At 33.7% G+C, this 265,829-nt stretch overlaps 4 protein-coding genes across 7 annotated transcripts; 2 read left to right on the top strand and 2 right to left on the bottom strand.

The window, feature by feature from the left end:
• Nucleotides 1–2,363: 2,363 nt before the first annotated feature.
• On the bottom strand, nt 2,364–24,552 carry MS3_00006758 (uncharacterized protein). Of its 2 annotated transcripts, none has more exons than XM_051214988.1 (6): nt 24,497–24,552; nt 21,738–21,956; nt 21,366–21,689; nt 13,014–13,232; nt 8,436–8,873; nt 2,364–6,438 (listed from the first exon to the last, which is right to left on the bottom strand). In XM_051214988.1, exons 1-6 carry the CDS (start codon nt 24,503–24,505, stop codon nt 6,199–6,201), a joined length of 1,449 nt encoding a protein of 482 aa, XP_051068174.1. In that variant the 5' UTR covers nt 24,506–24,552; the 3' UTR covers nt 2,364–6,198. The 2 variants fall into 2 exon arrangements, with proteins under 2 accessions (XP_051068174.1, XP_051068175.1); XM_051214989.1 differs by having other exon boundaries at nt 5,861–6,438; nt 13,014–13,229.
• An 11,320-nt stretch (nt 24,553–35,872) lies between these two features.
• SH2B2_1 (SH2B adaptor protein) lies at nt 35,873–59,539 on the top strand. 2 transcript variants are annotated; one of them, XM_051214991.1, is made up of 8 exons: nt 35,873–36,330; nt 37,438–37,933; nt 39,454–39,691; nt 47,502–47,606; nt 51,219–51,679; nt 53,569–53,654; nt 54,816–55,378; nt 58,040–59,539. In XM_051214991.1, exons 1-8 carry the CDS (start codon nt 36,090–36,092, stop codon nt 58,400–58,402), a joined length of 2,553 nt encoding a protein of 850 aa, XP_051068177.1. In that variant the 5' UTR covers nt 35,873–36,089; the 3' UTR covers nt 58,403–59,539. The 2 variants fall into 2 exon arrangements, with proteins under 2 accessions (XP_051068177.1, XP_051068176.1); XM_051214990.1 differs by having other exon boundaries at nt 35,873–37,281; nt 37,438–39,691; nt 51,219–55,378.
• Nucleotides 59,540–76,305: 16,766 nt separating this feature from the next.
• On the top strand, nt 76,306–107,482 carry PRPF3_1 (U4/U6 small nuclear ribonucleoprotein Prp3). 2 transcript variants are annotated; one of them, XM_051214992.1, is made up of 19 exons: nt 76,306–76,404; nt 76,441–76,525; nt 76,566–76,726; nt 76,763–76,783; nt 76,819–76,903; nt 76,935–77,047; nt 77,079–77,333; nt 77,372–77,624; nt 82,158–82,372; nt 82,979–83,261; nt 84,102–86,649; nt 92,629–92,791; nt 92,834–92,965; nt 93,205–93,459; nt 94,427–94,617; nt 95,842–95,913; nt 97,013–97,066; nt 105,800–106,006; nt 106,793–107,482. In XM_051214992.1, the coding sequence occupies exons 1-11, from the start codon at nt 76,361–76,363 to the stop codon at nt 84,249–84,251; spliced, it is 1,665 nt and encodes a 554-aa protein (XP_051068178.1). In that variant the 5' UTR covers nt 76,306–76,360; the 3' UTR covers nt 84,252–86,649; nt 92,629–92,791; nt 92,834–92,965; nt 93,205–93,459; nt 94,427–94,617; nt 95,842–95,913; nt 97,013–97,066; nt 105,800–106,006; nt 106,793–107,482. The 2 variants fall into 2 exon arrangements, with proteins under 2 accessions (XP_051068178.1, XP_051068179.1); XM_051214993.1 differs by lacking the exons at nt 92,629–92,791; nt 92,834–92,965; nt 93,205–93,459; ... (3 more) ...; nt 105,800–106,006; nt 106,793–107,482 and having other exon boundaries at nt 76,315–76,404; nt 76,819–77,047; nt 84,102–85,262.
• A 2,958-nt stretch (nt 107,483–110,440) lies between these two features.
• GARNL3 (GTPase-activating Rap/Ran-GAP domain-like protein 3) lies at nt 110,441–242,676 on the bottom strand. The gene is made up of 25 exons (XM_051214994.1): nt 241,833–242,676; nt 180,150–180,219; nt 176,610–177,273; nt 164,221–164,339; nt 163,417–163,481; nt 161,516–161,606; nt 158,340–158,415; nt 154,423–154,521; nt 152,919–153,022; nt 147,963–148,077; nt 146,747–146,792; nt 146,596–146,702; nt 140,057–140,169; nt 138,556–138,666; nt 137,247–137,321; nt 130,644–130,707; nt 129,056–129,103; nt 127,550–127,645; nt 124,058–124,159; nt 122,556–122,725; nt 121,850–122,066; nt 117,529–117,861; nt 116,104–116,222; nt 114,805–114,982; nt 110,441–111,686 (listed from the first exon to the last, which is right to left on the bottom strand). Exons 1-25 carry the CDS (start codon nt 242,534–242,536, stop codon nt 111,376–111,378), a joined length of 4,197 nt encoding a protein of 1,398 aa, XP_051068180.1. The 5' UTR covers nt 242,537–242,676; the 3' UTR covers nt 110,441–111,375.
• Nucleotides 242,677–265,829: the final 23,153 nt, after the last annotated feature.

The following is a 265,829-nucleotide window of genomic DNA, read 5'->3' on the forward strand; positions in this document are numbered from 1 at the left end:
GTTGAAATTTATCAAAAATAGCTTATGATAGACACTAACTTGAATTTAATTCAGAGGAAAGTTTTAAATCAATTCAAACGACAGAATTATGAATATCATTTATTTAGGAGAATCAAAAACTATTATAATCCGATTAATGATAGCCATCATTTTTAACCATGTGTATCGTTAAGGTGAAAGATATTCATAGCCATGAAATGGGAAGCCTTCTAAGAAATTTCATTCCACTCTTTCTGTCTATCATCAATTAGCGTAACTTCACCCTAGAGAAAGCTCTTGTTATATCGAAAATTCACGTATGTGTTAATTAACACCATAATCGCATAGATTATCGTCACGTATCTCAGGCAACAACAACACTCTTTAAAAGTATGTAAGATGATAATTGAATATTATCAGTTGTTGTTAATCTGAGCAAACATTTTTCGCTCCTTTTAATTAGGCAGAACTTTTTGTTAATCGCCTGTAGTAGACTTATAAACGACGAAACATTTCATTTTTGCATGAATACTGCTTATTTCTTATAATTTTATAGAAAGAAACAGATCGACTTTTCAGTCGATGTTGGTTTGTATTGGAAAAATCTCGGAGAAATCGGACATCATCCCTAAAAACGTATCTACATAAATTGGTTGAATTTCTGAACAGCGTATGGTTTTAAAACGTTAGTTTAAAGGGAATTTACATATGTTTATCAATAATAAAGACTGAGAATTATATTGACCGACAAAAGAATGGAAAGTAGAACTATTTACATTAGATATGACAACTTTCAATCATTTATAGTTATACATATATATTTCTTTGATAAAAATTTTTAATCGATACCTGTTATGGAACAACAAAAAATAGGGTCAGTTTATAATTAATGTTACATGAAAAAGTTGACGTATGGTTTGAATTAAATAGAATTAACAGTGATTATCAGGTTGGTCTTCTGTTAGTGTGTATTATACAATACGTTTTTAGGTCATCACTTATATGCAAGGTTTACATATATAAATATTTATAAGACAGATGTACTCACTCAGTAGTTAGGGCATTTAAAGAAAATTATAAATGAATATTAAAATATGATATTAAAAGAATGCCAAGTAATTCTGAAGTACATTTTCCTATATCCTTCAAACTGCTGAAAGTAGATTAGCTATAACACATTTAATACGAATAACACACTAATTTGGCTTTAATATAATCGAAATTTGTACAGTAGACTAGTCATATGATTTGACAAGAATAATGGTAGTTAGCTACATTACAAAAGACAAGAACTAATGTGCATGAAATCCTTTGGTTCTAAACGTTTGTTTGCTATTATTAATTAATAGTATAAATTCTAATTTGATCTCGAACGGTTTATATTCGGATTGAATTCATCTTAATCAACCTGTACTTCCATTATTATGAAATAACTCATTGACTAACCGATATGATATATTCCATGTATTTATAGTCTGTGTACTTTCAAGGGGGAATTACATTTTATATGGTGTATTACCGCATATTGTAATGAAAAATTAATTCATACAGAGTAACTCTAATTTGCGTCACAATATCTGTCAACATCTTATCATGAACAAAAATTTTATCACGCAAAATTTTTATGTTATTACGTTTTAGATTCATTTATTTATTCTAGCACATAGATATTGGTACAAGGAGGCACCAAATACATATGCGCCACGCAAATCTCATCCTATATGTGTGCGGGCTGCGATATTGCCCGGGTGCCTAAACCGAAGCAGGTGGTTTTCTTAGGGGGGCCACTGCCCGAGCTTTCGACCTGAAGGTCTGATCCACACGGCAGTGGAGCATCGTAAGGAGATGCAGTCCCATGGTAGCCGGTGACCAACGATTGGTTCACACACCATTTGTTCCCGCAGGATACTGGACCCCATGTGCACCATTCGTTTGGGATCCGGTTAAAGCGCCCGACGTTCGCTTTTCGTCCTCTCAATTTAGTAAACAACCCTTTAGAAGATGCTCTTAATAAATTTTTTGACAAAATAATTGGGATTATTTTATTTTATACCATCTGAACACACAATTGTTCTAATTTTTAAAGATAGCATAACAAAGAAAGTAATTCATTATGTCAATTCAAATATATAAACTAATTGATTGAAGTTAGACATTAACACCGGTGGATGTTGGCTCAATAGTCAGGAGGTTAAGGATTTCCACACGAGACCGAATGTCCTGGGTCCGACTGCCGCGTGCGGAATCGTGGGTTTACACTTCTGAGGAGTCGCATTTTAGGAAGAAACGGCCGTCATGTGAATTTATTAGTGGTGTAACATTGATCTGTTCATGTCTTTAATTAAGAGAATGAATATTTGGCTAACTCAACTTATTGTTCGAACAACTAAATACATATTTGAATAGTAAAATATGAATATTTAATTAACTGTACATAATTAAAAAAGGTATCCTTCAATGTAAGACCCAATATCTTACTGTCATGTCAGCATACCATACTAAAACATCATAAAGCGGTATACTGATTAAAATTTTTATAAGTCAGACAACCGTAATAACAGAAAATCAACGTAGTAAGTAACAGAATATTTGTTGATACATAATAACTAGGCAGAAAGTAATTGGGCTAAAGATTTACGTATATGTGTACTATAGTTATTTTTATTTAGAATTTAGTCACCTGCATTATTCAGTCATTAATTCGTAATACCTTGAACGCTACTACCAAACGGTAGATAGATTCAGACCGATAGACACCAAATGAGTAAGTTCGCTCAACGTTAATTCTGGCTATCCCGAGACTACTAACGATATACTTTTAACTGAGCTAGTCTTTCAAATGAAGCGCAATGGATCCATCACGTAATTTAGATTAGGTTAACAAAACTCTTGAATAGATAACAACTAGTCTACATAAGTTACTCAGTGGCTATGTCAGTCGTCATTATGCCTTAAAGATTATTTTGATCCTCATAATTTGTGTTCTTATGATTTTATCAGCTAGTGGTTCATCATGGCCAAAGTAACTCGATAAATAACTTAAATGCTCAACTGATGTACCACCTATGTACTCACCCGTTCTAGATAATGTATTTCTGTAAAATAGTCCATGAACACCATCTTATATACAACATGATTCAGATTTATGTTAAACACTATTTGATTTTTCGCTCAAAAAGATAATTAATGTTTGCCTGATATCATTTTACTTACCATATTGAATTCGGACATCGAATCTTGAACCAATACAACCGTAATTTAAGTGAATAAAAAGAATGAGTGCAGTTTATCATCGTTTACCAATCATATGTTTTCGTAAAATTGTGATATCTTTTACAGTGAATGAATAAAAACGACAAATTCACATCTCTTCAACACAAGATGGATGCGACGAGAAGCACAAATATTAACCACGATTTTCTATATACCGAACGATTTTATTGTCTTGAAATCATTTTTATTGTAGCGATGTACACCATTATCTTCTCACATTTGAAAATTAATAACTGTGCTAAAGATGTGACCTTTGGATTCTAGATCAGAAAGTACGAAGATTTCCCAGTCAGCGTAAATCCTGGCACAAATGAGCATTGGTCCAAGTTGCCATATCACACTGGTATGATGAGGTGAATGCTAAAGGAGCGAAATACTCATAGCAGTAAAGACAGTGAGAAAATTAAAAGTTGAGAATATATTTCGTAAAGACGAAATGAAAAGGAATGAATGAAGGATTAGTGGAACTCAAAATCTAAGGATAAACAGTAAATACATTCGCGGGCAATATCATCGCGAAGACTATAACCAGGTAGTCTGTACCCATCAATATGACCCAGATCAACACCCAACGACTTCATATGCTGATGCTGTTTTAATTTAACCCCCTCTAGCTTACTTCCAACTTACTCCCTGTCGATGTATCATAATTTATTTCAAATCATGATTAGAACCGTATGATGAATTTATTTGAAATAAGTACTGTTTGAGGTTGGGTGGTAATAAAAAAACTAATTAAAGCTACGAACATTGATAAGACGGTAGGATGTTTAGCTGTACATTCTGCGCTCTGATAAACAATTTAGTCGCGGAAGAACTAAGAATGGGAACTATTTTGTTCTATCCGCATTCACACTGGTCGTTAAAAACCAGAAATTGCAGTCAGTGAGTAGAAGAAATCGTAGTAAATTTGACAAATAAATGCTTTCATTGTATTTTCCATTTACGTCATGAAAAACGTTGTTCTTCCCAGTTACTAGATATACTTAAGTAGAAGCGAATGTTATTAGTTTATCCTCCTTAAGATCAAATACCCAAATAATAGTCGTATATCTGTCAATGAATTTCGAGATAAAATTTCCCAATTTTCGAGGGTGACCAGTAACCGACAGTGTCCAACCGAATGGAGGGAGGAATAATTATTACGGACAGCATCAGGTGACAGGCATACTGTATCGTGGATTGACTGAAGTTGGAAATGTACATTATAAATTTCCAACTTAATGATCTGAGGGTATCATGATCCACAAAATACCGAGGTTTGATTTACGTAATTTAGTGAGTACTAGTGGGAAGTAGCAAGCTAGGAGTCAGTTGCTCAGTGCTCTTCGGTTATTGATACTTTTTTCGTCGAACGTATTAGAAATTAATTTGTTAAATTTGATAAGCTTCTTCAGCTGAAATACCAGTCACATTGTTGTATAGGATGTACAGACTGATGATGAATACAGTCTAGATGAAAGGAACTAGTTACAAAAATGATTCAATGGATATAAATACAAGACTGTACATGGTTTATATCAATGACTTCAGGTTATTGGAAGCCTTTTTCATCACTAGCTAACATGAGACATGAAAACTATTGGAAACTAGGATGTACTCCAATTCAAAATTTTTCAGAATTAGACACCTATAATTCATAAGTGAATGACACACTTTCAAATTTAACAGTGACTACAATACAATTTATCCAATGAGCAAAACTTCATTAGTTCGTTTAATACGCGATAGGCTGATAATACATTTCAAAGCAAATATTTTAGTTTAATTTTTGTATTTGGTTCAATGCTCTACGATTTATAAATGTCCTCTCCAGTTGATTACAAAGTGCGGTGAAAACCATACTTAGTTACGCTTGTTACCCCTTAATAGTAGAGCATAGGCCATCTACAAGCATTCTCCATCCAACTTTGTCCTGGGCAATCCTCTCCAATTGCTATTCATTCTTTTCATATCTGCTTCCAATTCTTGACGCAGTGTGTTCATCAGCCTTCCTCTTATCCGCTTCCCTTCAGGATTCCAAGTTAGGGTTTGCCTCACGATACATTTTGATGATTGCCGTAATTTATATCCTATCCACTTCCAGTCTTTTCTTAATTTCCTCTTCCTTTTATTCAAACAGTACAAAGTATTTAATTCAATTTGAAATCGATTAGACCATCTTGTTGTTGACATTTTTAAAACACGCGTTCTTCAAACCACTGCTAGCCACATTCCATCTATTCTATAGTACAAAGTATTGTTAATATAAAGGTGTATTGTGTAGTAGTGTTAGTGAATCTTTGTCAACAATTATGTAATTGAAATTCTATCACTACTTATAATAGTGACAATAGGTATATTATAGTAATTCATATTACTAGCATTATTACTATTACTATACAAATGATGATGATGACAGAGGAATGTCAGTCTTTTTGGTCAAAAAAGAATCTAATATTATTATCCATAATTGGGTTAAACTGTATCAGTTTACTATACTACCATAACATCGCTTAACAATGATAATACTACCATTAATGTTAATAATAAATGTCAATACGAACCCCATACTAAATAACAGCCACACAGTTGTGATAAAAGATAAGACATAGAAAAATAACAGTGATTTGTTCCGAAATGATTTATGAAAAGATATGCACAGTGCTTTTTACTTATTAAAAACGTGCTAAACATGTGTGTAATTTTTAGGACAGAGAAAAAAATTAAGGCACTTTGACCAAGCTCAATGAATAAAAAAACAGTGCAAAGAAAATTCCATCTGTGTATGACTCTATAGAAGTAGAAATAATAATTTGATTACCAGAAAAAAAAGTGAGTAAAACAATACACAAAAAAAAGTTATTGAATTTCATTAGGAAAAGATCAATATTAATGAAAGCATATGGTAAACAAATTAATAACAAATTAATCGGATGTTAGCTTATTTTTTCTCTTTTTATTGATTCATGTCTCCCAGTCTGAGCCATCTGAGCCAATATCACCTGGTACAGAATTGGCATCAGATTCTTCTCCACTATCATTACTACACATTCGGTTACGTCGCATTTCCATTGCTTGAGCAAGTGATTGTAATAAATCGAATCCTCCTCCACTGGCAGTTGGATTTGCGCCAGTACTACTACTTCCACTATTGCTATTACTAGGTTTCACAGGTGGCCTAGACACACCTTCACCAGGTGTAATCTATAGTATAAAAAAGAACAAATACAAATAAGGAAGAAATCATCTGGTTATACTAAACATCTATCATGGAACAAAAGCAAAACAATAAAGAAAGACCATAAGTCAATCTATTGATAAATATTCCCTAATACAGTTTTCATGAAGGATAATTTTAATGAATGGATTAGAAATTCAGCGAAACAAAATCAAAGTTCACCGCTTTTACTTCATTTTATTATGCAGAATTCAAGTTGTTTAATGACTGTAATCAATGAATATATTTATTTGAAGCACTGTAATAGAAATAAAATCCTACACTGTAATAATGTAATGAACGGATGATAACGCAACTATGTCCAAGAATAAATTAGTTCATAGTCAATAATTTTTACACACTATTTACTTAGTTTACACATCTTATAATCTAGGAAAAATGGAAATATGTCTTCTTTCAACTAATATAAAATGGGGATAGTAAAAGGTGTACATTAAATGTAGAAACAGCATCAAGCATGTACACTGTGAAAACTACGTCAATAGGTAGATGTGTGACCACGGTCACAATGTGGGACAAAACACACCCCTAAGCAGCAATATTTCTTTCAATCATGTCTGGAGCTGGGAATTCAATCACAAACAGCTTCCAGACATTAAAATACATATCCTTATCACTTGTACTTACTGTTTAATAAGCTAATATCTACAAATATCAATGAAATCTTATTTTTAAAGAAGTAAGAAACAAATATACTACTCTGTTACGGACGCTATTTAACTCAAGGGCCACATAAAGCTGCTATATGTGAAGTTATCGGGTTCTACGTTGCATATGACCGACTAACTCTATTGATTCGGCAAAGAATATTGACGCCAAAGAGTAATTACAGCTGTAATTTCCCAGAAAACTATCGTAAAGATAAAATAATAAATGTGACCTTGTGTACTTTTGAATTTACGACGATGGAATCTTAAAGAGTGAACAAACTGGGAAGTTGGTTTCGTGTTCACTAAAAGTGAAATATCGGAAATATGAGAATACTACTGTGCAGTAGTCCTTTCAGTATTCATTTCATGAATATAAAAGATGAATTCTGTAAATTCAGTATAGTTGAATACATTATTATTTTACTAATTTGACAGAGGCTATCTTTTCAGTCCTAACAGATGTCAACTAAACAACTAAAGTAACTAGGAAACCTATACTTCATAGTTACATTTACCCATCATTTATATAGTTATAAAGATTTAAGATAAAATAAAAACTGAATTACAAGTGGATTGAATTTGTAAATTCCAAGTTTGATAATATAAAAAGAATAGCTTCAAGATTCATATGATAATGTATTTAATTTTATTACAACATCTAGATGACAAGAAGAACAAACATTCATGAGAACTAATGCACTGAAATAGCTCACTTTAAAGTTTTAGCAACTAATCCAAAAACTGTTAATGAACAGATTTTGTGCTCAAGATTGAAGGTTATGACATTTTTAAAATGTATTTCTGGAATTGCCAAGATAGAAATTTGCATTCCATGAAGCGTATCTGATATAAAGTAGAATAGCAGCGGCAACAATAAACATGTCTCTAATGGAAAGTATTGAGTGCATAAGATTAGAATGGAATTTGTATATCATCCCAGGACATAACAGCCGGTGAGGAAGTGTTGGATACAACCTCGGCGAATGATGATACTCGTGTAGTCCTAGTGTACTTCTGTATGAGAACCGGACAGTTGCTAAGCCACGGTAGACCTCAGGATGTTAAAGGTAGTGGAGAACTCATTTCTGTAGCTTATCAAAGTACTTTTACAGACCACTTAGAATGTCATTAAATGCAAGTGAAAGCTGGTTGACAACTAACTCTTATTCGTTAAAGAAAAGAACTGGAACCCAAGATTCTTATAACTTTAAAAAATATTCATTAACATAATAAAATTGAAATGGTAAGTGAATAAGTAAAAAAAGAAAAGAGTGAATCGATAACAAGAGAAGTGACGATATACAGAAACTCACCTTACGTAGGTTGCTTTTTTGAAAGGACATAATCTGTGATTGAAGATCAACAGTAAGACCTGTCGTAGACTTTGCAGGAGCATTTGATGTGCATTCTTTCTCAGCCCCAGTGGTGGGACATGCTGGAGGAGGTGGTGGAGGAGCAGCTACGGGACTCGGGAATATGGGTGGGGGAGGTGGTGGCGGTGGAGCAGGGATTTCATAAAGAGGGGGTGCAGGCAGAATAGGTGGTGGTGGTGCGACTGGCTTAGGAGCTACTTGTGGAACGGGTGGTGGGGGTGGGTGTTGTATTGTAACCGACTGGGAAGGTGTAACAGAACCAAGATTTTGTCGACGGGGTGCGGAGGGTGGTGGAGGTGGTGGTGGTCTAGGGGGGGGAACATTAGTAGCTGGCATGTTACGTCTATCACTCTGAGAACCGGTCAGTTGTCGTTGTATCTAAAAATAAAAGAAATATGTATGATAAATTAGGCATAAGTTAAAACAAGTATATATTCCTAGTGACTGAAAAGGGTGCTATGAAATGCATACAAAAATTATTATGGAATGTTTTCAGACCATATTACTGATAGACAGGATATTAATGGATTTAGCAACAATCACAATAAATTGTGCACAACTATAGTCATCATTTATCACAGATACGAAAGTATACGACTAAGTAGCACCTAGCTAAGTTGTTGGACAAATAAAATAGAACAAAGATATATGAAATTTACTTAAGTTACATCCCAACGCAACTAACTAACACAGACAAAGATGAGCCAAACTGAATGCAATATAGGTAGAATGTTAGCTCCGTAAATAAGTTCAAAGCTTAAGTTAAGCTATATCTGCATCATCAGAAGACAATTTACTTGAACAATAATAATATTTAATTTGTTGCAATATATTGAGCTATAAATCATTTTTCTAGTTATTTTAAACCAACTGATATAAGAGTTGTATATCTCTTAAATTCGTAGGTGGTGTATTACCTTCAGACTATTTTGCTTGACTAAATGCTGTAAAACTGTCTAAGGATTTGAGGGCGATGACATCGTTATTCCAGTCCCAAATAAATGTCCGCAATCCATAGATATCCTCAGAAATCTGCTGCAATTAGTCATTAAGCGTAGTTTTCGGCAATTGGTTTACTTGAATTTAATTATCTTCTTGAATGTGAAGTCACCGTGAATGATAACTTCTTTACTGTAATCCAGAGTTAGGATAACCGTTATAACAGAACGGATATTATAAAAGTTGGAAGTGGGTTTTTCGAATTATTATTATGAATTTATGGGATATTTATTAAGCAACCGGATTAATGTATTAACTACTGTTAAACAACTACCCATTTTAATATGTAGTCAGTATGTTATTTACAGTCTCCACTTCCCACAGCCAGTTTTGGATTGTTCATGAATAATTGTTATTTTTCACTTCATAGTGCAATGTGGTTTTAAATTTAATGTTAGTGAAGGCTGATTACCGGCATCTGAACTGAAGGGCAGTGTAGAGAGGGAAGCTACAGGACTGTGGATCAACAAGGACACAGAAGTTGAATCAAGGTTACTAGTCCTAGTTGGACACAATAAATCCGAGATGCTAGGTCATAGAAATCGGGGTTCTGATTGGTGATTTGTTACGCGTTATTAAACAGCGAACATAGGTCATAACAATAACCTATAATGGATGAGACAATTTTTATTCCGTAGTTTAGACTATTCATTGATATAAGTTCAGATAAAACACTGACTTCTTCATAGTTTTCATTGTTGTGATACTGGATTTTGATAAACAATATTTATTCAGATAAACTTAAATTAACTTTCCAGTTATTAATGGTATTTACTTAATCACTTGAAAGTAGATCACGGTAAGAGACTAACACAAAAGCTGGAGATAATCAATGAAAAAACGTTTAAAAATTTATAACAAAGACGTATCTAGCATGATATCGGTACTATTTGGATTTCATGATAAGTAAATTTATAGTTGGAGTTACTGAGTTTAAACATGGCAATTTTTTGATGTTAACTCTAGTCTAGCGAAACCGATCACATAAACAATCATGTAATGTATGTTCATGTAACGGTTCCTCATAATATTTTAGAGGAATTTATAAATAACCATAACTTAAGTGCAAAAAAAAACACTTGTAGATTATATGATTAAATTCAATACACTGTGCGAAGCGAATACTTTATTTTGATCATCAGTTACCTTAAATCATGGAAACGACGCTCTTCAATAGAGTCAGTAATGTATTCGCTCAATGTTACAGACTATTAACATTATTAACACAATTAAATGATTCATATGCTCACTCACACTTAACGTTTTCTGTATACTGTATGTTTAGTCGTCTCGCAATGGCCAGTCAAACAAATAGAAAATTAGTGATAATTGTTATGGACAGTAAATTTTTTTTCAATTACACAGTTTGTTTGGTGTTTTGAATAAATGTTATCATAATATCAAAAAATATAGGTATATGGAATCATTAAGATGGAAGAGGTAAGAGAATAGCGGTTAATACAACCAGTTTAATCTCAGTAAAATGAAATATATACACTCAAAGTGTCCTGGTCAAATATGCAGTTTATGAAAATTTACATAAATGTACACGTTTTTTCGATAAATCAGTAACTAAGTTATGTTAATCATCTAGTAATAATATGTATAATAAATAGATAAACAAAGAACGACGTAGAAACTTGGACGAAACTGAATAGGTTCACAATATACATAGTGAATATGATAAAATGAATATAAAAGGCTGGCGGAATTTACTAGAATAAGGTATCTAAAATACATTAAAATAGTTTATTTATGTAGATGTATAACCCATAGGTTTCTTACTAAAATTTCTTGACTTTTTATTAATCAATCAGTTCGATGACGTAAAAACTGCCACAAATGCACATCAATCCATGTTACCACATGATCAATTATCTTCTGATTTATTGCATTGTCTTAACTCATTAACATGTTAGCGCTGTTGATACGAACCATTTTGTAGGGGAATTTATAAGTAGGTACACTGAATTTTACATATGGAGTTTTATCAAGTGAAGCAGATTCACATAATAACAATATACAACAATTCAAACAAATGCAATTTAGACCTGTGTATGAAGTAGGGATAAAAGCAATATTAAATCATGTCGAGTAAACTACGTTCTGAATGTTAGTATTATTATTAGACTAAGATGAAAAGAGTCGCACACGAGGTTATTAGTAATTATAATAGATCCTCAGTTTAGTTTGCCGATTATTCTAGTACCTACTTATCTAAAATTGAAAATATAACACGGTGAATTGTATATAGATGTTTCTATTTTTTATTCGACAATCGGTAGCTCACATACAAATGTATGTACGCAGCTTTTATCCGTACATTTTATGTGAGGGTTACTGATAATACTCAGCTGTCAAAACGGTAGGTACGATGCGATTAGAACCTCGAACTTAATAGTTGAAAATCAAGTTAAAAAGATCAACCAGTCTGATCAATAAATAATTTGATACGGTCTACACTACGTAAGTGTTTAAGTATTTAGTATTTTCATAGTTATCCCTGTAGAATTAAAGTGCATTGATTTTAAAAGAAATAAACTTAAATCTAGCTAGCACTGTAGATAGGGGTGCTACTAATCGTACATAAAAAAAATGAACACGTACATGATATGAGAACGATAATAACCAATAAAATGTTCATATTTTTAGAACTAATCATCACAGATAGACATGGATTCATACCATGATGTAAACACACATATATATGGCTCCAGCCGTTTCCTATTGATTAAATTTTGTAAAGCTAAATAGTTGCAGTTGAGGACTTAGTTAATGATTCGTTTAATTGTCAAAACATTTATTCGATTTTCTACCATTGAGTTATAAATTTGAAATCTGCTTCAGCTAATTTGGATTAAACAGCCATATAACACTACGAACGTTTACACTTACACAGAACGTGTAGCACAAAGCTGAGTGCATGAAAATGTAATTGATCGCCAGATTCTAATTATCTATTATTACATAAATTCAGTAAAGTACAGTCATTTTGCAAAATAAGAATAAGATTTTAGTTACAATAATGTGATTCATTTACACTTTTTTTCTGTGATTTAACACATCTCAGTGATTTTAATCTTGTCGACTATAAGACAAAATAAAAAATCAGTCATTTAACTATAAAATTTGATTTGAACAAGTTGGCAAAGTCACATGAACATAACACTTACATGAATTAGTGTTCACTGTAAATCAATATGTAAAGACGTTGATCACTACTGTAATATTCTATGCAGTAACAAATAGGTTTTATAAAGTTTTTTTTCAGGATGTAGAGATAACAAATTTTCGAAAATTCTCAGGTAACGAGAATAATAGAAAATTGAATCATCCTGCAGTGGAACAGATCTCATACATATATCTAATATTTTCGAAAGAATTCTTTCTTGATAAACTTCTAGACCATTAACCCGACATATATATGATCCTATAAAAACACGGTACTTTTAACCTGAATCGATAAATCTCAGAAATGATGTATACAAAACACTATCAATATATATCATCATCATTTACCTCTTCCAAACCACCATGTTCACGGGCGAAATTGTAAACAAACGTTCGTTCGCTTGGTATATTCATAGCATCTTCACGTCCAATAGCACGCAGTATGTTGCGCATGATTGCGCTTTCTTGTGAAGATATATCAAATGTCTTGGCTTCTCTGTCATAACCAACATGTTCAATATGACGAAAATTTGAAGGATTACTGATATCTTTTGATGTAAGCTTCTGCTATATAAAAATATATACATGTACATGAATGAGAACTATAATAATAATAATAATAACAATTACTAATCAAGCAAAAATAAACAATTGTACATTGAATATTCTTCAAATAGTTTTAAAGAAATTATAAGCAAACGAATAAATAACAAATAATGGTCAATCATTTCACATACCCTATTGACTAATAAGTCAGTAAGGTGGAGCGTTTAGTTTTGATTTACTGGGATGAATTGAAAACAGAGTAATGGTAAAATTTTTTGGTGTTTAAAACAATACATCCAGAGCTTGAGTTTTAACAGATAAATACAACATATAGTGACGCGTTGCATCCAATTTATTGTTCGACGATGATGCGTAGTGTCGCAATTTAGTCTGTACACGACCTATCCTTGCGGAATCCAGCTCGTTGGTCTCGAAATTGGGCGTCTACTGCGTCTTTCATCCGGTTCAGCAACACTCTGTTGAAAACTTTTCCTGGTACTGACAGGTGTTGACAGTAGTGTGATGCTTCTGTAGTTCTGACATTTGCTCGGACCTCCTTTCTTTGGTATCTTGATGAGGTGTCCTTCTTTCCAGTCCATCGGCACTTGTTCTTCCTCCAAATCTTCTTGAATAGAGTGTGAAGCGTGTTTGCAGTTACTTCAATGTCTGACTTCAATGCTTCAGCTGGTATATTGTTAAGTCCTGCTGCTTCCCCACTCTTGACTCGTCTGATGGACATCCCGATTTCTTCGATCTTTATTGGAGTGGCATCCATAGGAAGGTCTCTGTGTGTTGCTTTGATGTCCGGTGGATTCAATGGAGCTGGTCAATTCAAGATTTCCTCAAAATGTTCTACCCATCTGTTCTTCTGTTCTTGAATCTCCGTGATTGACTTTCCTTCTTTTTCCTTTACTGGTCTCTCTAGTTTACCATATCTGCCTGCTAGTTTCTTCGTTGTATCATATATATTTGATAAACTGTTAATAACTATGAAATCGCACCATAATTTAATTGGATCGTCATGCACCCCATTTCTAACCCAGTTCCATTTAAGACAGTATAACGATGTTATAAGCTGTTGAATGACTTTAAACAATTATCAAAATTTACTGTTTCAATCAATTACCTGATTTTGTCCTTTCATATACACTTTTTTATGCCAACAGAACTAATTGATGATTGATTAATGTCAAATTAAGCATTGAAATACTGATTTTAGCGAATAACTAATTTCTTGTAAAGAGTACCAAGCTGTTTTATACTACTTATGTCAGATGATTGAATTTTTGCTTATTATCGCTATTAATTTAATTGTTCTATGCTATAAGTGATTCACTAGAGAACAATAATTACTTATCAAAATTTCGAATGACATTCCTCTTAAGAATGTGACTTTTCTTACATACACAAACGTATATATGCAAAGAACTGCTTGTATTATATAAATAAAGTATATATTCTTTTTTACTCATAGAAATGTTCTTTTCACAAAAACCAAGTTATACCCCAAGCAATAAAATTATTCAAATAATAACTCTAGGAATGCGATGACTCAGTAAATTTAAGAAGCAAGCAAGTAGTCAATTATTAGTGTAATATCATGTTATAGGTTATTGTTTAACTGATTTACAACGAATGTCAGAATTTTAATTTTAAGCAAATCTACTCAAACCTATGCATAGATTGAAGACATTCAAGCTGAACGAAATCATAAATGAGAATATGTCTCTATATAGAACAAAATTTATAATGAAAAAAGACAAAAATACATCAATGTGAGTGAATTAGTCTGGTGAATTAGAACTTCAAAATCTCAATGTCCTATATTTACTTATATTTAAGCACATGAATATTAGTACAGAGGGGTACCAAAATGCGTATGAACCAAGCTTCATTCTATTTGTGTGAAGGATGAGATACTACCTAGTCGCCCAAACCGAAGCAGATGGTTTTCTTAGAGGGCCACACTTGTAGTCTTTGACCTAGAAGTCTAATCCACAAGGCAGAGGAACAACGTAATAAGATGCAGTCCCGTATTAACCGGTAACCAACAATAGATTTATACGCCATTTGTTTCCATAGGATCCTGGAGCCCATGTGCATCTTTGGTTGGGAAACAGGGTTTTCCAACTCCACTAGGTGGATCCCTCGTACCCATCAACCCGGTTAGGACGCCGGACATTCGCTTTTCATGCTCTCAATTTCGTAAACAACACCCCCGCAACGAGAACGCAGTGAGTAGAACTTCCCTGATAGTGGTTGTATACGCGCGACCATGTGAGAGTATTTCGAGATGGAGAGAGAACTCTCCCCACCCTCGACCGTACCAAGGCATTTGATACTATTCATACATAATTATCAATTTAAGCAAAATTCAATTCCACTTGTAACTAAATTAGAAAAATTTATATGCATTGGATTTTTCACTATTACATATGATCTATGATGTGATAGAAAAAAATAAGTTTTATAACTAATATACTAATTTTTACAAGTTTTCAGCTTTGCTTTGCCTAGCAAAAACTAAGAGTTAAAAGTTGTAAGGTCAGAATATTGTGAAAGTGAACTGCTACGGCATATTCGACTTGAAATGATTGTGTTTATTCTAGGAATTATGTGTTGCTAAATCAAATACACTTTTATACGCAGTACTATACAGATCCAACTAATAGTTGAACCTGATTAACTGTGGTTCACTGATTAAAATAGACTTTATATTACTGAATTGTGGCTCAACTGACCCTACTTTCATTTAAACAATTAGGTAATATTTCTAACTTACATCTAAAAAAGAAATACGGTCCTAATCAACTTGAATACAGACACCACTATTCAGTAGTTCGACAGTATCGGAAATAAAACAACCATCTAACGAAAGATAAATGAATACGGAAAACATTTGCACACAATTTCAGACTGACATTTTTCATGTATGAATAATTGTCAACACAGATTGACAGGTTGGAGCTATTTTAGAAATGAATGCTTCAATAAATCCTACACAGAAATTTGACTTAAAAACTGAAAGTAAATAAGAGAATTACCTATAGATTTCAAAATGGAAAAGAACTACAGCAACTAATGAAAACTCACGTTACCTTTTGAAAGTATATTAGGATATTTGATTATTTTAAAGCCATTAAGAAAGATAAAACTAACCATAGATTGATTGCTGAGATTTGGTGATCTATATGAACTATATTCAGTTAAGTGTGAGATTGATTCAACAAAGTACATCAGAATCTCAAAAGGAAGCCATAACTAACAAATGACTCAATGAATTTGTCGATGATAATCTAAATTTAACTAATATTCCAATAGAGCTCACTCTGAAACGTGAAGTTGAAAATTTGATACACGCGACTAAACTATGTAAGTTGCACAATTGAGGACAGATTTAATTTAATGATAACAGGAAGTATAGAGTTGATAAGCCTAATTAACTAATGATCAGTAATATATGGTATAAAGATTTGATGAACTACAGTATCTGAACACATACGAAGCAGACAACTGTTATCTGATTGTACACATTGATGGGACTGATTAGTAACTATCTTATATGTGACTATCTATCAAACATATCTGGGAAATACAAATGTTTCTTTTTAACACAAACTTGGCGACAATGTAGGCTTAAAAAATATTCGATTGCACTTACGTCCAAAAGATGGTCCAATAAACCAAGTTAACAACTTGGATGGTAATAAAATTAAAGATGTTAAAAATATTCTAAAAGTATTTTACATTGACGGCGATTATGGATTAGATCAGACTGTATAAGTTTAATAACTAGATGTAAAACAGTAGTGTAGTGCGAACAGACATAAGTAGTATGTAGCAGGAATTGGAAGTGAAACGCTTACCAGTAAAAGATTGAGATTAAGAAAAGAGGGAGGAAAACAGAGAGCAATCGGAATAACAACAGGATTTGAAGAAGGATGTAACATGTAAAGGATAACTTAAGGAAGATATGCGAATGATGCATTTGATTTATGGTTTTTCATATTTTGCAAAGGCAGTGTTTGATTTTGTATAAAACAATAAATTGGTTTATCGTACCTAAGTTTTTGTTCACTACAATAGGACTTGGATAATTTAGTATTTTTCTCTTTAAAAAAATAGTTGCAATATTATTAAACTTAATTAAGCTTAATACGTTAGTACATTTCACAAAACAAATAAGTGTGGTTGCATATAATTGCCAATAAATTAATAAAACTAAGAAATACATAGATTGCATAATTATTAAAGTTGATAAAATACACTAGTCATTCTTATATTATAGTGTTTCATTAAAAAAAAACTAATTATAGAAACAGTCCTTTTGTCATGAACAAAAACATAGGTGGGGACAACCAAGTGTATTTTAACACAAAATTACAGAGTTATTTGGTAAAATGTGAAAACCACACGTTCAATCCTTCATTTGCAAAATGTCCATTAATTATATCAGACTTTCTTGTTCCTTCATTTTCATACCAATTACTCTCCGTCCCCTTTCTCTTCTATTCGATCTTCCCAACCTTCTGCTCCCAAGCCTTTCACTTTTGACTGGTGTTACATACTACTTATGTCTATCAGCATAAGTAACATACACCACACTTTAAATATCTTTTTTAATTACCAATCATCACAAAAATAACTTCTATTCATAGAAATTCAATTAAAATTCCGATTTAATTTATAATAGTTTAAAATAATACAGATTCATGATAAAACGTTTTTGACAAATGTGAATCGATGCATTAAGATAACTGACTTGCAACCATTGAATAGTCGATTGAAGCTAAGTTATATTTAGTATTATTTTGTAAAATTCGATAATATATCTGGTACTTGGATGAATAAATATAATTCAAAAATCTGTACATCAACGTTAAGTCAAAATCTCCACACAAAATTCAATTTCAAGTTGGGTTTATTTTTACAAATGACTAAGTATCTCATGTACTAAGATAGTAACAAGTGTAAAAAAAAATTAGCAAAACGAGAATTACTCCGCTGGTAATGATAATCAACAATGAGATGGTAATAATTGTGATATTGTAAACAACCCATAAAATACTATTAAATATCTATCTTGGTACGAATTTCGATTCTCCCAATTCTGTTATTATCCCAGTTGTTCTTTGGTTCCCTTCATGTTCTTTTCAATCCAATATCCTGCTGGCAGGCATTCCACTCCCGACTGCTGCTACAAACTACTTATACCTGTTAGCATAAGCAGTATACACTACACTCTGTCGCTGCTAAGATTCGAACCTCGGTCAGTGCAGTATACACCAAAATACGACTAAGTGCTCATAATCTTTTCGAGGGATAATATATTAACTGAATCCATTTAGGGATGGTTTCAAGACTAAAGTTAAAAGCAAACAGCGGACACTTAACTGATAAAGCGAGTTCGCGTACTCGAAGTCAATCTAGCGGAGTTGATAAACCATTGGTAAATAAAGACTACAGAATACTACATAAACAGACTGGATGTGAACACAATTCGATCACCCGTTACAGTGAGAATTTATATACCGATGTTGACTGACTGCCAAGAGGATAAGACCTTTGAAGTAAAGATTGATAGAGTTCCTACGAGAAAACCATCTGTGTTGATTGCGTGCTCAGGGGACGTTAGATTTCTCTGATATATCGAAGAGAATATCGACAAATTAATGACTTTGGAACTGTTTTATGGATTGATAATACATTTTTTATTGTATAATTATTAAATATCTGGATTATTACATTACTAAATTCCCTTTATTTTACGCTTAAGTTGAATTTATCGACTATTAAGATAAGTTTGACCATTCCTCAATTTCGATAATGCAATGTGAAGACGAAGGTTATCAGAATTGTGATATATTTTCGCAATACATTTCGAACAATACACCCTTCATTGTATTGTCCGTTCATAAAAAGGATACACTTTCTCTTGGTTTTAATTTTTCTGTCCCTACAACACAAATCTCTGAATTGACAATCAATGCCCAATTCGAAAACCTCTGTGATCAATTGAGTACTTTAGTCCCTTCATTCTTGGAGAAGCAAACTTGGTTTGAAGCTAAACTAGTGGGTATAGCAAATCAGTTTCATTCTTCTGGACCAAAGCAGAGAAGTGTATTAACTTTTCAGCACTTAAAATCATTAAAAGAATTGCGAAATAATGCCGATATTATTATAGTTAAGCCCGATAAAGAAGCTGGTGTTGTTATTATAAGTCCGATTACAAAAATAAAATGGAATCCATTCTCAGTCATAAAAGCAATTTTATGGCCGATGTTGACTCCGATGGATCACGTAAATTAGGAAAGTAAACTCGAATCTAATGAAATTGTTAAACATGAATGCTATTAACAAGGATGAGTTTAATTTGTTGGAACCTATGAGTTCGGTGTATCCTAATTTATATGGATTACCAAAAATTCATAATCCTAATACCCCCTTACGACCAATTCTATCAGTGTCGGTCACCTACACACAACCTTGCAAAATGGCTTACAAAAGTATTAAACCCTATCCAAAATCAATTTTGTAAGTATTTCTTGATTGACTCATTTGGATTAATTAAGTACTTAAAGGACATGAATATAAAAACTATTGATATTTTATGTGACTATATCTCACTGAATAACCTTGCATTGTCATTTCCTGTTAAAAGTCTTAAAGATTTATTATTATTGTGTACTGACAATGTAAAATTCACTTTTGGGGATGAGTACTTTCGACAAATCGATGGCGTAGTTATGGGTAGCCCTTTAAGGCCCCGAGACATTTGGTTGAAACAGGTTATAAGGTTGATATCAAGTCGGCGTTTGTAGTGTTGTACAAAAGCCTTCAAGGACGTATACTGAAGTTTATTGAAGCCATGACTATACGGAAACTGAAACCCCCTTTATGTGTTCAAAAATAATTTGTTCTTAACCTACCCTGGTACTACTGCTAATGTTGAAAATAAAGAACCAAGTAAAAAAAGTTTCAAGTTGCCTCTGTTAATGCTCAATAGCAACTTTAATAAATGCGTATGAATACTATCTTTATGGTTAAATTAGCTACAGCAGGTGACTACTCAACTGAGTATACACTATAAGTAAGTGAATGAAGTAAAATTCACACAAAAAATTTCAACGACAATTACGAAATTTCCTAGCTATGAAGATAGGAGGCTGAAAATAAAACATGTTATAACGAAAGTCATTCATCAATTAAGTACTAACACAAATTAATTGCTGACAAAAGTATTGAATATTTGACATAATCGTTATCTTCACCTGAATGTATTTTAATATTCAAAAGCTATTTAAGAATAATATTAGGAGTTAGTCAGCAGCATGGAAACAAAAAACAAGCCATAGACATACAGGATAATAAACAGGGGCATACAATGAATGTTGAATCATACAAGATGTGAACTCACCGAGTTACTTTCAAGAGAAAATAGGTTGGTTAGTATCTAAAATTTATTGGCAGAGTACAACGCAAATATCAAAAGTGAAAACACATCTGAGTAAGATAATGTAAATACGAGTTACAATGATCAATAAAGCTTTTCCTGAAAATATAGATGATATTCAAGTTAATTAGACTGATTCATCACAAACAAACCGTTAAAATATTCAGGGAGACAAGAGAGTTAATTAATCAACTATAAAAACCCCTAATTAATATTGCTGTCATTACTACTAGTAACCAATTCAGTGTGGTTCGGCATCGAACAAGATTAAAAGAGAACATAAACATAAAAATAATACATATGAAATATCCCAGTCGGCGGAAAGACTAAATTTTTTGACGTTTTGTGACTCAGTGTAAGCCACTTCTTCAGAGAACAAATAAACAAATTAAATTAACCCAAGTTCAAATAGTAGTTAGATTATGTTAGGTTAATGATAAGTAGTTTACTGATAGAAATAATAATAATGATCATGATCGGATAGTAAAATGAAGTCAAAAATTCAATTTACATTTAAAAATGCACCAAAAGTGTATTGACCCTAAGTCAAATAAAAACTACTTCGTCATAAATTTGTAGAACCTACCCCTAAATTGAATACAGAACGAGTTAAATGACAAATGCTAGCAAACAACTAATCCGAAAAGTCTAAAATTTGGTAACAAACACATGTAGACCAACTATACACATAAACAGCATACCTTTTTTCCTTTAGATTTTGTTTTGCCCCTTATAGACGTAACTCCTTGATCAGACAATTTTGTCGGATTTAAACTATAGATGCCAGCTTGCACGATTGGTTGAGAACCAACAGTATGTAGATTCGATGAAGGCTTCTCAATAGCAGCTGCACGCATAGATCTTAAACGACCATTTACTGTATGTGCAAAATGTTTAGCCTCCTCAAGAGATGCGAAAGCAAGTCCAACTGGCCCATCATCTGACTGCAATACGTGAAAGCATTTTAGTTCCTCAGTATAATCCATTTCCAAAAATAATCTTTGCTCTAAGAGAGGAATTCTCCTCTATAAATATAGTTTGTATTGGAAACGAAGAAATGAGAGTTGACTTACAATCACATCGTATATTCTGATGAAATAATCCTTATAATTTTTGTCCTTGATACAACATACAACGCCACAACCTTTAAGCACCCAATTCGATTCATTTTCACCTTTGAAATAGCGTACCACAGCGGAAGCTAATGAATCGCAACCAGTTCCAAACAATGAATATAATACGGAATTCTCCTCGTTAGTTAGTAGAACCGAAGTTCCACCTACTGGAGCGGACTATCAAAGGTCAAAAGCAAATGTGTAGAATCAGAAAACGCGAAAACTGTATCTGAGTACGCCTTTTAAAGGGGAGTAAAACGAGAACGTCCCAGCCAAACAAAGAAATAGACAGGTTATGGTTCATAACAATACTTCCACAAGTAAAGCATCAGAAAAATGATTCTGCAGTACAGTTTTGTTTCGTCAAAATCCATGGTGACAGTATACTACTAACGATCAATATTACCGTTAACGTGATACGGATTAGACTAAAGAATATTCCGTGCAGGATTGTGTTTGGGTATGTTGATTGGCCATTTCTTAATCAGTCAGTCCAAACGGATACTTGGAGAAGACTCTAGAATCCTCTTGTGTAAAATTATAGTTATACTAACGTTCGTCTTATAATTCCTACTGACATTCAGCCTTGTTTGGTTCGGATATAATTACGTTCCTGTTCAGCTGGGTCGTAATGAGAGACCATAAAAATCACCCAAGGTAACTTCCGGATCGAGGACACTTCCTTAGCCCGTTTTATACATCTTAGAGATATGGGACTATGAGACCGATGCACAAATGGATACAGTGATTCTAAGTGTACGAAGTCCTTACTCCTCAATAACAAATATGATGAGTCGTTAAGTGCTTAAAATGAAATTAAAATGGATGCCGCTAAATATGAGCTGAAGCGATCAAAAGCACCAGTGTTATTCACTCACTTCCAGAAAATAAACCATGTGTGAGGTTCGTTTTTGCACAAAAGTTGCTTATACCAGTAATTTGGTAGATGAGTCAAAAACAATACAACATATTGATCTACAATTTTAAACCTTTCAAAACATCCAAGACTTTTTACAATCAAAATTTGGTCAAGTTTGCTAATATAACGCCTAACTTTTCTACAAAAAGATCCAAAATAAACATGGTATTTTAGAAGTCTACTCAATTTTATGACTGAGTGCACATGGTAAGCGCAGATCTTTATTGACATGACGGAGAGTAGTGAAATTCAGCCTGTAAATAGATGTCTTTTTCACAAAATTTACGCAAAAATAAGAGATAATAGACAAAAACAATAAACAAAGTTGTATAACTAGGAACACATGTTAGAAGTACATTAGGGTAAGCAATGAAAACTCCAGCAAATCAAGTTAGGGTTTGAGGCGAAATGAACAACCAGTAACTTTGGTTATAATAAGTCTGAGAAGCAGTAAATCCATAAACACAGGTTTTATAATAATGATAGTTCACAAACAGATGATAAGGTAAAACAAGCGTACAGTGTAGAAATTACGTAAATATTTACGCTTGGATGAGTAATCGCCAGACTGACACGGTTGAACTTGCAAGTAATACGGCGGAAATATTTACTGAAGGCACCCTATGTTATATTCGATAAATATTTAAGTTATGAGGGTCACCAACCGACTTCGCATCTTCTGTAGCAGATTTTATCGTCTACGAATTGCAATTCATCAGAGCTGTAACTACTAGTGGCTTCTGATTAGTGTGACTTGCTACTACACCCAGTGACATATATACTCAAGCCACTTTAAATCAGGAATATCAGAACAACAAGAAACCTGAGGCATATTAAATCGATTTTGTGCATTGATAAAGTAAGTGTGTAGAGTACGATGTAAACGTACTCGCTTAGGTTTAGTACATACTCAAAAAAAAAACTTGGAAACTGGCCTGTGATAACAATATTGGCCATTCGGATTCAACAAGTGGACACAAAGTACTTAGTCAACACAACAGTACAGTACGAAGAAAACCAACTCAGTGACCTGACTGAAATCGTAGTATACACAGAAAGAGGTCAGTGTTGAGTTCTGGTAGATTTTTTAATTTGAAACACATTATTTAGGTATTTTTTAAACAAAATAATATTAGAACAATTGATGACAGAGTAGAGACCGTCAGAAGGTTACGGTATGCTTGTTCGAATATAGAAAGACACGGGGCCAGTAAGATTACTGCCAACACGTCTTCAGGTCATCTAGGATTCCAGGTTTATCCTTTGTCCAAGAAACGAAGGTAGAGTGTATTGTCATGGTGGTAAGCTTAATAAAATGACTCAAACAAATATATATCCGGCGATCGCTGGAGCTACTATGGCCATTAAACCGTGACTGAAACATGTATGTACACATATATATCTCCGAATTATATACATGTGCACTAACGTTATACGATACTGAGGGACTGGGGAACAAGCATTTGCAATTTGGCTCAAACCTCTCCAGCCTGAGGGTACTAACAATCGATAAGCACCATGCTAAATATAAACCATAGTGACAAACTACAAACCCTGAGTGAAACCAGCTTTGTTCACATCAAGAATGATAATGGGAGCATCAGAGGATTAGAATAGTATAAGTGAACTCATTTATAATTTCACCTAAATCTTAAATTATCTGTGCTAAAACCCCACCAGATACAACCAGCGCAACGAGGATCCAGACTTTAGAGACCATTAAATCATTAGAACTAGAAATTAGTACAAACAGTATAAAGTAAAGTAAATCCTACAAAGGCATAAGAAAGGAGCATACCGTCCGCATTTCTTTGAAAGCGCGCTTTCCCGTGTCGTAGCACTCATACTTTTACTTCACCTGTTGAATAAATTCCACGCATTAACACAATGTACCCTGGTTCAGTTAATATAAATTTATTAAAAAGACTACAAAAGGTGAAGAATCCTTAAATACTTTGGTTTAAGGATATCTAAGACCACTTATAATCAATGTGTTCGAAACATGCTGAAGTTAACCGTTTGATTATTTTGCGACCATCTCTTAGTGTTAAGGCACTGTTCCAGAAAGAGTTTACTAGTGCATATCAGTCACGGTAGTAACCACCAACACACACATAATGGAAAAACACATCCATATTTGCAAAAACAAAAATGAGTTGGAGTAACTGTATTCCAAAACCTGAAAACAACCGACCACAGAAGCTTAGTAACAGTTAAAAAATTTCGTGTTTTATGGCACTTTTAAAGAGACTTCTAATGCTTTGACGATATTGTGCATCGTACTTTACTCACCAACTATGTGAGACCACCAAAACAAATCTGCAGCAAAGTATCCAGTCCATGCCTCAATAACGATGTTGAAAACTTGAGTATGTTGGACCAGTGATTACAAAATTAGTGACAAGGCTTTGAAACATCTAACAAACGTCATCAGCATCTAAACATTATTTGACTGAACAGACCTCGGTGCTGAAAGTTCTTATGATCTCTAGAATTCAGCCAGTAGATGCAGCCAGTTCGTCTACAGAGTTGTTTTGATGTTGAGGCAAGCACTACCTGCACCTGTTGTGGTATTTCAGACAAAGAGATCTGTCTAAACAGGCCTATGCCAAAGGTTCGTTGGCCAATGACCTCAAGCATCCGTAACGACGTGTCCGCTGCTGAGCCACGTTGAAGAGTTGATCTAACTGTTGTCGGTCGGTTAGATCCTCACGCTTAAAAATAGCTTTTCGAGTTACGTGGAGTTCTGAGACATCGCTAGTAAACATACCAGGTATGACATACCTGTTAAAATCGTGAGGCAGCGCCTTCACTACTGTCATGCCGTGTTCGTGGAAGTTAGCTTCTGAGTTGCAGAACCAAGCTTCGATGTTGTTGGTCAAAAATGGCATTAGCTGAAAGTGGCGAAAGGGTCTTGATATTAAATACCTTAGGATCTGTTCGGTCACTGTAAGATCCATTTTGAATGTCTTGTGTGTGTGTGTGTGTGTGAAAATCCCTCCATGTATATACTTGCACTTTGTTCCTATTGATTCCTTTAGTTGTACATTTTGTTAGTCGTTTTGATTCCATTTGAGTCGGCAATATTTGTATTCTATTATAGTTTTTATTTTTCTTATGCATTCACTAAGTTTACATGTTTCTTCCTGAACTGCATTTATGTTGTTTTACTTGACACCTAGTCTTGGCGGCAGCCATATTGGTTTGTTCCTCCTTTCGATTGTGTTGCTTGTATTGACTGGAATTGTGCATTTTTGATTGTGAATTGAGGCACTCTTCCAGAATTGGAAACACTCTGTGTTATAAAGCAACCAAATATTATCTTAAGAACGAATCTGTGCGTGATCTATCCAGACAGGATAGAACAACATTTATTTGTTACGATTGGTAATATTCTCGCACCCTTTATCAACTTCCTTATTTATTGTGATTTAGATTTGGTTAATTGAACAATTATTGGTTGAATAGCTGGGTGACCATATTTTTCTAGGTAACAATGTACATTTAAATTTATGATGAATTTCAGACCCGTCATTTTACCCAATCACTTTGTTTTGGTTTTAACCGGGCAAGGACGCGTATCTAACCCACCTAGGCAGCTATTCTTCAGTCCAAAACATATTTTGGATCTTACAGCCATGATGAATTTAAAATGTATCAGTGAACAAGAAAAAATATCCGAAAATTCTAAAAAGTATCATATTATGTAAAAAAATAAACTAAAAAATCGATATGAAGTTCCATGGAGGAACAGACTCACAGTTTACAAATTGGTGTACCAGAATACGTCGGGCTCACCACTAAAAGTGTCACAAGTAACCAGAGTTTGACAACGCCTTAATCCGTAACACCTATAATCGGAATATGCCAACTTAGTGAAATCAAAAGTCAGAAGCGAAGAGGTTAGAGGATATATTTAATAAATTTGATCAATCTAAGCTGGCCAACTGTTGTGAGGGATGTGTAGCACGGCGCACTCACTCGTGATCTAGTTTGGAGGCTTGACTGAATGCCTTCAGTTAGGTGTGTTCATTCAGACTAACGAGGTCAGCATCAAATGTCGAAGAATTACAGAGCTATTGATTTTGGGGACTTATTAACCGCCACCTCGTCATCGTGGGATCGCATTTTTCTCGTCGGATAGTCGTTGAATGTTTGAACATGATATACTAGCTATACCATTTCAAATGTATGTGGATAAAACTGGACCTCTATAGTACCATTTATCATGGGTTTTGAACAAGTCATGTTTATAACTGAGGACTGTACTTTGAGACTGCTTATTGTGTGAGGGATTTCGCAATTGTATAGCTATTCAAACAATTTGTGTCTTGCCTTAAATTCCTGTTTATATGATTAATTAACAAAACGCGCAAAATATTGTTTTAAATATCGTCGTAATTATATGATCAAATTGATTTCGATCCGACTGGCTGTGCTACTCTACACTTTGTACGTCGCTCCAAGATTCATGTGTCTTGGAGTTATTTTCGGGATGGAGACGTGTATTGTTGTCCTTAGGTAAATCTAATGTGAGACTGAAAGTGTGGACATGGTTTTCATGTTTGTCACGAATTTATAAGACGACAATTTGAACCGTTATGTGCCATCTCTAGGACGAATTTTTGCCATTCAACTTCGATCTCTATAAAATATATGTTTTCTATCATTCATTGCGTAATTAGGGTACTACCACAAACTGTATCATAACAAAATACTACTTTTTCTCTATATCCGGTTCTTCTGAGCTTATATTGGTATCCATACCTACAGATGAAAACGATCCAACTGCAACGTACATTTAACGTTTCTCTATTCAACTTACACTTTTTTTTAATAATCCGTGAACGTTAACTGAAAATATTGAAAAGGGATTACCAAAAGAACTTTCTAAAGAAGGCTGATCTATTTTTCTGTTTCATCATCCGATGCCAATTTGCGATTCTACAGAGTGTATCCAACTGCGATTACAACGTCAAACAACACGAATATTGACAGATTGGGTTGATATGTAGTTGTGGACTATCGAATCATAGAAGCAAAGAGAATAACAAATAGCTTTTCTTCTGTGCTGGTTCATGCCATTATGGATGTCAATGAAAACATTCAACAAGTGCACTAAAAAGCCTGCCTGTAACGTTAATACGACTTACCCAAGCAACCGACTTTTCAAAAGACTCACCAGTTTCAAAACAGTTACGTTAAAACATCCGCGAAAATGCGTTTAAGGCCCCCCAATTTATCCACACCTGAGATTTTTCGTAAAACAAACACAAGATCTAATTGAAATTCACTTTTTTCATCTGACGACAGCATTAAGTCTAATTTAGCATGTTACAAGTTATCTAAGTACAATAGCGGATTAAACATAAATTGGAAACATGAGTCTGAGTGGTGAGCGTAGGAGAACAACCTCAGTATCACTGTTGGATTTCCTCGTCCTTAATCATAAGGAGCCTGAAACAGCAAAATGTTCTGTCCCATGAACACTGGTTTGTTGAGGTCATGGCCCTTACCACCAACGCTTTCTGAGCAGTGATTACACTCTCCATCCTCTTGTTATTTTAGACTCATTACCTTTTCTTTTAGGTAAAATATTACATCTCATACGTTGCTCTATGTTTCACGTCCTGTTAGAAATCACTATTTTTATAAACACCATCCTACAAGCCTAACAGGTAGTCACAAATTCTGGACTGAAGTAGGGCATCGGTGCAATGCTCTAAACGACTATAATATATACTGAGTTTCCAAACAAAGCAAAGGGAAAGTATGATGCAGGACAAATGTTTACCGAAGTAGACGAAAGAGTGTAGGAATATAACAGTTATGAATAAGATAGTGCGTGATGGAGTAAAGTTAGTTATAAATTGACATAATGTTTATGAAAGTAGAAAGCTGATGAACTCACATTAATTTGGTGCTAATGATAACTTGTGATATCTTAATAGGTTGACAGGTTACGGGCACCGTAGATGCAAAAGCATAGGTTGTTTACTAAAAACCTGGTTTAAAGGCTTGCACAGCGTGTGACAAAGAAAGTTGATTTTAATTTGACTGACGTTCTTGATACCTTTAGTATGAAATCCTAATTTTGAAGGTTATAATTACCATTTTCGGTAAATTTCAGAGTGTCACAGTCCAATGTAGTTTCATCATTTAGAATTTCGAAAAGTAATGTAAGGTTAATTTTAATTCGTCGTAATCATAATGGATCCAGTTTTGATGCTTCAAATACATCTTTATATGATAGGTCAGGCTTGAGAAGTTTTGTTAAATGGCATCGTACTTTCTCAGTATTCTACCGGCCTATGTAACAAAGCGTTTTGAGTTACTCGTACTAAATTATACCAAAACACAAACTCTGTGCTCAATTTGAACTGTTATAATTTAAGAAAGAGAACAAATTATTATCAAAAATACAAAATACCTCAGATGGCACAACCTGTGCTATGCAGTTAAGGGGTTCTCTAACTCAAACTAGCGTGCTAAACAACAAAAGAAATGGTCATTACACAAGAATTCAATACCTTAGAATCAATGAAAACATACTCAATAAGATGGGATCACATGTCTACCTGCTGGGATCCCAGCAGTCTTTCCGGATAGACAGTCAAAAGTTGACAGTCACATACTGAACCACGCCATGGTCTTGAGGTTAGTGGAACACGACATTATTGTCAATAGCCCGGCAACATCCAACAGAAAAATTAAGTAACAAACGGTAAGTCTTTAATCAAAGTCACTTAATAAATGCCCAGTTAAGGAAGCCTGAAGAACAGCGTGTGGTAAATAAAATCTAAATACATATTAAAATACACAACAGGGAGAAAAAAACAAATAAATGACAGTATTGTCTAGCGAAAAGCTGTGACGAGGTTTTCAGCTTTTTCTTTCCGTCACAATATTGATACTAACAAAAGTAATAATAAATACGAGCATAAGCAGACTCCGGATGTCTAGATGAAAATAAAGAAAATATAATAAAATAAACACACACCGTTCCAACGGTTCTACTTTACTTTACGTTCAATCAGATGATTGTAGAACCTTGTTTATACAAACCGTTTGTAATCACATTAATATTTGCATAGGTGACTGTGATAATTAGGAGAGCTTGAATTATAGTGCAAACCAAGAATCTCAGAAATAAAGCAATTAAAGCATATAGTATTAGATGAGCATGAGCACACGTATTATATTTGGAATTCGAAATCAATCAATTAACAAGTACAAATGAATCATTAGTTCATACAAATACCACTACCGGAAACAAAGTCGTCAATGAGACTTTTAAACTGCGTTGTAGTTTCACTGCGACAGAGCTTTACTGAAAGTCTGTTTGACATGGATGAATAACGAGCAAAGAAGATATCTTGGCGTAAGTTTGTGTAGATTGTCAGAATCGGTAGACTATTCCCTTTTTTGCTCAGGTTGTGGGTTGATATGACAGTGTTCGAAGGGGTGGGTGATGGGAAGTATGAAATATCATTTAAAAACTGGTAGTTAAAGACAAATTTCGATTAATCGCATCTGACCCGGAGAGGTTCTAAGCTCAGTTGTTGACATCTTAAGTGGCGATCCTCGTTGTCAAAACACCCCCAACAAGGCTTTAGTGAATCTTATTTGAACACCATCGATTTCCATCAAGACATTATGCCTGAGATTACTTTAAACTTGAATTTCCATATTCAAGAATGGGTAAAATACGTTTTTGCATAATGATAATCTCGATCTGATATTACTGAAATTCATCATTATGAATCCAGTGAGTTTCCTGCTCTGAATACTTGAGATGTAATGTGATCCGAAAAGTTCAAACTGTTGCTTAAGCCCAGGTCACGAACAGTGTTGAGAGGTTTCAGTGTACGTTTTTGTATCGCCAGATTTAGGTTTTGGTAGCGGCCAATGTGAATAAATCCGCTTCTGCCATCATTCAGTGACAGATTCTACGGCACAGTCCATTCGTATAACTTGTTTACGTCTACATGGATTACCGCTGGAATATAGTTTTCTTCGGTAGGAGACGAGGAAAGGTTCACCTTGTTGGAAGAGTGAGCACAAGTCATTAATGAAAAGGAGAAAGAGTAATGGGCCAATCACACTTCCTTATATAACCCTACTAGTTACATTCATGGGCTTAGATGAGCCAGATCCCAAGCAAACTATTTGGCTTTGTTCTGCTAAAAAAAGATTTGAACCAGGATAGAAAAGGATTCCGTATGCCAAATGAAGAAAATTTTAGAAGGATAAGTTTGTGTGAAACACTGTCGAAGGCCTTACTAAAATCGAAATACATGATTATCACTGAATGACTAACATCTCTTCTCTGAATAATTTGATCAAAAAATCCAAGCACGACGTGGAGCATGAGCGTTCAGTTTCTAATTCGTTTGTCTGTTGAGATCTATTATTATTGCTGCATACTAAATGGAAGTTGAGAATAGCTGAAAAATCATTTTGAAAAAAGAATCTTTTTCTCGAATCTGAATCTGATAGGAATATAATTTCAATAAGAGATATTTGGTTCTTTTTATAATTAGAGCGATTAGGCACAGACAAGTTTAGAGATCAAAGTAAAGAAAATGTAGTGTAGTGTGAACATCACTAGAACAAACAAGCTCATCCAAACTCATAAGTCTTGCTAATTTTGGACACTTTATACGGTTCCAAAGCTATTCTGGTAACCCGCAAGCTCGAACTAGACAGCGACCTGAACACGAGAGAAAAGGCGTAAATTAAACGAAAAGCGCTTTACTCCAAAGGTTAATTTTTGTGCAGAAAAACATGTGTATTTATAGATTATTAACATTTGTCAAATCAACATTATATTTTGGCCAATCCGCTAAGAGATATATTATACTACTGACCAGTGGTAGCATACCACGCTAATATTCTAGAAAGCCCCCTCATGCTCTGATTACCTGAAGCTCTTCGGCTCCTTTAGGGCCTCTGGAGTCTCCGCTGTAGTTTTCGGAAGCCGACTCAATACAAACTAAGGCTAGATTGTGTAATTTCGGAGTACGACCAGTTGGCACTTGCAAACTTTCCTATATAATCAACAAGAACTTTTATTGCAGCAGACGTAAGGGGGTACTGAATATGCCACAAGCATTTGGAGTTTGACGACACCTTAACCAATGACACCCCCTATAATCGAGACGTGCCACCCAATGAAATCAAAAGTCAGAAGCGAAGAGGTTCAAAGATATATTTGGTAGGTTATCAATATATCAAGAAGTGGCTGATCTAAACTGACTTGTGGCTGTAGGAAAAGTTGCGCACAGTGTTCTAACTCGTGACCTGGTTCAGACCAGTGACCGAGAGCCTTCAGCCAGATGGGTGCATAAAAATTAAGGTGGTCAGCATCCAATGTCGAAGACTTACAGAGCTATTTGATTTAGGGATATATTTACCTCTACAGATAATTACCCCCTAATGGGATAGTGGTGACCCTAAGATGTTGCCAGCCTGAAGTTTAAGCCCAACGCGTTTGTCGATGGTAAACACTCTTCTGATAGCTTGCAGTGTTCAAAAGTGTCTGGTCGTCTTTCCTTACTACAAAGAGCAATTCGGTACACTGTAGTAATGGAGGAAAGGGTAAAATGAAAGTTTCGATCTATCGTGAACTTCGTTGTCTTCTTTGTCTTTTCCAGCTGTTCTGGAAAGGAAAGAAAAAGGATATATAAGTGTACGTCGAATTAAACTCGTACGTGCGTAAGGACAAAAAATGAAAGACCTCGAATATATGCGATATATATATATATATATATATATATATGCAACAGCGTAAAGACGATTTTTGCCGACTGACACAGTGTTTTTAAAAGATAAAAAATATATATAAGCGAGTTTATCCGCGAACGAAAGATTGCTTTTTTGAAATATATAAATATATATAGGCATATTAAAGATAAAATATTTTTTAAAGTAATACAAAGAAAAATGGAAACGAAAAAATGTTGATTAGAGTCTTACGTGCAGTAGACGTTTAGGTGCTCTGGAAATCTTACTACTCTTCCAGAACGCTCTGTTTTGAGTGTGATCGTGAATGTCGGTTATCGGATGAGGTGTCGTAAATGTAGGACTCGTGTCTTTTGATTGTACCGAAGGAAAAGCGATGTGAATAGGTTTCATTTCTAAATACACTACTTCGATGCGATTAATGCTGACGCTATCGTTAGTCCCGTTCTTATCGACTACATAGTACTTAGGATCACGCTGAAGAACTTTGAAGGGTCCATCGTATGCTGTTTTGAGGGGTCATCGAAGTGAGTCGTGATGTAAAAAGACGTGTGTACTGTATCATAAGGCAGGTTGAATGGAGACATCAGTTGACTGCGGTTGAGTGGGGATAGGATTATTTGAAGGTATTACGTTTGTAAGCCTGCTCTTGTAATAGTTTAGATCCATATTCATTGAAAAAGATGAATGATCCATGAATTTTCCTGGAAGTCGAAGTGTCGTTCCATAAACGAGTTGAGCTGCAGCGCATCCAATGTCGGCTTTCACTGCATTGCGAATACCAAGTAAGACGAGTGGAAGGGCGTTGGTCCACTATGAAACGTTTGCAGCTGATAGGAAGGCTTTCAGCTGTCGGCGAAAGAGCTCTACCAACCCGTTTGCTTGTGAGTCGTAGGTGGTTTTTCTGAATCATGTTATTCCTGATGGTGTAGTCAGGCAACGGAAAAGTTCATATTCGAACTGACGTCCACGGTCTGTATAGATGGTTGATAGGCAGCCGTAGTTTGATACCCACCGTTCGACGAAGGCGCGGACCATTGATTTAGCAGTAATGTTCTTGATGAGTACTGCTTCTGGCCGTCGAGTGAAACAGTCTACACACGTTAATAGATAAGAGTATACGTTTGAATCTGGTAAAGGTCCTACCCAAACTAGATGAACACGGTCGAAACCAGCATCCGAAGCTTTGAAAGAGCCTAAAGTACATTCGTCGTGTGTAATCACCTTAGATTTCTGGCAGCCTACACGGAAGCGTGCTCACTCCCTCACTTATTTTTTGATAACAGGTTTATGACCTTTCGGTGTTTGCAACGGTTCTGATATAATCAACAAGAACTTTTCCAGCAGAAGTACTGGGGTACTTTTGTACAACGAGATTACAGGCTACAACTTTGTGATCACTGCTTTGAAACTCAAGGCTAGTATGTTCAGTAAATTTTGAGGCATTTGGTATGGAAATTAAGTCTAGTAGGCCAGTTTATCTTCAATGAATTTTTCAAAATGAGAAAGACCACCTAATGGATCCCATCAAACAGATGTCATATTGTTGCAGTATAAACCCCAATCAGTATCATCTGATTCTCGTGGTCGAAAGGCAGATCGTTTTCTAGATGGGCATCTTTTGAGAGCTTTGTACTGTCTGAGATCATACTGAGTGGCAAGCGAACAAAAATAGTAACGAGGTTTGTCATTTTGTTTTGCGTCGACCGAGGCCTTCCTTTGACAGGACAATCCCTGGTGCCGGTGTTCCTGGTGTCCTCCTATATGTGACCGATACATGTAGCCAGTTCACCTGTGGCGTTTGTGCCAATTTTGGAAGCTTAGATAAGACGAACTGCTTAGAGATGCAATCGATAAAGTTCGCTGACCAGTGACTTCCACAAACACAGCAATACATATGTTGTTCAGCTGTGTAGCTATCCGATAAAGTGAAATAGCTGTTCTAATCTTCGCCGATCAGTTAGGTCCCCACGTTAAGGAATTAACTCCTTTAAATTTCCATAACGTTTAGAAACATTACCGGTAAACATGCTTAGGGTGACAAACCTATCAACTTCGCGTGGTCATGCTTTTACTGCTGAAAGGAACCACTTGTAGATTTATGGTCTACTATGATATTAGTACTGCTCCTAAAATCGTATATTTGTCATGATATAATTGCCTAATCTATAGGATCTTACGTGGAGGTCACATCATCGTATACACAAACTCATCGTATCGTAACAATTACCAACATATGGTGGAGAACACATTCAGGTTGGAGATAGAACAATATATCTAATACGAGTAAAAGATATAAGATAACATTCAACAGGGACCACACCTGCAAGGCCGAGCCACGCCATCCGATCAATTCGAACCCATTCAATTCATTGTTCTCGCCTTCTCCATCGTTTGGTTTTTCTCCGCACTAAATGTTGAATATCTATTTCCCCAATTGTCACATGTTCAGCTTTGATGATTGTGTGGTTAGGGCTTAATGATACTACACTCACGTGGATTTGTGCTCGTGAAAATTAGCTTCCTTACATCAGAACCAGGCTTAGATGTTGTTAGGCCAGAATGGCTTGAATAGAAGGGTAGGAGGTGTAAGAATTTTGCCCTTTGAAGGCCTGAGTATGTGTTAGGATATAAAAAATAGATAAACGTGGGTAAGAGTTTGAAAACAGAAATAATATCATAATATGCAATATATATAATTCTACAACGAGGAACAGGCTCACAGTTCATTGTTCGAAGTACCAGATCACTCAGGGTACAACATTAAAGATGCCACAGGCATTCGGAGTTTGACAATGCCTTTACATGTAACGCCTTTATAATCGAAGTATAGCAGCTTAGTCAAGTTGGAAGTCAGAAATATACATGGAAAACTATAGACATATCGAGAAGTGTTTGTTTTGAGCTGGCTAACAGCTGTAAGGGATGCATAACACGACGTTTTCACTGGTGATCTGGTGAGGTGACATGATCGAGCTCTTTCTGCTAGGTTGTGTTCAGTAAAACTAATGAGGTCAGTATCTAATTGGAAGACATACAGAACTACTTGTTTTTAGGATTTATTTGCCTCTGTACCATCACCGTTACAAACACTTGGTTAAGCACCTTAAAAAGGACTAAAGCCGAGTACTTTTATGAAGCTTTTTCGGTTGTTCAGTTGTCACTACTAAACTCACATCAAATAATTAAGTTTGGGTTAAACGTCCACACGAAATTGTCACACGCACTCGCGTTTTTCAAGCACTTTTTACAATCCAATTGCCTGTTTATTTTTCATTTCCTTTGAATTTCTGAAGGATCAACATAAGGGTATTATCATTCCATTTCTAAGATCCATTCCCTATAATCTAGACACAATTACTGAAGGACTATCAGTTAACTACTTTTGCTCGACAACGTTTAGGGTTTAAGTGAGAAAGCTTTGACAAGGATTAATATTACTGAACTTCCGTCTTGAATCGATTAACTCTGTTCGTTAAAAATGATCAAGTGAAAAGGTTTTTCAATAGCTAATCATGTAGTCATTGGATATTGGACCACGTGCTAGTGTTTTCGCAACTCTATCGTTTGCTTGCGATACTTCATACTCCGTTCCATATTCCGGACAGATTAGGTTGTCTGGTGAGGTGCGGACTTCATCCTCTGTTATGACTCGTGAGGAGACATGGAGTGAGTTTTGTTCGGTCGCTAGCGTCAGACTATCTATTGAAGCACTTCAGCTGTTCAAGGCCTATTTAAATGATAATCGTCATGATGACAAACCTGGTTGTGCTTTGGAGTTTTTGGAAATTATATTTAAGAAAATGCGTCGCAAATTTGAAACATCTCTATCTCCTTGCTATTTTGTGCAGGAAAATAAGCCTGCCGAAATACAGTCATCAAAAACAGGTACTTGGTCGCGTTTTATGTGATTAGTGCTTTTTGTCATAGGCGTAAACAGGGCCTACGTTTATTGAAGATTATCTATTTACTAATTTAATTTACCAAAATATATTTCTTCACCTATTTTACTTGTTAGTTAGATGTACAGTCTTTTAAGGGTTGCATAGTTCTTTTATTTAGACCACTGTGTTAGGCAATGTATAACGAACCAGTTGTTAACTCTTGTCGTCTAGATTTATTGTCGTGAGGTTGTCGGGTACGTTTACTCTTACCCTAACACTCATAATTGTCGAACTATGGTTGTGAGCGAGTAACCACATGTTAGTAAATGAAAGGATGTTTTCACTATAAATTAAATTTTAACGTCTTGATCAGGCCCGATTTCTCTGCATATAAACGGATTTCAGATGTGCATCATACTGTGGAAATTGTCTAAAAGTTACAGCTTAATTCATCTTATTTCTTGCTTTGTCCCCCCCCCATTAGATTGACCTGAATCACGGCTATGTGCAATATTAAGAAATTAGAGATTCATTTTCTTACTATAGGTAAACAGTATTGTAAGTATGGTGAAAACTGTCAAGTCAACAAATCCGTAACATGTCGGGATTATGTAAAGATGTGAGCAGATTTAATCGTATATTTTTGAGGTCTCTCATGGTTGGCTTTTCCATATACTTCGGTATGAATGGTTATAGAATATTATTGCACTCCTAATGGTAACTTTCTATCCGAAACCGGGGAAATTTAATAAAGCTATTAGTCGTGGCAGTCATGGTGGTACCATAGTTGACTTCCGGCTGAAAGCTGATCTCTTAACCAGACATGGTTCATTCTTCACATCTAAATGTTTACATACTTTTCACTAACCTTGCTGTTTTATCTTCGTTACATATTTTTAGCTTTAGAGGTGCCTGTTTCTATACATACACGATGCTTTCAATTGCATGTAATAAGGTAATTATAAAAGACAGTGTATTTTGTTGAAGTAACTTGCCCCAAGGTTGAAATTAGTAAATGATTTTAATGTAGTTATGTGGTGTCACTTGTTTTTGTTGCATTTCAAAGTTTGTTCCTGAAGTTAGTCATCAAATTTTCCATTCATTTCACTAGGTACTGATCTCAAAAATACGAGTGAACGTTTGTCTTTCAAAGAAGAAAACCTATCTATAAACTCTTCCTCCACAGAATTGAGTGAAAATTTTTCCCACATTGCATATGCTAATGCCAGTGCTGTGGTAGCGGCCGCACGGTCCAAGGCTGTGGCTGCCTCAGGGGTTCGCAACACTTCACCTCGTGGCAAGAGCTGTGATATACCTTCAGATAAAGCCTCAAAGAATATCTTTTCAAGAACTCGACATTCAAGAAGTGCTCCCAACAAAAATTCTAATCGGCAGCCTTCAGTTAACCAGCAAGATTTTCATCAAAAACACCACTGGCTAGGAGAGCAACAGACAAAATTCCACACAGATTCGCCAATAAACCAAGGTGTTTCGGAAATCAAACCTAGTTGGCGCCTGAGTTCCCTCTGGCTTCGACGTAGTTTTACAATCGCTTGGCGTCGTAGATCACCTCTTAGTGTAGACAGTTCTCGAGGGAAATATGGGGGGTGAGAATCTTTTTGCTTAAACATTAATTAAATGGATTACTCTTCCTGTAAAGAGTAGTATTGAGTCTGGGATGTCTTTAGTATAGATTTGTAGTTTTCAAATCAACCTTTTCCATCTATTCAGCCCATTAGGACTAGTTCAACTTGCCAATTCATTTAAAGAATCTGCACACTCCAAAAATGAAGGCAAATTTGGAGATCTAAGCTAGATTGTATTTATAATTATAGGGTGATCGGCTATTCAAGCAAGATCGGATCACTACATTAATGCTATCGTTATCGGTTTTGCTTCGTATTGGTGGAGTGTTTTTGTATGATTTTTATCCTACGAATAATCAACAAGTTCTAAACTTGCTACATAACCCAGTGGTCTTCAATTTATGAATCCTTCCACCTAATTGGTTTTAAAAACTTAAACATTACAGTTAACATTTAAAATTCATCTGATTGTGTAGCCCCAGCACAACGTTTTGCGTGTAGTAAATGTGTTGCACTGTATTGTGATTGTCACTATTAGTAAATTGGTCACTTTAGCGATCTATCAGTATTTTTGCTCTGGCTAACCACAAATGTTGGGGGTAGGAATTGATTGCACATTAGCACCTACTACTTCAATCATTGTGATCTATACATGTGAATATCCGGTGCTTTAACCGGATTCCAAACCAATCGTACATATGGGCTCCAGTATCCTGCGGGAAAAATGGCGTATTAACCAATTGTTGGTCACCGACTTCCATGGGACTGCATCTCCTTACGATGCTCCACTGCCTTGTGGATCAGACCTTCAGGTCAAAGGCTCGGGGAGTGGCCCCCTAAGAAAACCACCTGCTTCGGTTCGGGTACCCGGGCAGTATCACAGCCCTCACACATATCGAATGAGATTTGTGTGGCGCATATGTATTTGGTGCCTTCTTGTACCAATATCTATGTGTTAAAATAAATAAAAATAAAATACATGTTCACAACCAAGTTTTACTAGTTGGTTTCGTCTCACACTGATAGCTGTGGGGCGGTGTCATTATGTTGACAACCAAAACTAATTGATATTTATCTAAATCAGCTCCCAACTGGTTAATAATAAAGCGCATTTCTGTTATCTGTCCCGTCATTATGGTAAATAAACTGGTACTTTGTTGCTGCAACAAGAAACGAACTAACAAATATTAATCAAACCTTTTATTTTAACATGTCAGCGATCGATTCTCTAAGTTGCACAACACATAAATAACAAATAAAGGTCATGTATGAGCTGTGATACGTTCCAAATCACCTATTCTTTAATATCTTAGTGTTACGCTTCTGTTAAGCAATCTGAAGCTTTCCATTACACCATGTAAAAGACGGCACTTTATTGGCATCTTTACTCCATGTACTAATGTCACCGATAATATAGCTTGATTTTTTTCACAATTTACGAACATAGAGTAGGTGAATCACGAGATTTATTGTCGTATTGCCTAATTCTTATCGGCTACTTGGACGTTATTTTTTTCTGTTTTCAATCGAACATATATCAGTCCTTATCCTCGTTCTCCTGGGACTGCTGTAAGTATGAATGCTGAAGTAGTTCGTGAAGGTATTGTGATGCAATGGCTTGGTCCACACTTTGATTCACATCGTCCTCGTATTGATTGTGAAAAGATGAATAATCCTGAAGCTGGAGTTGAGAAGAAAACTACACAGTGGGCTCAGTCTCGTCTTTGTTTATGTAGTACAAGCGCAGGCCTTATTTTAGAAATATTTACTCCTCCTGATGTAAGTGATCATCTTACGATATTTTAATTGTTTATATGCTTGAAATAATATATCCAAGTAATTCTTATTTATTTATCATCCTTATAATTTTGTTCTTGATCATTTTCATAAATGAATGTCATTAAGAAGTAGTTTGATTGCTTCCATTAGGTCTGCGATTAGGCTTCTTTTCGTGTGATTTACGTTTATTAGCCGATGTTATCTATTTGTATGTCGAGCTACTCATGTTCTTATTGTGTGCGGATAGATAGGTTGTATGATCGTGTAGACTAAATGGACTTTTTACCTACACCGTCGAATTTTATTGCTGATATATTTCACATGATAATTGTCATCCAGCAACAGTTTTTGTTAGATAAATCAAAAATACTTGATAACATGATGGGTCTCATGAATCTTTAACGGGTTTATGTGATTTTTATTTAATTTCAAACCAGATTGATTAAAGCCTTTTATTCCAACTTCTTACTTTGGTAGATTGGAAGTTCTTTGAATCAAACCTGGTGATGTCATTGTTGGGGTTTAAAAACTTGTAAAACTAAAACGGCTGCTGTAATACCTAAAGTATTCACATTGAGGTTTAAAATTAAGCGGTATGGTTGCCGTTTTCTTTAAAGCACCACTGAGTTATGGGTTGGAGCCGTTGAGTTGGTGATATTGAAGTTAGGTCTAGGGTTATTGATATTCCACAGGTAATAAATCAAATCCATCTGATATCCTCGTTTGCAATTAGTTATCTTCATAGATTTTGTCGTCTTTTTCCCTTGTATTCATAGTAACCGTCCTGTCCAGTTGGCGGATTTATGAACCTGCACGAACTCAGACTTGAAAAACATACTGTACATATTGAGCTACTCCGATCATGAGTTGTTAACCAGTGTAGAAACATGTTCCAAATTTTCCAAAGCCAGTGTATGGTATTTATCCATGAAGCTAGCAGGATATTGTCTAGATTGTATAGGAAACTGAAAAATTCCGAGTGGTAGTCTTTAAGATCTTATAAATTAGCGGTTTTTATTTTATTTTATTTGAATACATAAATATTAGTACAAGGGGATATATGCGCCACACAATAACAATGAGAATGGGAAGACTTTCTAAGGACATAGTCAGCCCTATCTGTTGTCCTGTCTGCATTAATGTGTGGACGTTGAAGGAAGCCAGTTTGAATGGTGCACGTAGTTTCAGAAAAACTGTTTCAGTATTCGTATTCGGTGGTAGCATTCAATTTTCGACCAGTCAGTGACTCGATATCGTTTAGATCAAACAGAATTTCCACCATAAGCGAGCTGCTGTATAAGTTGAAAAGTAAGGATACGCAAAGTGAGAATGGAAGAGTGACGTAGTACAAAAAAATAAAAATAAAAAGCGAATATTAACAAATGAGTATGGGTTGTTTGAATTGTTATGGGAGTGAGAGGAGTATATCCAACAATCATTGTCATTTCATCTTAATTGTGCGAGGGCTGCCCGGTGAGTCCACCTTGGGAAGTTGATAAACCTTCTTTCTAAACCATTGGTGTACATGTACTCCAGTATCCTGAGGGAACAAATAGTGTATGAACCGATTATCGGTCACCGGCTACCATGGGACTACATCTCCTCACGTTGCTCTACTGCATTGTGGGTCAGACCTTTAAGTCAAAGGCTCGGGGTGTGGCCCTTTAAGAAAACCACCCGCTTCGGTCTGGGCACCCGGGCAGTATCATAGCCCTCGCACAATTAAAGTGAAATGACAATGATTGTTGGATATACTCCTCTCACTCCCATAACAATTCAAACAACCCATACTCATTTGTTAATATTCGCTTTTTATTTTTATTTTTTTGTACGACGTCACTCTTCCATTCTCACTTTGCGTATCCTTACTTTTCAACTTATACAGCAGCTCGCTTATGGTGGAAATTCTGTTTGATCTAAACGATATCGAGTCACTGACTGGTCGAAAATTGAATGCTACCACCGAATACGAATACTGAAACAGTTTTTCTGAAACTACGTGCACCATTCAAACTGGCTTCCTTCAACGTCCACACATTAATGCAGACAGGACAACAGATAGGGCTGACTATGTCCTTAGAAAGTCTTCCCATTCTCATTGTTATTGTGTGGCGCATATATATCTGGTGCCCCCTTGTACTAATATTTATGTATTCAAATAAAATAAAATAAAAACCGCTAATTTATAAGATCTTAAAGACTACCACTCGGAATTTTTCAGTTTCCTATACAATCTAGACAATATCCTGCTAGCTTCATGGATAAATACCATACACTGGCTTTGGAAAATTTGGAACATGTTTCTACACTGGTTAACAACTCATCATCGGAGTAGCTCAATATGTACAGTATGTTTTTCAAGTCTGAGTTCGTGCAGGTTCATAAATCCGCCAACTGGACAGGACGGTTACTATGAATACAAGGGAAAAAGACGACAAAATCTATGAAGATAACTAATTGCAAACGAGGATATCAGATGGATTTGATTTATTACCTGTGGAATATCAATAACCCTAGACCTAACTTCAATATCACCAACTCAACGGCTCCAACCCATAACTCAGTGGTGCTTTAAAGAAAACGGCAACCATACCGCTTAATTTTAAACCTCAATGTGAATACTTTAGGTATTACAGACTACCACTCGGAATTTTTCAGTTTCCTATACAATCTAGACAATATCCTGCTAGCTTCATGGATAAATACCATACACTGGCTTTGGAAAATTAGCGGTAAAGAATTTGAGTCTTATGATTTAAAACGAACCACAATTACATATACGAACTTTTTGCATAAATTCTGATCAACAAAGCAGAACATATTACCATTAGTCTGTGAAGTTACTGACCGTTAGTCTCCCGATCGAAGCTGCTACCTTGACGCGGTGGTCGGGCTTGCCTATCGTGATGACCCAACCGAGCTATATTGGCTGGAACATATGTTCCTGCAGGTTCTACCATGCCAGGCAGGTCGATTGGTGAACGGTAAGACTAAAAGCAGCAACTCAAGGTCTGAGGGCGAAGTCGTACTGCTGACTGTAGAGGGGTGTGACAGCAGTAAGGTGTTTCCCTGAGACAACCAGCATCTGTAGCGATGCTGCCTTCCCACAAGGAGGGGTGGGGTTAGAAAAGGTCGACCCTAAAAATGTCACACCTCACCTTACCTCACGGATTTCCGTCTCCGGCGGTAAGGCCCTTTGAAGAACGGAGCTAACACGTCAAAAACCTTCCACAAAAAGTCCGTGCGCGACCGGCCTCAAGCAGTTGTCCCTTGGGCTCTGCGGTCACGCTCCCAGGTCGTCAAGACCAACACTAATCCAATTTCCTTTTCAGGTTCCTCAAGAAATACCCTTCCACGGTGTGGGCAGCCGGGAAGTGATATCAGCCCTCATACCCGTGACAGCACAAGAGACCAAGGTGGTCACATTCAAATCTTTCCTACACCTTCTAATACCTCTCTTATCTCCCCGACTAACCCTCCCCACGTCTCTTTATCACCTCGCACCGCTAGGGCAAACGATTCGAGTACGTGGAACGCCATTCCTGGTCTCCTGAAACCACGCTCTAAACTACACGTAGGAGCTTTTAACGTGCGAACACTTTGCCAAATAGGACAGTAGGCTTCCTTAGCTAAAACTTTAGAATCTCGCGCCATCGATGTGTGCTGCGTCTCCGAAACGCGCATACAGGATCCAAGTAGCGTCATTCATTTGACCTCACCATACCAAAATAAAGAACCGACTCGATTTACGCTTCGTGTATCTGGAAGCCCTGATTCTGCTTCCCGTGGCCTCGCCGGCGTAGGTATAGCATTGAGTCCTAGGGCAGAACTAGCTCTCTTAGACTGGATCCCAGTAGACAGTCGTTTGTGCGCTGTCCGACTGAACGGGACAGTAAGAATCCGGAAAGATAGGGCCACTCGTCGTTGCCTCTTCGTCGTCTCTGCCTATTCTCTCACTCACTGCAGCTCAGATGATGTAAAAGATGAGTTTTACAGAAAGCTCTCCGACCTCCTAAAAGCTAGGCGCTCTGATGTAGTAATAGTGGCTGGTGACTTTAATGCTAAAGTAGGTAAACTAAGCGATAGGGAAAGACACCTAGGTGGATCTTATGGTGTCGTGGCTCAAAGAACAGATAATGGCGGCCGTCTGTTGCAGCTATGCTCAGATAACCGCCTGTTCCTTGCAAATACTAACTTTAAACATAAGGAAAAACATCTTTTAACATGGAGACCCCTAATTCGTCCCAACGTTGGACCCAAATAGATCACATCGCTATCAGCCACCGATGGAGGGGCTCGATAGAAGACTGTCGCTCATTCTGGAGCACATGCTTAGATTCAGATCATGCTCTAGTGCGAGCGCGTATTTGCTTGCGTCTTACTGGACGTAGGAAAGACGCTGCAAGGAAACCTCTTAGGGGCCTACTTAATGATAGTCAAGCTAAGAGTATATTTCAGGAACAACTAGGAAAACAGTTAGGCAGCCATGTATGTGATGCCCACCCCGAGGCAGCATGGAATGATATCCGAAAAGCTGTGGAAACAGCAGTGATATCTGCTAGTAAGGTAAACCAGAAGGTTAGGGAGCAACACTGGATCTCAGCAGCATCTATCGCACTGATAGATGCTCGGAAACTCATTCCACCTGGCTCTGAACATAATGAAGAGCGGAGTCAGCTTAAGCGCAAGCTGACAAGAAGCCTACGCAATGATCGCGAACAGTGGTGGGTGGCGAAAGCAAGAGAGATGGAAAAGGCAGCGGCAATAGGTAATAGCAGACAATTGTTCAGACTCGTTAAGGAAACCGGAATTAGGAACCCGACCGTTAGCGAAACAATCTCAGAGAATGATGGACATATTATTCATTCTCAATCCAGGAGATTGGATCGATGGGCAGAACACTTTAGGGATCAGTTCAACTGGCCTTCAGCCACACTTCGGTTTCCCACGATCTCCAGTCAACCTGAATGGCAAGTTAATTTAGGTCCTCCGTCCCTTTACGAAGTTGAAAAAGCCATAGGAAATCTGAAACGAGGGAGAGCAGCAGGCCCTGACAGGTTTACTCCTGAGATTTTTAAGGATGGTGGTCCAGTATTAGCAATGAGATTAACCGAGGTCTTAGGTAGAATTTGGGAACTGGACGTAATCCCATCTGACTGGTCTCAATCACTGATTGTGCCAGTCTATAAGAAAGGACAAAAGTCCTCTTGTGACAATCACAGAGGAATCAGTTTGACTAATATAGTGTCTAAAATATTAGCTTCAATAATACTTCGACGCCTAACTAAAGCTCGTGAAGAGCAGACTAGAGAAAACCAGGCTGGTTTTCGACCTGGACGTGGTTGTATAGACCAGATATTCACACTACGTCAGGTTCTAGAACACAGACACACATTCAGACGCCCCACAATGTAAGTATTTCTCGACCTTAAGGCGGCATTCGACTATGTTGATCGTGAGGTTCTATGGCAGTGTTTGTCACTGAAAGGAGTACCAAAGAAGTACATTAACCTTATAAAGGCTCTCTACTCGAACACAACTGGTAGAGTGAGAGCTTATGGCGAACTGTCATCAGAATTTATTACCTCAAGTGGTGTTCGTCAGGGCTGTCCACTCTCCCCATTCTTGTTCAACTTTGTGGTCGACGTACTTTTAGAGATAACACTCTCCTCATCTAAATTTCCAGGGGTTGAACTTCTACCAGGAGATTCACTTGTTGACTTGGAATATGCAGATGACATAGTTTTATTTGGTGAAGACGCTGGCAAAATGCAGAGTCTTCTGACCACTCTAAGCAACAGTGCAAGCATGTTCGGGATGCGATTCTCCCTCGAAATGCAAAATGTTGCTTCAGGATTGGGTTACATCGACACCCGAACTAGTGATAGGGAGTGAAGTAGTTGAGTGTGTCGACCGCTTCACTTATCTTGGAAGTCTCATCAGCCCTTGTGGTCTGGTGTGTGACGAAATCTCAGCACGGATACAGAAGGCTCGACTAGCTCTTGCCAACTTGCGTCATTTATGGCGTAGGCGAAATATCCGTCTATCAACCAAAGGACGTGTTTACTGCGCAGCAGTTCGTTCCGTCCTACTTTATGGCAGTGAAACATGGCCGGTAAGAGTAGAGGATATGCTTAGGTTACTAGTATTTGATCATAGGTGTCTTCGAAATATTGCTCGTATATCATGGGACCATCGAGTAAGTAACGCAGTTGTTAGGACACGGGTACTAGGTAAAGATGGCAAATCAATTGATGGAGTAGTGAAACTTCATCAGTTGAGATGGCTGGGACACGTGTTACGTATGCCCAACGACCGACTGCCTCGACGTGCGATGTTCAGTGGTATAGGAGTAGGTTGGAAGAAGGTTAGGGGCGGCCAAACCAAAACATGGCACAAGTCCATGAAGTCACTGACAAGTGGACTGAGTCATGTTGGTAGGTGTAGACTACCTGGTTGGGGACCGCGAGATGATAGCAACCGATGGTTAGAGACCCTGATTGACATGGCTCAAAATCGTTTGCAATGGCGCAGGTGCATCCACTCTTTGTGTTCCCCCAAATTCTAATCTTCTGAATTCTTCATGTCCCTTTTTTCCTCTTTCCAAATTTATTTCACTGGATTATACTCTTTAAATTACATCTCCAAACCCTAATCTTCCCGATTACTGCTTATACTCTTATTACGTCTACCACTATGGGATTTGAATCGACAACTGTATCTCTGTGCTAATGTGGCGTGGCAACTCGAACTGATGTACGTACGTACGAAGTTCTACGTTGTTACTGACTGACTGACTGACTGACCGTTAGTCTGGGTATTTCAGGAGGTTCTGCCTTCTTGGTTAGGATAATCTATGGTCAAAGAAGTCTTGGATTATATGGGTAAAGCTAATTTCAGTTACATCTATTCTCACTTTTCCTCGAAACATTGAGCTTAGTTTCACTCTATTTCTCTCCTTTCTAGTTCGCATTCGTTCACTTTTGTTATATATAGTTTTCTATTTCAATCGAGACTAACTATTCCACTCTTTTACCTTACATATTGTTAGTTCGCTGTGCTTATGTACAATATCAAAACCTGAATCGATACACACTCGTGCTAGGTCTGGTTGACTGATCAACTAGGCTTTAGAATGCTCATAGCAATTCATTTGTTCAATACTCGATGTTCAGGTATAATCAGAAACTGTTAACTCAAAATGCAGAATATTACTATAAATTCTGCCTTAACACATATCTCATTTGGAAGTGTTCAAATAATATATTAAAAGGTATTTCAACAGTGTTTATCAACCATCCATCTTCAACCGTAAAATTTCTTGATCATTTTCGCATTGCAAAATATACTTATTCTGTCATTCTTTCCCCGTATCTCCAAAGAAAAGATAAGGAGGGAAATATACTAATTACTGTGGTGCTTCCTGTTGCATTTCTTTGTATTTAACATCACGATATATTGTGGATTTCTTTTAAGTCAGTCGTGCGATTTACGTTCACATTTACCACGTTCGATCATATGAAATAGCTAGATTCAGCAGAATTGTTACATGATTGCATAATAAGTAACCCGAAAGTCTGGTTATACAATTTATTGAGTTAAATGGTTTAGTGGAGTTAATTACAAATTTAGCTTTGATTCTGATAATTGAGTGAACTATTTTCTGAATGAATGTTGTAGATTCTATGGTTGTGGACTTTATTGCTTAGTTATACTTAAGTAATATGCTCGTTCTGTTTCGGTTTCACTTTAAATCTATTCTCTTCATCTAAAATATATATAACCTGTAGTTTTTTAACGTCAAAATTAGGCTGAACAATCCCAGTATGGTCTGTGCTGTGGTCTTATTTTCGACGTTCGATTGGTCTGTCCTGATGAACTTACAGACCCTCGGAACAACGTTTTACTTGTTAAAGTGAGTTTTATTTGTAAAAAGTCTAATCCTTAGATTTGTCGTTTCTTCAGCATCCAATCCAATTAGATTAAGTAAATTCTAAAATCTGTCACTTTTATGCTGGTATCGTAACTATTATTTTCCAACCACACTATTATATCAAGAAAATCGATGTGATTAAAATGGGTGTAGAATAATGAGTGCCATGGTAGCGGCATATGCTTTCGTGTCACTAACCATATTTATCCTCAAACTGTTTTCTTGTTTAAGTATTCAGTCGATCAAGCACTTATTAATATTGGACTATGCAGTTTGCTATCGACAATTGCTGAGACAATTTCCATCGACTGAGGTGATGGAACATGTATTACGTATAACCAACCACCGGCTACCTCAGCGCACAGTGTTGACAAAAGCAGGATCAGACTGGAAGAAAACTAAGGGTGGACAAACCAAGACACAGGTTCAGTCTCGAAGTCGTTAAGTATCAGAATGACCAATGTTGGTTAGTGCATACTATCTGATTAGTGTTGACACATATTTTTGCCAGGCTCTTCAGTCCGTCGTTCTTTTGGGGGAATAGTTCAAATGGTTCTGAGTCTGAATCTGAGACCCTGTTTACTGTCTAGGGTAGGTTAAGTGTGTAGTGTACTGACTCATGTGGTTGTGTCATCTTTGTGCTGCCATTACTCATACTCACCCAATGCTTATCGGATCATGTCTACACTTAGTCTTTCTTACTAACATTGATACTGTTATTACTTCTACTTATCTGGGCTTGTCTTGGCAATTTCACCACACTGGGATGAAATCGTATAGGAACTTACACCGGTGCACATGTCCCAGGCTCTATGTTGCTCACAATTGATCGAGCCACTCAGTGTATTTAATTCCATCAAATTCGCCCTCCTAGTAGTAGTATCTTGCCAGTCGTAATAATTCCCTCAGCAAGAAATATTACTCAGAAATTCATTTATCCTGTGATTTAAAATAACACATTTCAAGTGCTCTGAACCTTACTGATATTTTAGTTGATTGCGAATAATTGAAATCGGATCGCCTTAATTTAAATCTAAAACACAAAAAAGCCTTGGCACAACCTTTGCTGACTATGGCTTTGGGCTGTATCCGATACCACCCCAGTACAGAAAACAACAGGAATTATTGGTATAACCTTAGTAAAGCTGATTTCATGAGTTAAGAAACACAAATACGTTATATAATATCATATTTCACTGTTGTTTCAAGCTTCTTTAAATCATCTGATTCTATGACAGTCATCATGATATCGTTTAACTGATACTAATATCCTTTGAATAAGTAACGCTAAAAGAGATTTTGATATCTCGTATAATTATTTGTGCAAGACACCAATATTGAGATTTCCACCTACAACAGTTTACGATCGAATAACAATGAGACTTCATACAGGTCCACAGGTGTTGTTTTACGTCTGGTAGTCATCATACCAGATTAATACTAAAGAATAACTGGATGACTTTTTTGGGAAATTTCTAAATGCTCATAAAATAGTTACTCATAGTTCTATTGACATTGAGTTATTAAGCCACCGAATTTGTAATATAAGAATTTGATATGGAAAGTTAAATTGAAGGCATCAACTTTAAGCTGTTTAATTATCAGTTTTGTTGTTAGTACTATTGAAGTAAAAGAAAACATTGTTAATAAAGTTTAAAAAATTAAGAGTGTACTTTAGTATTCAAGGTTCATCTTTTTTATCATAAAGCGTCTCATTTTTAAAGAAATATTTTCATTTTTCAGAAATAACACAATCTTGAAGGTATCTCAATTATTTTGATGATATAAAAAGATATTTTACTGGTGTAAACAATAGGTTTCATAATGAGAAAACGCATAATAGATGATTTCATCTCGAAGTCACGTAAATGTTTAAAAGTTTATAGATTACAGACGAATATACTTTGGCATCATTAATAAAGAATTGATTTGAAAATTCCCAAAAGTTTGCAGGTCAAGATAGATTTAAAATCTGTCGCTAACACATGATTCAAATAAATGCATTGTGCTAGATTATTTATTTATTTGAACACAAATACTGGCATAAGGGGGCACCAGATACATATGCGCCACACAAATCTCATTTGATTTGTGTGAGGGCTGTGATACTGCCCGGGTGCCTAAACCGATGCAGGTGGTTTTCGTGGAGGCCACAACCGGAGCCTTCGACCTAAAGGTCTGATACACAAGGCAGTGGAGCATCGTAAAGAGATGCAATCCCATGGTAGCCGGTGACCAACAGTTGGTTCACACGCCATTTGTTCCCGCAGGATACTGAAGCCCATGTGCACCATTGGTTTGGAATCAAGATTTTCTAACTCCCCTAGGTGGACTCTCGGTGTCCACCGACCCGGTTAAAGCACCGAACATTCGTTTTTCGTCCTCCCAATTCCGTAAACAACACCGCCACGAGAAGGCAGTGAGTAGGACTTCCTTGGCAGAGGCTATATGCGCGTGGCCATGTTAGAGCATTTCGAGGAGAGCGGACTCCCCACTCGGCCGTGCCATTTGGGGGCTTGTGCTCGATTATGTCTTTTAATTTAACGTGAACAGAAATTCAATATCTGTATTACCCTCTGGCTTAATAATTAAAGATAGTATTATTTTGCCGTATTTTTGAGAAACGTCAAAACTGAAAGAAAGAAATCAGTTCAACAACAAATTTAATATAGACTCACATTATCTGAATAAATCCCTGTAAATATCAGCTCATGTTTTTTTCAGAATGGTTCATTCAGTAGTGTTGATGTTTATCAAACCAGTAGAGTTCGAACTAATTTGTATATCGTTTAACAAAGATTAATTTGTCTTCTCCAGCAAACTTAACTATCATCTTATTCATTTTTGTGTTGGTTCGAATCTTCCCATTAATGTTTATGACTGCAATTTATCAGTCTTTTTTGGCATATTTTCATCCTGTGTGGATGACCTTGATGTTGCCTTAAGTCACAAACATTATAAGCATTTTTTCCTATTCGGAACTCGTCAGCTGGGTGTACCTGCATCCCAAAGTTGATGTCCACTCTAAGATGCAAGTATATTAGGTGATAAGTCTCGAATAAGATAAAACGCGTGTCCTCGATTTTACTGCTAGTCACCGTCCATCTCTACTTGAAAAATATTTAAATTTGCTTTTTAAGTAATCTTATCTACCCGTTGAATTATTAGTCCCCCAAAAGTCTCTCTATCTGTATTATCTAATTGTCCGGTATAGTGATGACTATTTGATCTACTCATTTTAATTAACTAAATGTAGTTCACTCCACGTATATGTTTATGTTCAGTTTTAAGGTACATTTATGTGAGGGCTAGTAATGCTAACTGGCTGCACAGAGTGAAGTAGGTGCGACAGGGTTCTCTCTTAAGACCTGCTGCCTAAGAGCCTAGATAAATTAATGAGTGATTGAAATCATCCGGTCAATACATTTAATATCATTAAGTCTTACACCAGATGTATAATACAAAGGCATTAATCTATACAACATATTTCGTCTATTTGCTAATCTTAAGATGTGTAAATTATTTTCCTTACTTTAATTATTTTTGAGATTATTGAAATTGTCATGTGTAATATTCTCAACGTTTCACTTGCAGACCGAATTCGGGGACCAAAAGATTTTTCAGTCATCGGATGAAATCGATGCCAACGAATGGATCGCTGCTATACGTAGTGGCTTGCCACCATTGCGCAGGAATCCTGTTTCTCCTAAGTATGACATTGACCCTAGTCGTATTGTAACTTTTGTTCGATCTGAACGATGCACTAACTGTGATGCGATTCTGGATTCTAGTTCAAAATCACCCTCTGATATACTGTCCTCAGTCCCTTTACCACCAAACAAAACTGATGCAAATGAATTATGCATTGGATTCGACCATAAAAAGGTTCATGACACATCAGTATTTCATTCTACTAATTCCAAACCACTTTGTACAGATAACTCAGCAAACTCCACTCCTATATCAACATTTGCATGTGTTTGTAGCCATGTCAGTAGTGTACCGGATGTTTGGTCTGCCTCCTCTAAATCTGATCGTCCCATTACAAATCATAGGTAAATCATTTTTACAAAATTTTCACAACAGACACTTTTTACTTTTATGCATTCAGTTTATTAACTATAAGTGAGCTAACAGTCTTAAGCAAGCAAAAGTAGTTCTTTATCAAACACTGTAAACTAGAAAACCATTTTTCTAAATATATTTAATTAATTAAACTCGCCTCCTAAATTAAAGTTTATTCTTAATCGGTCAGTATGCTAGTACAGTTAAACAATTTTGTTGATAGCGTTAGTTGAGATTACCAATTGCATTTTCGATTGGGATCAGGAATCGATGAATTTTAGACCACCATTGAAAACCTGGAAACACTGGACGGCCGTTTCGTCCTGGTATGGGACTCCCCAGCAGTGCACATCAACGGTCCCGCACGCGGGATTCAAACCCAGGATCTTCGGTTTCGCGCGGAAACGCCTAACCTCTAGACCACTGAGTCGGCATCCAGAGGTGTCAATGTCTAACTTCAACCAACCCACGAAATTGCGCGAACATCTATTGTCTGAGGCAGATACCTGTCTCTACCTGACACGGATTAGCAGTCCAGCGCTTCCAGGTTTTCGATGGTGATCTAACATTCATCAATTCATGATTTCAATAAAAAAACTTAACATTCTCAACAATTCCACACTGATAATTGCATTTTCGTTTGGAAGTGTTACTTCAAGATATTTCAAAAATGTGCATCATTTTAAGTTATTACAATTAGCTGCACAATAAAGGAATATTAAAACTATTGTTAGATAATTTTTCGAATCCTAATAAAGGTCTAAGAGGGGAAACACGTATTTATCTTATTTCCGAATTTAGACTATTCAATAGAACTGAAAAGATGTAATGATTAAGTAGTATTTCCTTAAATCCCACCAGCAGATTTCTGGAATTCTAGAATTCTTCAATAGAGGCGTTTTCAATACGTGATTAATCGATGGACTCTAACCTTCATGCTTATCATCAGGGAGTACATCCAACCACGGACCCACGATTGCAAAGCTTACAAGTGTCTATCGAGATTTGGTTACATTCATCACATTGTGGCGCATACGTGACACTGTGGACACCTTAATAAGTGTCTACACGAATAATGCTTGGGCGATATTGTGACGACTGAAGAAATATAATTTTATTACTCTATGAGTAATATGTTTTCAAGTTATGTGGTCGAATTATTGAATTACATCTGCTGTGATTTCAAAATACCTAGAGCTATTTCCAGTTCTTGGGTTGTATAAAAGGTTTTGGTCTTTTCTAGTTCTTTCGTTCTCTGTAAAATACTATCCCTTCACACCACTTACTTTCTGGTTTGCAAGGGTATTTTTGGAACCGCTCAAGGTCGTCTGTGCAGTATAGTCTCCCTGCTGTAATTACCAGTGGCCTTTCCCATTTTGACTTCAAAGTTAGTATTCAATAGATAAAATGTGAAACGGTTTTATATTCTCTGTTTTCTGTCACCATTTTTGTCACGATCGCTCTGATCTAGAATTGAGGTGGCACAATCTGGGTGGTATTCAGGGAAAACATGTCATTAAGTTAAACTCATCTGTACATATACTGTTCATTCACCATATTCTAACTATATTTGTGGGTTAAGATGCGTTCTTACAGCTGAGTGTGAAATTTATCCATCCCTCTATTTTATTTTTTTGCCAACCTTCGTCACTACGTGAAAAGCAAGAATGAAATTAGTCTTGGCTACGAAACGGAAGTTAACGATATTTGATCAAAATTTGTCCTTCTAGGATTGATTTTTTGTTTACAATGTCATTCTCTTTGGCAAATGTTTTGCGGTGGAAACAAATGATTTAAATGTCTAATGTTAATCAACAATATAAATGTTAGTTTTATAGATTTTGTAACTTGAATATTTTATTTTGTTGGCTATCACTAGTATGAATCTTAGCCAATCAGATGGATGCACTGCTACAGCGAATAATACTATATCTTCTCATGGATTTATAAAACCTTCTGCTAATGGTATGTTCGATTCTTCTTTCTCTCTCATTACTGTTTGTCTATTCACACTGTCTACTCTTGTCTCCTCTCTATTATATGATATCTGACTGACTATACCGTGTTATTTGTTTAATTATTAAAACCATGAAATACCATCAGGTTAAATCCGATGAAAATTTCATTACGATTCAAGTGAATGTTAGGTGTATTGATAGAAATAAATAGTAATAAAATGTTTGAGTGAAAAGTTTGCCTAAATACAAGCTAAACTTGAATAAAATAATCAGTGATTTTGCTTTTAAATTTTACCTGATAACATTTTAAACAAACTTCACATTGTTGCAGGATTTCATCAACAAATTTTTCTACATCCCCTCCAATAAGTTCCATCATTAGTTAATAATAACAACAATACTGTTCAGAATGGAAACCCCTCTCAAACTCATATTCTAACTATAATATCAAATATTCTAGATGTCGGTGCATTTTCCATCGAAAATTCAAGTTTTTATGAGATTTCAGTATAAGTTCTAATTAGTTTATTATCAAATGATAATCTTTAGTTGTCCTTCTTTCTACAAAATGGTGCAGGATATTTGTGAATTAAGATTTAAAGTGATCAGTTTATGAGCGATATATTAATGGTGTAGTTCGATTTTTCGTATATGATAATCGATATAATGTGTATATCTGTATGCGTAAAAAAGCAGTCGCCTACCTCATTAATTCAGTAGCAATCGCTTTAAATCGGTTTCTTTGTTTCCTGTGCTAATGACAAGGAATAACTAACGTATTGTGCACTTCATATCTGGTAAATCTTATATCTTCATAGTCCTCTCATGTATTATGTGGTTTATTATCCCTCAGTATCTCTTAGTACCGAATCCCACCTAGAATCCAAGTAAAACTGAAAAGATCAATGCAATGTCTAGTGCTCGGTTAAGTGTGATTCAAATCAAGTGTACAAAGCTCTACTTGGTTACTACATCATGTTAGTTATTTTTGCAGATATCAATAAATAAATTGTAAATACTGAGTTTTTACATATTCATATATGAATTAGCTGTTTTCCTCATTACTTCTTGAAATTGGGACTGTAACCTATTTGTGTAAAAGTGATTCATTTCCTTCTAACTTTTTTATCCCATTTAATCACTACTATTTGTATTATATTTTTTCCAGTTCTTTGTCCTACTCCATCGCGACCTTCTACCTTCGCCTCAGGATTTCGGCATACGTCGCCTTCCTCTCATCCCGTTTCATTACACTCGATTAGCAGACCAGATAAAAGCAATAGGTTATGCAGTTTGACAAACAATACTTTACTAGAACAAATTAATTCACCTAATACAAATCAATCAAGAGTCGATAGTTTTCGAAGTGGAGCGTTTTCTGTTTTTAATTCTTCAAACAACCTGCCACGTATTTCCTCACTGACTTCTGGTTTTGAAGATGTAATTGGTCACCAGCTTTCTATTTACCCATGGTATCATGGAACGCTTTCACGAGTTCGAGCCGCTAGTTATGTATTGGGTCAACTTTCGGAGTTTGAACATGGTACTACACAACAACATCTAACTTGTCCTGAAGCTGCTGGAATAAGTTTTAACTTTGAACAAAATACTACTGACTTATCGAACATGCCACCTGCTTTGCCAACTACAGATGGTGTATTTCTTGTGCGTCAAAGTGAAACAAAACAGGGTGAATTCGTCCTGACATTTAGTTGTCATGGTAAACCTAAGGTGAGTATACACTTTGTTATCACTACGGATTGTGTAATTACAGGTTATTTTAAATGTCTGTTTTTTAAACTTCATTTATATATTTATATTTATTTAAACACATAAACATTGATACATGGAGTCACCAAATATATTTGAGCCACAGATCATTTGACTTGTGTGAGAGCCGGAATACTTCCCGTGTGCCCAAACCGACAGAGGTGATTTCCTTAGGGGACCACTACCTCTTCGTTACTGATGTCGTCTAAATGTTTTTGTTTGTGGCATGGCGATCTCATAAATTATGTCGTTCTAGTGTAGTATTTATTCCTTAAATAAGTAAATTAGTTTATTAAATCCTAAGAAAGCAAAGCTTCTTTGCTTAAAACACTCAAATTTCAACCACTCGATCATGAGTTTTAACCATAATTCACAAACTTCGGATTAAGCTGTCGGGTAGTATTACTGCCGCGTACACTGATACTGTTGCTCAAAGTTGTTTCTATGCTTGGTTCCTGAGTCACATTAAGAATCGGTCTACAACATTAGCCATAGATCTATTTTCGTTCCGTTTTTCACCAAATAAGATTAAAGTTGAACTGACTTTAAATTGGTTAAACCACAAGATCATTGTTAGTGGTGGTTTCGTTTCCTGAGCTACAAGAAATCATTGTCGAAATACATTAATTCGTGATATTGGAAAGCGGTAGGGTTTAGTGTATGTGGTAATGTCATTGTTCAACACTAAAATAAAACAGTACAATCGAAGATCACTTTTAACTGTTTATCTGTCTGTGTTGCGTTTTAAGTATAATTTATTGATCAGAATCATATCACTTTGAAACTCATGTTTCACAATCTCAACACATACTATTCTTTGGTTTTAATAGTTGTACAGTATATGCTGACTCTTATAAAATCTGTTTATAAATTGTCGATTAACGAAAAAAGAGTAATCGTTGATTATATCACTGTATGCTAATAATTGTGTCTATGGACTGAATGATGAACGACTTGTCTGTTCACAACATTTGGGTTCACGTCGTTATTTAATTAAAACGCTTTGGAGTTTTGAATTAAGGCACTACTCTAATTAGGTTTTAGATTATTTTAACTGTTTGTGTTGTAGAAAAAGTTCTATCACGTAAAAATCATTAATCCCTTATTAAGGAAGACGATTGACATCGTGCTAATAGCCTAGTGCTTGATAATGATTTTGTAATGTAAATTACTTGATCAGTCATCATTTGTTGAACTCTTCAAGTAAATCACTGTGGATTTGTGTACACAATTAACTAACTATTAATGAATTATTATTTTATAACTCGGACGTAATCTATGAAGGTTATACTACCGATTACTTGCTTAAATGCTAACTAATTACATGGTTGGTGGGTATCACGTTTATAGATTAACCAATTTCACTGATACCACTTCTTTGACTACCTTAGTGTTGTGGATGCGGAGGAATAGACCAATAATTATGGTGTTAAGTTCAATGGTGTCCTTGGACTTTAAATGGACATTTTCTATTGGTCGATATCTGTTCACTTGTTGAATATTGTACAAAATGTTGTTTTCTATTTTATGGTACGATGTGGTGTGCTTGATTGGTATATAAACAAAGTATGTTTGAGATATAATGATTCATATCTCCGAGGCTGTGGCTTGTGTTCTGGACTCAACTGACTGGACTAGACAGGGAGGCGAGACCAATCGAGACTCTAGGCCGTCCGTTCGTGTTTACGTGTCACTGTAATCGATCGATATAAACGCTGCGTATCAAAACCTGCAGTCTCACCCGTTACAACAATTAGGGTGAAAATTGACCGCAAACTTAAAGTCATAACACTTGGTATTTTTCTTATTATGTGGTTTAATAGTATACATAATCTCCGTATACCTATGTGGTTTGACAACTTGACCGGTCCACACATATCTCAAGTTCCACGTCAACTATGACTGACTGTGATAGCTTCTGAAACATTTCCACTAACGTCAGAATGACCTGCTGTCCAATTTTGGGGATCATTTTGCTAATAGGTGTGGCGGTTTTTACAGAAGGTGGACAGAACATAGGTTTCATTATTCTTTTAGTATAGTAAAAGTGATTTTGTGAATTACGGTTCTTTTGTACAATGTTTATTTATAACTATTTTTGTGCTTTGATGAACTCATCACCTCTCTGTGCAATATTCAGATAAACCTTTGTGGTTTCTTGCAAACAAATGAAACTTGTAGTAGAATTTTGAACTGGCCCTTTTGGACCACATCATTCAGTTTCCCATATCTTTATTATACAAAGTAGAACGGTCCAAAAAATACTTTGACTATCTAAGCATAAGAATAATCAAAACATCGCCACTGACATGTTATAGATATAGGATTTTGGCTTATAATTTAGGTTTACGAATATCATTTCGTGTATTTTTATTTATTTCCCATTGACTTTTTCTCCCTCTCGAATTATAAGTGGAGTTTGCTGCCGTCCGTTACATACATTCGCGCTTAGTTCGCTACTGACATTTTCTAATTGTTACACTCTTGGATGCGTACATAGTTCTCCAAAAAATGAAACTTTATTGAGAAATATCTTTGATATTCTCAATACACTTTTTTATCCACAAATTTTTTTCATCACCTTTTTTCACGGAATTATTATTTCTTTCTTTTTGTATATAGCACTTAAGAATGACTTTGAGTCCAGATGGTCATTGTAGAGTTCAACACCTACCTTTTGATTCAATCGTAGAAATGTTGGAACATTTCCGACAAGAACCTATTCCTTTAGAACAAACATTAATATCAAATATGACTGATGGCTTATCTTCTGATGTTTTGCCTAATTCCACAACTTCTACTCCTACTCCTATCACATTGTCAGCTTATGTTGTTAATACTCATTTGACAGGTAGTCGTGAACGACTAGTTATTTGTCGCGGTTCAGTTCGTGCTAACTCAAATACAGTAGGTCGAGCAGCTGCTGTAGCTGCGGCGACCGCATCAGGTGGTAAAGCTGGACAAAATCAATACATTGTCATGTAAACAGCAAAAGCCTCTCTGATTTAAACTAACAATAAAGTCAAAGTAATAACCTTAACAAAATGTCTCCTTTAGATTGTTTTCTTACTCTGAACTGTTGAACTGCTTTAGCAGAGAAAATTTTATTAAGGTTATATATATATAAAGTCCCATGACTTCCCATCAGTCTTTTTCTTCAGAATCTGTTAAAAAAAATTGTGCCTTGTAAATTATATAAACAAATATCTGGCCAATTTAACTTACTGTTGTATACATACGTAGGTTAAAAGTTTGCTTCCATTTATTTCAAAAGTTAACTGAATAACCCATTTTTTTCTTTTCATTTTAAACTCGTCCATATTCATGTGAACATGCGTATAACTATTTTCTATTTAATAATTTATTTAAATAATTCAGAGTGCATTTATTATCAATGTATGAATTATATTTTCAAATTGTTGATCATTTTATTCTCTTCTCTACCTGATGAATTATTTATTTTTCAATGGCTATTATTTTAATCTAATTGTTTTTTTTTTCCATATGTCTGTATACATACATTATGGTTGTCATATACTGTGCAATATTTTTTTTCGGTGGATATTATTATTATTATTATTTGATTTTTAACTCCACTTGTCGATGAAATGCATTTGAGATATCGCTTTACGCAATAGTCTAATTCAATTGAAATAAAGGTATCAATTTTAATAGAATGAGTTTTTAATTGTTGAAATATCTCCCAATATCTTAAAACATATGTGTATATACGAAGAATATTCTTTTCAATAAATTCTCTACAAGTTCCATAACTATATATCCAAATTAATAATCCAAAAAGTGGTCAGGTTTACGGCAGAATACATCATTTAAAAACTATAGTATATGAATTTAAGATTGTAAAATAATGTGTAGGATGACTGAAATGAAATGTTGACTTGATTAAGTTGCAAAGAGATTAAAGTCTTTCCAATAGAATAAATCATTTAAGATTCAATAATGCAGTCGGAATATTTGATCTGATAATCTACTGCTACTCGCAAGTAATATCTTTGTTGCAACTATGACACCGGACGGCGCGTATCGCTAATTTAAAAGAAAATGGTTTCAGAATATTTTCTGATTAGAAATGCCCATTTGTCAGTAAACAATACATTCGCTTTTTCACATTCTGATATCCATCAGTGGAAACAGTATAAGACTAAGATATCTAGAGCATAATTGAAATATTATTAAATTACCAAACCTATTTTAATATTTTATGGTGTGTCAACTGATGACTCATCAGGTGAAAAATAACTTTCTTTAACTGCTGGGAATCATAGACACTGAAATGAATACTTATGAATTAGATGAGACGCGTTATTATTAGTGCGTAAGTAATTTCTTAGTTCCCAACGTTAAGTAGTGATAAACTACTTAGTTCGGTGTAAAGTTGGTTTAGAGATATAAATGATTAAGCAATGCTTCGAAATTATTCCCAAGAAAATCGAGTAAAAGCTAATGACTAATATGTTATTAAGATCATTTACATTTATTTTGTTTATATTTCCAGTTCTAAGTAAAATAGTAGTGATTATACGAAGTTGGTCAGATTCTTAATTAATTTATAGAAACGAGTGCACTAGTAAAATGCTATATTTTACATCTAGAACTTCGGTAGCTTAATGATAATTAATTTCAACTGTACATCAGCAAACGTTTATAAAACGGTATTTATTCTGAATTACCTTTAGATGAAAACATCATTGTATCACTGATTGAGAGAATTATTATTGGAAGTATCTTATAGTTATTTATGAATAATTCGTTAGAGCGTAGTCAGTTTGGAATAATTGTGATTTTCAGTTCTTTAATTTATGTTATCTACGGTGCACATTTACTATAATCTAGGAAACGGCTTTACAACTTGTGTGAAGATTTCGTATCAGTAAGTGCAGAAAATAATGTCCCTTTCTAAAAGAATGTATTGCTGGTCGAGTATTCGGTCTTTAAATCTGTCTACAGTTTATTGAACGCTATCCTGATCTCAAATGTACAGCAGGATCCTAAAGTCTAACATTATGTATCTACGAATTCTCAAGTTTATTGATCATATATTGAGCTGAATTAGGGAGTGATAATTAAATTAATGCAACAAGGACGTAGCAAACTGCATCGGTTTTTGTAGGCAGACTAGAAATTAGGAAACCTGCAGAGCTTCTGTTGATTAAGTGGATAAGCGGTGTAAACAAAGGAAAACTTTCGGAACGAAAGAAATCAAATCCGAAGAACACTACCTGTAGGTGGTAGGCCGAGTCAGGCCCAATATACGATAAAAGTAAGATCAAAATGAAGCGCATTCATAGTCCTAAAACACCAGTCTTTGTCTGTCATAACCGAGAAATTAGAATTTCTCAAGTAAAAACACATGCTGTATTTGTTTTATTTATGCATCCCAAACTTGAACACATTAATAAGCGAGAACATTTGAAACTCATGTGAATTAAATGCAAATCATATATATTTCGGGAAGATACATATGAGTATTATGAAATAACTAGTCTAGTGAGCATAGGTTTCCTGGAAATCGTTCTACGCTACTTCACTTTCTAGGGCGTAAGTTCTTAGTTGCTTTTCATGTGGCCACCACAACTAACGACACACTAAAGCACATTCTCTGTATAAATGGACTGCAACTTTTCAAGGATTTGCTCAGACAAGCAATGAATCTGTAGATGTCAGTTGTTAACGATTGTTTCGTTAGAAACGACTGTAAGATATGATACCAACAGCTTAAAATATTTTAGGAACTTTGTACTAGGGAATGAATTATAACTTCATCAGTTATCGCGACATTGAAGAATAGGGTTGTTGGGTATATTTACTTCCCCCCGACAATAACAAATTAACTAAATACTTTGGTATGAACCATAATATGTGAGGGCTGATGATGCTACTCAGCTGCCTAAACCATAGGGGCGGGGTTTGGGGCTTTGCCTCTAATCAGCAGACAATTTAGTGAGCACGGGTAAGCCATTGTTCAGCTGCCACTATGAGCACCTGCTTAAGGTCAGTATCTGTCTATGGGACTCTATGTAATATACCAAGAACACAAATCAGAGACTGAATCACTTACTTAACTGCTATTGTTCGAAATAAACGGGTCGTTCCCATCATACTAGTTTGGTAATCACTGGTGGTTTCACCATAGCGATGTAGAGTATGAAGCAGTTTACAATAATGAGACCTATTAAATTATGGTGCAGGCAAATCATCGCCCAGTTTACTCAGTTATTATTGATGGGGAACATCGATTATTTATATTAACGACCATATTATTGGTGAACCTTCGCAATTTTAAATTCATAAACTTATCATTATTAGTACTATTCTTTGAAGCACAATCTACAGAAAACCACTTGCGAATGGGGTAATCGTGGTAAACACAAAACTAGTGATATCAAGCTACGATTCTTCAAGTCCTACATCCAGTAACGATGTAATCAGGCAGACTATCAGATCACATTATTTCTTGGCCACTCTTCCTTTAATGATCGCATCATAAAAATACAAAACACAGTGATACATCAGCGTCCGCAACGATGATAAATAAGTTTCAACTGCAAAAGCCGTGAAAACTTGACGCTAAATGTACATGAGGACGTTATGTACAGTGATATATGTGCTATGAAATTGATTTTACAAGTGACAACACTACAACCCTTTCATGAATGAGATTTTAAACGTGACCACGGTTTACGAGGGATGGGATCTAATCTTCTGAAGCAACACACGTGTTAATGACCGTTAAGGTGAGGGGCTTTCGTGATTTTTTGAAAAGTTAAGAATAAACACCGACAATACAGGAGTCCTCAGGTCAAACGGTTATCAGAGGAGTTTTGACCAGTTAAACGTAAATCCGGATGATAAAGACAAGCCATTGTTACGAATCCCCTGACTTCCCTCGATTCCATCGTTTTACTCGCCTTCGGATGTGTTAAGCTCACTACGCTTCGCTTCCAAACACAAGAAATTGGATATGTTACAATTAAACTACACCTAGTGAGAACTCATGTGTTTATAATCGATTTCTACCATTATGACTAAAATATCTATTATCGAAGATGTCCTTGCTTGGTGATTAAGTATGACTATTTAAATGAAATTAACATGGTAGCATAACTGAGAAATAAGACAAGGAATGTTAGTATTATTTATTACAGGGGACGGATAGAAAAGTGCAATATTTTTACAATTACTCAACATCTGAGACTTAAGTCATCACAAAGTATCCAATCGATCGTCATCGCACTCTCTGATATATAAAACATTATTGCACCGGATCAGAACCTCTCCCAAACTTCCAGTATGACAATTGTCAATATACTCATCCGTGCTATGGAGTTGCAAATTCATATATCTGTCTACAGAAACAAGGTATCCTTTGTACTCCATTCCCCACTTTAGTTTAACAATGACCTGCTTCCCAGTTATTCCACTGAGAAAAGGTTTCGGATTATTCATTGTGACGTCCATTATGCACACTGTAGAGTTAACAATTTGTCATGCGCGCAATTAGGGCAGCATTGTTTACAATGGTCAATACCAAATATCCAATACCTTTATCACGAGCTTGTATACAGTGATTGATTTCATTGCGCCAGCTTGCTGTTTTAGTACGTTCCTGTGTCTTTGATAATATCCTATGGGTAGTTGCCTAGTCACTCGAATGAATTGGTTCAAGTTAGTGTAGTAGGTATTTGGAGATTTTCGTATATTGTAACCTGAGTAGGTGCATTTGTCATTGGAGTTAAAGGGCTAATGAATTCCAGAAGCCATCACATTACTCAACAGGATGTCGGTTGGTCACAGTATGAAAAATAACAAAGTGATATTTCAAGCTCTAAATGTAGATGGCTGTTTTAAGAAAAAATTAAATAGTTTAATTAATCATTTATTTATATAAACTGTGTTAGAATAAAAGGGAAAGCAGATATGATAATAAGCGGGACGTAAACCAGCTGTCGATATGCGGTGGTGACAATATTGGGTAAATTTTTAGACATGCATCAGGGACAGCTGGTTCCAGAGGGAGATGACCATTCGTGGGTGAGTTCGTGTTTATCAAGTCTTCAATTGGAGTTAACCACCGAGGCAACTGTGGTCACTTCAGCTAGGATGACATTCACAGTGCGAGCAAGTCTTGGTGTAGAAAAGTGAGAGTGTATCTGGGTTCTCACTTTTGACTCGCAGTTTTCAAACGGTTGCTTCGGGGAGCATGGTCGTATTTTTATCATCACACATGAAGCCTCTTATTCAAACTAACGTTTCACGTGTTTGTCCATTTTAACTGGGGTTATCAAAATCAAAATGAGGGTTTGTGGGGATTGGGGTAATTTTGATAGTTAGATTCATCAGCCGATCTAATCTAGACAACCATTGAAAACCTAGAAGTACTGAGTGCCTTTCCTGTACTAGTATAGGGCTGCTCAGCAGTGCGCATCCACGGTTTATGATCGCAATTAAAACTCAACAATCTTCACAACCCCATTCTGATAAACATCAGTAGTTTTTGAGTCCAGTGTACAGGGTCGTATATGCGCACTACTGAGGATTCTCACACTAGGACGAAACGGGCATCCAGTGCCCATGAATTTATTTAGTAAAATTATTAAGCTGGCCAGCTCTTCATTTCAAGTTTGCATGATTTAAGTGCATCTTAGTTATATTGAGCCTCCATCTATGGTTCTGGTATAATGATGTCTCGAACAACTTACCCAATAGTTCCTCAGCGGTGCAGCGTCAAGTAAAAGCCCTATCACTAAAAGTCCCATAAATCTTCGACATTGATGCTGACTTCAATAATTTTACTAGGCACGTCCTAGCTGAATGTGTTTGGTTTTGCGCCAGCATTCTACCACCCCTCGGTACGTCATACTGCGAGGGATGAGCAGCAGTTATTCAGCGTGGGTGGTGTACTACCCGACTGTCTTCCGAATGCACCTTCGAGCGCCTTTGTTCCTGACCTCTGGTTTGGCTGGGTTACAGATAACAGTGCTGTCAATCCTCGAATATGCGAGACATCTTTCTCAGTATTTCTAAGAAATGACAATAATTTATAGTGTAAGTTACTGAGAGGAATTTTTGAAGTCGTACGTTACTATATCGTCTGTGTCTTGCAACAAACGAGACATAGTCAACATGTAGCAGGGTTTCAGTGACGTTACTATATGGCATCTTCACAGGGAAAATCACTTAATTCGTCTGAAAAACTTTTTAGTTGGGCCCGGTTCTCAGAAAGTTTATCACTTACCATCCGAAATTAATAAAATTACCACTATTTCGTTTTATCTTTCGTTGAGATTCATTAAAATCTGTATCGCCGTATCTTTTTGGTGTTTTCTCAACAAAAAGTTTTGCGAGCTTTCATCTAACGTGTCATTATGATTGTGGCAACCTGATTCACTTCCTCTCTTTCGGTTTTGTTCAACTTTTAGGCAGAATTCTAATTACGATCCAACAAGTTTGGAAAATTGCGATTTCCATGTGTCTTTTAATAATGACCATGAAGATGATCAAAGAAAATGGGTGTGGAGAATATGTTGAATTTTAATTGGTAGTAGATTAACGTCAGACTACCTACATCACCAAAGACCTGAAATCGTGCCGAAATAACAATAAGGAAAAGTAAAGAAACCAGTCTGTTTACTCAAGACCATTACAACATATTAAAACACTGACTTTTTCTTATTTTAAGTTCCTTCGTGGGCGACTGCGGGCGTGCAAACCAAGTCGTAAGGCCATTTGGAAACATCCATTGATTGTACTTAAGTGTATAATGGTTTAACCCATAAAGTCTTTAAGCTTGCTTGTTATTATGAACATACATTTCGAACTTCTTCAGTAATGCAATCATACACATTTCCTAGTAAGGTTTACACAATGTTCGCGATACTTAAACAGGTCCAGCAGTATTCAGAAGAAGAGAGTTCACCCCAGAGAAAAAAGGAGAAAAAGAAAAGTGAAAGACGTAACTAGTTCAATAAGTACGTTTGTGAAAAAGAACGAGAATAGACAGCAATACGTATAATGCAAAATTAATTCAAAAGTAAATCAATAATAGCAAGGAAATTCTGACGAATCAGAACAAAAGGGAACCATGTGTGCCAAACTGGGAATGTTTTAGAAGAAATTTATGTTAGACATTATCAAAGGCCTTACTAGAATCAAACAATGGAATTAACACTGAATGACCAACATCTCTCCGGTTGGTTATTCAATCAAAAATTTTCAAATGAAATGTGGAGTATGGATATTTTGTTATAAACGTACGTTTAGAAGAGCCTATCAAGCTTCCTGAAGGTTAAAACGACAAAAGCTTTTTTGCATATGATTTTTAAATATTAAATCAAGCAAATTACTCCCTCCGCTCGATCTTTGGATCTGTTGGAAATCCCCCAAGTGACCAATATGTTATACTGTCGTGGAATGGATATCGAGTTCTATGTGATGTTTCTCAGATTAATATTTCTGGTGACTCTAAACCTGTGTGACTGATAGGAAACAATGAGAACTATGTTCATAATATCTTTTCAAAGCTAGTGTCCGGATGGGCTTGCCTGTTTATGAATCCCACTAGTAGATAATTTTGTGATCAACAATTTACGGCAACCCAAGTAAAATCATATATAGCGTCAATAGATTCATTCTCAAGTGTACATGCTTGAATGTTCAAACGGGCACAAGTAATCACATCGCCACCTATTCCTTGGCGTCTATCGGATAGAAAAAAATGTAGTTATCTGCGTTTAAGGAGTGCTCGGACACGGATAATATGCATTGTTTCCGTAATAAACATACTGCTTGGATTTACAAAGAGTAGAAGTGTTATGGGGTAATTCATTTCTTAGAGAGTGGGGACTGAATGGAAGAATTCAAGATTGAGAGCTATCATCAAAAAGCGAACTGGAGAATATGGCATAATAATAGTCATTCCTTGACTATTCGTGGGACTGGTTATCGTTAGTGTTGTTGTGTCACGAGGGGAGAGTAAGTCCAGTAACCTTTTCATCACTTGTAATATGCTGATCGTTACCGGACGAGAAGCCGGCAGAAACCCGCAAGAACGCTTTCTCTCTATTGTAGACGGTAACAACTGAAAAGAGCATGCTGGACATCTTGAAACCTGCACCGAGTTTATCAGAAATTCGAATGTTACTAAGCGTCCTCCTGCCGCTTGGATTATTTTTTATGCTCGATGTAAATGTGTTATGTTCTAAACGTCTATTTCCAAGGTTTGAGGTTCATCTAAGCTCCTTTGTGATTTCATAGAATCGGTTGTTAATAAGCACGCTTTCGATGGTTTGCAAGGTTCAAATACATCGATGTGTGGTACATGGTCGGTCACGTGATTTTTGCCACTATTTTGGTCGTTGGTCGTGTCACAGTTACTACAACTGGGTGTAGCACTGAGGGAAATGTTAGTTGTACTATACGAGTCATTATTGGGACAACTAATCCTGGTTACATTTAAATGAGTATTTTTAGAAGAAAAAACATTGTTTACGATAAGGTTACTTTCTTATGAGTTTTGTATTTTAGGAGTTTCGAGAGCATTTGTCAGTTGTGCCATATTTACCAAGTCATATTTTCTCTCAAAATCAGACCTAATTTATGGTCTTCGGGATTAGAGTGCGTTTGTAAATTTGATGTTAGAGGTCTGTATTGAGTTTCCCTGTCATTTGCTGTCACGCGTTCTACCTGAAAGAATTTTAATATCCCTGAAAATTTGTTTTTATCCGATCGTATTCAAGAAAGTCACAAACTTTCTTACTTCCATAGACTTTTTGAATTTGAACAAGAATGGTGAGTGACTTTTTCAGTCTCGTGAACACACATATTACATGGGTTATATTGTTGTATTCAAGCGGCTTAGATCTGTTAATTTTTAGAACATGTGTGCCCGGTATGTTGAACAGGATCGCATTTCTGGATCGCCTTATTCTTCCCAATGCCTCTGAAGAAACGTAACTCAAGAAATTTTATGTGTTATTGGTTTGATCTGGGATTTCAGTGAGATTGGGGTTGACAAGAGATTTAAGCAGATTAAGAATGCTCATGTCAAGTTGCAACTTTTTCATGTGATCCATGTGGTTGAGATGACCATTGTCATCAGTGTTTATTAAGAGAGTCGTGAATATGTCTGAAACGGTGTCAGTTGGCAAAAACTTGTATGTTTCTGGATGAAATGAGTATCACAAGTCATTAGAACAGTTGAAAATCGTGTCAAAAGTAATGCTAGACTGCATCCTTTTCGTACTTTAGGCTGGATGCCTGGAGACAGGAGCATCCAAAGTTTTCTAAGGCATGATTGGAACTTGATTACTAGTAGACCGATTGAAGAACAAGTGTTTAAATGTAAAAGTGTCACTGTAGTCAAGGTAGACGACTCGAGGTAGTTCAGAAATCGAGACCTATGTTTGATACTAATGTGAGGATATAGTGAGTATTAATAGAGATGGCAAACTGGAGGGAGGGAAGTGGTAGGAAAATCATAGTAGAGATATAGTATGTAGACATATGTTTAGATGTAAAGTAGAACAAAAATGTACGTTTGAAAAATTTTGATTAAGAGATTTTATGGAGGGACATGCTTTGTATGTTGAAGCAATCTTGAACTGTCTGCATTCTCTACTCATCAATACTGAAGCATTATCATCTGTTCTGCTCTGGAAAAATCCTAAAAGTTGGTAATACCTGTTGGATGAAATTGTAAATATTTGTTCAGCCAGTGAGTTATTAATTAATTGGCGCAAGATAGTATTCAGTTCAATCAATATAAATGTGAATGCTAATCTGACCGTAATTAGATCACACAGGGAATATTGTATCACTTTTATATATTTCGGGATTTGAATAAATAATTGTCTTTCGTCTTTGTATTTTCACCAGCATCGTCTGACTCGCTGTTTACCATTACCAAGCATTTTGAGACTTTAGACGTAAGTGAGTATTTTTATATTTATTACTTACAAACATATTGTACTTATTTCCATGCAACACAGAAAATACCGACCCAGTCACGCTTGATGGGGACATATGGGGAGATATAATCTTTCACGCATCTGGGTAGCATCATCGATGAATGTGCAGGATCTGATGCAGACGTAAAGGTGAGGATTGGTAAAGCAAACACAGTATTACTACAGTAGAAGAACATATGGAACTGAAAACAACTGTCAACCAATATCAACGTGAGAATCTTCAATGCGAGTGTCAGGACAGTTCTACTGCACGGAACTAAAACTTAGCCGGATACCATGAGCAACAGCCTGTTGTAGGAGAAAAAACCAGCTTCCAGCTGACGAGGAATTTAGGAAAAGACACTGGAGGTGGATAGGACATTCACTAAGAAAATCAACAAACTGCATCACGAGGCAAGCGTTAACATGAGCTCGTGAAGGGAAACGGAAAAGAAGGCCAAAGAGCATATTGTGTCAAAAATTGGAAGCAGACACGAAAAGAATGGATGGCAACTGGAAGGAACTGGAAAAGATTGCCCAGGGCAGAGTCGCATGGAGAATGCTGGTCGTCGGCCTATGATCCTCCACGAGTGGTAACAGGTGTAAGTAAGTAACTTATTTACGTGGGCATGATTATCCACCTCATTTATAATACTCTCCCTAGATTTGTGTATGACTATCAGTGTATGTGACTGTCTATTCTAACACCTGTTTATTGACCAGAAAAGATGAATCATTCGTAATTCATTGGTTATGGACAAAACGCTAATTTCAAAACACTGCCAAATTAAGTGAACGAAATAAAAACATCCTCAATGGTGATCGAATTCTCATTTCAATCTAATTTTCTTTAGAGGGATCAATCGGAGGAATATATATGAAGCTAAATAGGTTTCAAATTTCATCACTATCATTTTGTAAAATCAAAAACGTTTTTATAATATCTACTGGAATCCATTACAGTCTTGGAATTATCTACCGACCGAATTAATATAATAAACTCCAAAGAGGAGAGTTAATATATTCTTAGAAACTCAGGAAATACCTTCATAAAGGTCCCCAGATAGTTAATTTGTTTTTGCTTAGGTTCATACATGAAGTTATTGGGATCGATTACTATTGGACACTGAAGCTCTTCAAGTTTAAGCTTTTACTATTCCGTCCACAACTGTCTATCGACTTATATGACTTACGAGATAATTGTGTTCTCCCGCCGCAGCCCGAATACACATATTTCGTCAGATATATATGGCATCATTGTGATTCCAGTATGATGACAATCATGAACCAACTGTAAAATATTATTCAATTTCGTATCCTATTCTTGGTTTTACTCCATTGAGCGATGGTTGAATAAAAGCCAACTACTAAACATTCTGAGAAAATCTATTCCAGATATTTTTGTGCAAGCGAACAGATGGCGAAAAGGGATGAACAAACATAGTATGTCTTCAGTTCCAGTTTGCAAAGGACAGGAGCCTGTGTTGGTCTTGTCAGTGGCGATCTCTCAGTCAACAGATGGAGCTGTCATTACATATTGAGGTAGCGAATTCCTTCCGTCGATGATTCGATGGGAAAGTTGATATTCAGCAGATAATTAATTTGTTCTGGGCGTGCGAAAGTTTTTAGAGTTTTCTCTTAAATTGTCTGTTTTGGAAGATGAGAAAAATAAGAGCATATCAGATGCAAACTTATAACTAAGTTCTTTAAAAGCTGTTATAACGTCGTCTCTGGTTCTTCTGTATGATGACGTAAATAGTCTTAGTTTAGCCAGTTGATTATCTTACGGGAGCTTTGCTATTCCAGAAATCAGCTTAGTTACCGTTCTTTTAATATTTTCCAACAGATCATGGTCTCTTTTTGGGAGGGGGCTAGCCGCTTGAGTGCTGTGTTCGAGTTCGAAACAAACAAATACTACATATTAAGTCTGGGGGGCATTAGCATCGACACAGCTAAAGGCTATGAACGTTGACCATACGGCCATAAAACCTTTAACGACTATCGCACTGCAGTGCGTGGTAGTTTTTAAGCCTTGGTTAACGATGACACATAGGTCATTGTGCGTCTAGAAAACAGATAGCTCAATGTTATTCATCGTGTATATATCTGTACCTCGATGACCAATATGTATCGTGATACGCTCGAGAGCATTTGTCAGCTATTGTCAAATTCCATACTTCTCGGATAATTTCCCCAGATGATTTTGAAACTTCAAACTACCACCTTCTATCGCTCTCCATATCTTGACATCGTCAGCATATAACGAAGCAAATGAAGATAGGAGACTGGGAGGGTCATTTGCATACAGGAGAAATAACACATTTCTCAAAACTGTACCCTGACGGATTCCACGAAGCACAGTTTCTTAGCTAGACAACTTCGAGTTCATCAGTACTCTTTGTCGACGCCCGGATGGAAATCTCAATATTCATACTAATAAGTTGCCTTCATTTCCTATGTTGCTTTACTTATATAACAGCTGGTCGTGAGGAACTTCGTCAAAAGCCTTACTGAAGTCAATATAAACTAAATTTATGGGTGGCTCTTGATTTTTAAGAATTCATCAACTCTCACGGTCTACTAAAAGGTTAGTGAGACATGAATAACCTGTTCTAAAGCCATGTTGCTTTAAAAAAATTCATCTTTTGTCCGGATACTTAAAAAATTCCCAGTAATCTTTTTTAAAGTCTGGAAACCCGCGATGACTAGGCGCACTGGTCAATCGTTCCAATTTTGTGTGTAATACCTGTTTTGAAGACAGGACATTCTGTGGCGTACTTTCAGTTATTTGGTAATCTACCTTGGACTAGAAACAGACTAAAAACGTGCTTGAAAGATTGGCCATAAAATTTGTTAATTCATTTAGTAACTTGAGTGCACCTCAGCGGATTCCATGGATTCGTCTATATTAAGCTTGTTAGGCAAATTTAACTCATTGAGTTTTTTAATGGCCACGGTATACAGTGTTCGTAAGACAGGGTTTGTATGAGCTGAAGGAGAGAACATCTCTATGGTATATAATGTGCTTAAATAATTTGTGGATAACTGAGGAATACCATTATCCTTCTGCACTAGTGATGCAATATTACTATCTTCTCATAATACTGAGAAGCCACCTGTTCTCTTAGTCTATGTAAGAGTGTAAGCAGTTATATCATTCTATAGACTTTCTAACGAGCTTTTTCTTTAGAAAATCTTCCGAACCTGAGGAGGGTTGAGACACTAATATTCAGAGTATCCCGATAATAAGATTTAGTCTTTTATTCCCTGTGGAAGAAGGGATACAATGTAATGAGCTTAAGAAGCGTTTCCATACGATGTGTACCCGCTTGAGCCTCACTGCCTATAAAATCTGCTCGAAGCGCAATCCTCGTCGGCTCCGTACGTTTTGTCGTTCGAACAAAACATTACTCATCCAACAAACAGTTAGCCTTCTGGTATTGACTAATGAAAAGTTTGACAAGTGCTGTACCGGTAGCATGGGAACTGATAACAAAGATGGCGTCAGTGTCATAGGTGATGTCACAGTATGTGCCAGACACCCAATTATGCAATACGCAATAGTGCTTTCTTTCCCGAAACAACTAATGAGTGATGCGTTATTAGATATTGATGGCCAAGTTGCTACAATAGTAACTGATGATCCAGACAAAACCATTATCGTCCCGAGTAGTTCTGATGTGGATGTTTTGACTGATGAAAAATGGATGAAGAGTAGGAAAGACAGCCAAAAATGACACCCGTGCAGTTGAAAAGTCCTCGGTGGATTCACATTCTGAGTGTCAGATTACTCCGCCAAAGTCCCTAAGTAAGACCTCATCAAACATTGTTGTGAGTCATTCGCTGGACTCCCGCGACTCTGATACAAGGGTAATTAACGGGAAGATGCCGGTAGTTAACGGGCAGGATCTGACATCAGGACTGAAGGCCGTGAATATGACGTTGAAAGAAGTTAAACCCGTTCCTAGCCTAATTATTTGGAATGTAGAGGGGTCAAAAGACAATGATCCCACAAAAAGACACACACGACCTACAGTTAGTGGAATCTTAATCAGAAGTGTACTGCCTGAGGAGGTTCCAGGGTTACATAACACGGAAGTGATATGACTCGGCAAATAGGTTGGAGGCGACACCCAACCAAAAAGGATATTGATGTTTGTATTCGGGAATTTCGAAGAAAGAGATGTTATATTGAAAAACGAACACAAAGCTCTGATTCAAATATTCGTATACGACTAGATTGACCGCTTGAAGTTCGAATAAAGCGGAAGAATGCTCTTACAGAGTTACGAACTCGAAAGCTAAATGGCGAAACGAAACTTACGGCTAAGGGTTTTCGGGTAGTCACGTCTTGGAAGCCAATGCTTCAGAGACCTGTATAGGTAAAACGAATGATCCCCAAAACACCTTAAATGGGTGCTACACGAACACACGTAGTCTTCAAAACAAAACGTCCAAGCTAAGTTTGATTGTGGATGAATTAAGTCCCCATGTGATTGTTTTCAAAGAAACTTGACTCACCGTAGACACAGACTGTTCTCTCATCATTGCAGGCTACATCTGTTTTGGAAGTGATAGATTTTTAGATCACAAAGAGGGGTATAATGTTATACATCAAAGATGCTTTCGTATACAGTTGACCATATCGAAGGCGCATGTTAGTGGTACATGTGAGGTAGCATGTTGTACGATTACGTCTAGAAACGGGTTAGTGGCTATAGGAGGAATATACCGTAGCCCGTGTTGTCTTGCTGAAAACCTTATCTTAAGACACATCTTTTCTTAGAGTAAGTCAGAATGTTTTCTCATAATTGGAGAATTTAACTCACAACATATCAACTGGATAGAGCTTACAGCTCCAGATGGGGGTTTCAATAGTGACCTTCTATCAACTATTATTCAGTGTGCTCCTGTACAGTGTATCGCAAACCCGACACTTTGACTTGGAACATGACCCGTCATTGCTGGACCTTGTCCTCACACACCACTGGGAGGATGTCATCGATATTCAGCACCTTTCCACACCAGTGAATAGTGATCACGTTGTAATTTAGATTTCGGACATATGGTATACAATTTGTATTTGCTCCACCGCGTCCTTGGCGAGTCAATATTTTTGGCAAACAGAGGCTGTGCTGACTTGAATGACTATTCGGTCGATGCGGGTAGACCGATCGAAGACGAATGGAATAAGTTTAAGGCCATATTCGAGTTCGTAACATCACCGTTTATTCCATGGTCAACACGTAAACTATCACATTGCACTGAATGGATTAATAAGGAAACCAGGAAGCTGGTGAAGTGTAGGAAACACTTCTGGGACTTGCTCTTTTAGATAGAACACGCATCATCTAAGTGTGAATATAAAAATCCGAAATATATGTAAAAAGACCGTAGCCAAATCCCGTACTATTTATGAACGACAGTCGGCATATGATAGCCTTTTTGTCTGAAATGATTGTTTTCGAATGTTAAACGGCGAACGAAACATAGTGATGGCATTTCCCCGTTAGTGCTACACGAATATTCAGAATTACTAGTTAAATCAGATCGGGAAGAAGTTGAGACTTCCCCAAACTATTATAGCGAAGTCTACTCTACATGTATTCTTACAAATACTTGTCCCAATCACACCGAGATCCCAGCCATAGGATCTGTGTATGTGACTGAGGAAACTATTCTTCCACCTTGTAAGATACCGGGCCCTGACGGGTTTGTAGTAAGCCCATTCAACTACTGTATGATTTATCTGCCTATTGTAATTTAGACACTTGACCCACTATGTAAATTTCTGTGTGTGTCTGATTGAGCACATTTCTGCACGTCAATTTTTAATCTATTCTCCCATTGGTTGTAATATACAGACAATCAATAATTTATCCACACTTGATTAACACTCAAAAATATGTATGGATTTCTAACACTCACACACACACTTGTTTTCCCTATGTGATTGCTTCCTGTTCGCTTGCGGATCTTACTAACCTTTAACAATAAACTCTCTGTATAAATGGTGTTCAGGCTTTTAAAAAATCTCTAGTAAATCCATAATTTTACTAGGAGATTGAGCCTGCATTAAATACTCAGTTAATGGGATACTAGCAATAGGGATCAGATACAGGGAAAATTAGCCTCTACATGTTACATCCACGACTGCCGTCATCTCTTGCTGACATTATTTCAAGACCGCTCTTCAACATGTCCCTTTCACTCGCTCAACTCCCTTGAGATTGGAAAGACGCTATAGTCGGTCCTACATTTAAGGATGGTCGTATATAACTACCCGTATGTTATTCTAACCAGCATAGTTGTTAAGTTACTTGAAAAGATAATCCGGGCTAAGTTACTAAGTCACATAGATTCGTACAATCTGTTAACTCCCGAGCAACATGGGTTGCGTAAAAGGCGTTCATGCTTGACTAAATTATTGCGAGAAAGGATTTGACAGCAGCCCTAGATAACGGTCTGTCTGTGGATGTGATATCCATAGATTTTAGCAAAATATTCGACAAGGTTTCATACTTAGGTCTTATGCAGAAGCTCTCGAGCTTCGGAATGACAGTTACTGTACAGGAATGGATAGGAAACTCCTTATGTGATCACAGACAGAAAGTGAGGGTCAATGGAACGCTATCTGAATGGAACCCTACCAGAAGTGATGTACCCCAAGGCACCATCTTAGGCCCTCTACATTTCCTTTTCTACGTTAACTAATTACCGTTGTTGCTTAAGTCGTCGACATTATTGTTTGCAGATGATGTCAAAATCTGGAAAACAATAAGAAGTGGAGCTGATCATTTTGATCTTCAAGCTGACTTAGACGAATTAGCTAGATGGGCTTGAGTTTGAGGCTTAGATATTAATTGTAGGAAGAGTGTGCTCATGCACATCGGACACCGTAATTGTAACCATTACACTATTGATGACATATCTCTTCCACGCGTTAATGAACATAAAGACTTAGGAGTAATAATAAGTCATGACTTGAAAACAACTACGCATTGCTACCAAAGGTTATCGTGCGTTATGGTCACTTCGCCGAGCATTCAAACGTTTTGACGAGATGTTTCGAATTTTATATCCCACATATGTAAGACCACACTTAGAGTACTGTATTCAAGCATCTAGCCCATATCTGATAAAAGATACTAACTTATCTGAGTATGTTCAGCGTATGGAGACAAATTAGTGAAGGGTCTTTCTAGACTCCCTTATGATGAGCGCCTAAAACGCCTAAATCTTTTCCCCTTGTCGTATCGTAGGACGCGAGGTGAACTTATACTGGCATTTAGTATCCTTGATTATGATTTGGGTGTTAGTATGTCTTATCTTTTTGCTCCCTCCAGCATTGATAATCTCCGAGGTCATAGCAAGAAGGTTCACAAACCGGGATCTAATAAACTTAAAGTGGGGTCCCGTTTTACCCATCGAGTAATCAATGACTGGAACGCCTAACACGAACATGCGGTATCAGCCCCAATAATAAATATTTTCAGGGAGAAGTTGGGCCCTCACTGGACGACAATCTTTCAGGGTTAACACAGGTTCACCAACCTATCCTTATAACAAAAGACTGTCTTTTCAAATTAGACGCATGTAAATTCACATAAAGGTTATGAGTATATGCAGATCACTACACGTTTGTCTAATGAGAGCAAATTCATTGCTCCAAAAAGTTTACTGTTTGGTTGACTAACAGATAACGGCCCGATTTACTCATGATATTCATGAGAATGAGCTATGAATAGGAGAAACCAGACTTTAATAAGATTCGGGACCGAACGATTTTTCCATATAATACACGACGAGTTCTGATGATAGTGCATATTGAGACAGAGGTTCATCATTATTTTGTATGAAGAAAACCAGTGACGTTTTGTCTTATGTTTCTGTTTGTCAAGACGGTGTTTTAATTGCTATATAATGATAGGTACAAGCTTTGGATTTTCGTGCTCTCAAGGTTATAAGGAATTTCGTGATGTCGACGTTTAACGCTGGGCCAGCAAATACAGGAGCTGCACCGTATGTAGACATATTCTTATATAAATTTAAAATAAGTGTGGAGCTCACTGCAGGCAAAATCCGTGAAATGATGGCTAATGCTCAAAGAGCAATAGCTCAACGGAAGTTTGAGCTTGGCTTGGTTGGTTTCGTAATTTTTGAAGGACTTAATTTATTGTTAGACGGAGAATGGTGCTGCCAACGGGTTGAATTTCCCCCCAGGAGTCATTCCTGATACAGAGACAGTTGATAAAATGAGACGAGCTGCTCAACTACAAGCGCAGATAAACGCTCGCTTGAACTCAGGAATTCTGAGTAGCCACTCTGTGAACAGTGACTCCAGGTAAAATAGTGATACGTCTTTATCCTTGTTCATTAGGAAGTCTAAGGATATTCCCAAGTAAGTAAATCACTATCAACTTACTATCTGGCTAGTGTGATATTCGACGAGCAAGGTAAAACTATCGATGCTTCTACTGGAGAGGAAATACAGCTTACTCACTACACACCAACACTCAAAGTATGTTAATGTTTATCAAATATGTTTGCAGGCCAATCTCAGGGCAAAACGAGCCCAGCAGTTCAAAGAGGTTCTTCAGACCACAACTCAGAAGAAACCTCAAAAGTCTTCAGTATCAACCATATTTTTTGATCCTCGACTAAGGTATAATCAGTTAGTAACGTAATTTTCTCAGAGTTAAGGCTGCTTCACGTCCAAAGCGGCAATTGAGTTTCCATGAACCTGGAAAGTTCGTCAAAATGGCTCAGCGCATGCGAACCAAGTTCCAACTTCAAGTCTTACAGGAATCTGTCGCCCAAGCTGTCAGAAAAACGGGTATCGCTAGTGCAGCCAAACTGTCGACCATCCAACCCAAACGTTCCGTCGACGAAACAGATATACCATTACTGGAATGGTGGGATGCTTATATTCTGAAGGAGGGTGTAACTAGGTGGGTTGTTTCTGTATAGTCTTATTTTCCTACCCCAGTTACTCCACCTTAGACGAACTAGCAATCCATGGCCTCCCTGTCTCTGCCGCAGTTAATAAGGCCTGGATCACAAGTTTGGTGGAACATCCAGTTAAGTTGAAGCCTCCAACTGATCTGTCCAAACCACCGGAAATACCATTACTCCTAACGAAGAAAGAGCGTAAAAAGCTTAGACGTCAAAACCGTCAGGAAGCTCAAAGAGAAAAGCAAGAAAAGGTTAGACTTGGTCTAATGCCACCTCCTGAACCAAAGGTTAGTTTAATGTCGTTTGTATATTGAATAACCAGTCCTTCATTTATGGATGAAAACTGTGTGCTATACCAGAGGTATTATATTTTCCCCCAATTAACCGCATAGTGCGTTTAGTTAGGCCTAAAAAACTGAATTTTAATGACAGGAAGACAATATCATTTCGACTTGGTATAACATATTCTTTACTGTTTGCGCTTTTTTATGTGTTGTTCGACTCAAGCAGTAATCGGAACTCAAAGTAAAACCTAACAACTCACGTATATCGTCTACATTGTTTTTCAAAACAGACTTTTCGAGAATGCAAACCGTCCCTATAGTATTTCAAGTTGATAAATTCAAACCTTCAGGGTTCAAATATTATTTTCAAGATGTACGCAGAATAACGCAAATCCTTCCATGTATTTCATGTTATTCAATCACTTCAGAGTGACCCCGACCGTTGTTGCTAGCTTGACACTGTGATCGGGCTTCCCTATCGTGATGAAGCAACCGAGCTATATTGGCTGGAACAACCGTTCCTCAAGGTCCTACCATGCCAGACAGGTTAGTTGAAGAGCGGTAAGACTAAAAGCAACAAACCCAAGGTCCGAAGGCGAAGTCGTACTGCTGACTGTACAGAGGTGTGACAGCAGTAAGGTGTTTCCTCCAGACAACCAGCATGAAAGCTATGATGCCTTCCCTCAAGGAGGGGTGGGGTTAGAGAAGGTCGACCCTAAAAATGCACACTTCGCCTTATCCCACGGGTATCCGTCTCCGGCGGTAAGGTCTCAACAAGTACGGAGCTAACACAAAAATTACCCACGAAATGGTCGCGTGTGACGGACCTCAAGCAGTTGTCCCTTGGGCACAACGGTCACGCGTTCAGGTCAGTAAAACCACTATTAATCCAATTTCCTTTTCAGGTGCCTCCAGAAGAACCCTTCCACGGTGTGGGCAATCGGGAATTAATAACCGCCCTCACCTCTAACAGCACTCAAGACCACTGTATTCATAATCAACCTTCCTCTTCAATTCCTATTATTCCTCCTACATCGACTTTCCACTTTAAACTCCCTCTTTTGGCTTCCTCCTCAAGTGTCATTGTAGTCAACGATTCTAGTGCGCAAAACACTATCCCAGGTCTACTGAGACCTCGCTCCAAACTACATATTGGAGCCTTCAACGTATACACAAGACGGCTCTGCAGACTAATAAAAGAAACTGGAATTAATAAGTCAAATGTAAGTCAGACTATTTCGGAAAAAGACGACACCCTCATCTGCTATCAGTCCAGGCGTTTAGAACGATGGGCGGAACATCTCAGAGAACAGTTCAGCTGGCCTTCAGCTAATCTACAACTACCCTCCATTCCCAGACAATGTGAATGGAACATTGAGGTAGGTCCCCCAACTCAAGCTGAAGTTCAAAAGGCTATAGTTAATCTGAAACGAGGAAGGGCAGCTGGTCCAGATGGATTGGCTCCAGAGGTCTTTAGGGATTGTGGTCTAATTTTAACGATTAGGTTGACGAATATTTTAGCTAAAATCTGGGAGTTGGACGTAATCCCATCTGACTGGTCACAATCACTGATCGTCTCAATATACACGAGAGGGTCAAAATCATCCTGTGACAACCATAGAGAGATTAGTTTGACTAACATAGCACCTAAAATACTAACCTCAATAATTATCGGCCGCCTAACTAAAACTCATATACTGCAAATACAAGAAAATCAGGCTGGCTTCATACCTGGCTGTATGGACCATATATTCACCATTCGTCAGGTTCTCGAATACAGGCATACTTTCGGCGTCCGACAATGGTGGTCTTTCTTTACTTAAAAGCAGGATTTGACTCCGTAGACTGCCATATTCTGTGGTAGCGTCTGTCATTGAAAGGCGTACCTCAGAAGTACATAAACCTTGTGAAGGCTCTCTACTCGAACACTACCAGTCGAATCAGAGCTTATGGAGAACTGTCATCTGCTTTTGCAACTTCAAGTGGTGTCCGTCAAGGCTGTCCACTTTGTCTATTTTTGTTTAACTTCATCACAGACCTACTGATGGAAATAACATTCTCGTCGACTGAATTCTCGGGCATTGGTCTCCTTCCAGGAGGTCCACTTATCGGCCTAGAATACTCAGATAAGTCCTGTTTGGTGAAGACGCTTATAAAATGCAGAGTCTTTTGGTAGCACTGAGCAACAATGCCAGAATGTTTGGAATGCGCTTCTCTCCCTCTAAATGCAAGCTGCCGCTTCAGGACTGGTCTGCGTCAACACCTGAACTAAGGATAGGGAGTGAAGTAGTCGAACGCGTTGATAACTTCACTTATCTTGGAAGTCTGATCAGCCCTAATGGGTTGGTGTCTGACGAAATCTCAGCACGGATTCGAATAGCTCGCTTGGCTTTTGCCAACTTACGTCACCTATGGCGAAGGTGAGATATCCGTCTATTAATAAAAGGACGAGTATACTGCGCGGCAGTTCGTTCTGTTTTACTTTACGGCTGCGAAACGTGTCCATTAAGAGCAGAAGATACGCATAAGCTACTAGTATTTGACCACAGATGCCTTATAAATATTGCTAGCATCTGCTGAGATCATCGGGTAAGTAATAGTGAGGTTATACGCAGGGTATTGGGGAATGATGGTAAATCATTTGATGAGGTTGTGAATCATCGTCGACTAAGGTGGTCGGGCCACGCGTTGCGCCTGCCTGAACACCGATCATCACGACGCGCAATGCTAGACGGTGTTGACGATGGTTGGAAGAAAGTTAGGGGCGGCCAAACCAAAACGTGGCATCAGTGCTTGAAGTCACTAATTTCTAGTCTGAGCCATGTTGGTAGATGCAGACTACTTGGTTGGGGTCCGCGTGACTATCGTAACCAATGGTTGGAGACTCTTGGTGACATGGCTCAGAATCGATCACAATGGCGTAGGTGTATACACTCTTTGTCTTCCCTTAAACTATGAGATTAAAATCGCTTCTTATCTTTCTTTCTACTAACTAATTCTTTCTTCCTGTACTATGTTCTTATATGGAATCTTTCTTTTATATATTACCACCATTGAATTAACTACTTCTATGAATCCGGTGTTCATCTTGCTGTGCTAATACGGTATGGCAACTTGAACCGATGCATATATGTGCCTGGTCCTACGTTGTAGCTGACTGACTGACTCAGAGTGATTAAACACGTGAACGTCCGCCACAGAAGTGATCTAGTTAAGTAACACCACAGTGATGTTTCAAAAGTTTGGTGGTTGGATTTACCAGTGATAGATACAGTTCGTTATAGTACCATGGTCGAGATGCTTCAGGTATACGTTCAGCTATCCTGTCATGAGCTTTAACTCACACGTAACATCATTTAATATGTGGGACTCAGTTTATTCAGTCCATTTTGTAAAGCTTGACATTAGACAGTACAGTACACGGATAGTACTGTTTCAAAATTTACACCAGTTGGGTCGTGACGTTTCACCCCTTTGATTTACTAGAACTACTACTGTTTGCTATGTTCAGTAGTACAAAATGTCCTTTAAACCAAGAGCAACTGTCAAGTCTGGACTTGAATTTCACTCGAACTCATTTAAAAGCCACTAACGTTTTACTTATTTATTTATTTGAACACAAATATTGGTGCAAAGGGGCGCCGAATGCATATGCACCACACAAGTCACTTGATTTGTGTGTGGGCTGTGATAATGCCTGAGTGCCCAGACCGAAGCAGGTGGTTTTCTTAGAGGGCCATACACCGAGCTTTTGACCTAAAGGTCTGGTCCACAAGGCGGTGTAGCATCCTAAGGAGATGCAGTCCCACGGTAGCCGGTGACCAACGATTGGTTCATACACCATTTGTTCCCTCAGGATCCTGAAGCCCATGTGCACCATTGGTTTGGAATCAGCATTTTCCAACTCATGTTAACTACAACAAAAAATTTGGCAACCGTATTGACAAGCCACCACTTTAGCCTATTCGTCGGTCGATTGACAAAACATTTCGAGTAGTTAAAACCTCAGACGAAGTGTTTCAGTCAATTATCTTAACCACTAAATTACCGCTTTAAAGAAAGATATTAAATTACTTCATAAATTCATTGACTGTTGGTCAGAATATTCAGAATTCCTGGTTTAGGTCTACAAGATAGTTGCTATTGGCAACTGGTGACTTCTTGTGGATGACAATTGGTTATGGTTATGGTTAAAGACAAAAAAGCCTTATACTAAATCTTGTGAATTAATATGACTGTACGAATGGAGGTTAAAGAAAGAGTATATTAGTGTCCAGAAGGTATAAAGGCTAAATTTTTAAAAGATTGGTTTAAATGAATAGTGTGAATATGGTTTGTTTGATTGTTCTGTGGATATCATAAACTTAAATAGGAATTCGGACGTGCCGGTGGTACTGATTACAGTATTCATTGTTTCATTCTCAAAATAGCTCCTGTCAACAATATTCTAGAAAACCGTTCCATTCATTTACTCTTTCTGACTTCCGGGGTATTCGTTTTAAACTCTCTCCTTACATTTCGCTTAATTGTCCTCAGGTCCGTCTGGCGAATTTGATGAGAGTCCTAGGGTCCGATGCTGTTCAGGACCCAAGCAAAGTGGAAGCGTATGTACGAGCCCAAATGGAATCCCGGAAACGAGCACATGAAGCCGCTAACGCTGCCCGAAAATTAACAAAAGAGCAAGCTCGTTACAAACGTATTAAGAAAATACGAGAAGACACAACTCATACCGTTCATGTAGCTGTTTACAGGTAATTCATTTATTTCTGTTTAGGTTTGCACTATTTACTTACACATTTAGTTTTTGATACACTACATCGTTATGTAAAACAATAACAGCAGTTGATCAAGTTCATACTACTTAGTAATTACATGGTATGAATGCTATGGTTATTACCCCGTGTTTATAATCACAAAGCAGAAAATTTTCTGAATTTATTGGAGCCTCTATTTATTGATATTGAGTATAATGGATATACAATAACAACAATAATAACAATAACAACTATTGAATGTTACTTGTTCAAAGTAAAACGGGGACCGTAATAGATATTTTCGAATCCAGTTTCACCAGTGTAAAAAGCTTTAGCATGGACAAAATAGTGTGAATGATAAGCTTATACTGATCCATCTCAAAAAGCACCTGGAATACCCGTGTTTTGAACTCATATCATTATTTTATTAGTTACCACAAACTGGAGTTGATGAAATTCGTCAGCAAACTAAACTATAACAAACAGTTTTGATCACTGTAACCCTCTAAAAATGGTTCAGGATTATTATGTATCTTTAAATTGATGTATTTTCAAATATTATCAGTCAACATGTTTTATATTGGTACTATCTGTCTTCTTTAGAGTAAAGGATTTTTCGAATCCATCTCATCGATTCAAGGTCGAGACAAATGCCAACCAGCTACTTATGACAGGGTTAGTCGCACTACACAGTGATTGCAATGTAGTGGTTGTAGAAGGGGGACCTAAACAACAACGGAAATTTCAACGTCTCATGCTTTGTCGAATAAAATGGCGCGAAGGTAAACGTGGGACAGTTGGTAATCCGTCGGGTTCTTTCTCTCACGAAGATCGTGCTGCCACATCTGAACTTGACAGTGACACAGGATGTCGTTTAATTTGGAAGGTACGTTTAGTCGCTTAAAATTTCGCTATATTTGTTTCTTGATATTTACTTTCGTAAAACTTCATCATGATCCTAAACATAAAACACTAAATAAATGTTACTCAGCAATACTGTAGTTTCATACACTGATCGTCTTTTTAGTTATTATTGATTTCGAGACATATCGGATCTTCAACCACATGTTCAGTGAGACTAAACATACTACGAAGAAGCTGTCTTAACTTATTCAAAGTACTCTTGTTCTTGTTAGATGAACGGAAGATGAGCTTAATGAAATTAGATTGTTTGAGTTAAGAGATTCGGAACATTCTTTGTCTTTTGATTCAATGTGAAAGTAGTATGTGACTACCAGTGATTCAAAAGGTATTTGCAGTATGGATGGTATTTATTTGTGAATTATCTCAATCGTAATCTAGATTCTTTAAGGCGAATCTCCAGCCCCTAAAACTTACTATGAAGCTGGCTACAGAAATTTGTCATAAACAGTCTCACTTCCCATTTCTCAGCGTCATGTAGTTAGATTCCTAGTCTAAATGTGGGGCTACGTGTTCATGTGGTGAAGTACGCGTGCACTTGATGCCAGTATTTATAAAGATGGCTATACAGCTGAATCAGTGTTTTCCATGAAGTTCCATCTAGTTGTGTTATATCTCAACTTGTGAATGATAGGTGAAAATGTTTTGACTAATTTAGGTGTTTTCATTTGACTGGAAAAACATGACCAATAAGCGAAAAATATGTTCCTTGGCTTCGACATTTTTTTATATCATCAGAGCTTTTCAGAGTCTAATGTTTTAGTTCTAACATGTATTGATGTCTAATTTTGCTCATATTTTTTAGGGTACAGTCAAACAACGTGCATTCGATAAAATTCAATTCAAAGCATGTCCCACAGAACTTTACGCACGCGAACAATTTCGTAAACGTGATGTGGAACACTATTGGGATCTTGCATACAGTGGAGCTATATTAGAAACTCTTGATAGCTAACATGTTTCACAAATGTTCTTAGACATTGTCTCTGTCAAACATATTCTGTTTATAAAGTGGTATTTTTGGTGTAAATACAAATGTACATCTTTCCTAATGTTTTATTGAATTAATGTTATGCAATAATGTGTTGTACAAAAAATCTCATTTTCTTTGGTAGATACCAAAATGTTTATGAAAAGAGTAAGATGTTTTATGTTGCGTTTGAACACTGTCTACTATTTCTGTTTTACATGAGTTATGTAAACACTTTTTGATGGTGAAAAACTGTTGTTTGTTTTGTTTTAAACATGTTTCTGTCGTTTTGAGTTCCGAATTGTTCTTTTTCTTTTGTCTATATATACGAAAGTTTTTCAATTCGTTATCTAATTCTATTTTCCCTGCACATTGTGGACTATGTAACATTGAAGTCTGTCATCTTGGGCTATCTTACTGCGAGTTGTAGATATTCTCTGGACAAAACGCTTAAACCTCGTATCATTTTGATAAGTTGGGAAGTGTATTTTGTAAAGTACTTTTGAAATAATAATTAGGATTCTCTGGGTTATTAGTCATTCTAGAAATCTATTTGAAATATTTATTTATGAGAATATATAAGTATTGGTTTCTTATAATTTTGTTGCTATTACCGTGAATTACTGATAATATTCAATTATCCTTTGAGCATATTTGGTTTCATTCGAAATTGAAACGAAAAACGTTTGCAACACAAGTGAAAGTGGTTTTGAAATTCATGTAACTGAAGAGTCGGTTGAACAGTTCAGATGAAGTAATTTCGGACGTAACTATATCTCCGTCTGAAATCACTGCACATGAAAATTATGTAGTGGCAAAGTTATCCAGTGGAATTTCTCCTGGTCTGCATGTTGAACGATCTGGGATTTCTGGCTTTAGGAAAGCCAAACAATCAGTTGCAGTAGCGAGATTGAAGAGTTAGAACTACCCACTTATTTCTTCATTGTTGTACAACAAATTAAAATTGTCAGCCGAAGTGAGTAATAATTTATCAGGATGCTAGTCGGAGGTAATGTTTTGTTTCTGTTGTCGGTTATACAACTCCGTGGCTTAAATCTGATGATCATTTGTTCACGTCGCCTAACCATGATAAATGTGGGAGATTATTTTACTAGTATGTTAATAATTTTGAGTGAACCACCAGTTGAGTCATTGTGTGTATGTGAAGGGGAGACCAGTTATAGTGAAATGATATTTGATTGATTTCAGTGTTTGTTTGTTTACTGAGTGGTAACCAGGTCAATGGCGTTCTCCCAGCCTCTGTTTGTACATAATAATGTAGGACATGCTGGATTTATTATGTGCAATGATTGTAGAAATAAATTTATTGATCAAGCTGTGCGAAGAGGGCGTTAAGGTTTATCCACTTTTACACTGAAGTTAGACTCATTGTATTATAAGTATTCCATGAAAAATCTAATTTCCAAAACGGCAAGTATCTGTATCTTTTATGAACAGCGATCGCACAACTACTACCTTTTGTTTTAGTCACTAACCCTTCTACGTCGATAAACTTAATTTATTTGTTATCTGTGTCATTGCTGGAATGAAGCATATGAAAATCAAAGAATTGTATGGTGTTTATCGTCATCTTTGTAAGAAATAAGCAGTCATTATTTGTTCGTGTGGATATTACACCGAGTGCCGAATATCAAACAAGTCAACATTTTCTAGCACATCCAACTGTATTGTTCAAATACTCGGTTGTTTGTTTGCTTTAACCAAATCTATTGCCGAAAAACTGGAAAACTTTCTGTAGTAATTGTTCTTGACCCACTTATGTCGTACTAATTGATCATCAACATTTCTACTCGGTTTATCGTCGTCGGGAATTTCATATATATGATTTTATAAGGTTCCAAAGCATACTTTATTTCTTTGAAGAACTACTTATCAGTATAATTCTAAGCACGGTAGCTGCATGTAGAAGTACTGCGATCTAACTATTTATCGGTGATTTTAATAACTCGGTTGATTCTGTTTTGAGTCCGACTGGAGCATGTCGAATAAGGATTTCTCCATACGCGTTTCACAGTTTGTTCTGTACACCTCGACGTTGATTGGTTCTCATTGACCTTAAATTTGTCATCGTTTACTCCTTTGTTTTGGTTGTGTCTCCCATTGATTTGATTTTTGTTCCTATATTTATGCATAATTTTCCTGATTGGTTGAGAAATTGAATCGACTTCAATGTGCTTGTTGATTGCTGATTGACCTGAGTGCCAGGCTTCTAAAAATTCTCTAAAGAATTTCGAACACTTCACTTCTATCTGAAGTTTGTGCTGACAATGTCGTTCAGGAGAACGATGAAAGCTCCACGACCAAACCATCCAGCTCAGAGAACAAAACTATCAAAAAGAATACCCTTATGGTTTCTCATACGGTAATTCCTTTATAGAGCTCTATGAGTGATTGCTGAATTATTTAATTCATTTTTAAGCTGAACCAACTATTTTTTCTTCATTCAATTAACCAATCACTAATTTAAACAAGGAACGTTAGTATGTTGTTGCTTTGTTTATCTGTTTGACAAATTTAATATGTAACCAACAGATAGAACTACAAAACCGAAAATACCCGAATTAATAAGGCGTAGATAATTCATCATATTAATTGTTGGTGGAAATTTACTAATCGCTTGAACATGTAATGTAGATTTTTAAATATAAACAGTTAAGACTAATGATAATCATATTCTCATATTGTATGTTACTGCATATTTCTTCACACATGAATATTGAGAAGGCATATCAGAAAGACATTAGAAGTTCCAAAGACCCTAAATATTTAATAACCATATATTAATAATCTTTTTGCATATGTTTTCTTAACCTAGTGGGAATTCATTTAATCCTGTTGCTTGAAGTACGAAGTGGATAAAGGAGGAGGGTTGGGCATGGGGTTAGCGATTTCATCCCGTAGAAAAATAACTCGCTAAAAAACGCTAACCAGAAGTAAAGAAATACGAAGTGAGAGTGTTCTCTTTACTGGATTGTTGCGAAAATATATAACGTGGTAGGGCTTCTCGATAATACTCATTTATTTCTGTTTTCATTCATCGATCTTCTGGTTTGTTAGCCTTAGACGAATACTATTACTAAGATGGTTTGAATATTCTTTAAAACATTTGAGTTTGAAGAACTTATTTGTTTCGTTATTTCTTTTTCTCGAACTGTGCTTATGTTGAAGGCTAATAAATCTTGCTAGTCGTACAGATTTTGATTATACCATTCTTAGTTTTGATATTGTTGGCCGAAAATATGTGGTAATTAAGTCTGTGTCCATCGGAACAATTTTTTTAAAAAAAGTTCATGGCATGATTTGTTTGCTGTAGATTACTGATGAACTGTTAAGCTTGTAATTATATGTGAAAATTATATTTGAAATAATCTCGGCGATTGAAATTTAAAATAATTTCAACATTTTGTCCAGCAAACTTGTTTGGACTTCTTCAGGGTGATAATCAAAATCAAATAATTTCTTTGATGATTTGATTTTGATTATCACCCTGAAGAAGTCCAAACAAGTTTGCTGGACAAAATGTTGGAATTATTTTAAATTTCAATCGCCGAGATTATTTCAAATATAATTTTCACATATAATGACTTCTCTATACCAGGCTCCCAATTTTTGTCAAACTGTTCGTTTTAATATTGACGAATGTTCGTATAAAGTGTTAAGCTTGTGTATATTTGTTTTGTTTAGGATCATACTTGTGAGACGTCTTAACTATTAATTCACTTAGGATTTCTGGATACAGTCGTTTGTGTCCTGTTGGACATTGTGTTATGCTGTATTTAACATTGGTGGTAGCGTTCAAGCTTTTACGAGTAGGCATTTCCACTGTAGCCTATTATCCAGCTGAGATAAATTTCACTTTATTTGGATTTACTTTGTCCATTACACAGTATACACATTTTCAGCATACACCGTCTCAAACAGTATCCGGATCAGTAACAAAAGATGAGCAACGTCATAAGGTTGAATGAAATCGAGGGGTTATTTGAAACTTTCTTCACTTTATGACAAAGAATGAGGTATGGTTGTCACAAATATCTACGAATTTCTATTAGTCTCTCTAAACACTATCATCTATAAATCTCAGTTGGCGTTATAACTTTGACGTACACATAAATATCGAAAATAAATAATTATGTCGCTAAGCTCGGTGAAACCTAACGCATAACTTAATGTCAGAAGATAGGATAAACAGTTAGAAATACATTATTGCATCTTCCCATTTTGCTTTAGGTCGTCATATTTAATCAGGTTTCAAGGTTCTGAAAATCATCTTACTATTTTATTATTTGTTAATATTTTAGGGACTACGCATATCTGTTTGTAAATCCATTGTTATTTCATAAATCTTTTGAAGTTATGTAAAGAAAATCAAGTAAAACGGTGTAACTCCATTTTCAATATAATACGCGGAATGCTGATTTTTGTAAGACTAATGTGATATAAAATTCACGAATGACTTTTTACTTAACAGTAAATTGTCTAGATGAGAAAAGTTTGTCTCTACTAAAGATCAAGACAGATGGGGTTCAAAATTAAATTTTAAGTAGCTCCATGTTAGAGCAATAGGTCTTTATGACTCAAGTTTACAATTCATTAATTACTAATGTGTAACGCTGTCTTTAAACTAGGTAATTGACGTATTCAAATTTGTATGATGAAATTTTTACAAGATCATAATTCGACGGTTAGCAAAAAAGTAAAGACTTAACATTTCTAATTATGTTCTCAATCCTTAGAGTACTTAAACTTACACTATTCAGTTGGGTTTTTGTTGTATATCTTGGCTAATAACAAATGAAGTGAATTGAGCCATGATTGAAGAAAGTCTAAATTTGTCAACATCTATGATTAAAAATTATAGACAAGTTGGGTTTATAATGTTTTTGATTTATAGGATTTTTAAAAACTAAGCCAAAATGTACACTTACTTTATCCAAGTTTGAAACTTCTGAGACATAATCACTACTCCCCTCCCCACAGATTTTTTAAGATCAGATCACTGATCATTTACGTTTTGTAGCGATCATGTTATCGTTTGAACTTCACTACTTGTTTGCATTTTGCTCATCTAGTTCATTTAAACTAAAGGACTATATTAATGAATAATAGCATATATCAGTGCATAATAATGAACATGATAATTATGAAATATTTATATCTACTTATAGTTTTAGCATTTTCTATAAAAGTTAACATATGATGTTATTTAAGTATAGTAATGTGATATTTTATTCTACATGAAAACTTGTTGCATTACTTCTCATAAAATACTTTTTAAAGGTGTATTTGTATATACAAATATATTTAAAAAGCTTCAAAATGATGTTTTCTTTTCACAGAAAAACTTAAAAAAATAAGATCATGTAAAATCTCAATTCAATGAAAAGAAAAACAAAAACATGAATAATATTTAAACGATACATTTCGTATCAGTAGGGTTTTTGTGGATATTATAGTAATTTCAATGGTTGAAATCATGAGTCAATTAGAGCTAGACTACCATGGAAAACTTGGAAGAACTGGACGACCGTTTCGTCCTATTGTGTGACTCCTCAGCAGTGCGCATACACGATCCCACTTCGCGAAATTTGAACCCAGAACCTATCAGTCTCACTCGTGAACGCCTAACCGTTAGACCACTGGGCTGGCCGGCATCTAACGGTGTATACATTTATTGGATTTGATTATCACCAAAGTTTGACTTGATAATTTAGAATAAATTAAGCATTGGAAAGATTTTTATAAATAAAAACAATATATATTTGTAATATACCGATGAGGAGAAAAATTAAATTTTTTGACGTTTCGTGACTCAGTGTAAGCCACTTCTTCAGATAATAAATATGTGATTATTAATGGATATTTTTTCGGAATAAGGTAAATCATTGAAATTAATTTTGCAAAGTAATTCTGCTTAAATCTCAAACTTTATGAATCCACAGAAACATTATTTTCATTGGGGAATTATTATTATTATTATTATTATTATTATTATTATTATTATTGAGGATAATATTGTAATTTCCTGATTTGCTTTAAACATACGATTTTCACAATTCTTTGTTGTTTTTCTTTCCAGATTTGGTTCTGGAATATAATTTTAAAAAAGAGAGTAGTGTAGTTTTAAGTAAACAGTGATTAGTTGGATACTAAAAACCAACCAACTAATTAAATTAAATTTGTTATGGGTTGAAAGTTTCTTGTAGTTAAATTTATTTAAAGTACAAATATTTTTTCTCTCTAAATATTCTCTTCATAATTCTTATTAGTGTTATTTGTATAGATGAAATATATCTTGTTTCATAAACAAAGATGGATGGTGGCTAGCAGTGGGATCCTAGGACGTGCGTTTCATCTTATTTGGGACTCGTCAGCTGGATGTACCTGCATCCCAGAGTTAATGCCTGTGACTTAAGGCAATATCGAGGCAATCCGTACAAAATGCACATATGCTAATAAGAGACTGGTCTTTTGCAGTCCTGAACATTAATGATATGATTCAAACAAAGAATACAAAAATGAATTAAAAATATCTCGTTTTATTTATCTAATTTGTGAATTAGTTAGTTTTGTCTGTATTTTTTTTAAATTAATGAAAAAGATTTTGTGTCTTATGAAGTTAGGAATAGAAGTTATTTTGAGAAAAAAACGTTTTGATTTTCATTTTTACTTACTCCTGTTACTCCCAATGCAGCATAGGCCGCCGACCAGCATTTTCTAACCCTCTCTATCCTGGGTCTTCCTCCGCCTGGAGCTCCTCTGGGGCTACTGCTGACCCCAATCTCGGATAAAGGAGGAGGGTCGGGCATGGGGTTAACGGCCCCATCCCCTAGAAAACTAACTCGCTAAAAAAGGCCAACCAGGAAAAATAATTCAAGTCTCATCAATAAATTGATTGATTTAATGGGGACTGATTTTATGAAAAAAAAGAATAATTTTCTAAAACCTAACAAAAAATTAAATTAAATTAATATTTGTGTCATTTGGATTGTGCATTATTTTCTAATTGAACTGAATTTACAGTAGTATGTAGTGATTTGTTTTGTAAAAAAATGTAATATAAATCCTAATTTATACGAAAGTTATTAAAAACCAGCTATACTAAAGTCAACTTTATATATTGTTCTAATGCTTATTTTCACATGTTTAACCATAACTTACATTAGTTACCTTTTTTACATTAAATCAATTTGTAATGTCTGCAAAATACACAATAACATCAACATTTTCCTTCAGAAAGATACAATACACACTTGATGGTTAGTTTTTATTAAATGGGAAGTAACTGACATACATAAAGGCTAAAGTTGTTTTCCGGCTTTATATGACGTAACAGTGATAAGAAAATACATTATTACAGAATCTTGATAACTTAAATAGTAGTTATTACAATTTCAGCTTTAGATGATTAGTACGTTTAGTAATCCCTTTGTTCATGAAACATAATGATGAATAGAAGAAAATTGGGCTAAATTAGATACTTTTTACCTCATGACATTGTCATATATCGAATCCTTTTAATTGAACATATATTATAATGAAAACAGTGCATATATATGGTCTCAAACACATATCTTTTTAGTTTTTCCACCTAGTTGTTTAATTAGATCCCTCTGTTTAGCTTTTCCTTATCTTCAGATGTGAACAAGTAATTTTAAGCTAAATATCACTTAACCGTTTTATTTTACTCGCCTTCACACGCTCAGCAAAGGATGAATGTCCTCGGATCATCATCAAGGCAATTCTACTCATTTTTCTTGTTATCTATCATAACATTTATTTATCTTTAATCTTATTCAATCTTTGATGTCTTCGGCTTTCTTTTCTTCTGTTACTTACTAGAAGTTTTATCATCTGCGAAAAAGTACAGGAACCCTTAAAGTAGTACTCGTAACTGGTAGTGTTAATTTTTTGAAAACGTTTACTAATTTGACCATTTTTGTCTTGGAAACTCAATTTTTTTGGTGCTATTGACTAAGGAACACAGAAGAGTGATTGTACTTATCAATATTTTGTTTTCCTTTTATTCTCGTGACCATAAAAATAACTTTGGTTCGATCAGCGATTCATTATCACTTTCCACAGTAAGGATATCCTATCAATTCTCTGAACTCTTTAAGGAGAATGCTCACTGACAAATGGAATAAGTTATCTCACTGATAAATTTACTGAATTCATATTGTTTACTTATGAAGCACCCTGACGGTTTATTTATTCATAATTTGTTTGAAAAAACGTTCACAACATTTATACTAGTAAACGAGTTAGTCACTCCTATTAAGAGTGGAATGTATGTCATTTATATTGAGATGACTATCTGAATATTTTTTTGGTTGCATAGGAACCAAATATTTCAAATTTCGATAAGTTTCTTGATGAAACATTGGATAGGATATCAACAGTCCCTTTAGATATATTATACGAAAAATATTTCAAATACTCAAGACTAGAAGGGAATCAATCAGTTACCACGGATGAAATTCAATATAATGAGACGACAAGTAGTACGTTCAATTTTCCAAGTTCAAGTGGTAATCATTTGAAAGATATTTCGAACGGTAACAACCGTAAAAATAACAAAAAACGTTCGTTCAAAATTTCAAGGAGCCTCGTAATTGGAGACGCTGATAGTACACACTGTCCACGCATAAATATTATTGAGAAACAGGATTTACCAGGTACGTTTTTGGCTTTTTGAGAATGTATAAATCCGGCATTGGTTAATAATATTATTTTTATCACTATAATCAGTAGAAATAAATTAAACGGCACAGTGGTCAATGAAATTAGCTTACAAATGAAACTTACCTACTATGGTATACTTGTTCCAAGCTATTTGCATAAAAATTTAAATTCTCGAGTTAATGCATTTTTTAATTTGTTCATGATATTTTATTATATGGATATTATTGATTAGGTACTTGGGTTGAGTGTAACTTTTGTTCTAACTGGCGATACCTACCAAAAGTTTATGATCCATCTCAGCTCAATAGTTCATGGTCTTGTACTTTAAATCCTAAATACTTCAAAAGATTAACTTCCAATTCAACAGCCAAAAAATGTATACATAATCCTTTTGAAGAATCCGAAGATTTAAGTGCTGGTAAACAGGGAGATCAGTTTATTTTTGAACATTTTTCTGTTGGATCAGTTGTTTGGGTTAAAATTCAAGGTTAGTTGGTCCTGAAAATAAATGATGCATTCTCCTTTTCAAATAATCTACGACTCTAATAATATGCTGTTTGAGTTTTTTACTTCCGCAATTTGCGTTCACGATTGTTTCATTGACCACTGTTTTCAGTAATGTAAGATAATCCATGTCTAAACCATCGACTCTCTTAATTATATCACGTTTAAATTTGAATCCCTGTATAGTTTAAGTTTTGATGAGTTCAAAAAAACGGTTGTTTGTTTGTATTAGTTAGAGTCCTAACTTTTAAAATTCTAGATAGCTTGAGTAAGGGAATATAAATTTGATTATTGATTTTATTTTTAATTTTATTTTTCTTCACTTAAGGCATTGTTCCCATTGTATCAGTCGAATATATCTCTGACAGTTCAACGTAGATTTAGTGTTTGATATATATATGTATACCTTTTGTTGGGTTTTTGTGATAGTTTTTAGCTGTTACAAAGGTTGGGTGAGTTTCTGTCATGGGTGAATATGTTCTTATCCAATCGACATAGCGTTTGAAATGTTAGACTATGTCTACAAACAGTGAGCTTAATTAATGTTGTTTGTAAGAGCTGTTTGTTGATGCTAGGGACTGCAAGAGATGCCGGGTTCGATTTATAGAGGGAGCACCAAAACTGAAAAGTAGGTGCATGCATATGAAGAGTTTTAAATTGGACAAGACAAGCGTCCTCGATTTCACTGGTAACCACAATCCGACTTTAATAATTACTGTCTGCTACTTCATCTTAGATAGTTAATGACAAGAGAATTAAAATACTTCAGAAGTTTAGAAGCGTATTTCATTTATGTTTACAAAACTAGGTTATGTACCAATCTGTTAAAAAATTTTTTGTATACACGTTTTCGTGCTTATCAGCTAACATGTTAGTTGACCTTTATTTTTTAAATTCTTTTAACTACTTATAAGTAAGCAAATATGTTTCTTTGACAAATCTTATTTTAGGCTATCCAGATTGGCCAGGAATGGTTTGTTACAATAGTCAGGGAAGATACGCTGAATTTGATGCAAGTAGTAGAGAGGTGACTTATTACTATGTAGTGTTTTTAAACTCCAAACGTTTGGCAATGAGTAAAGTTCCGGCAAACAGAATATATAAGTTCATCACATTTAATGAAGTGGATTTAAGCAAAATTGTAAGTTTATAATTCGCTTCTTTTGAAAGCTAGCTATCCAAGAATTGTTAGTAAGAACTCAGAATAATTTATGGGTAATGGGAGTTATATTTCCATATATATAAATAGAACTTCATTGTTGAATCCCTCTTATTCCACAATTTTTAAAGGTTTGAATGTGTTGAATATATATATACAAAAATAATCTCAAGCTACCTAGTACATGGGAAAAATAGATATTCTATTTATCACTATTATTAATACTATATATATATATATATATATATATATATATATATATATATATATATATATATATATAGTATTAATAATAGTGATAAATAGAATATCTATTTTTCCCATGTACTAGGTAGCTTGAGATTATTTTTGTGTTCTTTGAAGACAGGCGAAAGGTTAGTGATTTTCTATCTACTTTGAACAATAGACTCATATTATTATTACCGACTTCTTGGGTTTAAGGTAGCATCCGACTCCGTAGATCGGATGGTTTTTCGGCAGTATACATAAAATAGCATACCAATGAAGCACACAAATCGAACATTATTGACTGAGCCAGAGTTCACGATAATATTTCACCAAAACTGAAAATATCAGGTTGGGTTTCAGGACTAGTCTCTATTTCCATTTCTTAATTTATGCGTAGACATTATTTTAGAAATAGCTCCTCCTGTGTTTGAATTTTCAAGCATTGTTCTCCTACCAGGTGATTGTGAAAAGACGAGGAGTCTTCTAATCGTCATGAATAACAATGCAACGATGTTTAGGATTCATTTTTTCTGTCTAAATAGAAAATCTTATTTTCGCGCCTGACCTGCATCAGCACTTAGATTAGTGGTTGGAATCGTAGCAGCTAAGCACAGCGATCAGTTCTTTTATTTTGTATGTCTTATCGGCCTCAGTTGACTGTTTTTCGATAAAATCTCTATAGTCTCTCAATTTAGTGAAGTATACACAAATCCAAACTAGTTTTCTCTACTGACTAAATTAAAAAATTCCCATTTCACTATCTTTGTTTTGTGGTAAGTTTCTCCGAAAATCTTAGAAGTACTTATGGTACTAAGATTGAATGATACAAAAATATCTATTTGTCTGTGTGCAACAGTTATGTAGAGTTATTTCTATGACGAAAGCTGAAAAATACCTCTTTTCGAATGCATTTTAAGTGAAATAGATTTAGAAAGTTGAAGTGACTATTGTATTCCATTTCTGTCCATATTTTTCCAGCCTAAACGATTCTGGAGAAGATTACAAGCTGCTGGACAAGAAGCTGAAAATGCTCTACTTTTGAGTGTAAAAGTAAAAGGGGAAAGTCTTTTACATTATTTTAAATATTATAATTGATATTGATTATTAGTTTACATAGTTGTCTGTTTTCTTGTATAACTTGATTACACAGATTAAAAAAAACTGTTATTGGTGTTCATTATCTTTAATCAGTAGCTACTGAAGAACAATGTAAACTCTGTCAAACACATTGAAGACTTTTCTGGACTCATATTACTTACTTTTTTAATACACTAATAATCTAACGGAAAATCTCTATCATTTAGACTTATATCTTCTGATAAGCTGGATAATGTGATATTTGAACGGCTTTTGTTTTTTCCCATTCACTGTTAAAATAACCTATTCCACTTACTTGATTGAATAATTATCAAGATGTACTTTCTAATGTCTATGATTGCAATGTTTAGTGATCAGATATTTCTATAGTTGATTCATCAGTTTTTAATTAAACATAAAGGCTTGTTTTATAAGCAAAGATGGATCGAGGTTAGCAGTGAAATCCTCCTATTTGGGACTTGTCAAATGGATATACCTGTATTTCAGAGTTGATTTCCATTCCGAGACTCGAACACAGTAACATTCGCTTCAAACGCTATCGTGTTATCCACTTGACTACTGAGTCCTGATAGCCATTTGCTTGTGCAATGAGGTGAAGTTTAAATTCACTTGGTATTGTTTGCTTGTATCTTCTCAATATCAAGTGAATATAAACACTTGTTGTTCAACTCCTTAACTGATATCTAAATGTTTTAAATCAATGTAAAAATTTGCATTTTATAAATATCCTCATAAAGACATAAAATGATCGAATATTTATTCTATACAAAAAATTACACGATCAACTTAAGTTATTTAGTTGCTATGATAAATTGAATACATTAGTGATAGACAATAAACTTCCATTTCTATTTTGAACTTATTTTATTACTTTTTTTTCTTGAATAAATAAAAATTAAATAATCTAAATGATCATCTTCAAATAAATTTCAACTATATACTGAAGAAATGTTTACTTTAATTTGATATACATTTAAAGAAAATAAATAAGTTGTAATTGAATGGTTGTTTGTTATTGTTAAATACTTGATTTTTGAATAATTTTTTTTAGAATAGAATAGCAATATATGGATATCATCATAAATATGAAGATATTCCAGTTAAGGTAAGATTAATTGTAATAAAATTTTATTTCGATAGAACAATGAGAAGACGGAGTTGATCTGAAAAATGTGATTTATTAGCGCCATACATTTTGAACAATCTGGTCACACATATATTTGTCAGGGCATTTTTATATGAAAAGCCTAGATGGCTTCATAATCAATGTATGTCAAATGATCCGATCAATGTAGGAGGTAGAAAACCAAGCTCATCGATAGTGAAACATATAATTGAGACGGGGCACAAAATTAACATTAATACAGCATTTAGAATGTTGTATAGAAATTGTCAATGACGAATTCTCAGGTTTATTGTAGCCTTGGCTATTCGGAAATTTAAACCTCCCCCCTTATGTGTACGAAAACACTTTGTCATAACCTTGAATTTACCCTGGTAATCCTTAAGTCATTCTATGGCCTAGGATAACGCGACAATTTCTTATTTTAATTGTACTTTGATTTGTTTGAACTTTATTAATTTTCATATAAAAATGCCCTAACAAGTATATGTGTGACCAAATTGTTCGAAATGTATAGCGCTAATACATCACATTTTTCAGATCAACTCCATCTTCTCATTGTTCTATCGAAATTTATAAAAGGGACTAATTGCTTTAAAATTTTATTTGTTGGGATACAAACAAACAGATTACACTAGTCTATTCGTTATTGTTCATTTTCAAGCTCCTCACCTTTTTTTCCCTTCTTCTCTCCCCATTCTCATTGTTTTGTGTGGTGCATATATATTTGGTGCCCTCTTTTACCAATATTTATGTGTAATAAATAAAATAAATAAAATAAATAAACAAACAAATATACATAGTTTAATTAAAATTTTCTGAAGAGTAGTTTATTATTTGTTAAATTCACAAGGTAGATTGTTTTAGAAAAATATTTACTCTTGATTAATTGTGTTACTAAACATTTTAGATAAATCTTAAGCTGTAATTGATATTATGAACCTATTAATATTAGATCAGCATCGAAAACTTGGAAGCACTGGACGGCCGTTTCGTATTTGTATGTCACTTTTCAGCAACGCTTATCCATGATTCTGCACGTAGGATTCAAATTCAGGACCTTCGGTTCATGATCTTAGTTACAACTTAACGAACTCTAAAATCCTATACTGAAAGTATTAAGCTCTTGCGATCTTATGTCTTATGAAATATTTGTTGAAACAAGGCTAATATCTCCTATAAAATAATTGTTTCTTTTATTATGTGTTCTACGTTTTTATTATTTTCATATAACATGAGAATACACATCAAAGTTTTACGTTAATCGATTTATATTATTCAACGAATCATTACATCTTCGTGTACTCCTTCTGTTTTAGTGTTTAAAAAACATAATACGATCAATAAAATTCCGTTATGTATAAGGGTATGCTACAATGATTAACTAGTTAAACCAACCTCCATGTATTAACCAGCAGGTTTCAAGTTATGATCAGACTCCAGGTAGTTCGATTTAAGCAACCGTTTTATAGGTTTTAATTAGTTTATCTTAAATGTAATAAATAAGTTTATAGAAAATAGACTATGATAGTAGTGTGGTGTGTGTTATTGATGTCAACAGATATAAATAGTATGTGTCACCAATCAAACGTAGAATGTTTGGCGCCAGAAGATTGAGAAAATTTGAAGAGAACGAGAACAGAGATTGATTTGTATAGAAACGAAGGAATAATAAAGTTTGAAACAACTGATGAATATTTTGCAAATGAAGTATTTACTGTATGGTTCTCAAATCTTATCAAGATATTCTGTAATATTTTGATGTACGCTACTTATGTACACGTAGGTAGTACATAACGATAGCTATGTAGCTCAGAGCGCCGCAGACCCGATATTTTGACGGAGGTCATGGCACAGACTGCAGTGAAGAAGGAAGTAGCACGGCAAGCAGAACCGCTGCAAGAACGGCTGCTTTAAAGTGTGTGCGCTATTTATATACACATAAGTAGTATGTAACGATAGTCGGGAATAAAATATATTTCAGTTGAAGATGGAGAAGGGAAGAACGAGAACAGAAAACAGTTGGTATGAAAATGGCAAACAATCGAATCTGAGACGATGGATTGATATTTTTCAAATCCAAGACTTACTGTATGGTTCTGAGATTTTAGTGAGATATTTTGTAATTTCGTGTTCAGATACATTCGGTTATTCTCACCTATGTTCTTATTCACTACAATATCATGTTAACATATATCCCGTTGTCTCCACCTGTTTTGTCGTCCATTGTAGTAAAAGCTATTGGTAAACAATTCATTATATCACTGAAGATATTCTTAACTGAATTATTATAGAAAAGAGAGATGCTATATTAAAGTATCTGTTTCTTTTTGTTTCCTCAAAAAAAAACATTAACTTTTGTATGTGTATAACAGTCGGAGCATCGTTTTCATTCCTAGTACATTAACTTTAGTAATATCTATAGAGAAGTGAGTAAAATAATGATTGTAAAACAATAAAAAAACTAACGATATCCAAACAAAATAGATAGAATTGTTAGATGAACATTATCAACAATCTATAAAACGGTAAATTATTTCATTATTTCTAAAAACGTCTATTTGAAATTATCGAAAAAAACAAAAACAAAACAGACAAACAAAAAACGTAGAAATTTCGTGAAACTAATAAAAACAAATAAAAAACGAAAAGAATACAATTTCTACTTTAGTTCTGAAAATTAAACAAACATATGTGCATCGGTCCAAGTTGCCATACCGCATTAGCACAGTAACATGAACAACAAATTCATAGAAGCAGTTAATTCAATGGTGGTAATATATAAAAGAAAGATTCCATATAAGGATATAGTACAGGAAGAAAGAATTAGTACGTAGAAAGATATAAACCATTTTTAATCTCATAGTTTAAGGGAAGACAGGAAGTGTATACACCTACACCATTGTGACCGATTCTGAGCCATGTCACCAAGAGTCTCCAACCATTGGTTACGATAGTCACGCGGACCCCAACCAAGTAGTATTATTGAAGTACACAATTATGTTAAAGTAATATGATGTAGGATTTTAAATAAGAATAAAATTAATTTCTTTAATAAAAGTTTATAACTTGGTTAATTTTTTATGTTTTGGAGCAGTGGCGTATTGACTGTTGCATTCGAAAAGTTCAAATTGCGTCCTACTGGATTTAATTTGTATGGTCTAGTAGTATCATTATCCTTTACACATAATGTATGACCTAAAGTTGAGTATATGAATCTGTAGCTGGTAAATAATTCACATCTATCCGGTTCTTACGTATCGATTCGTAGGTGCTAAACAAACAGATAATATAATCTTAAGTTTTCCAGTAGGGATTCATTTTTATTTAAGTAAAATGAGAAATATGATCGTTGAGATAAGTTTTTTATTCTTAGAGTTTAGGTGAAATTAATAGTTCAAGAATCATCAAATTAATTTTTGAATAAAAAAATCAAAGTTTATTACTTATACAGAAAAAATCCATTCATCCATGTAATTCAGTAAGGAGTATAAGATAATTCTGAAAAGTGTTAATAAAAAAACCTATCAAACAACCAAACATATAAATTCAAACAGAATGAACCAATTTTATGGAGTGAAATGTACAAAATCATTAGTTCATGAAGACAACACGATCCAATTAATTTCAAATGTTTTTTAGTTGCGTACTTACACATGTTACCCCTAATGAAGGATAAGCAACAGACAAGGATTCCCCAGTTTACTTTGTCCTGAAATTCATCTTAATGTTAACATGATTAATATTTCAATGAAGACAGATAATTTTATGCTTTGAATTGCTCACATTTAATTTATTGAAAAGAGTATATAAAACATATTTATGTCATAGATGGAAGAAATCACTCATTTTTGAAATTCAGTTCTGTAGAACAGAATATTTGATCGTAGAATATAAAGAAATACATCTAGTCGCTTACGATGTGATATGACTCCATGCTTGCCTCCAAATTCCCTGGTACGGTCGAGGGTGGGGATAGTCAGCTCTCTCCCTCTCGAAATTCCCCCACATAGCCGCGAGTATGTAGCCACTACTAGGGAAGTCCAACTCACTTCTCGCGGGGAAGGTGTTTTTTTAGGTTGAGGACGAAAAGCGAATGTTCGGCACTAACTCGGTTGGTGGACACGAAAGGTTCACATAGGAGAGTTGGAAAACCTTGATTCCAAACCAATGGTTCACATGGACTACAGAATCCTGAGGAAACAAAAGGCGTATGAACCTATTGTTGGTCACTGGCTACCATGGGATTGCATTTCCTTACGTTGCTCTACTTCCTTGTGTATTAGATCTTTAGGTCAAAAACTGAGGATATTGTTGGGATATTCAGGGAAATATCCCAAAAATTATCCTGTTAAGCCTAATGCTATCCTTGGACATGAAATGGTATCATCTTATTGGTCAATATTTATTTAACGTGTTATTTTCCTGTTGGCCATTATTGTACAATGTTATCTTCTATTTTATGGTACGTTGTGGACTGCTTGACTGGTATATAAACAAAGTATGTTTGAAATATAATGATTCATATCTCCGAGGCTGTGACTTGTGTTCTGGACTCAACTGACTGGGCTAGACAAGGAAGCGAGACCAATCAGAACCCTAGGTCGTTCTACGTGTTTGCGCGTCTTTGGTCCGATCAATAATTCGCTACCCCTTAATCAGCAGCATTTATTTTTCACGTTATAACAGATATGACCCTCTAAGCAAACCATCTGTTTCTGTTTGGGTGACGAGGCATTATCTGATCTCTTACAAAAGTCGAATGACGAAGTGTGGCGTATATATATTTGGTGCCTCCTTGTACCAGTGTTTATGTGTTTATATAAAATAAATAAATAACACTCCAGTCGACTCGTGGTTCCTGAAAAATCGATGACTATTGTCTTCAGAAGAAATGGAAAAGAAATATCACAACGTATACCATAGTAATTATGGTCATAAGCGAAACTGTGAAACGTTATTAAAATTGTCATTATCAATATTAGACTCAATTTTTTTGTTACTTTTCATGTCAACTAGTAGACAATTTATAAATGTCAATATTTTTTAAACTACAACACTAACTGTACTACAAATCATATGCGAAGTTAATTCAAAAAAACATTATTATTAACTCTTGGAAACAACCTAGTACTAATGACTTCAAATTATGTGGTCAGTACTGCAAGTTTATCTGTTCGAATTTATCAAAACATAATGGTTAATAAAATGGAGAACAAAATAATACACGATTAAGTACTCTTTTTTTTATACCTTAAATGATGCTTCAAAGATTATCATGTGGCTAAATTGACGTTAAAATGATTCAGATACCTACAAAACAACCATATAACCTGTTTAAAACTAATAAATCTAATACCAGAAGCATAGAAGATAATTTAAACCTACAAATAACTGTCGACATTTGATATAATGGAAAGAAAAGTCAATTTTCGATTGATGTACTCAATATGAGTTATTGTTCAAGATTACTTCCATTTTGATTCAATGTAATGATTACTCAATGTTTTCTTTTCTCGCATGATATTTTATTCTGTATAATATACAATATTCTTGTATTCCATTGACATGAACTATACTCAGTCTGTGGTTTGTTATAACTCTAAGTATTCTTCATATATGTGATTACATTCTAATTAATAATCAAAATGGGTGTACAATCAATGTATAAATGAGTGCATGTTCTACTAGAGTCGTCGTCATGTTTTGGGGTTAATAAATCATCACTTGTATCAGTCTTTGTGTTCTTATTTTCGTGTCATGGGAATTGCAGAGGTCCCTCGTTCCGAGTATAAGTGATAAGTGTTTCCGACATAACAATCAGCGACGAGCAGTTACAAAAAGTAGCATTAAAAAAGCCAAGACAATAAGTATTCAAACGACAAATCATAACAACATTAGCAATTTGATATTTGAGTATATTATCAATTAAGCATTTTTCACTTTGTAAAGTTCGTGCTGAATAGGTCGGATTTTTAGAAAATTTACATTTATCAAAGATCATTTATATATAAACCTGTATACAAATTAACAAACATAAATTTCCATTTTAGTGATAAGATACTAATTTATGTTCTAGTGTTCCATACCCAACAGTGTTTTTAAAATATTTCTCACTAGTAATTCAATAACATAGCTTATGAATAATAAATTGGTTGCTATTAGCATCCGTATTGTTATTTGAGTGAATGTATTAGTTCATATTCATACAACGATGTACAGTAATATTTACATACATACTAACACTTCATTGATTATGGGCAATTTAGAATATGGTAATTATTAGTTATTGATCAAGTGACAAAATATATTTGAAATATCAACCCATTATTACAATACCATACACTGACACTGTCAGATTGAAAGCATATTGATGATAATCTATTGTGTACACTTTTTTTACTGTTTTATTGTTTTGCATTCAATTTTGTTTTCTCTCAATTGAAGGTCATTCTGTATTATACTAAGGAAAATATGTTTCTATTATGAATATGATTCTATGGATACAGTAAATTTATATTATATAGTTTTTTATTTACTTTTATACAGTTAGCATTAGTTAAACATGTACTCGAGAAAACAAGTTATTTTACTTATTACATAATATAGAAACTGTTTATTTTCGAACAGATCTAGGTAAGAGATCATATATATATATATACATATAATCAATCATGTTCATTATTGTACTACTTATCAATGTCAATGGGGATTCATGTTATCTTGCTAATTTATTCATATAATTAGTTTAACTTACGTAGATCATAAAGAATAACATTTGGTTTCCATTCATTTAATTATATTTCTGTGATATAGACCATCAAATGCTGTATCATTTATTCCTATTCGATTTTATTCATTTTATTCTTGACAGGTTAATCTTATCTTTATCCATCTAAATGAAGTTTGAGTTACAGATGAATAAATAATGATTACTATGCCGCTATTATATTTTATCAGTGAAAAAATTTAGTTGAAAAACTAATGAAAGATTTTAAAATGGATCTTAATTTTTAGATTTTCTAAATTCCGACATCTTTCATTGTTAAAAGTGTATATATCACCATCCAACTTCAATTTTATTATATACTTAAATGGATTATCTATGAAACACAATGATCTAGTTTTATTAATTGAGTGATTTATTGTTTTAATGTGTCAATAAATACATATAGATTTTTCAGTAAAGCTCTCTATAGAAGTCAAAAGTTTATTTTAATACCTTATTACCATCTCAGTAAATTGAGATTTGTATTGAAAAGAAGTTGAATACAACTTTTTACTGTCTCAACTTTAAAAAAAAACGTATTCTAAGTTGACTGAAAAGTATATGACTCTATGAAGAAGTTGGATTATTATATAAATTTATTGGCATTTGAAACATTTAGTATTGGGCTATTATCAAATAATGGTAAATTTACATATACATCTCTTAATCCACAGTGATGATTGATAGATAACACAAGGCAGTCTAATAATAACTGATATTACATAATAAGCACAAAGAAATTTCATGTAAAGAATAAAAAAGGAAGTCATAATATACCTATCTCATAGACTATTCACTTATAATATCAAATTTGTGATTTATTTTCAAAAAAATATTTTGTAGCAGTTTTAGTAGGTTGAGAATTCATTTGATTGTTTGACTAAAATAAGTTAATGATAAAAGTTTATATAGATGTTTCTCAAAATTTCCCAGTTTTTTAATGACGTATTGAGTACTGAGAGATTAAGCACATAAGGTGAACACGTCCAATTTATTTTGTTTAGAAATACTTGTTTTTCGACTAATTAAAATTATGTATAAATGTATAGTTTTGTAACGCAATAATCCTGGATTTCAATAAACTGTCTACATTAAAAAATGTTTTCATCGAATTCCAATAGTAACATAATGTACAATCAAAAGTTTTTAATACATAACTGGTGCCTTTCTTTTTTAATTATCATATAGATAGTCATTTGATAAGAATTACGTATAACAGCATTTGTAATGTATATTTTTATGCAAATTCATAGTTGTAAACTGCGTTTCTGTGAGCATTCGATTCACCTTTTATTTTTTCATAATATGATCCTGTAATCGTTTAAGAGAGTCATTTATATCAGTTCGTGACTAATGGTGCTCAGCCATATCTGAATTGAGGTAATTACTTACCGGTGACACTGGATGATTATGTTGTATTATAAACTTGATATATTTATAATTATCGACCAATGGATTATAACATAGTGACCTAAATCTAATGAGATCGTTGCAAGATCCTAAGTTTCTCAGTTGAATCATGTATGGACACTGTTGAAGAGTTCAGTTGTTCAACAGATTTTCATTCCACTCTTTATTTATTTTCTAGCTGATTTTAGTTTATGACGAAATTTCTCGGTGAACAATTAAAATTTATTAACTTTATTTCTTATGCATACGTAATTGCTTTGTCATATTTTGCCTTCACTTTGTACTTTTAGTTTCCTAGTCTCAGTGATGTTTAGTTAATAGTAATTACGAATTACACTATCAAATGGATACATAGAATGTATGACTAACTGATCTTTTAAAATGGTAGTTAAAATATAGTTCTAAGGAATGTAAATTTAAGTGTTTAACTGTCAAGAGATTACTGAACCGATAATAATGAAATGTTATTCACTTTCCTTATCTGTCTCAACTAAACATTTCACGTTTATTTTTATTCATTATCTATTAACTGGTAGATTTTTAGTCAAGTTAAAAATAGTTCAGGACTTTATCAAGAGAAATCACAAACTATTTCAAATGAAATTAAACGAAAAAGAGTTTACAAAAGGAAAATACCACCAATTCATTCTTGTTCAATAAATGAAAATTCAAACAGACTAACTGACTATCAATTGGATACTAATTCTAATCACACATCGAATATGATCCCATCTAGTGAAGAGGTAAGTATTCGATTACATATTCATAAAGATTATTATCTAAGTAAAACTGTTTTTGTACCTCACTTATATTTAGTGTGATAAGTGAACCATGTTTTGTCTTTTTAGCCTTTTGTTTTCGTTTCATTTAGTTTGAAATTATTTTTTGTGATCCATTTAGATTAGATGCCCCCAAATGCCCTGGTATGGCCGAGAGTGGGGTGGGCCTGCCATCCCTCTCGAAATGCTCTCACACGGCCACGCGTATACAGCCTCTGCCAGGGAAGTCATACTCATTGCCTTCTCGTGGCGGGGGTGTTGTTTACGAAAATGAGAGGACGAAAAGCGAATGTCCGGCGCTTTAACTGGATCACAAACCAATGGTGCACTTGGGCTCCAGTATCCTGCGGGAACAAATGGCGTATGAACCAATCGTTGGTCACCGGCTACCATGGGAATGCATCTCCTTATGATGTTCCACTGCATTGTGGGTCAGACATTTAGGTCAAAGGCTTGGGGTGTGGCCCCCTAAGAGAACCACCTGCTCCGGTCTGGGCACCCGGGCAGTATCACAGCCCACACACACAAATATGGTGTGGCGCCTATATATTTGGTGCCCTCTTGTACTAACATTTATGTGTTGAAATAATAAAAAATAATAATAAAACAGGATAACATGATACTTCAATGTTTGTTATCTGTTCCTTTATTAAACTAATTTTTAACACATTAACAATGCTGAGTTATTATTTTGATTGATGTTTATCAGTAAATATCAAAGTTTTTTTAAAATTGTTTATTTCATTTCAGAAACTTTCCAATGCAATCATAAATGGTAATACAAATTTCCACAAAGTAATGCCTGTAAGTAATCATATATCTGACAATTATAATAAAGAATCAAATAACATTTCATTGAATAATAGTTCCATAGAATATCAACAATTAGATCTTTCATTGAAAAGTAATCTATTGGTAAAATCAAATAATACAACATTTGATACACAGTATAATAATACTGATATAAACATTGATAATGATGTATTACTTAATGATAATACATGCCAGAAAATGATAAAGAATGATAAAATTAGTTCGATTGATTGTTATTCACCTAGTTTTCTTAAACCAATTGAATGTGATCAAATAATGAAAGAGTTCATATGTTCTATTGATAATTGTTCAAATCTTAATATTGAAACAACTGATATCCAAATGAATAATACCATATATTTAGAACAAAATAATCTATCATTAAACAATTATGAAAATAATAAACCTAAAAGTAATTTAATAAGAAATCAGAATTATTTCAAACTAACTTATAATGACTTATTGGTTTATTCTAATAATGTTGTTGCCAATAATAATGATATTCCAATGTCTCCAGTTTATAGTAATAAGGATACAGTTGAACACTTGTCATTGAATTCTAGTAAAAAGATTTTGTATGAAAACGTTCCATTCCATTATCAATATTTTGGAAGTAATGAAGCTTAATTCTCAATGTTACATTTTGCATAAATGAGTGACTAATATAATGGTTTTTAGAAAAAATCACTCAAAGTTGTTTTACATGTGTATTGTGAAATATACTCTAGTTGTATATAGTAAACATTTAAACATTACATTGAATCAACCAAAAAATGTTTATTCAAGATTTTCTATTGGATATAGAAAAATATTGTTGTGTTAATACGTACTACTCAATACAATATAATACTTTGGGAAGACTACAATTTATGGTGACCTTTATGAGACGCTAAAGTGATGTTGAGAATGTTCACATACGACTACTTGCACCTGTTATCCATAGTGGAAGAGCATAGGCAGCCCACCAGCATTCTCTATCCAACTCTGTTCTGGGTAATCTTTTCTAGTTCTTTTTAGTTGCTGTTCATCCTTTTCATACCTGCTTCTAATTTTCGACGCAGTATGTTCTTTGGTCTTCCTCTTTTCCGTTCACCTTCAGGATTCTAAGTTAGAGCATGTCTCATGATGCAGTTCGGTGATTTCTTCAATGTGTGTCTTATCCACTTTCAGAGTCTTTTCCTCTTGAGCTGGAATCTGGTTTGTTCTGTCCCACAGTAGGCTGTCGCTTATGGTATCCAGTCCACCTACTAACCAGGACTAAATGGTAAATTAAAATTATGATTTACGGTTGATGGTTGGGGTTAGGAACTAGATTCAGGGTTTTCATCACGAGCTGGTATCAGATAAAATGCCAAAACACTATTTAGCCAAATAGATGAATGAATTTCGCGCAAAAATTCAAGACCTCTTATCTTATGTATGGCCCGTCCATAGATTATAGTCTCTCTAATATTTCTCATAAATATTGAAGTAGAAATTACATTTACTCTTAATACATACAATGAAAATGATTTTCACCTTTTCTGTATTGCCCAAGAAATTCTACAATTAAAATTGACAAAATGTAAAGGACTAAGATAATTAAATAGTAAGTCCTAAAATTCTATGAATACATTGTACACGTAATGTAGATAACACGATCAATGAGGGACAAGGTAAGTGAGAAAAAAGTGCATACTAGCACATGGATTTTGTTTTATTCATATATTCATGAATAACATACCGTGAATTTGTCTAAAAATATTTGTAATGACGTAATGTACAATATATATTGTAGACTTGAAGTATGTTTCTTAATTTTGCCTCACAAGCTGAAGTTGTTTATTCAGTCGTTTCTTTGTATTGACTAAATATGACACCATTATGTTTTAAGTCAATATAACGATAATATCTGTAATGAATGTAAACCACAAGGCATTTTGAAGTACTGGATATTAGCCTTCGTACTCAGAGTCACTGTTTGATGGTCTTTGTCAAATCATCTTTAAGGAGAATAAATTTAAAGGTAGTATCTTATTTAAAAAAAGGAAATATAGTTTTCCATTTATAAAGACGTAATCTTAGTCCTTGTAATTTTAAAGATAACTTTAAGGTGTTGTTTACTTTCATCTATAAATTATAGGGAGATTGAATTCAAAAATTCAGTCATCACACGTTCCATTTTCACCGAGAGGATCCATTTGCGTCTTTAAATTCCAATGAGTTATAGCTTTTTTTACAAATGTTTCTATAAATACTCATATTGTTTACTTGCACACTGGTTAACAGGTTGACAATTAGTAGTTATGTAATAATAATCTACTGACTATCTCCTAATATGTGAGCATCGAAATTTCCATTTAAACAATATAATAATCATCACGTTATTGGATTAATAGCTGAAAGAACCAGTGCTTATTGATTTATGATGTTAACATAATATCCATCAAAATCAGATGATATTCTTCATGTTCTTCCATCTATATGTTGTCATTTTTACTCTACGATGATACAATGAACTCTTTTGGTATCGTAATTACAAAGTTTTCATTTTTAGTATTATTTTCAAACTGCGGTAGTTAATATTAACTTTTAAACTGTATGCTCAAACCTAAAAATTACTATTTTGAATTTGATTAAATTGGTGAAGAGTCTAACCTTGAGATTCCTTTTAACCTAAATATTTAAGAAGTGGGTAGTGTTATTTTATTAACCGGAGTTTGGTACATGTGTCATCGTTGTTCGCTTAAAACTTCTGAGTTTATAATTATCGATTTCACAACTAAACAGTTTCAAGATCGTACATTGAAACGATAAATCTGTAACAGAATATCCAATGTTTTTTAAGCAAAGATGGATGGTGGCTAGCAGTGGAATCCAGATTGACGCACGTTTCGTCCTAGTTGGGACTCGTCAACTGCATGTACCTGCATCTCAGAAGTAATGTTCACTCTGTGACTCGAACCCCGTACCGTTCGCTTCCAACGCCATTGCGTTATCCACATAGCTACTGAGTCCTGATAATCACCTGCTTATGTGAACATCCACTGTGAGATGCAAGTACATCTATTTGATGAGTTCTAAATAGGACGAAACACGCGTCCTGGACTCCACTGCTAGCCACTATCCATCTTTGCTTAAAAAACCTGTGACTTAGGGCTATATCTAGGTAATCCGCACAGGATGCATATATACCAACATGAGACTGATCAATTGCAATCCCAAATAACAATGGGATGATACAAGTAAACAACACCAAGCGAATTTAGAATATCCAATAGTTTACTGTCCCCAAACATTACGACAGTTTTAGTGAAAAGCATTAATCGATTATCATATTAGTCAATTTCGGGAAAATATAACCAAATAATACGATTGTACAGTTCTAGATAGCTTACACTTTCATTTTACAGATATTTTAATTCTTGATCAGAATCTATTGTATTTTTAATATAAGTGAGAATATATATTAAACTAGTTGATGAGATTCAACAATTTATTTGTATTAAGAAATTGTCGAATATAATACCTCTTTGATTAAATTATGAAACGTCATAAAAATGGCAAATTACATCGTTCAATAAAAATGAACTAGAGTTTATTTCCAAAAAAAACACATTTTATTTACTTAAAGATAACACATTTTACACGAAGTTGATCAAAATACAGTACACAAAAATGGCGAAACAATACAATTTATAGATGGTTCATATATATATATATATATATATACATGACATTTAATAGATCTGTTTATATTTGATATGGCTTAGTGTGTGTGAACTTTATTGTTTTCTTATCATATAAATAGGCAAAAAAACATACATTTTTGTTCATACATACTCACACACACACACACAGAAAATGTATATCACAAACATTTAGATGATCTATTAGTTTGACTACACTATCATATAATCGATTCTCATTCAGAGTAATATCTATATCTATATGTTGTCTTTATGATACTTTCTTAATCAAAAGAAAAATCAATTTTTTAACTCTTATTTTCCTTTTAATAATTTTCATAATTATCAAGAAAAAAAACAAAAAAAATTGTCATTGGTATTATCTATTTAGCTCAGTGTTAATGTTCATTCTATTTTCATTTCTTATATTGTAATATAAATCAAATATCCTTTTTGTTGTTGTTGTCGTCGTTGTTATTGTCGTTGTTGTCATCGTTGTTGTCGTCATTGTTGTTGTTATTTAAGACATGAAAGTTTTATAATTCTTACTTTTATTTAAAATTATTTATAACAAATAGGATAGCAAAAAAAAAGAAACGTTTTATAATTTATTTATTACAACGAATATACGGTAATATTGATCCATTTCTTTTTTCATTTTTTTTCTTCTTTAAATTCTTCTTCTTCTTATGAATATCACTAATTGATTTATGTGCTCTTTTCAATCATTATGATCATAAACTATTTAGTTATATAATACAACATATTAGGGATGATAAATAATATCTATGTATAGTTATTTATAAAATACGTTATATGCTTATGATCGGTTTCCATTATTATTATTATTGTTTATTTATTTGAACTATAAATTGGTATTTTATAAATGAAATTTGTTTGTGATTGATTTAGTTCCATATTTGTTGAATTGAATGATGATGATGATGATACAACTGATGATGAATTGGTATTATTATTATTATTATTAATTGAATTTAAAGTTAAGATTTTGATACCAGTTGGTGAATTCATATTTGAATATGAAGATGATGAAATAGGTTGTATAGTAGAAAATAAATTTGTTTGTAATTCATTTTGATCATGTTCAAATGATGAATGTAAATTTTTATGAGTATCATAAATTTCTGGATAAATTAAAGGATCTTGGAGGAAAAAAGGAAAGAAAAACAAACACACATACACAATTACAAATGATGTTTATGATTATTATTATTATTATTCATTATAATTTAAAATAATTATTATACTCATAATTGTTTATTAAAATTTTAATTGTATCTTTATATCTAGTGTTTTGGTTAGAATGAAAGTTTGTTATTGTCTGAAGAAATCAGTTGATAAGAGGTTTTAAGCGTTAGTATACTTGATGTACTTATAAATTTTAGAATATTAAAGATTCCCATTGTGAAAATTAGATCTGCACAGTAGACACTCTAAGTCAGGAGCTTGAATTCATCAACAACTCACCGACTGAGATCGGCTACCCCAGTGCTTTCATTAAGAAGTACATGTATGACATAATAAAGAAGTCGGAGATTTCGACTGTTCCTAAGAAATCTTTATACATGAAACTACAATTTAACGGGGATGTGGCTAGTGATACTCCGAAATATAGGTTGACGAAAGTAATCACCAGGACATTCTATGCAGCCAATCTTGCGTTGTCTTTCTCTTGTCGACCAGCGATATCTACGCAAACGAATGATGAGTTACCTCAGTTGACCTCCTCAATGTGCATTTACAAATTCAGCTGCTCCTGTGAAGATAGCTATATCGGGCGTACTATCAGGTAACTTAACTAACGAATGAGTGAACATCTACTAGCTTGGTTTATAAAGAGCCAGATAAAAACAATTCACAGTTCTATCTTGGCACATCTTATTGATAGCGGTCATGCTGTAGATAAATCGAAATCATTTCGGGTGATCTATCGTATACCTCCATCATTTCCCAACGGAGTTCGTTCCCGTCTCCTACATATAGTTGAAGCCATAGGACTTCGTACATATAACCCCAATTTATGTGTACAGAAGAAACTCGTAACCCCCCTATCCCTCCATGGCCAGTTCTAACTTGACTAACGATTTAAAGTTATTATTTATATATTTTATTCTATTTTTGTTATCATTAACCTTATTTTCACACCTAGTATTTGTTTGTAATTTTCCGCCTCTTGCCGTTTGTATTCTTCAATATCTAGTTATTTACACACTTCTTATTACGTAACGATTTTAATGTTTTGTGTTGACTATTCCAAGTCTATTTACCCACGTTTGACCTTCTATTTCCAACGTTTAATTATTGATAAGACTTTTATCATCGTATTTTATGATTCTTACTACTATCAGTACACCTGTCTTCTTACTATCAACTTGTAATTTTATTTATTATATGTGGTGACCTATTCTATTTCATAGTGATTATAGACCGAAATTGCCTTGATCGGTTTAACGTTTTCGTATAAATATTCATGTATATTAGAGTAAAGCCTGATGACGATCTAATTGAAAACAATTGTTCGCTTATATGTGTTGTTATAAATTTTTAATTAATCAAAGGCATTTTCCTATCTAAGATATAATATCATTAGATGATTGTAAAGAACTGTCAAAAAGTGGATTTTCTACAATTTTGAGTAAGGATTTATGTCTGTGACATTCCTCATCATATTCAGAACTATTCTAGGTAGGAACAGATTATTGAAACCATTCGATTACTCAATAGTACCTAGTATATATTTCAATAATAGTGTATTATGAATTAAACTCTAGGTGTCGATGACATGGTAGTTTTACTAATCGTTATATTCATTTTTAAGGGTGCACTGCTTGAAATCTTACTATCAATAAAAAGGATAATCTATTTAATCAGGTTATACAGATCATTGTTTTCTACTGTAAGGGTTCTGATCACTTTTAATGCTTCACTCGAGATTTAGATAATTAAACGTTTCTATGTGAGGATGAAGAAACGTAATTAGGTCTAATTGTCCAGGAGTTAAAATTCCACTGGCATTGATACTTCACTGCATAGATACACTTGTCTTATATGCTACTTGTGTCGATAGACACAAGTAGTATGTAACACAAACCAGAAGTTGAATGCCTGCCAACAGACGGTTAGAAGATCAAATCGAAGAGAACAAGAATATGAACAGGTAGGAATTGTGAATCGGAAGAACCATAAAGAATGCAAAGGACAATTGATGGAAGGTTTGCAAATAAAGCATTTTGTGTATGGTTCTCACACTTCACGAAGATATTCTGTAATTTTGTATTAAACAATAAATTGGTTGTCCTCATCTAAGTGTTCGTCCACTTCACAGCGACTGTCGTTTCAACTGACTGTAAGAAGACGTCAGAAATGACTTTAGATGATTTGATACAATGATTTAGCTTCTTTTCTGTCGAAATTATCTTATTATTGAGCTTTTATACTCTTGCATCTTCATCATTTGGATTTCAAGTCCACCCTCCATTCGTAGATATAATATTTAATCCTGAAGGTAACTTTCTCACAGGTATTCATTATCAGGTAGTTTATTGTATAGATATGACATAGAGAGTAGTGTCTTACGAGTTCTTAAGCTGACACAAAGAAAAAACTGCTATTTACCATTTATCATTTCAACTACATAATAGTCTATAATATATATTTGTAGACTTATTTTTTAAAAAAATGATGAATTGGACTGCACTTAAACAGTTGTACTCGTTGACCCTAGTGATTCAGTAAGAAAATTAAGAGACATTCATCCTAATACATACGAAAATCAGTTAAAAAGTCAATTTATAAATTACTGAAATGTCTGTACGATTTTTCGAAATTATGATTAATTAAAATAGTTCGCCGTTGATCAATAGAACATGACTCGCTTAGATATGTTTTGAATGTAAATTTCATCGTAGAAGCTTTCAGCAACTATTTAGTTTAGGTATTGAATCTCACTATAGATCTAAGCATAGGGACTTCGTGAGATTTAAACATAATGATTAAGTATGACAGAATTCTATAAAATTATACAATAATGTTTATCATGATATATCATCATTTTTCAGGCAAAATCACTCGACAGTTGTTTAGTTCTAGTTTAATACTCATCAACAGTGAAACTCCATGATCTTAAAAGTAAATAAATAACGAAGTAATACAAATACTCAAGAAACTACATTTTAAAGCTTTGAATGATTATTTTATGTAGATAATAGTGTCACAGCTATGATTATTTTAATAATTCAACATTTGGGAATATTTACTTACCATTGGTTTGGTGATTGTCGTCTAAATTTAATTGATCTACTGCTTGTAATACAGAATTTATCTCATTTTGTTTTGTAATGTTATCATTGCTAGTATTACTTGTAACGGCAGTATTATTGATCGTTGGACTCGTCTTATAATCTAATGTTTCTGAAGTCGATGTAAAATATATGTCACCCTTAGAAAGTAAAGAAAATATGAATGTTAATTCAGAAAAAAATATTACTAATGAATTCCAGTATACAGTCTACATTATGTTGCGTTTACAGCAAACCCGTTGAATTTTCTATTACCTACTTGCTGTATTATAGACATCGAACTCACTATGTGAAAGTATGTGAACTCGATTGAAAGTGTATGGCACACCATTACTTTCTATCTATCTTCCCCCATTGATTGTAAACACAATCAATAAATTAGCCACAATTGATCAATACTCATCAAATACGTACAGATTTTTCGACTTTTTGTCAACTCACACACACACTTTCCAGTGTGCTTTACCTCTTATGAGCTTGTGGATTTTATTAATTATTAACAATACACTATCTCAACAAATTGTTCTGGCTTTTGACTATTCTCAAGTAAATTCATGGTGCTACTAGGAGAATGGGCCTGGTAAATATACTCAATTAACGGGACATCATATATTGAAGTCAAAAGGAGAGGAATTAACCTGTACAGGTTGGCTTAAACATTTTATTTAAAGACAATAGAAATAAAAGTTGAAGAAAGTCAATATAAACCTGAGCAATTACCGCAAAATTTTTATTCCACTGTGACTTTAATTGTAGTGCATCTTCTTTTGTGCTCACTCTTAAAACAAAGAAATTTGACCTTTATTAATTTTCACATAAAATGCCATGACAAGTATATGTGTGACCAGATTGTTCGAAATGTATAGCGCAAATATATCAAATTTTTCAGATCAACTCCGTCTTCTCAATGCTTTATCAAAATTTATAAAAGGGACTAATTGCTTTCAATTTGACTGTACCAATGATCATATTCGTAACTTTAAATCGACTGAAGTTTGACACGATCACGAATGCTTAACCTCCAGACTATCAAGCTACTACCCAACGATGTCTGATTTCAACCAATTCATGATATTGCGGAACCATCAGCAGTTCGAATTTTGATTTTTGGATGAAGGCTCGTGGATGACCATTGCTGAGGAGTCATAAACTACGATAACCGTCCATCTAGTGCTTCCAGATTGTCACTGGTGGTTAACGTAATATCAAACCAATGTTAAGGAATTTAAACTTTAAAAAATCAGTAAAAAATGCGACATACCTTAACAGTAATTAACCGACAATCAGTTACAAGCATTGTATGCACCAAGCTTCCATTAATTAATAAACGTATTTCAATTGCAGATGGATTAAATCCGAAAATGTATGGGAAGCATACAGCTGAAAGGATAATATTGAAAAAAAAACAACTTGGGAGTAGAGTTTGTAAAACTATCCTTATTTTTTACACCTAAAATCATGAGTTTTGAGCCTAAATATCAAGGGTGGTTGTAACCAGATGTTTCGCACTTTGGCTCTCTGACTAGAGGATTGATGAAATAAGAACGTTCAAAAGGGATTAATTATGAGGCGAATGCAGTTTTAAAATTAGTGAATTCATTGTTTGCGTCAAAAATAAGTACCCAACAGTATGGTCTAAGTATTGAGGCTTTAAGTAATTTTATATTGAACGTGGAAAAAATATCTAAGAAACATATACTGAATTCATAATTGGCTGATCACTATGTAGTGACCAATGTCATGTTCTTCTTAGTGCTGATCTAACTCTGTTGATCATGTTGCAACGTGACCACTAGTCTATGTGACTAAAAGACCTGGCATACATTACGTTTCTCACTACCCAGTGATCAGTCAATCGTAAATATATCTCAGTTCTATAGGAGGTCAGCCGAAGCCCGGATAGCTGAGTGATATGGTATCTGAGTGTCAAGTTTAGTGACATGGGATTAAATCTGTCAGGAAGCATCAGTTACCACAAGATTACAGGTAAATCACACTGATGATCGCTAAATAGCACGAAACCTAGGTCCAGGGCTCTCTATCAACTACATCCAACCATTAGCTTACACTGAGCTTCCTTATCTACAAGTTAAAAATATTAATGTGGTAAATAATTAAGTTTGAGGTCGATCTGGTATACCGTAACATTTCCTACAGTTACATGATTTGTTTATGAAATTTGTCGCGGGCTCTGTCCGTCACTGAAAACTGTGATGTTGTCCAGAACAAATACAAGCTTCAGTTAAACCGTCCAGGTCAGAAAACGCTACAGTACCAAATAAGTGTAAGAGTTATTCCATTTAGTAGTACATTCCAGAAGCTAAATGATTAGGGTCTAATATTTTCATGTGTTGTTTCTGTTTGCTACTGAGATCTATACATCATTCAATTCATTATCGTCCAGGCAATGGAATATTGTTGCATGGTTTTTGGTACTGAAATCTTAAATATAATTGATAAATTTTAAAACTGAAAAGTTCAATTTTATAAGAAATTTGAAGTAAAAAAATATATTGAGTGTTAACTCCTATCATATAGCCAGTAAACAGTAATATTAAACTGATTCCCCCTAATGAATGTGAGTGCCTTTACCTTTTCGGCTATAAGATATTGAAATCGCAAAAAGATGAGTAACTTTCATTGATAATGAATTTACCATAATGCTGACTATTAAACATTTTCTTACCAACTTGTTGTGGTTCGAATGTCCATGCAAAATCACAATCACTTGTTTTCACCTTTTCTTCACATGGTAAATTCAAATTCATGGAATTAAACGATGGTTCAGGAGAACAACTTCTAGCTATTGATGATCCACTTGTTGTTGAAGTTGGGGATTCCACAGAACTAGATCCTTGTACTTGAGATAATGCCGGTAATGATTTATTTGTATTTATCTCCATTGATGACTTCATACTCCAGTTAAAGTTTGAATCCGTTGGGCAGCTAGTAGGAATCGGTTGACGACAACTACCAATACCAGGCGTAATTAGGGCAAGTTTTTGAAAATGACATGTTCCTATAATGAATTTTATTTGATGGAAGTAAAGTATGATAATTCTTAAAGAAAAAATGTGATTTTCAGTTAAATTTGGATAGGTGCTAACTGTGGAAACTCTGTCTGGAGCCCCTCCGGGGGCTACTGCCGGTCCCAAGCCCGGATAAAGGAGAAGGGTTGGGCATGGGGTTAGCGTCCCCATCCCGTAGAAAACTAACTCGCTAAAAAAATGCTTACCAGAAAAAATTATTCAAACCTTTTAAACTCTGCCCTGGGAGTCAGAAGGTCTTCATTTAGAAGAATTATGACGCTTCATGGTGAAAGCCGAGTCCCTTCGGAAGCCACGAGGCCGATGCCCCTTCTGACAACCAGAGCGACCATTTATTTAGGTACATGGAATATTCGTACAATGTGGGACACCGGGAGAGCCTTCCAAATTGCTGCAGAAATGAGAAGATACAACCTAGAGGTACTTGGGATCAGTGAAACACATTGGACACAAGTTGGACAACAACGACTAACTACAGGAGAGCTCCTGTTATACTCCGGCCATGAAGAAGAAAATGCTCCACATACACAAGGAGTTGCATTGATGCTGTCCAAACAAGCGCAAAATGCACTTATAGGATGGGAATCTCATGGACCAAGGATCATCAAAGCCTCGTTCAAAACAAAGAAAGAGGGTATTTCAATGAACATCATCCAATGCTATGCGCCTACCAACGACTACAATGAAGACGCTAAAGATCAATTCTACAATAGGCTGCAGTCAATAGTCGAGAATTGCCCAACAAAGGACCTGACCATTTTGACAGGAGATTTCAACGCCAAGGTTGGAACGGACAATACTGGATATGAAGACATCATGGGACGACACGGACTGGGAGAAAGAAACGAAAATGGTGAGAGATTTACAAATCTATGTGTCTTCAATAAACTGGTCATAGGCGGCACTATATTCCCACATAAACGCATACGCAAAACCACATGGACTTCACCGGATCACTCTACACAAAACCAAATCGACCATATTTGCATCAACAAAACGTTCAGGAGGACTATAGAGGACGTGAGAACCAAGAGAGGAGCTGATATAGCATCAGATCATCACTTGCTGGTCGCCAAGATGAAATTGAAACTCAAGAAGCACTGGACAATGGGGCGGACAATATCACAAAAGTTCAATACGACCTTTCTTCAGGATACTAACAAACTCAACAAATTCAAGATAGTCTTCAGCAACAAGTTCCAGGCCTTTCATGATGTACTCAATGGAGAAGGAACTACTGTAGAGAGCAACTGGAAGGGGATCAAAGAGACAATCACTTCAACATGTCATGAGGTCCTGGGTCACAAGAAGCACCATCACAAGGAATGGATCACTGTTGATACACTGGATAAGAGTCAAGAAAGGAGGAATAAAAAAGCAGCAATCAATACCAGTCGAACAAGAGCAGAAAAAGCCAAGGCACAAGCTGAATACACAGTAGTAAACAAACAAGTGAAGAGGAGCATCAGAACCGACAAACGTAAATATGTGGAAGATTTAGCAACGACGGTGGAAAAGGCTGCAAGAGAAGGAAACATGAGACAACTGTATGACACGACAAAGAAACTCTCTGAAAATCGCCGCAAACCAGAACGACCAGTGAAAAGCAAGGAAGGCAAGGTAATCACCAACATTGAAGAGCAACAAAACAGGTGGGTAGAGCACTTCAAAGAACTGTTGAATCGACCAGCTCCACTGAACCCACCCAACATAAAAGCAGCACCCACGGACCTCTCAATCAATGTTGGCCCAACAACAATTGAAGAAATCAGCATGGCCATCAAACAAATCAAGAGTGGCAAAGCAGCAGGACCGGACAACATCCCAGCAGAGGCACTAAAAGCAGACGTAGCGGCGACTGCAAGGATACTCCACATTCTCTTCAATAAGATTTGGGATGAGGAACAAGTACCAACAGACTGGAAAGAAGGACTTCTGATCAAAAATACCGAAGAAAGGCGATCTCAGCAAGTGTGATAACTACAGGGGCATCACTTTTCTCTCAATGCCGGGAAAAGTCTTCAACAGAGTATTGTTAAACAGGATGAAGGACTGCGTAGACGCACAACTTCGTGACCAACAGGCAGGTTTCCGTAAGGATAGAACGTGTACAGACCAAATCGCAACTCTACGGATCATTGTGGAACAATCAATTGAATGGAATTCATCACTCTACATCAACTTCATTGACTACGAAAAGGCATTTGATAGCGTGGACAGAACAACACTATGGAAACTTCTTCGACACTACGGCGTGCCTCAGAAGATAGTCAATATCATACAGAGTTCATATGATGGATTAAACTGCAAAATTGTGCATGAAGGACAGTTGACAAAGTCGTTCGAAGTGAAGACCGGTGTTAGGCAAGGTTGCTTACTCTCACCCTTTCTCTTTCTCCTGGTGATCGACTGGATCATGAAGACGTCAACATCTGAAGGGAAGCGCGGGATACAATGGACATCTAAGATGCAGTTGGACGATCTAGACTTCGCAGATGATCTGGCCCTTCTATCCCAAACGTAACAACAGATGCAGGAGAAGACGAACAGTGTGGCAGCAGCCTCAGCAGCAGTAGGAAAAGCAGGATTCTCTGATACAACACAGAATGCACCAATCCAATCACACTTGATGGAGAAGATTTGGAAGATGTAAAAACGTTTACATATTTGGGCAGCATCATTGATGAACACGGTGGATCTGATGCAGATGTGAAGGCGCGGATCGGCAAAGCAAGAGCAGCATATTTACAACTGAGGAACATCTGGAACTCAAAGCAACTGTCAACCAACACCAAGGTCAGGATTTTCAATACAAATATCAAGACAGTTCTACTGTATGGGGCAGAAACCTGGAGAACTACGAAAGCCACCATCCAGAAAATACAGGTGTTTATTAACAATTGTCTACGCAAAATACTTCAGATCCATTGGCCGGACATTATTAGCAACAACGTACTGTGGGAGGGAACAAACCAGATCCCAGCGGAGGAAGAAATCGGGAAGAAGCGCTGGAAGTGGATAGGACACACATTGAGGAAAGTACCCAACTGCGTCACAAGACAAGCCCTCACATGGAATCCTCAAGGCCAAAGGGAAAGAGGAAGACCAAAGAACACATTACGCCGAGAAATGGAAATAGACATGAGAAAAATGAACAAGAATTGGATGGAACTAGAAAATAAGGCCCAGGACAGAGTGGGTTGGAGAATGCTGGTCGGCGGCCTATGCTCCATTGGGAGTAACAGGCGTAAGTAAGTAAGTAAGCTAACTGTGGAATTCTAAACTTGCGTTTCATCCTAAATATTACTCAACAGCTGGAGTGTTGATGTAAACACTCAAACTGTAATCAAGTATCTCCCACTCAAAAAGCTAATGCGTTATCCACTGACCTACCAAGCTCAGATAACCAACAACTTTTAATTTGAAATTTATGTATAGCTTTTTATGAATGTTGGTATTTCTTTAGAAGCCATCAAGGAATTTCGAACCCAGTACTGATCACTTCAAACGCCATTACGTTATCCACGTAGCTACCGAGTCCTGATAGCCATCTGCTTGTGCATTTGGGTGAAGTTTAAACCCACATGCATGTGCAATGCCAAATGGCGTTTGAAGTGATCGGTACTGGGTTCGAGTTTCATAATGAACATCAACTCTGAGATGCAGATACATCCAGCTGACGAGTCCCAAATAGAACGAAACGTGCGTCAAACTGGATTCCGCTACTAACCACTACCCATCTTTCCTTAGAATTCTCGTAAATTAAAGCAATGTCGAGGCAATATACACAGTATACACATATGCCAATAGGATACTGATCAATTGAAGTCTTACACATCAATAGGAAGATTCAAGTAAACAGTACCAAGTGAATTCATTTATAGTAGTATGTCAGTCGTAAAATGTTTTATGGTGTACAAATGAAAACGTTCTTTAAACAAAATAATATAATTTATTTACTTGTGAAACAAAGTAACAATTCATGTTCATCATCAGCCCATAATTCCAATGCAGAAACAACTTGATTTCGACTACCTTCAGTACGAAATAATTGTGTTGTTTCTTTACTTCGTTCATCTAATAAAATAAATTGATTTCTATATCCTACACATAGTTTCCCACCGGGAATACCTTCGACAAAACTTAAAGTTTGTATTGAATCGATCATATGAACTTCCTATAATAAATAAAAATACGTTCAGAATAAAATGCTGGATAAATTGTTTTTGTTGAAAAAGTTTGTACTGATTATAACATTTACAGTAAGTAAACTTGAATATTACATAGCAACCTCATAAATGAGTTCTACAATACATTAAAAAAATGATAGTGATCAACGTTCAGAGATAGGAATTAGAAATTTTACCATCTGGAGATGACAAAATCACCATACTGATAAGTGTGTAAAAGTACGAAACCTCGGTTCAGAGCATTTTAAAAAAATGTTATCATCAACCGCACGACATTATATACAACATACAGCAAAGTTAGTTCGTTAATCTTAATGATTATATTGTAAACATAATCTATTAAATATGACAATATAACGTAATCACAGCGAACAACCATATTTGTGTACTGATATATTTTCTTTTGATATTTATCTTCATTTAGTAGTGTTGTGTATAATTTGTCAAATAAACATAAATAACTTCATAAAACCTACTCTAATTATTTGAAAATTTTCAACAGGATCTGGTTGTGCTAATTGATTCCATGAAGACAAAGAACGACCAGTAAATAAATGCCATTGAAAAATTACAATTTTTCGATTTACAGCAGCTGCTAGTCTTAATGGTTGACTAGGACTTTTACTAACAGCGAATAACTGAGCACCTTGAAATAAAAAAAATGTGTTAATTTTATTTCGGTTATTTGTTCGTTTTGAAGAAGTGACTTACATTAGGTTACGAAACGTCAGAAATACAATTTTGTACTCATTAAGATACCACAAAAATATATTTATTATTAAAAAAATCCCTAATAATGTTGATGCCTTTTAAGATGTTTAACTTAATAATTAAATTGGTGTCTTCAAAAGGAGCTCGTATCCACGATAGACTATTTATTATGTGTTATACAAAGTTATACTGTGTTTTGTTAAAGGAAATGTTGAATCTAATATATTCACATCCGTATAAAGATACTTATACAAATGTATGTTATAATTTTTGGCAATTCTAGTGTTGTGAATTATTTTCAGCTAATACATTTCTATTTCTTCTAATTGAAGACTCAATGAATAGAATACGAAGATTAATCTTTCTCCTTTAGTCTTAAAATAATATTGCATCTTAGAATAACGTCAAATGATCACTTCTTAGTAGATCAGTGTTAATAGATGAAGTCATTTGGTAAAACAAAGAATATCATCCTATTCAAGTGATGTAACATATTGTTTTTTATCAATTTATATAACATTATATTGTATCTTTTCGTATTGCTTGCTTGAATCTTTCCATTGATGTGTAAGACTGCAATTGGTCAGTCTCTTATTGTCATATATGCATCCTGTACAGATGGTTTTTACTCCGTGGCTAAGTGTTTAGCATGATGGCGTTTGAAGCGGACAATACTGTGTTCGAATCACAGAGTGAATGTCAACTCTGGGTAGATCCTCCTGACGAGTCCCAAATGGATTCCAAAAATAACCACCATCTATCTCCACCTATATCAATATTATCTCTTTGTAATCGTCCTAAAGTCACAAAAATTACCATCAAATCATTCAAGTTTTTCTTTTTTTACAATTTCTGTAAATTAAAACCTTAACTTGTAGTAATCAAACATCATAGTCTCTAATAACTGTAATTTTACATTGTAATTAATATTTTAAGAAAAATCAACTTAAGATTTATCAACTAAGTAGAATAATTCTACATTGAATTAAGACATTTTAACAATTTTAATAAAAGTCCAATATGCTTTTCATTATGGCATCTAGATTACACTTGTTTCAGACTATAAGTATAATTGTAAACATTAGAGTAATGATCATCTTAATACTTTTTAATTTCTATTGACTCATTAAACTATCATATTGCATAATATTAATGAATGCTGGTAAACGGCCTATGCTCCTTTACCAGGAGTAACAGGCGTAAGTAAGCAAATGATAACAATAATAATGAATAAACATTCATAATATAAAATATGATCCACTAATACCTTTTGTTTTTTCTAAACTGAGTTTTTTAGCTTGTGATCGATCAATTGGTTTAGTTGATGTTAAACAATTTAATTGTATCACTGCAATTTTTCCTTCACGACCTGGGAAAACAATCAAAGAGCAAATAGACAGAAGTTTGTTTCTTTTCGTAAAATAAAGATATTTATTATAAAGTCTATGTAAATGTCCTTAAACTATGTAAACTTTCATTAGACTAAACAGAAATGAAGATTGAATATGAGTAAAAGTTAATGTTTCCTTTTTTTTTAAATATTCGTTAATGATTACCTTATTTATTTCTGTTTAATAATTAAGTAATGAGCATAATCATTTGCTAATGTCTTAATGATTAAAAATGTTATTCCAAAGGATTTATTATTACCTTAAAATATAAGTGGTTTTTATACTTACAGGGTGTGTTTGTGTGTGTGTGTTTGGTGAGGTTTTTAGATGTTCACTACTAAGAAGCCTCAATATTGGAATAAAACAGTCATATAGAGTTTTATGGTTATCGAACTCAAATTGAATGTTGTTATCTAAAAATCGTATTTGTTGTAAATGGATATAATAGGAAGAAAGTGTAACTGAAATATATGAAAGATTTTGACATGTTTTTTAAATGAAGCCAACTGTATTACCTGATCATGAATGTGATATAACACGAATAATTATCGATTGTAATTTAGACTAGGTTAGCTGTTACTGAAATAGTTTAATACACTTTCTATGCTAAATATTGCATAGAAAAGTTTGTTGAATACAAAATATTTCGCTACTGACATTGGAGCAGGTTAACAGAAAGTAAATTAGTATATATATGTTAAGTACAAGAAATAAAATTTACACTGCTTACAAACGGTAATAAATAAGCTGCCATAAATTTAATGTCATAAGGCAAGAGCATGTAAACACTAATTAATACAAACAACAAATGACAGAGATTAAATCTGATATTTTAAATTCACATTTATATACAGATATTTACACAGTCTTAGAGTTATCTATATTCAACGTGTTCATCAATACTTTCTATTTTCTGTTCGTGTATGATTTATTTATTTATTGTTTAACTGTAATACTCATTATTTCCTAACTATTATTAAATATCAGAAGGGGTTTTGTGGATATTATAGTAATTTTAATAGTTCAGATCATGAGTCAGTAGAAGCTAGACTACTATGATAAACCTGGAACAATTAGATGGCCGTTTCGTCCTAGTATGGGAATCCTCAGTAGTGCGTATCCATGATCACGCCTCACGAAATTCGAACCCAAGATCTATCAGTCTTGCGCGTAAGCGCTTAACCATTAGACCACTGAGCTGGTCGGCCGACGACGGTGTTAATGTATAACTTCAACTAATCCACGAAATTGAGTGACACATCCATCATCGTCTTCAGTGAATTACTATCTCACAACAGATCAGATTTTCCATGGTGGTCTAGCTTCAATCGACTCATCATTTCAACTATTAAAATTAATATTAAATAATGAACTAGTGTTTAATAAAATAATTTTAAAAAAAACAACATACTACTAACAATGAAATTAATGAAAATGTTTTTCCATTAAAATGAATTCACTTAATAAAGTAAATAAATAAATAAATCAACAATAAAATTGACTAATTAAGATTTATCTCATGATTTGCAAATGAATTAGACATGAAATTGGTACTTCTAAGATAAATAAGGAATATATATATATATATATATATATTTATATATATACATCTATACATTGATAAGCAGAATAAATGAAACATAACAAAAACTAATTGAAAATGGAAATAAATAATAAATTTAATTGAATATTGAAATAAAAACAAAATGAAAAATTTTAGTCGATCAAACTAATGAAAAAAAACGTGATATTATCAATATGTCTTAGTGATATAAATAAACAACATTCTATTTATTTTTAATGGTGATCTAGCTTAAATCGACTCATGATCTCAACTATTGAAATTACTATAGTATCTACACAAAAAACCCTTCTGATATGAATCAACATATACTGAGTAGCGACTGGCTTCAAGAGGTGGTTCCTAGAGTTCTAGTGAGAAGCAATGACCAGTGGAGTTCAACCGGGTCTGTTGTGAGGTAGTAACTCACTGATGGCAATGGTGGATATGTCGCTCGATTTCATGGATTATTTGAAGTTAGACATTAACACCGTTGGGTGCCCCCCAGCTCAGTGGTTAAGCGCACGCGCTCGATACCGATAGGTCTTGGGTTCGAATCTCGCGAGGCAGGATCATAGATACGCACCTCTGAGGAGTCCCATACTAGGACGAAACGGTCATCCGGTTGTGCCAGGTTTTCCATGGTGCTCTAGCTTCCATTGATTCATGATCTTAATCATTGAAAGATCTCTTTGTATTTGAAAACGATCATTGAAAATGTGGATATATTAAATTATTATACTCTTGTAGTTGATGATTTCAAATGATGAGCAATAATGAATTCATTTGGAAGAATTTCTAAAGCCATATTTCCATTCTAAGTACATCAAACTAAATAATAATGTAATCGGAATGTCTAAAATGAAAGGGTGGACGAAATTAATGGTCTCCTATTTTTATTTAGTTCCGATTCAACTTTTGAAAAACTGCATATCAAATCTTCAGTTAGGTATAAAATGTAAAATAAATTGTATAAAAACCACTGTAATATCCCAATAAGTAGAAAACTGTATTTTTTTAAGTTTCGTGACTTGATATATGTCACTTCTTCAGCGTCAATAAGTATCCGAAATAAAATCAGTCCAAGGTAAAATAGTACATGGGAAAGAAATTAGGATATTTTTTAACACAATCAAAATCATAATAGATCTGAACACTTCAATGTCATATTATTTTGATCAAAGGGATTTTATATGAGATATCATTGTATTTATTGTGTCTAAGTTGAAGCCCTACTACTTCATATTACAAATTGTACATTTTTCATACCCACCTACATACACACAAATATAATGATATCTCATACAAAATCGCTTTGACTAAAATAACTTGATATTGGCGTGTTCAGATCTATAATGATTTTGATTGTGTTAAAAATATCCTAATCTGTTTTCCGTCTACTATTTTAACTTGGATTGATTTTATTTCGGATACTTCTTGACGCTGAAGAAGTGACAAACATCAAGTCACGAAACGTAAAAAAAGTCTACAGTTTTCTACTGATTAGGATAATACAGTAGTACGTTTATTATCAACTTTCTACGCAATGCTCAATTTATGTGAAACTATCAAGTCCAACTATAGCATTGATGCCTAAAAATTTAATACTTTCATTTGAACTGTATCTTCATGGGCATATTTTCTAGTTCAAGATCAATCTATTAATTGATAGAAATAAAACAAGCTGAAGAAATGCGCAGATCACTAATAACATAGAAAAAAAATCAGAGCTTATTCAAACAATGATAATAATTCATGTTAAACAAAGTTTATAATGTCTGTAAAATCGAATTATAGATCATCATACCTTTATCATAACGAATAATCAGTAGTTCGAATTGAGCTACTTCTAATTGTTTCACTTCCACATTTTTATCAATTAATAAAACAGACGGTTCACGATCTACATTATTTAAAAAAAAGTCAAATAAAGTGGTTACATAGTCACTAACTATTACATTTAAAACTGATTCAAACAATTATTAGGCAGAGAAGTCATATATACATACTCATTCAAACATGGAAAATAATGAAGAACTAGCTCCTAGTATTCAATCTACAATTAATGCGTATCAATAAATGAAACATATGGGTATACTGTATGGACTGAAATAACTCTTCATGGTCTAATACTAATATATAAGGATTTGACTGGATCGATTAAGATATCTTGATGAAAAAATTTGGATAATTTCGTCCACAGATACAATTATCTCACTAAATCCAGATGAAGTGACAAACGTAAACTTCAAGTGAATGAATGAAGTAAATTCATGAAAGGATTATTTATTGAAGATAAGAATGGTGCTTTTTTATGGATTAAAACATGCTGATGAAAATTATAAATAGGTCACGTGATAGAACTGCGTTATCTCATTTTGTTTTGTTTATATGAGTCAATGGAGCAATTTACATAGAGTGTTCTCAAGGATGTTCATCAGCCATCGTGTGTATGTGTCGGTATGCTACGACAGATTAACTAGACGGTTTGCGGATTGGGCTATCTATAAGAATTAAATAACATGAAGATGGTGAAATAACTGAGGTCATTGAACAGGTTCTTCAGTTAAGCAGTCAAGTCTTAAGGGCTAGCTAATTATAACTATCAGAAAGTAGAACACATTGGTAAAATATGGACATTTTAGTAATGGATTATTACAGTCATAATTGTGACAAAATGTTATATGTATTTCAAAATGAGTTTCAATCACATAACTATTATGTTTTGGAAATGAACTTTATGAAAGAGTTCTCTGTATCAGGGAAAAAACAAGCAGTATATTTTACTAAATAATGTCTGTAAGCCTGTTATTAAGTTATCTTTTCATCGATAAAATTCTCATCGGAAGATTAGTGATGATTGATTATGTTTGTTAGTAATGTATGAAATTAAAGTTGACGGATTAACTAACAAATTAAGCTTCACTAATCCTTCTTCATGAACAGTAGTAAATGCATATAATCAACGAATTCAATTATGAAACCAAGAAAAAAAAGGTTTAGGCATTTCGTATGTAATTCACGAAATATAATCAGTCTGATTTTGAATTCTCAAAATATTTTAAATGTAAATATCTACTTTCTAATATCCTTTGTTGAAGCCACGTGTCGGATAAAAGATACACACTATTGATGAGTTTTAGGACGAAAACCAGTTACCTATTGTGTGTTTCTAACTTTACAGGTATTGTCCAGCTGAAATAAGTTATTTCCAAATTAATGAAAGATCACAGTGGATAAAACCCTTATGTATAAGGAAAAATGTTCATATGTGTAATATTCAAGTTGTCAAAATAAATTATTTATAATTTACCTTTAAAACCAAACGTTCCTTGTTCAGTACTCACAATTAGTTGATCACCTGTTGAAGACATTTTAAATAAGTGCAGTATTAAAATTCATAAAAATGACTAAAACAAAATTGTTGTCGAATCAATGGTTTGATCAGTCTCATTTAATGTTTTTTTTTCTATGTTTATATCAATATTCGCAGCCCCGCGTGGTGCGGGATCGTGGATGCGCACTGCTGAGGAGTCCCATACTAGGACAAAACGGCCGTCCAGTGCTTCCAGGTTTTCCATGGTGGTCTAGCTTCAACTGACTCATGATTTCAATCTGCGAAAATTTCTAGAAATCACCACAAACCCCTTCTGATTTATATCAATATGTTTAATTCTTATTTATTTACTTTTACAGGTTTAACTAACATTAACATAATTTCAGATTGTTTATCGTCATTTTCTGAAAATAGTTTCCGTCACAATTCGATGTCAGGTGAATAGTTATTAAAAACGAGAGAGATTTGAGTTGTTGTTTCATCATAGTTTCAGGGTTATGAACAATATATAATCTTAATTCTAAATAAATCAAAGTCTTTTTAATACATTATGTCAAGATTCAATGACTCTTACTCTTAAATTGAGTCATTTTGTGATATAATATAATCTTTGCCTAATGATAGCTTTATTTATATTATGATTAACTCCACTGTTATGCGTCTCAAACTAGAATGAAACAGTTTTTCAGTGATGCCCAGTTTTAAAAGGTTCTATGTTCGGTATCATTTTGAGACGATATTATCTGGATTAATTAGAAGTTAAAGCAAATAGTTAAGGTACCTTCTAATATTAGATATTTGGTGATAAATATTTTGATTTCATACACTTAGTTCCATTTATTATCTTAAATAGAGCAAGAAAAAAGATTGGTGCAGGCGTATTGTCACCAGGCGATTCAGTGACTTGAATGACTGCGCAGGGAGACGCATTTTGAGAAATTTCATACACATAGTTCCCTTTATCATTTTAAAGAAAGCAAGAACAAAGATTGGTGCACCAATCTTTAAAATACTTTAATGTCATCATTAATATCAATAATATAGACGGTCATTTCGACCCAAGTATCATTATTACCCTACAGATGTGTGTAATAATGAGTTAATGGTGAGTATTTGGATTGAATAAAAAGTATTAAGAAACTAATGCATTTTGTTAAAAACTAATATTCCTGAATTTTTATTACCATATAATATTTTCAAGGATAATCGGATCATTTGAATCCTATGGTTATATTAAAGATATCACATTTGAAAAACTCTATCATCATTTATACACATCCAATTTTACTCAAGTATATCACTTTGTTGCTATGATTCTTTTCAACTTATTAATAAAATAAATTTGAGTAATGTTTGTTTTCATATAAAAGTATAGCAAGTGATATTCGTTATTAAATCATGAACATGATTGTTAAAAACAAAATAAAAGTCATAGGTTAAAGTATTGACATACATTTTCTTCTTCAACAGAGATCAACAATGAAGATAACATAAATTCTCAATAAGCACTTATAAAACAAATGAACAGAAAGTACAAACCGATATATATATATGATTATCTTACCCCAAACATCTCCACATATAATCTCTGATTGAGTGCATTTATATATTAATTTAGGTTGCCATAACTGCAATGAAAATCAAAATAAAGTAACATAATGAATTATGTTTATCCCATAGAAACTGACTCTTTTCTTTCAATCCAAAAAAATATTTTTTTTCTTAGAAAATAAAAAAAAATTTATTACTCTAATTTATTTTATCAGAAAAACGAACTATTGATGAGACTATTAAAATTTAAAGAAAAAACTGAAGATCACTGATATGTTCCTTAAAATGTTTAGACTTTCTTTTTCACCTTTTAGGGCAAGTCTTAATTAGTTTGATAAAAAGAAATTAATTATAATGTAAAGTTTTGAAGCTTGAAAAAATTGATTTAAGCAATGGAATATTTTAACAAAGAAAGAATTTATAATGAAAATATCTATAATCTTTGGAAAGGTTTTCACTTTTATCATTAAATAACCATGTTTTCAATTTGAACATTAAGCGTTTTATTATTATTATTATTATTATTATTATCTGAACACATAAATATTAGTACAAACAAGAACCGAATACATATGCACCACACAAGTCACGTGATTTGTGTATGGGCTGTGATACACCCTGGGTGCACAAACCGAAGCAGATGGTTTTCTTGGGGGGCCACACCTGGAACCTTCGACTTAAATGTCTGATCCACAAAGCAATGGAGCAACGTCAGGAGATGCAGTCCTAGAGTAGCTGGTGACCAACGATTGGTTCATACGCCATTTGTTGCTTCAGGATCCTGGAGTCCATGTGCACTATTGGTTTGGAATCAGGATTTTTGAACCCCCCTAGAAGAATCCTCCGTATCCATCAAGCCGATTAAGGCGCTGGGCATTCGCTTTTCATCCTCTCAATTTAATAAACAACAGTAATACCGTGAGAAGGCAGTAAGTGGAACTTCCCTATCAGTGGCTGTATACACGTGGCAGTGTGAGAACGTTTGGAGTGGGAGAGCTGAATCCCCTCACTCTCTGCTAAACTAGGGCATTTGAGGGCAAAACATTTGATAATATTTGTATAAAAAAGCAAAATGAATAACGAAGGACAAAATGATTTATAACGACTATGAAGAAAGATAGTTACAGTCATCAGGGCCCGAACAAAACGAATTATAATTCACTATACAGCTAGAATTCTAAGAGTTCTATTACATATATTAGTTTGAATTAATGTCTAAACAGGATTTTCCTCAGAATTGTGTTTTAGCCCCAACATTGCATCAGTACAATGATCAAAACCCCCAGGAAACATAATATTTATTAATATAGTGACTGGATGCAATCATCACACGTACAATTCATTCTGACTGAGACGGTTTGACAAAAATGATTAGATCCAAACTTTGAATTCAACCCTAGTAATGATCTTTAAGTTGTCCTGTTAATCAAAAACAAGATGTATAACTCGGTAGTCAATCAAACATTTCATGAAAAATAAAATTCTTTGTCTATGGCACACGTAATATAACAGTTTAGAAGACAAGAAATATGATACTGATTAAGTCAAAAACTAGATAATATAGTATGATGTAATAAAATGTTTTTTTTAATTTAAGATTAATTTCAAACGAAAACTCAGCATTTTACCTGAAGAATAATATACCTCCATCTGTTTGTGTCTTTAATTAAAATTAACAACTGAATCTTGTTAAAAGCTTGTTTCAGATAGATGTACGGTTAGTGCATTCAACGCAAAGTCCATTGATCAATTGCTCACATTGATATCTAGATCTATGTATAATATGGTTTCCAATTAGTATCTTTGAAAAGGGGGTCCAGTTACCATTAATTATTATTACTTCAAATACGTGATGAATTGAGTATTATCTTTAGTTGAAAACCGCAAATTATAAGTAATATAATTATAAAGATAATCAAGATACAACTATCATCCTATCGCTTTAACATATCCTGTCTGATACCGTACTATTATATGCCTAAATAAAATACAGGCAGTTCAGCAAAGAGGTTTTTTCTAATGATGTTTTTATGTTTCTTTATTGCTTGAATGCGATTACTGATGCGTCTTACTCGAACGAACGAAGGATCAATGATTCAGCGACTCGATAGCTATTCTGGTTCGTTGTCCCCAACTCTGCTAACTCGATCAAGAAGTCTGGGTAAGGTGTAGAAAGTGTATTCTGCAGACAAACAGCAGATAACAAGTCAGGTCAAGCACACAATCAGGCGTATTTATACAAATATTTACAATCGATATTGTCATAGAAAATTTTTAAACATTAATCAACGAGTTGATTAATTGACCTATTTGCGCATTTAATCGATAGTTCATCAATTGACCCCAATAAAAATATCTAACATTTAATCAATAAGATGATCGATAAGATAAAATTTAAAAATATGAGTCTGGGGATCTATCGTCCCCAACAGATGTCATTTACTAAGGCTATATAGCTGTATCTATAGTTATTGGACTCAGTATTTTCTTAAAAATTAGTTCAGAGATATTATGTCGTTATTGAAGTTATAAAACATTTTAAGATTCAAGGATGCAGGATACGTGACTAGATAAAGCTACAAAGGATACGTGACTACAGTTGACCTAATGATCAACCATAAATCTGTTGACTGATTTGAATTCTTCTTTAGATAGATACGTGGAATGGTTCTCCTATGTCTGTTCGAAAAGAGATTAGATTTTGATGCAAATATAACCTACTTTTCTCAAGGACATAAAATGATATATGAACATCATGGTAGCTTATAGTAGCAATTTATAAGTGGCATATTTTAGAATTCAGAGTCCGGGCGATTGATAGATCTTTTTAAAAGTTATCATAAGTCCATTTTTGAAGACCAATAGTTTAAATTCAGTGTTCACAAACAAAATATCTTTCCGTTATTATTAGGGTGCTTTCCGTCCACAAGTTTTTAATTTTGTGTTACTGTCAATCAATCTAAGAGGAAGTCTTCTTTCATTATTGTACATTCCTGAATGAACAATAAACTATATAAGCTTATTTATCATATTCTTATCATATCCTTACTTGACCTAGAAAGCTGGTTGTATATGTCCGTAAAAACTGAGCTATTTAAAATATATTCTAATCAATTTATTGACCTAGTTTTTAAACTATCATGGATTCAATTTTCTTAAATTAGCATTACAATTAATGTAATAACTGATATTATTTAAATATAAAATAATTAAAACTGTCCCATACAACAATAGGTAATGAAACTCATATTGATTTCATAATTTTATTTAACCCTGAAAGTTTATAAGTGAAATTCATGTTTTCTGATCTAGTTTTCTATCTATTTATTTTATAAGCAAAGATGAATAGTAACTAGGAGTAGAATCCAGGACACGTGTTTCGTCCTGTCTGGGACTCGTCAACTGAATGTACCTGAATCTCAGAGTTGATGTTCACTCTGAGACTGATCGCTTCAAACGCCATCACGTTATCCACTTAACTACTGAGTCTTGATAGCCACTTGCTTATGCAATGAGATGAAGTTTAAATTCACTTGGTATTATTTTACTTGAATCTTCCCATTGATGTTTAACACTGCAATTGATCATTGTGTTATTGGCATATGTGCATACTGTGTGTATTGCCTCGATATTGCCTTAATTCAAAAGTATGAATTCCACTGCTATCCACTATTCATTTTTGTTTAGAATGCTTGTGAATTCAGGTAATATCGAGGCAATACACACAGTATGCATATATGCCAATAAGAAACTGTTTTTTTTTCATGGTCGTAGAGCATTGATTATATGAACAGTCCATTCAATCTTGAACACTTCATGCATATATTTACAAAAAAAAAACTATTTCTCTGGAAAATATTTTCTTTCATCTTAATTTAATAAACATTAAAACTTGAATATTTCACTGTTTCTATGCTTATAGATAAGGACAGAGAAAAAACAATCAAACAAACATACAAACAAGTTAGATGGGATATTTAGATTTATACTCTATTCAAGGGATATTGATTCAATGAATCGATAAATGTGACTGTTTTTAAATTTGTTTATTTGAAATAACCTCTTTAATCGACATAAACATAATTATTTTAATAGAACAATGATAAGTTCACATGATTACATAAATATATACTTATCGAAGAATATATTATTCGCTTCCGCATAAATAGTTTAGGGAATATAACATTTTCAAATCATGTTAATTGTTATTTAGTTAACCCACAGTACAGTTTTAGACTTATACTCATTGTTATAGATTATTGATTTAACTTTTCAAGGTTTCGTACATCCTCTTAAGGGATATAGAAAGGAAATTATAGTAGTAGAAATTTCTTTCGATAGTCTACTTTGAGCATCTATTCAGGGAAATAAAAAAATGATCTTATATAAATAGGGCTGTAAAACAACTATGAACTGAACAATTGTTCAGTAGGGTTAAAATGTTAAATATAGGTCTTTAAAGTATACATGTAACAGAGCAGAAAACTTTTAAGCAAAGATGGATGGTGGCTAGCAATAGAATCCTTGCTTATAAAGCTTGTGACTAAAGGTAATATCAAAGCAGTTTGCACAGAATGAATTTATGTCAACAATAGACTGATCAATTCTAATCTTAGAACAACAATGGGAATATACAAGTAAACGATATCAAGTAAATTTAAAGTAATAATTTGTTAACAAATTTAATTGAAACGCCTATTTGTGGATACTTTATCAGAGTCAAATTCTTAATTCGTTTCTTACATATAATCACTTATAGATAAAACATCAATAACACAGACTGAAATCATGAGTCAATTGAAGCTAGACCATCATGGAAAACCTGGAAGCACTGGACGGCCGCTTCGTCCTATTATGGGACTCCTCAGCAGTGCGCATCCATGATCCCGCCTCACGGGATTCGAACCCAGGGCCTATCAGTCTCACGCACGAGCACTTAACCACTAGACCACTGAGCTGGCATCCGACGGTGTTAATGTTCAACGTCAACCAATCCCTCATTGGATGTCAGTTCAGTGGTCTAGTTGGTTAGGCGCTTGGCGCGGGACTGATAGATCCTGGGTTCGAATCTCACGGACGACGGGATCGTGGATGCGCACTGCTGAGGAGTCCCATAATAGAACGAAACGACCGTCCAGTGCTTCCAGGTTTTCCATGGTGGTCTAGCTTCAATTGACTCATGATTTCAGTCTGTGAAATTTCTAAAATCTCCACAAACCTCTTCTGATAAAACATGAATAAAGTTATTGTATTAATTTCTTTTCAAAGAACAATTAAGAAAACTTGACTGACAAATTTTACTGAAACAAGTTAAACTTTTGTGCAATAGAAATGAGTAGTAACTACTCTTTAGTTTTAATTTGATGGTATTATTAATAAATTTCAAATTTTCTACAACTAATTACATTTAATTCACATTTAATCACTAGTCTGTCGAATGACTTTCATTGTCTTATTATTCAGATTCGTTATTGGGTATATTATACCACAAACATTTAAGCTTGTTTGTTGTTTCATTCTATAGAATTGTTTCACACTTGAAACTTTGGGGTTGATTTTGGTTCACAACACCAGATAACAATTATGTATAACAAGTGATGCATCTAAATAAACATGCTTTATCTGTACTAACTATAATTTACTTTCAGTATTGGGTTGTGGTGACCATTGAATCTTACTAAAATCAAAAATCGATTGAGGATAGACAAACATTAAAAATTCACAACGAAACAACTGGAGATCGAACCCAGGACCCTGATCGCGAGTGCGAAGCATTAAAGGGTACTAAGGTAGGACGAAACAGCTGTTCATTGATTCCAAATTTTTAACGGTTGTTTAATTTGGATCACTTTGTTGTCTAAGTAATATTGTTTATTTATAATATGAGACGACAATAATATTGAGTTGGAGCCAAAATAAAACATGCATGAATTTTGATATGAAACGGCGTGGCTCCTTTGGAAACGATATACACTTTGAGGTTTGAAATTACTTGGTTGTAACTTATATTTACAAAAAATGTAGTATAATGAACCAGATAACTGAGAAATATAAACTTACTTCCCGATAAATAAGCAGATAAAACTTAGACTTCTAAAGATTCTAAATCAATTGACCAATTTCTTTCAGTGATATACATCCAACTAATGATATTTGAAAACACCAGTTTTTAAAGTGTAATAATAAAAACTTTAAGAAGTATTTCCTCACTATAATCAAACAGTAAACTATTTAGTTCTAAGCTGACTTAAGGCTAGTTAATTTTGTGATAAATTATGTTAAGCAAAATACAGAATCATCTGATCAAAATAAATTGTCGCTTATCAGTATGCAGGTTTGTGTAGATCACAGTTCTAGTCCCGCGTACAATATCTTGAATGTGCACTGCTGATGAGTCTCATATTAGGGCGAAACGGCCGTCCAATGCTTTTAAATTTTCATTAGTGGTCGACACGTAATTTTAAGTGTGTAAATTTATTCTATTTGTAAAAATACAATAAAAGTTATACTTCGCTTTTTTTAAAAGCCTATAAATATTGTTATCATAATGAAATTAAGACAACATGAAGTATTTTGAAATGCGCAATAAACGTAACAATTAATAAAATTGTCTTACATTTTTTCTCGATTGACCACTAGTTATGGAACTAGTTGGAGCGTCCCCTCTAATTATTGTATTTAATTTCAACATCTAGTACCACAAAATGAAATTGACATTCAAATCAGTAATTCAGTATGAATGTATTGAGGAAATGAATCATAATGAATAATAATTAACAAAATAATAATATTGATTTCTAATAGTTGAGTGCATGAGTCAGTTGAAGCTAGACCACCATGAAAAACCTGGAAAAATTGGACGGCCGTTTCGTCCTACTGTTCAACTTCTCAGCAGCGTGCATCCACAATCCCGCCCCGCGAGGTTCAAACCTGGGGCCTACTGATCTCATGAACTCAACTATTAAATTACTACAATAACCACAAAACACCCTTCTGTTGTTAAGTTATTATCTACAAGAACCCCCTCTGATAATATTGTTTTCATTAGTGACTGTCAAGTTTTATTTTTCAATATAGTGTGTGGAACCAAAAAATACTGAAAAGGTTTTCGCTGATTATTGGATCTTTTTTGAGCACATATTTATGGATGATTTTCGGTTAAGAGACTGTCGCCGTTTAACCAATTAAGACAATAATCATTATGTATATATCTATATGTCTTTCAAAACTCATTCATCTTGTGACCTAATGTTTTATTTTAAGTCCCTAATAGGTAGATTGCTTCGTTTGATATAGAAAAATTCAAGAATATTGCACCACATCATCCTAAATAATGTATTTAACTTAATGCATCGTACGAATTAAACCTCTGTATTTGCTAATTAATTTAAAGAAAGAGAGTGATGAATAAATTTTTGAACATCTGAATTAATGCATGAACTTTGAGAAATAAGTAAACAAAAATCACTGCGATATTATATATATTATCCTGAGTGTTGCTTAGTTCAACTTCGTTTCGTCGTATTTGGGACTCGTTAGCAGGGTGTACCTGCATCTCAGAGTTGATGTTCACTCCGGAACTCGAACATCAACTCTGGGATGCAGGTACATCCAGCTAACGAATCCTAAACAGGCCGAAACGTGCGTATATAAGACTGAATTAATGAAGCTATCAGTGTATAAAACTGTTGGTCAATATAATCATAGTAAAACCCAAGTTTAATGCAACTGAATTTATACATGAATTACTTTCTAGTTATCATGTACTTATAGTGGAAATCGTTTCGAAGGAAATAATCATTAATAGAAAATCGAAGAAAATGGAATCTTATATTTTCGTTTTGGTGTTGGATATATCAAACTGTATTGAAAAAAAGATTTTCATATAACTTATGAAATGTGTATAATTAATCGATTTTACTTACTTGTCCATATCTGATATGAGCATCATTACGACTTTGTTCTTTACTTGTTGTCACTCCATTGAATGAATCAACTACAACATCACTAAATGCTCGTCTATAAATTGCACCATTCTTGATAAAATCAACAAAGAAGAAATTAGAAAAGAAACGTCATTTGTTTCAGTTAAGTTAATATCATTGTGTCTTCAATATGATAATAATAATAAAATACAAATTTAGCCAGATAGATCATGAAAGTATTTTCGTCTTGTATTTCACTGCTAGTCGCTATCCATTTTGGCTCATAAAGCCTGTGACTAAAGGCAATATCAAGGCAGTCTGCATAGGATGCATATGTGCCAACAAGAGACTAATCAATTATAGTCCTAAACAACAATTGGAATATACAAGCAAACAATACCAAGTGACTTTAAGCTCATTAGTTTTTACATAGTTCTATAAATTATTTTTCTTGATCAAATTTTAATGGTCCTAAAATAATTATTAGAATGAGGGCTTGTGAAGATCGTAGCGATTTTAACAGTTAAGTTGAAGTAAGTTAGATCATCAGTGAAAACCTGGAAGCACCAGACGGCCGTTTTCTTCTAGTATCGAACTCTTCAGCAATGTACATCCACGATCCCGAACGCGTGACTCGAACCCAGGGCCTTCAGTTTCGCTTGGAAACGCTTTACCTGTAGACCACTGAGCAGATATTCAACGTTGTTAATGTCTAACTGCAACTTCGATTCGTGAGTTCTAAAATAACTTTGTAATAAGACAAAAAACTATCGGAATTGTTTACTTTTAAATCATCAACTATTCTCATACATTATACAACTTCAAATTAATAATCATTATCATTGGAATGTTTATAGTAGCCTTAGATCATTTACCTTTGAACAATTAACTATACCTGTTTAGTTTGTATTTTGTTTTGTTCATCTATTCATGGAGTAGCTGAGGGCATTCCTACTGTTTGTTTTGAATTGTGCATTGGTTTTTTTTACTTAGTTTTGTTCTCCAGCTTGTGTGAAAAATACTGTTTCCTATGACTTCATACTCGGTTCTTGATTTCTCATTTTATTAAGGTGGATTAGTTGTGTTTTGATCTCAAGGCAATAAGATATAATCCTGGTAGATCTAGTTAGCAGATTTTTGTGTGCACTTACCAGTCATTCTATTGTTTCAAGCATTACTGATAAAGGTTTCATCGGTGATCTATTGATAGATCATACATTCCGATTAGATGTCTGTTCACATTTACAAAAAGTCCTATTCATTTAAAAACTAAAATATGAACCACATAGTTTGTATTTTAATAGCTACTCAGTAAGTTTAGATACTCATAGAATATTCAAAAAATAAACTTGGCTCGATTTTACTATCATTTATAAGCACGTTAACAGTGAACACATTCACATACAATACATGTAAGGAATACCAACAGGTGAATCTGAGGGCTAATTATTGAAAAAAACAATTTGAAAGCCAAGAATTTACAAAACAAAAATTCACTTACATTTGCTTCACTTGTGTAAGTAGTGCATATTGCATTCAATAGCATCTCTAAGGTGCGTTGTCTTTTTTGTGCAAATACTGGTGATCTAAATGCAGCCTTTTCACCATTGATTACTAAAGTTTAAACGGAATATTAAACATAAAATACATTGACGTTAATCATCGACATTATATTGATGTAGATGAAGCAAATGAAATATGTGTTGATTGATTTTATTTGACACTAAATTTAGAGTTGTTATTGTTAAATTATGCAACAGGCAACATCGAGAAAAAATGGTTGTGGGAAATATGAAAATTTTAATACAGAACCAGTGAATGATCGATTATTAGAAGATAGGTCAACTGATCAACAAAGAGAGTCATCTTGTAATGAAGAATGTTTAGTCATAAACAAACAGTTGAAATTTGTGTCAAAAGTAAAATAATGATATTATAGGACATTCATCACTCAATAGATATGAAATCTAACTATCATGCCTGGCTATTGCTTGTCATAGAGAAATATCCATTTACCGAAATGAAAATACGTAGGTAATTTAGAAAGTGTTAATAACAGATACTACATCAATTAACAAGTGATCACCATTATCAGTGCACCTATGCAGCAACTGAAAATAATTTGAATTCTGTTACTTGACCCATGTCAATTAAACTGTTTAGTAATTTTTTATAAATTCTGTGAATATCACGTACTGATCTCGTTGATATACAATGAAATACGACCAATAGTTTCGATCCAGTTTCTTTTTTTTGAAAAATTTTTCCCTGATTACCTAATTTCATGCATGTATCTATGATAATTAAATAATTTACAACTCTAATGCCTTATTACCGAATTGCATTTGGATTTTTAGAGGATTTCGGCGGAAACGAATCATTATTTGTTTATCTCTACTAAGGAATCGTAAATATTTAGAAAAAATCCGACTTATCCTCGTTTTAGTAAACATAGTAATAATAAATGGACAAATTAGGGTATTGTATTACTGGTATATATATATATATATATATATATATATATATATATATTTATTTATTTATTTATTATTAACACGTGAAAATGTTCAAACTAACTACATTGATAAACTGTGAAATTCAGGTTACATAATCAAAATATAATTAAAATATTTCTTTGTAAAAGTTATCTCACAATAAACCACTAATATATGTGAACTCATCCATAAGTAATGATAATCTCGTTTCGTAAAGATTTGTAACTTTCTATTACCAAAACGATTTAAGTTTGAATATACCTTTTATAATCAACTAATATTACTGTTATGATTTTATGTCTGGTTTTTTATCACGTGATTTATCCACCAATCAAAATACGACTTATACAAATCTTTGCACTATGTCAAACCAATGACGTTCGACCGGTATGAGCAGCCTAGCGTCCTTATTGGTCCCATGTCCTCCTAGCCCGTCCGCTTGAGTCCAGAACACAATACCAGCTTCTGTAATATGAATCGAATCGAATCGTTTATTTCAGACGTACTCGGTTTATATATCAACCGGACAGACCACAACGTACCATAAAATAGGAAATAACATTTGTACACAATAAAGCCAAAAAGTGGCTGTGAACGTGGGAGGCAGTAGTTAATAAACTAAACATAGCTTAAGAACCGTAAGTCGTAAAATAATAAATTTTAGGTCAAAATAAAGCTTATAATAAGAGGAATATAAATATACATAATCTAATTATTGAATAGTTACATCATAAGAATATATAGGTAATATTAGTAAATTAATATGTCTCAGAAGTTAGTCGTGATTTAATCTTCGCTCGGATATAAAGATTACTAAGTATTCATTTGAGTACTATAAAGAAAAAGAAAGTCTACTGTAATCTAAATAATATGTAAGCTTACCAAAGATCATATGACTATGTTGTTTGAAATTTTTACCGTTAACCTACAAATAGTTATCACTGATTAACGGGATTTCCTTAAATTGATTGATGGATAGTATAAAGTTAACGGCATTGTCAAACTGATTGACAAATATCCTGTTCAATTTAGTCACAGATATTTGTTTTATTAAATATAGATCAACTGAACCCGTTGTACCACAACACTATATATATATATATATGACTCTGTACAATAAAATGCTTCATTCATATAAAGATTACTATCGATGGTTTTCCTATTGGTTCTTTTGTTTAAATAATTTGTTACTGTGACACTGAACACGGTTACTTGAAGTATACATAAAATTAACTAGGTCAAACGGAAAACGTGAGCACAGAAAAAGAAAACTAACACTTAGTTTATATATATATATATATTTGAAACTGTGTTATATTATTTAAAAATCAAAGATGGGAACTTGGTCAATTTATGAAGTTTACTTGGTTACATTTAAAACAAAAAAGATCTTTGTTCTCAATGAAAGTATACTTCAGCTCAACCTACTCGAGATGATACGAAAAGGATAAAAGTGGAGGAAAAGAAAACTTCCTAATTATTATTTACACTAAAAAAAATCTATTTTACTCAGGTGAATCTAATAATTATTTATATAATGAAAGGTTTAAAAAAGGAAACGGAATTTTGTAAATCCATTCAGTAAATCCATTAAAGGTATTGTCTTTTATTATCATTATTACTATTATTATTACTATTGTTATTATTATGATTACTATCATTACTATTACCATCATTATTATTATTTAAAACTGACTGAACAACAGTTAGAAACAAAATGATTTGTAAACATTTATTTCATTCAGTTTTGTAAACAAATTAAGGGCATACATTCAAAGCATGTTGATATTGGACTAAATTTGGAAAAAAGCCTTGGTATTAATTTAACTTCTTTGCGTTATATAATATTCATGTCATGCAATATACCTTCAACTTAATAACTAAACAATTATATTGTGCAATTAGTTCTTTTTATAAGTTTAATTAAATTCAAAACAAATATGAGATTGTATGAACTATTTATGACAATATACGTAGAATTTTGCTCAAAGGAATGCTTGGAAGATAAATTTACTCTCATAACAAATTGACTATATAAAAATACATATTCGGTGAAGTTCATCAGGAAGCGTGCAAAAACCAGATATGATACAGTTGAAACGAAACTCTGTTTCTTATATTTGAGCTTTAAAGGAGATGAAATCACCAGAATAATTAACAACAGAATAAATTCCGCGTTCAAAGTGGTTTATCTGTCAGCAAAACTGACAACGTTATGTGAAATGAAGTGCTCGCTCAAACAAACAACAATTAACAGGTCCTCTTTTCTCAGTAGCTCCAACTGTATTTACCAATTTACATGTACGTGCCAAAGCACATACGTTGGAATAACCGAGAAAAGAGTACATGTTCTCAATTCCGAGCATGTTTCAAAGAAATTGAGACTGTGAGGGGCAATGGCTCTTAACAATGCAATAGCTAGGCATTTATTTGACACCCGGCACACCACTGACCTTCTAACTTTCAAAATTATTAGCAGACAATGAAATACAGAGTCTCTTCGGTTTGCTGAATTAATAGCGATGAAAAACTCAAATCCGATTTATGTATCCAAAAACAGACAGTAATCAAACTATTACCATCCAGATCAACCATTCTTGTCATTATCTTTATTTTGTTGGTGTTCATTTTGTTATGCAGTCTTGCCTAACGGAATTATTATCTTTTGTACCCCTTCATCCATAAATTTCCATTCATTCAATGTAAACTCTTCAAACGCTGTTCGGTTATTACGTAACTTGCCTTATCAGTTCTTTAATTCCAGGATTCTTATGTAAACCCTTCATAACCTCTAAAATTATTACACAATTTATCTTATCTGTCTCTGAATCTCGCTTAATTATTGCATCACCCATTTCTAGAGTTTTTTCTATTCTCAATGGTTAAGATCATGAGTCAGTTGAGGCTAAACCACCTTGGAAAACCTAGAAGCACTGGACGGCCGTTTCGTCCTATTGTAGGACTCCTCAGCAGTGCTCACCCACGACCTCGCCCCCCGCGAGATTCGAACCCAGGACCTACGAGTTTCGCGCGTGAGCACTTAATCACTAGACCACTGAGCCGGCATCCAACGGTGTTAATGTCTAGCTTCAACTAATCCACGACATTGAGCGACAACAATAAATGACTACCGACCTGTTGTTATTTATTATTGATAACCTTTGTCATTCTAATTTTTATCATCCTATCTATTCTATCTATGTCAATTGTTTCACACTATATCTTACCTCAATGTAGGCTTTTAATACATATATAACTGTAAGCAGCTGATGAGAAACTACGAAATATAATAAATTCATATTATTTCGCATTCATGTTTGTTCTGACCTTATTTAAACAATTATTGACATTATGGGGTTGTGGAGATTGTTGAGGATTGAGAAATCCCACACTAGAAAAACACGGCCGTCCAGTGCTTCCAGGTTTTCAATGGTGATCTAACATTCATCGATTCATGATCTCAATCAAAAAATCATTATTGACTTATTTATCAAATCATTTTCTCTTATTTCTACTTTCTTAAATATCAACTAAACTGCCAAAAATAAGGGTACATAATTTACATACAACAAGTAGTTAGTATCAGGTTTCCTATAATTCACGGATGAGTGATGGCTGTAAATATTTGAACAATGAATCAATCCTTTGTGGTGTAAGGTCCTGTTTTATTTTGAGATTTATCAGTCAGCTTCGTTTTTTTATGATATAAGTAAACTGATTTCATCAACTGTGAGAGTATTATTGCAAATTACCTCATCACCACTGTTGTATCTTTTAAAAATAAATACAGTTTGAAAGTCTGCCTTTAAGTTTAATTTCAATCCGAAATGGTCGGTAAAACTCAATAATTGGTGTGGAAGAAAGGGAAATTTATTTGAAATTAAATTGGTTGAACCTGACAGTTATTCAAAAGTTTATTCTCGCCTCGAAAATTTTGGTTCAAGTGAAGATATAAAGTGTTTGATATCAACTTCTATAATGTAGTAAGTGCCTTAGGAAAAATAATAGATAAGCAGTCACCAATGTTCAGTATTCTTTACTGTTGTTTACAGCTACGAATGAATTCGATGGTAATTATCTGATTCTTTCAAATAAAATAAGTCATCCATGCAAACAGTCAGTCTTTACTTCGATAACTGAAATATATTTATATCTGATTTACAGCCACTGAGTGATCCTGAAATTTGTATCAGTAAATTGTTATGTTGTTAGTTAGTAAAGTTAAATTAATTGTCATCACAAATCTTAAATATGCATTTAACTGACAGCTGATTTAAATTAACTACTGTCTAGTTCCATAGATTTACATTTGCGTATAGACCAGATAAGTAAATCACATAAAACCCAGTGGAACGTTTTAGATATTTTGAATCAGTGACTGATTCCATAGTTTTTAATGTGTGGTTTAAACTATTATTTATACGAAGCAGAATCAGTTCTTGTTTAGTTATACAAAGGGAAGTAGTCAGACTTTTGTGACTCCAAGTAGATTGCATAAATGATCGGTATTGAATGATTGCTGTCGAAATATACATCCTGACTATTCTCGTATGTTATCATCAACTTAATCCGCGTTAGTGAATATAACGGAATTAAATAAGCCAAATACGAGAATGGATTTTGAATATGTATATTTCATGCACTCAGTGATTTGAAGAGGTAATCGGGGGGACGAAACAAAAAGAGAGCGAAGTAAAACGATCCGCAATGGAGAATGCGTGTAAGCCAACTAGATTTAGTCAAGCGTTAATCAATATTTATGATCACACAAAAATAAGCTACAAATATGTGATGAGTAGGATAAGATGTACACATACATATACTTATATAAAAACAATCAGGGTTGATAACTGAATAATTAACAAGGTCAAAACGTGACTCAAGAAGAATGAATAAATCAGCCTGTACAGAAGTTAGAATAAGCTATATGGGCTTAACATGTGTTAACAAACAAAAACAAATAGCCCTATCAGTGATTGTTATAGTATTTTTATCGAGTTATAGCAATAACTGATATAACTGAGATATGATGGATCTACACTGTAATAACAACTGATATATGAAGACACTATATGAATAATGTCAGCTAAATACGGTTGTTTCTTCAAAAAATCTGAGAGATAATATTTCATTTTTAAAAACAAAAATACCAGGTAATAATAGAAGAGGATTTATGCCATATTTAATATTATAGCTAATTCTACAGTCAGTGTTCATATTCAAAGGAAAAAAAGCATTCTCATAGGAAAACAATAAGCAAATAGGAATCAAGAATGTTTAACACAGAAATGTTTTGAAGGAGAATAAAACGTTCCGAAATTCTTTCACATACCCCTACACTGCTAAGCATCACAAGTATTTATATATATATATATATATAGGGTATATATAAGGCATTAGTAGAGGTCATCCACTATTTCATTCTATCTAATCAAACCTTCAACCATTACAATTTATTAAACTGTTGTAGCTTACAGTTTATTAACAAATATGTATAATTATATCTAAGTAAACGTTTAAGAAAAGTACGCTCCAAACATCTTACATTTTACTAAAAGAAATTCACGAAATTCTTGTGGATTTTTAAATTCTGGTGGATTATAAAGTGGTGGTCCAAAAAATGGAACTGATTCTTCAGCAAATATATTCAATCTAAAAACAAATTAGTATCATAGAATTGAAAATGATTTCATTACCTGTAAACATTTGCTTCATTATCATATGTTACCACAGCAAATATATCTGATGTTTTTTTTGGGGGTTGTTGTTGTTGTTAATTGAATAGTTCATTCATCAAGGAAAATATAATATGATGTTTTAATTAACCAATCAAAATATACTACTAATAAGTAGTTTCATTTAAACAATTTAACATACTCTTATATAATATAAAGAAAACAAACTATTAAAAATTAAATTATCAAACAACATTCTATGATCAGATAAGTAGGATAGAACAGATCAGATCGTTTGGTAAGAGTTATTGTGACATGTATATTCAGTGATTATTGTAATGACAAAATAAAAACCAATTCTTATCTCTCTGGTTTGTCCCACTTTATATGTAATCACATTTATATTCAATATCTATTGTTTCTCTGTGTCAGTGGTAAAAAAACGAATATAATTGTTTGTTTATATACACACATTGATATACTACCACGCTGTTTGAAATTAAAATGCTATCTACGCCATCTGTTCTTCTGCTTTATTGGCCATAGCTTTTGATTGAAGATTATAATAATTGCTATGACATCTTTTTAGGCCTTCCCACACTACGTTGGATTTTGGCCTGGATTATTATTAAATAATACTATTGAATTTAATCTTTCTCATTATGCTGTTGTGCCATCATGTGCAGAGGAATGTTCGGTAATCAAATAAACTCATTTGTGGTTGTTATCCCAGAGAAAAGCTTACAAGTAACATTCATTTCATAACAATTGTTGTCATTTTGTTGTTTAATATACCATTTATATTGTAACTGTAATTAGTTATTTTTTTGCTTTACTCATAGACAGACACTTAGAGTTGCAGTGTTAACTTTTTTTGGTATATTATTGGTAATTTTGCGTATTGTTACATCTTGAATAAGCTCTATTTTGCTGGGACCCACCACAGAGTCTACTGATTAATTTTTTTTAAAAATTTAATTCATTTTCTAACATGTTCACTAATAATGTTATTGATAATGAGTGATCCAAGTTTATTTTGCTTACTTTTTCCTTGTGTTGAACATGTTATTATTTTACGATCTAATCTCAATATATACTTGAGCAAACGAATGATGAACTTGTGATATGATTCTTAGTTGCGCCTATCAAAGCATAGTAATCAAATGACTTTTAATTGTTTTGAAACACAAATATTTTATCTTGATTACATCATCGTTTTGGTGTAAAAAAAGGATACGAGTAAAATGAGTTCTCATCATAGATGGAGTCCATGATGGTTGTTGTCCAGGTGGGCATCCATCAACAAATATAATGTTGACTATATCATTCCCAATATGGCGTTTTCGTTCAATCTAGAGTAAACAAAACACGTACTGTATATTTATTAATAAAAAACGGATATTTCTAGTCTTTTCTAACTTTAGACATCGATTATTTGATTAATGTTATCTTTGTCTTAAATACGTTTATCAGTAGGAAAGAGGTAAGATATATTTTAAGGTGTATTTAATAACGTCATTATTAAAAGAAACTGAACTGATAGTCAATCATTTAAGCACATTATACTCGGACAAAAGTAGCAACACAGAGATTAGAAGTTCAGTTAGATCAGAGATCAAGCTAAAAAAAGTCTACTGGACTACTCATTCGTTACGATCAAAAAGAACGAGCTGGAATATTCCTATGGTTTTAATAAACAATTATGACAGTGTAAGTTCTTCCTTACCGGCCGTAGCTGGTACCTTAACGTGGTGGTCGGGCTTGCCTATCGTGATGATCCAACCGAGCTATATTGGCTGGAACATATGTTCCTGTAGGTTCTGCCATGCCAGACAGGTCGATCGGAGAACGGTAAGACTAAAAGCAGCAACTCAAGGTCTGAGGGCGAAGTCGTACTGCTGACTGTTGAGGGCTGTGACAGCAGTAAGGTTTTTCCCTCGGACAACCAGCATCTGCAGCGATGCTGCCTTCTTACAAGGAAGGAAGGAGTTCCTTGAGCTCTGTGGTCTGTCTCCCAAGTCGTTAAAAGCAGCACTAATCCGATTTCCTTTTCAGGCTCCTCAAGAAATACCCTTTCACGGTGTGGGAAGCCGGGAAGTGATATAAGCTCATATACCCTTAACAATACACGAGACCAAGTTGGTCACATTCAAATCCTTCCTACACCTCATAATAATCCTTCTCACGTCCCTTCATCACCTCACACCTCTAGGGCAGACGATTTGAGTACGCAGAACGTTATTCCTGGTCTCCTGAAACCACGCTCTAAACTACACGTAGGAGCTTTTAACGTCCGAACACTTTGCCAAATAGGACAGCAGGCTTCCTTAGCTAAAACTTTAGAATCTCGCGCCATCGATGTGTGCTGCGTCTCCGAAACGCGCATACAGGATCCAAGTAGCGTCATTCATTTGACCTCACCATACCAAAATAAAGAACCGACTCGATTTACGCTTCGTGTATCTGGAAGCCCTGATTCTGCTTCCCGTGGCCTCGCCGGCGTAGGTATAGCATTGAGTCCTAGGGCAGAACTAGCTCTCTTAGACTGGATCCCAGTAGACAGTCGTTTGTGCGCTGTCTGGCTAAAAGGAACAGTAAAGACTCGGAAAGATAGGGACACTCGTCGTTGCCTTTTCGTCGTCTCTGCTTACTCTCCCACTGACTGCAGCTCAGACGATCTTGAAGATGAGTTCTGCAGAAAGCTTTCTGACGTTCTCCGAAAAGCCAGTTGCTCAAATATAGTAATAGTGTCTGGTGACTTTAATGCTCAAGTAGGTAAACTAAGTGAAAGAGAAAGACACCTGAGAAGATCTTATAGCTTCGTGGCTCAAAGAACAGATAATGGCGACCATCTGTTGCAGTTATGATCAGATAATCGCCTGTTTCTTGCAAATACTAACTTTAAGCATAAGGAAAAACATCTTTTGACATGGAGACCCCCGAATTCGTCCCAACGTTGGACCCAAATAGATCACATCGCTATCAGCCACCGATGGAAGGGCTCGATAGAAGACTGTCGCTCATTCTGGAGCACATGCTTAGATTCAGATCATGCTCTAGTACGAGCGCGTATCTGTCTGCGTCTTACTTGACGTAGGAAAGACGCTGCAAGGAAACCTCTTAGGGGCCCTGCTTAATAATAGTCAAGCTTAGAGTATATTTCAGGAACAACTAGGAAAACAGTTAGGCAGCCATGTATGTGGTGCCCACCCCGAGGCAGCATGGAATGATATCCGAAAAGCTGTGGAAACAGCAGTGATATCTGCTAGTACAGTAAACCGTAAGGTTACGGAGCAACACTGGATCTCAGCAGCATCTATCTCACTGATAGATGCTCGGAAACTCATTCCATCTGACTCTAAACATAACCAAAAGCGGAGTCAGCTTAAGCGCAAGCTGACAAGAAGTCTACGCAATGATCGCGAACAGTGGTGGGTAGCGAAAGCAAGAGAGATGGAAAAGGCAGCGGCAATAGGTAATAGCAGACAATTGTTCAGACTCGTTAAGGAAACCGGAATTAGGAACCCGACCGTTAGCGAAACAATCTCAGAGAATGATGGACATATTATTCATTCTCAATCCAGGAGATTGGATCGATGGGCAGAACACTTTAGGGATCAGTTCAACTGGCCTTCAGCCACACTTCGGTTTCCCACGATCTCTAGTCAACCTGAATGGCAAGTTAATTTAGGTCCTCCGTCCCTTTACGAAGTTGAAAAAGCCATAGGAAATCTGAAACGAGGGAGAGCAGCAGGCCCTGACAGGTTTACTCCTGAGATTTTTAAGGATGGTGGTCCAGTATTAGCAGTGAGACTAACTGAGGTCTTAGGTAGAATTTGGGAACTAGACGTAATCCCATCTGACTGGTCTCAATCACTGATTGTGCCAGTTTTTAAGAAAGGACAAAAGTCCTCTTGTGACAATCACAGAGGAATCAGTTTGACTAATATAGTGTCTAAAATATTAGCTTCAATAATACTTCGACGCCAAACTAAAGCTCGTGAAGAGCAGACTAGAGAAAACCAGGCTGGTTTTCGACCTGGACGTGGTTGTATAGACCAGATATTCACACTACGTCAGGTTCTAGAACACAGACACACATTCAGACGCCCCACAATGGTAGTATTTCTCGACCTTAAAGCAGCATTCGACTCTGTCGGTCGTAAGGTTCTATGGCAGTGTTTGTCACTGAAAGGAGTACCAAAGAAGTACATTAACCTTATAAAGGCTCTCTACTCGAACACAACTGGTAGAGTGAGGGCTTATGGCGAACTGTCATCAGTGCTGATTACCTCAAGTGGTGTTCGTCAGGGCTGTCCACTCTCTCCGTTCTTGTTCAACTTTGTCATTGACGTACTTTTAGAGATAACACTTTCCTCGTCTAGATTTCCAGGGGTTGAACTTCTACCGGGGGATTCGCTTGTTGACTTAGAATATGCCGATGACATAGTTCTATTTGGTGAAGACGATGATCATTATAAGCAACAATGCAAGCATGTTTGGGATGTGATTCTCCCCCTCGAAATGCATAATGTTGCTTCAGGATTGGGTGGCATCGTCACCCGAACTAATGATAGGGAGTGAAGTAGTTGAGCGTGTCGATCGAATCACTTATCTTAGGAGTCTCATCAGCCCTTGTGGTTTGGAGTGTGACAAAATCTCAGCACGAATACAGAAGGCTCGACTAGCCTTTGTTAACTTGCGTCATTTATGGCGTAGGCAAGATATCTGTCTATCAACCAAAGGACGGGTCTACTGCGCAGCAGTTCGTTCCGTCCTACTTTATGGCAGTGAAACATGGCCGGTAAGAGTAGAGGATATTCGTAGGTTACAAGTATTTGATCATAGGTGTCTTCGAAACATTGCTCGTATATCCTGGGACCATGGAGTAAGTAACGCAGTTGTTAGGAAACGGGTACTAGGTAAGGATGGCAAATCAATTGATGAAGTAGTGGAACTTGATCAGTTGAGATGGCTGGGACACGTGTTACGTATGCCCAACCACCGACTGCCTCGACGTGCGATGTTTTATGGTGTAGGAGTAGGTTTGAAGAAGGCTAGGAGCGGCCAGACCAAAACATGGCACAAACCCATGAAATCACTGACAAGTGGACTGAGCCATGTTGATTGGTGTGGACTATCTGGTTGGGGACCGCGAGACGATAGCATTCGATGGTTAGAGACCCTGAATGACATGGCTCAAAATCGTTTGCAATGGCGCAGGTGCATCTATTCTTTATGTTCCCTCAAATTCTAATCTTCTGAATTCTTCATGTCCCTTTCTTTTTTCTCTTTCCAAATTTATTACACTGGGTTATACTCCTTGAATAACATCTTCAAACCCTAATCTTCCCGATTACTGCTTATACTCTTGCTACCTCTACCACTACGGAATTTGAATCGACAATTGCATGTGTGTGCTAATGTGGTATGGCAGCTCGAAGTGATGTACGTACGTACGAAGTTCTACGTTGTTACTGACTGACTGACTGACTGAAATTCTTCCTTAGAATAGGAGTTGAACAACGATCATATAATGTATCCAAAGCAAAACAGGCATACAATACAAAATATCCGAAATACGTTGTGACGCATCATGTAATAAGCAACATAAAAAGGTAGTTCTCATATCAGTTATAGAAGCATTGAAAACTTAGTGAAACTAACTAAGATCCTTATTCAGGGATATCAAGTTACATGTTGAACATCAAGCTTTACAGCCAGAATCCAATGTTTACATCTCCTCTATACAATATTTGATATTTAGTGAATTATTTTGTTATACTGTAACGATTCTTACTAAGAACTAATCATTATTGTCTATGCATCACAAATAAATTTAAAATAGATTTTTATTTATTACCACAGTATGACTGAGATTTTTCATTCTTTTCTTAGATTCAAAAATCTTTGTTTCTGGAGTAATGAAGATTATGTATTCTATACGTGGTTCACAGTTTGGTCATAAAATTATGTTTGATAAATGCCATGTTTATGAAATGTTAATACATTATCTGAATGCTTATTACCCCAAATGACCATTAATAATGGTGAAACTACTGTTCCATAGTTGAAAATATCATATGAGGTAAGGGATAGTGTAAAAAAACATAATTTTATACTGTCTATTAATCTTAATTAGTAATTCACAGTAAAATGAATTGGTAAAAAGATTATATCTCCTAACACTTACCTGTTGTCGATTCTCTGTGGAATATGGTAATAAAGTGGATATATGAAACATTATTTCATGACCTTCATAGATTGTATATACTGAATCAATACCTGTTGTATTCGCTGGAATCATAAATCAAAAAATTGAGCTTATAAGAAAGAAAAATATATTAAGAATTTATAAATGCAGTTTAATCTGATTTCTATCCATAAGCTCATCTATGAAAGTTTATAGACAATAAATCCCAACTAAGTTTATCCAATGAATTAGATGAAGTGACAGTTGTGTTTTTTGAGTAGACTATTAGTAACCAGATTTGATATAAACATGAGATAAACAAAATTAAATGGTGATTAGTTTTTCAATAAAGCAAACGTAAAAAGAAACAATGTTAAACGATTCTAAAATTTATTTTCATTAGTTCATAGACTCGATCAGTTAAAGGGAAATATAAACATGCTCACACATGAAATTGGTTTATTAGGAAAGCTGGCTTTATTGTATATACCAATGTATGTATAGTATAATCTATATCATATACATTATACTTTAAGAACTATCTATGATACAATATCATTATTATACTCAAAATGACCATTAAATATAAAGAAAGCTCGAATATTTATATTCTCATTGAGTAGCATTACTGTAAGCGATTCTTTAGTTGAATTTCAAACCTACTTTTAATTTTTTTTTCCTATATCTTTTTAATATGAATAAGAATGAATATATCATGTTCAGTCTTTTTTGCTTAGTAACACAAAGATAAAAGTACAATTTCACTGTTTATTAGTTTGAAACTCATGAATTACTGTAGCTGATAGGAAATTCATTTTATAGTTGAAATCATGAGTCAATTGAAGCTAGACCACCATGGAAAACCTGGGAGCCGGCATCCAACGATGTTAATGTCTAACTCCAACTAATCGACGAAATTGCACCACCGTCCACCATTGTTTTCAGTGAGCTGATATCTCACAACAGACCTGGTTGAACTTCACTGGTCATAGCTGCTCACTAGAACTCCAGGAAATGGCTCTTGAAGTCAGTCACTAGTGAGCAGATGATTATTATCAGAAGGAGTTTTGTGGAGATTTTAGTAATTTCAATAGTTGAAATCATGAGTCAGTTGAAGCTAATGGTCTAATGGTTAAGCACTTACGCGCGAGACTGATAAGTCCTGGGTTCGAATCTCACGTAGGACGGGATCGTGGATGCTCACTGCTGAGGAGTCCCATACTAGGGCGAAGCGGCTGTCCAGTACTTCCAGGCTTTCCATGGTGGTCTAGCTTCGATTGACTCATGATTTAAACTACTGAAATTACTAAAATCTCCACCAAACCCCTTCTGATAAGTTTTTTTATAACAATTATTGTCATGAGATAAAATCTCATATTGAAGAGCAGCCTGGTTTATTATATTGATAACATCATATATTTTGTTATTATTCACATTATTGGATCAATTTATTGTTCTTTTAGACTTACTTCTCTTCAAAAGAACAAAAAAATTTATCACTTACATTTTGTATCTAGACCTCCTTTGAATCGATCCCAAGATTTCAAGCCAATTCTTTCCCCGAGAAGATCAATAAAACGTTCAAATTGTTCACTTCCTTTTTCTTTAATTAAGATAATTTAAAATGTTTACCTTGATTAGGAGAATATATATTACGTCGTCATATATTTAGATTTACTAAAACATTTTCAACTCCGCTTGGAGTCCCTCCGGGGGCTACTGCCGGTCCCAAGCCCGGGTAAAGGAGGAGGGTTGTGCGTGGGGTTAGCGAGCCCATCCCGTAGAAAACTAACTCGCTAAAAAACGCTAACCAGAAAAAATTATTCAAGTAAGTAAAACACATTTTCAACACATAAAAGTAATTGTTTTTATTGACTTCTTTCGAAGGTTTGTACAGTCATATGTTTTCCACGAACCTTTCAAATAAACAAATTAAAAACATCAACTACTTTGAATATAGATAGATTTTCTGACTTCCTTACTACTTTTGTGGTGGACGAGTACTTGGTGGAGAAAAACAATTTATTATTTAATGCAAAATCAAATAGTGCCTTTGTAAAATATGAAAATCATGCATTTAAAATATCATCATCCTTTATATACTCCATCATTCATCTAATTCTGTTATTATTTTGATTCCCCTCCGATTTTCTCTTTGTTTTATTCAATTCGATTTTTTGCTGCCAGGCATTTCATTTCCGATTGCAACTATATACTACCTATATGTCAGTATAAGTAATATACACCACTCCATAACTTTTAGTCTCTTAAATAATAAACATGTAATAAATCGGATATAAATATAAAAGTTATATGAAGTGGGTAATCTTTCTATATAATTACAGCTGATTACTTAGATTTGCGGATAAGTAATAAATTATATGTCGAGATAATAACATCTTGAAAATTGAGACCACTATGTTATGAAGAATGTTTATAGTGTAACTAAGTATTACTGCTGTTTTATGATATTCTTATTGATTAGTCGCTAAACTGTAGTCAGTATAACATTTGTTTCTTCTTCTTTAGTACTGATCGAAAGTTACCAATCAAGTCGGAATATGATCACTTGTCTAAATATTATAACATTGTGCACATTGCCATTTGATACCATGTGGTTGAAGTTAGGAAACCACATATGTATGAGATTGTTTGAACTTTGACATAAAACACAACCAGAAGGAAATGGGGGGGGCAATTTCACTAGAAGTATAACCTGTTTCCCAGATGATATAAAGGTTAGAAAAGATGTATTACTGTTGAAGAACTGTAAATTCACTAGGGAACTACTAGGTGATCAACTCACACAATAAACTGATTGAAAAAATTAGTAATTATTCGTCAATATTAATTCTGTGATTTATGTGTTCTCAGATGGCATTTAGTGTTAATCTATTAAATGGAAGTAATATTGAATATCAAGATTATTCTTTTTTGTCTTAGATTTTCATAATTCAGCATATGACGTAATATTGTTAGTTATCTTTGGGGACGACAGATACCCAAAACTCATATTTTGTAATTTCATCTTTGTGGAGCTTGTATGCAACTGTATGCTTGGGCATGTTTTACCACCCATGCACATAGTCGATTGACGAGCTTATCGAATAAATGTTTAAATATTTCAATGGCAGTAGATTGACGAACTTACCGATTAAATGTTTAAACAAAACTTCCATAGCAATATCGATTATATATAGTTTATAGTATATATACGTTTTGAATTGCGTTTGTTGTGATCACTCGTTCTGGTTGTTTTGCAGAATGTACTTCCCATTCCAAACTTAGTCTTCCCCCTCTAGTTAGCGGGACTGAGACGCAATAGCTAGCTTGCCTGTCTTTGGTCATCGAGTCTTATTATCGTTCGCAGATTAAGTGAATTCGTGATAGCTTCAAGCCTAGCAGTTATTCACTTAAATAAGTAAAAATATTTTTTTATTGTTTTATAAAACTACTTATTTCATTCATCTTTATTATTCAAGGGAAGTGTGTTTTTGACGTAACATGTTAATGAATAAATAATTTATGAATGGTTTTCAGAAGAAAAAAACTAAAGAGAATACAACAAACATTAGATGAGAAGAAAGATATAAGATAGAAAGCTTTTCATAGACAGATTAGATTTAAAGTTTGATTGAATTTTACAGCAAACTACTTATTAGGTGTGTTCTTTGTTACCGGATAATCAATAAAATGAATGATTAGCGTTATCGCAACAACAACAAAATAGCAAATAATAAGAGAACTTGAAAATTATAATCCATAGATTGTTGTCTTGGAATTTTAAATCAGAAATAGGATTTTCTTAAAATTTTTTACCTAACTCAGGATCGTTGAAATCAATAAAAAACTAGAGATTACAGTAGTTAGAGCAAGATTTTGTATTGTGTTGTATTAAAGCATACTTCATGCACGATTGCGTTGACGCACGCTGATTGGATAATTCTTACCCAATCAGCACCAGTCGATACTTGGAGAACACTAGAATTTTCTCATGTAGAAACTATAAATGTACTAACGTTTTTCTTAGTGTTCTTCTTACTTCCATCTACCCTTGTTATTGGGAATATAATTTCTTTTCTGTCTGACCGTGTTCTGATTTGAGGACTTGTTAAATGAATTAGTGTCCAAGAGTACTAAGTGATAAGAATAGCTGGGTTGTAATAATAGAGAATTATAACATTTGTACTAAAAGATGTAATGACTAACCATCACACTGCCTTTAAATTAATGCATTTTTATACGAATAATTCTTTAAGTCTCATAGCAACCAGATTAAGTAAATAAATTTATAATCCCTACATAGTTTGGGAAATTCTTTGCTGGTTTCGAAAAGTACAGTGCAAATCCGTGATCATTAGTTGCACAACTTATTGTTCACTATCCGAGTTTCTCTCCATTCTATGGTATAGTTCACCGGTAGTCCGTATCAGGCGCTTGTTGACAAAATATATACTGAGCAAGATAGTCGTGGCGCCAGCTTAGTTTTCCTCCTGTAGAAAGCTGCAGCATTGCTAAATCTATCCATTTTGAAGTAATGAAAAGCGTGTTACTCTCATGCAGTTTTGAAACGCTTGACGATGATGAGTGGGTTAGGGAATAAAGTTTTACTGAAGTCGTATTCTTCAAACTATACTGGTAAATTATAAGGCATTTTTGTCATATCAGACAACACTGATGACAAAAATTTCCAAGTGTTTAAAGTGATATCGTCACGTTGAGAATGAACAACAGAGCTACAGTTTCTTTCCAGTGCAATATGTTATTTAAATCTCTTATGAATGAAAGAATGAATGCCTTATGAAAAAGTACTATTTCTCATTTTATTTTCTTTCTTGCTGCTGTTTTGGTCCCATTTTCATACTAAGTTATACTTTTCAAGGATTAATTCCTATTTCACATTTATTAAAGGAAAACTGTCCGTTGAAAGGTTTCAGTATGATGTAATCATAAGCTTTAACAAGTCTAGTCTTTCTTCTGTCACTCAGATTGTTAGTAAAGAGAAGAAAATAACTGCTTATTTATTATGAAATACTTCAGTGATACTTTGTTGATTAAAAGAAATACTGTAAAGTATATTTAGCATTATGAGACTGAAGCACGATGACATATAATATGTTATTCTATGTTCATTGAATGATTTAGGTCATATAAGATACACTCATGTAAAATGTGATTTCATTAATGAAATAACAAGATCTCCAATTCTCAGATTACACAGAATTTATAATTTCTGGTACATCTTGATCAAGATTATACAATTACCAATCATAACTGATTTCCTAAATCCTTCGAATAAAGAAACTGAATGATTAGTATATATCCTTTGATAAATCTTAATCATGACCTAAACACAATTTTATTCAATTATTTTGAGAATTATTCAGAGAAGTTGAATAATAAAATTCACAAACAACTAACCGTTGTTATACATTTCTTGATCTGATGTTTGACCTTCAACGCAATAAAGCACTCCAAATTTAAAATTTACTGAACCCTTTGTAAAGAAAATAATAAAAGATAATGAAATAAAATGTTCTATTTTTTATTACTTTGTGGTGATAGGATGTTAAATGTCAGAAAAAATCAATATCCTTTCAATATTATTATTACTTACTTCTATGATACTTCGTGAAAGAGCAGAGGCCGCTCACTAGGATTCTCGATCGAAGGGTTACGAAGGGCTAATATAGTCAACCCCAAATAAAATCTTATATTGCTATGATACTGTCATTAAGAATATTGATCTTTATCACATCACTTTCATAATATACATGCACTTCCATTGATTTTGAAAATAGAATAATAAAAAAACATCTCATCGGTTAGGGTACAATTGTAAACGAGGAAGTAATGAACAGATGTTTTCTTCTAGTTTGAGGATTCTCAGCATTATCCACTTACTATCTCATAAAGTATTGGACGAAGAATTTTCTGTCATCACGTTGAGTGTTCAGTTGTTAGATCACATGCTGGGATACTAGAAATGAACGACCATTTAGTTCTTCATTTTCAGTAAAACGACAACTAATGTCAATCTGTAACGCATACCACCATTAAAACATTTCATAGATATTCATAAGATTAATTTTCTCCTAAATCATATTTTATCATTACAAATAGGTCTTAGTTTTCGCAATCTTGAAAAATTATACTTCTTAACCTTCGAGTTATTCAAATAAATAGACTCTTAAACGTGAGCCAGTAGATAATAATGAGTTATTGAGTTGAGATGCTTGAGTGGAATGATAAATGAAAGATAAGTCATATATATATCCATTTAGGATTTAGTGTGTCCTTCAAATGATATAATGTAAATATGAACACTGTTTTTCACTTCAAGTTGACCTCAGAAAATGAAGAAAAAACAATATGTTTTTATCAATATTAATCACTTTAGAGTTGATATTGTTTATCTTTGGTCTAATAAAAGCCATTAATTGTCATACGAAAATGGTTGACAACTAAAATTATATTAATGACTTTTATAATCAAATATTTGTCATACGCTATTATGAATTGTAGTTCGTTAGGAAATCATTAGTTAAAATCTTATGATAGTGTAAGTCTCAATAGGAAAGAAATAACATTGTAACTTAGAGGACACTAAGACACCTGTTCAGTCCTGTTGATTGTCTGATGAACTTAGAGGAAGGTAAATGGTAATGTAACCAGTCTTCAAAAAAGTCAGTTTTAACTAGATATATTTCTAACAGTAAATAACTTGGATAATCATGTTCTGATTTTTGAAATATCCTTATCATATGTTTCAGTGTTTAATTAATGATTGAAATGATTTATAACAAGCTGTAATCAATATGGAGAAGTGGTAAAGTGGACAAATTATTCAAGTACCAACTGCTGATGACGGATTTGCATTTCCTCTCATTGGTTTGGGTAGATCTTATTCTTAATACTCGGTATAAAACTGAATAAATAAACACCAGAAATAAATGTCGAGTAACTAGCATACCAATGAATGACAAAGTGGATTAGACAACAATTTTATCCTTGCTTTTAACTCATCAGCAGCAACTATACAGGATTTAAGTATCACGTAATAAGCAATACAAGTTGGTACTCATAGAATTCTAAGTTATTTTTTTTAAACTCTCAACTGCAGTTTAATTGTGACAGTGCCACATTCTTAATACCACCGTAACGTAACCGTCATATGCTAGGTCTTGTGTTGAATCACTATAGCAAATAGTCGAAAATCCAAAAAACTTGAAATAAAGTCCTGTCTAGTAATTCCTTATTTTCCTTAGTTCTATATCATATTTTAGCTCATTATGAAAAGTTTCTTAAAATGGTGTAAAATTTCCATCAAATAATCCAGCATGACTCTGATAAAGGTTAGTTATAAAAGAAGTGTGTTGTTTGTCACAGAATATTATGTTAATAAACCGGAAATACAATAAGAATACACGCCTAACGGCCAAAATAGTTCAACGACTGTGAACTAAATCATTTCCTTCTAAATAATTTTTGTAATATTTTGAAGCACATATCGTCAGTAGAATAAAAAGTATACCTACAGGACAGAATGTAGTGACTGGCCCTATGCCAAGCATACATGGGTTATTCTAGCTTCTGGACAAACCAATTTATTCATTCATCTCAAGCTACATTTTAAGCTTGTTAATTATTCACTTATCAATCCTGACTGTTTTTATATGAGCGTATGTGTGTGCATTTCTTATCTTACTCATCTCATGTCCGTAACTTATTTTTGCCTGACTGTAAATATCTTATCACATTTTGCTAAATTGAATTGGCTCACTCGCCTTCTCCGCTGCGCGTCATTTAGTTTCACTTCTCTCTCTCTCTCTCCATTTCTTTGCTCCGTCTCTCTGATTATCTATTCTGATCAACGATTGTACAGAATATGAGTATCCAAAAGTTCATTCTTATATTTGACTTATTTAATTCTGTTATTCACTAACGCGATTTAAGTCGATAATTGTATATGAGGATTGGCGATATGTATATTTCGATAACAAGCAACGAACAATCTACCTGGAGTCAATAAAAGGCTTTTTACAGCATTTGCATTTGGTTGTTTATAAAACTGTCATTCATAAAGTTGATTATGTTTTAAAACTAAATGTATTCTAATATATAATTGGTAAATAATAGAATGGAAATCTCACAATTGATTGATCACTGGGTGGTGATCAATCTCATGCTTGTCTAGTCCTTAATAGTGCAGATCGAATGCTATCGATCATGTTGCAATGTGGCCACCAGTCTAGGTGACTCGACACTGCGGGCACTATGTATTGAGATTAGATGGTGGTTGGAGGTAGTCAACAGGAAACCCTGGACCCGGGTTTCGTGCTACTTGGCACTCGTCAGCAAGGTGTACCTGTAATCTCGAGGGAACTGGTGCTCCCTGGCGGATTCGATCTCGTGTCACCCAGCTTCACAGTCAGAGACGTTACCACTGAGCTATCCGAGCCGTGACTAACCTCCTGTAGGACTGAGATGTAATCACAATTGATTGATCACTGGGTGGTGATCAATCTCATGCTTGTCTAGTCCTTAATAGTGCAGATCTATACATTCTACAGTTAGTAAATGAAATCGGTCCTTACTTCTTGTTCTTCTAAAGTAAGTGCATCTTTTTGTGCTTCAAAATTCAATATTCCACGTGGTCCTTTCTCTACCCGATGAATATCGAAAAAGCTGTTAAAGATTATTAAAAAAAAATAAACAACTTAGGAGGTAAACACGTACAAACTCTTTTAAAGCCAACATTCTGTAATATAAAATATTAATTCATGAATTGAAAAAAGAACATTTTTATAACATCGGTAAAAGAAATCTACATCTAACAATTAGCTTGTTGAATGGTTAAATTACATAACATACTATGTAATATTCGTGCTTTGGTTTTGTACTCAATAATAATGCTCTATCAATATAAACAAACCTGGGTTCTGTGGTTTGTTTACCAGATCACTGTAATTTTATTCAAGCAGAACTTAATTTAACAGCCTAATGAGCATTTGCCAAGTTGCTAACATTCTCTAAAAAACCAAAACCTAGCTACCTAAAAATACTTTGTTTATTTATTTATTAATGTATGAATAATTGGAACATATTGTTAAAATGAGATTTTATATACTTTGTAAAATCGCATGGTGTTTGTTAGCAACGCTAGGAAACATCAAACTGATAAGAACATACGCGGAAGATCATAGTAATGGATACTTAATTTAAACAGATTTTTAACTTGTTCTAAGTTCGTTGTATACAGTGATAGTGAAATGAACAAAGACAAGGGTAGGATGAATCCAATGCATTATGCAAAATTAGACAGTGCATTTATGAAAAATGTAAACAATATTTTAAATATACTATTTGCGCATCTTCCATGAAGTGTCCCTTACAAACTTCATTGTTCCTTAATCCTTGTTGCTGCTTGAATTCCTCTGGTTTTTCTTTCTCTTCTCCTCAAGTTCCTCTTCTGACAGTAAGAATCCTACTCCCAATTCACGATACACACTACTTAAATTTGTCCGTATAAGTACCATACACCACAATCAACACCCCTTAAGTAAATCGTACTAGCCATTGTTTCGCTCGCCGTATTTCAGTCTCTGTCACAGTTTGGGCTCGTCGAAATGTCAAGTCTACTGGCGCGCTGATTTCTGTCGACCTTCTGAGTCATCTAAGTCTAAACATTTTCTATCTAACGCTTCCTCTCCGTTGGCAGCGACAGTCATACACAAATAAGGGAGGTGACAGTATGAAGAAAGCATTTTAAGTGATAGTTTTATAAGTTTGAGAAAGATATTTTTTGATATGATATAACAAATTTTTACGGAATACACAAAAATAGGTTGACAATAATCTGACATGAATTGATCAAACTAATAATTTTAAATGTAAACAAGAATTAGTATAGGCATTTATAAAGATTGTAATATTTAAGTAGTTGGATTCTAGGCTAGAAATTCATTGAAAACCTGGAAGTACTAGATAGCCGTTTCTCCCTAGGATGGGACTCTTCAGCAGTGCGCATCCACGAACCTGCACGCGTGACTCGGACCCAGGACCTACGGTCGCGCGTGCGAACGCGTAACCTCTAAACCACTGAGCCGGATGCTCACTGCTAAGGGATCCCAAAGTAGGACAAAACGACCGTTCAGTGCTTTCAGGTTTTCAATGATAGTCTAGCTTAGATCAATTCATGAATTCACTGTGAAAATGAATTCTCTTTCACTGTTTATTTACATTATCAAAGCATTTGAAGGTTAGTCATCGACTTATCCTTGTACGACAGTTCCGATCCTTTCTCCTAAGCGTTATGACCTTCACCAACCTCACTAGGGCAGGATTTTATTAGCCACTGCTCAGTTAGTGTCCAACGAATTTATTCATGTTTTGTTTATGAAGAATGGATAATCATTGAAACATCTACCATTTAAAACTTAACATGACGAAAAAACGTTGTGTATGTTTTACGATTAAAATCAGTCTTCTTACTTACTTTAATACCTTTTTTGCGGTCAATGCATTTGTTGGATTATATGATATACATAATTTTTGACTACCCTATCAAAAGAAGAAGAAAATAATTATCGTTAATTTGGGATCTAAGAAAACAGTTGTTTGAGAAGAAAAAAACAGAATTTCTTAAGCAGCCAAATACAAACCATTACTAAGTATGTAGTCATATTTTTTCATCTCTATACAGTAATTTATGCAACAAAAGCTCCCTGGCTATAATACTCATTTGAAGGCTTCATAATTAATTGAACGGTCAGTTGATCAATTTCGCTATATGATGAGCACCTAACCAGGAATCAGTAGTTGAAATTATATCAGTCACTTAAAAATGATAAATTTACTTAAGAAACTAACTCGATGTTTTTCAGTTTCGATGATCAACAGTTCATTTTGGGTAGATCGATAAATAAATGGAGATCTAGTAATCTAACGCAAAGCTCAGTTACTCAGTATGAAAGTACTAAATTCATTTAGGCACTTCGTGTTCACTTACATAACATGAAAATCATAGTAAAATCTTACAGTCCGCTCACATATCTCTCGTTTCTACTTGATATTATTGAGACAAATAATTATGAACTTAGGAATTTCATTTACAAAATGATATCGAAAAATGAAAGAGTTAGTAAACGGTTTCATCCTACTTTAAAGATTCTCATCATTGTCCACATATAATATTACTATCGTTCTTTAGATCTTGATGTTGACAAGACACACAGTGAACACAACCCTAGACCTATACATAATCAACACAAAGTTACTAAAATGAGTAGTTAATACTCACTGTTTTTCTCCATAAAATTGCACGATATTGACTAATTCCATATGTTTGTATATCATCTTTGACAACAGCCAGTAAAAATGGATCACGTTCAGTAAGGTAACCACAGTGTAGTTGATGATCTAAACAATTTGTAAAATAAAGCATGTAGTAATTTGTAAAAGAACAAAAAGGGATCATTGAAGCACAGATGAAATATTCCAGAATTTTGGTTGAAATAGTAATGGATTATTTATCAAATATTTTATGTACTTTTCTTAATTAAATTAAAATGTATATCGGTAATGAAGTACAGCCGTATTGTTTTCAACAGGTTTTCGTGAGGAACTTTAATATTTAACTTTGGTGTAAATTACGATGTTGAACGGTTGAGTTTTATAATCAAATAGTCTCTGAATTATTTTTTGATGCTTATCATTAGATACAGACAGACTGTTAAGGATGACTTCATTGATCAAAATACGTTGTATTTACAATTAATAAATGATGGTATTTTATATTATTTGACATCACGTTATGATCAAAGTAGCTAGCATTATTCAGCTTGGTATGAAATATACATGACGAGTGATTTTCGGTTTCCTAATTATAGGTGCTTTTGAATAATCCCAATAGAAGGTTGAGTTCATTATGAGAAAAAGGATTCAGTGATAAGGTTTGGGACAAAGTGTTTTGTATAATTTCTGCTGAAATCATGAGCGCTATACTGTAACAGTGAGTCACTTTTGAGTTTACTATGGTTATGGAAGTCCTAACTCCTTCTTTCTGACAAATGATTATCTGTTAATTTACTTAACAACGAAACATAACTGTGTTAGTACACTTAACTGTTTGAATGGATTGTTGAAAATAAAACTAATTGTTATCTTCATAAGGACAATCAATACTCTATATTTATAGGTATCAATGTTAAGGTTGGACTTGTTAGTTCCAAATAAATTGAGCATTTGATAGGAGGTTATTAATAAGTATATTTTTGTTATATCCTAATGAGTATAAAAATTGTACTTTTGACGTTTCGTGACTTAATGTAAGACACTTCTTCAATGTAAATTAATTTGCTTTGAAGAAGTGTCTTACATTAAGTCACGAAACGTCAAAAGTACAATTTTTATACTCATTAGGATTTTAAAAAAATATACTTGTCATCCGCACTATGTACTTTGTATTCCTTGGGTAAATAATTCTACTAGTGCTGTTTATTAAAGTATGTTCTGTTTAATCATTATTCCAGATGCAAAACTCACTATGTAACCATGTGAAACCTTATCAATATAAAAACGTTGATATGAAGAGTGTTCTCTATTTGTGTTTTTCTGTCTTTGGTTATTCGACTCACTAATAATAACAACTTTCAAACAAGCTTGAAGCTATAATCAAATTGTTACATAAACGTTATGATCAAATTTCTATTTCAAATATTAAATTAAGTTTAGGCAACATATTCACAGCCCTATTTTGAGGATCCTTTGATGAATAATTTATCAGTCTTGATCAGTTCATTGTAATGAACTAGAACGACTATACAATTCTGTGTAAATCTATATATTTGTGTTTTACTGCTAGTGTAATTCTAATCAGTCACTATGTTTTACAAGTAATTCTTCACTATTCAAAACATATTTCAATATCAAACGAATGAAAAACTAAAGTTGATCTGAGGAAAAACTTTTTTGTGTATCTCTGTGTGTGTGGGTATGTGATAAACAACCATATCTGTCTGTTAAAACAAGAACATTCTGAACAAGCTTTCAATTGTTCAGTAGGATATTCTGTTTAAAATTGATATACAAAAAAAGTATTAAAAATCAATAGAAAAAAAAGGATAAAAAAGCAATTCGATAAGTTTCTTTTTCTTGTTTATTGATCACTGCTGACGATAAATATTGAATGATAGTCAGTTATATGCAAGCAGATTAGGAATCGACATTTGAATAATGTTCATTCTTTTCAATGCATATTGCCAGCTTCCACGATGCTTCGGATTATACGTTTTTGCGACTTGTACAGAGAAAGATTGTAAATGTTTCATGAAGACACCTGAATAGGTTATGTGATTAACAGACATAATGATGTGTTAAAACAAACAAAAACAAATAATTTTAATAGTTGAATTCATGAGTCGATCTAAGCTAGACCACAATTGAAAACCTGAAAGTACTGGACAGATAACTTGTTAAAATATCTAGATGGCAGGAACAGATATCCTGGATGTTCAAGTAGGCCGTCAAAGTTCGCCATGCAATAATTACCCAAAAGTCAACTAGACAGATATGGACAGAAGACAAATAGGGACAATTATACACCATATATATAACAAGCCCGATAGGCAAAACGTAGAATTTGTAGTTAAGATTTCTGCATTTGCTAATGCATGATTTATTGGTTATTCCTTGAGAATGATAGAACAGTTAGTTAAATCCTTTCAGTCTTGGAAGTAAGTTAAATTGACAGAGTACTTGAAACGGACAGTAATATATGGAATCGCTCATTGTGTACAAAAATATATTATTTGACTGTTAATGAAAATATAACTAAGAGGATAAATTCATTTGGTATTGTTTACTTGTATCTTCTCATTGACGTTTAGGACTGCAATTGATCAGTATCTTATTGGCATATGTGCATACTGTGCGTATTGCCTCTTTATTGTTTTAAATCACAAGTATTATAAGCAAAGATGGATGATGATTGCCAGTGGGATACAGGATGCGTGTTTCGTCCTATTTTAGACTCGTCAGCTGGATAACGTTATAGCGTTTGAAGCAAACGGTATTGGGTTCGAGTCCCAGAGTGAACATCGACACTGGGATGCAGGTACATCCAGCTTATGAGTCCCGAATGAGGAGAAACGCACTTCCTGGATTCCACTGCTAGCCACTGTCCATCTTTTCTTGTAACTAAGAGATTTATTGATAGAATTTACATTCTTACAGCTATGTGCATTATGCAGTACATGAATTAGTGTTAAATTGTGTTTTTTTTTTGAAATGATGATTGTTACAGAAATTCATATTGTGTCTTTAATAGGTTTACTTACATTTATATTCTTATTTAGTTAGAATATTTCTTTTACGTTTTATATAAATCAGATTTTAATATAGATGCCATTCTGAACATTTATTATAATTTCACATTATTATTATTATTTCAATGGTTAAGATCATGAGTCAGTTGAAGCTAGACCACCATGGAAAACCTGGAAGCACTGGATGGCTGTTTCGTCCTATTGTGGGACTCCTCAGCAGCGCGCGTCCACGATCTTGCCATCTGCGAGATTTGAACCCAGGACCTACTGGTGTCGCGCGCAAGCACTTAACCACTAGACCACTGAGTCGGCATCCAACGGTGTTAATGTCTAACTCCAGCTAATCCACGGAATTGAGCGGTACATCCACCATTGTCTTCAGTGAGTTACTATCTCACAACAGACCTGGTTGAACTCCACTGGTCACTACTTCTCACTAGAACTCCATGAAATGCCTCTTGAAGCCAGTCACCAGTCAGCACATGTTGATTAATTTCAGTTGGGTTTCGTGGATCTTTACCATTGAAATTACTATAATATCCACAAAACCCATCTGATATTATTATTATTAATGTTATTACTTGCATGATTAAAGACTGAAGTTATAATCTAAGCGTCAAAATGAAGATAGACATAAGTTACAATCATTACAATATTGTTGATTAGTTTATGGGAAATATGAAATTTGTCAATAAACAAACCATATAGCAATCTTGTAAAGAATCATTTAGATATGTTGAAAAATTAGGTTTATCCGATATTTATTATCAAAAACTATGTTGTCATAACAAATGAACATTTTCTAAAATGAAGGTATTCTACAACACTATACAACACTATTATACAGACACCTTCATTAATATGTATTTGTATTTACTCAGAATACATTAATTGGTATGTGGTGTATGCTACTGATATAGACAGATATAAGTAGTATGTATCATCATTTGAAAGTGAAGCGGTGGAAGGTTAAGTAGATTGAAGGGAAGAGAACAAGAAAAAGGAGTAATTAGTGTGAAAATGAAGGAACAATCAAGTTTGAGACAATCGACTGATTGAGATTTTGAAAATTAAGTATTTACTGTATGATTTTCAGATTTTACTAGATTATTCTGTTATTTTGTGTTCAAATACATTTTGGTTGTCCTGACCTGTTTTCTAATTCACAACAGGCATATCTATGTGGATTAAAATAACTGATGCATATTATAATTTTTCTGAAAGAAAGAAAGAAAGAACTATTTTTGTAAAATTAATGATTATTCTTCTATTTATGTTTAAATAAATCAAAAACGAAAGGTGAAGTTTTCCTAACAAATTAATTTCCATGTGACTTTCACTGAACTTATTTACTATTCACATGGAAAGAACAATTTATTTATCATAGTAAATATTGAACAATGAATGAGTGAAAAATTGACTTCATTTAGTCAATTACATAGTGTTTTAAAGTAAAGATGGTTAGTGACTAGCAGTCTTGGGGTAAACATCAACTGTGCGATGCAAATACATCCAGCTGACAAGTCCCAAATAGAACGAAACACGCGTCTTGGATTTCACTGCTAGCTACTATCCATCTATGTTGAAAAAGCTTGTAACTTAAGACTATATCGAGGCAATCCGCATAGGATTCACATATACCAACATGAGACTGATCAATTTCAGTCCTAAATAACAATTGGAAAATACAATTAAAACAACACGAAGTGAATTGTCACATAGTAGTTTATTAATCAAGATTATAGAGTTATAGTCTTAATATCCAGTGATTAGCTGTATTATCTAATTCTCATAATTGTATGCTCAAATAAAGGACAAAACGTAAACAAATAAATTTAGTTTACATATAAATAATAAATTAACACTATAAAAGAATGACGTGTAAGTTCAATAGTTTTGTGAGGATAGCCCACAGGTGAACTCGAAGAGGCTTTAAGAAACTGAGAAAGAGTCGAAGATATTCCACCCAATCATTTTTTGGAAGAATATTCTGGAATCTCTACGTGTAGCCTTTCTACTGGAAAAATACTATGAACCCCCTGTATGCGGATTGGATGACTATAATGATGGTTTCGTATTTACCATAAATACCTGGGAATTTTGTATCATATATGATGCTGTTTGGAAAAGCCTTTCTTTCACTTGTGTCTTCTCATTTGCAACTTGGAGGGTTCTAGCGTTTGATTGCTTAAGTAGTACGCGGTATATTATAAATCTAACCTCTAGATATAACAGGTTTCTTCAACAACTAGTATTCGCAAGTTAAATTTCAATAATTACAAATAGTTATTATGAATACGACAGAATTTACGATATTTTATATTAAAAATTATAAATGAATTTAAACATTAACACCGTTCAATGACAGTTCAGTGGTGTACAGGTTAAAAGTTCGTACTCATGTCCGAAGATCGTAGGTTCGAGTCCAACATGCCGAATCGTAGATGCGCATTGTTAAAGAGTCCCATACTAGGACGAAACGGCCGTCCAGTTACTCCAGGTTTCATTGATGGTCTAGCTTAAATCGACTCATGAATTCGGCCATTAAAATTACTATATACTTCACTTGGTATTGTTTTACTTGTTTTTTTTACCATTGTTATTTAGAACTGAAATTGATCAGTCTCTTGTTAGCATATATGCATCCTGTGCAAATTATCTCGATATAACTTTAAGTCATAAGCTTTTTAAACAAAGATCTATAGTGTCTAACACTGGAATCCGGGACGTGTATTTCGTCTTATTTGGAACTTGTCAGCTGGATATACTTATATCCCATACTATATAATCTCTACAAAACCTTTATTCTAATCATAATTATCAATGAAACAAATAATAATAAACAGAATTTTATATGTGTACGCTTCAACAGTTTTAAAGTTTCCCAAATATTTCTGTTCAAGCAGATTAATGACCTTAAAAAAGAAAGTAGATGTAGATGAAGTTGTAAAAAAAAATCACATGGTAATAGTTAGGTTTTTTTTTTATTTTTCTTTTTTGCATTTTGCAATTATATGAAATTCAGTCTCTTTGTTACTAAGAGGGTATATAGTTTCATATTTTATTATCTAAAATTTTTTTTATTTTTTTCTTTACTAAATCGTTTTTATAGTTTAATCATTATCATTTTTAATACATGAATTGATTATAATCTTTTGATGAGGAAAATAATAATGTTTGAAATATGAGCATTATCCTTTATTATTATTGTTATTACTATTATTATTTCAGTTCATTATCAACGACCTTCATTATTTACTCATCAGTGGAACGTTCAATAAATGACCTCAATTTTGGCTTTATAAAGATTTTTCTAGTCGTTTATAGATATTAATCGTAAGATTTAGATTGTTTCATCTGTTTTATTTTCTTTATGAAGTATGATGATGAAAGTTATAAAGAGAATTTAATGGTTGTTTAAAAAAAAAGTTCATTTCTAATTACTTAGACTATTCAGTCTTAATGGTTAGAAGGATTTAATAATTGAATTCATCAGTCGATTAAAGCTAGACCACCGTGGGAAATCTGGAACCACTGGACAATCGTTTCGTCCTAGTATGGGTATCCTCAACAATGCGCATCCACGATTTCGCTCGCGGATTTGAGTTCAGGACCTTCGGTCTTGCATACGGAAATTTAACCTCTAGGCTACTGAGCCGGCATCCAAGTGTTCGTGCACGAGACCGATAGGTCCTGGGCCCGAATCCCGTTGGTCGGGATCGTGGATGCGCACTGTTGAGGAGCTCCACAATAGGATGAAACGCCCGTTAGGAAAACTCGATGAAGTACCCTAGGAAAGACCCATTCTGTTAAAACCCACAGATATTTATCTAACGATATTATTTTAATTCTACAGTCAAATGTACAGACGGGTCAAATCACATCCAAAGTTATACTTTCTTTGGAAAGTAATCGCAGTTGTGATACAAAGACTCAAATCTATAGCTCAAAGATTTGGATATATTTTGTGGATAAAGCATTCATTATCTTAAAATGAGACAAATTTGAAGATATTCGCAAGTTAACTAGCAACATTTTGAACGATAGGAAATATACAGGAAAAAAAGAAACACAAAATGAAGTCACATTTTTGAACGTTTTAGAAACATAAATATTTAGAAAACTAAGTTATGCAGATAAAACAATAAACTACAAAAGTAAAAGCTCAACAGCACACAAAAGAAGTTGTATTCAAATAAAGTTAAGGAGACTAAGAAACTACTGTAGAGCTTTGACAACATGAAAAATTGAGGAGACTCATCTTCTGTTTGCATTGTATAGGAATGACTAACCAAACATTTAAAGATGTCTACTTAATCAATATAGCGTCAAAGAACCTACTACAGAAACCATGAACTAGATCGTCCTATAGTGAGTGAAAATATCTCCTAAACTATCATAAAATTCTAGAATCCTTTAAAATCGCCATCACTTTCAAACCAGCACAATCATTTCGTTTCATTCTATACATACCAACAGATACAACAGTGAAAGGTAATAAATCCAATAATAAGTACCAGATACATTGCAGAATAAAATGGATTCATTTATTTCTGTTATACTTCAGAAATTAGCAAGAAGTGAAGTTTTGCAAAAATGAACTTCTACAAAGATGATGCTTTTCTGACGACATCATAACAATGTTTATGATAGTTCAATTTTAATGATTACAGAAATTGATTCACAGCTTTTGATCATTTCACTAAAATCCACTTATCATGTTAAATTTTCATAAACTAAATAGCTTGATTATATTTAGGTAAATGTTTCTTATCTCTTCATAACTATTTGTAACAGTACTCCCGTCCCCTAAAAGGTTAGTTTTTGTTTGGCAGATAAATACTCAACAATCTTTAGCATTATATTAATTAGCTCCACTCATGTCCTGTCACGGTTTTAATGATGTTCACTTTAGACAATACTGTCTTAGATAATGTAAACAAATTTGTTTTGATAATATGACTGTTTCTATCTTTATGTTCTTTGTAATTGATGAGATGACACCGAAATAAAATCAATTTTGAAAATTTTATTATTTTTAGCTTGATCATATTTAATTAGATTTGAAGGAATGTTTTTATTCCTTTTGATCTTTTAATCTGTTTGCTTCTGTTTAGATCTCATCATAATAATTAACACTAGGTGAATACTTAACTTGATGTTTCATAGGAATGTTTTACCGGATAATTCTAGCTTAGTCATTCAAGGAGGTCAATAGTTTGGTAGTTGATATTTCATACTTGATTGTTGTCATTACATTATCAATTGTTCACTTCATTAAATGAGATAAATCAAATGCAATGTATTTGAAATGTTTTTATCATTCATCAGAGTCCTTTTGTGAATACTTAATATGTGTAAATATATGTATTAAATTCATGATATAAATTATTGGATACACTTTCAAGTCTAAATGAATACAAGCAAAGATGTATAGTAGCTAGCAGTGGAATTCATACTTGTGAATTAAGGCAATATCGAGGCAATACACACAGTATGCACATATGCCAATAACATAATGATCAATTGCAGTGTTAAATATCAATGGGAAGATTCAAGCAAAATAATACCAAGTGAATTTAAACTTCACCCCATTTCACAATCAAGTGGCTATCAAGGCTCAGTAGTTAGGTGGATTACGTGATGACGATTGAAGCGATCGGTACAGACTCGAATGCTAGAGTGAACACCATTTTTGAAATGCAGGTACATCCAGTTGACGAGACCCAAATAGGATGAAACACACGTCCTGGATTCTACTGTTAGTTACTATTCATCTTCTCTTATAAAGCTAATGACTTAAGGCTATGTCGAGGCGATCCGCACAGTATGCTCACATGCCAACGCGAGACTGATCAATTACAGTCCTAAATAACAATGGGAAGATACATGTAAACAATACCAAACTAAATGAGTACAGTTTAATTTTGATCTGTTGTTGAAATCATTTTAGATTGTGAATCATTTATGACACAATAAACTGATATTACAATCAAGTGTAATGGCCGTCAGAAGTGTTCATTCAAAAAAAACCACTAATGATTAAGCCCAAGAATGTCAGATCTCGCCCAACACAAAAATAACATAAGACCATTGAATCATTATCTAATAGTTCGCATGCTCAACTTAAGTTCATAGAAAAGTATTATTACAGATATTCAGGATAATAATTTGCTCTGGAATCACTGGCTTGCTATCAAGATAACTTTGGGTATAAAAATAGAATTTATTTGTTTCGCGTTTGAAATACCTTGACATTGAGAAGAATGTGTGGGGTTGTGAAGATTTTGAAGTTTTTGGTTGAGATCATGAAACGAAGTATGTTGGACCACGATTAAAAACCTGTTAGTACTATACAACCGTTTCGTCCTAGTGTGAGGCTCCTCATCAATGTGCGTCCACGATCTCGCACGCGGGATTTGAACCCAGGATCTCCGGTCTCACACAGTCAGTGGGGCTAATCCGTATCAGGTAGAGACATGTATCTACCCCAGACAATAGAAGTTGGTCACGTAAATTCGTGGATTTTTTGAAGTTAGACGTTAACACTGTTGGGTGCTGGTTCGGTGGTATGAAGGTTAAGCGTTCGCGCGCGAGACTGAAGGTCCTGAATTGGAATCCTGCGGAGCCAGATCGTGGATGCCCATTTCTGAGTAGTCTCATACTAGGACGAAACGGCCGCCCAGTACTTGCAAGTTTTCAGTGGTGGTCGAACATTCATCGGTTCATGATCATGATCATCATCATCGTCATTCAACGTAATAACTAAACTTTGAGTGAACGTTAGTTAGCTATCCAGAGGACAAAAAAGACGAATAGTTAAGTATTTTTTATGCTTCATGCTTTGCTAATCCATATCGTGACTTTATCCATATAACTTTTCACAAGAAGTAATCTGAAATTTGCTCCATAAGACTGATTTTTAAAATTTATGTGATCATTGAGCAATGAATTAATGTTCGTCATTGATTATAATGGGTTTTATGAATTTGTAAATGCTGCAGACAAACAATACATAACCAGTGAGGATTTAACATAAGTCATTCTTGCAATAAATAGATAACTTTTTTTTAGTTTGATTGATAAAACGGAATAACAAAGAATAAACATTTACCATCAATAAACAAGTTTGATCATGTTTTTGCCCAGAACAATTAGTTGATTTTATGTGGAACATGCTTTTTTTCTGGGTTCATGTGTATGTGGGCACTTTTCCCAGCAAAAGCTTAAATATTGATTTGAGTTATTTTTGTATAGAACTGACTTATATGTTTTTATTGAATGTTTTGACTAGGACATCAATTCAGAACAACGATTATCCCCTTCAATTAGACGAAAAAGGCTATCGTATAACGAATATAATTATTAATATTATTAACTGTTGATTAAGTAAAACTATCAAAAGTAGTTCCAATACATTTGGTAAAATGTGTTGTTTGTATGAATTAGTGATTCTTTTGTACTGGATGTGTGCCTGATTTGGAATTCCAAATGCAATTTGTTCATTTGTGCTCACCTAGTTCTGCTTGCTTGAAATTGCACTATATTGGGGATTTCTATTTCGTATAATGGTGAGACGATAATTTATGAACGACCTTTGAGCAAAGATTTTAAGAATGTCCATCTACTTACTAGGGCTAAATGAGAGTTATAAACCTGTGTGAAGAATAAGGATTATGCTTTACAGTAGATGGTAAGGGTTAGAGTTTAGATTCATAGTTTTATTACAAATTGACATCAGCTAAAATACCAAAACGGTATTTAGACAAATAATTGAATGGATTTTTTGCGCCGAAATCCAAAACCTGTTATCCTAAGTCTGATTGGTTCGTCTATAAATTTTAGTCTCGCCGACATTTTGTGTGAACTTCATATTTGTAAATCTTCATTAATTTAATTTTAAACACTTCCAGTGTTTTGTCCTGCAAATTGTCACGGGCTTCTTCAGGGGAATATTTTTAAAATATAAACAAAAAGCGCTTACATCAATTTTTAAGATGAACTGTCGGCACTAGTTAAACTTCATTGAGATTATTCAATTATAACGCTCATTCAATAGTTGGATTCATGTGTTAATTAAAGCTAGACCAACATGGAAAAGCTGGAAGAACTGGACAGCCGTTTCGCCCTAGTATGGAACTCCTCATATTAAAAAACGTTTACTGACTGATTTTCGTTTTTTTTGAATAGTTAGTGCATTTTTATTCTGGAGATTTGTATATCAGCATCTCATATTATAAAGTGATAATATGCTTGTTGACTAATCTATGAATGATTGTGTTTGATACTCTCGAAATCCATATTTGTTTTCACACACTGTTAACAGATCGTGTAATGAATATTAAAGTCAAATGTATTGTAGTTTAACTTAATGTAAATGATAATAAAGTGTGGATAAGCGTAGGTAAAAGTTACTTCCGAAAATACTCATTTGGTCTACATATATGTCAAAGATATTACTATCAGATGGGTTTTGTGGAGATTGTAGTCATTTCTATGGTTAAGATCATGAGTCAGTTGAAGCTAGACCACCATGGAAAACCTGGAAGCACTGGACGACCGTTTCGTCCTATTGTGGGGATCCTTAGGGGTGTGCATACACAATCTCACCCCCTGCGAGATTCGAACCCAGGACCTACTGTTTTCGCGCGCAAGCACTTAACCACTAGACCACTGAGCCGGCATCCGACAGTGTACTAGTGAGAAGTAGTGACCAGTGGAGCTAAATCAAGTCTGTTGTGAGATATCAACTCACTGAAGACAATGGCGAATGTGTCGCTCAATTTCGTGGATTAGTTGGAGTTAGACATTAACACCGTTGGGTGTCGGCCAGCTCGGTGGTCTAATAGTTAAGCGCTCGCGCTCGAGACTGATAGGTCTTGGGTTCGAATCTCGCCAGGCGGGATCATGGATGCACACCGCTGAGGAGTCCCATACTAGGACGAAACGGCCATCCAGCTGTTCCAAGTTTTCCATGTTGGTCTAGCTTCAACTGACTCATGATCTTAACCATTGAAAAGATATTACTGTTAATTTCTCATTTCTAATCATATACATAATCTATTGATTACAAGGAACTAGTAAATTATTATTTTACTGTTGCTAATTGTTAATCTAACTGCTAAACATTGTCTATAATTTATCCGAGTTACAAATTATGTTGAACTATTAACAGAAAGTATTTTATATACTCCTTACACTACTAACTTGGACTAAGGAAGCACTTTGTTGAAAGGTAACTGAAAATACAAAGGGATTAGACTGAAGGATAAACTATATATTCATGCATATATATATATATATATATATATATATATATATATATATATATATATAATATGGATAAGGTAAAACAGTTACTTACATTTGCCAAGAAAATATTTGAAATACCATCTTGTCTCTCGTTCAGGATTTTCTAAATGTAATGGTGTAGTAGTAGATTTAAAATTCATTCCTGAACTATTATTATAAATTGAATATGGTTCATGATCAAACATAAAGTATTCATCATCAAAATTTGTTACATTATTACCTGTACCAAATGATTGTGATTGTTGTATTGTTGAAATTGGTTGAATTTCCGAATTATCTAATTGATTTAATCCAGTTTCATATGAAGATCGTTGTGATTGTCTTTGACTTTGATTTGTTTGTGATGTTGTTTTAAGTAAATTATTTTTAAAATGATTTATCAATTGTGTATCATTAAATCCACCTAAATGATCATTAACAATTCCTTCATTTGATCTTGATTCATCCGGTATAGATAAACAATCATAATTTTTAACACTGTCATTATCATTAGTAGTTTCAAAATTTTCAACTGATAAATGATTTTTTGTTAATGAATTTGATGAATCTTTTATTTTTAATGATAAATCAAATGAGACTGAATTCAGATAATTCGGTGATGATTCTACTACTACTTTTCTATTAGGTACTATATTAATCTCTGAACGAAATCTTCCTGCATTATTTATATATCCATTAGATTCACTTGTTAATGAGGTATTTTCTGAGAAATACATCTGTATATGAATAACAAAAAAAAATGATTTTTTTTCCCGTAGCAACCAAATTAAATCGATATTTTTCAGGTTAAATCATACTACTCTTATATCATGACAACAATTATTGTAATGATAATAGTAATAATCAATATAATAATAGGAGATTCATTCAATTATCAACTAAATGGGATCTAAAAAAATATGCTCAACATTATTACTGATCAATAGATGAATAGGTTTATTAAATCTTTTTAGTTTGAAATCATTCACTTCATTTAAACAATATACACTTCTATGATTGAAACAAATTGTATATCAATTCAGAAGGTGAACCAAATTAGTTTCTTCACTGTATATAGTTGTATAATTAATAAGAAAGATCCCCTGAATACTCGTTATTAAATTTTAGAAATGATATCAAGAATTTAATAAAGTTGACATCTTTTTTTTCTTCATGTATGTATACTATTTAATATAATCGATAAGGGTTTAGCTTATCCATATAATATGCTGTTAGCCTATAGGCCACATAAATGGAGAGAAAACTTATACATAGACCAATTGTGTGGTATATATACATACATATACATATGTATGTATATATCTATATCGTTTAAACAAAATAACAAAGTGAGTAAAACAGATTAGAGAGGTAGGCATTATATTTACTTTGGATTGAGTAAAATAGTTTAGGTGGGCGGTTTTTGTTCTCTACATTATAGAATATAAATACAAGTATGATGAAGTGAATAGTGAAATATATTATAATGAATAAATTAGGCGATAAATATTGTGGACACATTTAAACAAACAAGATATATAACAGAACAATAAAATAAAAGTTATCTTTAGCTATACAATTAGAGATGAGCTATGTGTATATGGTCTGATTAAAGGATAGGCACAAATAATTTCTAGCCATAACGACTATTGATCACAAAAGAGAAAATAATAATAATAATAATAACACATGATAGTCATCTGACTGAATATGAGTAGAAAAATTACGATTAATATTGAAGTGAAATAAACAATCCATACAAATCATTAATAATCATAGCTGCTGATATACATAATCAGCTGTGATGAAAGCAATTTTCTAATATTCCAGTCTGGGTTTAATCTATACAGATACAATTAGTGGTGAATATATCAAATCAACTTGATGTAATCAAATAAACAATTATGTCAGAATTTTTTATTATTATAGATTTTAGTAACTTGATAGTTGAACTCATGAGTCGATTGAAGTTAGGCCACCATGGAAAACCTGGAAGCACTGAACGGCCGTTTCGTCCTAGAACGAGACTCCTCAACAGTGCACATGTATGATCACGCCATGTGGGATTAGAACCCAGGATCTATCGGTTGTGCGTGCGAATACTTAACCTTAAGCCACTGGTGAGGAGTCCCGTACTAGGACGAAACGGCCATCCAGTGCTTCCAGGTTTTACATGATGGTCTAGGTTCAATTCACTCATGAATTCAACTATTAAAAAACTATACATAAATTTAAATTAAACTCAATTTTACATTCAAGTTAATGAATTCTCCAGTATTCTATACGATAATAATTACTATTTGACAGTAATGAAAGGATTCATTGTTTCAACAGATTAAAATCTAGGTAAATACTTGATAATAATGTATTCAGTAAAATGAAGTTAAAATTAATGTCGGTCAGTATTTTACAAAATATGGAAAGGATTAATCGTTAATGACGGAATTGATAGATAGATGATTAGTGTTTTAAAGAAATAAAGATGAGATTCAGTATGATTTTAGTAAAATGAGTTACATTGATTATATACTATTGTTTATTGTTAAATTTTTAAAATAGGACATTGTCTTTTTTACTTGGATTGATAAAGAAAATGGGAATTTACGTTGTGTAATGGTTTACATGAAACTCATCAGTTAGTTGTATGAATAATCCAAACGCTAACCTAAATCAACTGCACTTTCAAAGTAATGTAGTAGTTAATAAAATATGTATTATGGGCTCATTCAGGAACCATTATCAAATACATTTAGTTTATAACCAAAAAAATTTATTCTCATACATCTGAAAGGGTGACTACTTGAATCTCGTAAATTATCATCTTGAAAGCCTGAACAAAAATAACTAAATGTGTCAGGGTTATATTAAAAGGACTCTTCCTAACCCAGTGAGAAAATCCGCAAAATAGTCTATGCAATTATCCAATGTAATGTAGTTCAGAAACCTAATGTATGCTCAAATATCAGACTTTGAGTAACGATGCAAACAATCTAAACATACGTAGTACTCATAAGAACAGAAGTTGTGACACACGGTTTGAAACATTGTGGAATTTTTCTTGCAAAAGTATTTGTTATTATACAATTAGCATATTTGGACCATTTTAATTTACTTTAAAACATTTCACAGTACAGCGATTCATTGTGTAGTAGACCAAAACACGTAAAGGGAATTGAAAGCAAATTCCACCAACAAAGATGGTGTATTCTTTGAGAGTTATCCACGTTATTTTAAAATGATCAGGACGAGACAAAAGCAGTTTCGTTATGTAGTTTACACTTCGAATAAATATTACAAAAGGCTATAATCACAAAATATTGGGAAGTGTTTGCTCTTGCTGATGTAATTTGTGAAATTAAACTGCATTTATATGTGCAAGTCAGTCGAAAGCCAATTATACTTTGTCGATTCCCGCCAAATATACACAATTCTTGGTATATATCTTGAAGCATGACTAGAGGATCCGAACTAAATATATTTTTCCAGTAACATACCAAGTGTGAGAAATTAAATTCAGGCTTTCGAGCAGGCGCGAATATATTTGCGAAATATGTTTTGCTACTTACAAAGTAAAAGTAGTAATAAAGCATATGCTAAAACATATAGAGCTCACTTCATTTGCCGATTTGTATCCAAGCTTCCTAAATAATCTTCTTCTCATGTCAACCCTTGTTTTATTCGACCTGAAATTCGAATGGTAAAATAAACGAATATTGTTTATAGAAATAAAGAAGGATGATTTAGCGTTTACTTCCATATATTGTTAGTAGATAAATTAATTTTCAAGTACTTGATGTACATCAATTCAAACTGTCTCTTTCAATGAACAAAAATATATTGTGAGGACAGAAATGCTGAAATATTGAGAAGAAATCGAATACTTAATTCACAATACTACTGGAAACTATAAATCTTCTTACTTTTATCAACCAGTTTCACCAATGATTAGTGATCAGGTTTCAATAGTATGATCTTCCCTCCTCTTCCCAACATTGTTGTAACGTACGGATAGTTTTATTAAACTCACTTGACTTCATATCCTTTATAATCATTTTTCACATCCAAATAATTTTAAGAGGCTAGTACTATGTCAAGCCTGCACAGGTCGTTTTAACCTCTGGACTTGTCACTTTATTCGATACTTCTCAAGCAACATTTTTGACCTGTTACTTATTTGCTTACTAATCCTGAATGTGTTTTATATGATCGTATGTATGCGAATTAATTACTCTATTCGTCATGTGTCTGTGACTTATTTTTGTCTGGTAATAAATATTGAGTCATGCCTAATATAAACGAGTTGGCTCACAAGCCTTCTCCACCGCCCTATCATTTCGTTTCGCTTCATTCTCGTTTGATCATTTGTCTGGATCAATGATTGTATGAAATATACATATTTCAAATTTCGTTCTCATGTTTGACTTATTTCACTCCATTATTCACCAACGCCAGTTAAGTCAACGATTATATACGAGGGTATTCAGGATGTATATTTTGGTAGCAATCATTAGATAATGATCATTTGTCCGATCCAACTGGATTTAAATATAGGACCACTAAAAATTTAGAGGAACTCTAAATTTGACTTCATGAAGAGTGCAACTTTTACTTTGTGAACATATATGATTTATCTTTTATCAAATAAATGTTGTCTTATCCTGGAGCAGCAAAGCCAATGAGAAATATCTTGGAAAGTAGATGACGAGTAATGTGATAGATCTAAAATTGATGATGTAATCAGATCATGGTTATGCCACTGTTTTAAGGAAGAGAAACAGTACAAATTAAATCGGAAGAACTGACGTAATCACAGGAATAAACACAATTATTGGCAGGTGGAAAATTCGAGCCTGAAATTTCTTGAAGCGAAGAACTATTATTCTCTTGAGGTAATCTGACATTTTAATCAAATGGAACATTATGAGAAAATGAGCATCCTTTATATCTATTTATCAAGATGTGTGCAAACCGTTATATGGCAATATAACTCACAGTATATAAAAATTGTCAGACAAACGTTATTTGTGTAGAAACCCGATGAAATATGAAACTGTTCAATGCCGTAATATCCTAGACATAAAAATAAATTCCAATGTGTGTTGGTTAGTGAATTCTCATTTATTTATTTCCAGGAGCCGAGTGTAAATGGACGAAATGTTCCAAAATAAAGTCAGGTACATACACTCCCATTAACGTGAGATTGTAGAGAACCAAGAAGTGAGTAAAGAATTAGTAATGAATCCAAAAGTCCTTATCGAAATGAAACTTGAGTGATGATGGAAATGCATTAACATGCCAACATTTTTTTTCCAAACTTGCTTAACTACTATTTATAAGCAAGTAATAAGTTTATTTTAAGAAAAGCAAATTCATGGCTCAAACAGTTTGACAGTAATACTAGATAAAAATATTTAGTCCTATTGTAGACCTAACTTAACTTTATATCATACATCCAAAATGTATACATTTCTCAAATATCTTGGGTTGGCTGCTGAAATGCCATTATTTTTGTTATTATTAAACTATAGTATGGAAAACTGTTTGTTAGGGCATAAAAAAGACTTCATCTTGTTTGAGACGAAAGACAGTTGCCGATCACATATGCGGTATGCAAACTATCAAAAAAGGCTATCAATAAATGTGTTTAATTCATTACAGAAAACGAAATGAAATTATTTTGGATATAACTTATGATGAACATCTTTTTGATGCCTCTTAAAGAGTAACATTTAAAATTAACTACAATATGAATTTTCTATTCCTTCTTACTCTCCTTCGAAATTGTTACATAAGAATACAGTAGTTACTTGTAGTCATCCTAAACGTCTTTACTTATTAATACATTTCATTACTTTTGCAATTCGACTCCAGTTTCATTGAGAAATGACACATAAACTTGATAGATTTTAATTCACTGTTGTTCATTATTCTACATGTGTATTCTATGATTATTCCATGATCTCTTACAATAGAAACAAACGTCCCAAGTAAGTTGTGTCATTATAAACTAAATTATTTTGTTCATCAACCGTCTTGAGATTATCTAAAACAGGATCACTTCTTAAAGTCATATTTCTTAATGGATATTTTTTATAGTTTGTATTGCTTATTTTACTGATGAGGTTAAATACTTTTCAGTAGTGTAAAAATTGAATTAGTTCAAGAAAACATCAGGTTTCAACTACTATTTATTTTACTAGATAGACAAAGTTTGATGATTTTATCATTACATGCAGTTGTTGTGGTATATAACATAAATTAATGGGGTTTTGTTTTAAGAAACGAGTCCTTAATCTTCAACGTAAATAGAAAACCATTTCAGGAACATAGCATGTACGCTTTTCGTTTTTCCAGTGTTCTGAGAATGCTTTATATCAGTATTTAAAGATTTAGTCCTTCTAACCATGTAATTTGATTTCATCAGTTTGGTTGAAGCTTTCAACGTTTACCTATTCCTGTACAGCACATGAAAGAATGAATAATCCTTTTTTGAATATGTTATAAATACACAATTGTATATTTACAATTCTTGAAAACCGATAGACTTTTCAAATGCCCTACTGTACGAAGGTAATTAGATACTAAGTACACCTTATAATACCCTAATTTAGCTGTTCTCTCTATCACATCGTTAATGTTAACTTTATTTACAATTACTCTTTAATGTAAGTACTACCATGATTTATATGACAGTGAACTGAGATGTAAAGCTGAAAAAATTGTTAATTTCATACCATATATTGAAGCAGCGAATAATCTAAAAACATTTCAATAAGACTGGATAATCATTACACTATAATACATAAGTAAAGTATAGTCCATTTGTATTATTGGTTCATTATCGTATTTGGTTTTTCTAACAAATGAATTCTAATGGTCAGATAAAATAACAGGATAGACAGACATCATCCTCCATTGCGAAACATTCGATTGAGACTGGTTATAAGGTTGACATCAAGTCAGCATTTGTAATGTTATTCAAAAACCTTCAAGTTCGTATACTAAGGTTTACTAAAGCCTTGGCTATACGGCAGCTAAAACTCCCTTTGTGCGTTCAAAAACAATTTGTCCTTACATTTAACCTACCCTCGTACTACTGATTTATTATCCAGGGTGGTTATCAGATTGTTTTTGTGTACTTTATTTTTCATTGTTACGGCTCACCTTTAACCTGTCCAGTTGAACTTTGATTTTCCATATGAAAATGTTCTTAACAAGTATATGTGTGATCAGATTATTCTAAATGTATTGCGCAAATATATCAAATATATCACATAATTCTGATTAACTTCGTCTTCTCATTGCATTGACGAAATTTCCTAATTTCGACTGAATTATATGCAACACATTACTTTCAGTTTTTTGATTTCTATTTCATCTTTATCAATTTATACTACTATATCACGTTATTCAAAGTAGATTAAAAGTAACATTATGGTATACCATTGAGTTAATATTAATAACTATAGTTGAAATAAGATTAAGAACATAAAATTATTTTGAAGGAAACATGGTTTTCTTTTAGTATACCAACATATTCTATTGTTCTTCTTTACATTGCATAATCATACCCTTCGTTTGACATATATTTTCTTTGATTACTGAAAGTTTACCCATACATCAAAGTATGTTTAGTTTCTACGTTGAAAAAATCACTATTAATTAATTCTCAGTACATTATGTTCATATCTGAGAAGGGACTTTTTGGATATTATAGTAATTTAATAGTTGAATTCATGAATCAATAGAAGCTAGACCACCATAAAAAACCTGAAAACACTGGACGGCCGTTTCGTCTTAGTATGGGACTCGTCAACAGTGCGCATTCACGATCCCGTCCTGCAAGATTCGAACCCAGGACCCTTCAGTCTCATGCAGGAGCGCTTAACCACCAGACCACTGAACCGGCATCCAACGGTGTTAGTCTAACTTCCTATCTATCATAAACTGAAATCAGCTGACAAACTAGTCAAAACATGAATTAAATAAAGTAAAAGAATAATCTCCGAAAAAAGGCATCTATCTCTGATAGAAAATCTAATGTAGGAGCATTGTCTAACGTGACTTAAACAATCAGTTGATTATTTTGTAGAGACCTTATACAATATCTTAATCAATGAAAATCAACTTATGTTTATACAAATGATACATATAACTGATAAAATGTTTTTTTCGTATTAATCATTTATAAATGAAGTCTGTGAAAATAAACCATACTTTGTACATCAATTGAAGTTGTTTAATAGGAACTATGTCTTATATATATTAAGTGAAGAGAAATTATTGTTACCAGTACTAAAATCATGTACCTTGCAAATAAATATCATGGTATGTATTCCATCGATAATTCTATGATTTGAAATAATTGTAGTGGCTGTGCTTCGTTAACCAATCACCCTCGTAACCGTTGCCATATAATACTCAACGGTGTTTGAAAACAGAAGGCAAAAAGAAGCAGCCACTACAGTTTTATTAGAAGATAACTCAGACCACAAAGCAGTGAGGCGAATGAGTGAGTTAGCGAACCGAGAATATGGAGTGTAAATGTACATATATATATATATATATATAAATGAATGGATCATCGAATCAATTAAGCAGCTAATAATAAAGCTAGTAGAATGAATATATACGTAGGCGGTAAGCAATGTTCAAGCGTACATATTTCATACAAACACAACAATAATAAAGGCACAATAAGTTGTTATAGTAAGGATGACTTTGTCCACTGAATAAGTTAACGAGAGGGCTTAACTGATTTAAATGAGAACAAACTCAATTGTACGCGAGTTGCTATATGATCTCAGTCTTATATTTTGTATAGATCTTATAGATTTTACATTAATAACAAAACTATCACAATCAATGGGTTACATCTTTACTTAATTAAATGTTAATATTCCTTTAAGTTTAACCTGATCATATCACTTAATTGATAATGGTGTGATATGTGCTACTCATGTTCACAGATATAAGTAGTATCTACCATCAATCGAAAGTGAGATGCCTGGCGGCAGAAGGTTAACGAGATCAAAGAAAATAGAACGAGAACAAAGAATGATTATTGTAGAAACGAACAAAAAACAACGATAAATTCTGAGATATTTTACAAATGAAGTATTTAATGTATACTTCTTAGATTTTAATAAAAGATTCTGCAAATTTTGTATTTAGACACATCTGATTGTTTCCGCTTACATTCTTGTTTTTTTACAATGAAATCAATATATATCATTACTATTTATTATTAAGTAAGGGATGACGTTTATATTCCTGTCATTGAAATTAAAGTAGATAAATATACATTATTCTCATGTTACGGTTTTTTACAGTGATCATAATTTCAGAGTATTTAGTTATATTAACAAACTGATTATCTTTCTTCTAGGGTATTCCTTTTTGTTTGGAACTATTGTTTTAACATATGCTAAATAATGTGAATACTATTGAATTAATTGATTACTGCAAGTGGATTATTAGCTTGTTATTATATGTTATAATAATGATACAAAGAAAGTTTACCAAATTCTTATTAATAAATGACTAGCAGCTGTTTAAACAATCTTATCTAATATATATGAATAACATAAACCAAGTTATAACTCAATAGGATCTTTTTTATTACTGTATGTTTTTAAAATGAGTAGTAATTTCTAATTAGTTATATACATGAATATCTATATGAACATATTTTTCTATAATATATGAATTACTGAAACATTTGGTTTCGGCATATTTTGATGGAGTTTTGTTCTCTGAGCTGGATGGTTCGGTCGTGGAGCTTTCATCGTTCTTCTGAACGACATCATCAGCACAAACTTCAGATAGAAGTTAAGTGTTTGAACTTCTGCATATGCGTTTCATGGCTTGTTCTGTACACCTCGACGTTTCGGCATATTTTTATTTATAATGTAATGTACCATCAGGTCAGATAGCTGGATCCACTTACACTGTTTAGCTTTGAACATAATTTAACAGTGGCAATCGTAATCGATTGGTTTCTTTTTTGAGGTATTATCGAATAGCTTTCTTACTCTAGCCTGTCAATCTTCAGAACATATAACCTTTAAAGAGGTCGAATATAAAACTTTTCAATTGGTGTTGAACGTTTAACAATCACGTTGTTAGACATCGAAGTGTCCCATACTGTGACGAAGACGATGTCCAGCTTTCCCTGGTATTCAGAAATACTCCAGTTTCAACCAATCTATGACAACCTGAAAGCATTTAGACAGCTTTTCATTGAATTGTTTTTCATCAGTAACTAACTGGGGAAACGTTCAGTGACTCTCCAGCGATCAAACGTTTCTACAAAATAAGAGACTGTTTTCCTAGATTAGCGAGTTTTCTGCGTTTTATTTAATTTCTTAATCTGAGTCACTGAAACAAAGCAATTTTCATACCATGATAATTGACAAGAAAGTACTTAAAAATCCGAGAATGCCAGACAAATATTTCTTCCTAAGGCTGAAATAGGTCAGTCTTTTAAACATTACGTTGCACTTGAAATTTAATTCTTCATCTTTGAGTCTAATAACTAATCAAAATCGTAAGTTTATATATATATATATATATATATATATATATATATATATATATATATATATATATTCTTGTGTAACTTCACCCCAATGCACAAGCAAATGGTCATCAGGATTCAGTAGTTAAGTGGATAACGCGATGGCGTTTGAAGCGACAATTACTGAGTTCCAGTACCACAGTGAACATCAACTCTGAGATGAAGATACATCGAGTTGACGAATCTCACATATGACGAAAAGCGACTGCTGAATTTCACTGCTAGCCACTATTCATCTTTTCTTTTAATAACTGTACTTTGTTTTAATGGTATATTATTATTCCGGTTTTCTCTCACTCTTTCAGATATATCCATTTCTTACATTGATTATATTTGTGTTTTAGTATTATTCATCACAAGATGATGGATGAACAAACTGAACTTTTCATATTTGATAGGTATTTCCCTTTTTTATTATTTAAGGAGCATATTCAATTTTCAAACTGTCATTCAAACTGTTAATACGTTTTAAGATTAACTTTTGTTGTTGTTGTTGTTATTTAAACATTCTGTTGTTGAGCAAATAATTTTCTGTCGTTTGTTTTCACTTGTAAAATTAAAAAAAAAACACAATAAAACATCAATTGAACTGATATCAATAAACTTTTCACTTATCCCAACTTATATTACTTTTTATTTCCTTTTAAGTAAACAAATCAGTTTAACATAAATCGCTATTCATTTATGATTATTTATTTTGATCAGTTTGTTTTCACGCTAAGAACTAAAGAATGGAATGTTGTTCAAAGAAGAAAAAAAAAAGGATAAAGGTTTATAAGTTGTGAGAAACATTGAAATTTAATTCTCTTTTCTTTTATAAAGAAACATCTAGAAGAAAAAGTATAGTTTTGATGATTGATAACATTGTAAATGTTTATCACGTGACAATGAGTTACTTCACATAGTCCATATATTTTGAGTTTAATATGAAAGTTATTATAGAAATTAGAAAGAATCAAGTTGAAAATATTTGTCAAATGGTCATATTATAGTGTTTGCTACTGATGTCGACAGATATAAGTAGTATGTATTGTAGGTGGAAAGTCATATGTCTGATGGTAGATGGTTAGGAAGATCAAAGAAAAGAGAACAGGAACAAACAATGATTGTTGTGGAAACGAAAAACAATGAACTATTTACTGTATGATTCTCAGATTTTACTAGGTGTTCTGTAATTTTGTATTCAAGTATATTTGATTGTCCTTACTTGTGTTTTCGTTCACTAAAATATATTCAGTGATATTACATAAAGAATTGCCATGCAAGTTGTAGAATGTCATGTAATGATAGACCCATGAAATAAGTGAAAGTGGAGTAAATTACCAGGTGAATGAGGCATTATTGTTAGATGTTAAACAAGATTACGAATTGATCATTTAATTATGAAGATGATCAGATTCAAAAAGGGATTGTGAAAACTTCTATGTTGTAAGTTCTTACGATTACTACTTTATGTAAAAATGAGTGTTATTGAAATATTCACTAGGATTATTGAGACGCTGCACAGACCATTAGAAACTAACGTGATACCAACTTAGTGTTCAACATCAATTTAATGAAAATCCTTGTATTATTAATATCTTTTTTGCTCAACTGTAAAGTGTAAACTTGGAAGATGTGGCAAACTTGTAGAGTGGTAATAACAATATAGATCAATCTATAGAAGCAGTAAATTATTCATATTTACATCAGTCGAACTGAAGTTGCGTTTTTACCTTAGCAGTTTAAAATGCGATCCATCAAATGATTGTTAACTGTAAGGTTTAACCATCTGTGTCTCAAACAACCAAGTCAAGTAATTTGTAATGATTGGATGAATAAACTTGCCTCATCAAATTATCCTAAATAAGTGGGAAACTTTGAATGTTATTATGCTACATTGATATGCAAGATTTTCTGTAGGGAATATTTTTATGATACATTTAAGAAACATTTTGACATATATATAAATATTCAAACCATACACAACAAAATTCCCTTGGTAACGCATCAGTTTAGTCTCTTTGAATTGTCGCAAATAGGGTTTCTTTAGAAGTTTAGTACAAAAATGTTGTATGACTTTAAATAAACTTTATTCAATGAACATATGTTGATAGAAACCTACATTTATTGGTATAATAAACTTGAAAAAATCTAATTAATTTATAATTGATAAAGTTGAAAGGCTACATTCAGTTTCAAATGATGGAAATAACCATGAAACTTATTTTTCATCCATGTATACAGCTTTGAATTTCAAACTTCAAAGAATACTTTATATCAAGAGTTATTATAAGCCTTCACCATCTATTTAGACTGACATCATCAAAGAAAGATTCTTAGATTTGACTGATTTTGGTTAAGAAACAGAGAAGTGAAAAAATTAATTTTAGATGTTGTCTTTTAAAATCAGCATGGTGTAATACAGTTGTATACATAGGTATATACTCATTTTGAGATTTTCCGAAGTAGTAATACAGTTAGGTCGGTTTTAGGTGGAAACAATGCATATTAAATATTATACACGAATGCAGTAGTTATAATAAGATTCGCTTTAAAATATCGGCTAAATTCATTTTGTATTGTTTGTTTGAGTACTCTGATCGTTGTTTCGGTCTGTAATTGATCAGTTTTTTATTGGTAATATGTACATCCTTTAGGGATTGCTTCGATATTGTCTTACAAAATGAATTTACACTTCACCCCGTTGCACAAGCTACTGGCTATCACTACTCAGTAGCTAAATGAATAACATGGTGGTGTTTGAAACGAATGGCACTAAATTAGAATCCCAGAGTGAATATCAAATCTGGGATACAGGGACATTTAACTAATGAACCTTAAATAGGATTAAACGTGTGTTTTAGATCCCAATGCTAATCACCATTCACCTTAGTTTATAATATCAGTTAGCTTTCATTTAGGTTAACAATTCTATATTTAAATAGATGTTTTTTGATGACAAGTTTATGTATGTAGAATTTGTAAAAAAAAATCGATAATTGTTATAACTTCCGTTATGTAATATATTAATATGATTACAACCACTGAAGAAAGAAAACATATCCGTTTTCGAATTAATTTAATTTAATAAAAAAAAACATTTTCCTTTTCATGATTTATATACAAGGAAATAATAAATCAATGAAATTTTAGGTTACTCTTATAGTTTTTCTCTTTTTTTTGGTTTTAAATTTTATTCAATCAATTATTTTGTAGCCTTAGTAACAAAAATATCATTATAAGGATATTTTTATTTGTTAACTTATTTATTATATTTACTTTTTTTTTAAAAAAATTTCTTTTTATTAACTTGACAACAAACAATGTGGTTATTGTTTCTATCCAATTGCATGAAATATATTTATTTATTTAGTTATTCGAATTTATTCAAATGTACTTTTATGATAAGCAGAAGAATAGATACAATCATTGTTGAAACCTTAAAATTTATTTATTTACTGAATATCAGTAATAGTAGCATTTAGTTATTTATTTATTTATTTCAAGATATAAACAACGAAGTACAACAAGGCCCCAAATAGATATATGTCACATAAATCATTCGATTTGTGTAAGGACTCAAACCGAAGCAGATGGTTTTTTTCTAGAGGGCCACACCCCAAGTCTTTGACGTAAAAGTCTAATTCACAAAGCAGTGGGATAACATAAGGAAATGTAGTCTCATCGTAGCCGATGATGAATAATTGGTTCATATCGTCATTTGTTTCATTAGAATCCTGAGGTCCATATGCATCATGGGTTTGAAATCAAGGTTTTCTAACTCCCTAGATGAACCCTTTGTTTCCATCAACCCGGTTAAAGTGCCAGATATTCGCTTTTTGTCCTCTCTATTTCTTAAACAGCACCACTGCCACGAGAAGGCAGTGAGCAGTTTTCATCTCCATTGACTTACATTTACCTTAGAACATAGTTGAAAAAGAATTAAATAGGAAAATATATTCAATTTTATTCATCCTACATAATTTTGATGTTTATTGTTATTTTTGAAGAAGTTTTGAATTCGCTGTTAGATGAATCTTTGAAATAGATTAAATTTCATTCATTTTTACCGTTAATCAGTAAACTATTTCTAACTTTCTTATACTACAAAATTTTAAATGGGAAAGGTAAACATTTAAAATGTTTGATTTATCACTGAATTACCAAAATCTATAAACTTTATTCCTGTATTTTCCTTAGTTTTACTGAATTCTTAAATGTGAACACCAGATCGTCACCAATTTGCAGATTACTGATCTGCAAGGTAATCAGGTTACTAATCCGTCAGTTTTTTGGGTAGCTCTTTTATTTTCCTCTTCCATTTAGAAATATTGGTAATCTCATAGAAATACATTTGTCGGATTTCATTTCTATTAGTTAAGAAATCCTAAAAACTGTTCTAAAGAAACAGTGCTGGTGATCTAACAAAAATTCCATCAGTATAATTTCTGTTAATTCTGTCGTGATAGAATTCCGTCGAGAGAACTTTAAATTTGAGCAGATCACTGAAGCGATAAGAAATTATGAATAAAGAAAATAGAACTAATAGAACATTACAGAAGAACCACTAGTAAAGAGAACTTATTATCAAAATGGATACAAATTTTTTTTTTTTTTCAATCGTTACATGGGAATAAATATTTTACTCAAATCAAGTGACTACTTATATTATACAGTTTGAAATATCAGTGAGGATAAAGCATGTCACACAGTGAAATAAAACATTTTACTCCTTGAATGAATATGAGAAATGCTTATGATAAAATCACCCATGTTTATTGGATCAAAGTTTTCAGTAATAAAAATCTTTTCAATAATTCAAAGGTGTATTCAAGAAATGAAACTCAAAAAATTAAAAAAAAAAACACCATAGAAACAAGATTCTATCTGATTAATGTAGTGTGGTGTGATGAGAAGTACAGTAAGAAGAAAAAAAGAAAAGTGTGTAGAAGAGAGAATTTAGGTAAATTAGTTATTTACACTTATGTTGACGCCGTGCATTAAAGTGCAACTGAATCAGAAAATTGTTCACAACTTGACACAAATTTTGCAATAGTTGTGTTCTATATATATATATATATATATATATATACTTTCCCATTCCAAGCTTAAACTTCTCCCTCTAGTTAGCGGGGCTGAGACGCATCAATAGCTAACTTGCTGGTCTTTAGTCACTGAGTCTTTGTTCTCGTACTCAGATTAAGTGAACTCGTGATAGCTTCAAACATAGAAAATTTGGTGATGGGGATGGGAATCGAACCCACACAGAGAAACCCCAATGGATTCATAAAGAATGTAAGAGACATATGATGAAGGATTCATAAAAGAAGTATTTAATGTATAGTTTTCATATTTTAAAAACAAAACAAAAAAGAAACTCTATAATTTAACATGAAATAATAAATTGGTCCTTCTGATTTGAGTGTTTTTTGTTTATTACTATAGTAGTCCTATTTGATGTACACAGTAAAAAGGAATAGATAATAAAAAAATAATACTAACAATCTGTTTGTATCCCAAAAGAATAAAGCTTGATTAGAAAAATTGTTTTTACTTTGTTTCTTTTCTAGACATAACAAATGAATTTACATTTAAAAAGAAAACAAGTGAATATACCAATCGTTTGCTTCTCCCCCCCTCTGTCTATCTCCCTGGGAATCTTTCAATATTTTTTTTATTAATTATTGACTTTATTCTCTTTTTTAAAAAAAAAGAAAAAAAATACTTTCTGTACTCAAAGAAACAAATAAACAATAATTCCACTCCGAAAACTTGGCGAGTTGTTTGTTTCTTTTTTTGTTTTCGTCTCTTTATTATATGTGATAATGATGTAGTGATAGGATCTTGATAGAGATTCTTGTTTTCTTTGAGCTGGATGATTCAACTGAATAGATCAAACTATTCAGCTTAGAGAAAAGCAAAAACTTTATTCAAAATTATCCACCTAAGTTACAAATTTTCTCCACTATCTCATAAGTGATAGGATCATAAGATTTTCAATTGTATATTTTTAGTTTAGATGAGTTAATGTTTTTATTATAGGAAAACAAAAGAAAAAATATATATATAATTAAATTTTATTGGTTTTTGATGAAGAAAATCATTCTGTTTTAAGATTAATTCATAATATGAATTTTCATTTCATTAAATAAAATTTGGAATCATTAGCGTAGGAGGATTTGTAAAGATTGTTGAATGTTTATAGTTTCTATTATAGACTTATTATAGATACAAAAGCGATGGAAATCAGAGAGTGAGATAAAAGATGTTTGGCTCTAGTATGAGAATATAATATGCAATGAACGTCTATGAAGTAACATATTACCAAATCTAGAATCCTTGTGTCTTGTGATGAGAGCCCAATCATTAGACTATTAAGTTAGCATCCAAATGTCAATATTTTAAACTTTAAATTGATTCGTGAATCTGCTTGACTATCTAATTTTAGATCAAATTAGTGATCTAAGGGTTAAATGCTTGTAGTTAGATTGAAAGTTTCAAGTTCAAAATCAAGTAGAATTATGAATATGTATTACTAAATTGCCTCATGCTAGAAAGAAATCGCCGTTCTGTGCTTCCTAGTTTCTAGTGGTTGTGTAAATAACATTTATCAATGATGTAAAATATGAAACGCTGAGAATGTTAAACAAATGTCTATTTTCATATATTATGTTGAACAAGATTATCAAGTCAAGAAAAGTTTTAGTTGTTAAGAAAAATATGAAGTGAATATAATTATAACCTACACTAGTGTTGCTATGTGACTGAATGTAAAAAGTTTGAATCCTTTGGTTTAGATTTTCTTTTTGTATGAAATTTACAGGTTTATTCTATACAACGTTCAAAAAACCTATGATCCTCATGGGATTTACGATCATTTAAGCCACATGTGTTACAGTGGGACTATTTCAAAGGGTATATCCTGGATTTATAGTGAGAAGTAGTGACCAGTGGAGTTCAACCAGGTCTGTTGTGAGATAGTAACTCACTGAAGACAATGGTGGATGTGTCGCTCAATTTTGTGGATTAGGTGAAGTTAGACATTAACACCATTGGATGCCGACTCAGTGGTCTAGTGGTTAAGTGATCGCGCGCGACACTAGTAGGTCCTTGGTCCGAATCTCGCAAGGACGAGGTCGAGGGTGCACGCTACTGAGGAGTTCCACAATAGGACGAAACGGCCGTCCAGTGCTTTTAGGTTTTCCAAGGTGCTTTAGCTTCAACTGACTCATGACCTTAACCATTGAAATAATTAAATTGTTGAAGACTAGAATGTTTAATCAATTCATAATAAAATATCTCGTGATTTTCTAGTCTATTTGCTAGTTAAATTGTAGAAATCAGTTTGCAGTATATGAACTAGCATAAGCGATAACATAATTGTAAATGTAAACTGCCATCAGCTCAAGAATCACTGATGAAAATTATTTTTGTGTTATATTAGATTTTCATAAAAACTAGCTTTATTAAATTCTTGAATGAATTTTCTTCACATTGATATTAATAATCCACTCTGACTTTTCATTTAAATTCTCATCTGAATCTTTATAATTTACTATAATTTTGTCTTCTCAGTAACAATACATATTTTAATGATAATTGTTTCTGACTAATATTAAAAAAAAACGCTGGAGGCGGATAGAACACACATTGAGGAAATAAATAAACGGAATCACGACGCAGGTGCTAACTCGAAATACTGAGTGGAAACGGAAAAAAAGAAGGCCAATAATACTGTGTTGGAGATGGGAAGCAGACATAAACATGAATAACAAATGGAAAAGATTGTACAGGACAGAGTTTGATGAAGAATGTTAGTGAACGGCCAATGCTCCTCCACGGAGTGAAACAGGCGTAAGTAAGTAATATTTAACTAATTTTTTATGGTTCGAAGTCAATAAACTATGCTACACAAAAATAAAGATATTTGTATGATATTCGATTAAACTAAGTGAACTTGACTTGTAAGAAAGAACTGATAATATGTTTCATATTTAGAGGTTACAATTGTGATTAGATACACTGAAGAACGAACTGTCAGTAAAAGAATAATTCGTTGGTAGGTGACATTATGTAGTGTATTTGGTTATAGAGTAAACACTTAAAAATAATTGAAGAAAATATTGAATCATTCAAAACCTATTTTACCAGTAGAGCTAATCCGTGTCGGGTAGAGACAGGTATCTACCTCAGTAGAATGGAATATGGTCGAGCAATTTTGTGGATTGAATAAAGTTAGATATTGACACCACTGGATGCCGACTCAGTGATTTAGAGGTTAAACGTTCGCGCGCAAGACCAAAGATCCTAGGTTCGGATCCCCCGAACGGGATCGTGGATGTACACTGCTAAGGAGTCCCACAATAGGATGAAACGGTTGTCTAGTACTTTCAGGTATTCAATGGTGTCCTAACATCAATAGGTACATGATCTCAATCAAAATAACTTAAAAATCTCCACAACCCCATACTGATTATTTATTTTTTAAAACTTTTAATATCTTCACTTATAAAGACATCAGGAAACTTGTGGTAATGACCTAAGTACTTGTTAACAATATTTATAAATAATCAGTTTGTTGCTGAGATCACCCCATAACTTATCTTTACATACTTAGAATAATAGTAGTAATGAAAAATAATAAATTTTCAGTGAATAATCAAAAAATAATTACGCAATAATCAATTGAGAAAAATAATAAAACAAGGAACGTTCGCTTTATCGAAAAATTACTTGGAATCGCCTTCACCTGAATTTCAATAATTCTTGTCCACTCAGTTACAAGAAGGCATTAGTTAAAACAGTATTTTATAGGGCAGAAAGGATATGTACCACTGATAAACTGGAAGAAGAATTGATGAACGTGGAAAAATGCCTACGAAACAACTTTTACCCACAAAAGATTATTGACAAATGTAAAAAGCGTAAAGAAATCAATACTGAAGTAATTACTGTCAATAAAAAACCAATAACTATAAATCTTAACTGCAAACGCAATCATCAGGAGACTGAATACTGCGCTAGCCAGAACTTATCCGGTAGCCAAACTTCGAATTCTGTATAAAACAACATGTTCAATAACTCAATCAAAGGTTGATAAGCATCCTTTTCACGTTACCGCCAACTGTATTTATCAATTTACGTTTACCTGCCAAAGCAGCTACATTGGCCGAACAAAAAGGAGGGTATATCTCAGGTTTTTTTTAACATTTTCCAAAAGCCTTAGAACAAGAGAAAGACTCTAAATAGTGCAATCACCAAACATCTGCTTGATACAGGACATCAGGTCGATACCCTACAATCGTTCAAGATGATTAGTAAGCAGCCAAACTTCAGTCTTCTAAAGTTTGCTGAAGCAGTTACTATCAGACGCCAAAAACCTGATTTATATGTTCAACAGGAGATGGTTATTAATTTTTCCTTGCTTTGGTGACTAATATTCCTTCGCTGTATCTTAATATATATATTTTTTCTTTTTCTTTAAACTCTTTCTTGCACTTATCACATAATTGAGTTTTATTCCAACTATCTTCCAAATTGTTAATCTTATTTTATCAACTGAACTCTACTCATTTTATTCCTATCAATGTTTACTTGTTTCTAGACGTTTGAACTGTTCTCACAATGTTCTTTTACATAAGGAATTATAATTAACAAGAGGAATAAATGAGAATAAGTGGTTTATTCTTATACTGTTTATGATTAAAAGAACATTCAATAAGTGGTCTGCCTTTAGGATATTCTAATACAAACAATTCACTTTTTTAATCTTTCTATATACATACCCTTTCATAGTCTATTACTATTATTAATTTGTAGTGTCAGTTATTATGGCAAGCCCATATACCTTATTCTAACTTCCGGACATCCTATTTTATTCATTTTACTTGAGCCATATTTTGACCTTGTCAATTACTCGCTTATTAGCCTTGACTGTTTTCACATGAGCGTATATGTGTGTACACTTCATGTCCCATGACTCATTGTATGTCTGTAGCTTATTTTGTCTGCCTATAAATATTGAGTAACGCTTAATTAAAATGGAGTTGGCATCCCAGCCATCCTCCCTGTGCGTCATTTTGCTTGGCTCTGTTTCATTCACTTCATATACAAAATATATGTATTCAAATGCCATTCTCGTTAATTGACTTATTTAATTCCGTTATGGACTAACGCGATCTAAGTCGACGATGATATACGAGAATAGGTGATAACAATCATTTATACGATCTAAATGGAGTCAGATCAACGGGCCACCTCAAATTCATTTAAAGTAGATTGATTCAGCTAATAACCTCAATGTCAGTGGATACTGAATTTCCACGTTGAATAGAAATTTCTACACAAAAAATGGCTCTCATCATAAATGATAATCAATTAGAAATTCTTGAATAGTCTGTAACCTATTTATTAGGACCTTCATGTTTTATAATAGGAATGGAAAGAGAAGACACATTTTTCCGGGTTCGAATAGTTAGTCTAACTAGGAAAAGGCTTGAATGACGAAGAAATATTGATGGATTATAAATAGAAAGAAGTAAAATCTATCAGTCCTATCATCTATTTACAATTGTTAGCTAAAGCAGTTTAATATAATTTTGTTTTAAATTGTATACGTACACTAAATTACTGATTATTTTATCTTGATTATTCTCCACTTCATATTTAACTATTAACTAGATAAGTAAATGATGCATAAATAAACCTTTATTTTCATTCCTAATTTTTGTTGTTGTTGTTTCATTGAGTAATACCAGTATTTGTTCCGTTATGTCATAGAAAGTAAATAATTGTGTCCACAGTTGTAACAATTCGCAGAGTTACTATTTTAGTTAGTTATTACAATTACATATAGACTATCTAAGACTTTCTTGCTAATGTCAATATATGATATACAATTTATTTGAGTTTATAACATACTCACAAATCAAGCTAAGTGAATAACAATATATTTCTTCACATTAAATCTCTTTTTTTTTCCAAAACTGCATACATACTACTACTGGCATTTTGATTACTATCATTATAATTATGATAAGTTGGGTACACAGAACTCATTTTTCATTCATTCAAAGACAATTACTATGATATTTTTTGATATTGGTATACATTAGCGAAATATCATAAAGACTATCTAATTATAAAATTCATGAGTAACTTTGACACTTGGCGCCCTACATTTTACGATGGGTGTGTGCATAGATTTTATAATTGACAAAGTGTCTTTCATCTTAAAAAAAGTGAAACGTTTCATGATTTGTAAGTGTAGATATTACTCCAGGGAAAATGAATGATGAATGAAGTTTGGTACAAATGAAAGATATAGTATGAGTACTGATAAGAAGTTAATTTTTTAATTAATCCCTGATTGAATATAAAATCTTAGAGGTAACAAATAAAAATACAGTATTGTTTCTCAGTGTCATAGTATAACTTAGTCTGGATATATCTGTCATGGGCCAAAGACGCCAATCAGAAGCAGCGAATTATCGATCGGACCAAGTACGTGTAAAACACGTACTAGCAGCCTAGAGCCCTGACTGGTCCTGCTTTCCGCCTAGCCCAGCCAGTTAAGTTCAGAACACCAGTCTCAGCCTCTGCAATATGAATCGTTATATTCCAAACATACTGAGTTTATATACCAATCAAACAGACCACAACGTACCAATAAAATATGAAACAACATTTTACAAGAATTAGCCAGATGTGGTTGTGAATGACGGAGTTAGTGATTAATATACTGGGTATAACTCAAGAATGCTAAAACGTATAATAATAGTTTATGGGTCAAAATAAAGCTTATAATAAGAGGAATATGAATATGTATAGTTTAGTTGCTTAATAATTATACAATAGAAATACATGTTTAGTATTGTTCCATAAATGGATCCCAAAAGTTACCATTCATTATTCTTGTCGGGACATAACAATATCAAATATTACTACTCAAATTCTTTTATTATGTTAGTTGGCCGAACACTGTTAATAACAGCTAACAAGTTAGGTTGAATAATCAAGAAACTAATCTTTTGTTGTTTTGTGTAAATTTTGGCATAAATCTTCATACAAAATAATATAGATAATTAAAATGATAACTAAATACCCCGTAGAAGTTACTGATTAAATACGGTAAAATACAAATGTATAAAAGCAAAAATTTGATCATAAGATCGATAATCGAATGATCTGATTTTTAAAGCTATGTCTTATTGACTATTCACTATGAATAATCCTGTGTGACTTAATTTTCCATTTGCCATGGTTGCTGAAATTAATGATCTTAGATTATTTATCATTTCTCTGATCTCCTGATTTCAATTATCTTTAACTATGGAAATTTTCTACGATGTACATTATAGCAATTCACGTGCAATTGAGTTTGTTCTCATTTAACTCAGTTAAGCACTCTCGTTAACTTATTTAGCGAACAAAGTCATCCATACTATAACAACTTATTGTACTTTTATTATTGTTGTGCTTGTATGAAATATGTATTCTTGAACATTGCTTACTGACTACCCATATATTCATTCTACTAGCTTTATTATTAGCTGCTTAATTGATTCGATGGTCCATTCATTTCCCTATGTATGTTATCTGCTAATAAAACTGTAATCGATGCTTCTCTTTGCCTTCTGATTTCAAACACCGTTAAGGATTATATGGTGACGTTTACGAGGGTGATTGGTCAACGAAGCACAGCTACTACATGACTTAAAGCTACTAACACAATAAATCTCGTAGATTCCATTGTATTACAAAATAATATGAGAGCTCTATTCGTCATATTTATAATATTGATACCTGATCAAATGTTTGCATATTTGTCGACGCACTGATATTTAAAGTTGTATTTTTTTTTATTATTTTACTATAAAATTTAATCAGATAAGCTAATAATATCTTAATGTTGAAATTAAGTAGTAACAAGATATATTTTAGGTCATAAATTAGTCTAAAATATCATTACATTTGTGAATAAAGATTATAATTCTGTATCTTACAAATATTCATTGATTATACTCAGTGTGGTGTGTACTACTAATGTCTATAGGTATAAGTGTGATGTGTGCTGCTTATATTGATATAAGTAGTGTATGACGCGAGTCAAAGAACGTAATGTCTGGCAGCAGAAGATGGGGGAAGATCAAGAAAGGAAGAGCGGGAACGCAATGCAATTTGTAAAAAAACGCATGAACAATGAAATGTGAGACAATGAGTTGATGATTGCAACAGGAACAGTCCGGTTTGATATGATGGATTGATATTTTGCAAACTAACGATTTACTATAGTGATTTTCTATTTTACGAAGTAACTCTGTAATTTTGTGTTAAATACATTCGTTTGTCCCCACCCGTGTTTTGTTCACTACATAAGTAGTATGTATCACCAGTCGAAAGTGAAATGTCTGATGGCACAAAATAAAGAAGATCGAAGGGAAAAGAATGAGGAAAGGGAATGATTGGTGTGGGAACGTATGAACAGTCAAGTCTAAGACAATTGACTGACATTTTACAAATGAAATATTTACTGTATGGTTTTCGGATTTTTTTTAAAAAGTAATTCTGTAATTTTGTGTTCAACTACATTTGGTTATCCTCACTGATGTTCTCATTCACACTTTTATATCTCCTAGTAATAGACAAACAAAATCAATCAATTTGTTTTATGACAATCTCTTCCAGTTGATTAATTATTACTTCTGAATATAATTAATTTCATGATGATATTCATTTGGAGTTGGAATTAATTAAATTTTATTCATAATAATAATAATAATAATAATAATAATAATAATAATGTTAATTAACTTATTATCAATTGATGAATACTGGTTTTATGATCTGTTTTGAAATATATTGATTCATATAGAATCTTTGAAAGATATAAAATCCAATGATTTTTGTTATTGTTTCCAATCTGTAACAGTTACATAACATATAAATAGGTGTATACGTAACTATGTAACGACCATCCAATGCTTCCATGTTTTCCATGGCAATCCATTTATGATATCAATCTAAAATCGATAAGTTCCATAACCCTATACTGATAATTCTTCAAAAAAAGTTGAAACAAAATAAAGATTGAGTCAAGTCAAATAAAATATGAATAAATTCAATGCTAGAATATCGCTAACATCTTAAACAATTAAATAAAGAATATAGAAATAAACTTTGTAATTAATGTTACCGTTCATTAATCTGTACAATGATTCATTTCAGACAATTTTTAATAATTAATTTACACAGGTAATGACTATTTCATAAAATTTAATAGTTGAATTCATGAGTCAATTAAAGCTAGATCACCATGGAAAACCTGGAAGCACTGGATGGCCGGTTTGTAGTAGTATGAGACATTTCAACAGTACGCATCCACGATTCTGCATATCAGACTCGAACCCAGGACCTTTGGTCTCACGTGCGAACGCTTAACATTTAGACTATTGCGGGATCGTGGCTGTACACTACTGAGGCGTCTCACAACAGGACGAAACGGTCGTCCAGTAATTTCAGGTTTTCCACAGTGGTCTAGCTTCAACTGGCACATGAATTCAACTGTTAAATAGAAAAATCCAATTGTTTGAACCTCTTCGATAATTTTTAAAATAAGAAACTGTATTGAATGTTTACATCCAACTTTGTTTAGTATCTAACATTATAAGAATTTGTAATTACTTTTCAGATATAATTGAGTTAGTCAGGCATTTTATTGATGTATTTGAGATAAATTAGGAATTAGGAACGTGTTACAATGATTATGGATTTGGAATAAAAGTAATCTAGGGATTTAAACATTCAACCGATTGGATAACTGATAAAACAATGAAGTAAAAACAATATTATTTTGAGCATTAATTTGACATGAATGAATCTGAACATATGATTAAAAATGAACTGATAATATTGTCTTCGATAAATTATTTGCCAATGACTTAATCAGTAGCTATTCGGATGAAGAAACCGGAGCTCTGCGTACAAAATAATTATAGTCAACCGCTCCTCCTCCCCTTGACAACCTCAAGGCCAATTAATTAATAGTAATAGCTATTGAATGAACTAATTTGAGTATTGTACATACGACCTTTCGTAATCCAATGTAATTGTCTCTGTTATCCTTATTCACAAATCTTTGTATTTAGTATCATTATTATTAGTGTAACATGATGATTAATCTCCCTAATATATAATTCATTTACTTCGCATTCTACCCACCTTATTATGTTATACTGATAATGTTTTACACATTATAGTCTTCCACTAAACATTTAATCGAATTGTAATTGCACTATTATTTCTTTCATCCTATCTGACCCATATTTATTGTGATCACGGATCTTGAATTTTCACTTTACATATAAGCTGATTCAAGTTAACATTCAACATGAGTCATATCAACATCAACAGTTTTATTCTATTTTGTTTAACAATCATAAATTCACATGCTTTAAACGGTGCACGTTACCCTTAACCTGACCATTTTTCGGATTATTAATTTGAATGTATGATTGTAGAACCTGAAGAGAATTTATCAAAAAGAATGTTCTTCATTCATATATTAGTCATTTTAAAGTGAATTGAAAATATGTCAAAATTGAGTACAGAATTGAGCAACAAGGATCTCGTAGTTAATTTTTCCAAAAATATGTTTTGGTTGAAGTCACTAACTTCTAGTCTGACCCATGTTGGTAGATGCAGGATACTTGTTCGGGGTCCGCGTGACTTTCGTAACCAATGGTTGGAGACTCTTGGTGACATGGCTCAGAACCGATCACAATGGCGTCGGTGTATACACTATTTGTCTTCCCTTAAACTATGAGATTAAAATCGCTTCTTATCTTTCTTTCTACTAACTAATTCTTTCTTCCTGTACTATATCCTTATATGCAATCTTTCTTTTATATATTACCACCATTGAATTAACTACTTCTATGAATCCGGTGTTCATCTTGCTGTGCTAATACGGTATGGCAACTTGGACTGATGCATATATGTGCCTGGTCCTACGTTGTGGCTGACTGGCTGACATATACTCATATACTAAAGAGGAAGAATGTATTTGTAAAATCCTTTGGGATTCTCAAGCCCATGTGCACCACTGGTTTGAAATCAGAATTTTCCAATTTCCCTAAATGGATCGTTCATATGCACCTTTAACCTGGCCATTTTTTAAATTATTAATTTGGATATATAATTGTAGAGTCTGAAGAGAATTTATCAAAAAGTATATTCTTCATTCATATATTAGTCTTTTTTTAATGAATTGTCGAACGTACTCACTTTGGCATATTATAGAAAACAAGTAATCACTGGACAGATTTTCCAAAAAAATTAGCAATATTGTCTGTAGACAACTATCGTGTAATTAACTGAACTGATCTGATTTATTAGTAAAGTGTTATAAAATATTTAGAGTAGGAAGAAACAGTACAAAATTCTGTTGTTTAGTATGTATATTTCAGCATATGAATAATCAATCAGAATTTTATTAAAATATGCAATCTCAAGTTAATGATTCCTATTAAACAAAAGTCTTAGCTGGTCTAAATACACATTAGTTAAATGCATGTTTAAAAAATCGAGAAAAATCAGATTTATAAAAGTTGAAAATAGCCAGAGACAGAGAGTGGACAATTTTTTTTATGAACTGTGAACGTATCTATAAGAAAAGATGGATGGTGGCTAGCAGCGTGTTTAGTTTTATTTACGACTCATTAGCTGGATGTACATACATCCCAGAATGGATGTTCAGTCTAGGACTTAAACCTAGTATCGTTCACTTCAAAAGTCACTGCATTATCCGCTAATAGACATCATCCATCTTTGCTTATAATGTTTTGCGATTTAAAGCAATATTGAAGCAATCCACACAGAATGTACATATGCCAATAAGAGACTGATCAATTGCAGTCCTAAATATTAATGGGAAGATTCAAACAACCAATACAAAATGTATATGAACATATATTTTGTCTATGAATAATTCTCAATAGATTATCAATTATGAACTGGAAAAATCATATTCATTGATGAGCTAAATTAAAATAAAAATATCATATACTTAACTTTAGAAAAACATATTCTAGTCTTCATAGAAGATATAGAAATACCCAAGCATAGGACTAGATGATATAAGTTAACAATCAAAATAAAATGTATTAAATAGCCTAGTTTTAAATGAAATATGATAGGCAAGGATTGAATTGATTACAATGTTATTGATATATGTAAACCATTTCTTTTTAATCGTTAATAACATGTAAACGAATACTTATTCTATGATATTATAAATTTGTATTCGCTGGAAAATTCCCATTATATTAAAACACAATTGTATGAACGAAGAATATTCTTTTCAATAATTTCTCATCAGGTTCTACAATGATAAATCCAAATTAATTATCCATAAGACTGACCAGATTTAAGGCAGAGTACATCATTTGGGAATTGTAATATATGAATAAAGAATTGATGTTTATCATATCAAATCAAATCAAATGGTTATGTTGGGGCTGACTAATAAAAAGTGTTAATTTGATTGAGATCATGAACCGATTGATATTAGACCACCAACTTTGGAAACCTGGAAGCACTGGACGGCCGTTCCGTCCTATTGTGGGACTCCTCAGCAGTGCGCATCCACGATCCCGCTCGCGGATTCGAACCCAGGGCCTACGGTCTCGCGCGCGAACGCTTAACCAACTAGACCACTGAGCCGGCATCCAATGGTGATAGTGTCTAACATCAACCAATCCACGAAATTGCGCGACCAACTTCCATTTTACTGAGGTAGATACCTGTCTCTACCCGACATGGATTAGCTCCACTGATCACGGCTTCTCACTGGAACTCCGAGAATTCCCTCACGAAGCTAGTCACTAGTGAACACATGTTGATTATCAGTATGGGGGTTGTGGAGATTAGTACGTTTTTTTGATTGAGATCATGAACCGATTGATGTTAGACCAGGTTTCCAAAATTGGTGGTCTAACATCAATCGGTTCATGATCTCAATCAAAAAACGTAATAATCTCCACAACCCCCATACTGATAAAGTGTTAATTTGAATCAGTTTGTAAGTGAAAAGAAATCCTGTGATAAGTGATCAGAATAAATATGGTCAACATAGGGTAAGAGAGAGAATAATGTAATTACAAATCAGAAATTACGTAATATGTAGAATAATATGAATTAGGTCAGATATATTAGATTTAGGGGTGGGTATTGAATAAGTTCCTCAAAAGGTTATCAAGTGTAAAGATAGTGATAATAATGATAATGATAATGATAATAATATTAATAATAATAATAATAGTAATAGTAACAATAATAATAAGTTCGGGGCATAAAATGAACATTAATCAGATTACGTCACCATATTATATAATTAATTATTGACTAGTTGGCCAGAAAGTTGGTCAGGGTAAAAGAAGTGGTTGGACATACTTCTTTTAGATGCAAAGCTCTGGCTTTTTTTTATTCGAATAGCAATTGCTTCAGCCGTCTGTAGGATTCGCAGTCTGATGGAATCAGGTAGACTGCTGATAACACGATAGATTATTGCAAAAGATTGCTCCATATTGGCTATATGTCCTGTTTGAACTAGATGGTCTAAGATGGAGCTGTTAACAGTTTTGACTACACCTTTGCTTAACGGGGAGATGCTCAAGAGCTCGAATGTACAGATTCCTAGAACATTTGTATTCGCTATATTTTATTGATGAATTTATGTTGAATTTTCACTAATCTGACTATGAATCAGTGTCAATGAATTACATAAGAATTATGTAATCAGATATAATTTTGATTTATTTCGAATGTTCAATTCATAGTCTACGTGTTCTTACTTAAGTTGTGTTATTTACGGTTTCATGTAGCTAATAACTTCTACCAAAAAAATGTGGACATATTATGGAAGAAAAATCAATTATCTTCTGAAGTAGCTATTAGTATTCTTATTTATATCACAGAAACGACAGTTGTTTCCTGTTTTTCTATCAGTACAGTCGTTCTGGTGATTATAACAAGATTTGCCAATGCAAATAACTTCAAATTTTACATATAATTTAATTGTCAAGTGAGTAGATGATTTCAAGAATAAAAAACTGTAAAATGTCCGTATCTATCTTTAAAAAACATGATTGCCTGATGATGAAAGGTATTAGAATATAACATGCATATATCTCTATATACTTATGTCAAACTTTGATTTTTATTAGTCGGATCACTGTGTACCGTCAAAAAATCCATAATTTTCTGTACAGTGGAAAACTTTCTAGATACATATTTCACCTAAACAAAGAAAAAAATATTAAATTAGACATCGATGTGACTGGAAAGATCAGTTAAAATAATGAGAAACTAAGAATCCAATAATTGAATAAAATAAATTAAATACGTGCACAAACTTGATTATTCTCATGGGAATGAATATACATTGCATAATAGAATGATGTGTTTTAGAAGAAATTCTCTTATAAATAGTCAAGTGAGATCTAGATAGAATGGTAAGAACATATTGTGATACACTGAATCGATCAGGCAGAATAAATATAAATTTAAACCATGATTTATATATTTATTATGTAAAGAGTCTTTAAAGAAGGAATATATCAGGGAGACAAGGAAAATTATTGTTTTAGACAATTGAGCATCATTATATATTGTTTGCTTATTCCCTTATTTTGGTTCTTTATTATTTGTTAAGTGAATACTTATATTGTACACTAGAATAATGTACGATACGATAATATCAGGAGATAATAGTTTTTTTCTTTGTAATAAACTTTCATGTTTGGATCATTGTTTTGCTATATAGTACAAAAACGTAACTAATAGTCAAAGCTGGTATTCGCGTTCTTTTCCAAAAGTTATCTTCCTTTTTATATATAGTACTCTACTGATGAATGGTTTGATACTGATATTTACGTTCAATCGAATGATTTTTTTTTCAAACAAAGTTAAGTAATATGTATAATGAACATTGGAATATCACCTCATCAATAAAAGTAGCATTATCTGATGTTGTGTTGTTTGTTTGAATCTTCCCATTGATAATTAGTGCCGGAATTAATCAGTCTGTTATTGGCATATGTGCAACCTGTGTGGATTGTCTCGATATTGCCTTAAATCTTAAGCATTATGATCAAAGATGGATGGTGATTTGCACTGGAATTTAAGACACACGTTTCATAATATTTGTCGTCAATAGGCAGATTTAAATAAACAATACCAAATGAAATAAAACTTCACCGCCATCAGGAATCAGTAGCTAAGTGGATAGCGTGATGGCATTTTAAATGAACTGTACTGGATTCGATTCTTGGAGTGAATATCAACTCTGGGATGTAGGTACATCCAACCGACGTGTCCTAATTAGAACGAAACGTGTGTTCTGGATTATAATGTATCTACTCTTGATGTTTATGGATTAAACTCAGTGATATGTGACCTGAGAAATATTTATCACTCAATATTAGTATCGATCAAGCTTTTGTAAGTAATTTTGACAGTTAACTTATTCATCTGTAAATGGATTATTGTTGTTTATTTCATCACTGAATAATATTCTAATGTTAAATTAATACATGATGGATTATGAAAAGGATATTCTGAAAATATTGTCTGATTTCACAAGAACTCATCAACCAATTACAGGGACGAGTTTACTACTATGTTAAATGATTTGCTTAATTACTTACCCCTGTTACTCCTAATGGAGCATAGGCTGCCGATCGGCATTCCTCAACCCACTCTGTCCTCCTACTTCTTTTCCAGTTACATCCAATTCTTGTTCATTGTTCTCATGTCTATCTCCATTTCCCGGCGTAATGTGTCCTTTGATCTTCCTCTTTTCCTTTGGCCTTGAGGATTCCATGTGAGTGCTTGTCTTGTGACGCAGTTGGGTGCTTTCCTCAATGTGTGTCTATCCACTTCCAGCGCTTCTTCCTGATTTCTTCCTCCACTGGGATCTGGTTTGTTCTCTCTCACAGTAGGTTGTTGCTAATAGTCTGGCCAACGGATCCGAAGTATTTTGCGTAGACAACTGTTAATAAACACCTGTATTTTCTGGATGATGGCTTACGTAGTTCTCCAGGTTTCCGCCCCATGCAGTAGAACTGTCTTGACATTTGTATTGAAAATCCTGACCTTGGTGTTGGTTGACAGTTGTTTTGAGTTCCAGATGTTCTTCAGTTGTAAGTATGTAAATGATTTCCATTGTAGTGATAAATATTTCTTTACAACAATACATCTTTTTATCGGTAGGTTCAATGGGAAATGTGAAAAGTCTTAAGTTTTATGAACCTTTCATTTGCTTTATATAACATTAAGAAGGGTCTATTGTTATTTAGAACTATTTTGATTTTTGATACTATTTTACTAACAGGACTTAGAGGTTTCATGGTTTTCTATTTTAAATTAATATTTTATGTAAGTGACTTTAGTTTGCAGCGTGAATCGTTCAGGTTAACGTTTCTGAGAAACATCTAACTTTTGAATATTATGCATACATGGAAAAAGAAGTACGATTAGTATTTGACTATTTCGACAGCATTTCACTTTTCTAGGATTACAATAATAGAACAATAATGTAGCTGAGATTATGAATGACAAATTGAAGTTCATTCTAATATATCAATCCTTTAAATGTGTAATCTAATAGGTATCATTACCATGGTTTGACTTGATAATTTCAAATAAATTGAGCATTGGGTAGATTGTTATAAATAAATTAATATATTTGTAATATCTCAATGAGTAGAGAAATGAGGTTTTCCGACATTTCGTGATTCAGTATAAGCCACTTCTTCAGAGAATGAATAACCAAATCAGAATTAATCCAAGTTTAAATAATACAAGGGAACAAAGCAAGAATATCACGAGCGATCAATAAAAAAACAGGTCCGAAGAAGTTAGAAAATTTAATTTTTCTACTCATTGGGATATTACAAATACATTAATTTAGTTATGTGTTATCTAATGGTTGTGTCATAAAATGATTCGGAAATGCATAACACATTTCTACTGCTTTGACAGTATTCTATACAATACACAAAAATAATCACATTTATATTTTCGATTGATTAAATAAGTTATCCGAGGCTAAACATCTTTTATCTACCACTCAGCTCTTCTTATTCCTTAATTCATCATAAACTGTCAGCCTGTTCATGCCATCTAAAAAATATTTCAACAAGTTATCTATTTAATACATCAATATGTCTCTAAATCACTTAACCTATTCAGGTGTGTTTTTAAAAAAAGTATACAACCTTTCATTGTACAAGTTACAAAAGGCCCAACCAGAGATATTATGGTTGCTGACATTATGTATTGAAAAGAATGTAGACTATTCAGATGTTCATTCTTAAACTGCTAACACCTAATTGGCGATCACTCAATATTTATCATTAGGATCATCAAAGAAGTAAGAAATGGAAATTAGTTGAACTACTTTGTGCTAGGAATTCTTTAATGTACCAAAAATATGATATTAAATAAAGCTAATAATAATAATAATAAAATTTGTAAACCACTAGGTGTAAAAATAAACTATCGAACTTAAATCATTTGATGTTATAATTAGCGATTAATTTCGAGGAATGGTTTGAGGAGAATCCATGACTAGTAATGTTTAGCCAACGACTGGATTCAGATAAATGGAATCGATAAATATGGGGGTAAGTCATGAGTTAAATACCAAATTAAATGAACATGTAAACGTTAAATGATTAATAATAATACACTGATCTAAATATAAAACTCCGCCTGCAGCTCTTATAGGGTTACTGCCGGTCCCAAGCCCGGGTAAACGAGGAGGGTTGGGCATGGGTTTAGCGTCCCCATCCCGTAGAAAACTAACTCGCTAAAAAACGCTTACCAGAAAAAATAATCCAAACCATTTTAACTCTGCCCTGGGAGTTAGAAGGTCTTCATTTAGAAGAATTATGACGCTTCATGGTGAAAGCCGAGTTCCTTTGGAAGCCACGAGGCCGATGCCCCTTCTAACAACCGGAGCAAAAATTTTTATAGGTACATGGAACGTTCGAACAATGTGGGAAACCGGGAAGACCAGTCAAATAGCAATGGAAATGAGGAGATACAACTTAGCAGTACTGGGAATCAACGAAACCCATTGGACCCAAGCTGGACAGAAAAGGCTAGCTACGGTAGAGATGCTGCTATACTCCGGTCACGAAGAGGACAATGCTCCACACACTCAGGGAGTCACTCTTATGCTGTCCAAAGTAGCACGAAATGCACTTGTAGGATGGGAATCTCACGGATCCAGAATCATCAAAGCATCATTCAAAACAAAGAACGAGGGGATCTTAATGAATATTATCCAATGTTATGCAACCACCAATGATAGCAACGACGACATTAAAGATCAGTTCTACGAGCGGCTGCAATCAATCGTAGAGAAGTGCCCAAGAAAAGAACCTCACCATTCTAATGGGAGATCTAAATGCCAAAGTCGGAATAGACAACACCGGATATGAAGATATTATGGGACGACATGGACTGGGAGAAAGAAACGAAAATGGAGAAAGATTTGCAAATCTATGTGCATTCAACAAATTGGTCATAGGGGGCACAATATTTCCACACAAGCGTATACACAAGGCTACATGGATCTCACCGGACCACACTACAGAGAACCAAATAGATCATATTTGCATCAACAAAAAATGCCGAAGGACAATGGAAGATGTGAGAATCAGGAGAGGTGCTGACGTAGCTTCAGATCACCACCTAGTTGTAGCCAATTTAAAACTGAAGCTAAAAAAGAACTGAAAAAGTGGACAAACAGCACTACAAAGATTCAATACAGCCTTCCTTCGAGATACTGACAAACTCAATGAATTCAAGATAGCTCTCAACAACAGGTTCCAAGCCTTACAAGATCTACTGAAAGAAGAAACTAGTATGGAAGACAACTGGAAAGGCATCAAGGAAGCATTAACTTCAACGTGTCAAGAGGTTCTCGGTCTAAAGAAATACCATCATAAGGAATGGATCTCTACAGAAACACTGGACAAGATCAAAGAAAGGAAGAACAATAAGGCAGCAATAAACAACAGCCGAACACGAGCAGAGAAAGTCCAAGCACAAGCTGAATACATAGAAGCAAACAAACAAGCGAAGAGGAGCATTAGAGCCGACAAGAAGAAATACGTGGAAGAACTAGCAACGACGGCAGAAAAAGCTGCTAGAGAAGGAAATATGAAACAGCTTCACGATACAACGAAGAAACAAGCAGGGAAATACAGTAAACCAGAGAGGCCGGTCAAAGACAAAGAAGGCAAGCCAATCACCGAAATTCAACAACAGCGTAACAGATGGGTAGAATACTTCGAGGAACTCCTGAATAGGCCGGCCCCAATGAATCCACCGGACATCGAAGCAGCACACACAGATCTTCCTATAGATGTCAATCCACCAACAACGGAAGAAATTAGAATGGCCGTCAGACAAATCAAGAACGGGAAAGCAGCAGGACCCGACAACATACCAGCTGAAGTACTGAAGTCAGACATCGAAGCAACCACAAGCATGCTTTACCTTCTATTCAAAAAGATTTGGGAGGAGGAACAAGTGCTGATGGACTGGAAAGAAGGACACCTCGTCAAGATTGCAAAGAAAGGAGATCTGAGCAAATGTGAAAACTACAGAGGCATTACACTACTGTCAATACCAGGGAAAGTCTTTAACAGAGTTTTGCTGAACCGGATGAAGGATGCAGTAGACGCCCAACTTCGAGATCAACAAGCTGGATTCCATAAGGATCGGTCGTGCACAGACCAAATTGCAACACTACGGATCATCGTCGAACAATCGGTTGAGTGGAACTCATCACTATACATCAACTTCATTAATTATGAAAAGGCATTCGACAGTGTAGATAAGAGAACATTATGGAAACTACTTCGACACTACGGAGTTTCTGAGAAGATTGTCAACATTATCCGGAACTCATACGACGGACTACAATGCAAGGTCGTGCATGGAGTACAGCTGACAGATGCATTCCAAGTAAGGACCGGAGTCAGACAAGGCTGTCTACTCTCTCCCTTCCTCTTTCTTCTGGTGGTCGACTGGATTATGAAGATCTCGACATCTGAGGGAAAACACAGCATACAATAGACAGCTCAGAACCAATTAGACGATTTGGACTTCGCAGATGACCTAGTCCTCCTCTCGCATACACACGAACAGATGCAGACAAAGACAGTCAGTGTAGCAGCAGTATCTGCATCAGTAGGCCTCAACATACACATGGGGAAAACTAAGGTCCTCAAATTCAAAGCGGAGAACAGCAACGCAATCACTCTTGATGGCAAAATTCTGGAAGATGTAGAGTCCTTCACATACCTAGGAAGCATCATTGATGAACAAGGAGGCTCAGATGCAGATGTAAGGGCAAGAATTGGCAAAGCAAGGGTCGCATTCCTACAATTGAAGAACATATGGAACTCAAAACAACTTTCAACCAATATCAAAGTGAGAATCTTCAATACGAACATCAAGGCAGTTCTACTGTATGGAGCTGAAACTTGGAGAACTACAACAACCACAATAATGAAAGTACAAGTATTTATAAATAGCTGTCTACGCAAGATACTCAACATTCATTGGCCGGATACCATCAGCAACAACCTTCTCTGGGAGAGAACAAACCAGCTTCGAGCTGAAGAAGAAGTTAAGAAAAGACGATGGAAATGGATAGGACATACATTACTCAAATCATCAAACTACATCACGAGGCAAGCCCTAACTTGGAATCCTGAAGGGAAGCGAAAAAGAGGAAGGCCAAATAACACATTATGTCGGATAATAGAAGCAGATATGAAAACGATGAATTACAACTGGACAGAGCTAGAAAGGATTGTCCAGTACGGGGTTGGATGGAGAATGCTGGTGAGCGGCCTATGCTCCTTCACGAGGAGTAACAGGCGTAAGTAAGTAAGTAAGTAAGATCTAAATATAAGAGGATTTCTACGAGCTTTAAAGACCTATCATTCGATCAGTTGAAAGATTATGTTACGCATCACTGACAATTTGGGATTTTAAAGGAAAAAGCTGTCTACTTTATTCAGGCTTTCAAATGTGCTCCATTTGAAATCAATTTTTGAGTAAAACTATCTTGTTAAAAGAAAATTATGTAACTGTTCAGTGTCAATAGACAGATTTAGATGCAAGTTGCTAATTTATAGAATAGCGAAAGGATCTTTATGTTTTGATCTATCCTGACGAACCACAGTAATACAAGGAATTGTATTAATCTTTTATTGCAGCCTGATGAAAATATCTTTTAAACTATAAATGAGTGACTTTAAAGATTAAGATAACTAGGATAATGTGTGAATAGCTGTATCATATGAGTATTTATGTTACTGAAAATAGCACATTATACTATAGTGCCAATAAGTTACTTAGATTACCGATAAAATTACAAACATATTACATTGATTTCACTCATCAGGAGGTATCGTATAATGCAATAGTGTATTGGGTCTAATAATAGACATAATAACACTACAAATTTAAGATTTTGTACAGTCAAATATAATACCTTATCAGTGGTACTTTTTGCAAACAATAGTAAATTTCTAAAAGTCATGTGCGTGATTCGTAAGTTAATAAGTTTCTTTCACTTACTCAAAAATTATTAAACCTATAAACTTCCTTAAAGATTTCAAACGGTCATGGGATAGATAGGATCATATTCTTTATCTAAAAACATGGTAGATCTGATAGTACACTGCTTCTGAAGCTTATTACCTTTTTTCCCTCTCTTTCTGTAGACAGGTACTTACTCTGACTATTGGAAAACTGCAAATATCAAACCATATTACAAATTTGGAGATACGATTGACATGAACAAGTATCACTCCATACATATGAACCTAGTCATCTATAGGATTATGGAAATAATTTTGGTGAAAATGAAATCTTCAACTACTTACTCACCGAAAAGCTTCTCACTGATTCTCAACATGGCTTCCTTAAAAATCAATTTCGTATCTCCTGTCGCCTTCATTTCTTCTCTTAAGTCTTTGCTCAATATAACTAAAGATGTCTTAGTTTTATGCTTTAAAATTTATAAACGTTTTGGCACCAGCTTATCATAGGCAAACTCGTATCTTACAGAATCAAAAACCCACCGCTTGCTTAATTCGGTTTTTTTCTTAATCACTGGCACCAAACAGTTAAAATTAACTTCTTTTTGTTTGGGTCCGTCCCGGTCAAAAGTGGTGTAATATAAGAGAGCGAAATTATAGAAACTTAAGATGTTTGGTCATCTTTATTACTGAGCCCAACAGAGTGAACTTACCTACCTGTTGCTACATTAAACTAACACCGTCCCTGGTAACCTCGAGTAATTTGAACAATATCTAGCACGAAAAGTAGATCATAAAATAACCTGACATATGTGTGATGGTAGATCTGACTTACCTATTGTAGTAAGTAGTGCTTTTGTTGTTCTGTGCTCTCTGTTTCATTTTCATTTTCTCTAGTTGTAGTTGGTTATGGTCAGTCCGTTATGGCACTGGAAATGACCTTTATTACGCCGTCCATACATCAACAGGATGTTCACTAAAAAGAATTAAAAGTTCCCGGTCGAAGCCTTTCGTTACTGCAATATGTGAGAAAATTGTACCACCTAGACAGTTTTTTCAACTAGAACACTTCAAACAATCTAACATCATGTGTCCTTTACATTTAGTATTATTATCTATATCAAAATGATCATGCCTGTAAACTGGCATGAATTCTTGTAATTATTACATTCAGAATATAATATTATTATATGAATAGAAAGCAAACACAATAAAATATATAGGACCATATCCTTTAATCTTCTCTAGTGATTTAATGGTACTTCATTCGTAGTTAGGATTTTGTAATTGATAGAGTATTTACCGAGTAATTTTATCAACTAGAACACTGATTATCTCACACGCATAAGCTATTTCAATGAGACTATAATTTATGGACGAACTTTGAGCAAAGCTAGAGTGGTTTTGAGGGTGTCCACCTAATAACTAGAAGCAAATGAGACTTATAAACCAGTGTGAGGAATTAGAATTATGATTTACAATTGATGTTTAAGGTTGCGAGTCAGATTTAGGGTTTCCACCATGAACCGATATCAGCTATAATGCTAAAACTCTATTTAGCCAAATGAATGGGTAAATTTCACGCCAAAATTCGAGACCTGTATCTTGTGTCTGATTGGCTCATCCATAAATTATAGTGTCGTCTCTGTTTTTACTCATTCACTTGCACAAAAGTGGTAATAATAATAGTAATAATTATTATTATTAATGGCTTTATTCAATACTCTATTTTGGTACAATATATAATTCTCAGCATGAGGTTTTTCAACAAGTTTCTGTAGCAAAAACAAAAAACGAAAAGAAAAAGGCGAAAAAAGATCTGAATCTTCACAACTTTTCAATTAGAGACATGCTTAAGCAAACAGGTTCTTGACTAAATCAACTCTAACAACCTGTACGTTACAGAGTATATATCCTAGGTAAGGTGTTACAAAACCTCTATACCTTTGCTGGATTTTAATGTATTGACGTCTCGTCCTACCAGAAAATATACAAGGAGAAAGATATGAATGAAGGGGATGGTTGGTATATGATAAAATAACACCTGACAGGAATTTGCAAGACTTTAGATGAGTTTTGTAGACAAGGAAATGAATCAATCAGTTCATATTTGTTTCGCATGTGTTCAAGCGTTATAATAAATAATTAGTGAATATTTTACGAAGACACCAGTAAGTTCCTAATGTAATAAACATAATATGATTTGACTTAATAACAATATAGCTGTTTAATAACAAAAAAAACTGGTATGTGTAAATGATGTTATAATTAAATGATCTACCTTTGTGATATGACTGTGAAAACTAAAAACTGAGTAATGACATTTAAATTCAGAATAGATATATTTCGTACGTTGTTCCCTCTTTTACCAAAAGAAGACGAAAAATATAACCAATTTATGAAGTCGTACTAGATCATATAGACATTACATGTATCCTAATGTTCTCCAACTATTGTCATTGTATAACTGAAGCTATTATCAAACTTTATCATTACGAGAAATTAACTAAGAACATATAGCATAAATTTAGTTTTCATAGTCTAACAACATCCATAATCAATATATTCTTTCATGTTTTTAACATTTTATCAGATGGAGATTAAAACTTAAAAGGAATTAAGGTAAATAAATGATAATAATGTTTACATATTCAAGATTACCATCTAAATTATGTTTAACTAATTAACATGAACAAAGTTAAATAGTTTTTAAATATATTTTTACCCAACCTATTCATTTGTTTAGTTAAAGTTTATGGAATATTTAAACAAATAGATTGACAGAATTGAATGAAAAATGCTTAGATACAATAGACATAACTATTTTATACTCATAGTTCCTTTTATTATCTTAAAGAGAACAAAAACGAAGATTGGTGCAAAATAATATATGAAGTCGTTTTATTTCGTCAGGTTCTCATCAGCTGTTTACAACTCAAAATATTTGAAAACCAACGTTATCACAGATATTGACATATTTATACATAAGAGGGTGATTGAAGATGAATATATGTATCATGATGTAGCGAAGATTTCAATAGAGTTAATAAAGGTCATAATAAATTTTGTTTCGGATAAATAAAGTTTGGGAGGGAATGTTCCAGAACATTGAAATAGTGATTAGAACACATGGAATTAACAACATTGGATGATTATGTAATGAAGTAATTGTAAACAGAATAATTTTAATAAAGATATGAATTAAAATCGGTCAGTTATGAATTGAAGAAAAATGACAATGATGTAATTTAAACTTCAGAAAGAGTTGAAATAATGAGTGATCTTATGAACTTTATTAAAATATTTGCTACATCATGATACATATATCCATCTTTAATCACCCTCTTATGTATAAATATGTCAATATCTGTAATAACGTTGGTTTTCAAGTATTTTGGGCTGTAAACAGCTGATGAGAACCTGACGAAATAAAATGAATTCATATATTATTCTGCACCAACCTTCGTTCTTGCTGTCTTTAAGATAGAACTATGTTAAATTTAATTTAAGATCTGTAAATAAAAACTATAACTTAGTTATCTACAGATCCAAATCTTCTACACTTTTTCATATGAACATGTATGTCCAACTAATAAAAAAAGAGATAAGAAAGAAGAAAAGAGGGAAAGAGGAAGGCCAAAGAATACATTATGTCGGGAAATAGAAGCAGATATGAAAAAGATGTATAATGACTGGAAACAGCTGGGAAGGATTGCCCAGGACAAGGTTAGATGGGAAATGCTGGTGTGCGGCCTATGCTCCTCCCCAAGGAGTAACAAGCGTAAGTAAGTAAGTAATGTATGTCCCATCAATAGAAAAAGAGATTGGAAAGAAAAAAGCCATTCATTTGTACTGATTATATTTCATCGATTATACAGCTAAAGTCAGGAATAAATAACAAAACTCACGTGAACAAGTGGTTATTTATGATTGTAAATTATATTTTATTCCAACTATACTCATAACTATTACTAATAGAAAATACATAAACTTTTCAAAGGAAGTAGGTTCCATGTTATAGAAAAAAAATCACATTCGTGAATCAATGAAGGTGGGGGGATCAACAGGAAGTGATCAATTCTACACTATGGTAAATAACTAAAGTTTATGGATTTTCAGTAGGAACAGATATATTAATAAAAATATTGTCCCATACATATTGTGTATACAATCGACGGATAAAATTTTATTAAGGAATAATATTACCAAAGGAATATAGGGAAAGTTCTTCTGACTTAAAATAAATGATTCTTTTGATAATGAGAAAACAAATGTAGTGAGTCGTTATACAATTTTACTCATTAATTCAATTAAGAAAAACTATGATTCTCATAACGGTTAAAGCAATCTATGATACGGATCCATATTTAGTCAAGATAAAATAATCACCATTATACTGACGATTCAAAATTAACCAACCCCAAAAAAGTAAATATTCTTATAAATCAAGGTTTTAAATCTTAATATTCAGTAATATTACGTACAACATGTCCTCAAATGACCTGGTACGGGTGGGAGTGGGGGGGAGTTAGCTCCTCCTCTCGAAATGCCCTCACATGGCCACGCGTATACAACCACTGCCATGGAAGTCCTACTCACTACCTCGCGGCACTACTGTCGTTTACAAAACTGAGAGAACAAAAATAGAATTTCTGGTGCTCTAACCGTGTTTGTGGGTATGGAGGATCCACCTAGGGGAGTTGGAAAACCCTGATTCCAAACCAATGGTCCATATGAGCTTCAGTATCCTGAAGGAACAAATGGCGTAGGAACCTATTGTTGGTCACCGGCTACCATGGGACTGCATCTCCTTACGTTGCTCCATTGCCTTGTGGATTAGATCTTTTGGTCGAAGGCTCCGAGTGTGGCTCCATAAGGAAAGAACTTGCTTCTGTCTGGACAGTCGGATAGTATTAAAGCCCATACACAAATCAAGCGACATGTGTGGCGCATCTGTATTCGGTACTTTGTACTAATATTTATGTGTTCAAATAAATAAATAAATAGAAGTACAACGTACACTACTTTTCATGAACACAGTTTTAAGTGTGAATTCACTGAGAATACGAATTTGTTAGATGGTCTCTGAAAATTTGTCTCGATATTCCTTCGTGATCCATAATGGCCTGGTTCAATTTGATGGTCTACACTTCGTCAAACAGCTAAAAGTCAATGGTCAAGTATAAAAATTTTTAAGGCAGTATATTTCACATGAACTGAGAAGAATAACCGAACCACAGCTATGGCACAAAACTTAGACTGAAAGCAAAGCCAATGATAATCAACAGATATGATATCAACTGACAAATAAACAAAATCATAGAACAATAATCAATTTAAATGTTCTACAAAATTATTAGTGAAGTGTTTTGGATAAAACTCCGCCTGTACCTCTTATAGAGTTACTGCTGGTTCAAAGCCCGGGTAAAGGAGGAGGGTCGGGCATAGGGTAAGCGAGCCCATCCCGTAGAAAATTAACTCGCTCGAAAAACTCTAACCGGAAAAAAATAATTCAGACTATTTAAACTCTCCCCTGGGAGTTAGAACGTCTTCATATAGAAGAGTTATGACACCTCATGGTGAAAGCCGAGTTCCCTGGGAAGCCACGAGGCCGATGTCCCTTCTAACAACTAGAGCAACAATTTTTATAGGTACATGGAACGTCCGAACAATGTGGGAAACCGGGAAGACCAGTCAAACAGCAACGGAAATGAGGAGATGAATTCAAGGTAGCTCTCAACAACAGGTTCCAAGCCTTACAAGATCTATTGAAGGAAGAAGAAACTACTATGGAGGACAACTGGAAAGGCATCAAAGAAGCATTGACTTGAACGTGTCAGGAAGTTCTGTGCCTCAAGGACCATCATCATAAGGAATGGATCCCTATAGAAACACTGGGAAAGATCAAAGAAAGGGAGAACAAGAATTAAAAATAGCTGAACTCGAGCAGGGAAAGTCCAAGAACAAGTTGAGTACATAGAAGTTAACAAGCAAGTGAAGAAGAGCATTAGAGCCGACAAGAAGAAATACGTGGAAGAACTAGCAAAGACGGTGGAAAAAGCTGCAAGAGAAGGAAATATGAAACAGCTTTACGATACAACGAAGAAACTAGCAGGGAAATATAGTGAGCCAGAGAGACCTGTCAAGGACAAAGAAGACAGGCCAATCACTGAAATTCAACAACAACGGAACAGAAGCAGAGGGATTACACTGCTGTCAGTACCAGGAAAAGTCTTTAACAGAGTTTTGCTGAACCGGATGAAGGGTGCAGTAGACGCCCAACTTCGAGACCAACAAGCTGGATTCCATAAGGATCGGTCGTGCACAGACCAAATTGCAACACTACGGATCATCGTCGAACAATCGGTTGAGTGGAACTCATCACTATACATCAACTTCATTAATTATGAAAAGGCATTCGACAGTGTAGATAAGAGAACATTATGGAAACTACTTCGACACTACGGAGTTTCTGAGAAGATTGTCAACATTATCCGGAACTCATACGACGGACTACAATGCAAGGTCGTGCATGGAGTACAGCTGACAGATGCATTCCAAGTAAGGACCGGAGTCAGACAAGGCTGTCTACTCTCTCCCTTCCTCTTTCTTCTGGTGGTCGACTGGATTATGAAGATCTCGACATCTGAGGGAAAACACAGCATACAATAGACAGCTCAGAACCAATTAGACGATTTGGACTTCGCAGATGACCTAGTCCTCCTCTCGCATACACACGAACAGATGCAGACAAAGACAGTCAGTGTAGCAGCAGTATCTGCATCAGTAGGCCTCAACATACACATGGGGAAAACTAAGGTCCTCAAATTCAAAGCGGAGAACAGCAACGCAATCACTCTTGATGGCAAAATTCTGGAAGATGTAGAGTCCTTCACATACCTAGGAAGCATCATTGATGAACAAGGAGGCTCAGATGCAGATGTAAGGGCAAGAATTGGCAAAGCAAGGGTCGCATTCCTACAATTGAAGAACATATGGAACTCAAAACAACTTTCAACCAATATCAAAGTGAGAATCTTCAATACGAACATCAAGGCAGTTCTACTGTATGGAGCTGAAACTTGGAGAACTACAACAACCACAATAATGAAAGTACAAGTATTTATAAATAGCTGTCTACGCAAGATACTCAACATTCATTGGCCGGATACCATCAGCAACAACCTTCTCTGGGAGAGAACAAACCAGCTTCGAGCTGAAGAAGAAGTTAAGAAAAGACGATGGAAATGGATAGGACATACATTACTCAAATCATCAAACTACATCACGAGGCAAGCCCTAACTTGGAATCCTGAAGGGAAGCGAAAAAGAGGAAGGCCAAATAACACATTATGTCGGATAATAGAAGCAGATATGAAAAAGATGTATAACAGTCGTAAATAAGTAAGTATTTTGGGTGAGAATAAAAACAATTAAGTTGTCAGTCTAATAATTCTATTGATTTCAAAATTATATTTACTTAATTCTTATTCTATGGATTAGTTATCATCTTCACTAGAATGTCATCAATAAAAACAAAAAAACCCATAACGGTCAACTATAGGTAACTTAAGTTTCACTGTCCGTCTAACAACAAATCTGAAGTAAAGGAAACTTTTAGATGAACTGAAGATAGTTCACAGTTCATACAACAATATTAGTCAAGTTTATATGTATTTAATTCATATGTTGTAATGTAACCAGTGAAATACTATGAAGGGATATCATATACGTTATTAAATATCATTCAGTTAAATGATCTTACATTGTTCGATCACTGAGTAGACTAAAAAATGTCTAAATAAGAAAAGTGAATCAACTTCATCGGATAATTCAATTTACTGGAGGCAAATACTAGGAAATACTGATCATTTACAGGGTACTGATTGCTTCCAGACACCTAACAACCCAAGAAGTTTCTATTTAAGGATTTAATAATAAAGTATGTAAATAAATCAAAAGATATCTTTATACAAATTGCTGGACCAAATTACATGAGGCTGTCTGAACACTAAAGGTAGGATTCTCACTTTAGCTTTCTGAAAGAGTATAATAGACATATGAAGCAAAGATGTAACCTTATAAACAATTACGGCATATAACCAGTTGCACTTTATCTATATAAATACATTTTTAATTACCACAGGGTTTGTATTTTATAAAATTAGAATTCAAATATGGGTTTCTGGAGGTTGCAGTAATTTTAATAGTTGAATTCATGAGTTAATCTAACCTAGATAAACTGAAGCTAGATATTAATACCGTGGAATGTCGGCTCAGTGGTTTAGAGGTTAGGCGTTCGCGCACACAGCCAAAGGTCCTGGGTTCGAATCCTGTGTGAAGGATCACGGTTGCTCACTGCTGAAGAGTTCCATACTTGAACGATACGGCTGTCCAGTACTTCCAGGTTTTTATTGCTGGTCTAGCTTAGGTCGAATCATGAATTCAGCTAATAAAATTGGGATTATCCGAAAGAAATAAGACAACCGCAGATGAGAATTTTATTCGCCCTCTAAAAATACAATTGGCCCTTAACCGAATACATTTTTTCACACACAGATTTTATGAAACAGTGTTTTATTCTTTTGAAAAATCTTGTCTGATCTTTGCTCACTCGAATTATATTGTCGTGATAATTTGGGGAAAAGGCTATGATAAATATCAAAACTGATTTTTTGAAAATTCTGATACTATTTTAAGTTTCTCATGAAGTCTATCTGACTTGTTTAACAATAGTGGAACCATACAACGTTTACTTTAGAAAAAATAAAGTGATCAGAATCGGTCAGCGGAAAACCCTAGAGTTAAGTTTCGGTCTTACTCAGATTCACTGACAAAACATGTCCGTTTATTTGAAAGAACTAATGATCCTTGTAGGTTTTGAACCCACAACACTTTCATTCACTGTATGAGAAGTTAACACTGAGCTATTTGTGTAGTCACATCTCTCTAGAGAGCTCCAACTTGTACGAACTTCACTTCAGAGTCTCCCATCGACCACATTCAATCATCTAATATTTCATTTATACAAGAATGAACCTACTTATAATAAACGAATACTATGGTTTTATATGTCTACCAATTGAGATATCTATGTACAACTATCAATTTGCAAGTGTACTTAATATTAGGCGCCCTAACTTAAAGCAAAACGTATAGCTCAATGATCATTAGTTTCCAATAAATCTCTAGATAAAATTAGTCTACATTTAAACAACGTTTGAGAAAAAGCATAATACTTTAATAACTACTGTTTTCTTTGCAAAAAAATCTCTTTTTAAAAAAAATCGATAGTGGCTAGCAGTAGAATCCAGGATAGGTGTTTCGTCCAATTTTGAGACTCATCAGCTGGATACACCTATATCCCAGAGTTGATATTCACTCCAGAACATTTTAGAATAACAGATTTTAAGAAAGAAACTTTGAAATTTTTCTTATGAAAATGATTGTTAGTAACAACATCTAGCTAACATAAAAAAAAACATAACAGGAAATTGATATACAATACAGGTAAAAAACTTTGACTTTTCAAAACTACAACGAATAATTCCATTGAACATTTCAACATGTTTGTTTGTTTTGAATGTACAACAAACATACAAAAAGATACCTTGAATATAATAGTATATTTTTCATATCATACATTTCATCTCAACTGAATTTAGATACAAACACAATTTCTCTACTTATTATACGCTAACTGTAACCTAAGTTGATAGGTTTAGACTTTATATATATATATATATATATATATATATATATATATATATATATATATATATATATATATATATATATATATATTGTAATATAAGAGTATATAAATGTTTGTACATATTAATAATAAGGATAATCAGTCAGTTAGCTACAAAGTAGGACCAGTCACATCTATACATCGGTCCAAATTGTCACACTTCATTAGCACAACACAATGAATACCGAATTCATAGAAGTAGTTACTTCATTTGTAGTAGTCTATAAAAGAAAGGTTACATATGAGAATATAGTACAAGAAGAAAGAATTAGATTGTAGAAAGGAAGATATAAAGTAGTTTTAATCACACAGTTTAAGGGAACACAGAGAAAGATTTAAATAATTTTGTCCTATGGGGATCAATTTTTTTCGTTTTTTTTCTCGAACATTCTAATTTTTAATCTCTTAGATTAATTTATGTAAAGTGGATAAATACATCTTAAGTTTATCATTAGTTAATTAAAGGTGCTGTATTTAAAATAACCAACACGTTTGTTTGTTTGTTTGATTGTTTGTAAGATTTACATTGAAATTGAAAAACCGCTATTGTGATACGTTTAGTTATATAATTCTATAATTAATGTATTTGAACTTTATTAGGATATTATTATATGCAGGGATATTATTAAACATATTAAATTAAAGTTTTAAAATATATCATCTAGACAAGATTTTCATGTTTCAAATTTTCTCACAGTATCTATATCAATGAACAGGAGTTAGAAGTGGTTTTGTGGGTATTATAGTAATTTCAACAGTTGAGATCATGAGTTAATTGAAGCTAGCACACCATGAAAAACCTGAAAGCACTAAACGGACGTTTCGTCCTATTTTGGAACTCCTCAACAGTACGCATCTACGATCCCGCCTCGTGAGATTTAAACCTAGGACTTTACTTAATCATCAAGTACAATTTCATTATTCAGATCAATAACAGTAAACTCATCAAGAATTATTGTACAAAATTACTTATGTATAAATCAACATTCGTAATAAAAACTAACTTTATATATTAAATTTAACTCATTTAATTTTAGTAAAATATTATCAAAGACATTAATAAGCTATTTGAAGCTTTCTTCTCTGATCAGTAATTATATCAATTTAAAGTGTAAACATTAAGATGTTCCATGATTACTTCAGACATCATAACTACTGATAATTTTCAATTCATTAGTATTGAAGAAGATATCATGTTTTCACAGTTGACGAGAACCAATTTCAGTATGTTGTTGATCATCTAATTTTGTTTTTGTCAAACAACTACTTTATATAATATTGGAAATCTTAAAAATAGAATGATATTATTTATTAGAATCTTGCTAAAAATCGTGCATAAAAAACACCAACCAAATTAAACAAATCAAACAATTTAAACTCTGCTTTAGAAGTTGAAGGAAGAATTATGACGCCTCAGTATGAAAGTGTGGAGAACTACAACTATCATCAAAAAGATACATGTATTTATAAATAATTGTCTACGCAAGATACTCAATATCCATTGGCCGGATACTATCAACAACAGACTACCATGGAAGAGGACAAACCTGATTTTGCCTAAAGAGAAAATTAGGAAATAACGTTGGAAGTGAAAAGGACATACATTATAGGACATACATCACCACACTACATCACGAGGCAAGTCCTAGCTTGGAATCCTCAAGGGAAGTGGAAGGGAGGAAGGCCAATGAACACATTATGTTGGGAAATAGAAGCAAATATGAAAAGGATGAATCAAAACTGGGAGGAACTGGAAAGGATTACCCAGGACAGATTTGAATGGAGAGTGGTGGTGGGCAACCTATACTTCTCCAGGAGTGGTAACAGGCATAAGTTATTTATTTATTATTGTTACATTGAAGGTAACTAAAGAATTGATGTATTAGATATGAGTTATTACTTCCTTCAATCAATTTCATTTGTAATTCTATGATTTAGCATCTTACTTAGGTATTTCAAATTATCGTAATTATTATTGGCAGTAATAATATAGATGTTTTTATTAATACAACAATGTTCATTCACATAAAACAACATTCAATGAATATGAAGTAAATACTTCATCGTATTACCAGACCCAAAACAAGTAAATACATGAAACATAATTCATAAAAAGTCTATCCTTAAAACTCTTATCGTGATAAGGTAAATGTTTCCTATAAAATATTGAAAATTTCTCATGATTAATGTAATATTCTATGTAAGTTGAAGGAATATATAAGTCTGGATGCATTTCTTTTCTATATAATAAATACATTCTCTGTTTTTAGGCATGAAAATGAGAAAAAGTGAATAAGTAGTATGTTTCATGGATAACCTTTATAGTCTAATGTTTCGAAACACAATCTAGACATTATTTTCGTGCTTTGTACAATTATCCACTACATTGATTGTTTATCTTCGATTATAACCACATAATAATCACAAATATCGAGAAAACTGTTGTAACTGGTAGCCATGTGCCTCTATGATTATATATAACTTAATGATATTACCATTTACAGAACAGTGACTTATCGACCGGACCAATGACACATAAAACCCGTTCCAGCAGTCTAGAGTCCCTGTTGGTCCTGATTCCTGCCTAGCCCTGCCAGTTAAGTCCAGAATATCAAGCTCAGCCTCTGCGATATTTCAAACATACTGGGTTTATATCCCAATCAAACAGACTACATCGTATCATAAAATAGGAAACAACATTAGTACATGATCTAGCCAAAAATGGCTGTGAATGTGGGATACTGTAATTAATAAACTGAGCATTAGTGAAGAATGGTAAATCGTATAATAATAATGTATGGGTCAAAATAAAGCTTTTAATAAGAGAAACATCCATAATTTAGCAACTTAATAATTATACAATAAAAATATATGCATCGTATTGGTTGATAAATAGTTCCCAAGAGTTACCATTCATAATTCTCGTCCGGATATAACAAATTTCAGTTGATAAATACAAAAGCCTGATACATTAAATAGAAAATTAAGATAATGCTGTTGTAAGTTTTCCTTCGTCAAATGATTTCTTTAACCATGATAATTAGCTCTTGAATACTGACTAATTCTCTGCTTTATCCGAAAGAAGCTGGTGAGTAACTCATTGAAACTGACTTATATTTCATATAATTGACTGGATAACATTTTATACCAGATTTTATTTAAGATCCTATTAACACTAAGTCGTTGATGGTGAATTTATTGGTAAAGCAATTTTATACCCCTTTAGCTTTGAATATACTGACATTGTTCACAGAAACCAATTTTGGAGCACATAGAAACACTGTTGTTGGAATTGTTCAGAATCCTGTGTAATATACGTACTACTTTTGCATAGTTAATGGTGTAGTTGGTACTATACGTAATCAAATATAGTAATTGTAAACGATAACTCCATGGAGTCTAACACTGAAAATCAGATTATTCAATAATGACTACTGTGCCAACTATTAAAAGAAACTGAGCAAAATTACTTTGTTACTGAGATTGTATTCATAGCCTAAAATCAATCAACCTATCATTCCCATTATTTTGAAGTAAGATATCTATACATAAATTGTGATCGAGTAAAGTTCATAATAATGGTCTACTAGATTTAAGCTGATTGTTCTTAATGTTACTCGTTTACTGCCCCCAAATGCCCTGATACGGCCAAGAGTGGGGAGTCCGCTTTTTCTCTCGAAATGCTCTCATATGACCACGCGAATATAGCCTCTACCAGAGAAGTCCTAGTCACTGCCTTCTCGTGGCATTACTGTTGTTTACGAAATTGAGAGGGCGAAAAGCGAATGTCTGATGCTTTAACCAGGTTCGTGGACGCGGAGGATCCACCTAAGGGAATCCGAGAACCCTGATTCCAAACCAATGGTGCACATGGGCTCCAGTACCCTGAGGAAACAACTGGCGTATGAACTAACCGTTGGTCACCGGCTACCATGGGACTGCATCTTCTTACAATGATCCATTGCCTTGTGGATCAGATCTTTAGGTCGAAGGCTTCGGATGTCGCCCTCGAAGAAAATCATCTGCTTCAGTCTGAAAACTCGGGCATTATCACAGCGCTCACACATATAAAATGAGATTTGTGTGGCGCTTATGTATCTGGTGCCTCTTTGTACTAGTATTTAAATGTGTAAATAAATAAATAAGTATCAGAAGGGGTTTTGTGAAGATTGTAGTAATTTCAACAGTTGAGATCATGAGTCAATTGAAGCTAGACCACCATGGAAAACCTAGAAGCACTGGACGGCCGTTTCGTCCTATCGTATTACTCTTCAGCAGCGCGCATCCACGACTCCGCCTCGCGGGTTCGAACCCAGGACCTACCAGTTTCGCGCCAGGCCCTTAACCAACTAGACCACTGAGCCGGCATCCAACGGTGTTAGTTGAAGTTAGACATTAACACCGTCGGATGCCGGCTCAGTGGTCTAGTTGGTTAAGGGCCTGGCGCGAAACTGGTAGGTCCTGGGTTCGAAACCCCGCGAGGCGGAGTCGTGGATGCGCGCTGCTGAAGAGTAATACGATAGGACGAAACGGCCGTCCAGTGCTTCTAGGTTTTCCATGGTGGTCTAGCTTCAATTGACTCACGATCTCAACTGTTGAAATAAATAAGTAATAACACCGTAAAACCTAAACATCCTAATTTTAAACATTTTTGATATCCTGTGTGGGCATCTTTTTAAAAATCTTAAACCACATCGAACTACTTTTCCACTAATCCTAGTTTTGTGATAGTTCTCCAACTGAAGCTAGTTTTCAATATAAACTACCTCAGTAATACATACAATCAGACAAATCAATGGTTAATAATAATAATAATATTAATATTGAAACTGTAACGTATTCTACCTACTTATAAGTATATTTCCCTCAAAACGTCTGTTAATTATACTAATCCCATTTTCATTTTAATCTACAATAATCTATGTTCATTAATAATTCAAAGCATGAATATTGAATAAACGTTAAAATGAGAATCACATATTTTATTGAATATGCATATGATCTCAAGTACTGAAATCACTACAATTGTAGAGAACAGAACACGGGTGGGGACAATTAAATGCATTTAACACACAGTTACAGGACTTGTTAATAAAATCTAACAACTATAAAGTAAATGCCTAATTTGCAAAATGTCCATCAATTGTCTCAAAATGACTCAGACTTGATCGTTCTTGCATTTTCATACAAATCGCATCCTGTTTCCATTCTTTACTGTTGGATCCCCTTGTCTCTCTGCTTCCAAACCTTTTGTTCACGACTAACATCATATATTACTTATGTCAATATAAGTAGCACACATCACACAATCTCCAGAAAACCCCTTCTGATACTTTCGAATATATATATGATTAATTTATAAGGTCTGCTTAATCATGGTGTTGCCAATTATATACTATGCGTTTTATATTCAAATATAAATAAATAGATAAATAACGATACATATATCCACTTAATGTTTATCTACATAATATAAGTTAGTCAAACTGAATAAATAGCTCCTATAACATTTACTATAGGCAACCAAATTATTAACATTTATAACAACATTCTCCGCAAAGAAGTATCCATAAAGAGATTTTAGTATTATTATTATTATTATTATTGTTATTATTATTATTATTATTATTATTTTGTGTACATGATAAACTGATGTCAGCACTGATGTTTCGTTTTGATAATTTGACTACTTTACGCTTAAATTGCATGCCACTCGATAACTATGATAATTTGTTCTTAACGAAATAATTTTTATCATGCTAAATGATTTGTAAATACTGATCATCAACTGAAAAACTATTAAAAATTGATAACTTCTAGATAGGCAATTGTTCTTAATTTGAGGTTCTGTAGAAGTTCTTATAGATGGGATTAGAAGAGATCAGACTGAAACTCTTTAAATATGTTATGGAAGTTGATGACTTTTATTCAGCTTACTTGATTAAAATTATGTTTTTCAAGTTCTCTAATTTAAACATTTTTCATGATATTATGCGGTCATGATCCAATACTATTTGTAGGTGGCTGATTTACTTCTAACATTTTTAAAGTTTACTTGTTACCATTACTCAGTGGAAGTTTAGACATTATTTTTTGAAACTAGTTTTGGTTAGCAACGATGGATAGTGGCTAGCAGTGGAATCCAGGACGTGCGTCTCTTCCTATTTGGGATAGGTCAACTGGATGTACTTGCATTGAGACAATCCGCACATTATGCACATATGCCAATAAGAGACTGATCAATTGCAGTCCTAAATAACAATAGGGAGATACAAGTAAAACGAAATTATGCAAATTCAATTTAAGTTAATGTTTTCTGCTTTCAATGTATTTCATTGATTGATTATGGCTATGTAAGATAAAGTTATCTTGGGAAACAATCAGTTTCCATTTAGATCCAATCTAGTTATCTTAACATATTGCCTCAATCTGAAACTAATTATAGATTGTATGCAATAAAATTGTTCTATGATCTGACAAAATGATTGAATTCATTAAAACAAAGCTATCACAATACTATCTACAATAAACAAAGATAAATTTATTGTATATAATTTTCAATGCATATTTGTATTAACTTATTTGGTAGAAGAATTATAATAATGAAAACTATCTCAAATCATTTGATTATGTTTGATAAAAATTACTGAAAACAATCGCGGTTAATAATGTGGATAGAGAATTTTGAATTCAATCAAATCAGCCGTCATATTAGTGTAGGCTTTCAAATATTTATCATAAATTAAAAAAACAATATTAATGATTATTACTATTTTTTTCAGTGAACTAAATACTTTAATTATGGTTTTATTAAACAAACTATGCAAGGTAATTCGAATGATCATTGTATTATGCAAACTGAATAGTTACTTTATTAATTAAACGTTTAAGAAAATAACCTTATAAATGCGATGAAGTGGAATTGGCGAGACCATAATTTATGAACGAACCAATCAGGCTGTAAGATAACAAGTCTCGGATTTTGGCGTGAAATTCACTCATCCATTTGGCTAAATAGAGTTTTAGCATTATAGCTGATGTCAGTTCATGATGGAAACCCTAAATCTGATTCCTAACCTTAAACATCAACCGTAAATCATAATTCTAATTCCCTACACTGGTTTATAACCTTCATTCGGTCCTCTTTATTAGGTGGAGACTCTCAAAGTCACTCTAGCTTTGCTCAAAGTTCGTCCATAAATTATAGTCTCAGCGTGAAATCATTCAATTCTGTGTTTATTATGAAAGATAAAGAGTATAGGAAATGAAATGTTTTCAATTGATTGCACAATGTTCATCATGCATCCATTACAAAAAATTCACCAATAGAACTAATTGCATAAAACTAGGCATATTATTATAGTTGAACTTAATAATGAATAGATATATCGTAAATGATTGATCCTTTACAGTCCTAAACAACTATGGGATTTAAACATGCGATATAAATAAATGGATAGTTTGTTTGTGCTTGTAATTGTTACAATTGCGATTTGAGTATACAAAATACATTATTTCTAGTAATGATAAGTTGATCAGTGAATGAAACCATCACTTTCAACATCATTGTATAAACTCTCATTAGTTGAACTCAGAGAAAATAATATCTATTTATAGGTGTGTTTCTATCAAAAGAGTTTAAATATTTCATAGTTAAACTTTCTAAATTTATTGCACACAATCATTTAGTTTCAGAAGGGGTTTTGTGGAGATTGTAGTAATTTCAACAGTTGAGATCATGAGTTAATTGAAGCTAGACCACCATGGAAAACCTGGGTTCGAATCCCGCGAGGTGGGGTCGTGGATGCGAACTGCTGAGGAGTCCCACAATAGGATGAATTGGCCACCCAGTGCTTCCAGGTTTTCCATGGTGGTCTAGTTTCAATTGACTCATGATCTCAACTGTTGAAATCATTTACTTGTGGATTTTTAACACATTACTGCTCCCAAAAGAATTATATCATCACTTAGCTATAAAAAATATTTTAACTTGCTTATCTTTTACCGCTTTTCATTCTTAATAATGCTTCCGTTAATATATAACAATCTTCTGGATCTGTAACCATAATTATTTCTATAATTATTCTTGTCAATTTTACCGGTTTCTGATTATCATTCATGTTTTGGAAAATTTCCACGGTTAATACTTTGAATCGACTAAATTTACTAACTTGCATGAAGCTGAAGTATAAACACAAAATACAATGATTTCGTTCTATTCTGTAAACACTGACATTTTTGATTTGCCAAAGAATACAAAATAAATTGATTTATACAATTCAACAGACCTTCTATGCTTCATTAACTAACAGTTTGGGATAATTATTCTAACTGAACAATAAATGAATAGTCTTAGTCAGAAAAAGGGGATAAATACGGATATATGATACAAAAAGTCAATCGTTACATATTATCAAAAACGACTCTCCTTTTTAAAAATAAATATGAAATGAAATAGTTTACGTGAATAAATCAATACACAAATACTATAATTAGAAGGACAAATGGCCATAATTCCCATATCTGAAACCGATGGTACTTTTGAGTTGTAGAAAAATTTTCAAAACAAATTGGACATATTTTGGATTACATTTATCAGTACTCTGCCAACTTATATTTGTACAATGTAGGAATATATTGTTGAATTTTATAGTTTACATCACATATGGATCATATTTAGAATCGATCAGCTGTTTTGCTATACAATGTTAATCAACAATATATATTCGTGAATTCATTCCGGGATCTCACTAGTTAACTGTTATGGTATTTTTCAGCTTATAAATCACAATCAGTTAATTAAAAAGCTACTCCTTAATCCTGCATCACTTATATCCCAGTTATTTACCAAATTAAAACTGATTATTTATGATGATTTATAGTCTCACACTTTAGTATATATAATCACGTACTCGTATACATTCTTCTGGACCTGTGATATTCTGATTTGTTCGATAGAAGAGAGAAAATTATACATAGTGTATTCCTGGTAAATATATATTATCAAATTTAATAGACGTGGGATAAGCTAAATATGTTTTGTAAAAATTTAAACCTTGGTCCCTACTATATATAACAGATAATAGCGGAAAAATTCTCGTTTTTTATGTTGGCAAGTATTTAAAATATACATATCTATGTTATGTCGTAACGTTTTTAGAACAAAACAAAAAATACACGTTTAAATTGGCGACATTTTATTAACTTATGTCGCCTTGTTTATCAAATATTGAAGGTTTTTGAATAATAAATGAATCAAATTTCAACTCAGTAACTTATGGATTGACACGTTTGTTACCAGAATCAACGATACATGGTTTAGTCCTTAAATACGTCTAGATTATGTCTTCATATTCTGTTACGTTTTTTACCATAGAAAAATACTAAATTGGTTTAATCAAATCATCAAGCTATTAAAACAGAAATATGAAGCGGAAAGTTAAAATATCCATTTAAAATCCTTTATGTAAAGTTTAAAGTTTTGAAATGATAGAGATAATTCATAGCTCAGGGGGATATTTTTGATTATGTTACATTCACTGAGTTGAATGACTAAATAATAAAGTCATGATTATCGTCCTGGACATAATGATCATCACCTTTTTTTAAGTAAAATTAATGAAAATAGTTCTGGACTCCACTGTTAGCCACTATCCATCTTTGCTGATACTGCTTGTGACTTAAGGCAACATCAAAGCTATACGCACAGTATGCACATATACCAACAAGAGACTGATCAATTACAGTCCTAAATAACAATGGGAAGATACAAGTAAACAACACCAAGTGAATTTAAAAATACACCCCATTACATAAGTAATTGGTTATCAGAACTCAGTAGCTAAGTGGATAACTCGATGGGGTTTCAAGCGAATAGTACTGAGTTCGAATCTCAGAGTGAACATGAATTCTGAAATACAAGCACATCCAGCTGATGAGTCCCACCTGGGACGAAACGTGCGTCAAACTGTATCCCACTGCTAGCCATTCCTAGGTTTGAAGCTATCACGAGCTCACTTAATCTGCGAACGAGAAACAAGACTCGGTGACCAAAGACCAGTAAGTTAGCTATTGATGCGTCCCAGCCCCGATAACTAGAGGGAGAATAGCAAGCTTGGAATGGGAAGTATATTCCGCGAAACAGCCAGAAACGAGCGATAATAACAAACACAATTCAAAACGTATATATATAGTGCGAAACCATCCTTGGGGAGACTTACCAAATACCATACTAAAAGACTCAACGGACCAATAGCATTTAAGATATTTCCCAGTGGGAAATACGACATGAAGGTAACAAGAGCGCCTTTGGCGCAAAAACAAAGAAATTCAAATTTTCTCAATAAAATTACAAATTTAGGTCCCTTCCCAAGTGAGTTCTGGAAATCTAACATCCCCAACATTATTCATGAAGGAATTACTAGTAATATGAATTTATAATTCTTTTTGTACCATTTAACTGAATGTTTTCTTTCTAACTTATTCTGATCGAATAAACAAAAAAGAAAAAAAAAAGAAAACGTGATCCTTATTTATTCTAGTTGCTTGAAGAGTCAATTAGAATAAAATTTATTTTGACTAGACTGATTGAATAAAAAAGGGTGACATCAGAAAGTGAATCAATACTCCCATCTAATTATTGTTAAAATATTATAGAATAAATAGTTACTAGGATATTGATTTCAAATTTTTTTTGTAAAATGTTGAACGTTAACTAAACTGTGGAAACTAAAACAAAATTCTCGAAATTTATTTTCGTTAGAACTAAGTTACATAAGTGTACTGACTGAAGAATTCAATCGATCCCTTTGTTGTTTCAGTTATGTAAATTCTTAATTATTCAAGATTTCATTCTTATTCCCTTACTGACTATAATTAATTACTTGTTATACTTAAATTAAACAAGACTTTACCTCATAACTTTCAAGTATTTCCTTAACACTCATTTCTAGTTCATCATTACGTTTAATGTATATACTTATTAATCATTTCAACATACATAATCCAATATCCGTGTAATAATTATCAGAAGAGGGTTTTGTGAAGATTATATTCAATTTAATAGTTGAATTAATAAGTCAATTAAAGTTAGAACAACATGGAAAACCTGGAAGCAATTGACTCATGAATTCAACTTTTAACTTAAATATAATCTCCCCAAAATCCTCTTCAGATAATAATCATCATGTGCTTACTAGTGAATGGCTTTAAGAGGCATTTCCTGAAGTTTTAATGAGAAACCGTGACAAGTGGAGTTCAACCAGGTCGATTGTGAGATTATAACACACTGAAGACAATGGTGGATAGTGGCACAATTTCGTAAATTAGTTGAAGTTAGACATTAACACCATTCAATGCTGGCCTGCTCAATGATCTAGAGGTTAAGCGTTCGCGCGCGAGACTGATAAATCCTAGTTTCTAATCCCGCGAGCAAGATTGTAGATACTCACTGTTGAGGAGTCCCATACTAGAATGAAACGGTCGTTCAGTGCTTCCAGATTTTCTATAATGGTCTAGCTTCAATTGATTCATGAATTCAACTAGTAAATGTAATTATGATTTGAATTTATCATTCTATAATTTAAAAATAAATGGTTTCTTTTTGTCATAGGATAAAATAATACCACTTCAACTTATCTGTTTTACCTTTCAACCCTATTAATAAACTAATCTCAACATTTAATTTGTATATATATATATATATATATATATATATATATATATATATATTACTATGGTTATAAATCATTGAGATATTAAAATCTTAATCTATTTAATATATAAATACATACAATAATCATGTTTTCTTTTTCCTCAAATGGTTCATTGAACTAGAAAGATATAAGTAAACATTAAAAAGCACAGTAAATAAACAAAATGAGATTTCAGTATTATTTTTATTATTTTTTCTTTTGAATGATGATAAAATTTAGTTAAGGTAAAGGTCGAATAAAATAAAATGGAACAGATTTTTCTTTCCTCTTTTAAATTAAAATAATATTTGTCATTATCAACTAATGTTAAATATATATGCGGCGAAGTGTTAAATTAATCTAGAATGAAGTATTTTGCTTGATTTTTTTTTATCAGAAGGGGTTTTGTGGAGATTTTAGAAAATTCACGGATTGAAATCATCTACTCACTAGTGACTGACTTCAAGAGATACTCCTGGAGTTATAGTGAGAAGTCGTTACCAGTGGAGTTCAACTAGGTCTGTTGTGAAAAATTAACTTACTGAAGACAATGGTGTACGGTGGCGCAACTTTGTGGATTGGTTGAAGTTAGACATTAACACCGTTAGATACCGGCTCAGTGTTCTAGTTGGTTAAGCGCCTTGCGCAAGGCTGATGGACCCTGGGTTCGAATCTCGCGGGGTGCGGGATCGTGGATGCGCACTGCTGAGGAGTTCCATACTAGGACGAAACGGCCGTCCAGTGGTTCGAGGTTTTTCATGATGGTCTAGCTTCAATTGACTCATGACCTCAACCATTGAAATTACAGCAATCTCCACAATACCCCTTTCCGAATCGGTATGTTATTTATCGTTTCAATAGAATCAAAAATCATATAAATGAAACTATTCAAAACCTATCATGTCTATTCTCTAAACATACTTTTCTAGCCTTTCTTTATTTTATTTGTCTAATATATTTGTTCATTTTTTCAATATACATTTGTAAAACGATTAATCCCATTTACTTCCAGGTCTTCCATGGTGGTCTAGCTTCAATTGACTCATGATTTAAATCAGTGACATTTCTAAATTCTCCACAAAACCCCTTCTGATAAAAGCTAGTGAATAGACAGAGTTTATCTACATTTATTTTTTTTTGCTTCCAAGTTAAACTATCCAAAAATGAACAAACTACTTTAAATGAATATAGAATTTTATAAGTTCATTTGTTATTATTATTATTAAGCATTAAAAAAAACATTTTATACCCACTTGGTATTGTTTTACTTGTATCTTCCCATTGAGGTTTAAGACTGCAATTGATCAGTCTGTTATTGACATACGTGCATACTGTGCGTATGCCTCGATATTGGCCTAATTCACAAGCTTTTATAAGCAAAGATGGATAGTGGCTAGCAGTAGAATCCAGGACGCGCGTTTCGTCAAGCAAAACAATACCAATTGAATCTAAAACTTCACCCCATTGCACAAGCAAGTGGCTATCAGGACTCAGTAGTTAAGTGGATACCGTGATGGCGTTTGAAGCGAATGATACTGGACAAAACGCACGTCAAACTGGATTCCACTGCTAGCCACTATCCATCTTTCCTTATCATTTTATACCCAGTTGACAAATAGTTCGAGAGTATAAAATTTGAATATACAAAATATTTTGTTTTTTCTTAGTTTTTCAATAGATCTTTTTTTACAGATATCATTATTTTTCTGAATACAAAAAAGGTGCTCAACCTAATAAAGGAAATTCAAACAAAATCAGATTTCAGTTTCATTATGTAATTCAGAAAATCAACTTCACCATTGATGACATATCTTATATGACTAGAAATCCTTGCATTGTTCTATGTAAAAAGAAATAAAATTAAAAAAACTACTCATAATAAACTATATTTGTTTTGATTTTGTTTAATGCAGGAAATAACAAGTAATGACCAAACTATTCAGCTTAAAGACACAAAACTCCATTAAAATCATTCATTTGAACTACAAATCTTCTCCACTATTTCAATGACAATGTAAAGTTTAATGTCACTATTTGTTATTGTTTGAAACTTATGAAGCATAAACTATTTCATAGGTTCTGTAAATTATTTGATCTATTTTATTTGTTTAATTTTTCTACTTTTAATATTTCAAAATAGGTATCTAACTGATAAGTCTTGCTAATTGAACGTTATATTCGGTTCTTAAACTATTCACGTAACCCCCAAACTAAAACTACACAGCGACCTGAACACGAGAGAAAAGGCGCAAAGTATACGAGAAGTACTTTACTCCAAAGGTTCGTTTTAGTACAGAAAATGTACGGTTTTTATAGTATTTTAGATGTCTTTGGGTTTACGTCAAGATTTTACAAAAACTTTCATTTATTGAAAATAATTTCTGGTACTAATAAGACAGAATTTTCCAGGTAGTTCAAAAGTCGCATTTTTAGATAATATATAGTGGTCAGTCATTACTTGAATCGGGATCCAGAACAGGTAGTCTGTATGATAGCTATGGCTTTTTTTAAAACTGAACGATTATGATGTGTGCTATTTATGTATTAGTATGTACACTAGTCGAAAGTGGAATGTCTGTGAGCAGAAGTTTGAGAAGTTTGTAATAGAGAGAAGAAAGAAGGAAACTGAAAGCAATCAAATAAAGAATAGGAATGAAGGAACACTAAAGTTTGTTAGAGACAATTCAGAGAAGATGTGCAAATGACGTATTTGATGCACGATTTTCACATTTTACTAAACCAATGTATGATTGTGCATTCAATAATAATTAGATCTTTCCACACCTGATTACATCAGTCACAACACCATAAGCCTTCACTACTTCATATGATAATTTAAGTCATGAGCTGTATGAATAAATATAAATATAAAATGTACCTTTGAACGATGTTACTTCATGTATTACGCAGTCTCTAAATGAACATTTGATCTGGTTGGCAATCACAATAATTATTTCTCCCCCTATAAATTATTCTTATTTATTACGAATTACTATTCTTACCATTTCAAATGACATATAAAATAATGAAGATTTAAACTTCATGTTAACAATCTAACTCCCACAATTGTTAGCAAACTTATTTTACTAAAAGCTCTCAATCTTTATTTTGCAATTTTATAAATTGTCATTCATTTCCATAAATACTTTGAATGTATGACTATAGAATTTGATGGGAATTAGTCGAAGATAATATTCTTCGTTCATATATCTCCTTGTTATTGCATAGTAAATATATCTGGTGTACGAACATTTGGTGGAGATAGCCATTTTTTAAATTTTTAGTGCAAAATTACAGAGTACATACATTAAATACATTATTTGCACATCTTCCTTCAGTTGTCCTTCACATGCTTCATAATTCTTCCAATTCTGTGATTAGAACAGTTGCTTTCTGTTTCCCGACCAGTTCTCTTCAATTCAATCATTTTAGTCTTCTGCTGGCAAGCATTCCTCATCCGATTGCTGATACATACCATTTATATATGTCAGCATAAGTAGTATGCACCACATATTGTCTAACATAGTTTCTGTAATTACTGTATACACCGATGGGTGAAAAGTAATTATGTAATGCTGAATAAAATTTTATTGGCATTTGCATCATTGTTATCTTAAACTTAAAAATGATGAAAGTTTATGGAGAACCTTAGTTTTTTTTCAGTATGAAGGTTCGTGGTTATTTTTTAATTTTTACTGATAGTATGAATTAACATAAGGTATACAACCACTGAAAATCAACAGGGAATGAATAGCTGTCTCATCTTAGTGAGTTTTCATTAACCCACCAAAGATCGAACTCATCACATTTAGCTCTCGCGATAAACGATTAACCTTTAAACTAATCAACCAGTACTCAACGGTTTACATGTCAAACTTCAATCTTTGTTTCCACTTAATTTTGCATTAACCGATAAGAGTTTTCTAAAACACTAATGAATAAATGTTACATATTACAATTGAGTTTGCTAATTTATAGAACAAACAATTGAATGCAGAACCCCTGTTACTGTATGAAAACAAAAGTAGCTTGTCAGAATCATTTATGAAAGGAACATTAATATAAAACAGTGATTTCGTTGATCTCAAGTAAATAATTTAAATGAATTTACACAATTTGACAAATTATAAAAGATAAGCAGGGTATAAACCACACCCCTCCCCCCTAAAAAAAAAATTACAATAAAAATTGGAACTCTATGTTAACAAGAAACTCGAGAAGTTAGATACAGTAAGAACTATTAAAAATTAAGAGTGTATTTTTTATATGCACCGATATAATCAATAATTATAATTCAATAGAGATTCTATATTATGAAATTAAATTAATATCCGTCTATAGTTTTTTTTCTTATCTCATAGATGATTCCTAATAAAACCAAGTTCAGATACAAACTTCTTAAATCTACGAATTGTTGAAACATAGAAAATATGAATATTTTCTCTGAGACTTTCATAGATTAAGCCAATTTAGAATCTTAGTGAAATACTAAGGCACATGACTTCGTAAAGGCAAATAAATTATAGTGAACGAGAAGGCAAGTGGAAGACAATCGAATGTATTTGTACTTAAAACTACAGAACACCTTAGTAAAACCTGAGAACCATACAGTAAATACTTAATTTGCAAAATATCAAACAATTGTCTCAAACTTGACTATTCCTTTCGTTTCAGACTCCATTGTTTCTGCATTATCATACCAATTGCTTTCTGTTCCCGTTCTTTCCTTCTCGATCTTCAGCTACCAGACATTCTAATCCTGTTTATCATCACATACTACTTATGTCGATATAAGTAGCACACATCACAGAACTACTTTCTCCACATTCACAAATTCTAACATTAAAATATATAATCCTTAAATCACAAAAATAAAACTTTCGAATTATTATGTATTAACGGGTTTATAGCTTTTCACTCAGAACATATTTTGTATATTTGACATTACTTCTGTGGTTTTAATACAGTGTTTATGAGGCATAAGTTTGTAAATAAAATAATCTATGTATCTCGTTATATAGTTTTTTTATCTATTCAAGTTATCTGTCGGGTAATTTACTAAACACACTTCAAATGTCATGAACATACAGAATGGATAAAGTTCATCAGTTTTCCTCTTCATGAATTTTAATTGTATATAGGTAGGTAAGTATAGTACATTATCTCAACATGTGAGTTAAACATCAAAACTTGTAACAAAAGAGTTCTAGTTTGTTTTTTCTTTAAATATGAATGTTAGTTAGTGAAAGATTTAACAGAGTTTTGAATGTTCGACATGACTTCACTGATACACCCTGCATTTTTAACTACAGTTGTCTGCCAACAATTTTAGGCAATGGATTCCTGTACCTCAGATGGCAAAACAGGAAAAAATATCCATCAAATATGGGTCAAATATCTTTACTATTTTTGCCAATATATCTCAAGATTTATGATAAAGTGTCTGATCATTTCAGTATTGTGGTCACCATAGTAAGTGGGTGTTTAGACCGGACCATGTCTCCTACAGTTTTTCAAGAACTTATCTTAAGCGGATCGTCTGTTATTTAAACCAATGTATACCCCATAAACTACATCTGTTTTGTTTTGTTTAAGAGTACTCCATTAGATTACTGACTAGACTAGATTAAGTTTGAAAAATAAACCTCTTATTAAGATGACGTCACTTACTAATGCTGAACAATCCTATTTACAGTTAATTGTGTTTAGATGTAAACAACGATATTGGATTACTATTTTAAGAACTTCATTTTTTGACTTCTGACATATAACCAATGAAAATAGAATCACTAGAGAGCTATTTTCTACCACTTTGAAACAAAATACATCATAAATCACGCTTGCTATTGAACTTCGAACATTTTGACCTCCTATAAGGAACGTCACCTTCAGACTATTGAATCGTAATCCAGCGATTCAGATTTTCAGTTTTAGTCAACTCGTGATATTACACAACAGCCATTCACTGGAATTCGTGATAGTTATTCCACTCTAACATTGTGAAGCTTCATCCATCATACTTTTCATTTTTCTCAATGTCATTCATTAGTAGCTAATGAATGAGGTTAAACATTCTTAATACGATTATTTTTATTTAGATCAGTATAAAACTGTTGTGAATGAAAACACGAAGTAACAAATAACTAGACGAACTAGACTCCAATTATCCGATTTAGCTTATCAATACTTATTATTACCGATGGACTTACAATTTGTGCTAGACGAAATGTGCTATTACAGTGCGTTATCTAACTTCACCATAAGTTTTGTAAGTAGATTAAATTTTTGGAATTGGATGAAAACAGTTATTTAAATTCCAAACAGAGATTTTTTTATTTGAATACAGAATAGAAAATAATATTTTATTCTCTGAAACTAAATGAAGTGAAGTTTGTTCTCAATTTATAAAGTAAGAAAACAAATCAAAGTTTTCGAAAAGTACACTGAATCGTAAGAGGAAATGTAGTTCTCTTTTTAATTACGGAGTTACAAAATAAGGCTTTGAGTCACAGTTTGTGGGACGCCTAGCCCAAACTAAACAAGGTGGAGCAGGATTCAAAGGAACGAAATGATAACGGAAAACACCATGATTAGTTGAATGAATCCTTCCCAAAATTATTTTATTAATAAATAATGGCAATACATATTTTTCACTTACCAGTTTGTTGTAGAATCGATACCACGATCAAGTGACTGACGCCACAGAGATAACCAGCGAGATTTATTTTTTCTCTCTGTTGTTCCAGACCTACGATTTGAAGTTATTGAATTTATATCATATAATCCTGTACTGTTAACTGTTTGATAAATATTATAAGAATTATTATTGTTACACAATGAACTACATGTAGCCCATTGCCTTTGCAATTTTCTTTTTACATTTAATAAATCAGTTGATGTGGGTTTATTTCTCATTTTCACATCACTTGTATTTTTTCCTGATGACATTGTGGTCGATGTTGTAGTTGTCATCAACTCATTTGTAACAAATGATGTCAATGGTATTGCACGATTTCCTGATAAACTTTCAAAAGATACATATGATGATTTATTACTCGTTAGTCTTGATGTTAAAGCTGACGAACTATCATCATCCGATAACTTATTCCAATGTATATTATTATTTGTTTCAGAAAATGATGTAGAAATTATTCTTCGACTAAATATTTTCTTTATTGAATTACATGATCTTTTCAAATTATGATTAATTGTTACATCATAACCGCTTGTTGTGTTGATTCCTTTTATTTTACGTATAATATTATCATTTGTATTATTTGCATTATCATTGTCAACACCTTTCATATTCATTCCTATACTATTATCATCTGTATCAAATGAATTTGATATAAGCTGATGCATATATTATTTGACTATATATATATATTTAAGTGAACAATGATTGAATGAAGAAAGATTAAAATATAATTTTCCCAATCATTTTATATTCTTTCTTTGCAATTCAAAGCATAGTTGTTTGATTAAATAACAAATTCATTTTTAATTGTTTGAAATTATGAAATAAATGTAAAATAAATTCTATTGGTTATTGGATGACATTGATTGCTATTGGTCAATTTGATGAATTTCTTTAAAATAAATATATTTGTTTAAATAGTTGAATTCATGAGTCTATTTAAACGAGACTAAACTTGGGGTTTTATTGCTCATGAGTAGTGTAGTCGTGGCGCGTGCTACATATATTGATATAAGCAGCATATAACGCGAGTCAGGAATGTAATGCTTGGCAGAAGATGGGGGAAGATCAAGAAAGGAAGAACGGGAATAGAAAGCAATTAGTATAGAAATGCAAGAACAATGAAGTTAGAGACAATTATTGAACATTTCGCAAATTAGATATTATAGTATGATTTTTCTATTTTACGAAGCAACTCTGTAGTGTTGTGCTTAGTATAATTCGGTTGTACTCAGCTGTGCTCATGAGTAGTGTAGTGACTTTACTTCGTTAACCAATGAATTTAAATCCAGTAGTTCAAGTTTTCCGAAAGAAGTGCGGTTACGAAATAACGTGTCTATAATTCAATATAGTCGTAAAGTTACATTTTAACTTATGACTTACTTCTTTTGTGGACAATGCTTTATGACGATTACATAAATGTCCACTAAGTGAATGTTTAATTTTGATCACGTGTTAATTACGAACTCGGTCAGAAAGAAATGTAACAAGAATCTAGTTGGAAAGTTTGACCTTTGGACTCGATGCTAATATTAATGGGTGATGATTATGTGGCTACACAAAAGAAACAGAGGAAAAAAATCAGGACGAGATAAGCCAAACAACATTGCTTACAATGATGGAGAATATGATAATTTCCGCTTCATTCTGATTAGTCGCTAAGAAGACTGCCACAATTACGAAATCAAGTTGAGTTTAATTGCAACTGAAACCAGTCTACTAAAGCAACTCTCCTACAATCAAGTTCAATTATGGTTAAATTTTGTTAAACTCTTATATTTACTTAACAGAAAATCATATTCAAGCAGTAACAATTCGCATATTTCTTTGTGCTATTATGATTACTACCTTGTTTGTATAAATGTGTACTCTTGATCACACGACAGCCAACACACAAATCTCCCTAGCTAAAATGTTGATCCTTTAAATATCGATCAATGATTCATTCTCTTCCCCAAGTATATATGTACTCAAGTCCTATTGTTAACCTTTGCTTCGCCTCACTATGCCCTTATTCGATATAACTATAAATTCGCCTCTGTATTTGCTCTCATATATATATATATATATATATATATATATATATATATATATATATATATATATATATCCTCCTCTCTGTTTCAAATCGCTTGATGTGCTTATAACTTTGTGATCTGTGATATCCGCTAATAAATTGTAGTTGCCACTTCTTATTGCTTTCTGTTTCCAAACACTATTAAGATTTATATAACAAACGTTATCAAGTTGATTGGTTAACGAAGTAAAGTCACTACACTACTCATGAGCACAGCTGAGTACAACCGAATTATACTAAGCACAACACTACAGAGTTGCTTCGTAAAATAGAAAAATCATACTATAATATCTAATTTGCGAAATGTTCAATAATTGTCTCTAACTTCATTGTTCTTGCATTTCTATACTAATTGCTTTCTATTCCCGTTCTTCCTTTCTTGATCTTCCCCATCTTCTGCTGCCAGACATTACGTTTTTAACTCGCGTTATATACTGCTTACATCAATATAAGTAGCACACACCACAAGAACTCTATATTGTACCAAGAATATAATATCGAGTAAAACCATTAATAATAATGATTATCAACTAAAAACTAAATGGGACTAAAATAGTTTCATTCTAAATGTTTTAAACACATGAAGTCATAGCTCAAAGTGTTCACTTAAAAAAGCGATAAATTCATCTTTTATTAAAACTATTAAAAATTGCTTCAAGTTCCATGGTAATATATATATATATATATATATATATATATATATAGAGAGAGAGAGAGAGAGAAGGGGAGAAGAGGTGAGAGAGGGTACAGAATGAAGTGAATTTACTTCGTTTCATTTTATAAAATATTTCAATTCATAATTTAGTTAATACTTATGATTGTTATTGTTTGTTGAAAATGCATTCATTTATTACAGATGAAAATGAAAAGTTTGCTATTTACGAAATTTAAGGGAAGTTTAAGTGACATACCGTTTAGATGTCTTACTGCACAACCTCAATATACAACATTTGTTTCATGTTATAACTCTTAATTTTCTGTAAAACTATGATTATAAGTTTGAAACATCAAGCAACCTGGAAAATAATAATCTCAAACAATCTGGTTACAAACAAATAAACTTACTAATCATGATAAAGTATAAATTCACTTGGTATTGTTTGCTTGTATCTTCCCATTGTTGTTTAGGACTACAATTGATTAGTCTCTTGTTGGTATATATGCAGCCCGTGCAGATTGCCTCGGTATTACGTTAGGTTACTAGCATTTTGGTAAAATTTGGATAATGGCTAACAGTGGAATCCAGGACATGCGTTTCATCCTATTCGGGACTCCTCAGCTACATGTATCTGCAAACAATACCAAGTGAATTTAAACTTCACCCAAATGCACAAGCAGGTAGCTATCAGGACTCAGTAGCTAAGTGAATAACGTGATAGAGTTTGAAGCGAACGATACGGGGTTCGCGTCCCGTGATGAACATCAGCTCTGAGATACAGGTACATCCGGCTGACGAGTCCCAAATAGGGCGAAACGCGCGTCTTTGATTTGAATCAAAATTAGTTACTTGACTATAAATGTAATGTGGTTATACATTAATACCCATTTAAGTCTATTTTAAATTACAGTTAGGAAAAGTAATCAACAACTGTGTTGAAAATGAATTTTAGATAAACGTTTAATTTATGAATTCATTTGGTTGAAAGTTAAGTTGATAACTTGAAAATAACTAGACTAGATCAAATCATTTTATCACTTAGTTTATTGCTAAATTATTCATACAGAAACTTTCTACTAAATTTTGTAATTTTCGAACTCTAGAATAAGTTGTGGAAATGTCATCAAGCAATTTTCAGCTTCAATGTAAGGTGAATTCTTCACTAGGTATGCAACTACTTCATAAACTTACAAGTAGTCAGTATATAAGTAACACAGTTGGTTAACTAATATCTACTTATATATTTTCTTATCATTCAGTAGTACATATATAAAGGTTTCTGATTAAAATATAAAGTTTAAAATAAACTATCAAACTGAAACAATTCCAACCTCGAAATAAACAAAAATGGAATACAACACAAACAAATCAAATTCATGGTTTATTTTAATTAACGACAATAACAAAAGTTAAAAATCCAGTTATGTCGTATAATATTTCTTGTCACAAAATAATAACAGAGTTGAAATGAAACATACTAAGGTTTCTTATCAGAAAGGGGTTTTGTGAAGTTTTTAGTAATTTAGTAGTTGAAATTATGAGTCAATTGAAGCTAGACCACCATGGAAAAGCTGGAAGCACTGGACGGCCGTTTCATCTTATTGTTGGACTCCTCAGCAGTGCGCATCCACGATGCTTTCCGTGGGATTCGACTATTTAACTATTAAATTACTAATAATCATCATGTGCTCACTAGTGACTGGCATTAAGAGTCATTTCTTGGATTTTTAGTGAGAAACCGTGACAAGTGGAGTTCAACCAGATCTGTTGTGATATGGTAACTAACTGAAGACATTGGTTGATGGTTGCGCAATTTCGGGAATTGTCCGACGTTATACATTAAGGCTGTTGGATATCGGCTCAGCGGTCTAGAGTTTGAGTGTTCACGTGCGAGACCGACAGGTCCTGGGTTCGAATCTTACGAGCGGGATCGTGGATGCTCACTACTGGTGAGTCCGTCTAGTGCTTCAAGGTTTTCCACAGTGGTCTAACTTCAATTGATTCATAATTTCAACTATTAAAATTCTTAGATTTCCTTGTCGATTTTTTCTAGAAATCTTCATTTAAAAAATAAAGAAATATATCGAAAGTAGTATACTATTTCTTGAAATGTATACGGTTTCGTTAAAGAAACTAATTTAATTAAGGATAATTGTAGTTTAATGAATGTACTTGTGACTGAAATAAAATTTCTTCTAATCTATTTTCATAGTTAACTATTGACTAAATGTCTGAACTATTTTTAAAATATCAAAAATATACTCCCTTGAGTGAAATATAAGATGAAGTAATAATTAGTTGAATTCATGTTTATCTCATGAGGTTTGCATTAACTATTTACAAACTAACTACATAATATAACACTGATAACTATTAATTGTACTATCTTTTCAATAGACCGTTTCTTTAGAGATAGAAAGGATAAATGTTGGAACTATTATATCATGAATTCAACTGTTAAAATACTGTTATCTCCACACATCCCAATACTGATACTGAATCATATGCTCACTAGTGACTAGCTTTAAGATTGACTTTATGGAGTTTAAGTGAAGAGCTGAGACCAGTAGTGTCCACTCCGTGTCGGATGGAGGCAGTTATTCACCTCAGACAATGCATGAAGTGCTGTGCAAAATCATGAGTAGATTAAAGTTGGATATTAACACTGTTGTATGCCAAATCAGTGGTCTATAGGTTAAGCGTTCGTGCGCAATACCAAAGATCATGAGTTAGAGTCCAGTGTGTGTTATCGTGGACGCGCATTGCTAAGGAGTCCTATACTAAGACGAAACGGTCATCCAGTTTTTCCAGGTTTTCAATGGTGGTCTAACTTACATTGACTCATGAATTCAACTATTAAAATAACTACAATCTCCACAAATCCCCATTCCAAGAACTATTATAATAGGAATTGGGACGAGAATGAAGAGTAGAAATTTAAGGAAAATTCAAATATTGGGTTACAATGAAAAAAATACTTTCAATGACTTGCAACAAAGACAAAATAATGAAGAATCTAGGTACAAAACGCTTAGTTATATTTTATTCATCACCAAATGATACAGCATGAATAAGATTTTTATTTCAACAAACTGTAAACAGTAAAGTGGACTTGTAGCTTGAATTTGATAATCTCTTCTTCATAGCATTATCTATAGAATCTTATTTTTGAAAATTTGATGGTTAAATCACTTAAAATAAAAAACACAACACAACTAAGTTATTAGGGAAAATATTGATGATCAGAATAGTGCATTATCAAACGTCATGATCTTTGTATTCTGTATATTTGTTCTAGTTAGTGAATGGGAAGTAAACTCTAGTTGTATTCATTTTCAAAGTAATAGTTGATAATATGACAACCATAGAGATGTGATTATTTATAATTGTTGCTTAATTGATTACAATACAATATTCACTATAAAATAAAATTGCATTAGCATTATCGTTATATCCTGATGAGAATAATCAATGGTAACTGTCGGAATCTATTTCTGAACTAGTATTATACATATATTTTTATTTTTAATTATTAAGTTGCTAAATTATGCATATTCATGTTCCTCTTATTAAAAGCTTTATTTTGACCCATACATTATTATTATACGATTTACCATTCTTCACTAATGCTCAGTTTATTAATTACAGTATCCCACATTCACAGCCATTTTTGGCTAGATCATGTACTAATGTTGTTTCCTATTTTATGATACGATGTTGTCTGTTTAATTGGCATATAAACTCAGTATGTTTGAAATACATGATTCATATCGCGGAGGCTGAGATTGATGTTCTGGACTTAACAGGCAGTGCCAGGCAGGAATCAGGACCAACAGGGACTCTAGACTGCTGGAACGGGTTTTATATGTCATTGGTCCGGTCGATAATTCACTGTTCTCCAATTGGCGGTATCATTACGTTATACATTAAAAGGCCAAAAGTTATGACAGTTATGAAAAATTAGTGAAGGATGTTCACTCTTTATGCTTTATACAATCAATAAATTTAGCTAAATAACCATTGAAAACTAGGCAATATTGAACATTTGTTTTACCCTAGTATAGGATTCTTCGGCAATGTACATCCAAGCCTACTGAAATGTCAAAAAACATAAGTCGTATTTATAAGCAAACGTGGATAGTAATTAACATTGGAATCCACCACTCTCGTTTCGTCCTACCTAGGACTCGTCAACTGGATGTATTTACATTCCAAAGTTGATGTTCACTCCGGGACTCGAACTCAGTACCGCTCGTTTCGAAAGCCATCACATTATCCATATAGCTACTGAGTCCTGATAGCTACCTGCTTGTGTAATGGGGTCATATAACATTATATTTATTATTTATTTATAAATTACATGATAACTTAAAATTTTGTAAATTAAGTAAACATCAGACTTCATTTTCATTTAAAAACCCATAAGTTCCAAAATCTTTTAGTTCATATGATTAGATTAAATCAGTTGACCAAAAATAAAAAATAAAAATATTGTTCATTAACAAATTTTACTTACCTCTGAATAAATATTTGATAAATTTGGCCAACTACAACAACAACAAATTTGTTTGTTGGCCCCAATTACATCATTATAAAATAAAGTGGTCACGGAAAAAAAATATTATCCATAACAAATCATTCAAGCGTTGCATTTTTTTCTACTGAGGTTATAACTAGATCAATATGTAAACAAACTATTTGAAAATAAAGTGGATCATTCATTAATTTTACATTAATAATAATCATAGTAATGATACAGTTATCTATATAGATATAAGTAAGCTTCCATAGTTTAAAGAGAGTGGAGATAAATATTTAAAATGTTACAGTAAAAATCAATTTTAGATTCCTTTGTCATAAGTTTATAAATAAATATTTTTCATTGAGATCATAAACCGATTGATGTTAGACCATCTTTGGAAACCTGGAAGGACTGGATGGCCGTTTCGTATTATTGTGGGACTCCTCAGCAGTGCGCATTTAGGATCCCGCTCGCGGGATTCAAACCCAGGGCCTTCAGTCTCACGCGCGAACGCTTGACCTACTGGACCACTGAGCCGGCATCCAATGGTGAATTCCGCGAGCAGGATCGTGGATGTGCACTGCTGAGGAGTCCCACAATAGGACGAAACGGCCGTCCAGTGCTTCCAGGTTTCCAAAGGTGGTCTAACATCAATCGGTTCATGATCTCAATCAAAAACCTAATAATCTCAACAACCCCAATACCAGTAAACGTTTTTCAGTTTCGAAACTATCAATCTTAGTTTCAGACTACCTAAAGAAGATCATAAAAAATGATGAGGTTATAGCAGTTATTCTGCAGTCAATTTCGATTATGGCTAATTTTGATTGGGCCCTTTTATCAACTTACTTAACAAACAATATTATTAGAACAGTAACAATTCGTCTATTTCTTTGTACTGTTCACTAGATCACATGACAGACTCTAGATAAAATGTTGATAGCTTAAATATCAGTCGTTGATTCATTCTCTTCCCCGTGTATATATGGACTAAAATCCTATTATTAACATTTGCTTTACCACGCTGTTCCCTTATTCGCATATACATATTCGTCTTTCTGTTTCAAATTTGATTGATGTGCTTATAATTTTTTGATCTGCGCTGTCCGCTAATAAACTGCAGTTGCCTTTTCTTATTGCCTTCTGTTTTCAAACATTATTGACATTTATATTATAACAGTAATCGAAGTAATTGATTAACGAAGCAAAGCCAATACAATTTCATACTAAACATAATCTTAAATCACTTAATTTTTGCAATTTTACAGTCAAGACTACCTTATACGTCGACAAAATGGAATTATTAGATTAGGTTATATGATTCCTATGAATGAAAATCTTAATTTTATCAAACCGATGTCATCATAATATTAGCTAATTACCTACTTTGATTAAGATGAAATGGAATAATAATATTTTCAATAAAAAAAACAAAAATGGGTGGGGTATAAATTGAGTAATTTATTACTATGTAAGGTAAATCGTTGTTTAAATCTTCAGTTGTAAAAAGAAAAAGAAATTAATTAACATGTAGTGAAGGAGAACACAGGTGAGGACAACCGAATTACATTTAACACAAAATTACAAAGTTACTTGATAAAATAGAAAAACCATACTATAAGAACTCATTTGCAAAATGTTCAATAATTGTTTCGAACTTCATTGTTCTTGCATTTCTGTACTAATTGCTTTCTATTCCCGTTCTTCCCTTCTTGATCTTCCCAATCTTCTTCTGCCAAGCATTACATTCCTGACCCGCGTTATACACTACTTATGTCAGTATAAGTAGCATGCACCACACTCGTCCCCACTTTTAATAAGGTGTCTTCGTGGTCTTTCTGATCACCGTACAGCTGTCTTCTTCGATGTTGTTCGTGAGTCACACTCATAATGATCTTGAAACCATCTCTGCAGTTGACTGGCATTTACGCGCTTCTGCTTGTCTTCTCTCCGGATCGTCTAAACCAAGCCACGTCTATCCGCGATAACGTATGGTCCTTCCCACTTTGAGATCAGCTTTCCCTACCCTAATCCCCCTGCTATGTTACTTTTCTGTTCTCTACACTTTACTAGGTTCCCCACTGCAAAAGGTTTCCACGTTCTCCTGTGTTGTTGCGCCTTCTTTATTTCTGATATTTGTTTCTTCCCCACGTTCCTTACTGCCTCCCTCCTCTCTTGTCTTAACCTTATTGTCGTCCACTTCTATTGTTGTGGCCAGGTCTGGAATTATTAGACTGGGATATATGATTCCTATTAATGGAAATCTTAATTTTATCAAACCGATGTAATCATAATATTAGCTAATTACCTACTTTAATTAAGATGAAACGGAATATTAATATTTTTAATAAAAAATAAACCAAAATGGGTGAGTTAAAACTTGAATAATTTATTACTATGTAAAGTAGATCGTCGTTTAAATCTTCAGTTGTAAAACGAAAAATAAATTAATTAACCAACTTATTAGACAAATATCTTCGCTCATCAAATTTTGCATTTGCAATAATAATAAAAGTTTTTTGGCATAATTTATAGGCAGGGTTTTCTGTTATGAGAATGACATTGATTTCATCATTTACTAAACATAAATAAGATCCAAGTTGAATGATAAGCGATATATAAATAATAATGAGACCAGTTATATATTAATATTAGAATAATATAAGTAATACCATGTAAAATCATCCTATTTTACTTTTGAGTACATATTTTAGCATAAGATTTAAGTATAAAAGACATACAATATGAAAACAATTAGAATAGGGATGATAAGATACTGAATATCTGATTAAGGAAATTTGAATCTATGAATAGGAAATTTATTTTCATTTGAATAGCTTCATGTCAGATAGTTGTCATAATCAAAATATGATTTTTGATTGAGATCATGGATTGCTTGATGTTTGACCACCATTGAAACGATCGTCCATTACTATCAGGTTTTCAGTGGTGGTCTAACATCAATTGATTCATGATTTCAATCAAAAATCTCATAATCTCCGCCATTTCATACTAATAATTACCATGTGTTCACTAGGAATTCTCGAAGTTCTAGCGGGAAGCCGGGACCAATGGAGCTAATACATGTCAGGTAGAGACAGGTATCTACCTCAGTACAATGGAAGGTGGTCGCGCAATTCTGTGGATTGGTTGAGATTAGACGTTAATACCGTTGAATGCCGACTTAGTGGTCTAGGGGTTAAGCGTTCGCGCGCGAGACCGAAGGCCTTGGGTTGGAATCCCGCGAACAGAATCATGGATGTGCACTGCTGCGGAGTTCTATAATTGAACAAAACGGCCATACAGTGCTTCCAGGTTTTCAATGATGGTCTAACATGATGTCATTCAAGAACTTAGTAATCTCCACAACCCCATACTGACAAAATATGGTTGCAGGAGAATTAATTTTGACAGTTCCAGTAGATTTACAATTACGTAAGGTAGTCATTAAATTTTCATAAAATAATCCATATCTCAAAGACATTTCACCACATACATTAGGATAAATGAATCTTAAGTTTGAAAAAAGTCTGTTTTTTAGAAAATAACCCTGAACCTTCCTTTTTTTATTCATACATTTCAGGTTGTAACTGTTCTTATATTGATGTACGGTAGCTTTAATCTGATAAATATTGAGAAAGTTCAATTTCAAAATATGAAAAGATTTTAAAAAATCGAACAATGTTTGTCTAGTTAGACAATGAGAGTTTATAATAGTAGCATGAGACGTTTTGGAATTCATACACGTTTTGATGCTTAACCTGGACGTTATGTGGTCGATCACTGAAGTGGTCATAATTGTCCAATGCTAAGGTATCTCATTGTGTATAAGAATAACTGCATATCCCTTCCTAGTTTTCAGTGCTTGCCTCAAAATGGTTATTTCTGTAATGTTAACTATTTTTAAAATGACTAATCTTCACATATCTTTCTTCCTCACAACTATAACCTACATATTCATAATTGTCAAACTTGATACCAGTCAGTCAGCTACAACGTAGGACCAGGCACATATATGCATCGGTCCAAGTTGCCATACCGCATTAGCACAGCAAGATGAACATCGGATTCATAGGAGTAGTTAAGTCAATAACGGTAATATACAAAAGAAAGATTCCATATAAGGATATAGTACAGGAAGAAAGAATTAGTACATAGAAAGGTATGAAGCAATTTTAATCTCATAGTTTAAGGGAAAACAGAGAGTCTACACACGTACATTATTGTGATCGGTTCTGAGCCCGACCGTTGATGCTACCTTGACGTGGTGGTCGGGCTTTTCTATCGTAATGAACCAATTGAGCTGTGCTGGCTGGAACACCCGTTCCTCAAAGTCCTACCATGTCAGACAGGTCGGTTGAAGGACGGAAAGAATAAAAGCAACAAACCCAAGGTCCGGAGGCGAAGTCGTACTGCTGACTGTACAGAGGTGTGACGGCAGTAAAGTGTTTCCTTCAGACAACCAGCATAACAGTGATGCTGCCTTCCCACAAGGAGGGGTGGAGTTAGAAAACGTCGACCCTAAAAATGCACACATCACCTTATCCCACGGATATCCGTCTCCGGTGGTAAGGTCTCAACAAATACGGAGCTAACACAAAAATTGCCCACAAAAAGGTCGTGTGTGACCGACCTCAAGCAGTTGTCCCTTGGGCACTGCGGTCACGCTTTCAGGTGACTAAGACCACCCCTAACCCAATTTCCTTTTCAGTTACCTTCAGAAGAACCCTTCCACGGTGTTGGCAACCAGGAAGTGAAAACTGTCCTCATAACTCTAACAGAACTAAAGGTCACTAAACTTGATACCATATCATCTTAGTTCAGCAATCATTCCTTTATTAAAAGCAATGGATATAAACGAGTTTCTTAACTACTAGGGAAACCTACTTAAAATAAAGATTTTAAAAATATTTTAAAAGTTATAAAAAGCAAAAATAACATTTTCAAAATAATCATAATGATGTTTTCCTATGACAAGATAATTTGTTTGTCTTTTATTTGGTATGCGATTGAATGACACTTATTATTGCTTGAAAAGTAATTCATTTATGCTGTTCTGTTTTACCATAGTTTATTGACGATTATTATTATTATTATTATTATTATTATTATTATTACAATGACAGATAGATTTCAGTATGAAAGGAAAGTTTGTTTTCAACTTATATGAAGGTTTATTACAAACTATTTACATCAATGTTTAGTTGTACTATTTTGTTCGCTGAACTCATTAGTAATTTTTTAATAGAAGAACTAGATTTTCAAGATACTACTGCTTATCAATTAATAAATTCATCTAAGATCTAGAATTCTGTAATTGTAATTTGAAATGAATAAAACTTTGTTTTTACTTCTTACTGAAAGGAATTAATTCAATATATTTGGATAGAATGTATTATAAACTCAATCTTTTATTTGTTAAATCGAATAGTTTTTTTCTATTGTACTATTGTACTAAATGAGGACTCAGGTTGTGGAGTTCAATTTATTGTTCAGTGCAAAATTACAATGCATCTTCGTAAAATATGAATGCCATACAAGAAATATATCATTTTCACATCTTCCATCGGTTGTCTCATTAAAAAAAAAGATCATCCTTTCATTCTTGTTGTTATTTTGATTGCTTTAAGTTTTGTTTCTTCTCTTTGTTTTATTCTTCCTAATTTTCTGTAATCAGGCATTCCACTTCTGATTGATGCTATACACTACTTATATCCGTCAACATAAGTAGCATACACTGTGATATTATTAAATTATTGCTTTTTATTACAGAATTCGATGATACTCATATCATGTTTGTTTTACATTGAGGGAAATCTCTTCTCTAATTGTTCATACTCTTATTAAGTATGCTTTATTTTAATAGAAAAGATCATAATTGAACCATGTCCAATAAATTTAACTTCATTTCACAATAAATGCCATTTCATGTGAATTAAGTAGTTTTATTTTTATTAAAAGGCCTACTACTCTCGATTATTTCTGTTATTCCCCCCTTTTTAAATAACTTTCAGGTAAGAAGAATGGGATATTTGTTATATAAAATAAGTGGTCTGTTCTTCTTCTTATGAGCACTCGATCCTTTTATCCAATGTTAGTTAAACTGAATGATTAGAAGCATCTTATTTTTGAATGTTACATTAAAATATATGATCAATGATCAAACTGTCAAGCACCAAAAATGCAAATAGTTTAATCCTTATTTTAATGTTAAAACACGAAACTCACTGAAGAGATCTCTCTCAACGAATTTTTTACCTAGCTCTACACATGTATCCAATAATATATATGGAATTTTACAAATGAATTCCGGAAAAGTGTGTACAATGAACAAACATAGTGATGTAATAGAAAGGTAGTTATAATAGATCATAAAATGTAAATTATGACAATGAAAGATTATATATGAGCAAATAAAAGGGTGTGTAAAAGTAATAAGCTAGCTATGAATCGTAGTGTAGCGGTAAATAAATGCTCAAAATAAACAGCTCTGTAAGTTTTCGACATTGGATGCTGACCACATGTTTTAATGGACTCAGCTAGCTGAAGGCTCTCGGTCATGCATCCGCACCAGATCACGTGCGGGAACGCCGTGCTCAACATCTACTGCAATCGCTAGCCAGATTAGATCAAACGATTCTCGATATAGTGACAGTCAACAAATATATCTTCCGATCTCCTCGATTCTGTCTTTTGATTTCTCTTGAAGGGAACGCATCATATTAGTAGATGTTACTGGTTAAAGCGTTGTCAAACACTGAATACCTGTGCCATCTTCATTGGTGAGCCCGACGTGATCTGGTACACCAAATCGTAAACTGTGAGTCTGCTCCATTTTCGGATTCTATATATTATTGCTTTATCTTGGTGGAGTTTTGTTCTCTGAGCTGGATGGTTTGATCGTGGAGCTTTCATCGTTCTTCCGAACGACATCATCAGCACAAACTTCAGATAGAAGTGAAGCGTTTGAATTTCTTCATATGTGTCTCAAAGCTTGTTCTGTGCACCTCGACGTTGATTGGTTCTTATTGACCTTAAATTTGTCGTTGTTTACTTCTTTGTTTTGGTTGTGTCTCTCATTGTTTTGACTTTTGTTCTTATGTTTGTGCATGATTTTTCTGATTGGTTGATAAATCGGATTGATTTCAATATGCTTGTTGATTGCTGATTGACCTGAGTGCCAGGCTTTTAAAAATTCTCTGGTGTTTTTGGAGTTTCCTCTCTCTGAGATTTCCACATTTTTCCAATCTAATGAGTGTCCGCAGTTGTCCACGTGTATTGATATAAGTGAAGAGATATCATGCCGTTTGACTGCTAATTGATGTTCATGTAGGCGAAGGTGAAGGGGGCGTCCGCTTTGTCCGATGTAGTGTTTTTCGCAGTTGGCACAATTTATCTTGTAGATGATGTTTGATTTGTTTTCCTTTGTTATTTCATCTTTTGGTTTGCATAGGATTGATTGTAGTGATTTTGTCGGTTTGTGTGCCACTCAAGTCAAGCACAAAAATCAACAAAAGGATCACCCTACCATATATACAAGGAATATCAGAAACCGCGATGAGACTGCTGAAAACCTTCGGAATAGGTGTGGCACACAAACTGACAAGATCACTACAATCAATCCTATGCAAACCAAAAGATGAAATAACAAAGGAAAACAAATCAAACATCATCTACAAGATAAATTGTGCCAACTGCGAAAAACACTACATCGGACAAAGCGGACGCCCCCTTCACCTTCGCCTACATGAACATCAATTAGCAGTCAAACGGCATGATATCTCTTCACTTATATCAATACACGTGGACAACTGCGGACACTCATTAGATTGGAAAAATGTGGAAATCTCAGAGAGAGGAAACTCCAAAAACACCAGAGAATTTTTAAAAGCCTGGCACTCAGGTCAATCAGCAATCAACAAGCATATTGAAATCAATCCGATTTATCAACCAATCAGAAAAATCATGCACAAACATAAGAACAAAAGTCAAAACAATGAGAGACACAACCAAAACAAAGAAGTAAACAACGACAAATTTAAGGTCAATAAGAACCAATCAACGTCGAGGTGCACAGAACAAGCTTTGAGACACATATGAAGAAATTCAAACGCTTCACTTCTATCTGAAGTTTGTGCTGATGATGTCGTTCGGAAGAACGATGAAAGCTCCACGATCAAACCATCCAGCTCAGAGAACAAAACTCCACCAAAATCATCCACCTGAGCTACAAATCTTCTCCACCATTGCTTTATCTTGGTTTTTATACATTCAATGGAAAATGAGATAATCAAATTTTTTCATTGCGATAATTGGATGCACTGGATGGACTACAATGAAATGAAGTTATATCAGGAATAATAGTGGATAAAATCATTGGAAATGAGAACTACTACTAAATCATGTAAAGTGTGCTAACTTTGTATGCCATGAAAGAGCAAAATTTCATAAACTTATTTGTTACGATAACCAAAATATATGAGAATTTATCATTGAATTGCAGAAACAAGCCTCCGGGTGTAATTTTGGTAGTTGACTTAATGTCCAGCTGAGTGATCGATTGACTGCAAAGACTAATGTGCCGAATCTGGAAAGAGAACTTGTGCAAATGCCGAAGAGTTCGTTTCACGATGTCAGAACTGTGCGTGATAATTATGAGGTAGTGAAATAAGTTGACTCCCAGGACATCAAGAATTCTACTACGTTGCCTCGTTATCCCAGTCCGATACATAATCAAGGTCGTGCAGATGATTCATTTAGAAATTGTAAAAAAGGTCTTTAGTGGCCCGGGATCTAACTCCAATTAGATCATATGTTGATCGCTATTGAATGATTGCTATTGAAATATATATGTCGCCTATTCTTGTATACAATCAATGATTTAACTGGCGTTAGTGAATAACGGAATTAGAATAAGTCAAATACGAGGAAGGGTTACGAATACGTATATTTTGTACGATCATTGATCTGGACAGACAGAGAGACGATACAAATAGAAGAGAGCGAAACGAAATAACGTTCAGAAGGCGCGTAAGCAACTCCATTTATAAAGAGTTAATCAATATTTATAGCCAGATAAAAATAAATTACAGACATTTGATGAATAGAATAAGAGGCGTATACATATATGCGGATCATATGAAAACAGTCAAGGTTGATAAGTGAACAATTAAGGTCAAAATATAAATCAAGAAGAATGAATGAATTGGCCCGGTCCAGATGATAGAATAAGGTATATGGAATTGATATAACAACCGACACTACAGGTCATAAAAGTGAGCACGAGTTTGGTAAATTTTTGGTTTGTGGCAAATATCATTCACGTAATTCATATATATTTCGTTATGCTAAATGCCATAGATGTAGTAAAACTGGACACATCCAATCGGATCGTAGAACTAATGTACATTTCGCTGAAAGTAATACTAAACTTTGTAATCTGGATCCAATTAATTTGGATGATTCTAATTGTCATGTATTACTGTTATTTACAACTTCCAGTATTTCACTTCGTATTCAAAAACGATTATATATGTCCAATGATGCATTTTACGATTTCATTGTTGACACTGACAGTATCAAGTCCATCATTTCGGTTGGAAATTTCAAATCACTAAATTCGGATGCTATGATTATACCTACCAGAGTTTCCATCTCAATTATTACTGAAAATGTCGTGATTTGTAAGTCAGAGATGGTAAGTCTTCAATTATAAATTGTGAATTTCTCATCACCGATTGTGGAACGTTTTATAATGTTTTGAATTAATTGATTTATAGCACAAACTAAGAGTCCCAGAAATAACGCAATTGAATTAAGAAGTAAGACACAATCACAAACGGATGCATTGTATTTGTAATTCGAAATCAAGCATTCAACAAGTACAAAGGTATCATTAGTCCATTCAAACATCACATCCGCCACAGCTTAAATAGAAGTATAAGTGTTTGTAATCGGTTGTACGTCTTCTTGTTAAGTTCATCCTGAGTCTGTCCGACATTGTATAAGATAAAATCTTTGTAGTGTCTAGAATGTGCTCATTAGTATTGGAATTAACAAACGAAATCGGAACAGACTCACCTGGAAGTGTATACAATCATCATGTCGGTTGTTTAATGAAATCATTAATATCTAGAATTCAAGCCATAGATTTTTCAACACTATCCCCCCCACGAAATAATGTTGGATCTTTGTATCCCCAAGTTATGAATAATGTGGCTTCATTTAAAACATATTTCTCACATTGTTTAGAGTAAACATTAGAACTGTTTTTGTGATAAGGGTAAACATCAGTTGATATGAAATCATCCGAAATGTAATAAAACTCGAGGTCACTTAGTACTCGTGCTTCGCATTGAGCAGGTTTTTCACAAGGATCAAATACATTATGAGGATAAGTAATATATGATATGACATCAGGATTTGATTCTTCCGAAATATTCTCATGGAATTCATTAGGACTGTCATTGCAGAGCGTAGGATCGTTAGAAAAATCAGCATCTATCCAAACCACATCAGGTTTTTGGTCATGATTAGGTACATTTAACATATTTTCCTACGAATTGCAAGTAATTTCATTAGAAATATGTGAATCATTAGGAAAAGTCATACCTGGTACACTAGCATGAGAATTCTGATAAATCGGTTGATTAGGAACTGTTGTCTCACAAGAATTCTGGATTTCATCTAACTCTGAACTGCCATATGACTCTGCACTGTCTTTTGACATCGTTGATAAAGATGAATGATCATCATGAATACTCGACTCAGTAGAATCAGAATTGCAAAACTTAATATTACTTGCAGTAAGACGAACATTAGCATTACGAACTGACTGAACTTGTCCAATATCACGACATTTAAAGCACTTAGAATTACGAAATTTACATGAATTAAAAGAGTGGGACTCGCCACAAGACAAACACTGACTAAACTTGTGCCCATCTTCGTGAAATGCATTGCAACTCCTCAATGAATTGTCTGCATAATCTTGAGTATGAACTGGGTTGGGATGATGTAGTAATGTAGTAGAATTTTTTATATCCTCATGAATCATTTTACGAGATCTCACTCTTTTACCGCATTCAAAATTTGCATAATTAACATAGTCTAGCAGCAGTTCCTTGAGAGTTGTATAAGGAAGCGAGATAGGCTTTTCCGGCATAGCCAGAGTTCTTAATAAGCTGTACGCCTCTTTTCCGATGAATGTGAGGAAATGTGCCACAATATTAACATCCTCAGCATCTTCCTTGGTCACAGTCCAGATTTCGAACCTTTCAAAGTAATTTTCAAAAGCTTCAGAAGTTGAATGAATATCTAACTTTTCCATCGCAGGCTTCATCGCAACGCCAGTATAATATTTGAATTATTTGAATTGTAGTATGAACTAGGAATCCCAGAATTAACGCAATTGAATCAAAAACTACGACACAAGCACGAACGAATGTATTGTATTCGGGATTCGAAATCGAGCATTACACAAGTACAAAGGTATTATTAGTTCGTTCAAATACCACACGTTTACACTAGGTCTTGAAAATTTAAGAATGCTTGGAAGTCAGCTTTCCTTATCGACCACTAGAAATGGTTCTAATTATGCTCTTGATAACATTTTAACTACGGAATCGAAGTGTGGAAAAATACCCACGACTCCACAATCCCCTCATCCTCGTGTGCAAGCAAGAAATTTCAAAACCACGAAAACAAACGCCAATTCCACTACCGCTGCAAAGTCAAATGTCTCGGAGAGGAGAGAAAAAAGTTCATTAATGCCAAACTACTGGACCAAACGCAAAAGGAACAATGACAAAATTGTTTAGACAAAGAATGCTTCGTAAAAGAACTAATTTTCCACGATCCACGAAAAGTTTTCCAAAACAGGTCAATAAACCTGTAGTGTAGCGTCGATTCGTGTTTGACTATGATCACCACTACAAGATGAGCGCGTACCAAAAAATCAGAAGCAGAAAGGAGATTGCAACCAGATTTATTCGCTGGCGATCTCGTGGTATCAAAAGTATACCGAGATCGAGCTAAAGGAAATACAAGTGGAATCAATGGGCGAACTTGCGAGCGCACAAAGTCACAGTCAATGGAAGAATAGTGGAGGAGTAATGGATGTCTTTAGTACAGTAAAACAATCACTGGCACGATTGGTCATAATAATGATTGTTTCCACTGAGCCGACCGCGTTCTGTTGATAAAAGTAGGTCGTCACAAACCTATGGTTCGTATGCAAGCCCGTCACGACAAACGAATACGTTACAAGGACTCAGGTGAGTCCGTGTCGGTCAGACACACGATGAACCTAAGGAGGAGAAGTACAGTCAATTTCAGAAAGCTAGATTCTCATTCAAATTGTGAAGGATGTGGTATTTGTACGAAAAATTACTCCTTTCGCACTTCATTGCTCGCTGACTTTGAATTTCAATTAAAATACCTACATCTGTGCTCATCTAGCTGTACTAACATTAAATTGCACTATTTCGAGAATTCCTAGTGAGTAAGTTGGTTCGAATGCTTCCGGTTACCAGTCACGGTACTGGATATAACCAGATTTAACTCAAATGTCCAGACGAATTTTATGTAGTCTTTTTACTGGGTGTGTAGAGCAATCTTTGTTCTCATAAGGCCAGCATTAAAAAGGTATTTGAGAATAGTTACACATAAGACTTTAAATTTTTAGGCCCTCTGCTATTCATTCATTGTTTTATTTTACAACGAAGAGTTTGATTCGCCAGATGATTTTGAGGTCGTAAGAAAAGTAGAACAGAGAAGTCCATCATCGTGACCTTCCTTATGTTTAATTAATATGACACAATATAGAATGGTTCGGTAAAATAAAAAACTGCATATTTACAGGTAGGCTTTGTTCCTAGGAGGTTATTAACTTCACGGGAATCATACTACATGCGCACCACTTTCTTTTCCTGAATTCATGTTTGACTTCTCAACATGCGTTGTTCTGTCTGCGCTCACTCATCTAGTTGCTTATCAATCAAAGTCGACGACTAACAGAACTACTTCTTTCGGCGATTTATTTACCGTTACAGCTAACCTAAGAAGTGACTGGGCAGAATTCATAACACAACGAGCTAGACTTATTTTGACACATCCTGAAAATAATGCATTGGAAGAATCCGTATTTTATGCGGTACATTTGAGCTCGAGCGTAACAGATATGAGTGAGGTCATTGATCCAAGAGCGTCTAGATTGCTAGTCTTATTCAGTATCCTTATCATCGCATTACCACTTTCATCACTGTTTTTGTCGAAATTCGTATTGTCAGGTAATTTTTAAATTATATGCTATGTTGAAGATTTCTTCCACATGGATTCTTCGTCTGCTTACATTGGGGCTGCAGTGGTCTCCATCATCATCGTCCATCTTGTGCTGTTAGGTTTTATCGTCGTTGCATTTTCAGAGACGAAACCTCATACTGCTGCTATGGAAAGGAAACATGAGTAACGACAAATCAAAAGTTTGCCTTCGACGCATTTTGGTTTCTCCTACTGTAGTAGGCAATATATAAACATTCCTCCTATGTATACTGCATTTTTTTCTATGCAAAGTAGGTACTGGTTAATACCTTCTTAAATTTTGTACTGTGACTTCTGGCTTTTATGATTGTAAATAGTTCCTTCCTGTGATTTATTTTATTTCTACAGTTTAAATAAATAGAAAATTACTCGATATTGTGATGTACTAGTTGTGTTCTTGTCCGTGAAAATTTCATTATCAGTTGAACACTAATGTCGAAAATCAGGCGACATTTTGTGTACTCGTCAATGCTGTATAAATCGTAAACTTGAAATCCTTGTAAAAACCTTTAATTCTGAAAAACACCATGTGTTACCGAGGTTTCACTTAATACGTTGATGGGAATTTCGTAATGTCTAAACTTGGTCGGGTAGTAATATCAGATAAAGAATTATTCGGGATTTGCATTTGTAGTATGAGGTGATCCTTGTATCACTGTCTTGCATGAAGATCAATAGACAAAACTGTATTATCAGTACCCAACAGAATAAAATCACTAGGAATAATTATCGCCCAAATATTCTTTGTCTTTAAGTAAATATTGGGCCTCAAGCTAATCAATTGATTGTACTATAACCATCTCCCGTACAACTTACAAATTTTTTGTTACACGAGTCCCTTTGTAATTTGCCATCGTACTTTTCGTATACAACTTCCATACATTTTAATTTTTATGTTGATTACGTGGAGTAATTATTTTATAGACCAAGTAATACACTTCCTATGCCGTATTTTTCTGATCTGAGCGAAACCAACAGACCGGAACTATCAGTGGTCATGATGACACCTTTAAGTAAATAGCATTAAAAAGATTTATTTGGTGAATAAATCTGGGTAGTATATTTAATAGACTTTGCTTTTTTGTAGTCTATTCTGTTAGTGTCAACGTCAGTTGTTTTCCTTTGGACACTAATTAGAATCTATCTAATTGTCTTTCTTGTGGTAGAAGGCCAGAATCTAAAAGATATTAGGTGTATGTGGTTCAACTTACTGGCAGTCATCCCACCTAGCGCTCTCATCTTAAATTAAATCATATCCCTGTCTGTTTGTCTTCACACCACTAAACTAAGTGTCGATAATCTGAAGTACGTTTTTCGGTGTTAGATGGCCCAAGGTAATCGCCACGAATTTCTTGACATGCGTTTTGTAGTTGCTCATTTGTTATTGCCTGTTACTCCTCATAGAGCATAGGCTGCCAACCGGGATTTCCTAACCAACTCCATACTAGGTTCTCCCTCCTAGTTGTTTCCTAGCGACATTCATTCTATTGATGTCTAACTTCGATTCCCGAGAAATTGTGTTTTTTGTTCTGTCTCTTTTTGCATGAGGATTCCAAGCCCGTGCTTGCTTCAATGCAGTTTGATTTTTGTAATATATGTCCTATCCACCTTCAATGTCTTTTCCTAATTTCCACTCTGGTTGGAAGCTGGTTTGTTCTCTGTCACAGTAGGTTATTTCTGGTCAACCGATCTCAGGTATTTTGCATAGACAATTGTATGAGTACCTGTACTTTTTTGATTGTGGTTTTGGTAGCTCTCTTAGTTTCACTTCTGTGCAACAGAACTGTCTTAACGTTTGTATTGGAAATTGTGACTTTGGTGTTGGATGACGGTTGTTTCGAGTCCAGATATCCTTCAATTGTAGCAGTATTGTCCTTACTTTGTCAATCCGTGCCTACACATGTGGATCAGGTTCCCCTTGTTATCAGTGCTGCCTCTTAGGTATGTAAAAGTTTCCACCCCTCCCAGAGTTTATCCATTAAGTGTGACTTGGTACTGTGTCGTATTTTAAGATTTAGCTTTTTCTTTTGTGTATGTTGAAGCCTACTGCTGCAGAGGTTTATGCTACATTGTTTGTCTTCACCTGCATTTATTATTGTGTACGGTATAGAAGAACTTAATTACCTGTGATTTTTAAGTCCTTTAAGTGCATCAAAGTTGTCCATTGTATTCCGTGCTTCACCTGAGGTGTGGAGGTCTTCATAATCCAGTCAACGACCAGTAAAAAGGGCAATAGTATGCAGCCTTATCTGATACGTAGTTCCTCGTACTCACTGCCATTTTGTATCTTCAAATTTATACTAACCCATACTTTCTGAGAGATTTTTGCTCTCGTTAATGGTGTAAAATTTAGGTAGTGTACAGAGTTATGTGGAAATAGCTCTCTCAAAGTTTTGATACGTAATCCTATTAAGTATCAACAAGCATCAATACAATAGCGGTGGCTTACTGTTAATCTCATATAGCAGTATGTTTGGCGTCGAATAAAACTATCTCCACGTAAACCCAAGTGGTTCGATTCAATTCCAAAAACGGATTACTTTCTCAAATGCGAAATAGCTTTCGGTGCATCAGTCAGTCAGCCACAACATAGGACCAGGCACATATATGCATCAGTCCAAGTTGCCATACCGCATTAGCACAGCAAGATGAACACCGGATTCATAGAAGTAGTTAATTCAATGGTGGTAATATATAAAAGAAAGATTGCATATAAGGATATAGTACAGGAAGAAAAATTTAGTTCGTAGAAAGAAAGATATAAAGCGACTTTAATCTCACAATTTAGGGGAAGACAGAGAGTGTATACACCTACGCAATTGTAATCGATTCTGAACCACGTCACCCAGAGTCTCCAACACTTGGTTACAATAGTCACATGGACCCCAACCAAGTAGTCTGCATCTACAAACATGGCTCAGACCAGAAGTTAGTGACTTCAAGCACTGATGCCACGTTTGGTTCGCCCCTAACTTCCAACCACCCCCAACACCAGTCAGCATTGCGCGTCGTGGTAATCAGAGTTCAGGCATACGTAACACGTGGCCCAACCACCTCAGTCGGTAAAGATTTACAACCTCACCAACTGATTTGCCATCATTCCCTAATACCCTGTGTCTAACCTCACTATTACTTACCCGGTGATCCCACCAGATGCTGGCAATATTTCTGTGATCAATTACTAGTATCTTCTACTCTTAGTGGCCACGTTTCGTAGCCGTGAAGTAGAACAGAACGAACTACCGCGCAGTATACTCGTCTCTTAATTGATAGACGGATATCTCACCTTCGCCATAGGTGACATAAGTTGGCAAAAGCCAAACGAGCTTTTCAAATTCGTGCTGGGATTTCGTCAGACACCAACCCACTAAGGCTGATCAG

The sequence above is a fragment of the Schistosoma haematobium genome, chromosome 2, assembly GCF_000699445.3.
Source record: "Schistosoma haematobium chromosome 2, whole genome shotgun sequence".
Lineage (NCBI taxonomy): Eukaryota > Metazoa > Platyhelminthes > Trematoda > Strigeidida > Schistosomatidae > Schistosoma > Schistosoma haematobium.

Bases quoted from the DNA above. Each gene is read 5' to 3' on its own strand.
- SH2B2_1 (XM_051214991.1), top strand. From the start codon at position 36,090: ATGACTCGTGAGGAGACATGGAGTGAGTTTTGTTCGGTCGCTAGCGTC. The intron at 39,692-47,501 runs GTAAGTGATCAT...CGTCAAAATTAG, and splicing joins AAATATTTACTCCTCCTGAT to GCTGAACAATCCCAGTATGG. The intron at 55,379-58,039 runs GTGAGTATACAC...TTTTGTATATAG, and splicing joins GTTGTCATGGTAAACCTAAG to CACTTAAGAATGACTTTGAG.
- PRPF3_1 (XM_051214992.1), top strand. From the start codon at position 76,361: ATGTCGACGTTTAACGCTGGGCCAGCAAATACAGGAGCTGCACC. The intron at 76,727-76,762 runs GTAAAATAGTGA...CTTGTTCATTAG, and splicing joins TCTGTGAACAGTGACTCCAG to GAAGTCTAAGGATATTCCCA. The intron at 77,334-77,371 runs GTGGGTTGTTTC...TTCCTACCCCAG, and splicing joins CTGAAGGAGGGTGTAACTAG to TTACTCCACCTTAGACGAAC.
- MS3_00006758 (XM_051214988.1), bottom strand. The intron at 21,690-21,737 runs GTAAGTCAACTC...CTATATTTATAG, and splicing joins TCAGAATATACGATGTGATT to AGGAGAATTCCTCTCTTAGA. The intron at 8,874-13,013 runs GTAAATGATGAT...TTTTATTTTTAG, and splicing joins AACATGGTGGTTTGGAAGAG to ATACAACGACAACTGACCGG.
- GARNL3 (XM_051214994.1), bottom strand. From the start codon at position 242,536: ATGCATCAGCTTATATCAAATTCATTTGATACAGATGATAATAGTATA. The intron at 164,340-176,609 runs GTAAGTAACTGT...CAAATTGTTTAG, and splicing joins CAAATATTTTCTTGGCAAAT to ATCATCAACTACACTGTGGT. The intron at 129,104-130,643 runs GTAAGATAATCA...TGTCTTCAACAG, and splicing joins TATATGTGGAGATGTTTGGG to GTGATCAACTAATTGTGAGT.